Source organism: Buteo buteo, chromosome 19, assembly GCF_964188355.1.
Source record: "Buteo buteo chromosome 19, bButBut1.hap1.1, whole genome shotgun sequence".
Taxonomy (NCBI): domain Eukaryota; kingdom Metazoa; phylum Chordata; class Aves; order Accipitriformes; family Accipitridae; genus Buteo; species Buteo buteo.
Window position 1 is genome coordinate 25,549,079 of NC_134189.1, and position 288,358 is coordinate 25,837,436.

At 42.5% G+C, this 288,358-nt stretch overlaps 3 protein-coding genes across 5 annotated transcripts in view; 1 reads left to right on the top strand and 2 right to left on the bottom strand.

Moving 5' to 3' along the window:
- Positions 1–278: 278 nt before the first annotated feature.
- On the top strand, positions 279–131,405 carry LRP6 (LDL receptor related protein 6). Its single transcript, XM_075051779.1, has 23 exons — positions 279–620; positions 16,146–16,539; positions 53,070–53,267; positions 65,464–65,660; positions 66,415–66,546; positions 75,052–75,448; positions 75,964–76,135; positions 92,943–93,159; positions 94,505–94,794; positions 97,531–97,757; positions 99,974–100,158; positions 101,885–102,211; positions 105,848–106,050; positions 107,922–108,133; positions 108,338–108,528; positions 112,934–113,143; positions 114,475–114,600; positions 115,964–116,200; positions 117,911–118,021; positions 119,847–120,077; positions 121,317–121,453; positions 122,645–122,742; positions 124,548–131,405. The coding sequence occupies exons 1-23, from the start codon at positions 566–568 to the stop codon at positions 124,837–124,839; spliced, it is 4,839 nt and encodes a 1,612-aa protein (XP_074907880.1). The 5' UTR covers positions 279–565; the 3' UTR covers positions 124,840–131,405.
- Positions 131,406–143,909: 12,504 nt separating this feature from the next.
- On the bottom strand, positions 143,910–156,859 carry BCL2L14 (BCL2 like 14). The gene is made up of 6 exons (XM_075051331.1): positions 156,521–156,859; positions 150,223–150,666; positions 147,474–147,638; positions 146,445–146,512; positions 145,120–145,392; positions 143,910–144,358 (listed from the first exon to the last, which is right to left on the bottom strand). Exons 2-6 carry the CDS (start codon positions 150,656–150,658, stop codon positions 144,317–144,319), a joined length of 984 nt encoding a protein of 327 aa, XP_074907432.1. The 5' UTR covers positions 150,659–150,666; positions 156,521–156,859; the 3' UTR covers positions 143,910–144,316.
- Positions 156,860–205,069: 48,210 nt separating this feature from the next.
- Positions 205,070–288,358, bottom strand: part of ETV6 (ETS variant transcription factor 6) — a 142,459-nt gene continuing 59,170 nt past the window's right edge. For all 3 annotated transcript variants that reach the window (XM_075051782.1, XM_075051780.1, XM_075051781.1), the window contains 6 exons: positions 242,493–242,657; positions 238,564–238,698; positions 233,115–233,657; positions 215,501–215,643; positions 212,643–212,743; positions 205,070–209,316 (listed from right to left, as the gene is read on the bottom strand). In XM_075051782.1, coding sequence (XP_074907883.1) covers positions 209,211–209,316; positions 212,643–212,743; positions 215,501–215,643; positions 233,115–233,657; positions 238,564–238,698; positions 242,493–242,556 — 1,092 coding nt within the window. In that variant the 5' untranslated portion in view covers positions 242,557–242,657 and the 3' untranslated portion in view covers positions 205,070–209,210. The remainder of the gene's footprint in view (positions 209,317–212,642; positions 212,744–215,500; positions 215,644–233,114; positions 233,658–238,563; positions 238,699–242,492; positions 242,658–288,358) is intronic.

The following is a 288,358-nucleotide window of genomic DNA, read 5'->3' on the forward strand; positions in this document are numbered from 1 at the left end:
CGGGTTACGGACCCCGCCGGGCTTTTGTCAGCCGCGGGGCGGCCGGGCGTTATGTGTGAGGCTGTCCCTGTGTGAGAAGCCGAGCGCGCACTGCCCCCGCCCCTCCGCCCGCTCCCTCCCTGACGGGAGAGGTGCCGGGGAGGGAGGGGGGACGGGCGCTGCTCCGGGAGCCGGGAGCCGTCCGGGCGCGGCGCGGGGAGGCGGAGGCGAGGCCGAGGAGGAGGAGGAGGAGGAGGAGGACTGTATCCCTGCGCCTGTGCGCGCCCGGCGGAGGCGGAGGCCGGGCGAGCGAGCGGAGGGGTGGATGGGGGAACGGCCGCGGCGGTTGCGGTGAGGCGGCGGCGGCCGGCATGGAGGGCAGCGCTCGCTCCCGCAGCGGCGCGGCGGGGCAAGTGGCCTGCTAGGGACCGGCGAGGGGGGAATCTCCACGGCCGTCCTTCCCCGCCTCTCCCCCCCCCCCCGCCCCCCGCAAGCCTTCCCCGCCCGCCTGGAAGCATGAACTGGCAGCGGAGGTGCTGCTCCTCGCCGCCGCCTCCCCGCCGGTGAGAGCGAGGAGGGAAGGAAGATGGGGGCCGTCCTGCGCAGCCTACTTGCCTGCAGTTTTTGTTCCCTGATGAGAGGTGAGCGGGGCGGGGGCAGGGAGGGGGGGGTGAGGGGGGGGTAAAAAAAAAAAAAAAAGTTGCAGGGGTTTGGTGGCGAGGGGCCATGTTTGGGCGTGCGGGAGGGGAGAGGCCTGGCTGCCGGCGGGGCGCGGGGCCCGGCGCGGGGGCAGCGCTCTCGCCCAGCCGCCGCCACGGCCTCCCCGGCTCCCCACCAACTTCCCCGGGCCGGGCCGTGCTTGGGAGCAGCCCGCCCTGCTAGCCGGCCACCGGCCGCTTCTCTCGCCTCCCCATTGTTGTTTTTCAAGTTTGTTTCTTAAAAGAAAAACCTCAAGCGCAAGCCCCCCCCCCGCCCCAAACCAGCACACGCCTCCCCCCGTCTCTCTCCGCACCCCCTGAGCTGGCCGTGGGCGGCAGGCAGCGCTGGGACAGCAGCTCGGCCACGCCAGTGTCAGGCTGATACCGCTGTTACTACAGTCAGGTTTCTCTCCTTCCCCCTCCCAGAGTGGAGTTTTATCCTGCCGGGTGTGTGTGTGTGGGGGGGAACCGCACGTATTCAGCGTAGGGGGGGTGGTGGTGGAAAGTGCCCGGGAACCGGTGTTTTCACTGAAACCCTCCTCGTAGCAAAGTGAGCGTGCGGAGTTGGCGAGAAGAGGAATGAATGCTCCTCTCAGCTGTGCTAGCTCTGCGCTGGACTTGGGAGAAGTTTGTGTTTCACTGGTGAACTGCCACGGATGTTCATACAGCTTTAAATTGGCAGTCGAGTGCCTTACAAGGGGATGTCACTTAAAGTAGCTGAGAATTTTTATTCCACTTCCCCTCCCCAACAAAATTTCTTGTCTTATAGGCCACAATTGGTAAGAAAACCGAGGATTATTTTTTTTTTTAATGCTGTAAACTTAACTACAGTAACTATTTCTCTGTGTTCAGTCTTCTGGGAAGAAATCACCTGTGGTGTTTGCATCCATCATTTTGCTGTTTACTTGTATTTTTTCATACTAGATGGGGGAAGAGGTTAATTGCTAACAGTTAATCAACCACGCTTTGATTTAGAAAATTCATCAGCACTAGTGTGTTTTGATGAAAGCTAGAGTAAAAGTGCTTTAGGTTGAAGTAACTGCTCAGTCTTCAGCTGCTCGGTACTCTGGAAAACAAAAATTTTCCTCTCCTCCATACCCTTTTTCTTTTTTTTCCCCTTATGCATCTGTTTGCCATATTGTATCCTGTTTGGAAAGATACAAGTACACTTATTTAAATGGGCTGTGTAACATTTCGTACTCCTATTGTGGTGGTTAAACCCCAATTTTCAAAAGTTAAGTTGGGTCTGGAGTATAGGGAGAAGCTGTTTCCTGATTAGTTCATTTTATTAAGTAATGATCATACCTGTTCCTAATAAACCATTTGTTTGGCTCTAACTTGCTGTTCAACCTAGTTCAAATGACAGCACAGAAATCGCTGTCGCATGTCATGTCACATAATATTGTCACTGTAATTTCTTCAAATTAATCTCGAAATAGTGATGCATGCTTTTGCAAGTTTTCTGTATACTTGATGATGCTTAATAAGACACTTTGAAGAAACACGTAGTTTATAAACCATCTGGACTGTCATTTGTTTTCTCATCTCTCATCTTTGTCAATTTCCAAGGACATTTGTATTGGAACAGCGTTTTTGTTTCTTCCGTGTTCATGGTTTCTTGCTGTTTGATCACCTCCTTGGAGTTGTAATCTTCTGTTTGTGACACGATAGTAATTTTCTAATTGTTACTTTAGGATAGAGATACAGCAGGAACAGCTGAACTCTGAAGAAACAAAAATCAAATTTTAATGCATGCATCCTCCCTAATAAACAGCATCTACACAAGTAGAATTGGTTTAAGTAAGATGTGTTGAGTTCAGAAGAGGTGTCAGCAGTTCCTTAATGAGGCAGAGGCAGTGCCAGCATGAGTATGAATAAGTTTATACATGAAAGTAGAGGTGAAGTTATGAAGTTCACTATTTGGTTTGTGAATTCAGTGCTGTGAAGGATGCCAAGCCAACAGTGCTGGAGACTGAAATTCAGAAAATATAATAGTGTGTATTTGTGGATTGCAGCATCCTCTCTGCTTACAGAACTAGCGTCCCTGTTCTCATTGACTTAAAGCAAATGGACAGAGGTTTACAACAACTGAACTGTGATTGTTAGTCTGAGGAAACTATGGTAGACTTGTTTTACTGATCTGGAAAGGAAGAAAATCGGTAACCTGGTAGTGCAGTGCCCTGTAAACTAATAAGGACTTGAAGAAGAGCCAGGCTGTTACTAGCCAGAAATGGATGCACAGGGCGAGGCACCTTTCTTTCAAAGCTGTTGGAGGACTGCTGTGGTGACAACTTGCTGTGGAGGTTCTGTAGTTTAGGGTTGGTTTTTTTTTTCTTTTTTTTTCTTCCATATTCTGGCTGATGGAAGGAGTTGCTTTCCCAAAACCTCTTGACCCTCATCACAGTCCGGTCTCTGTTCTCCTCTCTCAGCCCCTGGTTTGATTTGGGGGATTGGGCTTCCTCCTCTCTGACCATCAAAAGTGCTTCTTGAAGCCGCTCCCTGAGGGTACGTATAGGGGAGTGGGTTAGATCTGCTTCATGGCAGCTTTGCTGTATTCTTCATGACAGCTGTGAAACCAATCAGGTTCTTGTTAGATAATTGACAGTTGCAAAGAGGCAATACCAGTGGCATCACATCTGGCAGGGAGCTACAGAGAAGTGTGAAACAGAGGTTTCAACTTTTTAATAAGTGATAAAGAGAGAGTTCTTCCTCTGCAAGTATTCATAGTTTACTTTTCTTTCAGAAGTAACTCTCCAATCAGCATGCAATTGCTGTTTTGGTTTGGTTTCAAACCCTGATCATGCAGACAGTGCATAAAGCTCTTGTCTGAATAAGAATCTTATAAATTATGTTTGTTCAGACATACTGAATGTTGCAGTCCTCTGTGCTTAAGGTCAGTGAAGAAATGAAAATGCCCGTTTGGTAATGGGCATTTTAAAACTACTGTTTCCCTTTTAGGTGTTCAGAAGGGGGTTTGTTTTAATCTATTGTTATTGTTTTAATATTGTTACTGTTTTAATTGGTTTTAATCTGTTGTTACTTGCTTTTGATAAACAGATCGCCTTTGCTTTTTTGTATCTTTGTAGACAGACTTGTTTGCATGTAGTTTATGAGAGCTTAATGTTCAAGACTTGCTAAGCCATGACTGGAGGTGTTTGCACCTATTTTTCTCGTAGGAATCAGAGAAGGGGACAAGGAATAGGCTTTTTTCTTCTGGGGCACTCAGGTTGGAGATTAAGTGTGGCATTTGCAGCTGGAGCTATGTTTTTTGCCTTCAGGCAAAGGGTCTCTTCACCTGGGACTGTAGGATACTTAAGTTTTGACAATGAAACATGGAAATATTTTTTTTTTTTTTTGTAATCATCATGGTCTATTTCTTCACCCAAGCTTGAATCAACTCTATTCGAGTCATGTTTTTTCATTGTATGATTCCTCAGAAATTGGTGTGCCTTTGTCTGCCGTGATTTCCAATATATTTTCCTCTTTCATCTCTCCATAGAACAGTCTAAAATTAGCATGATCTAAGGTGTTACAAAATCCACCATTACTTTAATAGTTTTTGCAATTGCAGCTCTGTGATATAGTTCACTTATCTGATTGCTTTAGCTTTTCTTTAAAACTGAAAAATTAGGACTTAGAAAGTTTGATGGAATTTTTTGCTGTGTCTTGGAGGTAAGGTGGAGTAGCATTTTTGGCAAGGTGCACTGAAGATATGGGGAAGTTCTGGGTATAGGGGTGAAGCTGTGTATATCTGATCAGAGGTGTATGCAGATGATGGACTTCTTGCATCCTTCAGTGGGAGTTTATATGAAGATACTCAGGTGAAAAGCTTTGTTGGTGTTTCTTACCAATACCGGTTAGAAGGGCATTAACCATACTCAGGTTTCCTTTTTCCCTAGTGAATTGATCACATCTGCGTTCCCCGCGTTCTAGGTAATGGATTTGGCTAGAAGCTGTAGAATGGGTAGAGGGGCTTTTTTTGCAGGAAGATAGATCTGGAGCATAGGAACCTTTTGAACTCTGTCTTTGGGAGCTGGAGAAATCTGATTCCTTTGGACATCTGTAATCCACCTTTATGATGATGTCGCATCTCAAAAATGCCAGCTTCAAAAATATCTGCTGCAGTGCACGTAATATGGGATTTACTTTTTAGTTCAAATCAAGTAGAGCAAAGATAATTTTCTTTTTTTTTCCATCTGAGGGAGTGGGGTAGGGGAAGAAAACAGCAAGAAACAGGTCTCAGTTTCTGATCTGCCACCATTCATCTACTCTGGCAGCCAGTCTGCAGACTTAAACACTATATTCTTTGTCCCCAGCATATTTAATGTTATTAATTTCCTATGAAATGCTAAATACTTGGGTTGCTTTGCTGGTGGCTTCTTCAAAAGAGTCCACTTCCTTGTACTGTAGGGAGGAGTATGCGTTATTGTTGAGTGGCACCAGAAATGCAGTTGTTACTAAAGCTTTGTTGCATGCTCCTGCTTCTGGCTGAGCTGGTGGCTCTGCCATGCCTGGGAGGGTGCTCAGCTTCTCTCGCAGTTCTCCTGCTGGGGAACCCTCATGCTTCAGCGCACTCATCTTAGAGAGATTTGGTTAGTAAACTATACATGGCTGGTGAAATTCTTTGCTACCACCTACTTCTTTGATGGCATGTGAGGCTGTTCCTACTTTGAAGGCAGCTGTTGCCAGTGAAGCAGAATTTACGTTAGTAAGGAATTTCCCACAGATGGACTTTTACTGGTAAGTGATATCAGTTGCTTAGAAAGACATGGGGGGATGCAACTGCCTTGCAGACTTCAGGGATGGTCTGTTCATGTTCATATAAAGCAGTTGGCATTGCTCGCTTAAAAAGCTGAGCCCTTGAACCTAAACACTACAGCTCACCAAGGGTGACTCGATGTGTGGACATGAGATTTAGGATGAGCACGCAGTGAGTACTTCCACTTCTTCTGCGCCGAGTGCTTTGTAGTGATGGCTCTTCTAGAGGGTAATTGCTGTTTAGTGAAAGAAACACATTCTCTAATAATAACCTTTTTTTTTTTCAACGTATACCTCACTTGTGTAGTTTCAGAGTATATACCACTTGCAGAGTTACAGAATATGCAGTGCTCTAAACAAAGAAGCTGTGTCATTATTTTGTGGTTGGAAGGGGAAAGCGTTGTATCTCTAATGGATTGCACATAAATGCTGGGTATTGGCACCCTAAATATTAAGTAACTTTTTGCTATTTATGTATTTGTCAGGCAGGCTGACTTAGAGAGCCTTCAATAAGCTCTGTAGATATTCTTGTAGTTTATAAATATTTATGGCAAGAGATTCACAATGTGAACAGGCTTGATATTTGCTCCACGTGGACAGAACTTGGTCTGAACACAGTGATGGTGTTTGCAGGTAGAAATGAGCTTGTCGGTGTTTCTCCTTTTCGGTATGTTCTCCTGTGAAATGGTTATGAAAATAGGGTGGGTTTTTTGTCTCCTTGTGATTATCTTGCTACTGACCTTGCTATTTCAATGTAATTGGCACAGTTCCCCACCAATTTTGAAATGGAGTCAAAACTACCAGTCTATGAATAGAATGGGAATACTGTAATACCTTTTTCCATTTGATTTATAATACACTTTTAAGAACATACCATTCAAAGTGTAAGTTAAAAGAAGCAATGGTTTAGTTAGTAATACTTTGCTTCCTTTGCAAAATGTTCTAAACTATTTGGAGAAAGAAGCATGTCAGTTTAAAAGATGGAATGCTTTTTGAGCTTCATTATTTATATGGAGAGAACAATAAGGAAATGTTTTTAATATAAGCAGACATGGAAAATGGCAACATTCGTAAAGATTTTTTTAGTATCTTGTTACAGGATCACATTACCTAAATAGAATTACTCCCTCGTGATATAATCAATGTGGCAGAAATGGGATTATAGTTTTAATTCTGTTCATGAGGGCCATGTGTGAGCTCTTGATGTCACATTTGAAAAGTGATCATATTTGAGACAGAAAATCTTAATCAATTAGCTATATAATTTTTCTTAATCAAAAATCTTTTGTTTTCCTTCTCTATGATACAGAAATGTAATTTTCTCCTTTATATTTGTCCTCTTACTCTTCCCCCCTGCCCTGATCTGTTCCCAGAGGAAAAACAGTTCATATGGTTTTGGTTTTTGTTGTCATTGTTGTTTTTTGTTTTGTTTGGTTTGGGGTTTTTTGTTGTTGTTTTGCTTTAAACTGTTCATGCCTTCAGAACTCCTCAATAATAAGCATTCTCCTCTGTCCCTTGCCAGAGAGTTCAGGCTTCTAGGAGGTAGCTGATGTGTTTGGTTGAATTCTCGAAGTTAAGGGTATGTGGAAGGTAACAGAAATGTAAGGTATTGTAGAATTTCAGACTTCTTTTCCTTTGTTTTTCTGTCAAAGCAGTGAATAAAATTCTTGCTTGTACTCATAGTATTAGTGTTAATTAGAATGTTAACACTCTGGAAATCCAAGAATCCTTTTGTCCACACATGGATTAATAGAGTAGGAATATTACGTATAATAGAAGAGTAGGAATTTGTAAACCTTGTAGTGACTCTTATTATGTGCATTTGGAAAATGCACTGGTGTTTTATTAACTAGAAACTTAACTGAGGCTCAACAGTTAGCCTTTACTCTAGGTAATGGTAAAATTCGTAAGTAAAGTAATTCCAAGTTGGGTGGGGTTGTGTTTATGGGGTTTTTTTGTTTGTTTTTCTTTTGGATTACCAGAAACAAGTCCTATTCAATATGAGAAAGATGAGATCGTTCACCTTTTTCAATGGATTCTGCATGCGTGTGTGTGCTTTGTTTTTGGTTTTTTTTGTTGTTGTTGTTGTTTTTTTTCAAGTGTTACTACATCTAGTGTAAGCCTGTTGAAGATTTGACATTAATAGAGCTGGGATGTTAGTGGTTTTGAGAGTTAAAAAAATAAAATAAATCACATAGGTCCAACTGTGTTTCAAAAAAAAAAAAAGCAATATGCAATAATTTTAAAAATTCTTGAAGTATTTGCACATCTTTCCTTACCCTTTAAAAACAGTCCCTAACTGTTCATTTGAACCAGAATTGTTAATTAATATATTAATCTGTAGTAAACCTAATAGTCTTAAGAATTTGACTGTTTGAAGTGTAATTTTGGTTTGAGAACTTTTTTGTCCTTTAGCTGATGGAAGGTTGTTTTAAACTTGCACTGTGAGTATTTTCTTTCAATTTTCTTATAAAACTATATTCTAGTTCAGTGTGAAAAACTTCCAGTTTTTGCAAAATTGTTGGTACTGTCTTGAAGAAAGTATTTTACCTGCATGAGAAACAAAATCTATGAAATTGTTTTACTAGTTGGAGGTATGGCTCATTTTATTCTCAATATTTGTTATGATAGATGAACTAACAAAGATGCTATTCACCAAGCTTGGTCTGGAAAGTATGCCACAAAGAAGTTATTGGGTAGCTGATACGTTCTTTGTTGAAGAATTGCAGAGAAGTGGGGATGAAAATGTGATAAACCTTCAAGGCAGTACTGCTGCTCCCCCCATTCTTTCTGCCCTAAATTGGACCCGCTATTATGTCCCAGCTGAGGGCTGTCACTATTGTGGTGTACTTGTCAGTACTGGCAACTTCTTCCGTTTTATTCTGTCCTCCAGTTGGGGTTTTTTTTGTGCTAAATTCACACTTTACAGCAAGTTCCTGATAGCGCTTCAAAAATCGGAACAAACAAAAAACCCCAACCACAAAATAGAATAAATAAATTAAAAAGATGCTTTGATTTTTACCTGAGGAGACAAACTGACAGACTTAAATATTTGTTAAGTACTAGGCATGCCAGCTCAGCTAAATTGCTGAAAGTCATCTAAGGGTAGCTCAGTGCCTATGAACTTCTTGTCAGTGTGGAAAAAGGGTTTGTTAGTTTGAAGGTAAACCAGTGTGCTGTTGCTCAGGGTGTGGATTTTTTTGGTCCACATGGAACTATTAGCAATGGCTGAAACCCCTTGGCTCGGGCTATTCCCACATGGTGTCTGCCAGTATAACTAGGGTCTTCCAGCTATGGAGACAAGTGAGCTGGCAGGAGTGATTGAGGGCAAACACTCCCAGGCCATTCTTGACTGGATGTGCATCCCCCAAATACATGTGCTGTCCAGGCTGGAACACGTAATGAACTGCCATTGCTCCAGAGCAGCAGCAAACTTTGGAGCATTCCCGTCTCAACTTGCCAGGGTGTATAAGGTGTATCTTGCAGCCTTTAGCCTTCCTAGGCTTTGGGAAATGGGCTACCTGTGTCACAGCATCACGATGTTGTGTCTCGGTGCTCTAATTCAGTGGAGGGACTTAAGTAATGCAGTCTTTCAACAGCTTCATGGGGGGATATGATAGAGGCTTTTGGTTTGTTTTCTTACTGGTAGAAGTGCTGTAGGAAACGATGATGCCAAAAGGTGTGAAGGGTAGTGTTTTGTTTCAGTGTGCTCAGGTTGTCTTATCCGTCATCATACGGCTTCAAGTTCGGATTGCAAAATATCATCCCTATTCAGATGTGGGACTCTAACTGGTACAGTATAGCCAAACAAGATTTCTTTTTCTGCATGAGCGAAGGTGCATGCTTGGGAGAACTGTCAGAAATGTACCTTGCAGACAGGAGATGCTTTGCAGCATTCTGCAAGCGTACTAACTTTTTCATTAAACAGATTGTGTTGATTTAAACATGGGTGTTTCCAGTAGAACTAGGGAAGTGTTGCTAGTGTGCATGGGGCAGGTATGGCTTCATCTGCAGTGCTGTGTGTTATTCTGATAACTATTTGAGAAACTGGGAGAATGTTGAAGGAAGGTTATGAGGACACCTGAGGAAATGTCTGCAGGACCTCAACATTACCCTTCCAGTTAGTATGGATCATGGTACTGCTTGGTCACGCAACCCTAGGAACCTTCCTGCTTTGCAGAGCCTGCTGCTGGCCCTGGAGAGCGTACTGTGCTGTTGCCACATCACTTTTATTTTCTTGCCACTTTGTGGCTCTCTCTTGTAAGCAGCAGGGTAATGGAAGAAGGTGGTAGTATTATATGGCAATGCAGCTGCAAGCAGATGCCTGACCAGGGAGCATAGCTCTTTGCTCATCCTAGGTTGTTGTCAGCAAGATAGATTCAGCATATAAAGTTATGAAGATGTCAACTGCTTAAGTAGTGTGTTTTATCTCCATGAGAGTGCATGGAAAGAAATTCAGAGTAGCAGAGTCAATGTTATGGAAAGATGGACGGAGGATCAGTGTGAGTGTGCTACCTAACACTGAGAAGAGACATGCTGTGATAATTTGGAAATCAGCTGCTAGCTCTATGGCTCTGTTGCCAACAGGATGATTTGATGGGCAATGCCTGCCATTCAGAAAGTTATTTGCCTGTGATACGCTGGAGTTCATGGTGTACCTCAGTTGTGTGTGCTTTTGCTGTACTCTGCCAGGTCTGTTGGCTTTTTATGCCTGCACCTGGTATTTCTATCCTTCCCTGTACTCCATTTTTTTTTCTTCCTCTCATTCTCTTGCCTCCATCCTTCTAGCTCTTCAGAAAGAGAATTTTTTTCCTGTTATTCAGAAGGCTAAAGGATGACTTACTGCCTTTGTACCAGCCAGTTTTGCAGGATGTTTCAGTCTCCACAGCTCCTGTCTAGCCAAAAGCCTGCAAAACTAATGGTAGAAGCTTGGTGCAGAATCCAGGTGCCATTGTTGCTGCTTGGTGTCTTTGCTTTTGCACTGACGTGGTTAGTCGTCTCACTCACTGGCAAGCCTGACTGTTCTTTTCCTGTGACTTCTTGAGTTACCATCTGAACAGCCCTTGGATGGCTTTAGCATGTGGAATACACTTTAGGTTAGCTGAAAAGAGGAGAAAAGGTCCTTTCTGGCAGGCTTGGGCTGCTTCATGCTTGTTTACCAAAGTCCTGGTTGCCTGCTATGTCCTGCAAGTATATTTGTGAGAACAAGGAGGTTCAGAGAGAGTAGAACTCTCTGTTCACAGTGAAGGTAGAATGGGGGCTGCTAGTAAGTCAGTTTATTATTTTTCTTTAAAAAATTGTGTGGAATAAATCAGGAAGGGTGCTGTGATGGAACACTTGGTGCAAAATCCTGGCATGCTGCTTGCTGTGCTGAAACGCTTTTGTGTTTCCTGGTGATTTTTTAATTTGTTTGAAAATATAAACTATCTCTGTATAAGTTTCTTGAGGCTGGGGCCCTGGTTTTGGGGGAATTTTATTTTCATTTGCAACTTGCCTCTCTTCTGATTTGGTACAAATCTCCCAGGCTTTTATTCCCAGTGCTACCTCAACCTTTTCCTTCTTGCTCGTCCAAACTGTGCAGCAAAACTGAAACATTCACAGATAACAAATATACAGAATTCCTTATAAGCATAAGCAATGATGAAGAAATTTGAAACCTGGGGAGTGAAGGGAGAGTCCTTACAACTGACTGTGCCAGAATCCTTGTGTCAGTCCAGAGAGTTTTTCTTATCTTCTTGTGTTGGCTCTCTGTGGAACATTTTGGGAATGGGGAGGATTGTATTGCATGCAAGGAGTTCTGCATATAGGATGTTTTTAAGGAGGTTGCAATTTATGCTCTTTGCTGGTTGTCTGTGCCCATTTATCTGCTTTTTCTTCTCTTGTGGGCTGAATGTGGGTGCATGTCATCCCATCAAGGTGTCTGGCAAATCCTTCTTGCTTACAGTGCCTCATCCAGCACAGTGTGTATTTGCTTGGCACATCTCATCACCGCGTCTCTTCTTTTCCAGTCCTCATGTTTGCTATCCTCGTGGCAGTGTGCTTGGCAGTATCAGTTCACCTTTAGATGCTCAGAGTTATTTAGCAAGACTTTTAAAAGATGAGGAGTTTTCTCTTCCCAGCTCAATGATATCTTCCAGTGTAACAATCCATAGGTTTCTTTACCAGTGGACTCCTGCATGGATATTTCTTTCCAATGTGAGCAGTTGCCCAGTATTACTGGCTGAGCCACACTGGGATTCTGGGGCAGGTTGCCACCCCTAGTCTGGTGGGTCCTGTTCCTAAATTGGAGGTTCACAAACAACTGGTTCAACTAATTTGTCAAAGCTGATGCAGTTCTTCCTTTCACTGGTGTGCTAGTACTTATGTTTATCTGATTTTGTTCTGAACTGCTGCTGGATGATGGCTGGCTAAAAACTACTTTTTGGCAGGTGGAGGGGAGAGCATGGTAGCCTTCTGCTGGCTTAGCTCCCTGCATTATCTTGCTGTGGTATGGGACAAGTGCTAGTGCCAGCGCAAAAGAGAGATTGGGAACCGACAGCTGAAAGTGGAGCCGGGGAGAAAGGATGTGGCTGCAGTCGCATCTTGAGCAGATCTAGCAGGCTGCCAGTGAAAGGGGGGAGAGCTGTTCCCCCTTCCAGCTCCCTGCTGCTTGCCTTATGTTAGTTTTGGAGTTTACTGGACCGCTTCTTCAGTCGATTCAACTCGCTAACCCAGTCAAACCTTTCACTGACGTAATGATTTGATTCAGCTTGGGGAGGGGCCCTTAATTAAGTGAGGGGGTAGAACAGCATTGGTGGGGGTTGGGTATGAGAAGAAAAGGTCTGGGGAAAATGAGCTGATGCTAATTGCTTTAACCAGGCTAAATTCCATGTCAGTGAAAGAGTATGAGCATGTTGAAGGTAACACTAACCTAGTGGCACCCAGAGGCATCATGGATCCTTGAAAGAGGAAAGGTGGCAAGCGGGAACTTGTGGAAAAGGCCTCTGGACTAGTTAAAGAAAAGTGGGAGAAATTCTGACAGCTTAAAATAGCCACATAAACACCAAAAAAATTGAAAAACATTTTTAGCTGGTAAAGTGATCATTTAGTGTTGGTTCATCGCTTCGCATCCTGTGGGCTGCAGCATTTTTAAGCCAGTATCAGATGCTCACAAATCAGATGTACAAAGCAAGACTTAAGTAAACAAGTGTTACGGAAACCAGACATAAGTTTCTTGGGTATTAGCAACTTTCAGTATGCTACGGAGAGAGACAAGAGCTGCAGCCAACAGAAATATTTGGTACAAGAACTGGAGCTTGGTGGTGAGGAGAAGGATGCTGATGTAGAATTCTAGTTGTAGAGGTAGGGCAAAAAAGGCAGTGGCTGGATTTTAATATCAAATGTGGTAAGCATAGGGAAGGTGTTATGTGAATATCAGAGTTAAAAAGCAATTAGGCTCAGTGCCCCACTATCAGCTGGAGTTTCGTATGGTTTAAATTACTTTTGTTGCAGTTCAGATGTGTTAAACTTCAGGTTTTGTAACTTTTGTGTTCTCTAAGCAAATCTTTGTTCCTGCTGGTGGATACAAAAAAAGTTTATTTTATAACCAAGCATAGCTTTTACTCTGTCTTGGGTACTTTAATTAGAAGAATAAACTACATGCAGACATCTCAGGTGAAAGAGGACATGGTAGTATTCACTACTGTTTCAGTTGTTGATTTCGAAGATGGTTGTTTTTTCTTTTACTTTTAAAAATGTGTACTTCTCTTCAATGTAATATTGTTTGTTACAGTTAAAATATGTGTTCTTATGATTTCTATAGAAAGAGAAGTAGAAACATATATAAAGAGTTCAGCTTTGACTTCTTAAAAAAAAAATAAAAATCTGAGTTGTATCTATTTGACCCATTATAACTTAAACTGTGAGATAGTTGCCTAGCTTTGAAAGGAGTTTGTCTTGGACTTCTTCCCCTAGTCTATTAGTATAGTTTATAACTGCATTATTCAAGAAAGCCATCTTTTCAGTGTCCTGTGCTTCTTTTAAAGTGAGTTATATGGAGCAGGATGGGACCTTCTGCCACAATTTTCCTTCTAGCATTGCTGTTTGAGTCAAATAAATGGCAAAGATGATGCTAGGTGCTAATGCTGCCAACTTCAGTAATTGGGTTTTATAGGATATTGAAGCCTTAGCGTTTTCTGGGAAGGGTTGGAGGGAGTGGGGGAACAAACCTGTTTTTTATTATTTTGGTGATGCATGCTTCATTCCTGAATGTCGCAACAAATTGGAAAGCTTAATATCGTCATCTGCCAGCCCTGCGGAATGTTACAAGTTGTGGCTTTGAATCAATCTGCATGAAACTACACATCTTAAGTGTAGCTGTGTTTCTTCTGAGCTGTCATTCAAATAACTTGTATCATTCATGAAAAGGACTTTTTCTCCAGTCCTTCCTCAGCCAGCTCTGAGCTCCAGCAAGGAGTGAATAACCTATGCAATGCAAGTTGTGTTAGGCTCAGCAGTGCCTTCAGGCCTTGGTGATTATGCTTGACATGCCTGGTGTTCCAATTCAGTGCATGCTGAGTGCATGGGTACTCTTGCTCCGTGTTGCACATAATAATGGAACCTGTACTCATTTGTGTATGGATTTACCTTTTTTCAAGTGCTGGGCATACTGTCTTATTAAGAGAGAGCTCTGCCAGTTGACTGCACACTTTCCTATAGTGCATTAGATGACATTGAGCTGGCTATTAATTAGATTTTTCAGGTTACAATTGTATGCAGGCTTTAAAAAGTAGAAGGTTTTATTGCATATCTATTTTTTTACCGCTTTCAGTTTACTGAATACTCTCTTCTGAAAAATGCAGTCATCATAAGCAACCTGCACTTCAAGAAGCTCTATTGTAATTAATTTTAGATCTTTAGGGGGTGGGAAATTATGCAAGGAAGGGAAGGAGATAGCAAGGTAATAAACCTACTTAATATAAGGATTCTGCTTTCTAATTTAAAGAAGTCTACCCCTTCTCTATGGAAATATAATCTCTAAACTGTATGTTTTGTTGCACAATAAAAACTTGCTTTCTGGAGGGGGGAATACAAATTTAGTCTTATTAAAAACAAGAAAGCTTCCCTCCTCCCCCACGTTTCCATAACTTTCTATCTAAAGATTGTCATAAATCAGTTTATATTCAGTGTTTCTAAAATTAGGATAGAGGCCTAAACAATTTGTTCGTTGTTTTTTGTTTGTTTGTTTTTAAAGGAGGAAAGAAAGTAAAAAGCTTCCAAACATATCTAGCAGAACTTATCTGTAGGTAGATTAAGGAACTTCTTACTCCCTTCAGCTTCTCCCAATACTCATGTGGCAGTGTCTTTGACAAACAGTTTTATGGTAACAAGGGGAGTAGTCTGATCTTGAAAACTAGCTTTTTGAATTTTCTGAAGTGTGTGTTTGTATTTCTAATTTCAGTGTGAGTTTCTCATACAAGGAACTGTATCTTTTCTGGTAGCGTAGCCCTTGACATTATTCAACCATGCACATCTTTTGGTTCTATAAATGTAAGCCTTTTCATGAGGACATATACCCTGCTAGAAGTTTAAAGTGCCCACCTATGCTGATGAACAAATCTGCAAGATTTCTGTTAAATTTGTGTGGTGATGGGTAGAGGAGCATTTAGTATGCCAATCATGGTATGTATCTGAATGATGCTGTACAGTTCTGTTGCTACAGTCCCTGAGTAAACACAGGGAAAGGTGGAAATGTTTTCTCATAGTGGGTTTAAAAGGATGTGATTGTCTGCTTTATACAATTGTAGTATTTTTCTTAACCTTTTGTTCAAGTAGGAATGAGGCTGGGATTTTCATAATGTTATATATAGCTTGTGGTTAAGGACAATTAAACCGCCATATTACAGTTAAGAAACTATATGTTTTCATGGTTACTACTTTTTGTTGGTCATCTTGGGTGTTGTGTGTGAAAAATACACAGACTGTGCAAACTGACAGAGTAAGCAAATAAAGCATATAAAATAAAGGCTTTGTGTTAGAAAACTAAACAGGAGTGATATAGCTGAGTTTGAAAGAACTTTGTGTTGCCCATTCCTGTAGATTTATTTTTCTCCCTATCTCTTCATACCAACATCAACACTCTAAAACAACATTAATCTCATGCTGTGCAATGAATTTTGTATTTGTATGTATTATATGTAAAATGTCCAAGATATATAATTTTGGAGTGTATCAACACACAGGTGACTTTCATAGCTTGACATGAATTATACTTTTATAGAAGTGGGGTGTATAGTACTAAATTCTAGCAAAAAAACCCCCAACTTTGCTCAGGTGAGCCAGCACTGAGTGCTTAGAAAACTGCTTTTTATCCTTGTCTTTTCAGATTCTTATTTAAGCATCCTTCTCTACAGAACAGTGTCATTTGGGCACTTCAAACCTCCATTTTCTTTCTTCTCTCCCTTCTTTAATCTTACTTTAATAATGCACAACCCAGAATAATGAGCTGCCCATTACAAAGTTACCATCCTGAGTTGTAGCACTGTTAAAAGGCTTCGAGTTGGTACTTTTCAGTCAAACTTCAAAATGTCCCCAGACTTTTTTTTTATTTTTTAAAAATTTCTTACATCAGTAGTTGTGGCCTGATGCACCATCATAGTGCAAGTGACACTTAATATGAGTGGTGTTAATGCATCTGTCTGTCCCCCCACCCCTTATTTCTCCCATTTAAAGCTGCCCCACTGTTGCTGTATGCGAACCGACGTGATCTGCGACTGGTGGATGCTGCAAATGGGAAGGAGAATGCCACGGTGATTGTGGGTGGCTTGGAGGACGCTGCAGCAGTGGACTTCGTGTTTGTAAAGGGGTTGATATACTGGAGTGATGTAAGTGAAGAAGCCATTAAACGAACAGAATTCAATAAATCTGGGAGTGTACAAAATGTGGTCATTTCTGGACTTCTGTCACCTGATGGGCTGGCATGTGACTGGCTGGGAGAGAAATTATACTGGACAGATTCTGAAACAAATCGGATTGAAGTTTCTAATTTAGACGGATCACTGAGAAAAGTTTTGTTTTGGCAAGAATTGGATCAACCCAGAGCGATTGCCTTAGATCCTGCAAGAGGGTAAGTCTTTCTTAAAACAAAATATTTACAAATATTAAAATTTCTGTTACTTCTTATTGAACGATTTTAAATAAGTGATGGTACTGTTATCGAAGTTATCGTAAGCCATTTTGTATTATTTGCTTCTAATCCTATTAGTGTGATTTAAAAACAATTTGCACTTCTGAAACTGCATTCATATTGGTTTGTGAACTAGGAATCATCAGATTTTTAAAAAAGTACTAGAAGATGAACAGAAATGGATAAGTTCTAATGTAAAACTTGATTTAGTCTGCTTGAAGGGCCATCAGCTGCCTGTGGACAGGCTTGTGCCTCTCTGCACTGTCAAATAACAGAATTTTTTTGAGCTTTGTTCATTGTTGATATTCATGCTTTATTGAAACAGCCAAAGAAATGAGAGATATCAATACACTGTATTAATAACAATTTGAGACATGTTTTAGCACTTTACCGGAAAATTTACAGAAGGGTTTCTCTCCCTGCTCTCGAGGGAACTTTTGTTTTAAAAAGTCCTGTGTTTTGGCTCAGCCCATTCTAGAATAGGTCTAAATCGTCTCAGCTCTCATTTCAGTCCCTGGATGTGACTTACAGTATAATCTTTTTGTTTTGTTCTTGGGACAAAGCTGTGGTTGACAGAAACGCTAAATTCAATGGTGGTTTTGGTGATGTTGCATAAATGGCTGGCTTGAGGTTACCCCGTAGGTAGTCATCTGTGATAAAGTGACTGGCTCTCCTGAAGTGAAAGACTAATGGAATATCCTTGATGTTGTGTAATCTTTTGACTTTTTTTAATCTGTAGTATAGATCTTATTTATACTATCTTTTTTTCCTGAACTAGCAAGAAAATTAATCTATTGTACTGCCATTTCCCATATTTTTTCAGTCAACTTTTTTGAGGGGAGAAATCAATGCATTGTTTCTTTGGAAAGATGAGGGCTGTTTTAGCTGCTTGCAGCTTCATTACGTTGTAATTTGTTGAACTTGTATGTTTAGGTCTTTTCCTCCAAAAGAAGAAGAAAGTCTCTTTGTAAAACGGCTTCTTTCCTGAACTTCATAGAAATACCATATCTTGAATATTTTCTTCCACAGTTTCAATAGGCCTTTGACAATATATAAAGAGGAAAGATGTTTCTTTTGCATTACTTGTATTTCTAGCTTTGGAAATAACAAAAGGATGGATTTATGCTTTTCCTATCTCTTTACAACTTATAAATTGGAGCCAATGATAGCATTAGTTTTATTTTATCAGATTCTAAAAACATTTAAGAATGCAAGAAAAGAGGTAATGCTCATGGCCTCTTCCACCCACCATGCCAAAACTGAGAGAGAAAGGAGAGGAAAAACACAAAGTGGTTTTTTGATTTGGCTTGTAACCAGAGAGACCGAGATTCTTGTTAGTTAGGAATAATGTGCTGTTGTCAAGCCAGTTGGTTCTTTTTAAGAAGAGTATTTGTATTTTCTGAATACATACAGTAATATGTTCAGTGATCAAAACTAGATGATTGCATATTCTTGCACTCTTTCATAATACTTTACATGAAGAGGAAACTGCAAGAAGAAAAATGAAATAGATCAAAGGTAAAGTGAACTCATAACTTTTTCCATATTGATGATCTGTTGAAGCAGTGGGAGTAAACACTTCAATATGCCTAGATTTAAAACAAAACAACTCAAACAAAAACCCAAACACCACCACCCCCTTTCCCCAAAACAAACAAAAAAATCCCAACCAAAACAAAAAACCCTTCCAACAGCAGTAATTGAAGGACAAAATATTTTTTTTTTTTCTAAATCTTTGTGGAGGTCACTTTGTAAGTTGTTCTATGAAAGGTATGTTTTAGGAAGGTAATACAGTAATATATCCACTTTCTGTCTTACCATATTGCAGTTGCAAAAATTGCAATTCTCATATGCAGTTTTATGACAGAAAACCTCTCAGCTTTCAATAAATCTTGTTACATTTCAGAATGGCCTCCAAAGCTTGAAACATAGGTGGAAGGGTGGCATCAGCACAGGGATATAAATAAAAATAAAATAAAATAAAAAAATCCCCAGACTGTTCTTGTATGCATGCTTCTTTCACTAATATTTACGGTTTTTTAGCCCTGTAAATGTCTTTTGGTTTCACACTGTTGCCTGGCAGACAGTGGTAAGGATAAGCCATAAAATGATCTAAGAACTGTTAATAAAATCTGAGACTTGGAATAGCAAAACCCCCTCTCATTTTCCTGCAGTCTAATCTATCTCCTGTTATGCTCAGTTGATTGTTATTCCAGATACAGTTTTATAAACTCTTGTAATTCATGTAAAGAAATGATTTAGCAGCAAAATTTACACTAAGATCATCATTACCCACAAGTTCAAATTTTCATTAAAGTATGTTTGTCAAATGTGGTTGATTTAAAGTAGCGTACATCAAGTATTTCACGATCAAGTTGATTTAAGTACCAAACTACTCATCTGTTCTGTGCTTGTGTGTACACGTATATTTATTATATGTATCTATCTTACTGAAAGTATGAGAATGCCTACTTTGAAATGAAATGTTAAGAACAGTATAAGCTCGCACAAATATGTAGTCATGAATAATGCATTTTCTTGGCAGTGTCCCATGTAGAAAAAATTAAATGTTTCACCAACACTCTGGTCTTTTTAGCAACCTATCTGCTGTAGGATACTCAGTCGTTGTTCTCTGAAGGTCACTAGCCAGTGCTGTTGTGATAGTTCAGAGGAATATGATTGGACTCTTTCAGAGCATGTTACAGCAACAGTAGAGGCGATTAAAGAGTAACTGGTTTGGGTAGCCTTTGCTACTGCTGCCAAAACCATCTGTTAATTGTGTGTGAGGTTATAGGTGTAAATGAAATACTGGAGTAGAAGTTAGACTTGGTTCCTGTGTCCGTTATCGATAATGAGAAATGCAATACACTTACTAATGGAAAATATTTCTCAGTTGGTAACTGAGACACAGCAGCAAAGTCTAATTTTTACTCCGGTATTTTTGTCTAGGAAGCCATCAGAATCTAAAAGTCTAGACTCCTCTTATTGGTCATGTCCTATGTACATTTTGAGGTTTGAGCTTCTCATTTCTCACGTTCATACGCTACAACTTACTTTACTTTTTTTCTATTTTAGTTGTCTTGATACTCAATAAAATATTGTGAGTGTACCAGGAGAGAGGAGAAGGGACCTCAGATGAAGAGGAAGGGAATGGGCTGCTTGTGCAGCATTCTTTTGAAGTGAGCCAGGGGGTTTCAGGGCAGTTTCAGAAAGACTTCTCATTCTTAGTCATCCTTTCTGAAACTGTTTATTCCTGACCTGTGTTAAACATGTGACCCTCTTAATAAGATCAGCAGCTGGGTATAATACATACTGTGACACTTCAATGTTGACTTTTTGCCAGGGGAAGACCAGGTGTTAGACCACCAAGTGCAGGAGAGCACCAGATTTAGGAACTGCTCACATGAAAGTTGAGCAAGTGGAAAAGAGGTTTTTCTGCTTCAGCACTCAAGATGGGGGGGGGGGGGGGGGGGGGGGGGAAGGCAGGCATATTTATACAGATTCCTGAGCAAGTGCTGCTTGAAAATGCAGTATTGTATATTTGTACTGCTGTTTTCTTGTTATATTTTTAATTTGTACAGCCCTTTTGTCCTCGGGGAAAAGGCTTCATTATCATTGTTACAGTTCCCCCAAAATTACCCTTTAGACAACTTGATCGGCTTCCTAAGAAGCACTATCAAAATGAACTGGCTTTTCTCACTTCTAGATCTGTTGTTCACCACAAAGAGAATTTTAAGTGCCTCCTAGAAGTGCTGACTAATTGCTTACTTTTCAGGACATGTGTTAAATCAAGTGACTCTATAGAGTTACCTTAATTGTTAAACTCTTGTAAAGCTTTCGGGTTGTAAAGGTTTTCAGTTAATGAATGGAATTAGAGTACAAAGAGCTACAACACTTTTTATGACAGCTGAAGTTGATTTCTGGATGAAGTACTTTGCATGTTGGGGAAAATCTTCAGATTTAACATGTACCCCTCCCCCAGCAGGCTTCTCTTTTTTTTTTTCTTTTTTTTTTTTTTTGTGCAAAACATTTGCAGGGAATACATACACTTTCTTTCTTTATGGACCTACTTCTTTTGTTTCTTTCAAAGTTGGAAACTTGTATCTGAGTGTGTCAAGCACAAAAGCAATTGTAGTACAGGCTTTACATCTGCACATCATAAAAAAAGATTCATGGGAACTGGTAGTATTTGTTGCTGAGTGGTAGATGTTATACAGCAATGTAAGGAAAGAAAAATGGACAGTTCTAATAAGTTACAGTATCTTTGATTTGGGGAAAAAACATTTTAAAAATGAAAAAAAAATCAGAATTTCTTTGTAAATTCACCTATTCAGTGAAGTTTTTTGTTTGCATGCAAGTCAGTATTACATAAAATGGCACCTTAGATATAAATTTCCCCAAATAATGCAAATAACTGAAGGCTTTGTTTCATAGCTTTTCTTGCTTGATGCCACCTCTCCCTTGAGCAGATTGCTTCTGGCTGAAAATCCTTCTACTGCTCCTTTGCTGACACTAACATGTTTCACAGGCAGCAGATTAGTGCACTCAGCTAATCATTTGCTGCATAGGCTGGCCTGTGCATTAAGGAGTTAATTTTGAGGTTTTATAGGCATCTTCTATGCAAGTGTTAAGCTGATATGAAATCTGCAGACTGCTGTGGTGTTGGCACATAGATTTATAAGGTGTATTTAATCTTTCTTCACCTAAGGAGGCTCTGTTGATCAGAAGATGTTGTTGGTTGCAAATACATCACTGAATTCTGGTAAGAGCTAGGATATTAAACAAGCCGAAAGGTATTTTTTGGTGACTTAAAGATAACGAAGCTAACACAAAAGATGGCAGTAGTATTGCACAGGCTGTCCTGATGACACTGCATCAGGAGTGGCCTGCTGTGGCTCTTGAGCTGCATGTAACTCTTGGAAGATCTAGAATGCATCACCAGCGTTGCTAGTAGCTGGATGATCCCAGGACAGGGACTGTTGGGTGACCTAAATCTCTAGGCATGGGAGACTACAAATCAGAGAAGATTGCCTAGGCCAGGATTATACTGCATGATTCAAAACCCAACAGCGTGCAAAGCAGCGCTTCATCCTGCAAGAGGCTGGCATGGAATCTGAAATGTCCTTGCTATCTTCTGCCCCAGAACTACTATAACTCCCTTTGCTTCTCAAGTATAAGATGTTTGGGGTTTGGCTCTTGGTCCTATGAAGATCTTTGTGGCTTCTGGGAACAAGATCAGACACTATTCACTTACTGTAATAACATTGAATATTAAGTCTAGGTTTTGGGTTTTTTTGTTTTGTTTTAATCTCATTAACAGTCTGTTCATTTTGAAAGGTTCTTTCACAAAACTTTGCATGGTTTGTTTGAGATTTGTCATGTATGGTTCATGTGATGCTGGTTTCCAGTCCAATGCTAGGATATTTCCATGTGGCTAAAACTGTAAAGGTGTCATTTTATTGCACAGTTCAAAACGTTAATTTCATTCTTCTCCTCTCCTTTTGCCTCATCTGAAGGAGGAGGTGAAGGAAAGTAAGCAGAAAGTAACCAGAAACCCACATACTTAAAACAGAGTGAAGGCTTAGAGAGGTGACCTCTCTTGTAAATCTTGCTGTGCTGGTTTAGATGTTACTGCCGTTGACTGCCTATCCTCACCCTACTGCCAGAGGTGGCCAGGAACTCAGAAGAACGTATTTGCTAATATGTTTTCTTTAATTTTCAGGCTTTTTACCTAGTTTTCCCTTTTGTGGAAGGAGGTGGGAGAGATTTGGCTTGTTAGAAATCAAACTAGACTGCACAGAATTTATTTGTGCAGGACAAACATTTTGCTTACAGGCTCAGGTATCTTAAAGTTGTAGATGCTTTTATCTGTAGGCAAGTTTGAAAATAGCCTTTCATCCCTACCTACTTCATTCAGCACTTGGGCAAGAAAACAAGACCGTGGACTGGATCAGTTAGTTGAGGGCTGTGCTTTCCTTTCTGCAACTTTCCTGTGAATAAGCTAGTAGCATCTTGAAACACTGTAGAGTTTGTTAAAACACTAAGTTCATTGTTTGGTTTTTTTTCACTTTGTGTTTTCAGTTTTGGACTTGTTCTGGTAAAGCATGCGAATATGGTATGGTTGATAGCCTGTTGACAGTTTAAGGTGAAGAGGACGATTTGGCCTGTCCTTTAACGTGTACCTCAGTGCTGCAGTGATAAGGGTAATAAGAATTAGTAAACTTTATGTAACTTGCTGTAAAATATCAATGTATACTTCGGTTATATGCATGCAGTGTTTGTTTAATAAGTTAGAACTAAGTATTTAAACTGAGGTAGTAATTTCCGGTCTGCGCGAATAACCTCTGGTGATGAGTCTTTGGGCATGCTTCTGTTCATCTGCATTTTCAGTCCCTGCAATTATAACTTAGCATCTAAGTCTAGACTATGAAGACCTGTTGTATTTAAAAAAATAAATTGTAAACAAACAAGTTTTCAATAACAACATTTTGAATGAAGTTTTATGCTGAGTGAACACAAGGAAAATTATTTTTAAAATCATTATTTTAGACCTCTGGTAAGCATTATTAGCTAGATGTTAATTAAAAAATGTTTGTTCACACACTTCTAAAAATTAAAATAATACTAACACATCTTTTAATAAGTATTAAGGTGAACTTAAAGGGGCCATATTAATTTACAGCAGAGAGTTACAATCTGATACATTGTTAGTTCTGTATTCTTTCTTGAGAAGTTCAAAGTAGCATTGCTGTTAAGGAAGCAGAGTGGCCTTAAAGGAACATCTGTGCTATTTCTGGGGAGGGGGTCAGAGTGAAAAAAACCCAAACAAATAATCCTTCTCTTCCCCCCAGATATAATTTATGTAGCTTAGGGGTGTTTGTCAGGAAATCATTACTTCAGAATCCACGACATCTAATAAGACTTGTAGGAGAGAGCTTTCGAATGCTCACTAACGCCATTGCAGCTGACTCAGCTTAATAATTGCAAGTTTCTGCAAGAAATTATTTTTGTATTAGGGAAAAGTTTTGTTTGTAATCTCTTTACTATTTCAAGGCAGAATATTTTAGAGGGATTTTTTTTGGAAATGATGATGAGCCTTACAGACAATGTGTGTTAAAGCAGATCTGCACCAGAAGAAATTTATTGGCAAAATTTGCCTTTAGTGAATACAGCTCATTGCAGTATAGTTTAAACTTCCTTTGTTTGTCCTGTGAGCATCATCTTCCCATTCTAAATAAGCTTCCCTGTCAAAAATGCACTTTCTGCCATAAGCTGAGATTATACTCATTCTTGCTGCGATGTGTTGGCCAACACATTGTACACCCCACAGTGCATTTGCAGCAGAAATGTGTAATGTGGATAAGAGGAGTGTGGTAGTGTCTGGCCTTATCATTATGAGTCTGCTTGTTTGTGGGCTTGTGGAGTGTGCAGATGGAAGGAGAAATGCTGGAGGGAAAAATCTTACATTTTCTTCATTTAAAATCTAGATAGGGTTGGTTGGTTGTGGGTTGGGTCATCCCCCGTCCTCGTGTCCACCCCACGCTCACCCCCACCCCCCCCAGTGTTTTGCGGAGTGACTGAAATGTGTCCATTTTAGAGTTTAAAATTTGGTCCAAACTTTTGACCAAAGGTTTTGATCTGTGTTGTAGAAAATGGAGCAGAAAGTCACCTTTGTTCCTCTGGAGGAAGTTGATCATTGGATTTATGTTGTTGACAAAAAAGATTGATTTATGACTCATTTTTTGAAGAAAGCTGATAAGTCCACTTGCTAGCATGATTTGAAACAGACCGATAATATTCTTTAAATAAACTATGGATTAAGTTTGTTTAAAAAATGCAAATCACAGCACTCAGCTGCATGAAAGTTCAGCATGATTAACAAAGAAAAAAGTCTATAGAAGAACCATCTTTATTTGGCTGCGTTCCTGGAAAAAATAAGACTATGCCTGTGGAGAATGAGTGTATTTCGGTACTGTCTTCTCTGTAGAGTGGTCAGATAAAATGTCACGGGATAATACATGGTACAGAGGACGTCAAGCAAATGCAGCTTTTACAGTGCAGCTAGTAAGAAAGGAGGACATACCAGAGACATAAATTGTGAGGTGACCTAATAAAATACCTAAATAAGTGTTTCTAGAACTTGTGCAGTGACCCCAGGACAGGAGAAGATGGTTCATGTTACAGTCAGTGTGCCAGGGTTGTTAGTTGGGCCTGCATCTGAAGCTGTACAATTCTATGGTTTCAGGATCTGTGTATAAAAGACCTGAAAATGAGCTGAGCAAAGCAGAAGTTAGCGCTCTGAATTTTTGCTTAATGCTTGGAGAATTACTCCATTTTACTCTTTGTTGTATTACTGTAGCCTCTCTGTCGAGTTTCTGGTATGGGATGCCCCCTTCCAGGCTTTTTTAAAACATCTAGTCCAGTTGTGGGTGTTTCATAATAAAAGAAATTAATAGAAAAACCTGAGCCTTATCTGTGGGAGCAAAGTCACTTCAGATGGGCCAGTGATGCTGTTTCACAGTAATACTCTAGATTTTAAATTGTGTGATTTAAATGCATGTGTGGGTGAGAATGTATATATAATATGTATTTGTGGTGTCTGTGTCTAGTTAGTTGCATCTTATACTAGAAACATGCTAATCATGTTGTACCTTAAAACCTAAAAAACAAACCAAACAATCCCCAAAATACCCTCCTCCCCCCAAAAAAACCCCAAACCAACCCAAACCCCCATAAATGTGGTAACCTTTTTTACTTGGTCTGCTGAGTAGAAATATAAAGAAGAGTAACGCATTTTCTGGACCTTAATGCTTTAATTAGAATCCTTCTGACACTGCTTGCTTAAAAAAAAGAAAAAAATCAGCATCCATTCTGGGTCTCTTCCCCCCCCCCCCCCCCCCCCCCCCCCCCCCGCCTCATTTCTTTCCCCAGGGTTGTTTAACACATACTTTACATTTTCATTTCTCATGGGAACCTTGTCATTTCTCACTTTTACATCTTAATTCCATGTTCAGCATAAAGTATTACTTGTATTAAGTTTTCTCTGTCACTTCAAGCAAGAAGTGGTATAGATAGGAGATTATGCAACTAAGAGCACTGTTAAGTCGGAGAGCTTTTTTTTCTAAATAAATCTATGCAAGTGTGAAATTTATTTTTCTTATTTAAAGGATAAGTATTATCTCTACTGTAGCAGGTTGTTAAAAATTATCCTAAAATTAAAGAAAGCTGTCTTGCAAATTAAGCTTGCGTGATTCATTTGCTGTGTATTGTAGTGATGCATAGAAATATCTTCAATTCTCAAGTAGAAGGTTCTTTTCCTAAAAATACATTTCTTTGTTGTAGAATAAAACTGTATCTTATATCATCGTCTAACTTCTAGGTTGAACTCTGGCAAACTTCTGAGTAAGCTGAAATTAAAAAAATGCTATTTTAATATATCTTTTTTATTTTCAGCATGCATTTTTCTTGTGTACATTTAAAAAAATCTTTCTGTGAAGTACATATTTAGGTCTAGATATAAGCATAGTTAGTCTGAGGTAAAAATTAAGGGGGCGGAAATTGCTCAAGAGGTACACGTGATTTATAAAGTAGTAGGCTCTGGTAGGTCTCAAACTGTAAGAAGATCCTGAATGAATGCTTTCAGATGTGTAAAACAAAACTTGCCAATTTCATACTGTAAACACTTGAAATATGATGGGGCTTGAGCAGTTGGTAACAATCCAGAGTTGTCTGGTTTTATTGTGCATGTGTATGTTGGTAAACTGGTGCTTTACCTGATGATAAGCTCTTGCACAAATGTTATATTAACTGTATAAAGTATGGGTTGTGTGTTAATTTTACTGTGCTTTCCTGATGAAACAACTTGTTGTTTTATTGCGATAGCCTGACATGCTATTTTAAACAGCATTTAATAATGTGCTTATTGTGGCCAGAAGTGATGGCTGGAGGTTCTGACTGAGAATTTCTGTTGGCCCCTAGATGTGCATAAAAGTAGTCGCTTGACTGAGAAGAAGGATTGCTGGATGTAGTGTTCAAGCCAGCACTCATTGTTGAGCTGGCAGGCACAGAACGGCTTGGCCAAGTAGTCAATAGTGAAACCAGAGATTTGTTTTAGTAAAGGTCTGATCACTGCTCATAACCACTAAAAGCTTTAGCATTAAATAAATTATATAGTCCTAATCAACGTTTTATAGCTACAAACCAAATATGGATTTAAAGAGATGGATACTATGAAAGCATGAAAGTACAATGTGTTCTTGAGGTTTGACAGAAATTTGTTACTTAACTAGAGAAGAATTGTCTCTTCAAATAAAAATGTTCTTCTATTTCAAGGCAGAAATGAGACTCAGAAAACTGAGAGTTCCTAAACAGAGTTCTTCAACAATTTTAATGAGGCTAAAATAAATATAAAATCTCATCAGCTTATGTAACCAGAGCATTTTGCCTACTGTTTAGTAAGTAGCCAAAGGGCAGTCTTGTTGATAACTGTGACACATAAAGAGAGGCTCTTTGCTCCCGGTCCCAAGTTCCCTTGTCTGGGGCAGGTTCCCTGTAAACACTGGCCCATGGCCCTGTTGTTGCATGTTCTGTCTTCTCTGTAGCCCCCTTCATATAAAATGATGCTATCAACTGGTCTCACACAGATAATTGGCTGATGAAGGTTAAAAAAGGAAAATCCAGGTCAGAATATAGAGGATTTCTATGCATCAGCTTTTAAATGTCTAGCAGGACATACCTGAAATGGAGCCAAGCAATGACTGGGAGAAAAGCTGAGTGATTTTTGAGTTTTGATAGGCTTTATGGTCATCCGGGGGCTGTACAGAGACAGAAGTCTTCCCATTTTCTTCAGTGAGAATAGGATTACAGACGCCAAAGGGCCACCCGTGCAACAGGGTGGGAAGATTAAGATTTTTTGAGCTCTGGTTCCTATTTAAGTTCTTTGTCACTATTCTCCTTTTGAAGCCTGGTCCTCTGCAAACAACTGCTAGTAATCTAAAGTTGAAATCTTACGAGCTGAATTTCTCATGTGTGGCTGTGAAATTATTAGATGTCTTCTGTGATTCTCCAAAACACACAACTTGAGACAGACTATGGATTTGTGTAGTTTGGGATTCTTCCCCCCACCCACCTGCATGGTTTGTAAAACCTCCCAAAGCATCTCGCCCCTTCCCTTCATCCTCCTTATAAGTGTCATACTAAAAGCTCCCCTAGAGAATTTGACATGTGGCACCCTAGAAATACATAACCTCAGCCAAAACTTTGAATAAAGAGATGTGACTTTGTAAAGATGGACTACATTATGTTCATCCACATGTGCATGCACGTGGCTGTTGACATATGTGAGTGTGTGTATGCATATTTTATCTGTAGAGTTCACTACTATTAACAGTACATACACTAAACATTCTTACAAATAAGTGCCTGAAATCTGTTACAGAAATCAACCCATTAAAAACTGAATGGAGTTACAGAAAAACTTGGTTTGGGTGTAGGTCTTTCAGAGGCTAAAGTCTTCAGACTTTCATGTGGTGACCCTCATAAGCATATGTTACCTGTGACTGCTCTGTTGATCCTGACAGGATTGCTTATTCAAAATTAAAAATGTACTTGAACATTTTGCAGGACCCAGGCTGAATACTTAGCAGTTTGTGGTCCTGGAGCTAAGAGACTGGAGTAGCTATCAGTATTTTTGGAAAGATGAAAAGATGGTGGAGAGAGAAGCTTCTTAAGATACTCTAAAAGTAGCTATGAAATTGAGAAGTAGCATTTGTCATATTGGGAAAAGCTGCCTGACAGCTCTTTTATAGGCTAGCAGAAGTCCTATATTTAAAAGTAGAGGAAAGAAAGAAAGCAACCTTGAAAAATTAAATAGCCTTAAAGAGAACATTCCTGAAATCAAGTGGAAGGTCATCTATGGTAGGTAGTTGATACTTAAACCTTGACTTGAGTGCTGCCTGTCATATTACAGATGAAGAAGTCTAGTCTTAGGCTCCTGCTCATGAATGATTTGGCATAAGACTCTTCTATTGTTGAATTACAAGACTGAGTTTGTTTGGGGATTGTCATTCCTGAATTCACAATTGCCTGCTCAAGTAAGAAGAAAAAAATTCTTTTGTGCCAATGAAAGAATCTGCAGAGCCAGTTAGCTATAAAGTAAATTTATGAAGTGAATATATTTTTTTAAAAAATCATTTTGTACTAATGGAAAAGTCAGTAGTATTCTGAAAATAGTTATACTCAATGAAGTTTCTGCATGAAAAAGGATAGTTAGAAGCAAATATTTGCATTTTGAAGTGGAGGAAGATGAGACCCTCTTCGCCCTCTTCTTTGCCCCCCCCCCCCCCCCCCCCATATTTGGCCCCACCACATACACCATCCACTTTTCTGACTTCCAATTTTCAAAGTATGCTTTACATTCAACTCCTTGAGGGAATGTATATAATGTAAACATTAAGCATATCCTCCGGGGCTGTGGCTTTTAAGTGTTTTTCTTTCTGAAGTTGTATTTTCCAAGGTATCTTAAAGATGGTTCTTAGAATCTGTCTTGTGAACTGCCTGGTTTTTCAGGCTGGCTTGTTGTGGTAGACCATGAAGCTTGGACAGATAAAATCACAGCATTAATAGTTATTTTGCCATAGCAGTGTTGAGTATGCTGCTTAGGTAAAGAACTGTGGTTTTGCACAGAGTTTGTGGCATTCCAGTGTCCAGACTTAAATGATTGTTTTCTTAGTGCAGGACCTAGCTGCTATATAAAACTTCTTTTCAGGAACTGCTGAATATTAACTTCAAATTTTTTCCCTTGAGATGGTAAAGGATATGAGTAAGCTTAATCTATGTATTTTTTCTGTTAAATAAGGAAAGGCCAAAATCACGTTTAAAACAGTGTAAGGGATGTCTGCTCTCCCCTATGTAAGTATACGCCAAATCTGGTTAATAAAATGGAGCTTTGCTGAGAATTTGAAAAATGCACAAGCTAGGTAGTGAGAACAAGTATCAGGTTAATTCTATGCTTGATAATTTTTGTTATTTTTAGTGAAAAGAATGGCTACCTTTTTCTCTTGCACATGCGTCGGCAAATATATTGCTCTGGTGAACCATGAAACTTGCTGTTTCCATTGTTCTCTGTTGCTTATAGGTAAGTTCCCTTTGGTGTGACCGTGGTCAAGAAGTTCATGTGAGTGTAAGACACAGCTTGTCAAACATATGTTCAGTGAGTGCTTGACTAGTGTTTTTCTGATGGAAAAGTTCTGGCTCCTTTTTTTAGAAACAATAAGAAAAATCTATGGGAACAGTTAGCCTTTTTATGACTGACTTTGAAGATGTTACATGACTTGTTTCTCTGTTTCAGCCTGTCCCTCTGGAATTATGGAGTTGCTAAGTTCTGGCATCTATTTTCTCAAGACTGTCAAGAGCTGTGTATTAATCTTCACAGAGACAGTTTGGTGTTTTCTCTGCGTGGCTAACTGTAAGAGTTGTCAGTCTTTAAAAAAAAAAAAGAAATTAATGCTCCAAAATCATGAAATGATATGAACAGTTGCTGTATCCAGGGAGTCAACAAAAAAGTTGTAGGCAAACTATGTACAGAATAAACCTTTTGACCTTAAATCATTTTATTTCACCTAGAATTACCCTGTTTTGCGTAACTGAAGACAACACTGTTTTAAGGTAGTTGTGTTTCTGTGCATGACAAGAAATCATGTAAGTTAATAAAGTGGTAATTTATGGCCTGGTGCAATCCCCACCTAGACATTTGTAGGCTGAGTTATGCAATTCACATGCCCTGTTATATAGTTAATGTGATTACAACACCTTATTCAGTGTTTCAGCAATAGGAACTGTTGACAAAAATGGCCATGCCCAGTTTTTATTTCAGAGCTTAAGTGTCTTATTTATCAAAGACCTTTTTTCATGGATAGATTTGTTACCCTTTTTAGGATTCGAGGTGCTTGAAGTTCTTCTCAAAACCTGAAATTCTCTGTGGCAGCCAAGGAGTTCAGAGACAGTAGTAGGCATGGGGAGCATTCTGGTTTGGGGTATAGAGTTGCCCTTCAGCAAGGGTAACTGCAGTTTAGTAGTGGAAGAGTTCTATGGGGCCTTTCAGAATTCAATTTTATTTTAGTCTTGGTCTCTTTTTCACAGGTATGACTGCTTAAGTTTGTGTCTAGCACTATGCTAACTATTGAAATGGGAAGGTATGAAAGTGGAGTGGAAAGGTAGGAGATTCTAACTTAAATAAAAATGACTGGTAGTGAGGACAGTGTGGCTTGATGAATTGTCTTCCACAAAAACACGTGAACACCAGGCTCTGTTTTTCTCCTTTCTACTACTTCTTTGCAACCAAAATGTTTTACTACTATTCCTCTTATCAGAAGCAGAGTTGGTTTCGCATATCATAAAAGGAGGCAAACTTTTTTTGTTTTGCCAATCACATTTTTTAAGAGTTCCTATGCTTTTTCAGCCTTTAATCTGCATTGTAGTGTTGTGTCTGTGTCACTCTTGACATGTTTCAGAGCACATTGGATGAATTTATTTAGAGAAGCAGTTCTTTTTATTTGCCTTTGTGTCTCTTCAGAAGCACAAGAGTGGGCAAAATGTGTCAGCAGAAGTAAGCTGAATGATCCCACAGACAAACTTGTCGATTGAATTGGCATTTTAAAGGTAACACGGTATGTATTCAGTTATAACATTGTCTTCCCCGGTCTGTGACAATTTCCAAGGTGACTGTGAGTGTGGTAAATGTACTGTACTGAAATATGTGTTCATAGGTAGAGACTTAGGTAGGTGCTGCCTTTTTTTTTTTGTTTTTTTTTTAATTAGTGGCTTCTTTTTGCATAGAAACACTTAAGTAGAATACTGTGTGATTTGTGAAATAATTGTGTGAATAATGTGTACACCAACACGTGGAAATGGTAGCTGCTAGGTTGGAAGCAAAGTCTATTTGGAGATGTCTGTTGTCTTGTGCACTTGGTTGGTCAGTCAGTGATTAGAGGTTATGAGTGTGCTTGGCTGACTCTTTTTAGCTGTGTAGAACTGACTGAACAGCTTCACATAAGAGATGGCCAGATCTGGTCTGTGTAGGCTGTAGGGAGCCTGTTCAAAATGCTGATGTCCACAGGCTCAGGTTGAAGCCAGGGCAGTTTGAAGATGAAAAAACACAAAGGGTCTCCTCCCCTTTCATCTGGGTCTTGTGTGTTTTGATTCTTGTAGACGACAAAAACTATTGCAGCCGAGCGGCTGGTGTTTTGGGCTTGTCACCTTGTAGTGCTAAGAAAATTCCCCAGGCACTTCAGTTGAGCAAGCGGTGGCAGGTTGCATGGGGTCTGTGGTGGTGTGGCAGTGCTGCACGTCATATGGCTGGGCTGTGCTATATGGCTGTGGATGTTTTCCGAACTAGACCATAGTGAGAGACGTGTGGTGAGAAGGTATGTACTCTGCAGAAGGCTATTGATGTTGTAGAACATAAAGGTGGTTGTTGTGGAATATGTGTGGCTTTGTTTATATGGGAAATACTTCTCCTCTGTCTTTAAGTGTATAGATGATAGTTTAAAAATCACAATGCCGCACAAAGCCTAAAATAAGCAATTGCTTAGGGGAGTGTTTAATTGATGGTTTGTCATCTGTAAGGGCATGAGCTGTGAGCTTTCAGTATAGTAAAGGTCTAAACATAGCCTGGGGAATGGTGGTAGGTATGGAGTCAGGAAGCCTAGCAACTGGATATTTTCATTGAGGGTCAGATGCTATTTAATTTAAAGTTAAAAGCTGTCAAACCACTTGCATAGATAAATAGGCATCTCTGGAAGGGAAGGTTTCTGTGTGTAACTCTTTGTGTAATCAGAGTTTAACTCCTGTGTTTAGAAGCAAATCAGGCCATGATACAAAGTAACAGGCTACCAGACAGTGTGGTCATTCTCCTTAAAATGTCAACAGATACTTTACACAAGTAAAGTCAGTCTGTAGAAAATAACAACAGTATGGTTGGGTTGCATCATCTGAGCTTGCAGAGCTTACTTCTTCAGGTAAGGAATGTTTATGCACAGATTTAGTTGGACTCTTTATGCCATGAAATGGCAATAGTTACAAGCATGTAACTGTACAAAAGCATCACATACTCAGTGGTGTAAGGTGTCTAAAAAGAGAAGAGTTTTGGTAGTGATGCCTACCTTATTGCTCTAGTTGGGTGGAATGGATGATGTGTGTATCACTGAGCAAATACACTGCTTACTGCAACATTTTCCAAGGGATGGATGACTGAGGATTTTGTTTCTGATTCTTCTTTGTGTGGTGTGTTGTGGTTTTGGGTTTTGTCTGTTTGTTTTGATGAGAAATCTTGGGCAAATCACTATTCCTGCTGTAACTTTCTTTGTCAAGTCATTTGATGTTATTTAGCTGGTTTGTGAGCACAGCACAGTTCTCTGCTTTTCCTTTTCCCTTCTCCCACTCCTGCAGATGCCTGCTGGAAGAGGTACTGAAATTGTCTGCCCAAATGGCATAGGCCTGGGCCAATGCTGTGCCAGCCTTTTGTGATTGTGTTTTAAAACATATGAAGCAGCAGCTGTGCTGTTGCATGTTCATTATAACAGCACTGCTTGTCAAACAATTTAGATGAATTAGACGGGGAAAAGCAAAAATGTGTTTCAAAACCTAAAATAAGTATAAACACTTTTGGGGATAATTTGGGGGATGCCGAGACAGACTCAGGGAATGTTTGTGATAAAAGGACTCCTTTCCATTGCTGCATACCCAAATGCAAAAAACATGGTGCTAATGTGGTGCTGAACTGTTTATAAACAGAGGTGCTGACCTGCCTTCTTAATTTGAGGAGATGAATTATATAAACTACACTAAATGGTGAAGTAAGAGCTAATGCTTTCATTAAAGGATTTTCAGTTAGTTGGTGGGGAATTCTCTGATAGTTTATTTTTGTAGAAGATGCTGATTCATCAAAATGGAAATGTCAAAACAAGTGTTTCCACAAAACAACTTTTTTCATCAGGCTGTCATCCTGGTTTACACGGTTGGAGCCTTGAGCTTCCAGCTCTGTTGCAGTCATCCCACAGTAGCTAGCTGTACACTGTTAAAATGGTTGAGGATTTTCAGCTGTGGTAGTGTTGCAATCTTCTCACTGTTCGTAGGTGTTTCAATCCAGGTAGATCTTTCAGTTTCAAATGTCACTGTCAAGTGTTATTCCACTTCAGTGATAACTTGTGAACTTTGGTTTTGTTTCATTGATTACAGCAAGACTTAGATGAGAGCGAAACACTTCCTGCTAGAAGAAACAGTACTGCACTTTCCACATGCCCAGTTCTCATTCCTATGTCAGCTCTTTTTCATCCTGGCACTATGGTTTGTGCTACATTGGGTATTGCCTAGATGGAAGGTAGGAGTAATGCTTCTCTGGGTCACCAGAATTTTAATACCTGCCTTGCAGACCCTAGAAGGCAAGAGAGTGATAAGAATGTAGCAGAGGGAAAAAACGGATTAAAAAATATTACTTTTTTCAGGAGACAGGAACAGAGCAGCTGAGGAGAGATGGGGTCTCTTCCCCTTGTCAGAAGTTTTAGCTTCCTGTGCTGATTGACCTGTATAGCCTTGGTTGTACGTTCTGGTTATCATATAGGAATGCTAATTATCTGTTAACTGTTTTCAGAGGCAGTTCTTTATTTAAGAGTTACTAAGCTGTCTATCAGTTTCCTAGTTTTTGCTCACTGGTGTTTGTTCTCTAAGGTTATTACAAATTTTAAGACACTTTTCAAGTTCTGTGTCACCCCTATTAAAGGCCTGATTTTCATGGTGACATATCGAAGTCCACACTAGGAACTACAGAAGCGTTTTTCTTTGTTACTTGTCAAAAGCAATGTCATTAAATTGCAACCAGCAGCCTTCTTAATTCACCCTGTGATTTGTTCATCTTTTGTCTGAATACTAAGCAGCTTACTTTGTGAAAATCATATTGTCTTTAAATATATGAGCAGATGCAAAAGAGGAAATACACACAGTTGCTTAACAGGCCCTTGCTATCATTTGGTAGATAGTGTTGCTCCATCACCTTCCAGCACAGAATGCATTCTTGCTTCTACAGGTGGGATTGGGAGGACAGAAAAGAAGTAGCAGTATTATGCAGCCAAAATAAATAGTTTGTGGGCCTCATCTACCACTCCAATCTCAAGACAGCTGTTAAGCAAATGTTTGACCTGCTTAATGGTGTGGGGATTGGATACTGTTTTGGTGGGGCAGCATAATTAGTGACAGGTTGTGCTGCAAACTAATACCCATTTTCTCTGATAATTTTGACTTAAATATGCACAGCTCAAAAACAGTCCTGGCACAGATTATTGCTTCCAGTGGAAGGTTTAACCAAATGAGCAGTAAGCCATTCCCTTCAGTGGTACTACAAGAGCTGATTTTTTGCTGTACAAGAATCTTTACCAACAGCTCTGTTAGCTGTCTAGCTTTCCATGTGTTTCATGCCATGGATGTTTGGTGCCTCTTCCTGCCTCTGCCGATGTGATTAAAAGCCAAAACGTGTTATAAGAGTGGGAGAGTTGGTAATGGGTGGCACTCCTGACCTTGGGTCACATGTATGAGTGCTAAGGAAAAGGGTTGCTGCAGAATTTTGCTGTACTCCTAATTAGCTCCTCTGAGGTTACAGGTTTATGCATCTGAGGTTTGTGTAGCTGAGAAGAGCAATGCTCACAGCTTTTAACGCTGAGTGTATGAGATCGGGGTATGTTAAGCTAGCAATGAGCATGCACACCCAAAAAAAAATGATGCATCTAGGAGCTGACAATAGCCTAAAAAAAGGGACAAGCACCATTTGTAGCTAATATACAAGATGTGTGTGTGAATACTGTAGGTATCTGAGCCTAAGTCAGAAAATAAGTCCCAATTTGATCTTTGCAATTTGTTGCTCAATTTCAGTCAAGTCAGGCCTCAGCTTCACCTCCCAGTGGGAGGCTGGTGGCATCGTGCAGGTCTGTAACAGGGCACCCACATGGGACAGACCCCCTCCAAATGCTGTAGCTGCTGGACATGCTTCATTCAGTGCCTCTGGTTTTGTTACACTTCAAGGAATCTAGCCATGACATGCCTCCCTCTAGAAGACCAAGTTTTCTTAATTCTAGTGTTGACAGAGAAACTTGCGTTGTTATGTTTTGGTTTTGGTTTTTTTTCAGAGGTTTTGCCCATTAGTCAACATTAGAGTCGTTGTGTCTTGTCCTAGAAGTATGGCTAATGGAGTGGTCCTAGGCAGATGCCAGTTCATTGCAGGGGATGCACAACAGAAAAAGTAGCACATAGATCTCTGGTACTATGTTTTTTTGGAACATAGTCAATGTGTGTCAAGTTTATTTAAATGCTCTAGAAAAAGCTTTCTTGTTCTTTGCACTGAAAAAAACCCACCCCAGTCTCTGCTTTGACAGAAGTTTCATATCTCAGTTAGGAGGAGCTACCTACAGAGGAGGAGATGATATCCCTGCTTAAGTAGCAGAAGCTGGTGCCTTTGCTTAGTCCCAGTTATAACTGTCTCATTGATATCAGTTTGGATTGGGGACTCTTTGCATCTGAAAAGAACAAAAAAACACATCGTAACTTCTGTTGTTAGGATTTAAGTGAAAGCTGAGTTCTTGCCATGCTGAGCAAGCTTTATTTCTTTCACTGTTATCTTGGAACCCGAAAAAGAAAGTTTGTGCCTTTCTGTTTGAAAGTTAGCCAGAAAACAGTCTTTGAGGGCAGATACTCACTTGTCATACTTGGGTCCCTAATTGCCTGAGTTGAGCTAGCCAGCTCCACTCCCTTCACAGTCACTGGAGAAGGGTGGCTTTCTCTTTGGGCTGAGTCAGAGCAGTACTGTAGTCTCTGTAGGAAGCTGCTATTTCTTTCCACCTCTTACTTGAGGAGCCTAGCTGGTGAGCTCACCCATGGAGTTGGGTTCTAAAATTGGACCTTGTGATTAATGCTGCTACCCCTCAGAGGACTGACTCTCCGATTATTTAGAAATCATAATTACTTGTTTCAGTGCCAAACTTGGTGAGCGCAATTGCTTCTATGGAGTGTAAAAAGGAGGGAGGCAAAAATGTACATTCTTTTTTTTGAAGAACAGCTATAGTTTAACAATTGAATTTAAAAACAAAAATGCCCCCTAAAATAAAGCAAATATCATAAATGTGAGTTTATTGGGTAATTTCTTAATGGGGTGTAAAAGACTGAGCAAAAGGGCCATCTCGCTCTCCTATTCCAGTTCAAGAAACTAGAGCTTTATAGAAATTCCTGCACTGGAGGGTCCCGAGTGGACATTGACCTTGATTTGGTAAGATGAGACTGACTTCCCTATGTTTTAGACTCTCGTGGTCATTAAAGCACTGTTCTTGATAAAACTGTGATCAAGGCAAGTGTCTTTGTATTTCATCTCCATTAAAATAATTGTTTTATCTATGAAGCAAATTGAAGCCTTATACTCTTTCTTCTTTTTTTCCCCCCTTTTTTCCCCCCCTCTTTTAATAGAAGTCCTCATGGTTGTCATAGCATTCATTTCCAAAGCAAATTCAGAAAATCTTCTATTAGGCATTGCAGCCCAACACAGAGGAGCACTGAAGGGTTCTGAGTAGAGAAGATTTTTGTACTGAAAATCTTAAGGCGATAATAAAGCCATCAATATGTACAACCCTGTAATTCTATGTATTACTTGGAACTTCAGCTTCTCTGCTTCCCTAAGTACAGAGTATGGTATTGAATATGGCTCAAGTTCCTATCCTAGAAAAAGACTCGTTTGTAGAATGAACTCTTGCTGGCCTGGAAAAGCCCTTTCTCAAGTAGTTATGTCAGCTTATTCAGTTGATCCTGAAGACTTTAGACAACTAGACTCGAGGTGGAAAAAATATCTGAAGGCCCCCACCCCCTTTCTTCAAATTTATGAGTTGTGACTTAGGGATCGGCATTGTTATTGATGTAGGAAGGGAGTTGGTTAGAAAAAGCTTTCAGCAGCTAGGGCTAGCCCTACTGCTGTCGGTAAGTCCATTTTCTTTCCCCATGCTGTGAAAAATCTGCAGTGACTATTTTCTTGGATTTTAATTAGTCAAGTTAAGGTAAATACACATTTGTTTCCATTCTGAAGTAACAAAGTATATCCTTCTGGTCTAGCTGTTTCTTTTGTGCAATTGGCCTGGTTCTGTCAAGCTGTCTGTGTCAGATGTCATTGAATCACAGTCTTCCCTGGTCTCTCTGTGTCCTCTGCCTCCTCACCATTACCAGTGTGCAAAAACAACCTTTTCTGGCAACTCACAGTGCAGTCCACGAAAAAACACAAGAGCAAGTTTATGAAGAATTAAGACTCCCTTGAATAAATTCACCATCTATATTTTTCACACACTTGGGGGAAGGTCTTACCATTGCTACCGCTTCTGTGCATTGAATAACTGTTGTCTTATTTGAATTTCTTCATATAGTTCTTTTCCAAGCATATTTTTTTCCCCAGTCCTTGCTTTTTTTTTTTTTTTTTTTGGGGGGGGGGTGTGTCATTTACAGAACTGGAGATCCATTTTATTACAATTAAATTCAGTTTAGAGGAGAGTAGTTAGACAGTAATTGTCAATAAAGCAGATAAAAGCCTTTGGTAAAAATGGATAACAAGCATGAAGGGATTACTGTTCGTGACTTACAACAAAAGAAAGTATTGTTATCTGAAGCAGACCGTGGAATGGACAGGCGAAATTGGACCTGATATGAAAGGAATAAGTTTAGAGCAAAATTTTTTTTTTTTTTTGAATTCTACACAGTCAGATAGTTTTCAGAAATTGTTGTACTTGAGATTTGAGTGCATCCCTGCTGTACATGAACTCAGCTCTTGGGGAAAAGCATATCCATATGTACGCAGATATAATCTGGGATTTTACTTAATTATGTTTTGTTACAAGTGCTGGTTGATGCAAAACTTTGAGGGGTCTATTTTTATAAGCATGTTACTGCATTTCCATGGAAAATGTAAGCTTAAAGGAAAACCCAGAACCTAGATGAATTAATTGTACTTTGCCTTGGGACCGAAATCATATACAGTGAAACCTGTAAATTATGCATGGCTTGGACACAAGTCTCAAGCTGTCAGCAGTCATGCTCAGTGCTGCCACTATTAATGAAGCTATCTTTCGGCCCCAATCTTTTTCACCCTTAAGATTGTAATTGTGACTCAGAAGAGTTTTGGAGTAGAAGTGCTTTGTCCTCTTCAAAAAGAGGTTATTAATGCTGTCTTGCTTCAGAGTTTGAGAGTGAAACGCAGTTGCTTGGTGAACTTGGGTTGATGGTGAATGGATGCAGTCTTCAGCCAATTTGAGAAACTCTTAACTGAAGTTATAGTTAAGTAATAGGGGAGAGGAGTAGTATTATACCAAGAACTAAACCCTCTGCTTTTGGGTGTAACAGGGATATAGTGAGAACAGTGAGAGAACACTAATAATTAAAGTGTAGTTTGAGTGGCAAGAGATTTGACAGACAATTTGTATCCTTTCAGTCTTCCCACTAGAGCAATTCCTGTAGTGGGAAAAAGGGCTGAAACCCACTGTTTTATGTCAGTGATCAGAAATAACAGAGTAGTGTGGCAGCTGAAAACACCAGTATCTTTCATGTGTTGCATTCCCACCACTGGAAATTAGCAGTTGTACATTGGAGAATAGTTGATCTTGGTTAGTGTAAAGACAACAGGTCAGAATGTGACCTGAGTTTATATATTAGTGAGTAAACTATTAAAAATGCAATTTTTGTGTGAATTTAATTACTAATCATTAAGTTGGTGTTGCTTTGGCTTAGCTGTAGCTTGCTGTTGAAATGCAGTTGTGCTGGGGGGATATATCAGGATACTTTAGTTTTTTGAATTTGCTACCAAATCTACAGATTTCTGTTCATTATTCCTGACTTCTTTCATATAAATTATTTAAGTAATTTTGGCAAGATTGGTGTGTTATTCTGCACTGTATCTTCAAGACTCAACCTCTTCCATATCTGGATTCCCAGCTAATAATGTTTCTTCATCATGGTGGTCTTAGGTCTAAGGCAAGATTGTCATCAGCCACCAGCTTTTCTTCACATGTGCTTTGCTACACGTAATGTTTCCATATTCCCATAATCTCCTTTGTGCTTTTGCTCCCTCGAAGCTTTTGTATCTAGTGCAAACCTCTAAAGTGTCAGTAGCTGCTCTCATAGTTGTATTCAGTTCCAGGTGAAGCTTATGTAAGGCTGGCACCACCACAAGGAATGATCTAAACTCTTTGTGTACCCCTGTCTCTGGGATTGATCCCTTCCTTTGTTACCTTTTATTTTTTTTCCTGTGACCTCAACTTTTGCTTTCACTCACCCATTGGCCATAGGCAAGAATTTAAAAGATGACCTGATGGGATGGACGCATCCTTTATCCATACCACATTATTTGTAAATCCTCTAGTACAATGGTTTCCACTTACAAAGTAAATTTCCTTGGAGTAATTCACATAAAAACTCAGATACAGTCTGCTCTCCAATTTTGGTTTGTAATGTTTAAAATGTGCGTGTCAGGTTTTCAGTGGTGTATTTATAATTCAGAAGAGAGCATGCTTTCCACTTACCTTGCTCAGTGTCCAGTCTGTTAGGTTCTCACTTACAAATTCAACTGCCTTGTGGGGTGATCTCAAAAGGCACCTGCAGAATGGCCCAGAGAACTGTGGGTTTCTCCCTATTAAAACAAGTCTGGTAACAAAATATTATGAAGGAAACATAAAGCTAAGGGAAGATGGCAACACCAAGGCTAAAAGACAGAAACCGACCACCAGCAGCTTCAGAATGTGATATAAGTGGAGTTCCTGGCTGTATATCAACATGTGCATCACTTGCTCTTTTGTGGCGTTGTGTGTTGCAGGTTTTAAGCATTCTAGGCTTGAACTTCTCAGTTTTCCCTGTGAATGTTCTCACGTTTTAAATTATTCTTCCAAATATTATCCTCGAGTTAGCTGGATATGTTAGACTCCTGTTAAATGAAACAGGAAGTTTGACCCTAGTGCAAAATCAAAACAAAAATCAGTTTGCAATAATTGTAAATATCTATTTACAAGCAGAATGCCTTTTCATGTGTTCTGCTGGCTTAAATTCTGCTGAATGGGGGAGAGTAACCGTTCCCCTTCCCCTTTGATAATGACCAATACTGGTGGTGTCTCCAACAGGCTGTTCTGAAGGGTAAATTATGGTGCATGTATCTTATGCTTATAAAATGAATTAACCATCATTGTGCTGAGTAGCCACAAAATTACTAAAAACACAGAAGTACCAAGCACTATATTTTTTTTTTAAGCAAGCTGTAACTTGGTGTGGGCTTTCTTTTTTTTCTTTTTTTTTTCCTTTCTTTTTTTTCTTTCTTTCTTTAAAAGCCTTAAAATATAGGATAGGTAAGGAGTGCAGTAAAAGAGGCACTTCTAAAACTTTCCTCCCCTCTTGCAAGCTGTTCAAATGGGGTTAGTGCCTGAGCTCTTTCTGTGCTCCTCGGTTTCAGTAAGCGGATTTCTCCCACTGGTTCAGAGCAGTAAGAAATTTCCCCCACCTGTGCATGTTGGCTTTTGCTGTTCTTAAGTTTAATGTTCCCAACTCTTTATATTCTCTGTGCCTTTTTTCTGCAGATTTTTAACAGATGAACTGTACTGAGTGTAAAACACAGCAACAAATATTATATCAGATTAAATCATGTGTTTAAAGTTGCCATTTTCTATTCCTACATGGAAGATTGGGGAATGTTTTATAGCTGGATAAAAGAGACTGCCAGCTTTCTAATATAACACAGTTGTATACTAGAAGGATCTCTTATACTTAACAGTGAGTCTTTAAAGTACCGGACTGTAAATTCACAATATATTTAGATATAGAAAAGATGTCTATTTGTTTTTGAGGTTTTTTCTTGTGCTTGTTTTACATGTATTAGCATGTAATTTACTTTATATGCGGTTAGTGTTTTGTTTACAGTGACAGCTGGTTTTGCAAGTTAAATGTGAGGAATGATTTCATTGTTTTGTTAAAATACACCAAAATAGTTGTGTGAGTTTTACTGTAAAACCACTCAAATTATTATCTTCTGCAGGAAAAGCTTTGAATCAGACAGATTTTGTTATGTTTGCATGGTTTCTCCCTGCTTAATACCCTCTAGTGTTGCATTCTTCTGAATTGTGCCACGTAATGTTGGGTTTGGCTGGTTTTTGTTGAATCAGAGGTAAACCCTAAGTAAAATGTCTGATTTTGAAAACAGAAGCTAATAGGACTGGCCTAGGTGGGCTCCATCGGTGCCAGCATGTTGGGATTTCTGCACATCTCTACATTTTTCTCCTGTTGTCTTGTCACTAACACCTCTTTTTCACCTCTTTGGAGGGTTTCTGAGTGGAAGAAGAGCAAGCAGGCCCTGTTCGCACTGCCTTCATCCCCTTGGATTGGTGCAGCACAAGAAGACCCTCCACAAAACCTGGGCCAGATGATGTCTTCTGGACCGAGCGGTGCTAATCTTTTCTGCTTGGCTGGCAATAGCTAGCTTGCTTGAGATGCTTGGAGACTCTGTGTGTGTGAGGTATAAGGAAAGAAAAAGAGATGTATCCTTCAGAGAGGACCTGAAGTGTGTTTATTAGTGCAGAGGAAGGTAGCCAGCCAGTAGGTGTAAGCAGAGGAGTTGTTGGTTCCTTCTGCATCAGTGACTCGACTCTCTGCCTTCTGCATTGATGCAGGAGAGAGGTGGAAAAGTGGCAGCCCTGGGGTGTTGGGCCTCTGGCAAAAGCAGCTGCAAACAGACGGATCAATTTTATGGGTATAGTATTTATTGGGCAGGAAAGCTACCTTATTTAAAGTAAGTAAAATATTGCTGGAATCTTATTTTTTGCTTTTGTGAACATCAGATTTTCACACCAAGAAAACCGTTTTTTTGCTGGTTTTGAAAATCTCTGTTTTTTTAAATAAGAATGTGCAGTTTCTAGAGGCTCCTTCTGTATGCAATAGTTCCCCTCATTGTTGATAAATAAATGTAGCTTTCCCTTTCCCAAAACATTTATTGGTATATCCTTGTATCATTTCTGTAGTACCCATTTCCCACTCCCTCTCCCAGGCACCAGCTGAGTTTCAAAACTTGTGGTTTTATCTAATTAAATTGTTCAAAATGTGATCGTTTTTTTCTTTTTCCAGATGCTATAATGAAAACAGGGAAGAACACTTCCCTGCTTGTTTGTAAACAACCTGGGGTTTTTTTATTTATTTTAAAATGGCATTTAGTATAATTATTTTAAATTCTGTGAACTGATCGCAAATGATCAGCACTTTTTTTTTTCTTCTGAGCAATTCAGGGTTGAGCTGAAAGTTTTAAATTGACACTTTTGAGTGATTGGAAGCATACTTCGGTTTTCTCCCCTTAGTGTAATAGCTTGGTGGGCATTTTCTTTGTGCCTTGTTAGAAAGTGTCTTTGTGAGTGAGGCCTGTGCTTGGGGGAGGATTTGGGATTTTTTTTTTCCCTCCTTTCGATGCATCTCTGTGCCGGAAGTGATTTGTATGCAATGTGCACGGTTAATGTTGGCTCTTACCAGAAGAGCAGGTGAATGAACTGCAAAAGAAGCTTGTAGGGAGAAATGCTAATGACTTGGATTTAAAGCTGTTTTAATTGATTTTTAACTTCAGAATTCCAGGTGCATAGATACTAGAAATGTAGTTGCTGTAGAATGCATAGCCGCTTTTTCCATAAAAATTGAATCTGAGTACTTGATATTGAGCTGTTTAAACTAGGAATGGAAAAGTAAAAGTGATCTTCCTTTATTGTGAATTCTAACCTAGAAAAAGATTGAGTGAATTCTCAGACATCTCAGTTATTTGACAATAATGTTTTCAATATAAAAATGAAGGGGTGTTTTTTTCATCCAAGTGTGAAGCCTTTGGCCGGTATTCAGATTGCATTTAGTGGGCCTTTCTAAATGCTCTGTGAAAACATTCCTCCTTCTCAGTAAAAGTCAAACCCACCAGGTTTCTGTCTCCAGAATTAGGGCTCTAACCAAATCTCTGGTGTCAGGTAGCCTGTCTCGTTATGCATTAATTACACCATGCCCCTTTTATTTCGACTCTTTTTACCCTCCATAGAACAAGCTCTCCTCCCCCCCCCCCTTTTTTTTATTTTGTAGTGAACATCATGTAGCTTTTGATGGGCTAAAAATAAGGCCTTATTTTTGGTAATTTTGTAGTATGAAAAGACTAAATGGTGCATGCTGCTTTCTTACAGGAGGGTAAGCGATTTAGTGTGTCCAGCGGATGATCAAAGTATAGAAGAAAAAACCCAAAACAGTCAAGGCAAATAAAGCCATTTCAGGAAAGCTGAAACGAATGAATTGCTTGCCTGCATGTTCCTTACTGAGGGCATCAGGTTGGTTTCCATATCAACACACTGATAAACAAATCACAAGGACAGGAACTGCACTGAAAATGTACTGACCTCCTAAATGACATTATGAATTCATTTAATAAAAATAATAAAATAGCCGAAGGAATGATGGTTACGTATAAATAAGCCTGATTTACATACCAAACAATAGGATGGAAACTATGACAAAAGAATGAGCAGAGTGATGGAAATGTGATATGAAGGGTAACAGCCAGCTTGGTTTGGTAGAGCATTAAAGTTCATTAGGGTTTCTTGGAGGAGTCAGGAATCAAGAACGTAAAAATGATCTAGTTGGTGGTAGTGTACTGAGAGAGGGGCCGAATGACAAGGGGATATTTTACTGATGAAAGACTTACTTGGAATGATTTAAAAAAACAATCTCACTGAGGAAAATTTGCAGAAGGATCTATCTCATGATACTGAACATGCCGTTCCCCAGTTTCAGTTGATGGAAGACAGGGCATCTCCCTGGTAGTTTTTTTAGCTAATATCAGCTAATCTTCTCTCCTCTTGTTTCTGGCTGTGGCATTCTGCCTTCTCATGTTTTAGCACAGATACCCACTTAATGGTATGGTGAGCTGCTTCAGGGTAATGATTGGGCTCCAACTTCATCCAATAAAACAGAAAATAAAGTTAAGTAAGTAGGTCTTCGATAAAACCTTTTACTTTTGTAAGCTGCATCTGCATTAAGGATTGCTAGGGTAGTTATACCAGCACATTCTGTTTAATGTGAGTGTAGCTGATGTATCTGTGTAGTACCCTGTGTGCAGTTCATAACTCAAAATCTTGCACAGGCATGTACAGTGGGGTGACTAGATTTTTGCTTGTAAGAAACAGCCCAGAATGCCAAATGGCAGTTTTCTCCCTATTGCCCTCGTGTATGGGGCAACGGGATTGGGATGTATGACTGTGCCATGGAGAAGTGGGTGTGTTCCTAGGGTTTCGATTTAAGATACCAGTATTGGGAAAAATCTTTCTCCACTTCCTGTATTCAGCATGTATAGGGAGATAAGGAGAAGAATTCTCCCAGTTTTTTTACTGAAAGAAAAGAAGCAGGTTTGGTTATGACTGAACTGAAAAGATCCTTGTGTGTCAAAGCAGGCAGTGAAAAATTCACGGTAGCAGCTGACTTGTCTAGTTTGAGTCCAAGGCTCTTTGAAATTGCTGAATTCTAAATTCTGATTTACAAACTGAACATTTACAGTGCAAATGTTTGTATGTTTAGTGCAAGTCCCTGTAAAGAAACAGATTATTTTTCGTTGTACAAAGAACTTAAATTTTATCTGGGAAAGATGGCAAACAGTGGTCCCACCATTTTCTCACTGCTCTCCACCACTTGTAGTTTTAATGTAGCTAAGTATTCTTTTATACTTGCTTTCAGCATTTTGTTCCGTTCACAGGTGTATAGATCTGCACCTTTTAATAGGATCTTAAAGAGCTGTTTGAAACAGGTGGTTCTGTGTACGCAGGCTCCTCTGGGGCAATGCTGAGCAACTACAGCTCAAGGCACTACCAGGCCAGACCTCTGCGAGACTCCTCAGACCAGAAGAGCTACCAAGTAGCAACACGCAGTCCTGGCTCAGCTTCTTTCCTGGCCTCTTGAGAGACTGTGGCACAATTGGTTTGTTTTTTTGTTTTGTTTTGTTTTTTGGGAGGGGGGGGAAGTGTGTCTGTGTGTTTGTTTTTTGAAAGTCTGTCAAAACTGCCAGCTGATTTGCTTTCCTCTGCTATTTTCTTGTTATAGTTGAAGAACCAAGGTAGGTTGGAAGGCAAGAATTTTCCTTTTGTTAATTTGTCCATCTCCTGTTACATCAATTTATGTTTTAATTTTTTGTTGGCTTACCTGCTGCTAAAAGGCTAGCTGAACTTTGCAGTGGCTGGTGTGTTACATCTGGAGTGATTCCTGTGCAAAAGGCTGGCTGAGGCCTTCCAAAGCACATCTACATCTTGCTTCCATCTTGCAGTCAGCTAGGGTCTAAGGATGGTGTTAAATCAGTAACAGGGAGGGGAAATTGTTTCTTTCTATATTTATTTGGCTTAAACTGGGAAAATTGTTGTTTCAAATACTGTTTTTAAAAGCTGCTAAGTTCTGAGAAGCCTTATTTCCTGCTTGCTCTAGGAGAAATCAGAAAATGGCTTCTGTTTTGTAACTGTGAAAAGCGTGTTGTTAGACCTTTTGTGCCTGGAGATAGGAAAGGTTAATTTGCAAGTTCAAGGAGCAAGAGACCTTTCCACCTGCTCAAACAATTGAAATTCTGCCTTTGTGAGCATTCAGCAAAAATAGCTGCTTCTTGCTTTTTAATGAACCTCTTTTTTTCCTTGGGATCTGTGACCGAAAGGACAACCACATATGCATGTGACACTGCAGTGCATCAGCGTGTGTTTGACAGTTAAGTCAAATCTTACTTCCCATGGACTCTCAGAAATGCCTGGGTGAAATTGAAAAACAATCTCTCATCTGTGTTTTTGTCCGATTGCCCAACATAGTCTTTAAACTAGAATACCTGAAAACAGATGGCATGATGGCTGAGAGATACTTTTGCATACTGAGTTGTTTCTTTCTGTTTATGAAATGAGAATGTCACGTAAGTTTGTGCTTCCAATGTTGATTTCTTATGAATGACTTTCAGGGTTTTTGCTAAGGTATTCTTTTCAGGGCTTGTGAAAACTATCTCCAAATCTCATTCTAGTGTTATACTGTGTTGTTGATACCGAGCTAGAAACAAAGCATCAGCTTCTGATCACTTCATCACAGGTTTTCTTCTTTCCAAAACTGGAGTGTTTGCATTTATCCCTTATTTTAGAAATTAATTCCAAGAAAAGTGAAGGTCTGGTGATAATTTTCTTTCTCCTGCTAGATAAGGTCTGAATGGGAGACTAAAGCCTCCTCTACAGTGGAAATCCTCATGTTGCCATACTGGTTACAGGTGGGTCTTTGCCTGATTAGTATACTGCCTTTTGCATAAAAGTACTATCACCACGATAGCTTCGTCCTCTTGAGGGAACCAGTATAGAGTATGCTGGGAAAAATATTTGTATGCCTTATAAGATATGTGTTCCAGTAGACCTTTTTCTGGTGTATGGTAGACATACATAGATGTGGAATTTTGCACATTGATTTCCCCCTCTTGTCAGTCAAGTCTTTGAGCATCCCTGACAGATCAGCTATGGAAGCTGCAGTAGTTCATTGTTACTGACCTCTGTTTCTGCACAAGGTTACTGCTTTGTCAGCAGTGGTGGCAGAATGAGATGTCTCTGTTGCAGGTCACTGTGTTAAAGTCGCTGGACAGACTCATGTCTGGTTTTTATGGCCTGAGCACTAATAATCTGGGCTGTGAAATGGAATAGCTGAGGTGCAAGCAGCTGTGGAGTTCTGCCAGTCCTCTGTCCTTCAGCAGGATGCAGGGGATGGGGGGAGTTAAAAAGGTGTGGCTTGGTCCGCTGGTGCTTGCTTGTCAAGCATTTTGAGCACATCTGGGTTGTTCAGTCTTTTGCTAGGCACACTGATGCTTTTGAGGGGAGTAAAATAAAGTCTTGGTTTTCAGTGAAAGAAATTTGTTTTGGTTTTGTGCGGTGTATGTAGCAGTGCTTAAGACAGGTGGTTCTGAGCCAGCTGTGCCTAGCTGAAATGAGGAACTGCAGCTTTGTTGGGAACCTGTGGGCTCCTAAAACCACTAAGTTTAAGGCAAGGAGATTCAGCATGTTAGGATGTTAGTAGCTCACTACTTACTTCACACCCATTCCTGACATAGCTGCTCTTAGTATGTGCATGAGTGATGTTGTAGAGGCAGCTGAAAAGCGGCATAGGGTAAGTTAATTCACACAAAAAATGGTCTTAAGTGCATTGAGTGTTAACATAAGAGATCATTGTGGAGCAACTCTGAAAATGACATTCAACTAATAATGTCCACGCTTACTTATTCACAGAAACAAGCTATTGTATAAGAGTACAGTTCTCAGCTAGCTAAGAATGTCTTTTCTCTCGTGTTTATCTTGATCGTATCCCAAAGGGATATTTCTTCCTCTCTTTTAAGAAGAATTATTTCCATATTCAGTTTGCTATGTGCATTTTTTGCTTTTCTTGGAGGACTGAAAATATTTCCTAAATTTTGCAGTCAGTTGAGAAACTTCGTACTAAAACCTTCCTGTGGTACTTTTAGTCCCCTTATTTGAAAATCCATTTTCTATGTCATTTGATACTTATGTCCATCTGGATTGCGGTTTCCATCTTCTGTGAACCTGCATCAAGAAGTTTCTGTTAAGGATACCTGAAGGGTCACTTGATTCGAATGTCTTTTCTTAAACTCCTGAAGGGCTGCAAACATTTCTTCTTCTCAAGTCAAGAGCTATTTTCGATACCCAAACACACATTTATTGTGAGTAATTTTCCTGAGCTACTCCAGTGACTATCATTTAACTTTGTATTTCTTCGTTAGATGAGTGCCAGTCCCACTAGTGCTAGAGCTGGAGCAGGCTGCATTTCACAAGGACCACTGCAGAGCTGATGAGCTCCACAGGGGTTGCTGCACTTCTGAAACCTTTGCAGGCTCTGAAGTTTGGCGGCTGTTTGGGTCCCTGTAGAGCTCAGAGGTTCTTAGGGGCTGAAACGAGCATAATTGCAAAGTTGGAGCATTCACTGTGCAGGGCCTCACCAAATAATTGGCTGTCCCAATTAAGCAGCTGTTCTTCCCACTGAATAACATTCAGGAAGGTAAACGGTTGCCTGCCCTGTAAGGTGTCCCAATTAACTGCCTTAAAATCAGTTAAGTGTCGTGTGGGGTATATCTGTTCAATGAGTGAAACAGTTGCATGCATCTCTATGGGGGCTGGTGTTTTAATGACACTCCTAGCAGGAGCCTAGATTCATGCAGGATAGTAGGGCTGAAAGATCTGCATCAGTGTTGGGGAGTGGTGCGGATCAGAAAGTTGCAAAGCTGATGGGTGCTGGCGATGAATTTCTCTCCCTCTGTGCATACTGTCGGAAATCACTGCTAAATTACAGCATTTAATCTCGGCATTTGTACTCTGCAAGCTTTTTTTCTATGTATGTGGGATATTCTGCCGTCAGCATGCCTAGACTTTATGAGCTTTTTAGAGAAGCAGCTCTGTTATTTATTATATTTGTTCATCACACAGAATGGAACCAAGAAATGCTGTTTCCTCCTTTTTTTTTTTTGCTGTGGCAAAACCTTTTAATTTTGGGCAAATCAAAACAATGAAGTTACAGCTGTGCAGTGCATAGTGATTTCTGATGCCTTTTAAGAGGAAGTTTTATTGCCTGGGATCACCTTACCTACCCGAGATGCAAAAATTAAAAAACGCTGAATCTAAGGATGCATAGAAATAAGTTTGCAGGGAAAAAACATCAAAGCTCTTCTATTTGTTCATAATTTTTATGGATGGTATAATCTTATAAGGTAACCCAACATTCTGGGCCATAGTCAAACAAAATACCAGCTAAGTACTGCAGTCGAAGAATCTTCCTCTTTTCTATAAGTATATGTCAAATACTTGATGTGCAGCGAGGTCCGGGCTTGTGGTCCCCATTGCTGACCCCGGTGGGGGGGGGGTGACCTGTAGCAAGGAGGCAGTAACAAGCAGCTGGACAGGTCCAGAGCTCTAGTACCAGCCTGTCCTGGTTGTAACTGCCTGGAATAACAGTACTATTGGCCAAAGCTGAGAAACATGAGAAAGTGTTCCTGTTTCTGGACCCAAGCAGGCTTACTGAAATCAGTTACAGCATGTCTGTATATTACCCTCTGGATCTTATGGATTTGGGATTGCCCAACGTGGAGCCCAGTTCTGTGCCTGTACCACTGTACAGTAAACACGCTACATACATATGGGATTTTTCCTTAAAATTCAAAGGGTGGTATAGATTTTAATTTTAAATTTTTATTTTCTTCTTTTCTGGGCTAGAATTAAAATCTGGATTCCTGGATTTGAATTTTATAGCAAGGTATAACTAGATGAGGAGAGCAGCAAACGGAACAGTAGTCTTCTGGTGGTATCTGAATGCCATAATTTAGCACAATACATTACTTTTCACTTAATATTTTGCTCTATCCTGTGGGCTTCAGTGGTGGCCTTTTATTTTTATTTTTATTGTTACTTTTTTTAATGGAAATAATGAAATGTGTTTGAAGAGGATGGGGAGGAGGAAGAATGACCCTTACCTTGTCTGTATGGCTGGCTTACCATTGTTCAATAAGTCTGTATGTTGTAACATCTTCCTTTCTGTATGGTCTCCGTATGGATTACTTACCAACCATTATATAATGAAACAAGAATCTGTAAGCCTTCCAGAAAGGAGGAGCCAACACACATATGTGAACAGTTTGATATTACCTGGAAGAGGGATCTGAGATCTCTGTAGAAAAATCTATAGAAAGACCTCTGCAGTGATGGGAATTTACAGTCGTGTCCATCTGTCTGTCCAACTCCCACTCTCCCTTGGATGTTAGCCACATCTCCCTTGCCTCTTAGCAGTTGCAGTTAACTTACAGCATGGTTACAACAGGGGCATTTCTTCCAGCTGTTTTATGCAGTTCTTTCCATCTCCTCCTGCTCGTACACCTGGTGCCTACACCTTGTACTTGCTCAGCTGTTGCTGAAAAGGACCTAAGTGCAATGAGTAAGAAAGTGACTGTTGTTGGCACCTGTGCTGGCTGAGGCTGCTATAGAAACCTACACCCTGTGTGCAAGTGGAAGCGTTCATGGAGCTGTGCACTGGAGTGCATTTAGACTGATGACTGATTTTTAGCCCTGACCTGTTCCTTGAATCTGGTTTTTTCCATGGCCATATAAGCCCTGTACTGGAAGCAAAGATGTTCTGCAAGAAGTTGCTTAAAAGCAACTGTTACTAAAAGAAATGGTCATCAAGCTGTAACCTGCGTTACTTTTGCAGCAATGAAAAGCCTGGCTTCCAAAGTGAAGCACAGCCCTTGATGCCATTGGCTGGAGCATGGCTGGTTCCAAAGATTTTTAATAGAAAAATTAAAACCTATGGGCTTTCAAGAAAGGTGGAGGAAAACAAAGAGGTGATAGTGGGGAAAAAACAACCCTACCAAACCTATTGGAGAAACCAAGCAGAGGTCACTGGAGCTGACTGGAAATGTTACTGAATCTTAAAGCCAGTTCTGTGTGCCCCTCTGACAAATGAAATAGGGCTGGTTTTGTGAAGTCCGGGAAGGCTTTCCTTTGTTACCAAACAGGTAACCCTTACCTGTTTTTGCTTGAGTAATTGCAGCATGCATGAGAGGTGAAACAGGGAAGAAGATGAGGCTGTACAGTGACTAATGAGCTGTTTCAGCCTGAGAAATCAGTCTAGCAGGGTGGCCAGAGCCTTGGAACCTATTAACCTTGATGAAGTATTTGGAAGTCCAGGGCTTGACAACTGGGGCAAAGAAGGGTCTTTTTAGAGAAGTTTAAAATAAATCTCTCTTTTTCTCTCTTCTTTCTCACACGTGCTTACTGGTGAAATGCTGCCTGACTTTTTTTAACTTTTCTTTTTTCAAGTATATAGCTTTCTTTTTGCATAGTTTGACCAGGTGACTTGCTACTGTGCTTACCTATCCGAAAATTTTTTGGGTTTTTTTTCCTTCTTCCTGATAGAGAACCAGGTTCTCTGTAGCACTTGTTTATGCCTACAGAAATCTCACATGTTCTCTTCAGATATTTGTGCTCTGTGTTTAAGACAGGCATGTTGCTCCATGAAGAATGTCTCACTTGGGTTTGAATAGGGCAATATTTGTGTTAATCAGCTGCATTTCTGTCCGCAGATATAGCTATGCATTAAAACAAACATGCTGTAGACATGAATTAAGGGGGAAAATACGACATGGAATTTCCTGACTTTTTAAAATAAAAAAAATAAATCTTTGCCAAGAATAACTTCATCTGCAAATGTTTCTCAAATGTGTTGCACATTTGTTTTTCTTTAAAGGATGGGTGGTCAGGCCTCTTCACATGTGGGCACCATATAGTGACATGATGTGGCTGTGTGATGATCTGGGTTAGTTTAAAGGCTTCAGATCTTTCCTAATCTGGATTGTTTTGACTGAACCAGGTTAGGGAGCACAGACACAAGCAGGTATGCTGGCAGATGTCATGAGGTTATGAGAAGCAATTTAGGACAGTAGTCTTCTTGTCTGTCCCAGCTGCAACAACAAAACAGAGCAAGCACCATTGACACACTTTCTGATCTGTTTATATTATATGTTACTTCTGTTTAGTTATGCATTCTGTTAACAACCCACAAAAGTAAATCCATTTTCTACCACCTGCAGAAAAAGGACAAACATTCTTACCCCCTACTAGTCTCCAACCATAATAAAGTGGTTTCACTTGCTTCACCTCAGTTTTAAATGCAACTAGGTAACTTCCCTCCCCCCACTATTTGCTAAATAATGTTTAAACATATGCCAGTATATGCTAATGTGTTTTAAAACTTGCTTCCACAGTCTTAATAGATTTTACAGACTGTTTTGCCCGGTCACTGGGTGTGAACTGTGCTTCTAAACATGTTGACTTAGCTGCCTGTCTCTGAATTTCTCTGGAAAAAAAGGACATGAACTGGTCTTCCATCAAATCCACTTCACTGCCTCGCATGCAACTGCTATGTTCACTATAAGTCCACACATCATCTTTTTCATTTACCCCACAATGCTCTGGCCTGTGTTAATGAGGCTGTCATACTTTTATGATAGGCTGTAATATCTATCATCACTGTTTAATGTGGGATTCTGTGATTATTTTTGAGATCTGTTGGATATCCCCAACTTTCTTACTTGACCTAAGGAAAGAAAGAAATGTATGGAAGTATAATGTGACATCGTACCGTGGGTTTGTCTTAAGTTGTTTTCTTCAGCGTTTTGTAAAGTAACTTTGTTCTGTTGTGTTTCACAGGACATGTGTACCTTACCCAGTAGAACAGAGCTCCACAGACACTGTCTCTGCAGAATAGAGAGTGCCTTTGCCTTTACTGAAAGTTGTAGCCAATGTTCCAGTTGTAGATTTATAAGTGATTGCTTTCTTTTTTTGTCTTTTCTCTTTTTAAAATAATTATAGGTTCATGTATTGGACAGACTGGGGAGAAGTGCCAAAGATAGAACGTGCTGGGATGGATGGTTCAAGCCGCTCCATTATAGTTAACACTGACATATACTGGCCAAATGGACTGACATTGGATTATGAGGAACAGAAACTTTACTGGGCAGATGCTAAACTGAATTTCATCCACAAATCAAATCTGGATGGAAGTCATAGGTAAGAAGTTTTTATTTGATGTATGTAATCTGGTGCTTTTCTTAGAAGATGTTGATTAAGCAACATCATAAGCTGTGTTGCAGGGAATTGTCGTGTTAGCACTTGCAAAATTTTAAGCAAACTAGTGCTGTCAGAAACTTTTATCCGTCCTCATCCTCCCCTTTCCAACACTGTGAAGTTGAATGTGTGCTCCTCTTTGGGGTATCCTGTAACTCTCACTAAGTCTTTTCTCGGAACCAGTCCCATAAAGAAATCCTTGAATACTATTCTTAATTGTGTAAGACTATATAGCAAAAATGTCCCTTTTCAATAGGTCTTCTGTGTTCTGTTGCTGAGGTATTCAGAAATGCAGAAAATTATCTGAAAAAATGGATCATTATATACTAGTATTTCAGTTTCATTAATCCTAGGGATGGGAAATGAGTGGAAAACAGTCTTTACAGAGAACTGTGCTAAAATGACTATTTTCATCTAACAGTTTTATAGTGATGATGTAATTCTTTTTGATCCAGTTACGGCTACTTCTTAATTAAGGCTATAACTGGTACTTTGTATATATGCATTTATCCCTAATTTGGGCAATGACCCTCTTCATTAAATGAGATAGCTTTGACATGTAGCGTTCGCTGCATATCAAGGTGCCACGATTAGATCACTGATCAACCCCCAGACCAGGGAAAGAGACAGATAACACACACAGTGTGAGCGCCAACTTCTACCTCTTATTGCGCAGTTAATTCCTTTTATACTAACAAGGGGAGGAGGGATTACAGGTACATGACAAGGCTGCGACTAACCCTCTAACTTTCCATGACATCGTGAGATCTTCCGAACGCCGAACCCTACATCGACAAGTGTTGTTTACACACACAAATGAATCACAGTTAGTTTCTGCCCAAGGTATCATATAGAGATATGATTTTTTAGAGGTTGTTATTTGCAAATTTTTGTGATGCTTCAGCTGGTTTATCTGGGCATGAAATATCCTTTCTTGTGCTCTTCATTCTGACCTCTTAGGGACTTGTCCCTTCTTTCACCACAAATGTTAATTTGGCATAAAGAAATCAATCATATTGACAAAATAGGTGTTTCGTGTGGACTTGAGTAGGAACACAGGCAGCATGCATGAAATATATCCGCTGTCTTCCTGTGGTATTTATTTTGAACTCCACAGTTTCTTGTAATGCTGGTTTGAAAGGTTATGTCATTTTCTTCTTAAATTCTGCCTGTTAAGAGACCAAAAGTTCATGCAGTATTTTTGTAACTGTGTTTGTTCATAGAAACTAATAGGAGTTGGGTGCAGTTTTAAATTTGTGTCTTTGGATATAAATGTTATAAATAGCATTGTTAATTCAAACCATGGAGATATGGATATCTATTTTGAAGTAGTCCTTCATTTTCTGTTTATTTCACAAGAAAGAAAACTTAACAGTACCAAAAAAGAGAGAAATATTTCACAGTGATACTTTCTTTAAAAAAGGAATACTGTTAGATAAGTTTTCAAGTAATAGAAAGTGATAGGAATTATCATGTGCAATAGTAGCTTGAGTCTTTTTAATTTTTTTTCTTTTCTTTTTTTTTTTTTTTAAATTGGTACTGGTTAGCTGGAATACCCTAAGATCTCTCTGTTAAATATTATTTATAACATTTTATATCTCCCATTATAAGAATAGAGAAATCATGAAACCAGATGTGCAACACAACTTTAAAAAGTCACCTTGACTGAAAGCAATCACATGTGGGGCTCAATGTGACAGCTTGCCACCTGAAAAATTTCAGTCCAAATGTGGAATTCTCATACAAATATGAAATGCTCACTGTTGCTGTAAGAAGTAACAGAAAGAAGCAACACCAAAACAACCCCACTCTCCAAACAATAATACTAGTGAGAAGAAAGTACCACTCCAAAATGACTGCTGATATCACACCTAAAATGCACCTCAGTGGCTTTGTCCAACAAGATAATTTGGTGGCTCATTTTATTCTTGAGAGACCCCTCTTTGTGCTCTTCTATTTATATGAGAGGGAAAGGACTGCCTTAGTATAGCAACACACCCCTGCAGTCTGGCTGATGCCCTTCTAGGAAGAGAGTGTGTATCGGGTGCTGCATTAAATGGTACTGCTTTCAATAGCACTCCCTGGAAACGATGCAGGATGGAGAGATGTTTTTTGAAATGTTGCTTGCTTGAAAAGTGTCCACTGATCAAAAATTGACACCACCACCATCCAAATTGGTATTTATGTTTTTCCTACGGAGCGCAAACCTTCTTGTCTTATCTAGTGTCTCCAGTCTTTCTGGCTCCAGACCTACTTCGGTGTTTCCTGCTGGCACTACTGCATTTTCAATCTTCTCTTGCTACTAGCTTCTTTGCAGTTTTCCCCTTACTGGTGGTCTGTGGCACAGCAGTGCAGATATACTTGGTTTTGGTATTTTGTTTTTATTTTAATGGTGTTTATTCCCTGGTCTGCCTTTGGCTAACCTGGAAGTGATTCATTCTAGAGATGAGACTGTGAAGGTGCTGATCTTTCTTGGTGTGAGGGGCTGACCAACCTTGTCTGTCTGCAGAGAGCTGCATCTAACAGCTGTCTCATGACATAGAATTGAAGTCACCTGGGTCCCAGTAGTTATCTCATTCCAGAGTAAATTCTCTGGAATTGGTAAAACCTGTAATAAAGACCTGTATAGACAAGTAATTTAGATTTTTTAGATCTACTAATTCTTTCTTACACATTCATTAAAACCAAAGCAATTAGTCTAATACTTTAGAGTTGTTGGTTTTATTTTTTAAACTGATACTGAAATGTATTATTTAAACTGATACTGAAATGTATCAGAAATATTTCATGGCAGTATGCTAATGTGTTACCATTTGAGGGGGAGAAAGGGAAATCATTGTTAGAGAGGAAAGAACATATGACTTCCCTTAAGCGCTCAGAAGTGCACATCACTTCTAACAGCACCTGTTTTTCCCTAGGCATGTGAGAAAGTTCTGAAGAATCAGAAAATAGTCAACATCTGTATCCAGGCACTTTTGTTTTGTTTTTTTTATTCTTTGCAATTACATCATTGGGAGGGGAAAAAAAAAGGGAAAGAATTGCAGAAGTTAAGCTGTTCTACAATGGGGTTTTATGTATTTTTTTTTTTTCTCTGCTGTGACCTCTTAGCTTCTGCCTGTCTTAAGAAGAAAGATCTTCTGGGACTGTCCGAAGGGATTCTTTTTTTGTTAAATACTGTGTTTCAGTTATTTAGCAAATTCACCTTTCTCAATATGATATTTTACAGCTATAATTCTGTATTTTTGTATATGTCTCTTAATCATTTTATTCATCTTTTTCAATAACTGATTTTCTAATACTAAAAAAGAAAAGACAATTTCTAATTCTGCAGACAAAACAAAACTCCTTGAGATCTTCCTTTTAAGTGGGGAAAAAAACCCCAAACCCACAAAGCCTTCAGTCTTTTCTCCTAGTCATCACCATTCCCCCCAAAAAAGAGAAACTAATCAGATTTTTCTGTGAACGGTAGAACTAATAACATCTGGGTTTAGAAAGATTTCTACTTATTCCTCCACCCCAGGAGCAATCCCTCTGGTTTCCCCCTGTATGTTCCTATGCCCCTTGCACGCATGCATGTGCATGCACACGCCGCCTCCTTTTTTCTCCCTCCTTGCCATCCCTCAAATGCACCCATGGTTCCTTACAGTCCCTTACCCAGCGTTATCCCTTCCTCCTGTCTGTGTCTCCTGTGCACTCTTGCTGGGTCTGGCAGCTCAACAAAGTGTTCCTGGGCAGCTTATTTCAGCTGTTCCTCCTGTTAGGTGGGTCAAATACAGGGGGTTTAGGGTCACTTGTGTCTTTACAGCCATCCATTTGGTAAGGAAACCTTATAAAAAGTAAAAAAAATTAAAAATCTCTTTGTCATCCCTGCTTTCCTGAGTGGTTGGCCAAGAGATACAAGATGCGTTGGGGTATGGAGTTGGAGGAGATGGATACTGTACAGACACAGCTAGAATGATCAAATAGCTTTGTTTCCATGTGAAAAAATGACATAGTATGATGAGGCTGACTTTTTTCCATCAATGCCTTTTAAAATCCCTTTTTTGGTGGGCCACCTTTGAGAGTCATTTTCCTTAAGAGTGAAGAATGGGGGAAGACAAGATCATTATCATTGAGTACATAATCTAATTGAAAACAGACTTTTTGGCTTATTTAGAAACTGCTAGTCTTGGTTATTTGTTCTTGATATTTAGACTATTCTTCTAACTGCTGTTTTATATTTAGAAAGTAAGTTTAATTTTTTTGTTGCTATCTAAATTTGTCTTGATTAAAACAGATTTTTTTTTTGTTTTTAATCGTTGCGAAGTGTTACTAGTTTTTCTGCTGCTCTACTTACTGTCAACATGTCTGGGAAAATATGCTTCTGGAAGCTGAAGCTATTGAAAAAATGAAAAAGGCAACTGAGTTATTGAAAGACATATAGCTTCATAAAAATACGATATTCTAGATCTGAATAGTTTTGGTAACTTTCAGCAAAGGAAGCAGATGAGTAAAAATTTGATCTGTCAAGTTTTTTTAGTGTTGCATAATGTGATGTGGGAAAGAGTCTATAGCAGAAAAATGTGATTGTAAAAGCTTCGTGTAAAGCAGGATAACATGAGTTTTAATTGCTTTGGGGGAAGTGAGAAATAGTTAGCAGGAACTAACATCTTTATATCAAAAAAGAATTTCAGACAGTTCAAAGAAAACTGCTTTTGTGGTTTGGGTGGTGAGAGAGAATACAATGTAAATAGGAAAATATTTTAATTAGTGTCACTGGCAGTATTAAAGTGTTGAGTTTCAGACCTCAGTGGTCTAAAATTTGGAATGAGTGAAAGGGAAACATTCTTGGCATATTTCTAAAATCTGGAGGAAATCCATAACTTTTTTTTTGTCTTTCTATTCCTGTAGTCTGACTATCACGTCTCTACACCTGGCACTACACAAGAATTAAAGATTTATATGTCAGAGAAGGACATTGATATGCATGGATGCTTTGCTGCTTGCTTGCAGGGGTCTGGATAGTGGAAGAGTACAGTAGGCAGGTGGGAGGAATATGCAAGGGGTGAAACAAAGGAGGCCTTGATTTTATTTTTTTTTTTTATTTTTTTGTTACCTCTTCGGACAGGACCTAGATAAGCTCCCTTTGGAGTCAGTGAGCCTCTGCATCAAAACTAGTGCGCAGCATGACAGCACTGGCAGTAGCACTCAGTAAATGTGTGGTAGAGTCATAAATTCATGGAAAAAACCTCTACAGCAAATTTTACAAGGATGATGTATCATTTGTTACCTGCTAGCCCTGGGACTTATTAGCCCTAGCTACTCCAGTGATGGGCTCATTAGAATAACGAGGAAGAGCACAGAAGTTGATGACTAATGCCCTTGGTTTGCCAGAGAGAGGAAGGAACGAACAGTTTTTCATGTCAGAATGTAATAATTAAAAAATTAAATTGGTGCATAGAAGAGATGGTTTTGTTTTTTTGCAGCTCTCGCCCCACTCTTATCAGAGCGAACAGTTGCTTTTTGTGGGACTAATTAAACAAAACTGAATTGCAGACAGCTCTCCTGTGAGTAGAGTACCCGAGATAGGTTGGCCTGCTAAGGCAGCTCTTGAATTAATTTTCTCTTCCTTTACCCTGCAGCAGCAGTTCTAATTAATAAGTTAACACATTACTGGCTGAAGGGAAATGCACTTACAAGGTCCCCCAGGAAGTGTTTGTGCTAATGAGATGGGTTTTGAGGCCACTGTAAGAAAACATACTTCCAGCAACTGTCAGAAAGCTGGGAAGCTCTTGTAAGGAGGTGAATGTCTTAAGTTTGCACTTGAGCATTGATTTTTCCAGTTTCTGTTTTCAAGCATCAGCTCATGTCTGTCTGCCAGATGATTAGCTGCCGATTTGATGAAACAGTAAAAATACTGTGTCCCTGCATTTATAAGAGTTTCTTTTTCATTATTTGCATATAATGTGTACAATGTATGACATTACGTGCAAGGTATAAAATATTGCATTCTGCGTATATCTTTGTGTAGATTTCTGAGAGATAAAAAATGCTTAATACCCTCAAGCAGTGAAGAAGAACCAGTCTATGGTGAAAAGCCTGTTTCAGTACCTCACCAAAACATTACAGGCCAGTGCAGAAGACGAATAGTGCCCTAATTAAAGCTGCTAGAGAATCCTGCATAAGCAGAATTAATTAGATTATTTGGACACAGAGCTAGGGTGAATTTACTGGTTCTTCCCCAAGGTGCTTCTGAAATAAAATGCTGGAAAGGTGGAGTTTCAAAACATCTGTAGTTGACTCTGTGTGAGATACACATATGCTGTGTATATACCTAGAGTCACTAGGTCACAGGTCACTGCATATTTCTAGACTTTAAATAAAAATATGTAGTACAGGGTGATTAGCCCAAGTGGATCAACAGAACAGCAAATCGATACTGCTTCTAAGACCTGAGATGGCAGATGCAGAGTAAGTTCAGGATCACAGCCCTGCTGAAAGCGAAGGAAGAGCAGCTTCAGTTAGGAAGGACATAGACCACTCTGCAGATAGTGGATCTGCTGGTGCACCTCCTCCTAAACTCCCTCATCCCCTTCTGCTGGCTTCCCAGCCTCCTCCCCTCTTGCTGGAGGCCTCTCATCTACACTGCCGGTCATGGTGGTGTTTGCCTGAAAAATGACCTGCTGAATGACTTTGTTTCTCAACCACGGTTTTACTCCTGATTGACTTTTTCAGACCTTCATTGAAGGTGGGATTTGAAATCTCATTGCTAGACCTGCTATTTGTTACATACACTTTCTGGAAACACATAACAATCGTTGCTTAAAGAAGTGGCAAAAGAGAAAATATTTTAGTTTTAAAAGACAGTATTATACCGCACAAGTCATGTTTCCTGTTTACTTTCTCAGGTAATTAGAACCAGGCTTGTATTCTGATAGGAATATTTGAACAAGCATTCATGGTAAAAATCCAGCTTAGTTTTCCAAGTTTGCTTTGCAAATGTTTTTGTTAGGTTGGCAGGAGAGGAAACCTCGTAAGCCCCTGAGGGAACCAGAGCTCCCTGCCCTCCTTGTGGCATCCTTGGTGTGTTGTTTTATGGTTGTCTGTTGGTCTTCCATCCTGCTTCATGTGATGGTGTATGGGATTCATGCTGTGCGTGCTTCATCCACGTGCTAATATTTCCAATTGTCACAAGTTGAAGCTGTGTAATTCTTGCAATTTCCTGAATGCTCGGGCATTAAGTAATCTGTAGATGGAGAGAAACATTTTGTGTAAAGTATTATAATTTGCTTCATGCAAACCTGTTATATGCTTTCTTTAACATGATAAGCACTAAAAGCAAGATTCAAAAGACAGGTCTTTACATTTTTAATCCTTCATGAAGGAAGTTGTGATGGTAATTGCAGCATAACAACTTTCTGCTTTGTTTTTCTTCTACCAAGGGGGGGGGGGGAGCCTGATAAGAATCTAGGCCCCCAGGTATCTTTAGCTGAAAATTGATCTGGTATAGCATAAGAAGGAAAATAAATTAAAATTCAGTAAATGCAGATATGAGTATCCCTTAAAGACTTTTTCAACAATATATAGACTGATCGGGAAGCTTTTACCTCTAGTTGGTATGAATTTCCAGTTCTTAGTACTGTATTGTCATTGGATGCCAGTATGGTAAATTTTGCCATAGTATTAAGTATGAAGTATTAAGATGAATTACCTTAATTTTTTCCCAGTCTTCACAGTTGTATTTGAAATGGGATTGCGAAGACTGATACAACAGTACATTTTTTTCCCTTTCTTATAGCCTAGGAGATGGTAGTAGGCATGGGATCCTCCAGAGGGACACCAGAGAAGTGGTTTGAAACACAAATATGAAAATTCTTGCACCCTGCCCTGGAGATTGAGTGCAGGCAGCCTCAGAGGTCACCTGAAAGGAGTGTCGCTACTGTAAAGCTGGGATGTTAATGGTTTAGAGACATACAGGCCAGGATGCCTAAAGTATCCCAGGTTTTCTGCAGGTGTTCTGTTCAGTTTTTGAAGTTAGAGAACTGTAATGCAGCCAGAATAGAAGGGATTTGGTTAATGGAAAGTGTTTGCTTGTTTGTTTTTATGGAGAAATGCTATTATGCTTGGATATAAGACATTATCTCTTAAAATTCTAGGGAAAAAATAATAATTCTGATACTTTATATTATCTTGATTTTTGGTGGCTTTCTTTTGGTGTGAAGAATACTTAAATTTCATAGCTATAATCTAGCTTTGGATTTGAACGCTAGTATTAGTTGAAAAAGAAATGAAGGCAGACTGCAGAAATCCTGGTTGTGATAAAGGATATGAATTTAAAGTTAATCCTTTTTGGTCATTTTACTGTTAACCTTTATTTCAAGTGAGTTTATTCTTTGTCTGAAATGCATATTATCCTGAAGCAGGATCTTTTTTGTCATTGCTAGTATAAAACTTGATAGATTGTCTGTGAATTTTCATGTATATATTCCATTTCAGAGTTCAGTAGCCCCTTTTGTAATGCCTGCTTTAACTTGTTTATTATTTGTTTCCTTTATCTTCACAAAATATTTCACAGGCCTCTTTAACAGAATAAGAATAGAACAAAGGTGAATGTATTTAAATTGGATCTATGTTTTCTTCAGGCAGTAGAAAACTCTTTGCTATAACAAGTTTTTATTGTAATTGCATCTCTGATTACCATGATGATACTATAAATAGTTGTATTTAGGAAATCACGATACACAAGATAGATGGAATTTAATTTCTGTGGCAACTGCTTGTTTTCTCTCTCTTTTTCTCTTCCCACCTTCCTTCTCTGCTGTCCTCTTCTGCATTTCCTTAAGTGTCAATTGCCATCAAGATTTTTAAGGCAAATTTGTATCATTATATGCCTGGTGCAGGGAAATTATTCAAGTTAGTCTGTGTTTAGTGCCACCTAATATGTAGCCAATTTGCATGTTGCTGAAGCCCTAGAGATGTCTCCTGCACGAATAACATTACTCCTTATCCTCATCTCTCACTTTCTCGTCATCTCTGGTGTCTCTTTTTAACGAAACTAATCATGCGGGTACAGCAGTTTGAAGGAACTGAAGAGCTTAGTGAAGGATAATAGGATGTAGTGCTTTTTGCTGTCGTATCGCTTGTTCCAATCAAGCCTGGGCTGATAATGTAGAGGCTGAAGGTAGCTGCCACCGAAGAGCTGTCGGGTCGCGTCTGTCCAATTACACCTGCAGCACTGTACCTGGTACCCAGGTTGGCGGCTTTATTAGCGAGGCTGGAAGCGTGGAGAGCTGGCTGCTCCCCGACCCTGCATGGGTGCTTGTGAAACACGCTGTAGGTGGGAAGCGCCTGCTCCTGTCAACCATGTGCAGCAGTTGAGCACTACGGGTGATGTTCTGGTCCCCTACATTCACCCAGGTGTATTTAATAAATAATTGGTCAAGGCAGAAGTTGCGACCCCTCTTCTCACCTGCCAAAACCAGAGCTCTGTGGTTCCTAACGCAGATCACGCTAAAGCATAACTGCTTCGCAGCAGCCATCAGGAGGACGTTTCTCGCTCCCTCTCCCCTTCCTTTTCCTGTTTTTTAGCACCTTGGCTCTCCAGCCTCCCACCCCCTTAGGCTGTGGAGGCTCATTTAGTGCAAATCGACCACTGCTGCTGTGCTGACATGCATCATGTGGCTGCTGTTCAGCAAGGCTGATGGAGCGGCATGTGGAGTATGTTCAGAGGGGAAAAAAGCCCTGCTGGTTTTGCTGATTGGAAGTGAACTATCACCTTGTAATGACTTGCTGGAAACAGGGGATATGGAGTGTGTGTTACTGGGAATACTCATCTTAATGAGATGCAAGAAATACATGCTGTTATATTAGGGCCCAAAGCCATTTTCATGTGACGGTACCTTGTATCTGCTGAGAAGAATTATACAAGTTTAAAAGTAATCGCTTCAAGGCTGTGGCTGTCAGTGCAGTCAAATGAGGCGCTCCTGAATCTCTCCAGATAAGGGCTGGTTTAGATAAGGGTCATAGTTCACCTTATGCATTGTCATAGGAATAGATGGTTCTCCAAAAGTTGGGCATGTCTAACAGGGCCTGTTGTACTCAAAGATTTATTCCCATCAGGAATGGTGGTACTAATGGTGTTTAAAAGTCCTCTGTTTTTTTGTTGTTGTTGGTTTTGGGTTTTTTTAAAGTGAATTACAGGATAGTCAGAATGCTTCAGAAAAATGTGGCTTCCCTTGTACATGGAAGTGCTGTCTTTAGTGCAGGTTTGGTTATAATGAGAGCTTTGGACTTCTATTGCTTCTGTCCCATATGACAAATGTCATAAATTTGTCATAAAGACTTAGGTAGTCTCCAAGCCTGCTATAAACTAAAATTATTCAAATCTGAAGGCATTTAAGGTTTGGGGGTGGGGTTGGTAAAAAGGTTTACAGAATTAGAATGCCTTAATTCTTGGTACAGGAGTGTGTTGTGTCATTCTGGCTTCACTGTTTGGCTGGTAGGTTTCAGCTGTAAATTATATTACAGTAGTCTTTTGTAAGATGCTTAGTTGGTGCATTTAATTAGAAGCAAATATATACCTGACTCCAGACAGAGATAAGAAAGAAAAGATAATATGTCCTACTTTTGAGTGCAAAATATCAAGAAATAGAAAATTTTGTTTGGTGTAGAATTGGAACACTAGAGTGACAGGTAAGGGAATGTATGTGTTTTTCTTGGGAGCAGAAAAAAGTAGAAGCTTTAAAGATAATGCATCTTTTTCCAGAAGCTAAGGTGAAAGAGCAGTAATGACTGCAGTCTCTTTGTTCTCAGACTCATTGGCAGAAGACACCTTCAAGTTTCTTGCTTTAATATAGTCTTCTGTTATATTTTAACAGAAAATATTTGGAAAATAAGGGTATTTTTGTCCTCTACTGAACCACTTCAGTTACCGACTTCTTTGCAAAAGCGATGCATACAGTGGGGGGGTGTTTTCTCTGTAAATGGACAGATAATGACTCTCTTCCCTGCAAGTAGAAAATTGGGATGCTGGTGTTCATAGTGTACCCTATATTGAAAGAGTAGTAGAGCTGTGTGTCAATCCCTTATGCTTTCAGTCTGGGAAGAGGGATGGTGATCTCCACTGTTCTGTGGGAGCTTGTGTATGTGGGAACGCATGTGCACCCACGCAGTTAAGAAGAAAGGAGGTGGGAAGAAGTGCTTGTGTAAATGGTACTTGTGTGGCCTTGCTTTGAGCAGGGCGTTGGTCCAGATGACCTGCGGGGTCCTCTCCATCCTAAGTTTTTGTGTGATTCTGAATAAAATGACTGTAAGAATTGAGCTACTTAATTCCAGTTCTGAGGAACCTGGGTACAGATAATTAGTTTCTACATCACAAGAACCTGGAAAAACTGTCTTCAGTAATGTTTGTGCTGCATTTTTCTGATGGCTAATGAGCATGTGTTTGTTGTATATATACATAAAATATATGGGTATACTCTTTAATTTTGTTTATGAACCTGGAGACAGGCAGTGACCCAGTTTGCTCAGAAATGATACCATTACCATAGCAGAAGATCAGTAGAACTCTGTTTAATGGCACTGCTTATAATAAAAACAATAGCTTAATAATTATCATAATAATGAATCATGAAAACTAACTTTAAGGATTTCTCTATAGTAAAACTATTTGCCATTAGAGTATTTTTCTGATGGTTCAAAAGAACAAAACTAGAAGAGATGGATGGACTGCTAACTGACCAAATGCTGTCTCAGTTTGAAGTCTGCTGAGGCTGGAAACGATAGACATCGTGTATCAGCAGGTAGCAGTCAGACTTGCATAAAATCAGCTGGCATTCTTCCCACTTGCGCATGGCGACATAGAACCCCATAGGTATTGGGTGTTAAAAGGGTGCTAAGAAATAGCCACAGACCTAAGTAAGGATTTCAGCTGGTGTCTCTTGGCCAACACAGCGTCAGTAGGCAGCCTGGAAATAGGACTCCTGGGTTGTTCCCCCTTGTCATTCCCCAAAGTGGGTGCACTATACTTGTTCCCCATAAACAGAAAGTTTTGATCAACAGTACTTACACTGTAAAACTTATTTTCACAAGAGCTATGTTCAAGCAAAACTGTAGCGTAAATTGTTTTTGAGCATTCATTTTCTGCCCTGTACTCTATTAGGCAAGCAGTGGTTAAAGGCTCCCTTCCACATCCTTTTGCTTTGACGCTGTTTGGGGACACGTTGTACTGGACTGACTGGAACACACATTCGATCTTGGCCTGCAGCAAGTACTCTGGGGAGGACCTGCGTGAAATACATTCCAACATCTTCTCTCCCATGGATATCCATGCTTTCAGCCAAAAGAGGCAGCCAAATGGTAAGCTGTCTTGCTTTCTCTTTTTTATATGCAAGTTGGAACTGATTTGCAAAAATCTTAATTAGTCTTTCTGTATGGCGGTGGGTGGCTTCACTTGCGTCATGATGCAATTTTTCCAATGCAGAGATTGGGAAAAGACCCAGAGAGAAACCAAATATTCTCTACATTGTTGTTTCTTTTTTTAAGTGCAAAAAAAAAAAATCTCTTGCTTTTTTTCTGCCTGCCACATTTATCCTGTTGTCATATTCCTTTTTCTGTTTCATGTGCCATAACTTCAGGCAGCATGGTATTTTTATTTTTTCCAAGTAGTAGTTCCTGAATGGAAAGTAGTGTTAATTTGGTAGATGATATTAAGCAAGACTAGCTCTGTGTAATAACCACTGTCTTAACCATTGTGTTAATTTACTGTGTTTTGCATTTTGTTTTTATATATGCAACCTACTATGCGTTCAGCACCAACATGCTGAATAGTTTGTGAAAATGAGAAGAGCAGAGCTGAATCAAGGCTCTCATTTAGAGCTAAGTGCTACTTCCCCAAGAAAGGAAACGTTCGACATCCGTGCATTTTGGTACCATAAATACCCCACTACTCAACACTTGGAATTAATTTTTCCTTGTTCTGTGTTTATCATTTCCTTCTTTAATCTGTGTTGCTGCCACTGATTCTACCACTCAAACACCGTATGTGTCTTAACACATGAGATGAGGTCATTCATTATCAGAAGCATTAATCTGTGTGATTTATGTTTAACAGCTACAAACCCATGTGGAATTAATAATGGTGGCTGCTCCCACTTGTGTTTGATGTCTCCTACCAAGCCCTCTTATCAGTGTGCATGTCCCACTGGTGTGAAACTTCTTGAGAATGGAAAGACCTGCAAAGATGGTAGGCTTTGTTTTTAAAAATCCTTTTAGATTAAGCACAAAGTAGTTTTTGGAGGGAAAGGGGTTCTTCCAGCTTCACTACATAATACCCATTAGGGGTGGCAAATTGTGAAATCATGCATGCTTTTGCAGTACAGATAAAAGTGATTGGAAAATGCCCTCTACTTTTCAAAAAAGAAAAAGTCTCATGGCTGAAGAGCAGGTTACCTCCAGTTAGAAAATTTAAGTTGCAATTCTGTCGCTGTTACTAATTCCCCACAATTTGGGGGGGGGGGGGGGGGGGGCTCTGTTGTTCCCTTTTCTTAGAGAAACTGATACCTACTTCCTCTGTTGTCTCTAAAATGTTTCTAACATTATTGTTGATGAATTAGTATTTGGCTAATAGGATAGTACAATAAACAATTTTTTTTTTTAAGATCTGTTGTCCATTTATTATGCACACATACACCTGTAATCTCTTCCAGTTTACATCCATAAAGTTAGGCACCTATATCTGTATAAAGGAACTGAAAAGAATGGCATGTTTTTAGAGAAGCTGAAAGTGTTCCAGCCTTAAAACTCAAAACGTGATCGAGACTTAGGGCTGCAAGCGGTCACCCAAAACTGCTTTTAGTATCTCATTGTGGGCTAATGTATATGATTTTTAAATTGTTGCATTTTGTAAGTATAGGTCTTGTGATGTTGTGCTGTGGTTGCTGTAGTACACTAACAGGATCAAAATAAATACTGGGAGATAATTAGCTAGCTCATAAATAAATATCTTTTATGCAGATCATCCCTGTATGACAAAGGTAAATGGAGGAAAATCCAGAAAGATACAGCAGAGCTTACTGTAAATAGGCTAAATAAAATGTATATAGAAATAACTTTTGTTACATTGTCATTTATATTTTAAAAATTCTTCTAGGTTTGTCAGCTACTGTTCAGTGTTTTCTTTAATTTCATGCTATTTCATGCTCTCTGCTGATTATTTTTGTGTGGCTATTTCTGTCTGTGTGAACCTTGTTAAAATGCTGCTTTTATGTGAAAAACTCAAAAGCAGCTCCCAAATTAGCCTTGCAGGATTGTTTGTAAGAACTTACCAATACATGCACAAGACTTATTTCTTCCATTTCTGCCAGTACAGGGAACAAGCTTTAACAATAGTGCTCTGGGTTGGTCATATTTAGTCAGAATGTGACACAAATTCATGTGCTTTTTTTAAAAATGCTTGATACGCATGGATAAACTCCTTTGTGGCAGCAGTTAGCTAAAGCGGTTGTTACCCAATACAGGCATGTTTCCAAAAGCAGAGCTGCACAAAAAGTCCGTGTGGGGGACAGGGAGTGGTGAAGGTTTGGTCACTTGCCAAGCAGAGGTGGAAAGGTAAGGCAGCAGAGACTGAAGGACTAAGGACAACAGTTAGAACAAGCCCTGGAGAGATCAAGAAAGAGAAATTGCTTCCCTTTGACTTACCGCTGATAGGAAAAGGGCCGGGCACTTCGGGTAAGATGGGCTGTATCTTTTTGCTCCCCACGTGCCGTGATCCAAGTAACAGGTCATTGTATCACAGAAGCACCCACTTGCCTGCCTGGGTTCAGCCCCATGTCCTCATGGAGGCAACCTCCCACGCAGGTTAACTGCCCTGTGCTGAAGTGCTGAATGGTGCCTTTCTAGTGTATCAAAGTGAACTACCAAAGGCAAGTAGAGGAATGGTACTAAAAAAAACCCAAAACCAAACCTCATTAAAAGGCCTTTAACTTCTCATGCAGAGATAACTCAAAATCATCAGTTCACTTTTTCAGCCATTCCTTATGTCTCAGAATTTATAACTGTTGCTCTTTTCTCCCACTCCCTGAATATGAGAAGCCAAATTGTATGTTCTCAGTCAGCCATAAAGTATATTTGGCTCACAAAATATCGCTCCCATTGTATCAGAAGTTTTGTTAACCAATTTACTACAGCATGTTTTCCATCTGTATGCAAAAAACTTTATACAAGAACATTTATTTATCTTACGCTTGTCAATATAGCGTTGCATTTCTAACCACCATTCTGCTATTGCGTCTTTCCAAAACACTCCACTTCTCCCTTTTCAAGAAGAAAAATGGGGGGAGAAAATTGAGTCTGTGTTTACTTACCACAGTGTTGCATACCTAGAAATGAGTTAGCACGTAACCCAAGTGAAACAACCTACTCAAACTATGCATCGGATCTACTGGTTTCACTTAACTTTGATCCTGTGCAGATCTAGCTTCTGGGAGGAGTGTGAGGGAGCTTTGGGTTCAGCATTTGGAGCTGAGCTTACCCCAAAGTAATGAAATCTTTTTGACTGTTTTTTTCACTCCTCTCACTGAAGAGAGGTGCAGGTGGTAGGCTTAGGACTTTTGCGAGTGACCTACAACTTTCCAGAGCTCTTCGAAGGCAGAGATTCAGTGGAATTTCTTCTCGTAGTTGCAAAGGCTGCAATTATTGATTCTGGGAAGGGAGGAGAGCATGGCAGTCAAACAGAGCCGAACTAGCCACAGACCAGAATTTGAGATGTAAATCTGTACATGTTTGCGTGTTGACTTCCTTTCTTAGGCTGCTCAGTGACCCTGGGGAAGTAAATTAATTTTCCCTTTTTCAGGTGTGTGGGGGTTTGTTCTGGTTTTCTGGGCTGGTTTTTTTTCCGCTTTGTACTTGCCTGCTTACTCTATCTGCTGCGAAAGTAGAGCTGAACCCTGAGAACTGAACATTTTTACCTTGGATTGTTTCAGCATATATCTATTATGCTGAAACACTGGAACACCAAGTGATTAAATCTCCGTTTGCAATTAGAACATGTACATGACTGTCGGGTAAGGAAGGAGGGAGGGGTGACTTACAGGTGAAGAAAGGTGAAAAATGAAGCTAAGAGTTTCTCTTCTTTAAGATGGTTTTGTCTTCTAGCAGTAGGCTAAAATCAGACTGGTTCCTAAACCGAATTGTTTCATGCTGAAAGGAGCGTCTTTGAGGAGAGAGCTTCATTTCATGCTGCGCTGTTGAGAGCACCAGCCTGGACTGGAAAGATTTTGACGGGTGAATTTTGATTGCGTGTTTGTGGTGTTTGCAGTGCTTTGGCATTGACAGATGATCCTTGCAGCCAAAGGTGAGGCTGGCTGACCCTCTCTGAGCAGTTTCCATGACAACCTAGCATTTTTGAATAATCTTGGTTTATAGGAAATCTTTTCCTCCCTCCCCTTTCTCCCAGTGTTAGTTTCTCCATTTTTTGTAAGGGTTTTTTTCATCGCACCTTAGAGGAGCTTTACCATTTCTTGTGAAAGCTATGAATATAATACACCACCCCCACCCCCATCACCCCCATTTAGAAACACTTCTCCATAGTGTTTCAGGAAGGGGTGATAACTTGGAATAAAATTAGCTATTTTTCTAGTAACTGATAATTTCTTAATTTCTATTCCTCTTACAAACCAAAACAGTTAAGTAACTGAGATGTGGGCTTGTAGCAAGCTCTTAGCTTCCCCATTGCCTAGGTGAAAGTTGGTAAATCCCTGTCCCTCAAAGAAAATGAGAGGCAGAATAAGCAGTTTTCATGGCCAGCTATTCCTCAGTCAGTAACGTCTTAAGCGAAGAGTCCTGTCTGAGTACCCAGGCACTTCTACCAGAGAGCTTTTACCTACTATTGTTGTATTCTTGGTAATTTATTGTCCTCTTCTGTAAGACATACCAAGGTTTCTCTTTTTCAGTATTACAGGCACTGCTGTTCTGAGTTTGGCAGTGCTACATTTAAATGACCTGTTTGATAGTTGTTTTTATAAGAAAATTTAGGTTTGTCTTACCAGTTTGTCACTGGAGTTACGTTCTTATTAGTACTTGAAGATCTCTGTCCCTGTGCTCAGCTTCTGTCTTTGCCTGTAGTGAATTTTACTTAGTTCCCACATTTGCTACTACCAATACGGATGTGTGGTTTGTACTGAGAAAACCCACAGTGACTTCAGCTGAGCAAGATGATGTGAGTTTCCTCATGAAGAAAAAGCACTGCTTCAGACTTTCATTTCAGCCTTGCTTTGGCTATTCTATTCTCTTCCAGGAAGAGAGTCTTTATTTTGCTCATGGACACTCACTTCCTATTTCCTTCATAGGCCTAGAGGCAGTAATCAGAAATTTGTACTTCCTTTTGCAATTTAGGGCTGCCTCATGGGTCATTTGCTTTGTTGGGAATAGCCAGAATCTTGATTTGACTGCACAGATCAAGATGTTAATTTAACACACTAGTTCTTTCATTTCTTTTAAAGGAAAGAAAAAAAATATGGTTAATTTCAGATGCCTGTCCTTTTGCCTTTGTAATTTTAATGTTGAGCTTGTCTAGATGAAAAAATTCTTGTTTGTATTGTAGTATCAGGGGTGCTCTGACAATAGTGACTTTACAACTGGGGAAAGACATTTAGGAAAGAAATATTTTAGTCAAATGCGTGGTACTTCTGTTGAGAATGTATTAACAGTCTTGATTACTCAGATACAGAGAATGCATTATACATGTCCTAGGTCTAGCACTTCTTATGTGTGAATTCCTGAGTGTGTCTGTGTAGCTATAGTAGCCTCAGCAACCACTGATGGTTTTAAAGTTCAATAACTTACAGATGACTGAGGCCTGTATATCATTGAGAAGATGCAATTAATTGAAAAGGTTAGCAGGGCATTAGACATTGGACTTTAAAGCTATGCCGTTGCACATATCTGGATGCTTGCTCTGTTTCTTCTTTTTTCCCCCTTCCCCTGACTTCAGCTAGCACATAGATTTAAATTATTTTGATTTTTAATAGTGACTTTGTGAGGAAAGTATTAGTTCCAGGACTAATGTAATGCACCATCCATGAGCTTGTAATCCCAGCTTTCAAAGTGCTTAATAAAAGTAGGCTAAAGCTCTCAAAAATAAGAGTCTGGAGTAAAGCTTTTATGTCCATATTTAGACATCTTAAGTAAGGGACCTGATTTTAGAAAAATTGCTAACTATCCTGAATACCCCATGACTTGAGGCACTGCTAAAAAGGATCTTGAGCTTGGTCCCCAATTTGAATAGTTTGGGGAGGGTTTTATTTAAGTAAATTACGGGTTGCTAAGATCCCTTAGAATTGTGTGGGAGACCAACATGGAGGGTAGGCAGAAGAACCTGAATTTAAATATGGGACAGCCGTATGCTTACTCTGCCTGCAAGTGTTTGCCTGGGAACTTTGTGCACGGTGGTTTGGAGGCTGTGGGCACACACCCTGGCATACCTGCTGGTCTGTGCCCTCAAACCCAGCACTGTATTCAAGATGGACTTTTGTTTACGGGCATGCTTGTGTTCTGTGCAGTAGAGATAACCAGTACTTGGAGAGAAGACAGCAGCGTGGGCAGTAAACTCTGTTCCAAATCCCGTGTGTTTGTCTAGGCCACTTCATCCCTGTGTGTGCAGACTGAGGTGTCTAGAGGAAAAACTGCCTCAGGTCTGCATTTGCATGCTGAAGTCAGAGCTCTGGTTGCAGCCTCGGTACACCTTTTGGAAGCGTTTAAGCCAGTTGAGATTTGAGGTGTTTTATATGTTCGTGGCTCATTCCAGTCTCCCAGTAAGTGCTGATAAATTGAAAAGAAAAAAAAAGTTACGCTAGCATGCAACCTGCATTGTCTTTTCCTGCCTTTTCATTCTTTTTTTGAAATATGATTCCATGCCAATGGTGTTCTCGATCACACTCATCATTAGAGGCAGAGTTTTTCGTGGAGAGGCAGAGTGAAGAAGCCTGGAGAGCCTGCTGTCACATTTTAGCTTTTGCATAACTGGTCTTTGGAATAGAAGTGAACAAAATTGCTTGATTCTGTTATGTCCTGGCAACCTTGAGTACCTTGAGCAGTCTTCCAACTGAGGGGTGATCAGTGCCTAGCAAGGTCAACTTTGTACAGCTGGTGTTTGCCACAGGCAAATTGTTTTGGTTTTGAGACTAGCTTTTTTCCTTGACTGCTATCAAGGTGGTAATGGGATCAGTCCATAAATGTGCCCAACTCTTGCATTTGCTGTTTTTGCTATTGTCAGGACAAACTTGAAGGCATTCAGAGTGATCTTTCCCTCAACCTGCCTTGAGGTGAGATGCTTCTCTTTCTCCTGAACAGAATGACTGGTGTCTAACTAAGCAGCTGAGGTGTCAGTTTACAAATGTGTGGGTAATAGCTCTAAAGTAAGCTTTAAACTTTTTATTGCTTGATTGGAGGGGTGGGGAGTTGTATTTGATTGGGAGCTGGAATGTTAGCCAAGCCCCCAGATAAAGACCATGAAATTCTTAGCACAGGGATCCAGAGTGCAACATGGGTTAGCTGAAAGCCAGTCATTTCCCGATGCTGAATTAAAGCTTAGACACAGTGGGTTATTTGACTAAACAAAAGCGTTGCAGCCCGAAAGCAGGATAGTGAAGCTGTTGAAATGGGTTGTCTTTGAGAAGAATTGGAAGGTCAATTGGTCAATTTTAAGGGTGAGTTTCAGCAAAGGCATGGTTGTACTCAACCCAGTCTTTCTGAGGACCTGGCATTGGTTCTTCAAAATGACTGTCAACTTCAGCTAGAGCACACAAATCGTTTTAAAATTACGCCTTACACTTTTTCTGTATATGGTAGACCATATATAGCTTTCTAACTGTTTAGAAATCTGAGGTTAGTGCATTTGATCAACCTTAGTTTTACTAGATAACGCTAAAAAGTTATTATTGTTTGGGTTTTTTAATATTACTTTCATAGTTTTGTTTAAAAGGTAAGTTGGATAAATGACTGTGAGGTTGGTAAGAAAGTACTATGGATATTTTTCTTACTTGGACCTAAATTATTGGGATTAGTTATGTATTAATACTTTATATGACCATAATGCAGCTGGATGCTGTGGTCTTGATGCTGAATTGTTTAATATACTTAGTAGCAACAAATACAGATATACATATAGACTGCTGTGACAAGATTAGTTGCTTCTGTAATTATATTAAAAAAAATTCTTACTAACATGCCTGTTTTCCATTTACTATATCACATGCTTTACATTATTTTGAAGGATCCATAGAGATGTAATTACAGGTTCCCCATTCCTGTTACTAATTAATGCATAAGAGTTATTCACTAGAAGAACAATTAAGTAGTGTGTACATGTGTTTCTGAACACAAGGTGTTTTAGGACAGAGGATTCCAAAGCTGATCTTAATCCATTTTGGACTACCAATCAGGAACACTTGTAATAATATTCTCAACTTCACTTGTTGAAAGGTGCTGTTTCTTGCAGCACTGTGAAAGAGTCTTAGATGTTTTTGATGTGTTAAACTTGCTGTAAATTAAGCAATGGCTGCTTTGGCATCTCTCCAAAGTTTGGCATGCAGTGAGGTTTCATCTAGCACCAAAAATTACTGACTTTTTAAAAAAGAAATTTGGCATCAGACACCAAAATGCCTTTTTCATCAGCAACCTACTTGCTTTAGTTGTTGCTCTTTCAGTCATCTAGCCCTTATTTATACCTCTGTAACCCATGGACAGAATGTGGTGGCTTGGCGATGGCTCTATTTCTCTGTGATGTTGATGCGTTTATTTTCCTAAACCTTCCCCACCCATCCCGCCCCTTGCCCTGCCCCGTCCTCACACCTACATCAGTGCATGCCAACCCCTTTTCCCTCACTATTTGAGGGGAGCCATTGCAACACGCTTTCCCTGCATTGAGGATGCACACATTTTTCAACTTAGCTGAAGCTTCCCTGAGGCCTGAGCTGCTCTTGTCTTCCTTGAGACTCCAAACTGATAAGCCAATTTATTGGAATGGGGTGTGGTGGTTGTTAATACTTAATTACATTAAAATCTAGTGACATGGAATAGAAAATGAAATGAAAATGAATTAGAATAGACAATAAGTATATCTGTCATTGATCAGATGCCCAGCGCGCGTACCATTAAACAGCTTGCATTGCCCTACAAGAAAACATCATCTGCATCGCAAGCTGCACATCTGATTCCTCCGATAGGAGTTTCTCAAAGGCGAAACTTAGTTGTGGTGTTCTGTTTTTTTTCCCCCCCCCCCCCTTCTAAGAGTGTTGTTGAAACACGCAGCTTGTTTGTCATGATTGTACCCTATACCAACAACGGCAAACAGTCAGTAAATTATTTATATAATTAATTTTTCATCTAAGAGGCTGCAGGCCATCTGTTGATTTGCATAAAATAGCAGCATAGTCACTGCATATCTATTTCAGTACCTTTGGAGGGAATGATATGGATAGAAAACATGTCCAACATAATACATTTTGGACAAGGACATGACATGACCACTGAATTTTCTCTATAAACACATCTGACTTGTTCTGCAGAAGAATAACCTTACATTTGAAGCCTTTGAGTGGAATTATCTGCTGGTGCCCATCAGTTTGGTTAGGTCCTGTGAAATCAAGGTAGCTAGACTAGCTTGTACTAAATGGTACAGAATCACGTTCACTATTTCACAGGCTTAATGCAGTGTTTGTAAGACGGTTGTGGTTTTGCCTTGTTCATGTAGGTGCCACTGAACTGCTGCTTCTAGCCCGCCGGACAGATTTGAGACGAATTTCCTTAGACACCCCAGATTTCACAGACATTGTTTTGCCACTGGAGGACATCCGTCATGCCATTGCCATTGACTTTGATCCTCTGGAAGGATACATCTATTGGACTGACGATGAAGTTAGGGCCATTCGCCGCTCGTTCATCGATGGGTCAGGTAGTCAGTTTGTTGTCACAGCACAGATCGCACATCCTGATGGCATTGCTGTGGACTGGGTTGCCCGAAATCTGTATTGGACTGACACTGGCACAGACCGTATTGAAGTTACAAGGCTTAATGGGACCATGAGAAAAATCTTAATATCAGAAGACCTGGAAGAGCCCAGAGCTATCGTGCTGGATCCCATGGTTGGGTGAGGAGCTGTTTGTGAGCATTTTTTTTAAATATTAGTCAGTAAAGAAGATGCCTCTGTCTACCTGTATGCAGATAATGAGATGTAATGATAAACTTCTGAGTCTTCAAAAAGAAAATACTGGGATTCTTTGAAAGTTAAGGCTTTGAGGCACAGGGACTACTGCTCTATTTTGACCACCTGGGTAGTCATCTTATATGTCTTTATGTTTTATTCTTCTGTTTAAAAATATTTTGGGGAACTGTTTGGATCTGTTTATTCTAGCTAATAGCACTGATGATGTTGTCTCGCTGAGCAGACTGATACAGGAGTTTTGTGTAAAGGGACAGCATGTTTACATGTCAATGCTTTCTGAATGGTTCAGGCACCCTTACTTGGTTAAGGAAACACATTTGGCTTAGAAAAGTCCTTTTCTGTGTGCAGTGTTGTTTTGGGGAACAATAGTCCAGAAAAAGCTATGTGAATATTGAAAGTTTGGATTTATAAGAGTTCTTAAGATTTTGTTTCCTTTGCAGGTACATGTACTGGACTGACTGGGGAGAAATCCCAAAGATCGAGAGGGCAGCGTTAGACGGCTCAGACAGAATTGTGCTGGTGAATACCTCGCTTGGCTGGCCAAATGGACTGGCATTGGATTATGCAGAAAGCAAAATATACTGGGGAGATGCCAAAACGGACAAAATAGAGGTTTGTAATGGCACCTGCATTTTTAATTCCATGGAGTTACAGAATGTAGTTACTCTGCTTTTCTAGGTGTTCAAATTCTGATATAGCTCAAAAGGGCAGTGGGATAATAGTTGATTTGTGCTTTAAGAAACAATTCAGTTTCCTCTCTGTCTTTGGGCAAGTTACTATTCTTCCCTGATTTTTCTGTGTGTAAAATGGAAAAGATATCCATGTAGTAGATCCCTCTCTTTAAGAATGCATGACAAGGATTTGTTAAATAAGTCAGTTCTTAGGTCATCAGGAAAAAAAGCTTTTTACTGGGAGTGATGTTAGTAGGTTAAAAAATTTATCTTTCATTCTCTGCACTGCTCAGCTTAGATGCTAGTAGAACATATTTTAAAGAAATAAATCTCATTTCATGTATAATTATTTGTACTCCCACAAATCCTCTGTACTTTGCATCTCCCTTGTTTTATTAGGGTTCCAGCGAGGGGATAGATTTTTCTTTCTTTCTGGTATGTTCTACTGAAACTTCTAATAGCGGCGTGGAGAAGTGCCATTGTTCTTCTCTCCTGCATTGAAAATCTTGTGTTTATTTTGTTACATAACATTTATGGAACAAACTTGACATTTATTATCTCTCTGTCAGTCTTTGAGAAAATCGTATTGTTCAGTATTTGTTCAGTTTATTATCAAAAGGCAGAAGTTTATCTAGAAGCAGAACACTTGGCTACTACCTGGTGCACAGTAGCACCATCTACCTTTGCTATAACCTGGTAGATTTACCTTTCTTTTGATGAATTACAGCTTTCCTTAGTGATTCCTTACCATTGCAAATAATTTTCAGCACTTACCATATTAGGTACAGTATCTTCTCTAGCCTTATGAAATTGCTTTATTTATTTATAACTTCAAATAAGTCAATGTGAACTTACAGTATTGTGCTGGAAGGTCACATAACTGTTTGTTCTCCTTCAGAGTCAAAGTAACTCCAATCGTGCAAGGTGAGTTGCTTTGAAACACTCCTTGGGAGAGCCTGAGGGAGCACAGGTTTTCTTTGTCCTGAAAACAAGATTTATAGTCTATAATTCACCTAACTTTATACCAGCTCTGAGAAAAGAGGGGGAAAAAGTCTTAGCTGTGCTTAGAGATTTATTTATAACAGATTGAGCACTTTAGCCCTGATACTGTCTTGGACTGGAATGTATTTTGCAAAAGGAAAGTTAGGCATTCTCCACTCTCGTGCTTGCCAAAACATTGAGATTTCTTCATGCACTTCAGTCTTACTCAGACCACCGTTCCATATTCATTAATAATGTTTCTGTTCAGTGTTGGATCATTTTGGTAGAAATTTTCATCTAGATCAGGCATGAGCTCACTGCTGCAATTCTGTCAAACTGGCTAGAACACATGATATAATGTTTATGCCAACATTACAATGTCTGTGGCAGGACAGAATATATCTGATCTGGCACAAAGTCTGCTGGGACAATTTCCATTTCATTGTTTTTAAACCAATGTGAGCCAGCAGAATGAGTTTGTTCCAGGTTGTCATGTAACATCTATGCACGGCATCAGAGAAGATTTATCATCTTAAAGTTTCAAAATTGCTAGGTGTTTTTTTTTTTTCCTATGAGGCAAGTATTAGAGTTATGATTTTACTGCTGCTGCTTTTTATAAAAAGTTAAAATTTGTTAACTCTTATCAGCATGCAGAAAATCTTGAAAAAGCCTGGCTAAAACCTTTAAAGCAACAGAGAAGAAATTCTCCCACAGTTTTTCTTTGGTGTTTTTGGATTTTAGTTTTGTTTGAGGGTTTGGGTTTGTTTGGGGTTTTTTTTATTGCAGAAGGTGTTAATTGGGGGTATGTGACAGAGATCTGTAAAATCAAGAAAATTATGTATAAGGTGTCCAGGACTTAAACACACACACACACCTTTTTTGATAGAAGAAATTGGCATTCAATAATAATACTGGCAGGTGATGGGTGCAGAACAAACAAAGGCAGAAGGTTCTTCAAACAGCGTGTGGTAAGTTGCGGAAATTGTTGTGGACGTTAAAAGCTTACATGTGTTACTGGGAAGACTGGGTAAGTCTGTGAAAGGGAATTCCACTGCCATTTACTAGAAAATGGAATTGCCTTCTGAACCACAAATCACTGAACTGTAAATTGCTGTAGAATGAATCTTCTTGAAAAGTTTCAGTACATATTTGCTTTATTATGCTATTTTGTAAGTGTAAGTTTTGATTATTTTCTGAAACAGGATACTGGGGTGGGTGGACCTTTGCATTGAACCCGTACAGCCTCTGTCTTTTCCTGTGTTGAGGCTATTCTATTCCTTGAAGGTTTGGGGAGTCTTTCTTCTGTTAGCTTGTTGCGTTAGCTTTAGGAAAAACTTCATGTGCTTCCTTAGATGTAATATTGCTGCTTGCTAACTGCACTTCAGAGGGGCAGAAATGGGTTGAAAATCAATGACCTTTGATAGTGATAGATCAGTGTCTGAGTTCAATACAGCTTCTGTAATTAATAAAGCATGGAAATGCTCTGTAGGATGAAGAGGGTGTGTTCATCCAAGAGAATGGTTCAATCTATCTACTGATCTGCTTTACTAGTAGAATCTAATCTACGTTAGTAGATACCACCACCACCCCCCCCCACCCCCCCCCCACCCCCGCCTCCAATGTGCTAAGTAATGCAAATGTAGTGCTGAGTTTCTTTACTGATGAATCTTAGTGAATCTTGTGTGGCCTATCTGTAATATTTTAGGAGAGATTGACTTTGTTACAGTAGGCTACAGAAATCTCAGGCTGCAATGACACTATCTAAATCTATGATAGCTAAAATATTACTAACATTTCAAGTCTTACCTTTTCCTCCCACTGCCTTTCTCTCCTATGGCAACCATGAATCCTGAGGAGATTTGTAACACTTTCCCTACCTTTCCCATCCATTTTTTGTATCGGTTTAGTAGAAGATGCTTTGACCTTCAGTAAATGTTTTAAACTTACCTTTGGAGAAAGGACACTGGAGGCGGCGCAACAAAAAGGATATTTGTGACAGGGTCAAAAGATGAGACTTCGAGTTGGACATCAGAATATATGCCTGGTCCCTGCTTTGCTTTTATGTGTTTGTGTATATTTGGGAGGAGGGGTAAAAGCAGGAGAAAAATGTTTGTGTATTTGCACTTTATTGCCTTTTAAATAGCTTTTCATACATGATTTTACATATATTGTGCTTTTTTTTCCTAGTATGTGGAATTCCTCAGGACCATTATTTAATTGCAGCACTACCAAAATTAGTGTTTCTTGTAAGCTATGTTTCTCGTTTGTTTATGCTACATATGAGCTTTTATTATTTATTTTTTACACACTGATTCATGCTATGCTGTTCTGGAGCCCCCAGACGATAATAAAGCATCAGCAGGGGTTAATGGAGACTGGTAGGGGGTACAGCAGGGAGCTTTTGTTCCCATTTTATCTGGCAGCCTGCAGCAGGCAGAAGCAGGCTGTGGCTCAACAGCTTCGTCATTTATCTCGGTCAGGTTTCACTGCTGATAAACTTCTATTGAAATGGATGGCTGCTATTGTGCTTACCAGTAGGGAAGATTTCTCATTGACTTGCTACAGGTTTAAAGCATTTTCCTGCCGTGCTATGAGGTTAAAAATGTATGATCTGCTCTGTTGAATTGGTCTTATGTTTTCCTGCTCAAGTGAATATTTGTCTTCTGAGCACGTATGCTACCTGTTTTAAGGCATAGGTTGGATTTAAAATGGTCAGCAAAGCTTGTATTGATAAAGCAATTATAAATGGCTGCGTGCATGTGTGGCTGTGTGCGTTAAGAGGAAATAATGATGATATGGCTGATTTCTCACAATTTTTCAGTCTTTGCTTCATTTTTCTTTATTCATCTTCTATCCTATTCTCCATTCTCAGAGCCAGAGATGACACCCACTTACACCTACTAGTGGTGAGTTTAAAAAAAGGAGACTCTGCCTCCTATACAGATCTGACCATTATCTAGTGATTTTTGAGTGCAGCTCTAACTTGAAGTGTTTCTGCATTCCCAAATCTATTAGCTGTGCCTGGCATTACTGTCTCTAATCCTCATGATTAATATGGAAAGTCTTATACCCTGCTGTTTTTCAGCATAAGTTCACACAAGTCTTCAGAACCCAGCCTTGTCGGACAACAGAAAGCGGATGCTGCTAAGACTTTTTTGAGCACAAAAATCTTGAACAGAGAGGACCTTTTTGTCTTTGACCCAGGAGCTAATAGCTTGGCATCTAGAGAATGCTCTAATTCATATTCTAATCCTGAAATTGCAGGGCTACATTTTCCTCCGATGACAACTCCCTCAATTTTACCACCACCCTAATAAGGAAATTTTGTTTTCTAAGCATTCACCATTTATTTTCTGGCTGGGAAATTTTGTCTCATAGCATTAGTCTTTGTACTGTGAAATGCTGATGACTTGTAAGCCTGATTACTGATCCTACCCCATCCACCCTACTTTGAAGCAGAGGTATGAAAATTGAGAAGCAGAAAGCATTGAATTCCTAGCTGTTGAACACAGCTGCTTTTGTGTACTTGCATTAAGCTTTTGCAGGTATGAGAAGTAAGGTAGTTGAAACAAATACTTGAAGTTGTTTTGCTGTTTAATTTTGCCCACAATTGTTTGTCCACCTGGTTTGGATATTTGTGGTGCTTGGGAACTTCATCCAGCAAAGAACAGCAAGTATGTGCTGCAGAGGGTAGTAGGGGCAGATCCCTCTCCTCCATCCCAGTTTCAGAAATGTAAAGCTTGCTTTGGGAATTTCCAGCTATTTCTTAATGCCCGCTAGGCCTCCATTAACAAAAATGAGAGATTTTTAAAATGAGTAGTAGAGTAAGGGCTTATTTTTAAAAAAAAAAAAGTAGTTTATACTTTGTATAATTTCTATTTGGGAGGTTTGTTTTGAACTTCTGAGTGAACTTAGGGAAGAATTAAATTTGATATGTAGACCAAGACAGGAAAACTACATTACAAAGCAAATGAATGACAGCCACAGACCACATATTAGTAAGGTCTCCTGACTGTCAAAGAACTGAATACAAGAATTTGAGTGGCCTCTTATCTGTGGACCCCAAATGGTGAGCCAGGACCTCCTGACATTGTAAGCTTATTATTAAAAAAAACCCCAAACAGTTAAATTCCTTTTTTGCTTTGGCTTTTGAGCATGGTGCTACAGAATTATCACTTAAGCATGTACCTTCTGCAGATGTTCACAGTGTTTTAATGTAAAAGTAAAAAAGAAGAAACACATTTAAAACACCCATGCCAGTTTTAATTCAGGAACATTAAAATTCAACTTTTTATTGCTTTTGATAAATTGAGAGTATCTAAATAAAACCAAAATGTGAAGAGTTTGATTACTGAGATGCCCATTACAAATTACTTTTGCTGACAAGTTCTCAGAGAAGTCCTGAGGGATCTGCTATCAACAGGCTGTCATGCTTACTGGAACAGGGAGGGGTTCCCAGTACCTCGCAAAAGAAAGAGGATACTGAGGGAAGGTTTTGAGTAGATAAAGCCAGAACTCTTGTCCAAGAGTAACCTGATTCTGTGATCTGCATACCAAGCATGGTATTTTTCTAAGATGTGAAATGACTGCCCTAAAAATTATATGATATTACAGAAGACTTTGATATTCAGTTTTAAAACGGTTCTTGTGTCATAGATCTGCATTTCTCCTTGAAATCTGTGGGTGGTTTTCATTTAATGCGATGTAGATACCTTCAGCTCGGTAAGTTGCCTTATGTTGCCTTTATAGAAAACGTTAGAAATCAGCACTTCTGCAGTGTGCCTCGCTTTACCCTAAAGTAAATGTTTAGAATAGATTGGATGAGTCCTATTCTAAAAGCACCTATTCTTTTCTGTTAACTCTAAGGAGAGCCTGGAGTGGCCATGTCAGAGGCAGATGCCTGCACTTGAGACACATTGGAGCAGAAAGTTCCGCTGGCTTCTATAACCTTTTTGCACATTATCATTAATAGTAAAAGTTTACCTTTCTCAGGCTTGGTTGTTGCTTATATCTGTGCCACTTGACTGAGACTTTCCATGTTGGAAATTCAGAGATGTTTCTTACAAGCTTTGCTAACAGATGAGCAGTCCTGTTTTGCAATGCTAGCACTCTAAACTTCATGGCTCTCAATGGCCCAGCATGGAGCTGGTTGAAGTACAACATTTGGATCCCACCAATGTGTCATACGTGCCTCCTAGGTTTTTCCCACTGGAGTTAGGAAATTGTATTTTAGTTTATGCTGTTCTCTCATCTAGAAAGTAACAAGCTTCTACTGGCAGTCAGTATCAGTTACCTGAGGGAAAACACAAAAATCCCTCAAACTAAAACAGCCAGAGCCATCAACTGACCTCACCAAGTCTGGCATACTTAAAATAGTATTTAAAGGCAACCTGGGGACCAATGTGAAGAGATATTGAGCTACCTCCTGCAGTTCTGATTCAGCTGAGTGCTGTTTGTCAGTCTGCTATTATCCCTTACTCTTCAATACTCTAGCTTTTTTTTTCTTCTCCCAAGCTTAGCGGTATTACTGTATGTATTGAGTTTGCATGGCAAGGTTTTGGTAGCAGGCAGGGGGGAGGGCTACAGGGATGGCTTCTGAGAGAAACTGCTAGAAGCTTCCCCTGTGTCCAACAGAGCCAACAGCAGCCGGCTCTAAGAGGACCTGCCGCCAGCCAAGGCCGAGCCCATCAGCGATAGTGGTAGCACCTCTGGGAGAACATAGTTAAGAAGGAAAGAAAAGTTGCTGGGACAGACAGAAACCGCAGCCAGAGGGAGGAGTGAGAACATGTAAGAGAAGCAGCCCTGCAGACCCCCAGGTCAGTGAAGAAGGAGGGGGAGGAGATGCTCCAGGTGCCGGAGCAGAGATTCACCTGCAGCCCATGGGGAAGACCGTGGTGAGGTAGGCTGTCCCCCTGCAGCCCATGGAGGTCCACGGTGGGGCAGATATCCACCTGCAGCCCAGGGAGGACCCCACGCCGGAGCAGGTGGGTGTCCAAAGGAGGCTGTAACCCCGTGGGAAGCCCACGCTGGAGCAGGCTCCTGGCAGGACCTGTAGCCCCGTGGAGAGGGGAGCCCACACTGGAGCAGGTTTTCTGGGAGGACTTGGGACCCCACGGGGGACCCACGCTGGAGCAGTCTGTGAGGAACCACAGCCCGTGGGAAGGACTCACATTGGAGAAGTCTGTGGAGGACTGTCTCCCGTGGGAGGGACCCCACGGTGGAGCAGGGGAAGAGTGAGGAGTCCTCCCCCTGAGGAGGAAGGAGCAGCAGAGAGAATGTGCAATGAACTGACCTCAACCCCCATTCCCCATCCCCCTGCGCTGCTGGTGGGGAGGAAGTGGAGAAAATTGGGAGTGGAGTTGAGCCTGGGAAGGAGGGAGGGGTGGGGGGAACGTGTTTTTAAGCTATGGTTTTATTTCTCATTAGCCTACTCTGGCCCATTGGTAATATATTAAGTTAATTTTCCCCAAGTCGAGTCTGTTTTGCCCATGAGGGTAATTAGTGAGTTACCTCTCCCTGTATTTATCTCAACTCATGAGCCTTTCACTTTATTTTCTCTCCCCTGTCCAGCTGAGGAGGGGAGTGATAGAGTGGCTTTGAAGGGCACCTGGTGTCCAGCCAGGGTCAGCTCACCGCACCAAACAAAAAAAATTGTACTGACTGTGGACCTGGGCTTCTGCAGAAGCATTCATGTGACCTTGTGATCCCTCTCAATAATTATTCAGCTTGCTTTACACAGGCTTTTCATTTTGCTCTGAGATTTTGTAGACCTAACCTAAACTTTTTTCTGATACCATTCATGATGTTGTAACTTTGCAAAGGTCTGTGAGAAAAGGATTATAAGAAAGTTAATAACTTTTATTAGGCAGTTAAATACATATGGTGGAAAAACAAGCTTCTGGATATGCAGAGACCCTTGGAATTGAAGTGATTAGTGAAGGGAGCAGTTGAATCAACTTAATAGCTTACTGTCACCAAAAGTGGAAAGTATCCCAGAGCCCTCCCTTAGCTTTGCACTGGCTGAGTCACTCATTGGGCTGTTCCCTGAACCACTTGGACTTGCTAAAACAGCAGAAAACTCTCCACATTTTTTCCCTCTTCAAAAAAATTTAATTGTAGTTGCGTATGGAGGAGTCTGGAAAGCACAAAGTTAGCTATAGAGGAAATTAAAAATAAGAAGTTCCTGGGGCAAGCTACTGAAAGGAAGTATCTTGGGAGGGAAGAGGAGAGAACAGAGGCCTTTGCCCATGTGCAAGAGCATTAGAAGTTGTGTTGCCAAACTTAATCTTGTAAAACTGTCCCCCAAACCACTGTGATGGTTCAGGTTGGTCTTGGCTAGTCATCTTTGCTTCCTGCGAAGCCTGTGTACAGTTGCTCATACGACTTAGTTGACAAATGGTAAGTTGCAAATGACAGTAATTAGCTTCCTTTGTACCCCTATAGCCTATGCCCATGTAACAGAACACCCTCTGACTGTTGCCATTCCACCCTATGTATTCATGTACCAAAATTAATTTCCATAGCCAGGCATCTTTATTCACCTGTTTTACCACTGAATCTTCTCACATGAGCCTCTTTCTTTCCTGTGAAAACCTCTCTTCTTATCCTGTTCGTCACTTCAGCTCCATTTTTTTGTCTTGGCCTGTTCTTTACAAATTCAGGGCTTTTTGTATTGTATGAGATTCCGTAGGAGATGTCGTATTTGATTGTCACAATGGTTATAAACTCCTTTCCCTGCCTGCTTGTCACTTCACCTGACTTGAGCCGTTTCATTGAAAACCCAACCAATTGTTTCTAAAATATAATTCCATCGAGAAAACAATTCTGCTGTTGGCACTGATTGATCAGTGAGCTGGGAAAGTTGTCCTATTGTGAAAGAAATGAGCTTGTAACAGTGTCTGTAGCATGATAGAAAGGGCTATTTATGAAGTTAATCTCTATTCTGTTTTTACATATTTATCTTCACTGCAGTCCTATTAGGAATATTATCCATGCTCAGGAAAAATATATTTTGAACTCTTTGGAAAAATTATTAGAGCTCAGAAGAAAATTGAGGGTGCTGGGGAACTGTTAAATTAGAAATTGGTAATGGCTATTATAAAACAATTAACAGTAAGAAATTGTGGAGTTGGCTGGAAGCATTTGGTTTCTGAAGCAAATATAAAGGGTTCCAGGTATCCCTTCTGCTGATGTCTCAGAATTTCACTGCAGTGAAGAGATGACTTCCCATTTCATATCTAAAACATTACTTAACGTTTTGGATTTGAAGGAAAATGCTTTTAACAGTAAGTTAATGACACTGACAGAATAATTTCCTCAAGCTGAGTTTAAAGTTTCAGTTGCTCAGTCAAAGAGAATATAGTTGATAAGGACTTTTCTTTCTTAGAGGGGAAGACTAATAAAACTGGAAATTTAGACAAGGTGTCCCTTTTTTCCTCTCTTAGAGCTGCTGTTTTATGGTAGACACATGTGTTAACTGTATGATGTTACTGCAGCCATAACAGTAAAATCATTCTGGTCTGTTCTGTTTATGTTGCTTAAAGAAGCAAGTTGAAAATACATAGTTCTCAAACCCAGTCTGAAAAAATGCTAATGTAATGTTCAGAAGGCATTCGAACTATCTTTTATTTTTGAGATGCTGCCCCAGTTTTCTTTTTTCCTTAACCAAATAAATTTAATGAGTTAGTGTTGTTTTTCACTTTTCTGATATAGTAAGATTCATGTACATTTAGGTAGAAGATGAACAGTCATATCCTTGATTAGCAGTGTTGTGAACTGAGTCAATATGTGTTGCATCAAACTAACAGCTCATGTAAGTATTTATCATTGGATAATCAGGGCTGAAGTAACTAAGCCTAAACCTTGAATATTCCTAAACTATTTCAGGTATAATGCAAGCCTTGTTCAAGATGTTTTTCCATGGTATGTTGAAATATCTGGGATATATATATTGAATTCAGTGTTTCGCAGCTGTCTTACAGTAATACTTCTTTGCAATCTTCTTATGCAGATCAGTGTTCATGATCAAACTCATGAGAAATTCACCTTTTCGCCTCATTGTTTTTAGTTGTATCCATTCCTAAAGTGCATTAGTGTGACCCATGTTGAAATCGTGAAGGTGGTAATGCTTTCTGATGTTTTTCTGCTGTCTTTCAAACTATTGCAGGAAACCCAACTTGTCATTAGAATGACTCAAGAGTTTAAGGTCTGCTCAGGAAGAGTTTACCTTTTTTTCTGTGGCATTTCCTTCATGTAAGTCTGTGCCAAATGGCTGGGGTGTTTTTCATGTGGTAAGGTAAACCATAACTATATATCTGAGAGTATATTTCAACATGTACCAACAAAACAACAAGTTAGTGTGTTCTGCGTTTGTGGGACACGTGACATGGAAGGCATTGCCACCAAGTCAGAACACTCTTATTCCTTATCCATTCAGAAGGAAAATAAATGCTACAATTGCGTCCTTCCTGTGAGTCAGTGGGGAGAGATGGTTTCCACCTGTGGTCCCTGCTAGAAATTTTGTAGAGCTGGCGCAGTGATGGCAGTAGTACTTGAGCAGGGCAACTGAGGTCCTGTATATTAAGTGGGATCTCCTGCCCTCTCTGAGGATCAGGAAGCTGCTTCTGGTAAAGGTGCTGAAGTTCAGGAACCAATAGATTATCCAAAAATTGGCTGTCAATTTTAAAAATCAGGACTTAAGTTCAAGTTATTCTTATTTTGTTATGTTTGTATCTGAAATTAGAGCAGTTTATGGATTTTACTGGAGGAAGTTGTTTGTTTGGGGTTTTTAGGGTTTTCTTTTACTGATGCGTATATCTGTGAAATAAATGAAGTTCTGGCAGTGTTCTGTAGTGTGGCTGGGGGCTTTCAGTCCATCACAGAGGCGTATTCCACTCTTGTAAGTAATCTTTAGTTTTTCGAAGATACAGAGTTAGCAGCCGTTGTTTATAAATTTTCATTGATTATTAACTTCCTCTGTTCCAGTCATCCTGAGAGGGAGCTTTGCATGCATGATACCTACCTGCTCCCTGATTATTTATAGCTACATCCAAAAGAGGAGGCACAAAAGAAGACCCAGGAAACTACAAGCCCATTAACCTTACTTCAGTCCCTGGAAAGAGTTCTAGAAACTTGCAAGCCAAATGAAGCAGGTGATTGGGAAAAGCCAACACAGATTTACTAAGGGCAAATCATGCCAGACTAATCTGATCACCTCCTACAACAAAATAACATTTTCTGTCGGCATGGGGAGAGCAGTGGATGTTGTTTACCTGGACTTCAGCAAAGCGTTTGACACTGTTTCCCACAGCCTCCTCCTAGACAAACTGTCAAGATACAGACTGGATGGGTGGTCTGTGAGATGGGTAGGGAATTGGCTCACAGGCCACGCTCAGAGGGTGGTGATCAGTGCTTTTGATTCAAGTGGCAGCCTGTCACAAGTGGGGTCCCCCAGGGTTCAATACGGGGCCCCACACTGTTCAATAGTTTCATAAATGATCTGGATGATGGGACTGAAAGCACCCTCACCAAGTTTGCTGATGATACTAAACTGGGTGGTGAGGTGGATGTGTCAGAAGGGAGAGCCATCTTCCAGAAAGACCTGGACAGGCTGGAAGAGTGGGCTAGCAAGAACTATGGAAGTTTAACAAAGACAAGTGCAAGGTCCTGCACACCGGGTGACATAACCCAAAAGCCCAGTACAGGCTAGGATCTGTGTGGCTCGGGAGCAGTCTTGCTGAAAGGGACCTGGGGGTCCTGGTGGACAGCAAGCTGAACATGAGTCTAGTGTGCTGCTGCAGCAACAAAGGCAAATCGGATCCTGGGCTGCATCCACAGGGGCATTGCTAGCAGAGATACAGACATGATCATCCCACTCTACTTGGTGCTCGTCAGGCTGCACTTAGAGTACTGTGTCCAGCTCTCGTCCCCACAATTCAAAAAAGATGCAGACAGACTGGAGAGGGCCCAAAGGAGAGCCACAAAGATGATCAAAGGGCTGGAGAATCTGTCCTATGAGGAGAGACTGAAGGATTTAGGTCTTTTCTCCCTGGAGAAGAGAAGGCTCAGGGGGGACCTCATCACAGTTTTTTTTCAGTACTTAAAGGGCAGCTACAAGGAGGATGGAAGCTCTCCCTTCACAAGAAGCCACATGGAGAGGAGAGGAGCAACTGGTACAAGTTACACTGGGGGAGGTTTCATCTCAATATAAGAAAGAAATATTTTACAGTGATTCACTGGAATACCTCCTGAGAGATGTGGTGGAGTCCCCATCACTGGAAGTTTTCAAGATGTGACTGGACAAGATGCTAGATAATCTCATCTAGGCTCCCTTTCCCACAAAAGGTTGGACCAGATGATCTTTCAAGGTCCCTTCCAACCTCGGCTGGTCTATGATTCTGTGGTTCTACATCGAAAATTAAACTGTTCTTTTGAGTTAGGATGAAAGGTAACTTTGCACACTGTCACCCTGCTTCTGGCACTAGGTTAACCATGAGTAAATCGTATTGGGTTTGTCTGACATTCTCCCAGATTGACATTGGAAAGTGTGTTCTTTCCAGAGCCTGGGGGCTGTCTTCTCCTCCGGGAGTCGTCAGTATTGAGGCTGTCTGGCACCTTGTGGAACTGGGCTCTTATGTTTGATATTGATCTAAATATGGCCCGATAGGGACAGACAGTTTGTATTATTAGCATCTCCTCAGTGCTGTGGATATAAGCTACTGTACATCTGCTGAGTCTCTACTGCCAGGCTCCTTGGTCCGCTAGACCTGAGCAGGCTGCTAGCCTGCATAGCTTTGCCAGGCTTCCAGCACAAGCTCTAACCAGAGCTGAATGTTATTTTTGCAAATGGGGTAGGTATAATGATTGAGCTCTAGACTTAAGCCAATCAAATGACAAGTGTAAACTACCGTACATTCAAATCCCAGAGTATCAAAAAGGTAAGTTCACTGTATTAGCCTATTTATCACAGTTATTACTGGTATTTGAGAGTGAATTGAATCCAGGGTATCTGACAGCAAGAAAGACCCTTAGAATATATATATATATGTCACTGTGCAATCCAGTCTGTAACTTTAAAATAGAAGTAATGCTTCAAAGTTGTTATTTTATGTTCCTGCTGACCATTAGGTACAGCATCTTAAAAAGTAAGCACATTTTCAGCATTAATTAATTTATTTTGAATAAGCTGTATTTTCATGAGGCCGTAGGTTTGCATTCAATATTGTTCTAGGATAAGCAAAGCCCTTATCCTGCAGGCAGGATATCTGGTATTTTTTCTGAGGCCATTTAATTTTTGTACTTTGTTTTATTTTTTTTTCATGAAACTACTTGCTCTTTCAGTAAAGGTAGTGTTTGTGGTTGCACCACATCTGTTTCCTGTTGTAGTCTATATTCTCACTGTGGTTTGCAGTATTCAGAATGGCCTCAGAATGTGAAACCCACACCACATTGTGGTTAAAAACAGCATAAACCACTGGAGACACTGCCTCATAGCAGCAGAAGGTGGGTTTCTCATACAGGGGATTCTGTAGGGATAGGCTTCACTGTGATGAGCTGACCCATGTGGGGCTGAAGAAGGGGGATGAATGTGTAAAGCAGTATTGCCTGGGACTCAGTTGTCATGTGAATTCCAGGATGTGAAAAGGCGATGCTGAAATCCTTAGAAATTGGTTGATTAGTGATTGTTTCTTTTTGCTTGTGCTTACTATATGTATCATCCCTACATCCCTTGCCACTCTTGTTCTGCCTTACACCGAACTGTTTGGTTCTGTAGCTTATCGATGAAATTATATTCAAATCTCCTGAAACACAGCCAAGGCAGACAATGTGGTGCCATGGAACTATGCATATGGTGGTACCTGGCTGCCAGTGAGCAGATGTTTTTATTAAGTAATATTGCACAGATGTGCTCAGGTAAGATTGCAGTGGGAGTAGGGTAGTAGGTATGTGTAAGTACTTTTAGATAGGCGGCTGTTTTGTTTACGTGACGTAAACCTGTCTTTCAAAATAACCTGTATGTGGCAAAACAAAAATTAATTAAAAGCAGATACTTAATCCTTCTCTTTTCCTGACTTTCTTTCAGTATAAGAGAAAGCTTATTTGAACAGCTCCCGTTTTAAAGTTTGCCAAAGAAAGTTTATCTCGCACCATACACCTTCCAGCTAATTCTCTTTGCCAGTAGTTAAGCATCCCCTTAAACATAGAAGCTTCTTCCTTTTATAAGTACAAGGCAAAAAGTGTAGTATCTAAAGATACTGCATTCTGATAGTGGTGTCTTAGTGGTTATTACTGTGTGGTTTTAGTTGATTTGCTCTGCAACATCTATCCATTCTGTGTATCTTTTTGGTCTGCTTAGCAAGCACTAATTGCCATATATTAATTAGTTGCAAGCAAATGGCTTATCTCTGTAGTTTAAGGGGGAGGGGGAAACAAGTCATCACAGAAATGCAAGATGACTGTGATATGAGAAAATGGGTGGTAGACAAAAGGGGATGACTAGTTTGGCTTGGAGGTGGTGATGGTTTCTTGAAGGGATGGTGGGCTTAAGGACTGTAACTCACAGTTTGTCTTACAGATGTTAAATGTGTCCCTGGATCTAAAGTTAGCCATTAGTCTGTTGTTTAGCAACCTCGTTTATCAAAACAGAGTGTAGGAGGCATGCTGCTAGGAATTGAGAGAGCCAGCAGATGCTGAAATTTTCTGAAGTAGAATAAATGGAATAGCAGGGCTTGTTTTTGAAAGGAACTCCAGAAATTAGGCAATTATGCTGGGCTCTGGGCCCAGCTAAACAATCTGTGATAGGAAAAGCTATGTTTGGATTTGGTTATCAGTGTAAAGGACATAAGTTACAGCTTTAGGATGGTAAATGCACTACAGCGCAAAGTGAAGCTGCAAGTACTGCTCTTGACTTTCTAAAGGACCTTAGTGAGAATGCAGGGGAAAAAAAACATTTCACCAAGTAATGCTCACCTTATTTTTGTGATTTGTGGGCATTAGTGCATTTGTAGAAGCATGCCGTATATGCTACTAGACTGAAGATTTTTTGGTAAGCCAATTTCACAGAGTTATTATGAGCGTTTTTAAAAAAAGTAAATACAGAGCTTAGTCCTACAAACCAGCAAGTATGCAGACCCCCTTTCATTTTTCTGTTGGAAATGTGCACATAAAGATTCAATTCCCATTCTAACATACTGAGAGTAAGTGCAGTAATGTTGGGAAGTTTATGACCAGGAATAGTTTTAAGGAGAAATTGAATTACTGTGAAGATTATATCATTTTCTTCCACTTTTTTAGTGAACTTAAGAATATTTTATTAATATGCATATTATACTGTATGCTGCGAAGGGTATAGGTTTCAGTTCTGTTTCTCTATTCTTTTCCTCCCTCCCTCCCCATCTGTGCTTGGGTTAGAGAAAAGGTAGGAATTGCTCCAAACTAGCCTTCTCATTTCTCAGGAGATTGGAAATCCTTCTGACCACAAAACATCATCCATCTAGCCAGAGTTACCAAACCATTTGATCCTGAAGCTTCTCATTCCTCCCATGGCTCAAACCAAAAGACTTGTGCAATGACAAGTCATGCAGACTTGTCTATGGCTAGTGTAATTCCACAAGGCAAGTGAGAGAGATTTGGAAACGGTGATCTAGTAAGTTACTCTTTTTCCAGTCCTTAACTTGGAACATCCTTGGGTAGTGGGAAGGATGTTTTAATGTTTCTGAGATTAGTATGCTACCTTGAATTTTGTGAGTCACGTTGTTTTGGGAAGTTTTCACATTAAGGTTGTTTGTTCTGTTTCATTGTTCTTTTTTTGGAAGTATACGTGCTGTAAAATTGAACTGTAAACTTGAAACAAGCAGAAGTATTTCAGAAGAAACTTTTCTGTAGAATTGCAATGCTGAATAATTTTTAAGCTTCTCTTAAAAGACAGGACTCTCTTCACTCCTGTCAGTATGGTACTTTTTATAATACTTGGCATTCATAAGGTACTTGATCACTTGAACATGCATACATATGTTTAATCCTTTCAGTGCCTCTTTGAGGAAGTTAGGTATTACTTCTTTTTAGCAGTAGAGAAAAATGACACAGTAAATTCAAGTGTCTTGATCAAAGGTATGCAATTATTTACAGACTATTACTGTTCCTTCTGGTACAAAAAATACTGAACTTAATTTTGAAGAATGTAAAACTGGTTCTTTATTCAGACTTGGGAATATACATTCTGGGAAGCAAACAGTCAAGAAGATCTACAGAATATGTTTGTGTGGGGCGTCCTCTTATTGCTATCTGTAACCGGGGCAAAGCTCACTTGGGAGGGACTGTGGACTACAAGATGCTGAGCCAGGACTCCTTGACATTGTAAGCTTGTCTTTGTTCATGTAAAACACAGTGTCCCCCATTTAAAACTAAACCAAGAGACACAAGTCAGAAACGAGAGAGGCAGGCAACATATAACAGGCACACGTAATATTAGTTCCTAAAGCAAATATAAGGAATGTGGTGTCATAATTTCACATTATGATCATCTTATGAGACTAGCCTTATACGTAAGGGATCCTCCATGGCTTTTAGAGTAAGCACCTGTTGAAATACGGGGGGAGGGGGAGGGGGGGTGTTGGGTATTAGACTGCTGTGTAACATTGATAACATTTTAATGGCTAGGAGATTATTTTTTAATTTGAAGTCTAAGTGTGGAGCAGCTAGTTAATTAATGTCTGATAAATAGTGACAGTTTTATTCTGTATATGTATTAAGTTTGTGTATATCCATAGGTCATGAATGCTGATGGAACTGGGAGAAGAGTTCTGGTGGAGGACAAGTTGCCTCACATCTTTGGATTCACATTGTTGGGAGACTACGTTTATTGGACAGACTGGCAAAGACGCAGTATTGAACGTGTGCATAAGCGCACAGCAGAAAGAGAGATCATCATAGATCAACTGCCAGATCTAATGGGCTTGAAAGCTACAAATGTCCGCCAGATAATTGGTGAGTGAGACTACTAATCAGGGAAGTAAAATGAAATAGAAAATTTTAGCAGTGCTTTTCTGTAGGTATCACTTTATACCAGGTCAGATTTTTAGAAATGAGCAGAATCCAGTTCTATTACATGATAACTGCGGGCCGCAGTTTGATGGGATGGGGAAGGTCTTTTGTGAGGTGCTTCAGTTCTCTATACTTGGAAGAATGTCAAGTTGGAAAACAGCCAGGCACCTCCCCAAAATGGGTAATTTTCTGCTGCTTAGGGAGTTGGAACAGCTCATAGGTCTGAACAACCCTGGGTCCAGTAAGGGGAGAAGAAGGATCATGGAAAATGAGAACTTCTCTTTGTAACAGCCAGCTATTAGATTAGCCCAGCTGTTTATGAAGCTGCAGCTGTAGCAGCTTTTCATCTTGCAATCTGAACACGTGCTCCCAGTATGTGAAAGCTAAGAATGAGCCAGTGTTAGCCTGTTCAGTGCTTTTCACATTAATACTCCAAAATCATCTTTAAAAATAACTAGAAGTACTTTCTGCCCTGTAGTGTCTGTGGTGTAAAAAAGCAGGATCTAGCTTTAAATTGGCTATCATTGGCTATCCAAACACTAGTAGCAGTGTAACTGTAGCGTCACAGAACTCATCACTTTTCCCTGAATATCCTTTTATGCGGGTAGTGCTTGCAGCTTCTTGCTGCCACGTCTGGATTGTACCCCAGGAAATTACTTAAATATAGTTGAGGTATATCTTTGTGTTGCTGCTACCACATTAGCAAGATGCCCTAAGGTACATGTGCTTTAAATGCAGCCCTCTTTCCAGCTGTTCGGCTAATTGAGCTTGGTAATGCAGGGCCTCTCTTAGTAGGTGGATTTCCAGCATGTGCAGGTACACAAGTTAGTATTGCAAAGAGCTGGAAAGAAAACACCTTTGAATGGATGTGAAAATAGATCTGCAAATTTTTCTTCTTTAGGAACACAATTGGGGTATGTAACTGGACCAGTGTACTGTAAAAAGCAGCAGAACATACACTTCCTTACTTACATATTTATCGTCCATTCAGTGCTTGTGCTGGGAGTTGGGAACATCAGTAGCTGTTGGAGTCCAGATCCTTTTCCCTAATGCTGGGTATGTTTCATGGGGTCAGGAAAACAAGTACTGGCTTTCCAGCCAAGTAGAGTAACATCTGTCTAAAGCATTACAGGAAATGAACAACAATTAATTTGTTTAGAGAATAAAAGGTGAAAAACTATATGTATTTCTTAAAGCATTCAGTGTCGTTGATGCATGTGAGAACTGGCTTCATCTTCCAACTGAAGTCAGTTTGCAATGATTGCTTTTGCTTTTGTTGCATGCTTAGGTACAAACCCTTGTGCAGAGGATAATGGCGGCTGCAGCCATCTTTGTCTGTACAGACCACAAGGCCTTCGCTGCGCTTGCCCCATAGGCTTAGAGCTTATCAATGATATGAAGACCTGCATCGTCCCAGAAGCTTTCCTGCTGTTTTCTCGAAGAGCAGATATCAGACGAATCTCTTTAGAAACGAACAACAACAACGTTGCTATTCCACTCACCGGAGTCAAGGAAGCTTCTGCTCTGGATTTTGACGTGACAGACAATCGGATTTACTGGACTGACATTTCACTGAAGGTAGAGGTTTATTCCATATTGGCTATTAAGCTGTTACAAGGTTCTTGAGATACTTAAGAATGGATTGACAAATGCGATTTACAAGATTCAAGGGATAGGAGCTTGTTCTAAGAATGGCATACATTTTTGTTATACTAGCAGCATTCTCTCTTATAAATCATTTGCTTTGGTTTTGCACAGCAAAGTTTTGGTAGCAGAGGGTCTACAGGGGCTGCTAGAAGCTTCCCCCGTGTCCAACAGAGCCAATGCCAGCTGGCTCCAAGGCCAAGTCCATCAGCGGCGGTGGTAGGACCTCTGGGATAACAGATTTAAGAAGCGGGGGGAAAAAGCTGCCCAAGAGCAGTTGCAGCCAGAGAGAGGAGTGAGAACATGTAAGAGAAGCAGCCCTGCAGACCCCCAGGTCAGTGAAGAAGGAGGGGGAGGAGATGCTCCAGGTGCCGGAGCAGAGATTCACCTGCAGCCCATGGGGAAGACCGTGGTGAGGTAGGCTGTCCCCCTGCAGCCCATGGAGGTCCACGGTGGGGCAGATATCCACCTGCAGCCCAGGGAGGACCCCACGCCGGAGCAGGTGGGTGTCCAAAGGAGGCTGTAACCCCGTGGGAAGCCCACGCTGGAGCAGGCTCCTGGCAGGACCTGTAGCCCCGTGGAGAGGGGAGCCCACACTGGAGCAGGTTTTCTGGGAGGACTTGGGACCTCACAGGGGACCCACGCTGGAGCAGTCTGTGAGGAACCACAGCCTGTGGGAAGGACTCACATTGGAGAAGTCTGTGGAGGACTGTCTCCCGTGGGAGGGACCCCACGGTAGAGCAGGGGAAGAGTGTTGAGGAGTCCTCCCCCTGAGGAGGAAGGCGCAGCAGAGACAACGTGCGATGCACTGACCGCAACCCCCATTCCCCATCCCCCTGCGCTGCTGGTGGGGAGGAAGTGGAGAAAATTGGGAGTGGAGTTGAGCCTGGGAAGGAGGGAGGGGTGGGGGGAACGTGTTTTTAAGCTATGGTTTTATTTCTCATTAGCCTACTCTGGCCCATTGGTAATATATTAAGTTAATTTTCCCCAAGTCGAGTCTGTTTTGCCCATGAGGGTAATTAGTGAGTTATCTCTCCCTGTATTTATCTCAACTCATGAGCCTTTCGCTTTATTTTCTCTCCCCTGTCCAGCTGAGGAGGGGAGTGATAGAGCGGCTTTGGTGGGCACCTGGTGTCCAGCCAGGGTCAACCCACCACATCATTTAAATCTCACGTACACATTTTCACATAAAGGATAAGTTTGCAAAAATAAATTTGTTTGGCAGAAAGCTGAGAAGAATGCCATATGGCAGAAGGTTTGGGGAATCACAGATGTTTTGCCAGATGTTTAACGGGGGAAGCCTTGTCTTGGGTCAGGAAGTGACAATGGGTCTTAGCTATTTATTAACTTACATGGCTACTGCATGTGAGACATATTATGAATCACAGGCTTTGTAAAACAGGTCTAGGGTCTAGACTGACAAATCAGAAAATGTTGAGGGTAGGTGTTTAAATGTGGTTGTTAGTGGAGAATACAGACAATACACAGAAACCTGTTATCTCTGTTATCAGTGAGTCTAGTTTATTCCCTTTGTTTTTCGCGGGTTGTAGAGGTAGTCAGAATTGTGGGCACCAAAAATTAGTTTTTAATAAAAGGAAGTTTTCTGCAATTGGGTTGAGACCTGTGCCAGCAATAGGACCTTTGCAACTGAAGAGTCGTAGAAGTTAAAAACACAGAGTTTAAGTTTGAGAGAGGTGATTTGGCTGAACTCTTTAGGTATGGTATTCATTTGAGCTGTGTTTGAAATAAAAAGAAAACAATGATCTGATCAATTTTTAAGGGTGATACAGGTGAAGACTAGGATATAAACTTTCCCTGCTGTGTACTTTCACAAAGTGGCATAATTAGCAGGTAGCATCCAAAATGGGAAGTAAACAAACAAACAAAAATCAGTCTTTGTGTAAACTTCTGATGGGTTAGGAGTATGAGGAGTATAGAGGGGAATATTAAGGACATAGAAAGGAAGCCCATGTTTGCCAAAAAGAATATTATACCATCCTAATTTTATTCCTTTACTTTCAGGTTTATAAGTGGTCATAGTAAAACAGGGAATGCCTAAACTCTGATAGAGTATTATCATACAATTCTGGATGTATCTGCTATCACAGGCTGATCCATGATGGCAAGAGTTAAAAGAAATCTTTTGAATAAAAGACCAAGAAGAAATTATGCTTAGTGAAATGAAATTAAGCCGTCAATACTGAAGCACTTGCAATACTGAGCTAATCGGTCGTTAGGTTGTTTTCTTCTGTTTGCTGTTCTGTCCCAAACTTTTTCATTAGGCTGCTTTAAATAGTGTTCCATGCTATAACATCGATGCTTTTGTATCGTCCTGGGAGAGCCAAAATATTTCCCCCTCAAAGTTGGCACTGAGTTATTAAGGTCACTTTGGCATGCAGACTGCTTAATTGAACCAGACTAGTTATCCCATTTATTTCCCCAGTGAAACCCTATTGTAATTGACACAGAATGCATTCACAAAGTACAGTAAATCATTACTTCTGAATAGCAGCGTTGTTTGCCTTGCAAATAAGTAGCATATTGTGAGATCCTCTTTCCTATGAGATGCCTAAAATCTGAAAGTGTTTAAAATGCAACAAAGAAAACAACCAGCCCAATGACAGACTGGTAAAATTTCTAATTTGCCTGTGTATCTTTGTATCCCTACAGACCATCAGCAGAGCATTTATGAATGGCAGCGCACTGGAACACGTTGTGGAGTTTGGCTTGGATTACCCAGAAGGCATGGCTGTAGATTGGCTGGGGAAGAACTTGTATTGGGCTGATACTGGAACAAATCGTATAGAAGTGTCAAAGCTGGATGGACAGCATCGCCAAGTACTGGTGTGGAAAGATCTTGATAGTCCCCGGGCATTGGCATTGGACCCTGCTGAGGGGTAACTTGCTGATTTAATTTCATGTTTATGAACGGTGAAAAACAACATCGTAATGCTTCCTCTAGGGCATGTTAGTTAGGCATTGCCTGTAAATCCTGAGAGAGCTGAGCTGGGGAATACAGCCTGGTAATTTAGAGTATGAGAGCTGGAGGAATACTCTCTTAATGTCCTGAATAATCATTAAGAATACTAAAAAAAAAATAAATCAGAGCAGCTCATTAAAAAGGGATTTATATTTAGTTTTTTAATTAACCACAGAATCAAAGTAGTTTTAGGTTTGTGGAATTCATTAATTAGAAAAGGACTATAGCATTGAAAAGAAAATATTTGTCCTTTTAAAAATGAGGATCCTTTTTATCACAAGTTAGGGTCCAATAAAGGTATTAAATGATTTAACTTGAGAGTGGGGGAGTGAAGCTTATTGTCCAAGAATAAGGAAGGTGTTTGTTTCTTCAGATAAAGGACCCTTTTTAGTTGGTATGGACAGGGGAAGCAAGGACAGAGAACGAGTGGAAACAATTATACCCACCTATCCCCAAAATGAAAGATTTCCTGAGAAGAAACTTCTCAGTTGGATTCAAATGTAATAGCAAAAGTAGGGCAATAAGCAGGGGGAGGGAGGAAGGAGCGGGGCAAGGCAAGGCAAAAACTATTTAGCTTCTGAAATAGCTCTTCTAGCATGAAATGCTCATTTGACATTAACTAATTACTGCAAACCCTTTTTGAGGTTATACCAACATTGTATTATTCTTATTTTGCAAATGAGGGAACTTAATTTTCAAGTGTTATGAAATTATCACAGTTCCCAGTGATGCTGCAAGAGTTGCAGCAATGCAGAGAACTTGGAACATATTCCTCCTGCTTCATTTCAATAAGGTGGTGGCAACTGTCGCAGTGCTTAGTCAAACAGAGTTCTGCACTGCCCGCAGTGGGACACACAGATGGGGTTCAGCCCTGACGTGCCAGGGGCTGCCTGGACAAGTACATCAGAGGGCATCCAAGACCAGATTGTTAGATCAAGTTACTCCAAATCTGGTTGTAACAAAAGGTTGCTATGGATGATTCTAGTTTTACTCTGGGAATAGTTTTTTTCCAACGATTATTGTAATTCAATGCTTTGTCTCTTCACCACAGACCAGAAGAAAAAATTACTTTAGTTTTGAGTCCGAATGCCTGGTTTTCCTTTTATCTTATAGCTGAGCTATGTCATTGTACTTTACATAGTTTTCATGGCACTGCTAACATGGGAGCAATTCTAACACTTAGGTCCATGCTGTATACAGCTTGCAAAATTTATGCACAAAATACTTGCAAAATTTTAAGAAAATCTTAAGAAACGGTGTCTAAAGAACAGTTCCCCCTTGATAATTGGTTTCTGAAGCAACCTTTCCCACTATGTCGTTCGTTGAAATTAAAAGCATTTCACAGGTGTTTGTTACTAGAGGTATTAAAGCAGAAAGGTGTAAACATTGGCTAGTCTCACTTGTTTTTAAAGTTGTATTGGGTTTACATTTTGGAAGAAGTGGCTAACTAGCCACCAAATGTCAGATATACAGCCTTCTCTACTGCCTAAAAAAACCACCAACCAAAACATGTACAAGTCTGTGCCTCTGCCAAATGAGGCATAAACTGGCATGTGAGTATGTAAATAGTTTGTACTTCTGCTCCAGTGGAAATGCCATACAATTTTGTGTTATTCTGCCCTTGGCTGAAATGTAGCACACTGTTAATGTGGCTGGTTGACTTAGTTGTGTGGAGATGAGCAGTGGCACCTACTAGCAAAAGTGCCCTGCATACCTACTTTTTTGTATTCCTTCATTTGATGGACAACTGCATAGAAACACAAGCTAAGTGCCATGGAAAATATCTTGCTAAATAACCAGGTATAAATGAAGGTGCCCAACTGCCAACCTTTTGCCTCTTAACTGATGTGCATAGATTAGTTGAGATTGAAGTGCTTTCATATAGAACTTGCTGATGAAAATCCAGCTTCAAGTGGAAAAAATAATGTTGGAAGCATTTTGAGGAAACTTGACTCACTTCCTTGCTTGTATTTTGAAAAAACATTTAGCGTAATGGGGCCTAATAAATGCTTGACTTTACAGCTCTTGTTTTTCTCTTACTCTTTCTACAGATTTCTGTTTTGTTTTGTTTTTCCCCTTGAGTTCTCTTTTGGATTAAATGTGATTATTTTTTTCTTTTGTCCTTTTAATCAGGTTTATGTACTGGACTGAATGGGGTGGTAAGCCAAAAATTGATAGAGCTGCTATGGATGGCAGCGAGCGGACTACTTTGGTACCGAATGTGGGACGTGCTAATGGCCTAACTATTGATTATGCTAAAAGACGACTGTACTGGACTGACCTCGATACCAACCTGATAGAATCCTCCAACATGCTAGGTGAGCCCCAGAGCCCTGGGCAGCATCATGGTGATGCTGCTGCTTTTTCGCCATTCCCTGTGGCAAATTATTGCTTAAATCATGTGAAGATACATATCTTAAGACAAAAATAGATTTTTTTCAAACTGACGTGCTTTTAACATTTGCTTCTATAATTGATGTTTGTGCAACACAGCATTTAGTGAGGCCTCAATTTTCTTGTAGGTGATATAGTTGCTCACAAAGTTAAAATTATACAAGCTGTACGTGTTTTCAGTTATATGTAGGACAGAGCTGTCAGCTCCCAGTGTTTTGGAGAGTCTTGTTTTGCTGCTCTGAAAGAGCACTGGCAAATACATAACAAACGCTTCATCATCTGTAGAAAGATAGAGAGAAAGCCAAGATAACAACAGCTTATTGGAAATTTTTCACAATATAATTTAATACAATTTGGTTTTTAATCTTTGTTGGTATCCTCAGGGTTCAGGCATTTCCCCCCCCCCAGTATCCTGCACACTAAGGAGCGTTTCCTGGCTGGTATTGGTCACCAGGGGGGCTCTCCCTCACGCTGGGGTCTATATGATTGTTTTATAAACTGGTCATTACAGCTAAATGGAGGTGGAATATTTTATTCTTTCACTGTCCCAGGATAGTGTACTGAGGACCCAAGCCCTCTCAGATTTGCACAGTATTTTTTTTTAACTTCTTGGCACTCACAGGAGTAGACTGCCTTGTTGTGTGCCAAATTATTCAGATTAGCATTATCACTAGCCAGTGTTTAAAGCTAAAGGAGTTAGTCTGCTTTAAACAGTACATTTGCAATAGTGGAACAAAGCTAGAAAAAGATCAAACCAGGAGAGTGCATTATAGGAATTATATGTAATAAAAAAGCTTTTCTTCAGCTTCTTGTGTATTTTGGTGGGCTGTTGAGGCTGGCTCAGTGTTCCCCTGTGTGCCACGGAACAGGACACAGCATTAGAATTTCATTTTCCTCGTGCCTGTGGCTAGTGACAGCAGAGTGCAGAGCTGTGCATCCTCATCTTCTCTGTGCAAAGAGGGAATGACCTCTTGCTTCGTAATCTCCCGTTCATTTTCTGTGACTAGACGGCAGGACATCCCATGGCAATGAAGTGGTTGAAATAATTTCCCCCACCCATGCGCTGCTCCTTAAGGTCTCTTAACATTTCCATGGTATACACAATTAACTGTTTCCTACCTTGAGTTTCTGACTGCTCCTTCCTGTTAAGACATTCCAGACACAGGTTAGTTTAACCTTGTGCATTTAATTTTTCTCATAATACGATGTAGAATTTTATTAAGCTTGTACAATTCTCTCTCTGTAAGCAGCAGGCACCAAATGTAGTGCAAGAGATGCTGCACTGGGAATACAGTGTCAGGATCCTGCATCCCCTTCAGATATTTGTTTCAGGGAGGAGGGAAAGGACAGAATCTTTCCAAGAACCCTGATCAGTTTCAAAGCTGAGACTTTTTTCTTTAGTAAAATACATTCTCTTCTGTGAATTGCAAGCAGGATTAGCGCATTTCTGTGATATGCTCGGAGATGTCAGGATGGTCTTTTGAATATTGTACGTTACTTTATAATTTACTTCTGTAATAGTGAAATAGAAACTTTAAAGTAATTATGTGTTAACCTTTCCGTGCAGGGGACATGTCAAACGGCATTAAACAGCATATTGTTTGTCCCCATATAATTCCGCTTTTTCTCTCCCTTCCTTTTTGGAAACAGGCCTTGACCGTGAGATTATAGCTGATGACTTGCCTCACCCATTTGGCTTGACTCAGTATCAGGATTATATTTACTGGACAGACTGGAGCCGGCGTAGCATTGAACGAGCCAACAAGACCAGCGGCCAGAACCGAACTATCATCCAAGGGCATTTGGATTACGTTATGGACATCTTGGTCTTCCATTCCTCCAGGCAGGCAGGCTGGAACGAGTGTGCATCTAGCAATGGTCACTGTTCTCACCTGTGCTTAGCAGTCCCTGTTGGTGGTTTTGTCTGTGGCTGCCCAGCACACTATTCCTTGAACTCTGACAACAGGACTTGTAGTGGTAAGCTGTAATGAATGAAAATAAAACAGAGAAGCAGATGTGTTTAGTAACAGATGCAAGCATTGTACTTGGAGGAGAGAAGAGTTTTATTTTTACATGAAATGGTGAAGCTTGTTTGCTGATAGGCCAAGTTAAAGCTAGTTTCTACTTTTAATACTGAATGTGTATTTGAAAAATTTTTGGTTCCTTAGCCTCCCTTCCTCCATAGGAAGCAGGATATATGACTGGATAAAGATGGCAATAAAAATATGTATTTTAAAATATAATTGTCTAATACTAATACTGACTTTTTAGTATTAGTCAGTATTAGTATTAGTCTAATTTCTAATACTGACTTTTTAGAGAAGACAGGATAATGAAAGCAAAAAAAAAGTCTTGCAATGTACCAGTATCACCGTAAAATAAGAGTGGCTGTTAATGAACATTTTCAGTGACTCGGCTAAATCTGTGTAAACAGAAAAGCTCAAAATGCTTTTCATTTTGTATCTGTCTGTCAAACACTCCTCAAGTGCGTGCTTGCTTGTTTATTTATCTGCTTATTTATTTCAATTCTTGCCTGACATAAAGGATATATGATAGTTTGGTCTATATTCTGGACTTTGCGTAGCCTTTAGGTGGTCAAGATTTAATTCTATAGTAGCTGTGTTTGCTGGCTGATGAGATGCTGAGGTGGGCCACTCTCACACTCCTAAAAGTGTTTCTTTCTCAGTGAGGAGAGGCTTGGCTCCACGGCTTCCCCAGCACTTCAGATTTCTGATCTCAGTGCAGCCAAGCCCCATTTTTCTTTATTGTTGTGCAGAATATGAACCGCAAGGCCCCTCAGGCTGTGTGTAATTAGTTTCTAACCAAATAATTTATCCATCTCTCAATAACTGGCTGCCAGTGAGGCTCTCATAATTTTGGCAGCCACACTGGATGGCTGATTTCCACTGGTGTCATTCAGATTAGTCAGTGGGTGAAGAGATTCATGGTACGGAGAGACAGATTGTATCTCATCCACATTATGTATGAGTAGAGAGATCCAACTGTTGTTTTAAAGCCAAAAGCAGGGCAGCTTGTTCCACGAATGCCACCTCATGGCATTTTTTGAAAATCATGCTCTTCAGAAAGCTCTGCTTTTCCACCCCCCCATGTGTCCTGTACTCCTCCTTTCCTTTTTTTATTACAAGAGGCGCTTGCATGACAACTGGGTTCTTGTACTCTAACACTCGCACACCGTCCTGTGAGTTAGAGGCACGGCTGGCACCTCTCTGGTGATGACTGTGATTTTGCAGGTGGAGGAATCTGACTTCCAGTGGAGCATAAGTAGCAAAATGATCAAAGGTCATGTTTTCTTGTGAAAATGCTCTTGGAAACAAAGGAAGGAGAAAAATACAGGAAACATGTTGTGAGCAGATAGAACCATTTCCCCGCAGTACAGTTCAGGGCTGTTTGTAAGGTATTAGAAGTTTTCCTTCTGCCATGTTCAAACCTGGGAATTTTCCAACTTCTCACTTGTAGGTAATTGGAAACTTAGGCTTCTCTGCATATAATTTAGTTTTTTTTTTCTTGGCCACTGTAATTGGAGCATGAATCGTTTTAACTTTCTCTTGCCTGTTTTACTTGCTTATGTACTCCTGAACATTATTATTAGCCCAAGCCCTGTCTAGAGGCCGGTTCCTCCCTTCTGGATTACCTTGCTCATGTGTGCATAGATTCTTTTAATTATGGGAAGGACACACTGCTCTGATGAGATCTGGTATCTCGTCAGACCTACCATGTGTCGTGAAGTTTGAAGGCAGTGTTACACAGGAGACGTGGTTGTTGCACTCCATTTGCCTGCCAAAAATATAGTTAAAATATGTGACTATTGGGAGGGAAAATGATGAAAACTGGGAAGGGATTTTGAAATTGGTACTGTTTCAGAGATCTGGGGACTCAAGGGGAGAAATTCTGCTGTTGCTTTTTATAATGAGCCATCAATTCAAAGTTGGAAGCCAAGCAATGGCAGTGAGAAGGTGTCTTTGGGGAAAAATGGAAAGAATTTTAGGTGCTTCTGATGGTATGTTTACCTGCACTGTTTTATCTTGAGCTTTTTTCCCCTTCTATTACTCTCTTAACTGCTTGGTAAGAATTCTGATGTTTTCTGAATCTATTACTTTGCTATACACATTCATATAAACTTTGCTTTGTCCTTTTTTTTTTTTTTTTTTGTGCTTTCTTCTACAGTTTAGACCTAAGTAGAAGGCAGCTTAAATTATTGGAGAAACGCTTGGAGGGGAAATACAGGTTTTCCAGAAAGCAAAAATACCTTGCAATTAGGCTTGATTGTTATAGGATGTTAGGACTGAGTGTTAAGTTACCAAGGAAACTCCCCTCCCTGCCTTTTTTTTTTTTTTTTTTTTTTTTTCCCCTCCCCAGCAGCCAGAATAAATGTTCAAAGCGTATGCCTAAAATAACAAAGCAAGGTGATGATGTTCTCTGGAAGACTTTTGCTACCTTCCCTTTCCAAGGTGCTGCCTTACCTGTTTTACAGGCTGGATTGAATGAGTACAGTGTCCCACTGCTAATCTCTCCAGACTTGTGCTATAGAGAATTGATTGTACAAACTTCAGGGAGGCTGCAAATGGCATTTCTGGCTGCTGGCTCTTGTGCTGCTTTGCACAGCAGTGGCTCCAGGTAGACCATTATTGAAAAGAATGCTGTGAAAAGAGAAAAATGCTTTAACTACCTCCTCTGATTTCTGACCCAGTTATGTAATACTGGGATAACTTCTTTTTAATGATGTATTAAATGCCTTGTGCACTTACTGTAAGATGCAGCCAGGAAACTTCAGCTATAGGGAGTGGGGAAGTCTTATTTTCTGATGTTTGATGGTATTTCTAAGAAGAAAATGATTCGTCCAGGAAATTTTTGCTGGGCATCTGGAAAGCTGGAGGAGAGCATCAGATTTTTTATTTTTTTTTCTGATTGCAGGTTAGCATTGCCAGATGAGCACCTAAAAATAAGAAAGATACATAAATTTGAGAAGGGTGAATACATTTTTCTCCGAAAACACATCTTTGCACACACCTAACATTTTCCTGTGAATTAGTTGTTGTTCCATTCCAGTGCAGACAGAAAGAGGGTTTGTGGGAACAGGACTGAACCACTCTAATGGCAGTCTCTCTTCCCTGGGACCTCTAAATGAGGAACCAGTGCTGGCTTTTGCTCAGCTCCCTCTGCAAGTAGAATTGTACCTAGCAAAAGGTTCCACTTCAAAACAGTGGAGCTGCATTTCCCTGGGACCCCTTTAGAAAGAAAATTGACAGTTCTTTGAGAGGCATGGTTTGACCATTCTTCTTTGAGGTGACTTTGACAGAAGTCTTCACATTCATTAGTCCTGCAACTTACAAAATTATCTTTGTCTGTCTCATCCACGTTCAGACATTTATCATAAAAAGAGGTCATTTGAAAGGCTTTCCAAACAGATCAGAGGTTGGGATTTTTATGTTTTGTTTTGATTTTTTTTTTTTTTTTTGGAAGAGGGAGAAGGGGAATGAAATAATAGGTGCTGTGTGGTTACATATAGTAGTTGTTGTTACTGAAGGTACAAATACACAACCTTATTGCTACGTGTAACCCTTTCACCTTTTTTTTTTTTTTTAACCCATCAAGCTCCTACAACCTTTCTGTTATTCAGTCAGAAGAATGCAATTAATCGCATGGTGATAGATGAGCAGCAGAGTCCAGATATCATACTCCCTATCCATAGTCTGAGGAACGTTCGAGCCATTGATTATGACCCCCTGGATAAGCAGCTGTACTGGATTGATTCTCGGCAGAACATCATCCGGAAGGCACAGGAGGATGGCAGCCAGGTATCCTGTGGGTTATGGAATTACTAAAAGATGAGGAAGGCATGCCCCACACCCAGCAATGAATGATTGTACATGGATAATTTAGATATATGGACTTCGTATAGATTACTAGCTGTCACTTTGCAAAACAAGTGGCATCTGGAGTTTCTGGAGACCTCAGCCGGTGATCTGGGAGGTGCAGCAGGAAATAAAACATGGAAAACGAGGGCCAACTTAAAGATACCATTGTTCACAGTGCATTATTTGCTCAATGCTCTCTTTAGGCTGGGGGCTCTTGGAACCCATATTTGAGAGAAGTGACACATGGATGAGAAGCTTCTTGGGAGAAACGGAGTGTGTCAGAGAGAAGAAAGAGTTACAAATGAGCAGGGTGCAGGGGCTTTGATTCTGAAATGAAGAGGGTGGGACTTTGTGAGCACACAGGTGTGTCTGAAGCCTCCCAGGTTCTAGTGGGGATAGGAAGAGAGTTGTTATCAACCACAGAGGCACTGAGCCGGGAGGTTGAAACTAGTGACGTATAAGAGATGTAGCAGGCTTGGGAAGATGTATTTAACTGGGGAATACAGAAAAAGTAGAGTAGGGTAGAAGGCAAAAGGTGATACAGGTTTAGTGAGGTTAATTGTGAGCTATGACTGGTTATTCATTTTCACATTTTAAAATAGATTTTTTTTCTTCCTGATTTTTTGAATGGGGGAGGAGCGGGAGACTAAGATGAACAACACTGAGGTGTTATATTCAGTTTAATTTGTAAGAGTGTGTGGTTTCTGGTGGTGGGTGTGGTGGTAGTTGGATCCTGCTGAAGCGCCCTTCAGCCTTAACTCTTAATTTACCAGTGTTTTTAATTTTGGAATATCTAAATAATTTAACACCCAAAACTAGTTAAAGGCACCAGGTTTTTGCCAGCTTCAGCAGAATAAACAAGTGTAAGACTTGTAGGAACACCCTTTCATAGAGGTGACAAGCCAAATAAAGTTAGGCAAATTTTATGGTGAAGTTTAATTTGGGGGTGAGAGGGTGGAGGCTGCTCACCTCAAAAGCATGAAGTTTTCCAGGAAGATTATGTAAGGCTGTGTTTTGTGAGTTATCAGTCCTCGTAAGATTCTTTGAAAAGTTCATGAAAGATGTCAGTTAGGTTCACCTTTCAATATAGGGAGAATATGCAGTTTCTTTCTAAAAAACATAATAAATTAAAAAAACAAAAAGGCATGTGAACTCCAGAGGTCTGGACAGGTAGAAGGCAAGAACTTTGAAGCAGAAAGGTGTTAGCTGGAAATGCTCTAAAGTCACTGTTGTAAGCTAGGGTGATATCCTTTCTGTCTGTTGGCAGTTGCCTTCCCATTTATTATTCATCCTTATGTTATGTCCCCCAAGTGTGATGGCAGCGATGGTGGAGAAGAATGAGGCAAGAATTTCAAGTGCGGTCTTTACTTTGCCTGTGTTTTTATCTGTTCAGCTGCAGCTTTGGGAATTAGTGGTGATGCATTCCTGTTGTAGAGTGCTAAATGTGCTGGGTTTAGGTCTATCCAAACTGAACTTAGAGTTGTCAAGAAGGCAGAGGAAACATGGAAGCTGACCCTGAATCTTCAACATAGAGGCAGTTTGGACTTATTGGTCAAACTTGCTAAGTCTTATGAACTGCAACCAACTTAGATGATTGCCATTACAACAAACCATCAGGACTAAGTGTCTGTATCTGATCAAAGGTGTTGGTGAGGCAACTGGACCTGGGTGTCTCCTTACTTTATGATAGTATTTTGGCTGCCTCCTTTTGTTGAGCAGTAGTTTGATGTGGTGCATCCATAGCAAATAAAATTGCTCATATTGGATCAGATTAAATGCTTTTCTGTGGGTTGCTTTTCTTTCTTTTGTAGAGCCTCACTGTTGTGACAAGTCCAGTTCCCAATCAGAACCTAGATATGCAGCCTTATGATCTGAGCATTGACATCTACAGCCGCTATATCTACTGGACCTGCGAAGCTACTAATGTGATCAATGTGACACGCCTGGATGGGAGACCCATGGGAGTGGTGCTCAAAGGAGATCAAGATAGGCCCAGGGCCATTGTAGTGAATCCAGAGAAAGGGTATGTAGCTGAAATAGTGATGTGGGGAAATTCAGGCTGAAGGTCTTGAGAATCAAATTGATTTCTTACTGCTGGCTGGTTTCTGTTTGTCAGAATAAAAACTTCTTTGACGTTTGTTAAGATGCCTTGGTCATATAGCAAAAATATGGAAAGATCAAATAAACCTTTTTCTTTTTTTTTTCCCTCTAATCATTCCTATTCCAGATACATGTATTTCACCAACCTACAGGAAAGGTCTCCTAAAATTGAGAGAGCAGCATTGGATGGAACTGAACGAGAGGTCCTTTTTTTCAGTGGTTTGAGCAAGCCCGTAGCCTTAGCTATTGACAGCCAGCTAGGCAAGTTGTTCTGGGCTGATTCAGACCTGCGGAGAATTGAAAGCAGTGACCTTTCAGGTATAGTAGCGCTTTAATTCAGTGATTCATTTGTGTGGTGTGGGTGTGGGGGAATGCAGAGAAAGGTGTCTTCTTTTCCTTCCTACTATAAACAGTCTGTACTGTGATTCTAATCGCTCCCTAAATTCCCAGCCAGGGAATGTGCATGATTCATGCAGCGTGCCTTTACAGTCTCATGCCTCTATCTGATTTGCATTATTAATTGCTACACATGCTATTTACTTCAGTTTCTCTCTGCAAGACCTTCGTATGGTTTCCCAAAGTCAGTTCACAAATAAATTGCAGCAGTTTTGGAAAGGGGAGCGAGAGGGTTGTTTTTAAAGGCATTGGTTTTGTTGCAGTAATCTGTCAATCAGAGGAAGGTTTCCCGTTAGTGGAAAAATCTTTCCTGCAGAGTTAAAGAAGCAAGTATGCAGGTCACTTACATACCTGTCATTTGGGGTGAAATGATGTGAGAAGGATAGAGCAGATCTAACATCTCTCTGTTCTCAAAAGGCAAAAACCTCTCTCTTCCAGCTATGGAATTCTCTTTGCCTGCTCCCTAAGGTTGGTTATGCTGCTTGTCTGACCTCCTCTGAGTTGATTCAGCTCACTTAACCACATAAGCAAAACAATAACCTAACAATATACAGAAAAAGAGAAATAGAGAACAGTGTTCTGTTGGTTTGGAAAGCTGAGTTGGTTCAGGAAAAAGTCCAGCAAACAACCAGAACTAGAGCAAGAGAGGAGGAAAAATCATGCAGTTAGAATGGGTGTGAAAGAATCCCTTTTATTTATGTCTTTTATTTACTAGCCGGATCCGGCAAGCTGCTGGATCAGCTCAGCTGTCTCATGGCTTTGCTAGTAACTTGTTGTGATATGAGTTGGGCTGGATGTTGCTGCTGGGAGTGACAGGATGTTCTGAGCACATAAATACCCACCTCCATTAGGTGATGGAGTATATGCACCCTTTGTGCTGCTGCTAGTGGAGGGCATTGGCAGAATTTCTCCTTCCTTTGCAGTAAGTCCATCCCCAGTTTGAATAGTGCATGTCCTTGCAGCTGAGTGTTTTCTACTATCAGAAGCATAAGTACATGCGTAAGGAAGGAAGGACACACTTTGCAATCTGTAAGTGAGTTTGAAAACTTAACAAGAGTATGGTAGTTTGTAGTAATGTCTTTAACAGATGACATGATACCTTCGTTCAAAGTAGTAGCACATAATCCCATTGACACCACTGTGATTTTCAGCCTTTTATTAAGTTGCTAGCATAAGCTTTTGTTTTGGAAAACATTTTGGGTTTTCTAGTTGGTTGGAATTGAGCAATATAATAAATTTTTTTTCAGTGATTCATGTGGTGTGTCACTGGAAGATTCAGGGTCACTAATGAACTGCAATACCCTGATTGTTTACTATTTTAAAACACAGGACATAACCTGAGTTAGTGAATTATTCTAAAAAAAATGTGGTATGAGTATCTCAGCATGTTCTAGGCTATCCCAGATCCTGGGTCTGCATGAGTCGAGTAATGGGCGGCAGAACATCTCATGTGCTTTGTTTCTCTTTTTGGCTGTTATCTGCCAGAAATCAACACACCAGAGGAGGAGATGGATCTAAATTCTAATTCATTCTGGTTTTAATGATTCTGCTTTTTTTTTTTTTCTCTTAAAGATGTGGCTGTTGGATCACCAATGCTGTGTAGGAAAAGCTCGCCATATTTTCAAAGAACATGAAGAAAAATAATTCTAAAACCTCTCTTGCTTTTTGGCATTTGCACCACAAATAGATTGCTATAATCACCACAATAAATTGCTAACTGCTGAGATGCATTCCTGTGCTTAGGAATGCTGATTAATAGGCTCTTTTGACCGGCAGAGTAATTTTTCTGCATGTTAGCTTCTTAAAAACATGCAGAGTCTCTTGTTCTGTCAACTCTGTAGACGCCAGTACCCATAAAGAGAAGGAGAGCTAGAATGCCTTTTATGTGATGCAGTCCTTCTCTTCCTCCCTGTCCTTCAGGCATACAGTTAGGACTTGGATATGCTGCCCAAATGGGAGATCCTATTGAAGCTAACCAGATTCTTCAGATGATTAAGGGGTTGTTTATGAAAAGATGACTGGAATTAGCTCCCTACCATGGAAACTATTTGGAAATTAGTTCTTCTATTCCAGAATAATTAGTGTGATTTGGAAATGTCTAATGATTCTAGAGTTAAGTCATTTTTATTTGGAAATAGAATTGAGCTATGGGTGTGTCCTGATTTTTGTATTTTTTTGTTTTTAAGTCTTTTTGTAAAAGGTATTGCTGGAAAGAGAATGGTGATGCCAGGAGACAAAGCTTCTCTTAATCACATCTCCCTTTCATCTGACATTACCAATAAAGGGGACTAGCACCCTGATAAGCTGGCTTTGGATTTTGTTGTTGGTTTATGGAAGGAGGGATTTTGCTGTCTCGGTTTAGTCAGAAATAGTCAGTTAAACTTGGTCACAAATATTAAAAAGAAAGATTAAGACATTAAGGGAGTGAAAATTTTAAGTTTCACAGCTTTAGGAGCATACTGCAAAATGCCATGCTGATTGACAAGGGCAGTATGGCAGAGCAGGGCATGTACAGGCTCCATTTGGGTAGGTCAATGTCTTTGTTTTAACTATATTCCTCCCTGTCATCTTTGCATTTTCTCCTATTTCCAGCTTAGCTTTTCTTCTCCTCAAGATGCAGGTTGCTGTTTCTTACCTTTTCCCTATACAATGAGTCATTTTCATGGGGGTTAAAAGACGGTTGCAGTTATTTAGTTTGACTTACATCACTCAGTCTATTAATTTCTACATCAGTCTGGGTATAGCCTCCTTCGGAATCCATCAACATCTTTTCTTAATCAGATCATTGCTGGTGTTGTTCCAAAGTGGTGGGTGAGAGCCCAGTCTAGCTCAGGATTAATAGTTGAATTTCCATGTTTTGCTTTATATGTTACCACTTGTTAAATGTTTGGAAGGTTACTTAACTTCTGAGCTCTGTATGCATTTAGTGAAAAAGAGATAAATGTAATCTTCATAGCTGAATTTGTTTGTAAGTCATCATCACTGACATACTGTTGATTAAATTCTCCACAAGCCAAAAAACATTTTTGCTACTAATCAAAGCAGAGGGATAGAACTTGTTCAAATTATAAAATCATAAAATGCGTGTCTTTTGTCCCATGACATTATCTTGTGTGACTATGGGAGAGACATGGTAGAATTTTTCTGTAGTAGTCAGTTGTACTTGTATATTTTCACAGGACTAAATATAAAAACTTCTTGGAATTGTTTTGTGGATGAACATATGTAAAGCTATTGTCTGCTGTAGTAAAAGTAAAAAATAAGCATAGCAGTGAACCCAGATATGCGAAATACCAGGATTTATATGTAAATTTTCAAGCTGTGGCCTAATTTTAGGCTGTGATATTGTTTCAGAATTTCAAAATTGAAGCAGATTCCTTACGTTTGTGAGTAATTTTATGCTCAGAATCTGATAAACCTCACTGAATATTTGAGTGTTAATGACCATGTCATGTAAACTAAACGAAGCATGGATTAAACCTCACTTTTGAGCTCTCAGGTTTTGAATAACATATTTTCCTTCTGTGCATGAGTTGCAAAGTCTCCACTGTCTTCGGACAGTCTTTAATGATACCTTTAAAACAGCTGCAGACTGTCTTCTGTTTATGTGCAGTGTTAACCATGAAGTGTGGCAGTTATAATGCCAGGTAATCTAGCATAAAAGTCAACAAATACTCTTCAGAGGTGTAAGGCTAAAGCCTCTTGGCTGCTACCGATGGTTACAAAAGGAAATGAGCAAAGTAACTCTTCACTAGGAAGAAAGGAGCGTTCCCAATTTAGCATGAAAACCTTAGTGAAGATAATGTAGTTGAAACAAAAGAATAGGAGGAAGTCAGAAGTCAAGTGTTTACCTTAATCTCATAATTCATGTGAAAAGTACTAACTACCTTGTCTTTGCTTGGATTTTATCTTGTATTAGTTAACTCAAGCTAATAATCCATCTTCTTATTCCCTATTGTATGCCAAGACAAAGCAGTTAATCTCTCCAAAAAAGGGTAGAAGAATGAAAAGAATTAACCAATTCCCATCATATCGATAAAAGACTGGATAGGCTCATGAGAGCTGAGCCCCCAACTCCAGATGCTTCTTAAATACAGTAAATGTATTTGAAGCACAAAACCTGTCATCTTGATGAAAGTAGAAAAAAAGATTTGATCATCTGTCTGCAAAATGCATCAGTCTTGTACCAGAGAACCCAGGATTGCTTGTTTTTTTACCTGGTAGTGTAGAAGTAGGTGGAATATAGTGGTGTGAGTAGTGTGGAAAATGTTTGTGATGGCTCAATTAGAATCAACTGAAATACTAAACCACTCTTTCCCTTCTGCAGGTGCTAACCGGATTGTTTTGGAAGACTCTAATATCTTGCAGCCTGTGGGACTAACTGTATTTGAAAACTGGCTGTATTGGATTGACAGGCAACAGCAGATGATTGAAAAGATTGATATGACTGGTCGAGAAGGACGTACAAAGGTCCAAGCTCGTATTGCACAACTCAGTGACATCCATGCTGTGAAAGAGCTCAACATTCAGGAATACAGTAAGTGCAATCCCTGTTTGCAAGTGCAAACAGTGCCTGTGGGGCTCGAGGCAAGGAGTGGCTGCCGAGAGAGGAGCCTGTTTTGCCTTGTCACTGATTGACATCAGTGCAGATCGAAGGGCCCAGAAGTTGGTATCGTTTTGTGTCTGTACGTCGCCAGGGTGCAATTAAGTTTGTTTCCTTCAGGCAGTTGGCGATGGACTGGAAATCTATCACAAGCCCAGCATCATGTTTTGTTGCTGATGACAACTTTATTGGTAGTCCCATACAGGCACCTGGCATGTGAGTGTCTGTAGGCACAGTGGAAATGTCCTGTCATCCCTAGTAGATGATTACAACTGCAACATGCTAGTGAGTTGCTATTAGGTGTTTACTCCGTTTAGACGAGCACAGCTCTCAGGGCCTTTTACTAGCAGTAAATGTTTCGGTGGACTGCCTACCTTGAAGGCAAAGTGAACAATTTTTGTTCATGGCAATCCATATTGAAATAAATGACAAAAAGCAACATTGCATTGCACAAAGGAAGTGTGTATTAAATAACAATTTGCGTTGAACGCAGCTGCACTTTTGAAAGTTTTCTGTTTACCAGGATATAGCTTTTCCTCACACATGTGTTTGAAATGATGGGAGCTGGATGGTTAAAGCAATAGAGCTGCTGTCATCCTGGAGCAAATAGGCCTGGTTAATAGGCTGTGGTGCATGCCTTGGAGAAATATGTAGAAAAATGTCTGGGGATGTTTAATTAAAGCATCAGTGCAGACTACTACTAGTTTTGTTTGCTATTAATCTCAGTAAATCTGTCAGGAGTTCCAAGAGAAGTGCGTTGTCCTTATTAAACATTAAAATGAAGAGACGTATTTATCTAGAGCATGTTAATTTGAGTTTCAGAGACAGTATGGAAGCTTCAGAATTCATAAATTAGAAAAGTTTACTTTTTTAATGGTCTCTGATAGAGAAAATGAAGTATGGAATCCAAGGCATCTTTTTGTGTTACTAATGCTACTATTTTTGCTGTAGAACTAGTTCTGCCTGACACAAGAAGCAAAATGCTTTGAGTACTGCTTACAGTTTTAGTAGGCTCCACGGCATGATTCTCACAATGTTTCAGATCATGGACAATGATCGATGTGCGTGATGATTATTGATGTGTGTGAAGGGAAAAGATGTACGCAACAAAATACAACTTTTTCAGAGTTGTTTTTAGTAGTGTCTTCCCCAGAGGGAAGGAAGTAATGAAGGGAGTCCTGTGTGCCCAAAGGAATCACTGAAAGGTCAAAAACGAGATGGGGATTTCTTGTCAGTACCTGTCTGTCTTGTTTTTGAAATCACAGGACAACATCCTTGTTCTCAAGATAACGGTGGCTGCTCGCACATTTGCATTGTGAAGGGCGACGGCACCACGCGCTGCTCTTGCCCAGTCCACCTTGTTCTGCTGCAGGATGAGCTGTCCTGCGGAGGTAAGTCCTTCCCATGTTCTGCATCACTGAGCTCTCGGCTTGTGGGCGGGTGGTCTCCATCTTTAAGGGTGGCTTCTGAGCAGAAAGAATGTGACAGTGCACCAGGTGCTCTTATACGTTTCTACACGCTTACCTCTTTGCCTCCCCCTGCCCCCCCAGCTAAATCTGCAAGTATTGAGGTGTAAGAGAAGAAAAATTCACTAGCTGACTGTTGAATAAGGATTTCTGTTCACCCTTTCTAGTGAAGACCACTGAATTATTTCAACTTGATTTTTTTAATTATATGATTTTTATTACTTTTTTCTATCACTCTGTGTGTTCTTTTTCGAATAGTCATAGATTGTGGCATATTGCACCATGTCTGTGCCGTTTTATTCTTCTCTGCTGTCCTCCTCAAACTCGTCCTGTGTGTGTCTTTCTGAACTGCAGTCCCAGAAGGGCGAGTTGCCTCCTCTGTGGTGATACGGCCACTGTAGCCTACGCCCTGGTGTCTCCAAGGGTGGGGTTGAAACGGGGAAGAGGAAAGGCACATTGGTGCTTGGGTCTCTTTGTGCCACCGTACTGAATGGATTTATTATGCAATCTTCTCGCCATCAAGGCGACGTGTGGTCTCACAATGGAACAAGAGCTAACATAATCCAGATATTTTCTCAGAGCAAGTTTAATACCAGGCCAAAAGCGGGGGGAGAAAAGGGGGATTAAAAAAAGAGAAAAAAAAATCTATGCTCACTTACTACATGAGATTAACAGTTACTGTAGTAAATGTTAAATAACAGCTAACAGCTGTGTTGAGATAGCAGGACTTGACTAGATTGAGCAGTTTTTTTGTCATTTTAAAAGAATTTTGACTGAACAGAGCTGTTGAGGGCACATAACTAGACATTGAGTCACAGTGCATCCATCTGCAGCGCATTACATCCTTTTAACGTTTCCTATACAATGACTGTTGAATGTTAAAAAGAAAGTGAGCCATCAGTTGTGTATACAGTCCTGTTGCAGGAAAGGGAGAGTAGAAGTGTTGACTTTAAATGAAGACTTTTGAAGACCTGCTAAGAGAAGGGTGTAAGAGGCTGAATTGGGAAGGGAAGAAAATAATTGTGGTTTGAGTATACATGTTTCTCTGTTCCTCTTGTTCTTTGTCTAATGAGACTCCATTGATGTGAGCCTGCATCAGTCACGTGGGGCTCAAGATCTGCACAAATGACTGTGGAGGCAGCAGGGATGGAAGTTACCTTATGATGTGGCATGTTTATCAGCTGCTTGGTAAATCAGAGCAGCTGAGATCATCTTGTCCTTACCTGTCCTGATCTACTGTTTGTTCACCTGGATTTTTAATTTTTGTTTGTTTGCTTGATTTTTAAAGAACCACCAACATGCTCCCCTCAGCAGTTCACCTGTTTCACAGGTGAGATTGACTGCATCCCAGTGGCTTGGCGCTGTGATGGTTTCACTGAATGTGAAGACCACAGTGACGAAAAGAACTGCCCGGTGTGCTCAGACACCCAGTTCCAGTGTGAAAGTGGACAGTGCATAGACAGTGCCCTCCGGTGCAATGGAGAAGCAAATTGCCAGGACAACTCTGATGAGAAGAACTGTGAAGGTACAGAGGGTCTTTTGGAGTGTGATGAAAATAAAGCTGTCAAGGGGACACTATGATAGATTCCAAAGTTACTGCTGAGTAGGATTTGGAAGGATCCAAGGTTCTGCTAGTTTTTAAACTGATCTATTGAATGGGAAATTATTTCACAATTCCATACTTTTGTTTCTCCACCTACGAAATAGAAATAACACTGATCTCCTGCACAGTGATTTAAGCTCTGTTTGTGAAAAGTACTATTAAAAAGGTAATCTGTTTTTAAGCTCTAAAAACCTGGTAACTGGGAGTGAATTACAAAGTAGAACAAATCCTTGTCATGGTTTTTTGTGTACCTTGTACCCAGTAAAGGTCTTGGGATTGTTCATTTTGTTCAGGTATTATAAATTAAAGTTAAGCATTTGTGAGTAAGTGGGAGTGAGAGACAGACAAGATTTCTGGAGACCTCTTCTTCCTATAGAGCACAGCAAGAGAGAGTATTTAAGTGCTATTGCCAACACAATAAGAATTAGGTTCTTTTAATTTGGGGAAGGATAGGTTATGCTGGTGGAATCTGAACTACCCCACCACTACACAATGTGAAACTTGAGCAAACTCGCTTTCCCCGCTGTGCAAGTAGTGAAGAGTTGAAGGGACAACTTGTAAGCTTGAAAGGATGCCTCTCCTCTCTATCCTCTCAGTACATTTTCCTTCTTTAAAGAGACTGTCTACGGGTCTTTGAATCAAGGCTGAATTTCTTTCCAAACGATGTGCTCCAGCTCCAACAAAAACCTACAGACCGATGCAGAAATTCCTGTGTGATGAAAGGTGATTGTCAGCCAGATGAGATGCTGACATCTGAAAATAAGTTGTGCAAGTTAGTTTCCCAGTTGCCATCCAGAGACTGGAGATATCAGACAAGGGGCTGTTTATCACCTTCAAAGTGGCCCTGTTATGCAGAGTATTCAAGTTGATTAAAGATCGGAAAAGCCTTTAGCTTAACTTCTTAATTCAACTGAAGTCAGAAAGAATTTCTTGATTTACGAGAAACAGGAGGCAAAAATATGTGTAAACAACAGCAGCCAGCACCTTGCCTGCAGCGCCTTTTTTCCCAAAGTGGTAGTTTATTTTTTGAGTGTACTGGCAAAGCTCCAGTTTTATTTTCTGTCTTTCATTTCAGTTTAAAAACATAATGTCAAGTGAAATATATTGTCTCATGATCAAGGAGTTCTCTGGTTTACAGGAAGAGCACAAGGGCATTGAGAAACCACATTTATCTTTCTTAAACAATTTTATCATCATGGTTTGGCAGTTTTATTTTTAATAACTTAACTCTTCTCTCTTATATTACAGTAAATGCTTAGGATTGGAGATTCTTATAGTAATTTTGCAATAACCATGTCCTGGGATAAGTGCCTGTGTTCTCAGTGGCCTTCTGCTTCTGAGTTATTTTAGTCAAGGTACTTTCGTCTTGTAGTGTCCTTATTGTAAGTAGGCAGTAAGGACCAGGTACCCACTGTGCAATATCCTCAACAGAACACTGAATCACTTTTTCTGCGTGGTTGGCATGAGGGACTTTGAGTGCCACTGGCTACTTTAAGAAATGAAGCTAACATCAGGCAAAGCTCTCCCAAGATACTCCTGAATGTATGCTTTGGTGTCTTGTGTTCTTAAACATTTTAAAGAGTAGAAGTCTTTGATACTGATTCTTGGTGTGTGGGGGGGTTCTCTTTCCAGTGCTTTGTTTAACCGATCAGTTCCGCTGTGCCAGTGGGCAGTGCATCGGGAAAAGCAAGAAATGTGATCACAACCTGGACTGCAGTGACAGCTCAGATGAGCAAGGGTGCTGTAAGTGTAAAACCTGAGACTAGAGGTTTGATTGCAGCATCCAAAATTTGTTTCTTACCTTCTCTGAGTTAGATTTTATTCTGCCAACCAGACTGAATTAATTGTTACCCAGATGAATGCTCCTGTTGATAACTGCTGTCATGCAATTAATGCACAATGTGGTAGAATACGAATAACAAAAATAACTAGTATTCTGAACGAGTATTCTCTGAGGCAGAGCAGGCTAGTAATTTTTCCACTTACCTTTTTAAACTTTTAAAAGGAATAAAAGGGTTGTTTTACTATAATCTGTTAGTATGCTGAGTTGGTGCAGTGTTAATCTTTCTAGCAGCATGAGGCTTTTATATACAACTGCTCTGCTTCATGGTTTTCTCATGCAGAGAATTAATAGCAGGTGCTTTTAAAATCAGAGGAGCACTCTATAGAGTAAACCTTCTAAAATTTCCTTTGTATCTTGAAAAGATGTAATTCTGAGCTTGATTTATGATTTGTAACATGTGATATCTCCTACCTTGAAATCTCCAGGGCTCTGCAAGAAAACCACTGCCTTTAAAATTCCAACTTGAAAGTTCATTTTCACTGTTGGTGCTTTAAAAGAAAGAGTAAATAGGGACATCTCTTCTTCTGTTAGAGATCCATATATCGTGGTTGACACACACATGACTTGAAAATGCAAAGCCAGAGTTGGACCCTTGATCTTAAGAAGGAGTAATAGGAGATGTTCTGTCATGCTGCCAAGTTATTAGTGACATTACCACAGACATGTATAGTTATCTGCATTATAGTTCATATATTTTCTGGTTTGGTAACAGAAGATGGAAAATTAGCCCACCCAGAGTAAGATTGCAGTTGTCACTGTCCCTCTTCCAGTATGATCAGAAGTCTGTTTACTTATCTCTGTAGACTGTGACAAGCTGGTTAAAGTGTGGGTTTGGTGTTCAGGGAGAAGAAAATGTGTTGAGGAAAAGACTTGCAGTAATCGGTAAGATGTAAAACACTGACTAGAACAGGAAAATACTTTTAAGTCTGCTTTTCTTGTCAAATTCATGAAGCAGAGGCAGGGGGTTGCCAGTTATTCCCAGAAATGGTATTGTAGGGAAAGCCGCTCATTTCGACTAGTTGAATAATCATTTCAGATACAGATTCCTCATAAGGATGGCACCTCTAAAGCTGGTGCTCAGCTATATCTGTAACCATCAGTGTGGGTCAGATGTGGAGTAGGTTAGGTAGTTTAATAAATAGCAGGAAACCCAGAATTCATCATTGGTGCATAACCTTTACTGTTCAGCGTAAGTGAATGTCTCACAGTTGAGAAAAGGGAGTGCCAATCTGTTACGTTGAGTGATAACCTAGGTGCTTATGTGATGAGGTAACATGAAAAGTAGTTGTCATTGTCTTCAATAACGAGAAAAAGCATAACTGGAGTCCCCCGCATAGTGCTATCTAGAGTCACGGCTGCAGGTCTTGTTCATCAATTTCAAAGGATAGCCCTGCCTGTCAGCATGAAGCAAGATCAGGACCTTGTTCATCAACCCCCCTGCACATGCATGTACTGTTCGTTTCCTGTCATTTGTGATTCAAAAACCTCTCTGCATGTGTGGAGGTCATCTTGTGCACAGGAAGCCCTTATGGACACTTCGAGTCTTTAAACAGACCTGTCCCAGTGCCTGTTTGTTCCTCCCGTACATTAATGTGAAATCTGTTGTCTGCCTACAGAAGAGGAGGCTTTTATTTTTCCTGTGTGGAAGGATGTCAGGAAAGCTGATGTTGGTACATGAAGCTGTTGGATTAACTTACACTGTCTAATTTTCCTTTTTCCTTTTAGACACAACGGAGGAGCCTGCACCACAGCCCAACAACACAATAGGCTCCATCATTGGTGTGATCCTTACAGTTTTTGTTGTTGGAGCAATGTATTTCATCTGCCAGAGGGTGCTGTGCCCACGTATGAAGGGAGATGGGGAAACAATGACCAATGATTATGTGGTGCACGGACCAGCCTCCGTACCTCTTGGTTATGTGCCTCACCCAAGCTCTTTGTCAGGGTCGCTTCCTGGTGAGTAAATGGTGTGATCCTTGTCCTGCTCTTTGGCACCACGTAGTTGTAGCTGAGGATACTCTGCATGTATGCATGGGAGATGTCTGTTCCGGATGCATACTTCTTGGAAGCTGTTGGAAGCCAGGACTGTCAAGGCTTGTTGCCATCCTTCTTTATAACAATGAACTGCCATTTTACCGATGCTATTCACAAGCATTTAGATACTTAGCAGAACCATAAGCTCAAATAGATACACATACTGTGGGAGTTCTCTTCCTTTGCTACCAATCCTCTTTTTGGACTGTTACAGCATCAACAAGGTGTCATGACAATACAGAGTGAAGTTACACAGAGTTATATTCATGGGACTTTATGTAATTATTCTTGTTAGATTTGTAGAATGGGTTTGTATGCTTATGAAACTTCTTGTAAAGTCTGTAATGACCAGCAATAACTGTGGTCTCAGCTTATTTCGTTCGATGATGAAGTTTCCAACACCAATCCAAGCACATGATGCTACTGCTGTTTAAAAAGCAAGACTTGACTGCAATGTTGCACTTCATTTATATGCATTGCTTCTGTACATATTGATTAAATACATACTTGTGGCTTTGGATCCAGCAGGTTCCAGTTAGAACACAGAGGTTCTGTGAAGCTGTTACAGGGTTAAAATAATGCAACAAATTTCCTTACTTTCTGTAATAACCTGCTTTCATAAAGAGAGTCTTTGAGCAAAATTTTCACCATTATTTCGAGCACAGCGGCATACCTCTCCGTTTCCCACTTGGACTCTCTGCCACCATGCTTCAGTCCAGTAGCAAAAGCTCACTTAATGGTGTGGAAATGAAAGAACACAAACCCTCTATTCTCTCGCACAAATTTCAGTTGCGCAGTTGAGGTGGTCAGAGTCGGTTTCATGTTTTATTCTGAGGCATAGAAATAGTGCCTGAATGCCTGTTCCCTCAAGTCTTTTCCAGCCATTCAAGTGAAAGAAATCTGTTTCTCTTCATACAGCTCTAGTATAGCCTAGTGCCAAGCCCTGCAGTTGAGTAGCTGATACACAAAACCAACATGTTTATTCCCTGACATTCTTTATTCCAGTTGTCCATCGAGGAGCACTGAATTTGCTCTTAATACCAAGAAGATTAATTTTGGTTTTAGGAGTTGCGCTTATAGGTTTGTTTGGGGTTTTTTAAAGCTTTCTTTTCTCTGTTTGCTTCAAAGAATTGAATACTGATATACATCTTTGTTCTTCAGGTATGTCTCGAGGTAAATCTGTGATCAGCTCCCTCAGCATTATGGGAGGGAGCAGCGGGCCACCCTATGACAGGGCCCATGTCACTGGAGCCTCTTCCAGCAGTTCTTCAAGTACCAAAGGCACTTACTTTCCTCCAGTAAGTCATTCTATTATTCATAGACCTTTAATAACTTTCAGGGAAGTGCCAGTGTCTTTCTGAGGATAATTAATTGACAGGTGAATGTTTTGTTTTAAATTTCTAGCCCAATAAACTTGTTTGAAGATGGAGTAAGTGATTTTGAAAGGGAAGGGAGAGGAGGTTGTCTTTTTCCAAAACAGTGTAGGAATTTTCTGTTAACTTTAAAAAGTTGTGAGAGTGCCCAGTGCCAGTAAAAGATGTTAGACTGAACATCAGGGGAGATGAAAAAATCCATATAATGTTGAGCAGCTCTGGCAGGGCAATCTCCTTTCATTACACTCTACCATGTGCCTCTGGAGGTAAAACTATGGTTGATTCTGTATAGACCTGTCGAGGAATTAAAATGAAGTTGTGTCTCGTGTCTTGCAAGTGACAGATAAATAAATGTCTTGCAACTCCATAGCATTCCTCTAGTCACAAGTGGGTAGTGTGCTGCGCTAGATGCTATATAAAAGTTGGTACCAGCCCTAGAGGGCTCCCTGTCTCTCTACTGCTAGCATCAGTGGTGGTTGTTTTAGATACTTTTGTATGAAGTCCACCAAGCCGCTATTGGGTGTTAAAGAGTTACGTGCTCGGTCAGTGCAGGCTGAAATCTTCAACTGTCTGTTTTCAGTTCTGAGAATCAATCCATCATGTTATATCTTTAAATTAATCAAAATACTGTTTATGCAGTAAGAGCATGCCTATATAGGGAAGAAATGCTTGCCTTGGACAGCATGCTGCAAATATTATAAACAGCGTAATACTTGGGGACTACAGCTAGCAGGAGCAGCCATCTGCCAGTTTGCCTAGGGCAGTGCTATCCCTAGTGACAATCTGGTATTGAACAGCTAGCTTCAACTTTACTTTTCAGCACTGGGTATGTCAAAATAGCAACATCAGTCAGCGTTTTTTGAGAAGAGCTTAGTAATAGCTTCTGTGGAAATGGTAACAAGCAGCATTTCCAATGTCTGTTAAAGAACTGGGGAATAAACAGTAGAAAAATCCTTTTTGGTGGGGGGGGTGGGGGGTGGCACATATGCAGTACTTAAGGTTTGTATTAAACAGTACTAAAAAGAAAATCTATAAACTGATGTTTTCTTAAGTCTCCTTCATATCTTTTTTTTTAAAACTGTGGCTTTTTTCTTTCTCTTTTTTTTTTCCCCTTAGATTTTGAACCCACCACCATCACCAGCTACTGAACGTTCACATTATACCATGGAATTTGGTTATTCTTCAAACAGCCCATCCACTCATAGATCCTACAGGTAATTACTATTACAATAGCTTCTGTCAGGATCAAAGCAGTTAGTGGAAAAAATGCAGAATAAAGACAGCCTCTGCTCCATAAGAATTGCAATCAAAGGCCCTGATTTTGCGAGCACTAAAACAGGTGCTTAAATGGGTTCACATGTATCATGTCACTGAAGCGTGCGTGTAAGTGCAGCACTGTTTGAGGTAAATTGTACGGTAAGTGGGTTAGTGGTACACCTCTCGGGTATATTGCTTTAGGGGGAGTGACAACACTCATCACAAAATTAGCTAAATGCCAAAAGGATCCTGTACCATGATAACTGAGCCAAAAATACTTACCCTGGAGTGAACCCTGCCTTTTTTTAGGCTTCTGTCATAAATAATTTGCTATGTAATCATCAGAAATGATAGGCAAACACCATGTGGAGGAAGATTGGCAATATAAAGGCTAGTAAGTCAGAAGTAACATTAATATTATGGCCGAGGTAAAACACATAAATTCTAGTTTGCCATATTAAGGGTTAATACCTGAAAAAGGTTGCTAACCTTTTGCTTATTTTCTCTGACTAATATTTATGGGCACACAAGCTTTATCGCCATTTCCTTGAACGTATCTTTCTTACCTTCCCTGTAAGATGCTAGAGTACATTACCATTTTTTAAATAGTTACCAAAAATGAAGAGACACCTACTACCCAAGGGTGTAAAGGTTCCCCTCCCAAATCACTAGTAGATCTGGTCAATGAGAAGAGAGCGCTGTATTTGTCTATTTGAAAGAAATGCCTCCCTAACACGGAGCCTTTGGGGGCTTTTGGATAATGAGGTCTCTGGGGCTGAAAAGACATCTCTTCTCCATTAGCAGAAAATATGGCCTCTGTTGTGCAGAAGGTCAGACCAGATGTTTATAATGATCCCTTGCAGCCATATGAAAAATCTTTTAAAATGATGAGTAATCTTCTAATGAAAGAAACCCAAATTTTGGCACCAGCATGAATCATGCTGATCGCTGGTTAGCTGATGTGACTTTTAGTATTATAAATGGTATTAGGGCTGTAGCATAGGGTTGAATGCTTTCCGAATGCTCCCCCACCCAAAAATAAACGCTGGCCTTGCTGCTTCTGATCTTCCCGTCTTTCCTAACATTGTGACTTGAATATAGAGGAGCTGCCTCCCCAACTGCCCCGAACAACTGGCTGTGGTGCTGATAATTGTAGCTACCAAGCACCTCCCTTTCATTTGTTTTCTTTAAACTGTCTTGGGCTCGTTTTAAAAGATGTTTTGTGGTAGCAGCCTTTGGGAATTCCATCCCAGTTACTGCTCTGGCAAGCAATTCTTCTGACTGCTATGAAATGTGCCAGGCGATTTTCAGTCTCCCTGACTGGGCTTGGAAGTTTGTACCCATAGATTGCATAATGGGAACAGAATATCTTCTCCATATAATTGCCACACAGCTAATTCCATGCCCCCCCCCCCCCCGCCGTGCTCTTCCTGCCCCACTGCCTTCGGAGCAACCTTTTCTACCTCAAGTAAGTCCTTAGGGAGCTTGTTGTCTGTAGGTAATTAATAATCAGCATCCCTTTCACTAGTTGCTATAATTTGCCTGACGCTGTAGTGTGAAGGCGGGCCTTCTGCAGGGGAGTTAGCAAGTTTGTGGTGTAAGAGAAAGAAGAGCGTGATGCTGTGTGCCTACTGCAGAGAGGTCGACCCGCTCTCCATTTCCACCTTGACTTCCCTGCCGCTCGCTTGTTCGTGGATGCATCACCTGAAATGCACCGTCTGTCTATATGCTGATGCTTTTCCCATATATCTCCCCGCTGCAGCTACAGGCCTTACAGCTACCGGCATTTTGCACCTCCCACGACGCCCTGCAGCACGGATGTCTGTGACAGTGACTATGCCCCCAGCCGAAGGGTCACGGCAGCGACGGCCAAGGGCTATACCAGTGACTTGAACTATGATTCAGAGCCCGTCCCCCCGCCGCCCACTCCACGCAGCCAGTACCTGTCGGCGGAGGAGAACTACGAAAGCTGCCCGCCTTCCCCGTACACAGAGCGGAGCTACTCTCACCATCTCTACCCGCCACCGCCGTCCCCCTGCACGGACTCCTCATGAGGGGTAGCCCCCCCACCCCATTATCTGCCTCTGCCGTGAAAGTGTAAATACAAAATGTTCTACTGGGGAGGGGGGAGGGAGCTCTTGGCGAAGGATGAGGTAGGACAGTGTACAGTTAAATGTTATTAAATGGGGTGGAGGAATACTGAAGATATTTGTACAGAAGAAAAAAAAAAAGGATATTTATATATTTTCTTAAACAGCAACTGCTGCTTGTGCCATAAGAAGAAAAATTTTTGTATAAAAGAACCCAGACATTTGTACAAAAAGTTTTTATTTTTGCAAATGGAACACAAAAACATGCCTTAATCCAGTGAAGTGACTGAGCACATAAGGAAATGGAAGGACCGGGATGTGTTACTTGTCCAGTGAGGCGAGATGTGGGGTTTGTCAATACCAAAAATGTTTAAAAGTAACTAATAATAAAGAAGTCCGTCTCAGAGCAGCATACCATAGATACTTGGAAGTAGCCAAATAACCTCTATGTTAACTACGGAGGGCCAGCAACTAAAGTTAAACTTGAAAACGCAGTCAGGACAGATATTAACCTTACACAAAGGGCTTTGTTTTCTACAGGAATACAGCAATCGTAGCAGTGAATCCAGAAAAATAATCACACACTTTTTTAAATGAATACACCTCTGTTTTATCTTAATGCATTTACCAAACTAGAGCATTTAGAGTTCTCTCCTTGCTTCTGGAATTTCAATGATTTCTGTTGGGTGTATTTTGAAGTTTGCTTTTTTCTCCTGTTTAGCTTTTCCCATCTCTTCTGCATCCTTTCTTCCTGCCCGTGTCACTTTAAGTCATATCCTTATTTAAAGTACTGCTAGAACTTGGCTGCTGTAAATTCTTTTTTTTCTCCTAATTAGCCTTGTCATGCAGTGAGTACCATGCTATACGTTACCTTCTTCATTTTGCCAACACGGTAGGATTCTGTTTTGTACCAGGTCAGTACGATTTTCACGTAATTGACAAGGGTAATATGCATATACCTGAATGATTTTTAGTCCCTTAAAAAAGAAAACCTTATTTTGACCTAGTGCCCACAAAACGTCAAATATTTTTATACCACATATAATATAGACAGCATATTTATAAACTATAAATTTAACCATGGATTGTTAGTTTTACTGTAAATGAATAATATATCCTTGCAGTACTTTCAGTGTATATTAATATCACAGTATACAAATCATATATATAAATATATATATATTATTTTTTTCCTAGTAAGGAAGCATTTAACTTTCAGTGGAGCAACTGTCCATAAAAAAAAATAGATGTTTTGATCATTGGAAGGGGGTCCCATGCTGTATTAACTGCTCAAGATTTCTTTGTGTTAGGTAAAGCCAGTTTTTCTCAGTATGATTTGGACATACCTCCTCTTTTGCGTGGTGTGAGTTTAATACTTTAGTATTAACCGCTGTGAATGTCAAATTTTAAGATATTCTTAACCAAACCATTTTATATTCGCATCTCTATTTTTGTATATTATCATATTTAGCCCCTTCTCCTGTCAGTCTCACCATGGTGATTTTGACAGGAGAGTATATAATCAAGTGAAAACATTATTTGTGTAGGTTGAGGGGCAACCTAGGATATTATTAACTCCTCTTCAACTCCAGTGCAGTGTTTTGAATTTGCTTTGACTGTAGTGGAGTTCGCAGTATACCTGATCTTAGATAGCATTATGCATTTGCATCTTCTGTTGACATCGAATCTGTTGAAGGTGCTCAATGCCTTCAAAGGCTGACCCTCTGAGTCTTCTTTCTAAAAACAAAGGTACTGAGGAGCTTCTGCCTCTTAGCCTTTGGGCATAGTATGGGTGTAGCAACTCTTCAGAGGTGCCATTTGGGTTTTATTGTTCTCTGTTGCTTGTTTCGCAGCCAGTTTCAACTAAAAGAGAAATGATCTGAAAATGTGGCATGGGCTTTAATTCATGCTGTTGACAGAATTAGCGACAAGTAATTCTTACTAGTGCTGCCGCTCATCTGGAGTATTGGAGTCTCACTTGGTTTTGGCTCCAAGGAAAACCACGGCATTGGGATTCCAGCTGTAATAAAGGGTCTTTCTAGGAGCCCAAGATACCTGAGGAAACTTTAAAAAGCCTTGGTGGTCTCCAGGCTATTGCAGTTGATCTCTGGATCTGGCATACTAAGGTTTTTTGCCCAGCTTCATTCTAGGTATCTAGGAATCGTGGTAGCTGTTCTTCTGGCTCTTCCTTGCTGGTGAAGAAGCTTGTTTGTGTTCTCCAGCAGGATGGATGTTGAGGAGAGGGTATTGTGAACTATAAGGGAACTCAAAACCATTTATATGAAGGGGAGGAGGGCAGGTGTGTCGGGGCGGGGGGTGTTGAGGCTGGCACGCCGACGAGAATTAGAAACTTCTCTGTTGTTTACATTTTTTCATGTGCAGCATTCCGTGTGGGGTTCACATGTGGAAACTTGCACTAATGAACTCAGAAGAATATTGCATTGTTGTATCTCAGTCCAAGTGCTTGTACTGCGATGGCAATGGTCTCTTCTTGCAAAATACTTTTTTCAGTGTGCCAATTTCTGTTTGAAAAACTGTAAGGTGGTTGAGCTTAAGGAGTGGTATCCTCTTTCTGGTGTGGTTGGCCTGCCTCACTGAGCCTTCCTCTTGGAGGGGACTTCTTGCAGGTAAATTCGTTAAGTGTGTTAATTACAGCAAGAGTATTTTAGGAGAAAAATGTTCTCTGCATATGGATCGTGCTGCCTGCCTTCTGGGCTAGTTTATATCCACGCATAACTCAACTGAAGTCAATGGGGTGGACATACAATTCAGTGTAGGATTTGATCAAGTCTTTTTGATACGTGTGTTTCAGTTTGTGCATCAGATAATTTTGAGTGATCTGCTTCTGGGAGTTTCACATGAAGAGGGAGAAAGTGGACAGACTATGTTTTTCCACTGAAGATGACCAGTATAGAGAGAGAGCAGGCTGTTTCTCATCTGGACTAACCAAAGAATTTATTTAGTGGGAAGCTGTGATCTGCCTTTGCAAGTACATGTATTTTTCCAGTAAACGTAGAGCAAAATTTTGAAAGAATTGATGATCTGTGAAGTTCCTCTTGGGAAGATCTCCAAATTACAAAAGCATTGATGCAAGTAGTATGTACACCTGATGCATTCCCCGTGGATAAACTATAGACTGAACATGGAGACTGAACAGTTTCTCTCTGTTCCTCTCTGCCACTGAGCCAGTCCTGATTCATATTCTCTTCTTCGCTCGGTGAGGATCGTACTTTCTCCCACTTCTCAAATTGACTGAGATATTAGGACTGTAGATAACGCAGGCATGTCAGTTCAGGAGATCGCCAAAGTGAGTTTGTATCATTAGCGTGGAGGTAGTCTCATTGATGTCAAAGAAACTGCTCTTTGTCTTTTAAGCTAAGCACAAATGTCCTTATCTTACAGCATCGGGTACATACACAGGGAGGCACTAACACAAGTACTTATTGTGCACTTTCTCCTCTATGTAGATCATGGGAAGTGTTCATAGCTGGCTGTTTGGCGATGGAAATAGCTGGCATGCTCAATCAGGAAAGGAACAGTCCTTTATAGTTTAAAAAAAAAAGGACATTACAGCATAATTTGTTGAAAACTAACCTTTGTCTGTTCGACAGGAGCTTGGCACATTTAAACGGCAACATTAATGAGACCTAGTCTTGCCTTTTAAAATCATACCTGCCATGCCATACTGCAAGCATTTCATACCTTCCTAAGGAGCACTCCTCATTTCTCCACTGCTTTTGGATACCAAGATATTTATTTGAAAAGAACTTAGATATGATAAGTGGAACATGCACATAGCATTTGCATTTGAAATAAAGAATGGTTTCCATGAATATAAATTCATGCAACCTATGCGTATGCATTAAATTAAATATTTACAATAATGCAAAATATGCAAATGAGCCAGTTGATATCAAAGGATTCATTTTGCTGTGAGTTGTAACTTTCAGTATTGTAAATTCCACATTACTGCCATAACATTTTCCCCCCACGTGCGTGTACAAGTATATGTATGCAGGTATACATATCTTTGATAATGTGAATTTACCCAAAGCTAGTAATTTTCTCTCTTGTGCATACGCATTCACACAGCCCCATTTCAGGTTCAGTCTCTCTGCCTTTGAGGGCTAATGCAGGATGCTGTCCTGTTGTCTTGTGTAAGCTGGACTTCTTTTGGCCAGGTTGTAGGACGGACAACAGAATACTTACTACTTTAAACCCAAATAGTTAATGCTCTGTCTTACCAGACAGGAGAGGAAGCACATTTTTTTATACTGTTCCCCTACTTTTTGAGTTAATTTTGCAGATGAGTAAAATTCTTCTGTTTCCTGTAGGCGCATAAAAATCAATCAGTTGTAGTCCTAGTGTAATTATGAAGAAAATTCCACCCAAACTGCTTTACACAGCAGGTGCTACAATCCACTGCAAGTGAAGGTGCATGCAGAAAATCCCTATTTATTGCACTAACGGGCTTTGGTGGTGTTCTGGTTTCCAGTTGTGCATTGCATCTCTATTATAGCCCATTCTCTAGAAATGGCTGGATTGGTGAGTCTAAAACACAGATTCATTTGTTTTACTTTAAAGCAGTTAAGCCTGTGCTAAGATGAAGAAAAGGCCACTGCCTTGAATATTGAGTATTTCCATTCCTTACTGCTTGGCAAATCTCCTTGAATTAATTGATTACCACCATTCTGGGGGGAGCTGCTTGAACTATAGAACTCCCTGGTCACGCATGCTGTTGCATCGAATGACTTCTTCAAAATATCTCTTAAGATGTAATCAGTCACTTTTTTCCTGACGTTTTTGTCTTGAGCAGGTTTGTCACACAATATTGTTACAGACAGAATCTGCTTTTGAACGTGTACTGTGCGTGTAGCAGATTACTTACTATTTCTACAACAAAAAAATAGCTGGTTTATTGGGTGCAAAAATAATTTGAACATTGTTATTCAGAAATTGCTTTCTTAGCTGTGAGTTTTTTTTTAACTGCATTTGGGTGGGTTTATAGCCTGAAAATTAACCTTTCACTTAATTGGCAGGTGACAGATACACCTTGAAAATAAGTTCGGAATGACCTAATAGCTTGGAAATGGCTGGAAAACATTCAATTTCTTTCTAAAAGAAGTCAAATAAAATATAGTAGTTATCCAAAATGGGCAATTCTCTTTCCTTTCCATCTTTAAAAAAGGGCAGCTCAGTGGATGATGCCAGCTCAGCATTTTATAGGGACTGGGTGATCCACTCCAAATCTGTGCAGGGCAGGGTAAGTAAACTGTCCATATTTGATTCGGGCCACAGATTGTCTTAGTAGCGCAAAGCGTGATTGTTATGATGAAACTATTGGAGAGCAGTCTTGTTCCCCTCTTTTACATGAATAAGGAGCGGCTTTGAAGTCCTGATTAAAATGGCTGTAGCCTTAAGCCAGGCAGTTAAGAGTCAGGGAGGAAAAATGAAAGTGTCTTTTTGTAAAGAGGATACCACCAGGCTTAAGCTGAACTAGCCTTGTTTGCAAGTGAAGGATCTGGTGCTGCTTTCAGATTTTTTAATCTTGTTTTTGTTTTTTGTTTTGTTTGTTCTTTTTTGTAAGCTTTAATCACTGTTTGTCATTGTCTTAAAGCCAGCTGGTGTCTCTTGTTCATCAACTTTGGTACGACGGTGCTTTGCAAGGATGTATTTATATTATAATGACCAACATTTGGTCAGCCCTATTCACTCATTCACTAACTTTTTTTTTGTAAAATAAAGTGCTTTACTTGTAACGTGTATATAAACCTTGTACAAAAATCCTTTCCAATTATTACTATAAACTGAGTTGTAACAAATGAAATGTTGATTTTTATAATAAAACTAAGAGTGAAAAGGAGAGGTACTCTTCATTTTATTTTGGCATCTGGAGGACAGGTAATTAAAGGTAAAAGTCCATGTGTGTCTTTTGCTCTTCATAAAAGCCAGAAAGTGCTCAGTTTCCTGATGCTGTAGGCAGACTCTGCAAACATTGATGCATTTGCCTGAAACACATCGTTGACTTCAAGCAGTTCTGTTATTTCCTTTATTCTGCAATGGAACTGGATACATTTTAAAGCCAAAAGTCTCCATTATTGATCACTTAGATTGGTTTATAGAATAATACAAACCAGACAATTTTACCAAATAAATCCTTATCAGACTAGAGATGCCTGGTGATTATTTTGGAGACTGCTGATCTTTCAATTTGTATCGAAAAGTTTGCAAAGAGCGAAGTGTTTAAAATGTGAAAGAAATTCCCCCACCGCCCTATCCTATTGCTGTAACAAGTAATTGGGTAGGAAGCAATTCTGAATTTACAAGCTCAGCACAGGAATTCTCGCTCCACTTGCATCCACTGGTTGTGGAAAACAGTCTGGCTTTGTATTAGTGTGGATGTGGCTGTACTAAGCTGTTCTACAGCTCAAGTTTTTCTACATGGAGGCATGGACAAGACAGATATCACTGCCCATGTCAGTAAAACAGGGCCTACTTTTATCAGTTTCACAAAATGTTGTAAAAATAAATGCTACACATTCTCAGCTAGTGTGCTGTGCTTATTTTATTTCAAGGTGCTATATTTATTCTACCTTGGAAAATGAGCCATTAGTGTGAAGCTGCTGGGTGCTGCGTTTTTCTCTAAAAATGCCAGTTGTGAATTGCTGCTGGGCTACAAAAGGCTCACCAGCTCTTTTTTCTTTTTTTTTCTTTTGTGAATGATGGTGGCTACCTTTTCTGCACAGTCTGTGCAGTTGTAATACAGTAGAAGTTTGTGTACAGCATTCATATTGTTTTGGATTCCCTGAATTTTGGTCTTTTCCAGATACAGCTGTTAAGCATCAGGGTGCATCTCAAATGCTGTTCTTTAAAGTGCATACCAGAGAGGTGGTATGGAGGGACACCACAAAGAGCAGGATCAGCCCTGTCAATGAGCCACTTGAGTTAAATCTTTAAACAAAAAATACTCTTCAGAGCGAGAGTGTAGCTCAGGAAACAGGAGTAAGTTGTGTTTCAGCTGCAGCTCCACCATGTGTCTTGTCTATGCCAGTTATCAAGGCCTCCAGAGATGGCAGAGCTGCTGAAATCGTGTCTACCAGGCACCAAAGGGCAGCAGGCATACTAAAGGACAATAGGGTATTTTCCATCATTCAAAGAAATATTCCTTGCATGTCTGAGAAAAGACCACTTGGAAGTCTGAAAAGACTTTATTTCCTTCATGTGATTCTTTCTGTCTTTCCTTGCATATGTGCACACAAGCAGAGGTGACGGCGAGCACTGGAATCCTGCCATTCATTTTATACTAGAGGAGGGATAACACACTGCATCTTTGCTTTGGTAGTGGAAAGAACCCTTCATTAAGAGCATAAAAATGAGATTTTTTTTTTTTTTCCTTTGCATCTGCCAGTATTGGCAGCACTTCCCTAAGAAGGTGAGAATGTGAAATCACATGCTTGTTCCTGGAGGGGAACTGCTGGACGTGTTTAACCTGTTTTCATGGAGATTTTGTAGCTAGCTGAGAAACCTCTGCATGGGAATCAAGGTATGTTTGGTAGAACTGCCTACTGAAAAGCAGGTATCTATGTCTGGGAGAACTGTCTACTGAAAAGCAGATATCTGACAAGGGGAAGTTTCACCTTGTATCAAATGTGCTATGTGCGGCAGCTATTCCTGCATCCCTTTTCCTGGTGCATCAGGTTGGGAACATAAGATATAAGTTGCTGGGCTTAGTGACTTTTTTAAAAGTAAAACAATAACAACAACAAACTCATTTCTTCTGTAGAAACTATGTGTCTGGGTAAATAAGCTTTCCCTTGCCCTTGATCACCACAAGATCCATGATGGCAGCTAAATGCAAATTCCCTGTTTGTAGGAAAGATTAGGAGCTGCCAGCCCTCTGTGGCACGGCAGTGATCTCGCCGCAGCTTTGCTTTCACAGCAAGATACCTTTTTCATGAGTTTACGGGGAGTGCTCTGCAGAAATGACAACATTTGCTTCTCTGAGGACGTGTAAAGGATATCGTTCGGGTCTGAGGATACGGAAGGATTTCGCGTGGTAAGTGTTTTCTGTTTGTCAGTGTTGCCAAAATTGTTAGCCCTGTCTCCTTGCCAAGAAACCAGTAAGCACCTTGACCTGCAGAGGACTTTGCTGGAGAGGAATGACTAAGTGACCCACCACCAAGCTGCCCTGCATTGCCCTGAGCAATGTGTTTCAAACCACTGATGATCCCTGATGGTGGTTTCCCAAATAAAGAGCTACAGGTGGCTCTCATGGCTACAGGGGTGCTGGGAGCCTGTGGTAAAGCATCAGGCTGTCCCAGGAGGAAAGCCCAGCAGCATTCCCCTGCCGCTCAAGTGCCATGAGAGCTGCTCCCTGTTTCCTGGGCCAGTTGCCCGCGCAGGGAAAGAGTAGTAGGAAAACGTTGCGCATCAGAGATGGGCAGATGCGGCTGGAAGGACCGTGGGGAGAAAGGAGAGGTGCAAGGAGGGTGTAGTGCTTGTGCTCCGGGCTCCTCGTTCCTCTCTGAGGATGTGCATGGAGGGGAATTAGGAAAGTAGAGCATAAAAAAAGATGAATATAGGATTGTATGGTAGGAAGGGTCCTGGAAGCCTGCGGCAATAAGAGGGAAGGATAATGTTGTGGGTGGCTCTCTGAAGTCACTCAGGAGCACGGCGACTGCTCCTCAGCGTTGGTGTAAGAGCGATGTGCCTGGCTGGTGTGGCAGGGACCCCGGGGGGAACAACCTGGCACGGGTGGAGAAAAGGAACGGGTTGGGCAGTTCAGGGCAAAGAGCCAGAGGAGTCTGGCAGAAAAGCAGGGAGTCCTGTGTTTCCTGCACCCCGTCTGTGCTAGGAATAAAATAATCTTTAAGGGGTCTGACTCCTGTGGGGCCAGACAAGATCAGTTAAGGAGGGAGCAGAGGAGACAATTTGAGAGGCCTCTCCTGCCATCCCACCTACAGCCCCAGTACTCCAGCAGGGAGGAGAGAACGAATGTGGGAGAACAGGACACGTAAACACCTCCCCTGTCCTTGCCAATCCCCCCATCTTGGTACAGGATGAGAGTGGGGAAGAAAGGGCATGCTGAAGTAGCTGAGAGCATTCCCTTGCATTCGCACCCATAGATAAAAAAAAATAATGGTGGAAATAAAGTGAGAGGGGAGTCACCAGCTGCGAGGCAGAGGGTGGGAGAGGAAGATGCCAGGGCTGACCAGGTCCGGGCACTGGATAATGCCTTGCAGAGACTGTGGCCAGCGTCAGCCGTTTGCTAATTTTGTGACCTCGGAGGTGTACTCAGTTTCTGCCTGCCTCCATTTGGTCTTGAAAGTGGGGAAAAGTAAACACCCCTGAAACAAAGAGGCTCTTCTGAAGCGAAGCCAGAGAAACCCCGGTGCCACTGGTTCCCCTGCCTCACCTGGCAAAGGTACCAGTGGGCAGGGGAGCAGGGAAAGGCAGTGAGTGCTTCATGGCTGGGGGGGCCAGTGACGACAGCATGGTGAGATAAGCTGTTTTCTGCTCAGGACTTCCTTGGTTTGGCTCACGAGAAGGCGGCCGTGCCGCTTTTGTCCCGAAGAGAGGAGCAGCAGCAAGGGAAATCAGCATCGTGGATGGATGGGGCAGAAAACGTGGCTGCGGTGGGTGCTTTGTGAGGCCGTAAGGGCTTCCTGGTGGGGGTAATCCCCCTCCTGCACTACCCTGACCGCGTCTTTCAGCGGCGAGGCACTATTGTGCCAGCAAGAGTTACCAGTTGCCAGGGTTTAGGGTTTTGGGCCGGCTGGAGGGCAGCGGGCGAGCTGGAGGAGGAGGCGGCGATGGGGGAATCAGCTGAGACGCCGTGGCGTGCTGCAAGCCCTTCGTCTTCTCGTACGCTCGCTGGTGCTCGTGGAAAGCCTCACAAAAATCTCCGGTGAGCTGCGCCTGTGTACGGCCTCTTTCCTGTCTTGCACCTCCCCTGGCTCTCGTTACGTGGAGAGCCTAATGAAAACCAGACCTCGGCTGCTGAGGGCATTTCGTGTGCTTTCGTAGCTCGTTCCTTAACGGAGGCCGCCATTATCCTTGCTGTGAAGTCGCGTTTGGCTGCTGTGGAAATGAGTGTGGTGTTGCTGACATGGCGATTTGACTTCAGGTGGGAAGCGAGCAGCAGGTGAACCCTGCAGATAAAGATCTAGATTTTAGGCAAATATGCCCAGCGCTGAAAAACCAAGGAAGAGAAGAAAAGAAAATGACCCCTACTGTGGACAGGAGGAGAGTTTGTAAATGAATTTTTGATTAAAATGGCTCATGAGGCAATAAGTGCTCTAAAAAAAAAAAAAAAAAAAATCCATTGGTGTATTTTTCCTAACTTCATGTTTTTCAGGCATGCTTTGTTTGCTGGAGACAGAGTGATTCCTCCCTTGACACCACTTTTTTCTTTCCATCCTGCGAATGTTTTGAGAAACCCTGTGGCTTCAGCATTGCTGCGCGGACAGCTTAACATGGGCTGTTGTTCTGAAGCACAGCTGTAAGGGCTGAATTACTTTATGAAAGATAACCGCTTTCAGATGCTTCTAATAAAAAGTTGTTCCACCAGCAGCACTACTAATGAAGGCTGATTTTTTTTTTAAAGAATGTACTTCTCTCTCCCGTCCTTCCAGTGTGATGCCCATACGTCCTCTCCACGCTGTCTCTGCATTGCATCTACCTCTCCAAAACCCTCATCCCCCTTTGTTTTGGCCCAGCAATCCAAAGCTCGGGGCAGGTGGGCTCCGGCATTTGCACGTGCGAGGAGCGGGGCGAGGAGGTGATGGTGGTGGTGGGGGGAGATGGGCACAGAGGTTGACGCAGCGGTGACGGGGAAGGGCAGCGAAGGCTGTTTCCCAGGGAGAGGAGCCAGGGTGGCAGCGAGGCACAGGGGGAGAGGAGCGCACGTGCGAAGGGCTGCTCCGCGGTTTCCTGACGGAGTGGGAAGCCCAGCAGTGCTTGTCTGCCGGCACTCCCACATCCCCGCATCCCAGGGTTTCCTGAACAGCTGGGGAAAATCGCTGACATCAGTTAAACTTGAGTAATTGAGCAGGAAAGTTGTATTCCTTCAAATTTTGAAAAAGGAGGGGAAGGGATACCAATTGTCTCCTCTATTGGCACTCCTCTGTCACCCAAAAAGAGACAAAAAATGCTCAGAAGTCAAAAGTTAGACAGAAGTATGGTCTTGTCATAAAGCCAGAATCTGAGGAAAAGTTATTTGGTGACTGGCACCAGGTAAGGAAGAGTTGCTCTTGTTTTTTCCAGGTCTTTGCAGAAAGCACAGGTCGGCCTGTCAGCACAGTGGGCATGGGAACGGCTGGGAAAGGGAGAGCTGGGTTTTCTGCTGCTTTGGGATACTTGGCTGCTTCTACCACACGAGTATTTTTTTTCTCTTCTCATTTGATGTTTGAATCATCCTTCAGCTTTAGATAGCTCCAAAATGAGAGGACCAAAAAGGCAGAATTGTCCCAATTGTCACAAGGCCTTGTGTCCCAATTGTTCATTTCCTTGAGTTAATTTTATGTTGGTAATAAAATATATGTCTTTCCATAGCTGTAAAAGACAACAGGCAAAGCACCTGTAGAGCTAAGAAGGCTTGGTGATTCAGATTCATCATTTGTTGCAGGATTTCTCCAACATTTGTTTCCAATTACCTGGCATTTGCCTTGCTGTTGTGCACGATTAACTGCTGTTGCTGTAAGCAGGTACTTGGTGGATTTGGTCTCCCGACTCCAGCATGCCGCTGGGAGCCAACTGTAAGACATGAAAAAGATTGTTTCGGAGAGAAGGGTTTGGGTTGCTTTTTTGTTTTGTTTTTGGCAAGATGCTCCTCTTTATTGCATAGCTGCGTGAGACCACTTCATATTTGAAATTATTCCTGGCCGGTTCTATTCCTGTGTTATTTTGTGACATGGAAGAGTTGGGGAGAAAATAAAAAAGCACTGCAAGAAAAGATCGTATTAAATATGAAGATCCCTCCCTTCTGCCCAAACGTGCTTTACTACTTGTAAGTTTAAACATCCTTAGAAGGAATTGAATTTCACAGGCAGCATCAAGAATAAGAATCTGCTCCTCTCCCTCTACCTGTTACTGCTGCATTGTAACTGTGATGTTAGTTTTATATTTAATGATTTCTACACTGGTCCCTTCCAGATAGAATAGGTTTAGTATCTGATGTATCTTTTATGTCTTTGTGGGTTTTAATGTATTTTATATAATATATATATTTTTATGTAGAAGAGCTCAATACCTTATTTATAATTACAGCTGCCTCCACTGTTTTCATTGCAGTTTTTTTTCAGGAAAAAACACAGCTACTTAATTTTTGGTTTTATGTATATTTTTATTTCGGTATGCGCACAAAGAAGCTGACAGCCCATCCTTCTTGGGAATAACTACAGCAAAATGCTCAACTCTGTAATAGCTGTGAGAGAGCCAATCTTCACCCGTCCTTGGGCTGCTAGAAAGAGGGACCCCGAGGCCAGAAGGTAATTAAGGCAACTTACTTTAGAGCTGAGATGCTTGATAATGTCCATACCGAATCCTTGTGAATGAACTGCAAACGCACATGCATTGTATTAGCAGCAAATTTGTTCCCATAGTGGTTTTCAGCTTGCTTTGCGCGAGTCACTACCTGTAGACAAAATGATGCTTTCCAACCCTTTCTTTTGAAAAACATTGGTAGTGGTGGGGTAAGCAGGCTGTTTAATGCTGGCAATTACAGCGTTTTGCAGGTTTGCCTGCTCCTCTTCCCTATATGAGAGACCCCGGTGTACCTGTCCACACGGATGTATCTGTGTATTTTCCTGTGCTTTGTCCTATGGCCTGTCCAAGCAGGAGAAGAGAAGGCAGCATCAACCCCTCGCTGCCCGCTTGCTTTTCACACTGCTGGGGTTACAAAACAGTGCCCAGGATGGGATGCTGAGCATCACCCTTCAAGGGCCCAGCCATAAGTGAAGAGAATAAGCAGTTTGCTCAGAAGCATTTGAGAGAGCAGGAAGAAGAAAGTTATCCCAGGCCCCCCCACTTAGAGCAAAATACAGTTTATGAATCTTTAAAACCTTTTTAAAAAGCAGAAAGTAAAAAGAAAACTTAGCCTTCAAAGTGATTGTGAGTCACTCCCCTTCAAAGCATTTCCATGGATTTCTTGAAGTTTCTTTCCAGTGTGTATTCCAAACGTTTTTGTGGGGATGATAAATTCTTCCTGTCTCACATTTAATTTTGGTCCATCAAACTGGCTCTCATTTTGGTTTTTCTTCTGGCACTAAAGGCTAATTTGCCTCCTTTAATTGAATGCAGACACTGCATCTAACATGACAGGCACTACCCACTCAATAATGGGATATTGTCTTTCCTGACTCCTACTTGCCTTAATTAAAAGCAGAGGGCTGACCTCAGCGCTGAACTCTGCCCTATTCCTTGCTAATACTTTTACACATCGCTTCACGCTAAGGCTCGACAGAGCACATGCAAGTTCCTGGCTCGCCAGCATGGCTTGTTTGTTTGTCACTGTTTTAAGGGTGAGTTTCACTTAATCAGCGGGAGGTTCCTCCTTGCTTTGGTAGGGCTGGCCCACTGCCCCGTCCGCTCTTCACCTGCGGGGACGCGGCAAGGGAGGAGGGAGCTGTTGCACGGGGTGGTACCGCTGGGCACAGCCGCTGGAAAGGGGAGCAGATTCGGGCCGGGCGAACGTTTCCATGGGCACGTGCATTTTGTAGCCGCACCACCTCCTGTGCGACCTCCTCTGGCTTGTGCCCTCTGCCCTCCAGATGGGCAGAAATCCATTTTCAGGGAGGACCCGGGATCTAATAGATATTCTGAGGTCTATCAGGCTTGGAGTCAGGTGTTTAAACTTTTAAGGTTTGGAGGTTTTTAACTTGTGACCTCTTATGGCTAAATCTAGGACTTCACTGTGGGGGCTTAGGTCCCCATCAATTGAACCTGCACAGGACCTCTCTTGATCAGCAAAACTCAAGGGTTTCTTTGTGAGCTGGGAGAGCACTGCAACAGCTACCCTGGACTGGCCACAGTGGAAGTGGAACAAATGATGTCCCACTCACCCGAGTACCCCAAACTGGATAGAGACGGGTGCCTTTATACGGGTGGATGCAAACCAGGAGGCAGCGAGTGGCTGAAGGGGCATTCTCTGCACGACAGAGAAAAGCCACGGGACAGGCTATGGTTGTGGTCAGTGCTCCCCACTCCTGCCAAAAGACCTGAGCTTTCCTTGTGTGAGCACTGGCTTGGGAAAAACCACACAGAAATCATCTGTCTGGCCTGTTTGTGCAGTGTGTTTTTGTTGTAATTATTTCTAGAGAGAAGCGTTTTTCTTCGTCTCCAGCTCCTGGAGAGGGTGGGATCAGAGAGCTCTGCTTTCTGTTAAAAGCCTTTGCTCTCCTGCTTCTGGAGAGAAAGTAACCAGGTGATCTGCATTTACCTGAAAGCATAAAATACAGAAGGCAAATATGACACCTAGCCTCCAAAACCATTTTGAAAACCCCAGAACACCACCTGAGGGGGTTAATCTTCCAGGGTTTTTCTGGGAGACATTGAGGTGCTCACTCAGGGCTTTTTGATGTTGGGGTTGGCAAGGCAAAGTACAAGGCTTGGCTGCTATAACAGCCTTCCCTAGCTTTGCCAGAAAAGGTCAGTCACAAGGTCACCCTCACCTTTTCTCTGATGCTTCACGTGATGATAATGCCTGAAGCAATTCCCATATCCCCTGCCCCACAGAAAATCTTCGTAACCCAGGTGCTCACAGGAAGGCATCTTTTCCAAGATGCAAAGACACACAAGTTCGATGAAAGAAAAAAAAAACAAACAAGCAGCCAGCTGAAGCCAGGCATGCACAGCCACTTTAAATACTGAGCGTGTGTAGTTTTCCTGTATCCCGTATCCTGTATCTGGCTGGTCCTAGAGCCTTGACCCACCAAAAGATTTTCATTTCACTACAGGCACCTACACTGAATATTTAAGCACCACTGGCATCACCTAAGACTTTCTTCAGGCCTTGCTTGACAAAAATAGTCCCATACTTGCCTGCATTTCTGCCACCAGACATGAGCAGAACCCTCAGTCTGAGCAGTGATGAGCTGCTTGGTGCAGGCTGTCCTCTTGCCTGTTTAGCAAACGGGACTGATCTGGCAGATGGTTCCCTGGGTATACCGTTTGAGGTTGGGGGGGGAGCAGAGGGGATAATACTGGTGGTATTATCCAAGTGGTAGTATTATCCACATCATCAGGGATGAGAACAGCTAGCTGGCATGCGAGAAAATCCAGGTTCGGGTCTCTAGGGAAGATAACATAAGCATAACCCAAATTTTCCATTGCAGTGCTATGTGTAATGAATATTTAATGCAGAACCACTGCAGTGACAGACAGAAAGTTCCACTTCGGGTGTTTAACTTCTAAAAACTTAAGTCCCATCCCCTTCCAGCATCCAGTGATAAACTCAGCTGGTTGCCCTTTCAGCATGCTAGCTTTGGCTGGGAAGCATCTGAGCTTCCCCTTAGAGAAGAGGTAAGAGCCACGATTGGCATGGATCTGCCAAAAATGACCCTGGGGTAGAAAGACAAGGGGAAGACCATCATGAAAGTCGGCATAGAGATAATATCATATCAGAGTCCAGCAAGAAATCTTCTTGCAACCCATCGTTTCTACCACCCCAGGTAGGAAAATGCGTCGTCTCTGCATCTGCACAGCGGAAAGCTTCCTGGTTTGGCTGCAGCAGATACGCAGTGGAGCAAGTCAGGGGACACAGGAGAAACCTTTTCTGTGGGTTGACTAGGATGGATCGCAGTAGCTCCAGTCCCAGAACATCTCGTACGCCCACCTCACGACATGCTGTGCTAGGTATCATGGAACAGAGCTAGAATTTCTGTCTCACTTCTGTGATTTACACCATCCCTGGCAAGTGCATCACGGCCACAGATGACAAACAAGCAAGGCAATCAGCTTAGTGTTTTCTGCTTGGTTCTCACCCTTCACTCACACCACAACGCCCCAGCTGTGAACTTTTAACCCTGAACTTCTTCCAGATTGTGAGCCTTTACAGCAGACAAGTCATAGGCAGTAAATCCACTTTTCAGACAATGGTGTCTATTGAGCTCTTCCCCTTGGTGCTTCACTGCAATTTGCTTTCTGTCCACCTGCTGTTTTTCTGTCTACTCAAATGTGTGTATCAGTAGTAGTAGCACGCTACTCACCTGCGGGAAGGAGAGAAAGGAGAAGCAGCTTTAAAAGAGGGAGACCGTGAGATTCTGTGAGAAGACCCAAGGATGCCTCCATATGCCTCATCAGCCTATTTTGGAGAAATACTGGATTTGCCAGCATTTCCTGAGAGCTGAAGCAAAGGTAGGTAACAGACAAGTAAAACGTTTGGTTTGGGGCAATGGATCCAGACTGTTTTCTACTATTTCTGCCTCCTGCTTACCCACTGGAGCAAGGGACACTGTGGCCACGAGCCAGGGCAGAGCTCCTTTGTGCAACACGTCTGCACATGGACAGCAGGATCTTCTTATCTGACGCTTTAGCCGCTCCAGGGAACAGCAGCCGGGGCAGGTCCCACCAGCTGCTGGAGCCCCGGCTCTTGGAGGGTCACGTTAGGATGGGATGGCAGCTCCCAGGTGCTAACACAGGCTGACTGACTCCTTTTAACGCAGCACAGAAGGCAGCTGCAGGACACTTCTAGCATCCTTCAAAACTAAATCTCAGCATCACCTGCACAGGGCTAAACTCTGGTTTTGCAATCTTAACACACAGTGAAATCAGGTCATTTTAAAATTGAACTTGCTGATATAACAAATAGCATGATGCTGACCTGGGTAGATATACAATAAGAAATATCCCAAGTGACACTTCTTGTTGTAACAGTAAACCTCTCTATCTTTTACAGTAACACCCCAAATAGACACCAGAGGGTTCTACAGGCAAAGATGTCTTGTGAGAGATTAACGTAAAATGAAGGCATGGCCAGTTGCCCTCCCTCACAACATCCCTTCCGCTTCCATACGCACCCAAAATACACACATTTGTCTGCTGCTGGTTTAGTCATCACAGATTAAAAAAAGACAGCAAGATGAAGACTGGTTGAGCCAGTAGTAGAGCTTTGTTAATTCATGCCAGGCAGCAGCAGTGGCAACAGCTTGGTGTTCAGTCTTGCTGACTGCTCTTAGAATAAACCAAAGTCATCGTTCCAGTAAGGAGGCTACCACAGATCCCTGCCATAAAAGGAGTAGATTGCTCTTAAAATCTAACTGATGCAGATGACAAATGTAAGAATGGCTAAATAAGAAACAGCTCACTTGGCTGATTTCCTATGCTGGCCCCTACTGCTACTGAAAAAAATCCTTCTTAACAACCCAGAGAAAAATAAAAACCAGCTGAATATCTTTTCTTAGATGGCTAGTTTTTGCATTCCCATTCAAGATGGTCTATTTTGCTGTTGGCTCTGCTCTTGGCATGAAACTGGCCCTGAGGTACGAAACTGGGGATGAGGGACAAGTGTGGGTTTAGGGCTGCTAAACCTTCAGCTGGAAAACCACACTCACAAACACAGAATTTGCACCTTGCTAAATAGCAAACTGTTGTTCAGAGAAATTTAAAAAGTGACTTCCATAAGCTAGCGCCCAACTAATGGCAAACTGGTGTATGCTAGCAGACCGAGTCTAGTCTTAGTGTAATTAAAATGGAATCAGATCTAGTTCTTCATAGCCAAAATCTAGCTAACAAACCTGCTTTAGAAGCCAATCAAATTTATAATAAAGCAGCAGCCTCTGATGTGTGGGAGGGTACAATGCCTCATATATATTTTTTTTTCCGTAGGAAAAAGATGTCGGAGAAAGAGACGGAAGGAGAAGAACATTTTGAAATTCTGAGTAAGTTCTTGCCTCTCCCCCACAAATCAAGCCCCTTTGGGGATATCTGATGTGATCAGAAAGAGTGGATGTTCTTAAAACTAAGGGAATCTTAGATTTACAGTCAAGAGATAGATCAAGTATTTCCCAACTCCTTTGAAGAAGGGAAACAAAGGTAACTCACTTCCACCTTCTCCGTCTTTTGTTTCACACATACGTGTCCAAACAGAGGCAGAGTTTGCTATGGATGAGTTGAAAGTATAAGGTTTATTAGAAAAATACTTGATCTTGGTAGCATTGCATATTTTACACATCCGGTTAAAATGCTTTTCATCATTTTCATTCAAATTCATGATTTGTTAATAACTTCTTCATGCAATCTTTGTAGTTAACGTACTTGTACACATAGAATTGAGCACCCATAATGGAAGGTTATCTTACTGAGAGGCAGAGAGCCTGTTCAGGAAGCATCACCTGTTTGTACTGAAAAGTGACAGAAGCAACACCATGGTTTTACAGCTTCAGCAGATGTCCTGAGTTCCCTCTTTCTCCACTGGGGATTTTTGGGGGACGGAAATCCAAAAGTCATCAACTAAATGGGACATAAACCAAGCCTCAAAATCATCAATAGTTTCACTGGTATCCACCTCTACTCTAAATGATGCACAGTTATTCCTTCCACTGCCACACAGAGATTCAAGAACTCTAATCAGATCGCTTGTTTTCAACGGCTGAAGGGCCAGTTCAATTTACAGAGAAATCCCTGAGATTACACATAGCATTGAGCTCCTGAATAAGGAGGAAAACTGACACAGTAGGATAAGTTTTAATTTTCTTGGACTACAAAGGTCTCCCAATGTTTGTATCTTCCACATTAATGGACAAAATAATGCTGCAAATGTCAACATCTATTGTGCTATGCTTTGAAGGGCTTTAAAACAGAAGAGTTTGAATTAAAAGCATCTGTAGGTAGATCAGGTCTATTTTCTTGGGGGAATGGGGAAGGCACTGGGGTAAAAAGCCCTCATTAACCTTACTCAGTCCCTTTCAGAAGTATAAAATGGCATCAGTACATTGGAGAATCTAATTGGGGTGGGGAGGAAACTGATAGAAATGTGTAGGTGTGTCTCCTAACAAGGTACTGAGGCACTGATAACAGATTATACCAATATGAACCACACAAAACTGGCAGCACTTGTCTCACTTGGTTGATGTTTGATCACAGTCCAGTGGTTCTTGATTGTGTACTTGGATATTTTCTTCTAGTTTGCACTTTAACATCCATTCATAGGAGTAGTGGCGAGCGTCTCCACTCAGAAAGGTACCTGAAATCACTATCTGTGGAGCTGAATGCTCCAGGGAAGTTGAAGGTGCCTTCATATCTACTGAAGAACGCTTCTACATCAATACTGACTTTAAGAAAGTGCAATTGTACCCATCAGCATTAGCCATGCAACACTCCAACCTTCCATAGGAAAAAAAAAAAAATATATAGCTACTAATCATTCTGGCATCAGATTGTGGTAAAATCCTGCATGTTCCTTAACTGAAGGCTCCTGCACCCTGAAGAATAAATTCAGTCATGATTACTCTACTTCATCCTGATCCAGTGAAGTCAGAGCCTTCTCCTGTAACATAGAAAGAAGACTTACAATTATAAAAGCAATGAGGACCCGCATCCTAATTTCCACTCTGCTGAGGTCAGTCAGTAGGTTTGCCAGTAGGATCTCCTGACCTCACATGCTATCTATTCCAATGGACACAGGCCGTACAGCTGCTGAATGTTTCCATTCATTTCATGAAGCACAAAAGGACCAGGATCTCCGATTCAAGTGCCTGCCAGCAAATCCAGGTAAATGAGCTGTGAAGGGCAGCAGCTCAGCACCACTGCTGGCAAAAGAGCACCTTGCACAACTGGCTTTGAAAGAAGGATATGAAGATAAAGAGATGCCTTTGTGTACAGGGCAAGTGGAAGCGTACCGCACTGAAAGGGCAGACTGGATGAACTGCTGAACTACTATGCTGTCCCCACAACCTGCCAACAGCACACTACCAGGGAGAAGTACAGGACTAGGGCAAGCATGAAGTTTGCTGGTATTTCTCCCAGCCTTCAGCTATTTGTGGTGGAGAGACTGTCTGTGCTAGGAATGCTGTTTTATACTTAACAACACTCCATGAATGTCTCCTATTGATTTTTGGACCTATGTAAATAGAAAGCTTGCATCATAGAAGATGTCTTGTAGCAAGTAATGCCACAGCTGGAGTACACGCTGTGTTAAAGAATTTGTAGTTTGGTTTGGTTTGCATCTGGCCCGTGTTAGTTCTGTACAAGTGTGCTGCCTCAAGTTGCCTTAGGCTCTGCACAAGTCAAAGGAGGCAAAACGCATACCCAGCCACCCTGGTCCTGAATCCATGGCTTGAAGTGTTCTCTGAGGTACTTTAATCCGAAGCCCAAGACCAGGTTCATAGGATGATTATCCACAGCGGTAAGTCTGGTGGCAACTTCCATTGTAAAGGCAACTTTCGTGCATTGTACTTGGCCTTCTGGCTCACTTGTTGAATCTGCTGAGACATCCTCCAGGAACAAATCAGTGACCCTCTTGAAGAAGGTGTAGGACAGCATATCTTTAAAATGCTGATAGAAAACCCTGTCCTTTTTGATCTGAAAATAAGAATAAGGATTGGTTAAATTGAGCCACTTTCACTGGAATTGCTTTCCCCATCTCACTGGGAAAGGAGAGCATCTCTAGGTAATACATGCAATATAGTCTAACAGTGGTGGAGAATGCAAGTGATTACACACAAGCCCCACACCTCACTCCAAAGCTGCTCCTTCAGGGTCTGGAGGTGGCTCTATGGTTTTGCCTCAAAAAAAAAAAAAAAAAAATAAAAAAAATTCTTCAGGTCTTTTTGCATTTGAATGAGAGAAGCAGAGAGAGAGAAAGCAAAACAAGTGTGACACTGATATTGAGACCTGCAGGTGAGGAGGCATGGGAATACAGGAGCAGTGGGAAGATTACGGTAAAGGCAAGGTTGTGAGAAATGCTGGCAACAGCTGCCCTGCTAAGCTTCTTTCACTCAGTCATGGTCTTTGTGATGCTTCTTACTGCACCTGGGTACCTCTCTGCTGCAGGAGCTGAGCATGTCCTCCATGTGGGAGTCTACCTTTACAGAGCAGAAGGGGCAGCTAAAGAAGGGAGTAAGAGGAACAAGTACCTATATTTTTAATAGAGGAAAACATCCACTCCATCTCATGGACTCATGACAGGGTTCTTGTATAGCTTTTGGGCAGGGCTTTCAAAGGGCACTCAGAAGATTTATTTCCCTACAGAAACACTCAAGCTGTAGAGTTTTCTCCCTCTGCTGGGAACAGCTTGTATGCCAAATTTAATGCAAGCACAAACATTTCTCAGAGTCAGTTGAGTGCTCGACATCCCATGAAACTCAGTGGGAATGAGGCAAGTGACTCCTCTTTTAAATGCACAACGTTTTTGTTGCCTTCTTCCCACACCCCAACAGAGATCTTTGCTAGTCCTCTGGTCTTAAGAAAGATTTCAGGAAGAATGGTGATGTTTTCAGAAGGCCCTAGATGTGGAAAGTGAAGTTCAGGATAGAGACAGAGCACGCTAGCTTATAAAACATTCACTCCCAAGAGAAGTGTAATCTCTCTCTCTCACTCTAGCCTGTGTAGCTTCTGAAAACAGGACGAGTTACCTTTTCTTCTAGTTGGTCTCCTGATTGTCTTAACAGTGAAACTATTGTTTGTATTATCTTTTCTTCATCTGTTAAAGAAAAAAGTAACATAAATATCGCAGCCTTCTAGCAGGATCCAGATAGCAAATGATGGCAAAAGCCTTTGTGTCGCTTAATCATGAAAACAGCTGCTAGTTTGTGGCAAATTTACGGAGAGTTGTGTATGCAGGCTTTAAGCTGAAGCTTACTGTTCTAGTCTGCGTGGAGTAAGCAATGCTATTCCTCCACCTGCCTGATGTTTTGCTCCAGTTAAGAATCTGGGAAAGAGCAGGGGCTTTAACATCTCACTGCCAGCCCTTTGGGCTTTGAGGTATGTCTGATAACAAGCCAGAACAAAAGAGCAGCTAGCAAAGCCCATGAAAATAGACTTAAAATTATGGGGGGGGAAATCCCCTCATCATTACCAATTACACCTTCTGCAACTCATTAGGACAAACTCTGGGTTTGCCAGATTAAAGAAAATGGAAGTATGGCAGGATGCCTCTTGTAAACCAGAAATCCCTAGAAAGCTTGCATTAAAACTAAATCTCTGCAGACGTCATGGAAGACAAGCAGTTCAGACTTTTAACAGAGACTGTTGAGCAGTGCTGTCCCGTCACTGAAGAGGGATTCACCACGATATTATTGCCCCAATGACTGGTCTGTGGCCTTTGAGCCCCAGTATAGTGCTCGGCCACCAGCACTGCCACTCCTACCACTGCTCTGTCACCTTGTGTCACTTCCTCCATCCTCCTTTTCTCATGTCACAACTCCTTGGATTTTTAAGGGTGCTTCCTTTACTTGCAGTAGCAAGCAGGACTTCTTAGAGGACTGCAAGAGCAGTCCCTGAAATGTGGGCAACAGAGCAAGAACCAGCAGAGCAAACTTCCTTCTTCAGAGCATTTTACTGCAGAAGTCCCGAGCGCTTCACTGTGTCTAAGGGAAAAAATGCCTCTGTGTGCAATCCCAACCTGACATACTGCCTGTGAGCATGAAATTCTTCACCCTTACCGTGTTCCTCGCCTTCACTTCCATCAGTAGCATTGCTATTGTCTTGTTTCAGACACAGGGCTTGATGCGTTATCTGGAATGACGCATCTGAAGGAGCTTCCTGGGATCTGGAAGTAACAAGCTTGGCAAGTTTGTCTGCAATGTGGTTGACATCTGCTGTTTCACCTGTTTGGGAAGGAGGGTGGGAAATAAAGAAGGCAATTAATCTTTCCAGGAAATAATTCAGTCATTTACTTGTTTACATGCCCCCTGAGGTGGAGTTGCCCAGAGGATGCCAAGAGATACATTTCCCTGTGCTGGGCCTTTGCTATTGCTTGAGATCAGCTGGTAATAATTTAGAGAGATAAGTCACGCAGTACAGCCCCTCTTCAGTATCTGAGCAGCTGCTAGCTATACAGAGGCCATACATACAGAAGCAAGTGTGAGTGTAGCTTACTAGCATACATCCTTGCAAGCCAGAAGCACATCATGTATTAAGAAACATGAGTACTGCTCTATAGGACTGTGAATCTTAGACCTTAGTTGTATTGCCCATGATTAGTTCATCTATAGGTCCAGATTCAGAAAAGATGGTGTATTTGAACAGTCTTCACTTGTTTTCACAGGCTAATCCTGAGCAAGGGAGAAGCAGACTTCACTTCAGAGGCACCTCTGGCACAAAAGCTTCTCGTGTCCTTGACACTGTTTTATTAAGCTGATATGAATATTGGGAGAACTCAGCAACCAGACTGGCTTTATCCACCTTGTGTAATGACCCTGTTCAGGACCCTCACCGGCTGAAGGCATTGCTCCTTGAGGGGACGCCGACAGGAATCCTGCTATAGTAAAGAGAGCAAGAGGAGCTGTTGCAAGGTTTGTTTCATCTAAAAGGTGCTCGTCCTCACAATTCGCCTTACAGAGTTTGGGATGCAAAAAATCTCCCCACCACCACTGCCAAGTGGCAGCTCCTGCATGACCAGCAGACATCTGGTCTGACCCTTAACGTGTAAAATTCACAAGCACAGTTTATTGTGAGGGCAGCAGGGGTTAATGCAGCCAATAAAAACTGCATTTCAAGGCTGCTGAATCAACCCCAAGACATTTCCATCTCCTCATCTGTCTGGAGAGCTTGTCAGGGAGCTGCTAAACTTCTAGGAAGGGGATTGGGCTGTTCATGGCTTTGGAAACCTAAGATTAGGCAACTGGTTTTACATTGAACAGGCTTTCAATTTAGATGGGTAATCCTCCAAAGCACCCCCATTTGCTCTAGAATGGCCTGACCAAGCTTGCAGTGCAGCTGCTAGCAGTGTAAGTGAATAATAATAATAATGATGATGATGATGATAATAAAGTAATGATAATAAGCAAGCTGCTAAAGGGCAGGCAAAGCCCAGATTTGAAGCCAAGCAGGATCCTCTGGGAGGTTAACACCCAGCATGGGGAGGTTTTACCTCGAGGCCATGCTGCCACCTGTGCTCTGGGGAACATGGCAGTGTATTGGCAGGCCCATCAAGTGATTGCACCCAAACTCTCAAGTGCTTTCCTTGGAAATGTGAAAATAAAATGGACATGAAAAGGCATATCTGGATGCAGACATATGTGTCTGGCAACCAAACAATGGAAAGTTATAGTTATTTCTCCCTAGCAAAAGGCACTGGGCTGAGGCAGGGACCCTTTCTTGAGAGACAGAGCTGGATTTAGCAGCAGGGAGGGTTATGGGCTTGGTGGGTAGGAGCTGGCCCTCAGGACAGTTAAACTGATCAGGGATGGGGCATTAGGCTGGAGAAGTCAGTGATGGATAATTTTTAGAAATATCTTTAAAGGCAATGTAAGGCGAGAGCAATTGCTCTGAGTCCAACAGTATCAAGCTGGCACAGATTAAACAAAAAAACCCCTACCTTATGTATATGAAAACAATATGGCAATCTATCATATACTGTATATGGCAACTTAATGGGGATACCTCATCCTCCTCGCTCAGTCTTGTATGAGAATTTAAGGTAATAGTTATTATCCAGAGCAGAAAAGGTCAAATCTCATTGCTTGCAGTACAGCACCTGACGTGGGGCTGGGGTATTAGATGTTTATGTGGATGGGATCCCTGGATGTCGGATGGATTACAGCCACCTACCGCCTCTTCTTCCAACAGATGGGAGGGCAGGTTCTGACTTAATATAATAGCAATGTGTAAGGAAGGCTTAAATAGCTCTGGAAGACTGTTTCCGTTTAAGATACATGGTGGGGTTATGAGAGGTGGCCCAGAGACACGGGTTGCTCTGTGCTTGAGGCTGGTCACTGCCAACTGCTTGGCACCAGAGTTTCAAGCAGAACCTAGCACTTCTGTCTTTAGTGTGAAATACTTATCACATGATAAAGCTCCTTGGACAGGCCTTCAAACAACTTCTCTTCCTTGATTTTAGTTTGGAGGTATTCAGTCTAACCAGTGTTCTATGTTTTCTTTCTAGCCAGGTATGAAAAAGAAAAAGCCAATGCTTGTGAAAAAAACAACCTGTGCAATTATGTGATACTTACCACCATATGACGGAAAACAGAAAAGCCAGTCACAGGCGTGAATCTTGTGTTTGCAAGCACTACTGAAGAGCTGGCAATCTGCCTTCCTAACTGGAAATCAATAGAGCTAGCATAAGAGGTGACCAAAAAGTGAAAGAAACCACCTTCCTCCTCCTGCCTTTCCACAGGCCACCAGCCATTTTAGCTCTTTAGAGAGAGATTTAAAGACAAACAGCAAAAGGAAAGAACTAAGACATACTTGTCTGATGCTGAGAATTCCCTTCTTGAAGGCTCTCAGATTGTGCCTCAGAAACAGAGAAACCGGCCGTGTGATCTTGGTGCGATGACAGCATTTGGGGCTTTTCCTGCTCTGCTCTGCCACAGAGAAAACTTAGGCAATATCCTGGCAAGTATTTTCTTTTTGATTGCTTTTTGCTGTGCTGTTGCATCATGCCACCCTGATAAACTATTCTTTGGCTTGGTCCATCTTTATCCCTTTGATGGTCAGTCTTTACTTTTCTCCCAATTAAGGATGATGATTTCTGTACATTAGCCTCATTTTTCAGAAGTTTCCCATATTTACTGACAGATAACCGCCTCTGGGCATAGGCCATTAGGATCTTGTATTCTATGCTGTCTCGCTCATCATCTTCCAGCGGTATTTCTTCCATACTGACATCTTTTGGTGAAGACATCTTGGTTCCTGCAAGAACATATTCTTAGTTTTAATGGCTTAGGGAACAGCCTGTTTTTCATGAATACCAACCAGTACTTGACATTTCTACAGAACCTTTCACCAAACACCTTATAAACCTCAGTGATGTGAAGAATATTGCAGCGCCCAGGACCCAGAGAAGCACTGTTTTCTAGAAAGAGAATTTGGTTACTGAGAAATAGCTCAGGTGGCAATCAAGGCCATCAAAGAAAGGGAACAAGAGACCTGATACATTGCTCTTAATTGCATTTGGTGGCTTAGACAGGAAAGGTGAGGAAATTCAAGGAGTATTCAATGGTTGGGGTGCAGTGCATGAAAAGAGGAAAGCTTGTAACAAGAATAACTGATTCTTGGGGTGGAAAGAAAAAAGATTCATCAAAGCACTGCAGAGGAAAAGCCTATACTGCAGCTCAAATTAGTAAGCATCTAAATGCCTGAGAATTGTGCTTTCAGAGGAAGCTTTGACAAATTCAGGCCCTGAGTACTCTAGGTAAGAAAGCAAACAAGAGCTAGTCCAAACATTAGGAAAAATTATGATATTCACCTGTCATAATGTTCTCAACTGTCCTTTCACTTTAGGGGACCCAAGTCAACAATCTTGCGTGTTTGACTGTGTGCAGTGGATGGTGTGGTGGCACTTATCTAGTGTAACTCACTTGTTCATGTCCAAATAAACATACCCACCCCACAGCACACACATGCATTTTGCCACCTTCCTGCTTCCCTATGCATTGTAGCTTATCAAGCCACAGCGCAAAACACACTTAAATCTTTGCTTAGCACTAGACCCATTTGCCACCCAGCCTCCTGGAAGCCAGAGCAACAAGAGGAAGAAACAGGAGTGATCGGCTGTGACGCAGCGACCTGGCTGCTGTGCCTTTTTTTTATTCCCCAAAAGGTGTCTTCTGCAGAGCACAGGTGAGGTTTTAGTTGTTTGAGCAGGCAGCCCTTACCACTCACAGCAGTCTTTCTCTGCAACACCCATGCAGAGTGGAACAAAACTATGCACATATCCAGAAACTGTCACTGAGCTTTGAATGTAATGCTACTGCTGAAATTCTGTCCTATGAAGGGCCCAGGATTGCACTGAGACCTCTTGCTCACAAGGTTGTGCCAAGGCGAGTTCCTGTTTGCTGGACATTGCTGGGGCAGTCTGGAGGCTGGGGGAGAGGGGGTGAGTTCCCCTTCTCTTGCTAGTTGCTGCCTTGAGATACTCGAAGGGTCAGCAGGAGCATTGCACCTTCTCACAGCATTTGTGCAGGCAGCTTTAATGAATCTGCAAGGGAAACTGAAAGCCCAGCAGAAAAAGGTCAGCAAGAGACTGTTACGAGAAACAAACTAAGTGGAGGAAAAGAAGTGGGAGCTAAAAATACAGGAGAAAAAAAGGAGAACTGAAACGATGCAAGACAGGCATGGGGTTGGTGCTTCTTCACTGCTGTGCCTAGGAAGGGAGTGCTGATGAGCATACCACCCTCGGGATGCAGGGGAGCAAAGGTAAGACCTTTTCTGTGCCCCGTGATTGTATGAGCCCATCTTCCAGTGCAAACCAGAGCAGCTTAAAGAGTGCACTGCACTTCCCAGTGTCTCCACTGCACAGAAAGCAGGGCTACGGCAAATCCCTTCAGCTAGCCAATGAGCCCAGGAACAGGCATTTCCCTTTGCCCTGTAAACCAGACCAAGCATTTGTTTCGTTTTGAAGTTTGTCCAGAAATAGAGACAAAATTTAAAGGCTATGCCTTTCTTTTTCATTATTTAATACTTTATTCAAGCTCAGGTTCCTCCTTGAAAAAGATTTAACTTCAACCTTCACATCAGACACCAATGCTACTTAAAACAGCATAGCCTTCCCCACCATGGGCACTCTTTATAGATCTAAAATAATTTGTGTAACATTCAGATGTACTCATTTTTCACTAATATAAAACTATAAATAACAATATAAAAATAGATAAACCATATATAAAAATAACTATATATATATATAAAGTAATTATACAAAATAATATAAGAATTCATTCCCTAACAGCAAAGGGAATTACCAGTAGTAGCATTAAAAAACCCTTACAGCCCTGTACACTGGGCTATTACTTATACGTTGAGAACAGTCCTACCCAAGGTGGCTGTACAGATAAGAATCAAATAAGAGTTCAAAGGTTGGTCTCCTAAACGAGGCTAAGTGCAGACTGATAGCAGGAGGTAGGGTATTATTACAGCTTGCTGGTACGTAACATCAAATAAGCGCTTGCACACCAGATGCAGCTGTATAGCTAAGCCTGCACCTCGCTCTGATGGGGAACCTCTGAGAAATGAAGCAAATTATGTTGGTAAAAATGTGGTATAGGAGCTTCCTTACTGGGACTTTTTTGAGCACTGACATCTCAGTAAGAATCTCGCTCCTGTTTATACAACAAGGCTGGAGGAGCATAAAAAAAGAACAAGGAGTCACAGTTTATAGCTCATTTACACCATTACTTACAAATAGCAAGAAAAGGGGTATCACCACATGCTGGCGAGCGTTTCTAAAGAAGACTGCCAGTAGCTAACTTGGTTTTTCAGTTCATTTTAAAGTTTGAAATCTTAATTGGTGACTTATGGCTTTCTTTAGACATACTTCTTCATACTATAATCATGTTATTTTTCCAATATCCCATCTGGTGTGGGCCAGAGGTGAGCCAGGCCTCTTGCAGAAGCAGCACTCACTTTGCACAAACTCTTTCTCAGAAATGAGTTTTTATAAAGAATGTTTTTTAATGCAAGCATTGATTCAGTTTGACAAGTACTTGGAAGTCCTGCTAAAACCCAAATCTGCATATTATTTCCTAGAATGATTAAAAGAAACTTGGAGAATCAGATTATGGGGAGTAGCAGCACGGTCTCATTCTGTCTACTTAAAAACTCTGGTCTAAATTATTTATCTTCTGGAGCTTGCAGGCTCTGAGGGAGCAGTGTTACCCCCTCCCTCTCTACTCTCTTCCAGACATTTTCCTCCCACTGCCAAATGTCACATCCACATGCCATTTCCCAGAAAACGGAAACTGAACTGCCAATGCTTATAGTGGTACATTTAGCTATAACCCTCCATCCACTTCAAGAATTATCTGCCAGGATGGAGAAATTTGACAAAAACACAGATGGACTTCTGTGAGCAGCACGACCAATAAAACCTGCTTTCCTGTGGAGTCTCTGAGAGCTGGTACTGGCTAAACTTGCCCAAGTCCACAAAAATACCCCCCAAATTTGTAGCACTGTAACACCACCCTTGGCCAATTGCAATGGTTGTCAACTAAAAGCTTGAGAAGTTTATTATACAAGGCTGAGTGGGGGGTTACAGAAAGAAAACCATAAAAAGAGAGATAAACTAGCAATGTGACTGTTTAATCTTTATTAGGAGGAAGCGTAGCCTGGAGGCTCAAGTATAGATGAAATAACTGTTGGTTTGGAGGGCGTCCAGCTATAGGCTTGTGAGAGGCAAAACTGGACCAAGTGGTGTCCTGGCTATGCCCTTTCTCAACAGTTGTTGTATGGTGTTATTTATTGATATAGAGTTGCATGTATAGCTGCAAACCACCATGGCAGCTAACTCTACAAGTCCTCTTGGCCCATGCTCACCACAGACCCCATTTGAGCCCAAACTTGGGGGCTGCACTTATGCCTTCCCAGCTTCTCCTCTCCTCCCAACCCCACTGGCATGCCTCCTGTCCTTCCTCCCTGGGTGCCCACAGAGCACAGACAAACTCTACCACTATTTCTTCCACAGGAAGGTTCATCTCCCTGCCTTACGGGCAGCCCTGGGATTTACCTCCAAAAGGCTTAGGCCCTTGCCAAAGCAGAGGCAATGTCAGTGCTGACCCTGCTGTTTGGCTCAGTTCCCTCTCATGTATGCTGTCACCAGCGCTAGCAAGTCCCAGGGAAGCACAGGTAGCTGAAGATGGCTCTGCAGCAGGAGGCAGTTCCTGCCCTGAAAGGCTGAATAACCAAAGCAGAAAGAAGTGAAAGAGACCCCCGAAAAATAATCATAGAATCATCATAGTATCATAGAAACATAGAATAATTCAGGTTGGAAAAGACCTTTAAGAGTCCAGCCATAAACCTCACACTGCCAAGTCGACCACTAAACTCCTAAGCGCCACATCTACACATCTTTTAAATACCTCCAGGGATGGTGACTCAACCACTTCCCGGGCAGCCTGTTCCAATGCTTGATAACCCTGTTAGTGAAGAAATTTTTCCTAATATCCAATCTAAACCTCCCCTGGCGCAACTTGAGGCCATTTCCTCTCATCCTAACTAACAATCCTTGGATTTTTAGTCCAAGATGTTCAGGTCTGGTCTGGTGCTCCTCTCTCAGCCAGCAGAGACAGAAATGTGGTTACTGGCCTGGGACACAGGTTCTAAATAAAACACTTTATTTTTGAGGCAATGCTGGAGAAAGGCCCTAACAATAAAAGCACTGCTGTTTACCTCACTGACTCATTCCAGGTGCGGGTCTTTCCCTTTAGCTCTGCTCTCACATACCGAGGAGCAGATTGGGGCACATGGTAGTGAAGTCTCCCATGGAAGGGGAAGCAAAGGCCAGGATTCCGCTCCCAGCTCTTGAAGCTAGATCCTTTTCTCTGGGTGGATGACCCTAACTTACTGATAGTTCTCATGGAGAAAAGCAGAACCATCACAGGTCCCCAGAGTTCATTAGTATGTAAGCAACACACTTTGCCAAAGAAATATTTTGTACATATTGAGTCAGTCATTCTCATAAAACCCTTACTGGATAGGTATTGTCTGTGCAAGAGAGGCTGAACCATTTTACAGATGCTGTGGAAAGCTGGTTCTACAGACAAGTGCACCAGAAAGGAGCTCTCCACGTGGTACTGCAATACAGTTGCCTCTAGGACGGAAAGCAGTAACTTGCAAGCTGAAGTATTACGTGCCCCTTGTTTAATCTTAACTAAATAGGACACAACATAATTAGTGAAGGTAGAGTTACACTAGGATGCCAGGGAAAACATCCCTAGTGGCAACAGATTTTTCATGAGCACTGTTGTGCAACAGATAAAATGCATGCTGTATAAAAAGGTCTATGCTGATACATGTCTTTCAGAAGAGAATTTGTCTGCTAGTCTGCAGCTGTCCAGAAAAATTTCCCATCTTCAAAGCTGAGAGGCTGCCAAAGACTCAACCTCTAGAAGAGAAGCAATGCACTACTTGGCTTTCAGCACCAGCAGAAATGGTAAGGTACGTTATTTATGACCTCCAGTAGACTAAAGTGGCTGTCACTGTGCAGCAAAGATCTGGGAGCAAAAAGGGAAGAACAGATCTGGTTATTGATGATTTCAGGGGCGCGTAGCACCTGCTGAATCACCTCCACCATTTACTTGCTTGGATTAGAGTTTCTTTCAGTTGTAAATGAAGGCATTTTACTAGCAAGAGGTGACCTAGCTTGAACAGGGTTGACCTGTAAGAATTACGTGGTGAGGATTTAAGTCTACATGAATACACTGGGGTAGTTCCGAATTCTAAATTCAACTTTCCACAACTAACCATAGTGTGATTGGCAGAAAAGGACTTTGTTCTCCTTGGATAGATATGTTAATCTCTTCTTTCAAAAGCATAGAGCCAACAGCAGCAAAGCTTGTATGGCAGCTCCAAAAGTCCCAAGGCAGTTCCTTCCCTTTTTGACACCACAGCTAAACCTGAAAGTACATTGTTTGGTACCTAAATTAATGATGATAAATATAGCCATTTAATCCATATACAAATAAGATTCAGAGAGTCTCGTGCTGGATTATATACAGCCAAACACTACACAAGAGAAACCAAGTTCAGGGAAGAAAAGGGGTTTTATTACCTTCCAGGTCTATTGCACCAGCAACCCTGGGTGCCCGCTGATCTCAATTCTTTCTCCTCCTCTTCCAGTGGCTAGGCTTGTTTTGCTAGAGCTGGCCTTGCAAGCACAGCCCTTCCCTTCAGAAACCTGAAGTTCACTTCTTTTATTTAATATTTTCAGTCTTTCATCAAAACATGTGTTCATAAGCTTCCACTAAAAAGGGTGCTGCACTTGCAATAAAAAAAGTGCCCCGTGTACTTCCTTATGAGAACAATGTTCAAACTTGTCAGCTCACTTATAAAAAAGCAGAAAGGGTAGGGCCGGCCCCTCCCACACGTGACTTGTTCTCAGCAGTGCACCAGGCAAGGGGGGAAAAAAGTCTATAGCTCTTTGGGGCTTCTTGCCAAACGCTATCTTTTTTTTTTTTCCTTCCAACCCCTTTTTTTCTCCATGGTACAGGTCAAATCAAATCATCATTTTGATACAGGAGGGTTTTTTTAAGTGTTTTGAAAACAGTTCTTCTATAAAGAACTGTAAACTAGGTTATGTTTTTTCATATGTCGTTGCATTTTTTTTCCAAAATCATGTTAAACATTAATTAGATAAGATTGCTAAAATACTTGCAACAGCGACATGGTATTGCTCTTGTAACTTGCAGACCAAACTTGTGAGTTTGTTACCCGTATAACTAACCCATGTTAGTCGAGTCAGAAGCACACATCCATTTGAAGAGAGATTTTCACCATGCCACTGATCTTCCATTTTTGAAATAAGCCTGTAGATGAAGTTGCAAGCTAGGAATGGCCTGGTGCACACGGAACAGCCAAAGAGGGTGAACACTTGCCTTTATCTGAGGCAGAGAAACAGTTTTAGGAGGTACAGAGGGGTTTCTGCCTTGGAGGAGATTCCTTCCCAGGAACAAAAGCACTCGAGGCTGCACCTTCATCTCAGACCATTGTACGGAAAAGGTCTGTCTGGTGTCTTTCCTGCAAAGAGAGGAATTTACTAGTAGAAACAGAAATATAAGCAGAGCCAACTTTTGCATTTCCAGGGAATAGCAGCTTGGAGTTCACTTATATGTTGCAGGCTTATAGAAGCTTTTTTGTTCGTGTTCACTGAAGCTTTCCATTTCCTTCCTGCTTTCCGAAGGCCAACTGACCTGAGAGCAATATATAGCAGATGGAAAGCCTGCGTATTACAGGTTATTAACGATCTGTCATTCCGTGGACTGCAAAAACTTCAATTTTCGTTTTCTTTTCAAACATACGCCATTATCCAATCCAGAATATACTTTCTTCAATACTAAGAAGGGGAAAAAAGAATTGGTATTTGAGGCCCAGAAAAGGGAAAGGTAGCCTGCTGGAAGCATGAAAAAAAGACCTAAACAACCACCCCTTTAAAAGTGCGATTTTGTATTTTATAGCACCAGTCAGAATGTTAGAGGACTGAGAAAAAACAAACTAACGTCAACTCTGCTCCATTTTATTTATTCTGTTCCTGTATAAACTGTTGCATTGTTGTTCTATGTTATATCATGACAAAACAGGCAAAAATTGGCCATCTTCCACTCGGCACTTGTGTTCACCTTATAACCAGAGCTGGATGTATAGCCCTGCATAACTTTTGAAATATACTGGCAAAGCCAAACTTATTTGATTTGATTTGATATTGTTGAGCCAGCATCACTACCCACAGAGCAATGACCTCCGACATGCAGCTACTCACTTCCATCGGTTTCTGCCATTTTCGCCCTCAGAATATCCCTATACCCTTGAGAGTAGCCGTTCTGCTCACCATTTTAAACTCCTGAGAAATCAAAATACCTGGATTCTTTTAAATCCCCAGTGGTATTTAGGAAAGAGCGTGGCAGTCGTGTTTGCAAATTGTCAGCCCTGGCTGCACACAGGAAAATCCATAGCCAGTTTTCTGCCTTGGCTGGAGCTCTGGATTCCCCAAATCTCTGGGTGGAGGGACCTGACTTAGTCCACTACAGAGCAATATTAGGAACAGGGATATTTCTAAGTGTGTTACAGCCAGCCTGGGCAGATGTGGGTGTAAGGGAAGGCTCGCTCTGACCAGGACTCCTTTTTTCATTTTGTCAGTAGCTTTTTCAAACAAACAGAACTAGACACAGTTCCAGAGAAGGCAAGATGGATGTTAAAGGGAAACTCTCATAGATACAATACAATATATTTTTAATGCACATTAATTATTTTTGCTTCATTGTGCTTCTCTATTTTCCTCCCACTGCTTTGTCTGCCAAGGAAGATTTATTTTAATAGCCTTTCCTGAAAGTGGAAAGAAGAGCAAATATTCTGAATAATGGCACTATAATTCCCTGCTTTACAGGAGGTTCACGTTTGGTTTTTCTTTTGGTTCTCAGTCCCTTCATGATGTTTCTCATGTTAAGACCCAAACTAGGTTCTCTATCTTGCTTGTATTATGGATTTTTTGCATTATGGATTTTAATTTCCTGGAAAACCCTTATATTAGCTTCTTAGGTTTCTCACCTTTTCTGCTGCCATCTATCTATCTACCTATCTAATCCTCTAGCCCTTTTCTAACTGTCTCACTTACCTTCAGGTAACCCAGCCAAACACTTGATACTGGCTCATACAGTTGTCCAAAGGGGATAAGCTGCTTTAAGGGTGTTTTTTTGTTTCCCATTTTGGGCAAATTTAGGTCAGTTTCAGTTTTGTTTCTACTTACTTCCAGCCTAAAAGCCTTGATATCCCAACATTTGATTTGCACAATCTGTAAAAGGACACTTAAAAATCAACCCATTGTTTCCACTGACTTTCAGAGTGCCTGTGAGGATTGATTTTTACGATACGTACTGAGCCAAAAGTATGAGAAGATTCCCCTCAAAAACTGGGAAGAGCTTGTGATCTCTGCTGAGAGAAACTAGTTGTTTCTAGGAGGGAAAAATAAATCAAAGAGGAAAAAAACTGTTTTGAGGGATGGGAAGACTTGGATTTTGTCGTCTTCTACCAGAAACAACTTCAGCATCTGCCCATTCTGACTTGAAAAGATCTAAAGCCATTTCAGTATTTAATTACTTCTTGCCTTGCGAGTTCGAAAAGGCAGAGAGTAACAGACGTGACCAGGTCATTCTACCTAAAGGAGCTTTTTCTGTGAAATCCAGTGACTGGCTCCTTCCACCAACGAAGGGCAGGCGAGAAAAAACCCAAAGACCCATCAAACAAAGCGGACCAACCTACCCCCGTCACCAGCCAAACTTCGGAGCCACGAATTAAAAGAGCTTTCGGCCGCGCCGGGGGCCCTCCAGTGCCCGCAGAAGCCGGGCCTGGCGGGGACCGACTCCCGGCGGGTCAGCACAACCGCACAACCCCCCCACCTTTTGGGGTAAAAAAGGCCGCCGCCGGGCAGACCGCGGCCCGCCCGCTCAGCTCCAGTTTTGGACGGAAGGGAAGGGAAGCCAAGCCCGCAGCGGCGGCGACCACGGGACCCGGCAATACACGATTACAGCGGAGGCCGGGGGGCGTCCTCCACAGGCCGGAGGTTTTTTTTTTTTATTTCGGGGGGGATGAGGAGGGTTGCGGGCAGCTCCCCCGCCCCCCGCCCGAGGCGCGGCGGTGCGGGCCGGGCCGGGCCGGGAAATGGCGTCGGGCAGCGACACCCGGCGGTGAGGGGGCGCGCGCTGCCTGCGGGGCTGTGGCGGGCTGAGCCCGCGTCCCGCCGCCCGCCGCCGGTGGCCCCTGACGAGGCCTGAGGGGTGCGATTCGGCGTCCCGTGTCCCGTCCTGTCCCGTCCCTCCGCCAGGCCGGGATGAGATGCGATTCCCAGGATGGCACCGCTGGGAAATAACGTGACCCCGCGGTTCGTTCCCGGCACGGACAGCTCTGCCAAACCAGAAGTGAAATGCGCGAAGGGGAGATGGCGCAAAACTACGCGGGGTGTTAAGGTTTGTTTCTGAGCAGCGCTGCTCCCCTTGCTCGCTTCGTTTAGGTGGAAAATAATCTTTAAGTTACCAAACGATGCGGCTTTTCCCAAAAGTTTTGCCTCTCCTCCTTACTGTGTATTGCAATGGCGGTGTGGGTGGGCAGGGTGAGGTTTGTGGTCAAAGAGGTACTGCTGTCCTCCCCTTTTAACCCGCTGGCTTCCCCTCGCCCCTCCAGTGGGGCTTGGCACTGGTGCTCCAGGCCAGCTCCGACGTGGCGCGGCTGGGTGACGCTGGATGAGAAACCAGGGAAGGAGCCACGGTGGGAGGCCTTGCTGGGAGCCGCCCCGCTTTGCTCAGGAGTTGCATCTCAACCCAGGCCCTCACCCTTGGTCCTGCAGCTCTGCCTGTGCCTGGTCATCCAGTCCCCGACCCTGACCCGCTGGCTTTGCCTCGCACCTGCCTCCTCGCTGCGGACATGTCTGGGAATCGCAGGACTCCCGCCTGCGCTCGGTTAGGATCGCAGAACCTGCTCTGCTCGCCTTCCACAGGTACCGTGGGGCTGCCCTGTGCCCACGAGGATGCTGCTCTGAGCTTATTTACAGTCACTTCTAGTCTAGTTCCCGACTGGCAGCTCAGCACAGTTCAGGTGGTATAAGGTGAAGACACTCTTTCCAGTCTCCCACTACCCTGTCTTTAAACCAGTTTGATTTATGATGCTGTAGGCTGTGATCTGCCCTGAGCACCAAGGATATGTTCCAGAGCCTGGGATTCAGCATAACATGGCAGGGTTTGAGTATTGTCCTCTTTTCTCCCAGCCTTTTCAATAAGACAGTAAGTAGAGTTTGCCTAAAAGCCCCTAAGCTAAAAATCCTTCTAAGCAAGTTTTTCTTAATCCCTTTATTTTCTATAAGAAAAAAACCCCAGACCACAGAGTGTTTATGTTTCTGGATTAATAGTGAAATTTGAGATAGGTGTAGACTAAAATCATATACAGCTGTCTCTGGAAAGTATTTTCACACTTGAATTATCATTGGACTGGTAGCCTTTGGCATCAGCTGTGCAGAATAAAGCCCAATATCTAATAAAACCGAAGACCATCTTAAGGTGTTGAGTTAGTACAAATCAGCCACTGGTGTACCTCCTTCAGCACAACACCTTGGTACAACTGACCATACCCTTGACAATTCTAGGAGCCTGCAGTTGAGCAGCTACACTCTGTGTTGAACTCAGGGTTCATTCCAAGTATGGGCACAGCCTTGGGCTGGGGTGAAATTCAGCTTGGGAAGGGCCAGTGCAAATGCTATAGGCCTGCATGGAAATCAAGTGGCATACAGATCCTTCACTAGATGGGTGAATTTATTCCCTCAGCAGTTTTGTGGTTCTGGCAAACCAGAACATCGCTACACACATCTGGGGATGTGCATATTGTACCAGACTAGTGCTGCCACAAATCGCCCACCCACAGAAGAGTATTTTCCTGATGTCACTGAGCTGTTTTAGGTGCTTGTGTTATCTGCAATTGTATGTTCCTTTTGTGCATACTTCTGCATATTTACATTGCACTGCTGTGGCCAGCAGGTCGAGGGAGGTGATTCTGCCCCTCTGCTCTGCTCTGGTGAGACCCCACCTGGAGTTCTGCGTCCAGCTCTGGGGTCCCCAGCACAAGACAGACATGGACCTGTTAGAGCAGGTCCAGAGGAGGCCCACAAAAATGGTCAGAGGGCTGGAGCACCTCTCCTGTGAAGAAAGGCTGAGAAAGTTGGGGTTGTTCTGCCTGGGGAAGAGAAGGCTCCGGGGACACCTCATTGTGGCCTTTCAATACGTAGAGGAGGCTTGTAAGAAAGACGGAGGGAGAATTTTTTACCAGGGCCTGTAGTGACAGGACAAGGGACAATAGTTTTACACTGAAAGAGGATAGATTCAGATTGGACATAAGGAAGACATTTTTTCCTGTGAGAGTGGTGAGACACTGGAATAGGTTGCCCAGAGAAGCTGTGGGTGCCGCATCCTTGGATGTTCAAGGTCCAGTTGGATGGGGCTTTGAGCAACCTGATCCTAGTTGAAGCTGTCCCTGCCTGTGGCAGGGGGGTTGTACTAGATGGTCTTTAAAGGTCCCTTCCAACCCAAACCATTCCGTGATTCATTCTGTGATTCCATTTAATGGCTAATTACTTCATATGCATTGAAGGAGTTTCAGTAACTTCCTAAGTGTGTTCTTTACAGACGTAGATAAAAAGATTTGCTTAGACGTCCAGCTGAGTTGGATAACCAGTTACCACAGCTCAGCTGGCAGAGGCGAACTCACTGGCTGTTGTATACCTCAGCCCAAGGGAAAATCTTAATTCCTCCTGTTTGCTACTGACATATGAAGTGGTATGAACACATCCTTGTGTAAGCACGCATAGGTTTGGGGTTTTTTCCTTTGTAGAATGGAAAACTTTCATGAGCTTCAGGTAGGATATACGTACAGTGTTCTTATACACTTGACTCAGTGTAGCTAATCATTGTAAAGGCAAAAATGGTTTTGAGTGGGAAGCATGGGACTGGAAATGGCAAGCTGAATGAAACCATATGAATCAAGGGGCTCAGAGGCCGACGCTGTTGCAGTTACAGTCTGTGTTGGTTAGTTATCCTCACAGGTCAAATGGAATAAATTCTTTGATCAGGTTTTCTTCAGAGGAGCTGTATTTTAGCAAGATTTCCAGTCAGAGAAAAATGCTGTAACAGAATAAAAAGCAACCTGAAATGAGCTGAACTGCCATGCTTTGCACAGCTACTAGAGGGTGAAAGAAGCCTTGGTGGATAACACAGATGGCAGATCTATAAACCTCAATAATTAAAGATTAAGAATTTATCATTTTGTGTCAAATTAGGATAATAATTCCCAAAGGAATATGTGGAATAAAATCCTTGACTTCCTGAGGAAGAAGTATGGTTTCTGAATTTTGGGATATCCATTTTGTGCAATCCTTTGGGATTTACTACCTTTTTTTTAACATTAACAATAAAAGCTGCTTTTTCCATTTAAGTTAAAACCAACCATCTGTGTGCATAAGGGTCTTTTCCTCTGAGACAGAGATACTGGATTTCCAATCTTCCTACTTCTCTGGCATTTGTTAGTCCATTAATCATAAGCCTTAGCACTCCTGTAGTGCTGTAAATATCCCAAACTCCCTGCTACCATGAGGGCCTTCATTCTGTAGATGAATTTAAGTGAGTGGATCACTGGGCTTGGGCAGAGCCCTGCACATAACAGCAGGGCATCCCAAAAATTTAAGTGGGTCTGAGGCCTGAGGTACACTCCGTCCTGGTAACAATGCCCTCTACACTTTTTTCCAGCTGGAAACTCTAAGGTGTAGGTGATGGCAAGGAAGAGCCTGCATCTGTGACAATGTTTGGAACCTCTGATCACTCAAGAGGGGAAAAGGGAGCCTTTACTGAGCATTGTAAGTTGCTTTACTGTCCTTTAAAATGGGATCTAAGGCTCTTCGTGAGGGTTATTTAATGACATTGTTTACCTAGATACACAGAACACTTGTAGCAAGCACCTCATTCCCCATAAAAGCTGGTACAGGGTTTCCCACTGAAATTTATTCAGCTTTGCTGAATACCTGAAAAAATCCTTGAAGGGGGATATGGTGTTGAAATGAAAAGCCTTTTTCCCCCCGGCCCAAATTGTTGTATTTTATCTCTTTGGACTAACGTATGTTCAGACATATGTTTTCAATTACATTGATGTGTAACTGCTTTGCCTGGTGTTGCTTTGCTTCATGGGAGTTGTAGTTTAGGTCCCATTTTGTGCCCTGGTTTTGGTTCCCCCGAAGAACTTCCTCTCTCCTCTGGCTGGGCTGGACAGGAGATGTATGGGGGCTATGTGGGGCAATGCAGAAATGCAGTTCAGTAAAATACTTAGTTTTGCTTTGATCCAAAGTATTTTATTGAATGAAAAATTGTCTTTGGCTCTCCATCCCAAGTTGGGAGAAAACAAGATACTGAAATAGCAGAATTTCCTGCAACATAGAAGCTCTGTTTTTCATTTGTCCCAATTCCCATTCTATGCTCAAAGGTGCTGTGCCTTGTTGCTGCTTCTTTTTTTGGTACATCATTAATTACATTTCATCTTCAGGGTGAAGAGGGATACGTACCCTGGAGATTAAGCAGGGCTTTTTGAGAAATGGTGCTGGGCACTTACGTTTGTAAGTGTTCAAGACATGAAGTCTCACTTTCAGAAGTAACTTACAGTCTGCAGTGCTCAACGAACTGAAAACAGGAATTAGGGTCCTAATTAGTTATTAGGAGAAGACTTTTTAATTGACTTAATTAGTAGAATATCAGGTGTAAGTCAATCCTGTGCTGAAGTCTCAAACCTCTTGATAGATATGGTGTGACCTATTTGAATTTCAAAGTGACTTTCAAGTTATTTTAAACAGAAATTTGTGTGTCTATACGTAAGGAGAATATTGTATCTTAATTTTTTTCATAACTGATAGCTTCTAGGATTTCCAGGTGTCACTTTCTCAGTGGGTTGTACAATTTTGGTGGGGTTTGGTTTTGTTTTCTTAGGAGGTGGTCAAAAAAAGAGACGTGCAAGAAGTTCTACTGACTGAATAGAGATGCTGAAAATGTTGAAGAGATTTTCTGAAAGCTCACTGAGATTAGCTTTATAATGGATTCTTTAGATAAAAAATAAATCCAGGTTTTAAATAAGCATTGCTTCTATGGTTAAAGTAATTTATCCTCACGTCTTATAGAAGCATGGCTCAACCCAGCTTTGGATATTAAAGAAATAAAGTTCAAAGATTCACTATTAAATATTTAAAACTCACTTCTTTGGATCAAGAGCGTCTAGAATTTGTCAGTAAGAACAATGCTATCAACCAAGTCAGGCTGCTACCAGTTTTCATACCAATCATTTATATTCAAGTAGTATTTACTCTGTGCTGAATGCTGTCCACACACATGGGAGGACACTTGTCCTTTCCTGAAAATCTTGCAGTCACTGGCAAAGAAAACAGCATTTTATTCGCTGAAGGCTGAATAGGCCCTTCAAACATCTGCATGCTGTTAAACAACCCAGAAAATAATAATGGCTATAAAAATAAAGTAATGAGCTGTAGCTTCCTCCATACCTGGCTTTAAAGACACAGGCCTCCTTCCCCACAGTCACTGAGCCTTTTGATTTTAAAGATCAACCTCTTCACTCTGGAGCCAGCAACAACTTATTTTTGTTCTTGTATCACAGCAGAGAGAAAAGAGCAGCTTGCTAATAGCTCTTATTTGGACTGCAGTCACTGCAGCCTGACTAAGATCTTCTATCGCATTTCTTCATCTCAGTAGGAGGAGGAACACCTGGTTCCCTGCATCCAAGCACAGTCCCAGCTGCTGCTTTCCTGCTCCATCAATAGACGTTTCTGTGCCAGTAGGACTGATAGCGTTGGTTTTCTAATGACAGCATTTCCCCTAGTGCCTTATATGTTCTGCCTAGTAAACCTTTTGGAATAATAAGATGGATTCAGCCTATTTGTGACAGAAGGGAGGATCGTATGGGGGACCTGGGGCGGAGGAAGGAAGCAAGAACCCAAATTGCTGCCTGTTTAATAGCTGGACAAAAATGTACACCATACAGCATTATTTTATTTAGGTTCAGCACAGTGATTTCGATCATGCAGCTATCTTGCCACTATCGCAATGATGCAGTGTCAACGAGCGCTTACCCAGCACCAAAGTCCACCTGTACCACCTTCTGTAGCAACCAGCGATCCTTGACACAAAACCTTAGCAGATGAGACAAAAAGGAGGCATGGGATGCGTTCACAGAGGTCACGCAGCATACTGGGGACAGAAACACTACCATCTCCCCGAGTCTAGCATATTTTCTGTTACCTCTGCCGCAGCTCCCTACAGCAGAGCAGGGTTGATTACTGTGTGAATGAGGAAAGCTGCTGGACTGCTAGCCCTAATCATAGCCCAAGGGCTACATGACAAATAGCATCTTTTACCACTTTATTAGATACAGTGGCCAATAATTGGACAAGTAAAAATTGATTTTCCCCTTACAAACTCCATATGAGCAGCCTGGACATTAATGAACCATTACATTTCTCATCCCTTTCTTGTCAGAGAATTCACTGGGAATTTCTCCTTCTTCCCCCACTGACAAACCAGCTCTAGCACTGCCCATCTGCAGCTTTAAAGATCTCTGTACCACTCCTAATGAGAACAAGGCAATCAAATTCTAAATGGGGTGTAACTTAACTACATTTTTTTCTTCTTCTTTATTTTGTCTTAAGATATCCTGAGGACTTTAAGGAAATGTGTGCTGTGGTGACTCAAGGCAGGCCTAGTCTCAGCTGCCTGTTGTACCTTCGGCTGGAGTTCAGGAACTGGAGGGAGGCTGGGAAGGTGAGCAGTAGTTTGGATGCTCTACTCAGGAGAGTGGGTTTTGCCCACGCAGGGAATTTCAAGGTAGAATCCTTGGGAATCAGCCATGAAGCAGAAAGATGCTCAGGAGGTCTGGCTGATTTATAAAGAGAAGTTCTGGAGCACTCAGGGACACATCATCCCATTGTTGAGGAAGACAGGGAATTTTACAAGATGCATTTTATGCTCTGGCAAAAGAGAACTTATAAAAGCATTGCTTGGGTACTTGGACACAAAACACAGAACGACAAAGCTCAGCTTGAGATAAAGCCAGCAGTGGACATTAAGGAAATGGCTGGTTATGTGGGTGAGGAGAGGGTGGTGGGGATATCTTGACTTCAGTGAGGCTTCCCTATAGTGTCGCCTCATTTGGAAGGTGAGGAAGTATGGGCTAAACAAAAGGACTGCTGGGAAAATTGGCTGGATTGCCAGACTCAAAGGCTAGTGATCAGCAGCTCATCACCTTACTCACGGCTGGTAATGGGTAGCCAAGGAGTCAATATTGGGGCTGATACTGTTCAACACCTTTAGCAGTGACTGGGAGGAGAACACAGAGTACACCCTCAGCATCTCTGCAGGTAACAACATAGTAGGGAAAGTGGCAGAGACAAATGGCAGAGCCTCAATCCAGAGAGACCTCAATAATCTCAAGAAAAGGACCAACAAAGACCTATTGCGGGTCTTCAGTAAGGACTCATGTGAAGTTCCACACTGGGGCAGAATTGCCCTACGTATCAGCAACTGGCTGAGCAGCAATTCTGCTGAAAAGGACCTGGAGGTTATGGTGGATGCCCAGTCGAATATGAGCTGACAGGACACTCTCACTGCAAGCAAGGCAAACTGAACAGTAGATCACATTAGGAGGAACATGCCCAGCAGACCATGGTAAGTTCCTGTCTCCTCCTGCTCAGTGCAGCTGAGCCCACACCTGGAACAGTATGTCCAAAGAAGAATGTGGAGAAACTGAAGAGGGTCCAGCAGAAGGCTACCAGATGGTAAAAAGCCTAGAGCTCATGTCCCACAAAGAGAGACTGAGAGAGATGGACATGTTTAGTCTAGCAAGGAGCAGGCTAAGATGTTATCTAACAGCTGCCGACAAAGTACTTGAAAGGCACAGCCAAACCCTTTTCAATAGCGATTGAACTGAATAGCGAGTGCCTGTCTGCACTATGCTGTAGCTGTACCCGTCTTCCATCCTGTCTCCTGGATAGTCCTTGGGCCTAGGTTATAGCCTTGTCTCTGGCCCTATCTCCTCACCAGGCTTTGTGGATGGACCCTGGAGCACCTTTATCACATCACCTGGTTGGGGGCTGTTCAGGTCCTGTGAGACTGTGCTGGAGGGGTGTGTGTGTGAGGGAACTGCTTGTGCTGTGGTGAACCTCAGTTCCTGGCTTGTCCTTCCTTGGGCAGCATCTTCCCCTACTCCTTGTTGCTCCTTGATGTTTCATGGACACCTGTTTTCAAGGCCAGAATTGACCAATTGACCTTCCCTTCAATGCAAGGAATAAACCTTTATGTGGTCGAAACTTTGACACTAACAGCCTTTGACTGACTGAATATATCTACTAGAAAAGCACATGCTTCTGCAGATTTCTTTGCTTCAGGTATTTCCAATCGAAAGTGATGCTCAAATCATGTTGGATTTCTATTTGGAACTTTTAAGACTTTTACTTGGTGAATGGCTATATTACAGAATATTTGGTATTTTAAATGATATTTATTACAGGATGATATCTGCTTGTTTCAAATCTTGCAGCTTCATGCTATAGCTTATCTTGTGGTTAAAAAAACACATGCACACAATCTTAGTAGCTATTGCAGCAATTGAGCATGCAGCATTGTGAACAGTCCTTATTCCTTGATGAGAGTGAATCCGGATGCCCAGCAGTTGCTTAAATGTAACATTAACCATTTGGCTGCTGATCAAAGATATTTGAAAGGGAAGGGAATCTGCAAATTTCCAAAGCAGAATCAAGCTGCTCTGAGTGAATTATCATTTTGATGTCACGAAGCACTGATGCCTGAGGAAATTCAATCACTTTTCTTTTCTTTCATATGTGTCCCAGAAAGCCAGAAGAGAGCCAGCAGAGAGGCAAATGAAGAAACAATCACTCCTCCAGAAAATGGTAAGATACCCTTGTACTGCAACCTCCCTATGTATGCCCTATTATGAGTATCTTCAAAATTGGTTTCATTCATGGACAGAGCCCAGGACAGCAACCCAATATTTCTGTCTCTTCATAAAGTCTTGCTTTATAAGCTCTATCTCCCTTATTTTCCATAGCGACTTGCAGCATGGTGTGCTAGACACCAGCCTTGTGTGGATGGCAGGGCAATAGATTGATGTCTTCTGTAAAAGCACCACCTTTGGAAGCTGAATTGCACCCGAGGCCTCTGCAGTTGCTCTCTCAGACCTGCAGCAAGTCCTTGTCTTATTTACATGGGAGTTGCAAGCGTCCTCATCATCCCCAAGTCTGGAGTGTTTATTTAGGTGCCACCATGGGCAGAAATTCATGTGGTCTTTCTTCTGCTGAAGTCTCATCTACAGCCTAGAGCTCAGCTTAGGAAGATCTGTAGCTGGGTACAGATGGGTCCAAAGACATAACAAGCTTTAGGCACCATGGTTTTAAAATCATGTTTTAGAAAAATGAAATTCTTAACTGAATAGTAATGTGGACAATATTTCACTGTTGCAAACACAGTTTACCAGAAAGCTAGGTGGAGATTCCCGAGGAAGAGATAATCGGAAACAGAAGGTAGCCGTAGAGTTATTACTGCAAGGCTTAATGCTTTAAGATGGGAGGTAAGACTATTCCTGCTGTTGAAAAGCAGGAAAGGCTGAAAGGTGGGCATCATTACCCTGGAATTTAGTCACATTCAAAAATACGTGTTTTAAGATTTAAACCGTCGGGATCTTTGACTTCACTTTCGGCAACGGAATGACACCCTCGCGTCCTTTTCCCTCGCAGAAGTGTGGCAGGGCAGTAGCTCAGTGCTGTCTCGCAGGGGGCCATCTCCTGACTGGCCACCCCAGCTCCTGCCGCCAGGCTCCCGTGCAGCACCCACCGGGTGGGAAGGCCCCCTCAGGTTTTTTTTGGGGGGTAGACCCTTTCTTTGGGGCTTTTCTTCGTGAATCTGTGGCGTTACCCGGCCAAGCAGCCTCATCTGACAGCGCTAGGCTTCTTAATATGCCATGTGGCTGGTAAAATTCTTGGAAAGGCCAACGTCGCTTTTAAGTGCTTTAATTCACCATTTACCAAGGTGACGCGGCCGCTTTGACGGCTTACTGAATGCCAGGAGGACTCAGTAAAAGCTGGGACTTAGGCTCCCGGGGAGTTGCTTAATTTTTTTTATTTGATTTTTGTTTAAATTTTTAATTTACTCGGGAGGGGCCCCCCGCGAGGCCTTGCCGCGGCGCCAGGTGGCGCCATGGCGGCGCGATCCGCCGTGGCGGGCGGCGGGTGCCGAGGCCTCCGCCGAGGCGCCGCGGGAGTCCGCCGTCGGGGGCCCCGCGGAGACACCGGTGCCCTCGGCGGGCCTCGCCGGGCGGCTGCGGCGACGGCGGGGGTTTGGGCAGGAGTCCCCACGCCGGCACGGCGGTGGCCGGCGGGCGGGAGAGGGGTCAGTCAAGGGCCCCCCCCCCCCGGGGGTGCCGCGGCTCCACAGCCCGGGGCTGGCTCGGAGAAGCTGAAGTGGCTGTAAGGGGCACTTGAGGCCGCAGGGTTGTTTTGGGGAGGAGGCAGGATCTGGGGGTGTCGGTCGCTCCTGAGTGTAGGCTGGTGTTTTTCAGTTCCACGCTGGCACAGTGCATGTCTGCCGTGTGCCTCACCACACAGGTCCTACCCCCACACACACCCCCTGTGGAGACCACTGAGAAACACGGCATTTCCCTCTCGGGCTGAGTTGGATCAGTTCAAAACTGGCACAGAAAGTGCGGGAGAAACTTTCTGTATGGTTGGTCTGTTTGGGGAAGAAGGACTTTGCCTTTGATGCTGTTTGTTGCCGGGAGAGGGAAGGGAAAGGGGAGAACAGGTGCTTTTTTTTTTCTTCTTCACTGGAAAGAAAACTTCACTGTGTTTTACAGTGTGTCTACCCACAGTCTGCTTTTCCAGCCCCTCTGCTCCTGCTCTTGCACACTGCAGTTGTGGCTGCCATTACCTGCTGTCCATTCAGGCCTTGTGCTTTGCTGTTTTGTTACCAATTTTACTTTAAACCCTCACACCACAGATTTCCTAGGATCAAATTCTGCCTTCCTCAACATCCCCCAGGTGGTTTCTACCAAGCTGGAGCCATTGATCAGTCACCAAAACATAAAGGACCTTCCTTGTAGGATGGTGGAGCAGAGTGGAAATGTGGAAAAGCAGGCCCAGAGGGGTTTGCACAGTTCCTTCACACCCACCACTCTGCGTGGTCTTCCCACGTCTTTGCCAGAGGCTCGTGGATTGCCGCCACGGGGACACGAAGTGTCCTACGTCAGTCCATTTCAAAACAGTTTGATCTTGCTCTTAGGTGTTTATGTGATGCAATTTTCTCTGCCATACAGAACCTAATGGGTGTTTGCCTGGAGCGGGATGTCCAGCAGCATGAGACAAGCGATAAATGCTGGTTTTTCTCTTACTCTGAGTGGTGGTTCACGTCAGCCTATGCTCTAGTTTCACTGTCAGTCCAACTGGTGTCACTGCCACCAAGAGGAGCAGCCCACTCCTTGCCTCCCACTCCCCACTTGCTGGCACTACCCTTTGTGTGACTGCACATGAAACACATCAGAGATTGGATCCAGCTGAGAGCCAAGAAAAAAAAAAGGCGGGGGGGAAATGTTAGTTTTCAGTGGGATCAATTCCTTACTTCAAACATTTGAATAAGCAGAACAGAGGACTTGGCCTGGGCACAGGAACAAACAGCGTGGGCAAGGAGGGAACACGGTGTCCACATCAGCTAAAACTGCTACTGGAAACGTGTGTCAAAAGACACCCCAAGGGCTCTTGATATGAACGTTGTTGAGACATAATCTTCCACACCTAGGCATTTCTGGACTTACCCAGTGAGCTAGAAGTGGAGGAGCTGGTAGTGGCGATAGCAACACACATTCACAAAGTGGTTTTTTCCTTGAAATACATACTCACAACTCTTTTTACTGAAACAAAGAAAGAAAAAGAAAGAAAGAACACCCCAAACCAAAACCCCAAACATGTCAGTTTTTAATATATGGCCATTCTATTCCTGGATTGTTTTTCTAGTGCCGCACCATTAAATGGAGAAGTCTTTTCCACTTCCCTTTCCCCTCTCCCCTTCCTGCGGCAATATACAGATGGGCCTTAAAGGGAGAGTAAGGGGAAAGGTGCCTTGTTGATTCTTGTGAAGATGTTGCTTTTGTTATTTCTTTGTTACTAGATTATAGGATGAAAACAGATGTTTATTCTCTTTACAATGCACTGTATGGCCTGTCTAACTGTAAGGAAAACAGCACTTCTGCAGACAGTGCTAAATTTCATCTGGAGTCATCTTTATCACGAGGCAGTTGCATTGTGGTAGATACTTTGATGAAACCCGCATCCAAATTCCCACAGTGTCACAGTTCAGAATGTAGTTGGCTTGTTTCCATTATAAATGTATAATTTCCAAGATTCTCTAAAATTATTAAATGAGTGAAAAAGGGGGTGAGGGATGTATGTGTTCATCTGCCTGCCTGTCTTGCCTGCATCCAAAACAAACATCTGCCCATTTTGTTTCAGAAAACTAGTTTGCTAGAGATCTGTCTACCAGCCAGCAGTTCACATGTAGGGAATATCTTTTGCAGGAGATTAAGTGCTTTATCTTGTGAGTGGAAATATGAAGAGTTTTTAAAGAGTGAAAGCAGACAATAGACTTTGCTTTTTAATCCAGGTAATGTTTGTTGCTGAGATTTTGTTACAATCATTTGTAATTTGGGATCCTCTGTTTTCAAGTTTATAATACAGCAGTTGTGGCTGCTTGACATAGGAAAGATCTCCCCTTGGGCAGACAGGAGTACCAGAGTGGGCACTGGTTTTGTGAATAGGAATGCTGAGGACATGTGGATATTGGCAGATGGGAGACATTGAGTATTGCTTGGCCAAAGTCATCAGTGCACTGGTAGGAAAAATCCAAGTCCAAATTAATAAGCTCATTTACACAGTTACGCAGAAGTTAAACCTTGAAAGCATTCACACAAACAGTCAATCATGTTTCTCATTTACCAGTTGCGTTTCTCCACAGGACGTTCCTGAAAGTTTGCAGGGAAATTGCTTTGGCTTTTATTTAGAGGTGATTTTTGCTAACGAAAATAACCTTTATGCTTTTCTCTTGCTTTGGCATAAATCTAGAAAATCTTGACTCCTGAGCACCAGATGGGTTAATGCAAGAGCATTTCTTACCGAAACAGCTGATAGTGGCCAGGTGCTTCTCTGACTAGTGCTTGATGCCAGTGACCCTCTCCCCTCATCTTGGCATTTTTGGATGGCAGTCGTATGGCCCCAGAGGCCAAGCCATAGAAGCTAATTCACTGCCCAAGGCATCTGCTCCTTGGCAAGCGCCGTGGGCATCTGCAGAGGTGGCTTTGCATAGCTTTTCTTTCTGTCACATGGCCAGGTACCTGGGGGCACAGCGGGGGGCCAGCTTTGCTGTTTTTTTTTTCTTTCGGTTTTCTGGAGCTTCCTGAATAAACGGAGAGGCGTTTTCTTTATAAGGAATTGGCTGTACATCCCATATGTCCCTCTATTGTTCATGCTGGGATAATCTGCACTGAAACAGGATCTTTGTTTCCGGCACCCCTGTCTCTCTCCCTGTATGCAGGCTGAAGTCATAACCCTCTCCGGGCGTCCTTAACGTTGGTTACTCTAGAAGCAATTGTGTTTTTGTAGACAGCTGTTTATAATTTCAGGTCCATGAGGGAATGAATGACAAATTTAAAGAAACAAAGCTACTTGGGAGACTTTACCCTATTTGCTGGAAAGAAGTAAGGAAAGTTTGGGGAAAATAAAACAGCTGGAAGGCAGGGAGGCATCGCAAGAAGCGGGTAGTTGCAAAAAGAACCTTATAAGGGAATAGCTGCTTGGCCTCACCAAATTTAGAGGACTAGACCTAGAAAGGCATACTAGATGACTGCATTTTGCACCAAATTGAGGCAGGAAGCAGGATGAAACTATTTTGCAGCTCTTGTAATAAACTATGAGGTGGATAAACCATGTGCTATTAGGTTTTTTTAAGGTTGTCATTCACCAGCAGGATGACAGCATTCACCTTTCCTCACCCTTCCCCAAGCTCATCTTCTTTCAAACACCTTTCGTCCCAGCTTCCACGGCTCAGCTCCCCTTGTTTTCACCACAGGTTACATGCAGTCCCTCCCACTCCTTTTGGTGACGTGATGGGTGGCACAGGACATTGGGGTTGTGTGTGCTTAATGGTTTTTATCTGCTGCTCTTTGCTTCCTAGTGAGTGTTCCTCCAGGCTTCCCAGTGTTGCTGCCTTGGTGTGGGACCTTCGCAGACCTTAGTCCCTCAGGGGTGTCCCTGCCCCAGTGTGGGTTGCCTTCTTGAAGAGTGTGTCTCCAGCCATGCCCCCAACATTGTCTCCCTCCACGTTGTCCTAATGCTCCTCTTCACATATCTCCTCACATGTCCTCTCCATGTTTTTCCTGCATCTCTTCACCTGTCTCCAAACACATCTCCTCACTTAACTCCTCTCCTAATGGCTGCCATTCATGCTTAAATATGTTTGAGTGGAGGTACCACATGCCGCTTTGGTTGGAGTTTTGGCTCACTGTAGGCTGGTCCCATCTGTTTCAAAGCCACAGGAGGCAGCTATGACTGGCCCAGGGCAGTTCATGGCCTCCACCCACACAGGTCACCCCCACAGCTCCTGCCACTGAAACCCTGCCAGTTTTGCCCAGTACACCTCCTTTTCCCAAACTCTGCCAGTTTTGCCCAGTTTACCTCTTTTTTTGTCTCTGCCCGACAACCTGCGCATCTCCTGCAGTGCACTACTGGCTTCTGTCTCTAGGTTATCCCAGGATTTACCTGCAAGCAACATTACTTCTCAAGTATTGGTGGTTATCTTGTATGACCTACATGCTGGAAAAAATGTAGGGGTTTTCCCCCATTAAACCCTTGTTCTAGGAATCACCTGATTAAACTTCCACTGTATTTTTAATGTAAACTCATATGCTTGTGCTTAAAGAGAAAACCTTGAAAACCTAAACTGTAGAAGGCAAATTAAAGAAATATTATGGGAATTATTTTTGTATCTTAGCTTTTGGAGCCAATTCATAATGTGTAGGCCCTAAGAGTTTGCAATACCATGGAAGGAGCTGCTTCTCTATTGTGTCCATATCTGCAAAACTATAATAACCTCTGTAACTCTTTTGTGTTACATCCCTACCAAATATGTTAGTTTACATTTCAGCACATTTTTGTCTGCTTAGGTCACAGCCTACAGTGCTCTACAAACTACTAGTTGAATAGATACATGCACAGTGGTAAGAGTGGACTTGCTGCAAAGCATGGTCTGCAGCAATGAAGAAAAATCTGGATTTAAAAGAAAAACTGCCACTGATGTTGCCCTTTATAGAGAGTATCATGGGAAATGAAAATGCTCAGAATCTCTGAAAGTATAAGCTCTTAATTTTGAGTCTCTTCTGCAAGGCGTTTTTCTTAAGAAATACCTAGCTCTGCGTTTTCCCTGTAATGCTATCTTTACCTTCCTTCGGCAAGTTAAAAAATTTCTTAATGTGCTTGTCAAGCATAACTCAGCTGTACCTCATTCAGGGAGATATTGCTCATTTCAGTCCCCTAATTTAATAACTTCAAGACAGCCAAACCTGCCATCTTTTAATGCTAAAAGCTATTTACATTAGAAACCGTTGCTCAATTGACTGATTTCCATTCCAGGGATGACCACGGCTATACTTCCTGTAGACACATGGTGATGGGTCTTGTAAGTCCATGTTTTGTCCTCAAGATTCTTGTCACATGTTGAAGCCTTGACAATCCAAAGGGTATAGACCTAAAGTTTACATGCTGTAGCAGCGTATATAACTACAGCAGTGTATAGCGGAGGAGGCGTGCACCAAGCTGCTTACTACTGCTCCTTTTTGCTGGGTAGCAAAGCACCACAGCTCAGCTTGGGGCCTTGCAGGAGAACATCAACACAAGGGTAAGTCTTTGTGAATAAACATGATGTTGTCAGATTTTCCCTGCTCTTCCTCAGGGGGTTGTTATGACTACGTGTGGAAGCAGCCTCTGGACAAGGAGGGTTTGCTTTCCTTTATTCACTGCTTAAAGCCAACTCGAAGGGATATTTATTGTGATAGCCACAGGGGTGTGGCAGCCTCACCTTGTGTTTCTCTTAGGTTCCTTGGCCTCAGCATCCCTAAGCCTTTGAATGGCAACACAACCGCTTCCTGCAGATGTGAGGGAGGATTTTGAAAGATAGATGTGAAGGCATGGAGAAGAGCGGCTGGATCAGAATTCAGCTAAGCCGCTGCAAGACCACTTTGAACCAGTTTCAGCACGTTCACCCAGTGAGATACATCTACGTAGTTCATTTGGATGTGGGGAGAGGGAAGTCAAGCTTGAAGCTTCCGCCTGGAGCTGTGTGCTGTGTGCTGTGTGCAGGTAAGCCAGGTGCGCTTCTGAAGGGTAGAGAAACCACCCTGAAAAGTGATGTATGAAAATGTAGGTGTGCAGGGCTAAATTAGCCACTCCTGGTCAAGGCTAAATGCATCTTAAGGTGTTCTTAAAATTAAAATTGAGGCATTTGATTTGACATGGTTTAATGAATTTGTGTGTCCTCAGTCTGCCATGAACTGACTTAAAACCAGTACAATCCTGAGATATAAACAAGACCTAAAAGAAGAATAAAAAAAAAAATCTCAATAGATTATGTCTTTTCTTAGTCGTTAGTTAGTCAGGAATTATTTCCTCTGTGCAGTAGGTGTGGTCCGTTACAGAACTACACAGCAGCAGAAAAAGCTTTTCAAATATGAAGACTGAAGGGGGGGCCATACTGGCCTGAGTATTACATGCCCTGATGAACAGATCATTAGTTCCAGCTTCTGGAGTCAGTTAAATATGGAAAATAATCTGGGTGCTTATATAAAAAAAGAAAAAAATATGCAAGGGCATGCTTTGGAAACTTTGGGAAGTTGAAGCCAGACTCGCAACTTCTGAAGCCCTGATTCATGGTTCCTGTATGTGTGGGATTGCTGATGTGGTCAAAGATTTGACCCTTAAAGCATGAAAGGCAAGTCACCTCCTGGGGGACTCTGTGATGAGGCATGTCTTGCTTGTGCAGCACATTGGAAGCCCAGAAAGTCTATGTTCCCAATGTGTGTGTGTGTGGGGGTGTCCCCATTTTGTTAGTTCTTTTTTAACACCTCGATAGCTATCAAAGCACTGATTTCTGCCTCACTCCTTCTTCACTACCCATCTTCCATGTAGACCTTGCAGCAACATGCTGTTATTTTCTCCCTGGTTTGGGACTCAGCTGCAGATGTCACCTGGCTCTTCCACGTTCTTGCCAATGTGAAGGCTGTTCCCAAGCAGTAGTCATCAGAGGAGGACTTTATTTCCAGGGATAGTTAAGTGACTAACCCAAGATCAAACAGCGGGGCAGTAGCGGAGGCAGGAACTGAAATCAGGTCTTCTGACTCAAGTTTCTCTTGGCTGCAGTCTCTGGGTTACACGGCAGAACTCATTTATGCTGTAGGTTTCAGCAGTTGCTGAGACAAAACTTCATTTTCTTTCCCCGAGATACCGTATCTGTGTCATCCTGTTCTCTGCCTACTAGGAAGCAGCTTCTTAGCATTTGACTTTAAAAAGGGAAGGCAAGCAGGAGATGTTTCTAAGTGGTTGCACTCTTTTGATCGATGAGAGAGGTGAGCCAGAGTGTGTTCCAGTGACCTCCTGCTATATAAAAGCTTGGCCTGCCTGACAGGACTTCTGGCTGCTGAGTAGCTGTGAGTCACAGCCTTTAGCTTGGATTCGATGCGGATTTTTACATCAGACGCTGCGGAAACGAGGTGGCCTCTCAAATATTTGCATTGCTTGGCAAGCTAGGGTAAACGGGGGTGGATTCAGGAAGTTCTGGCAAGGGCAAGCACAGCTGGTGTTAAGGTCTTTGCAGGGCTCCTTTGTGTGTGCGTGTGTGTGTGTGTTTGTAGGAAAATAGTGAGGCCCCTTGATTTTTTTCCAGCCAGGGTTCCTGGGAAAGGATGAGTAATCTGAAGATTTCCTGTGACTTTTGGAGTGAAGAAAAAAACACGTTGCCTTTTGGGGGAATCTTCTTGGATCTTCCACTATCCCAGTTTTTCCCCGAGCGGCACAGAAAGCCTCTCCTCTGGACTCAGCACTGCTTTGTTTATCACTGCTCGGTGGCTGGTGGATACTGCTCAAGAGCAACGCAAGCTGTGCTGTGCAACTACTGTTCTCTGCCCTTGTTTGCCTGGAAAGCCCAGGATCTGAACCATACAATTCCTATTGCCTCTTTGTGCGTGTGCTTCGGGAACTGAACTCCGTGTAGGGCGTGGGTACCAGTGGTCAAGGTGTGCCTGGCCAGGGATGCTGGGAGCGCTTCCCTTTCATGTCTGAGAGCATCAGCTCTGTGAGGGAGGGACTGTGTGGCCGCAGAGTTTTTTGCACAGTACCTATCATGGCTGGGTTCAGGCTCATGACTGAGTCAGCTGGGTGCTGCTGCGGTGCAAATGAGTAAATAGTAATGACTGAAGAGATGTGGGGGTTTCCTGTTGGCTGAGGAAGAAAGGAGCGAGGTACCTCAATTCTGAGGTTATTGCTGTTTAATATTTGACTTGCAATACTGCCTGCAGACTACCTTCAGGGACAAGGGCTCTGTCGCACAAGGCATGTGCACACAGCAAAAGCAGAGCCATTCCCCACCCTGAAAAAGGGCGTTCTCCAACTGAGCTGAGTTGTTTCAGCTCTTTTTGAGCAGGGATACTGCGATGATACAGGAGTCAGAGGGTAAAGCAAGGGGTGTTGCTGCAACCAAGAGCCACGCATAGGCTGTTTAGACATCAGGTGTATGTCCACAGGACCTGCTTCTATTATTTCTAGATGCTCGTCACCACTGTTTGGCCACAACTTTCTCTAACTAGTATTTCTCGATGTGTGCTTAGCCATTTTATGTTCTGAGTGCTTTACAAATATTATGTAATTAGGAAAATAACTCTCTATTTACACAGGCAATTGCACAACCACATGTTCAAAACTCAGCCTTTGGAAATGTAGCCTCAACTGAAATTTCCTTATCTGCTCCTAACTCTCCCAGCTGCTCTTCCCAAAATGATTTTTAATCCCCTCAACCCCATAACTGACTGTGATGATGGTAATAAAATGAATACAGCCTGGGCAGATAAACTGCTTGCCTCTGCCATTTAAAATAAATGGAAAGTAAGGGCTGGTAGGGAGTACGTGTTTTGGATTCCAGTGTCAGTCCATTTGCTAAATATGCCGGCTTTTAGTAGAGGAAAATCAGTTCAAAACAAACAGCCACATCCTCTGGTGCCTGATCTCCAGTTGATGACAATAGAACTGAGGGCTCAGAAACAACCCACGTAGTTGCTTCACTTTCTCACAAGCCTCAGTGTTGTGCCAGGCTGGGGCCAGGGAAGGATTTATCCCTATGACTGCCTATACGAAGCGTGAGCCACTGGCACAAAGCTCAAGACTTATCTCCTTCCCCAAATCCAGGGTATTTTTGTTTGGTGGTTTTGTTTTTTTTTTCCTCTCTCAAAGGTTAAATGGTTCCCACAGGGTGCAAGAAAGGGTTATTGAAAGCAGCAGGTCCACTTTTGAATATTGCACTTCTGGTAAATCTCTGATCCAGCATCTAGTGGTTAACCACTGATACAGGAAATGACATTTAACGTTTTATCACTCAGCCAGAAATGGAAGAACAAGGCAAGTCTGTATGTGGTGAAGATGGATCATTGCCTGCTACCTTCCCCTTAAAGGCATATCATGCCATTTAAAAGGAAATGTTTTTCGAGCTGGGACTTTTTTCTCTCTTTGTGTACCTTTCTGCTTAAGGCAGACTAAAAAGCTGGAAAACAAATCCCCTTCTTCCCCCCTCCCCAAGGTTTTGCCTGTTAAAGTAGGGTTGATAGCCTTATAAACAACTTAAATCCTCTTTCCTGCTCTTTTGTGTCTTTTGGAAGTGTATCCCAGGGCCTGGAGGAAGCTGGGGGGAATGCGGGGGGGGAGGAACCAGTGATGGAAAATGGAGGTTTCAGTAGGTGGCACTCTCTGCTCTGACTCAGGGCTCAGCCTGTCTCTGACATGCTGGCCTGTGTTTGGTCGAGGCAATCATGAGCAAATGTGCTAAAGCGGCAAAGGAAGAAAAGAAAACAGTAAAAAAAAAAAAAAAAAAAAATCATCAAAATACGGCGCCGGAACTTCAGCAAGTATAAATTGTTGTGGTTTATTGATTTCGGTGTAGCTGCATTGGTTTACAGCAATGAGCACCTGCCTATTGTCAGCACAGGCTAACCGCAGTGGCCGTGCTTTCTGTCTGAGCTGCTAAAACTTTGTCTGATTCAGGGAGCAAGCAAGCAAGCTCCAAAATTAAATTGTATGTCACAGTCCGACTAAATTTCAAAAGGCTGCCAAATCTGCCTATATAAATTCTGTTTCAGATGTTTTCATCATACATACCAGGGTGAAAAAAAAAAAGGGCAAAAAAAAAAAAAGCAGCAGTGAGGCACTTTCCTCCTGCAAATAGGATATGTAGGCAAACACTTTGGTTTTTTTAGCTGTTCCGGAGGCCATTTTCACCTAATGACACAGTGTGAGATGTTTTCCAAAGAGCGAGCTTCACAGATTGCCAAAACCTTCCTGGAAGTGAGCACAGAAATACATTTGAAAGCAACATATTAAAGGTAGGCCAGCCCTCCTGATCCATGGGGCTGTATAACAACGATTTTCATGCGCCCAAGAGCCGCAAGAAGTGAATGCTTCAGAGAGCTGGTGGGCGGTGGCAGCAGCAGAGACCTCAGTGAGAAGTTCAAAGGCTACCGACGAAGGCAGTTCTCCAGAAGTCCTGCTGCTCTCTGGCTTGGCTGGAAGTGAAGCTGGATGATGGGGTGAGCACTTGGATGCCGGAAAGCTGGCTTGCTCAGTCCCGCAGCAAGGATCTTGGATCCCACTAGCCAAAGCCTACTAGCACAGCCCTCCTGTAGTAAAGCACCAGCTCGCTCAAACTGCTTGAGAGCCATCCTCACAACATCACACTGGTAGATCAGGCAAAGGAAATCAAAATGTCTGTGATCTAGAGACAAGCTCAGATTTGTGTTCAGGTGGAGGTCTGATGTGTACTGGCGTGAACTGGAAAAGGAGAGCAAGGACCTACAGTAAAACAGTCAGTGGACGTCAAAAATGGGTAAAAGTGTAGTGCCAGCTCTCAGCACACTCGCTGTTCGGTTAGAGTGTCAGTTCTTCAGCCTGCTGCTAATTTTCCTTTTTGGTTGTGGAAACTTGCTTGAATGCAGAATGCAAAGTGATAAAGCTGTGGAAGCCGCTCAGAGCACGTGGATGAGGGCCTTGCAGAAACTCATATGCATCAGCCATGAAGAGTGAAGATGCATATGCATTCATGGAACCAGATTCTCAGCCCTTAACGCTGCATGGTTTTGGTACTGTTGTGATATATTTTGTACATCTGAAAGCCCACCCTGCTAAGGCATCCTGGTCTGTGTAGAAAAATCTCTTCTCTCCAGCCTTGCAAAGATGTTGGGCACTGGTGCTGCCAGATGGTCTGCAGAGACTTGAACAGGTCTTTGGCCTTTCTGAATGTCTGCCAGCGACTGGCAGGATCAGAGCCTTGAGCTACACCTTGAGAAGTGCTACTACTTATCTCTGCACTTGATTGCACCCAATTACTTGCTAAGAACACGTTCTTTGAAAAAAGATCTGGAGCTGGATCCTTCTCTCATTGTGACTCTGCCAGCTGCCGTCCCCAAAGCTATTTTTAATCAGACAAGCTTCCCCGTCCCTGCCAAAAAAACTCGTAACAATTAATAACAATAAAATGAAGGTAGCCTGGATAAATGAATCGTGCTGGCTCTACAAATCAGTGGCAAAGGCTGCTAGGGAAGATCAGCACTGCATTTTTAATGCGCTGTCTTCCATTTTGCTATAGCCTCCGTCTCCTAGTTCACACTCGGTCCCTTTACGTTGTTGTGCTGCCGGTCTCCGCGCTGCCTGTCGCAGGTAGGCTGGCAGATGGGCACAAGCACCTCTGCACAGCGTGTTGTTTTGATCCGTCTCGTTGTGGATGTGAGGTGGGTATGAATGATCCTGCTTACATGCCCATCGTGTTGCTCTGCTAAGTTCATTAATTCTGGGAGCCGCAAGATGACAGAGAGCTGCACCCAAAGTAGGCTTGGTGGTTGGGTTAATTCTCGGCACTGTCATGTTGCAGCCTCTGGTGTGATTATTTGCCTGCGGGCATGCGTGTCCCTGTGCTGTGATCCTGTCAGAAGTTAAGCCGTGTTGGGCTGGATCAGAGCGTGGACAGGAGGCCTCCAAGGACAGGCTAGCGAAGCCATTTCAGGCAGTGATCCCATTAAGCAGTAGGTGGTACTGTGCACTCTGCCAGCGCTGCCATGGCGCGGTGCCGGGGTGATGCTGAGCTGCTGAAGGTTTCCCTGCCCGGGTGCAAGCTGTTGTTGCTTTGCTCACATGTGGTAACAAAACATTTCCTGGCAATTTTACTGAAAAAAAAAAAAAGAAAAGAAAAGAAAAGAAAAAAGCACAGGGGCGTGAGTCCGAAGGTACTGCCCTGGCCGAGCCCCAGGCTGGGTGTCTGTATTTAGTTTGCTTCCACATATTCTCCCTGCTGGACAACATATTTTTCCTCAATCCTGGCTCCAAACTGTTTGATAACATTGCTTTTTGGCTGTTATGTCCTACTGCAGAACTGGAGGCTTCCACTGGTAGGGAGCTGCACAGTTTTAAGGGTTCCGGAAGGAAAGATAAATAGGAAATGGAAAAAGAAGAGGAGAAGATAGGGAAGAAGTAAATAAGCAAACAACTCCACCACCTCTAGCACAAAACCAGTTCCCCAGAAGCGCGTGACTGCTTCACAGTCAGCAAGGATTGCTTTCCCAGGCCCCGTGGGGTGGCACACTTATCTCCCGGGGGAAAAAAGCACTGAAGCTGCTCTGTCAATGCCTCAGCCAGCAAGGGCACTGCGGAGATCACCTAGAAGAAAAGGGTGTGAAAGCAGGGACAGCAGAAGGGCAGCAGCCTGAGGACAGCCCTGGTGGCCCCAGGGGAAAGGGAAGGAGAAACCTGGCTCCTATTTTGCTTGCCTGTAAATCTCACGTCCTTAGGATCCTTTTTCTCAGCGTGCCTGTGAAACTGCACCGAAAGTGGTGTCATTTCTGAACTTGCTGCTGGCGGTGGCCATCTCGCTGCAAAAAGCTGTTTGGCCAGCCATGAGGAAGCACACCGTGAGAGCCTCACACAAGTCCAGCCTCCTCCAGGCTCCGAGACTTGCGCCGCTAATGACAAACGGAAGGGAGTGCATGCGTTTTACTCAGATGCTTTCTTTTACATGTGGACCTCTCTTCCAAAAAAAAACCCCAAACCCAAAATGAATAAAAATCAATAAAGCCACTACTTTGTGCCTCCTTCTGAATAGTAATTGCCAAGGTGATGTTCACAGGACCCTGGCAGGTGATAAAGGTGAGGTGGGTGTCAAGCTACGAGTAACGGTGCTCATCAAATAAGCCACTGCAAGGCAAAGCAGGAAAAATCCCTCTGTGCCTGCTAGCTGGGGAAGCAGCTACCTCTGAAACTGTGTACTCAGAAAACTCATTTTGTTCTCCTACCCAGGGTTTCTTATTGTAATCTATGACACAAGTACAGATCTATTTCAGGCAGTGGTTTTAACTTAAATGGGTGAGTTTCCAGATATTTTCCGCTGGAAGTGTATTGCTGTGAACACTAAAATTGAGCTGCTTCTCCTGGACCACTCTGAAGCTACCCATGGACCTCCCCCAGCCTCAGCCGGATGGTAGCTGCCGAATTAGGGTACGTCTGCGCTGCAGATTGGAGCCGTTTTGGGGGTGGCTCTGAAAGGACCATACTGCAAATCTGCTGGTGTGTGGCCACATGAATCTCCCTGCCACCCAGGTATTTCATTAGCATCTCAGTGCTGCATTGCCACTTCTACACTGCTAGCAGGAACCAAATGGAAAGCTAGTTTGAGTATATGTGTACAGCTGACAAATTGCACCATAGTCATACTAAGCATGTGCTTTGCCCCGTGCATAATCTCACCTTAAAGTTACCACTTGTTTGCGTGAAGTAATACACGAATGGTTTTCAGCCCGGACACCTAGCGTTGTAATTATTCTGAGGCATGGTCTCTACAGTTAAGGTGCTGAGCACAAAGGTGTGCCAGCCTGGCCAAGTCCTCTGCTTACACGTGACCAAAAGTCCTTTTTTTGGTAAACTAGTGTTCCAGAAAGGCAGAAATGGATACGCAATCTGCTTCACTGAATGCTTTAATAGTTGGTGTCATCTGTTGGCAGAGGTGCTCAGAAGACCTCAAAATACTAATCCCAAAAGGAACGTGACATGACTGAGGTTGCCTGTATGTTTTAAGAGATGAAAATGCTTTTTTTTTGGGAGAACAGTGAAAGATAAGGTGGTCTGGTTTTGCACGACTGGCGCTTCAGCAAGCTCTGCACACACGTGCACAGAGGCTGTTGAAGTTAGCGTGTAGGCTCTATGCAGCTGCACGGGTCACCTCTCCTTTGGGCGGTCACAGCTCCTGTCATCAGGTGTGAAATTCACACTATCCCCATTCAAATTGGCCCCAGATGGTCATCTCGGCCGCGAGGTCAAGGCCAGCCTGCAACACCAGGACTGGACTGTGTTAATGTGGCGGCCTGGCAGCAGGCTGGCATGGAGCGTGTGTGTAATCACATACCAACAGGGTTCGGTGATAAATTCAGGCTGACTTCACATGTTCTGTGGGGAACACTCAGTTTTTATTCCTAAACTTTGTCTTGTAAATTTATGGAAATGAGCTCTATCAGCATGAGTGTCCTTACGCTGTTATAATGGCAGCCTTAGTGGGGATGGTGGTGGCTTCCCCATCCGAAACGGAGTAAGCAGCACTTCAGTGAAATCCATGGGTGGTGACTGCCGTGACTTGCGGTTGGGACGCATTCTCTTAAACAGTTTGTGAGCCCTTTAGTGGTGGTTTGAGTGTTGGAAAACAAGCAGAGCAGTAGAGGAGGAATAGAGCTAGATCTTATGTGTTGCACAAATGTAGTCATTCATGGCAGGTATCTAGGTGTTCTGATGATTTGTGTATATACACTTGTAATTTTTTTTACGGGACGTGAAAGACACATCGGTGCTGCACTGGGAAAGGCTGTGAACACCCTTATAGACAGGAAAGTGATATGAAGCAATTCAAGAGAGATTAAAGTGGGGTTGAAAAACAACAATACAAGTTCCAACTTGGAAAAATGCAAACTGGAGAAAAACAACTTGAAACTCAAATATGCAGCAGGAATAAATTGTGTTGAAAAGATCTAGGAATGATAGCGGCTAGCTGATTGGAACTGATATTTCTCAACCTGCAGAAGTGGGCAATGCGTGGGAAGGCACCCTCTTACATGTGGGAAGACAGAGCATGTGGAATATTGCCCTGAGCCCTGGGTACTGCACTTCTAGGCAGACAGAGGCATGCTGGAGGGAATTCAAGAACAGCAACCAAAAAAAAGGGGGGGAGGTTGTCTGTGAATATGCTCTCCCGTAATTTTTCTCCATAAAGTAGTCAAAAGATGAAAAAGAGGGAATGCGGTAGCTCTCGCCAGTGTTAAAAAGAAGTAAATATTAAGCAGATTTACTTAAGGCTGTATGCAGGGGGATAATCAGTAGTAATGGGAGTGCACCGAGAAAAGAAACATTTAACTGAATATCAAGAATCTCCTTGATGGAGAGATGTGCAATGCCTTGCAAGGAAGTGGTGGAAACTTCATCCCTTGGGGACATCTAACACTTGACCACACAAAGCACTAGGAAGTTTATTAGAGGAAATGACTGCATTGGATAGGCAGGGGAAGTATGATACAAAAGATCACTTTCAATTTATCTGAATGTATGATATGAACGGAAAAATATGTACCAGGATGTTTGTGATTTCCACATTCAACAGTCTTAAGCTGCCTTCCATTTATAGTGATGATAGACTAATTTATTCCCAGGTTGCTCTTTTTTTCCACTGCACCAACTTTACCTTTCCTAAATCATGCTGTGAAGCAGTAACGTTTGAGCACAGAGGAATGGGAGGCTTTTTCTCTGAATAAACAACAGTTTTGATGGAAATTCTCACTTTCTGGCTGGATAATGCCAAAACACAGGGCAGAATGTTGTCATACTGGATTTGTGGGTGTCATCTCAGTGGGGTGCTCCTTCTTTACTGCATTGGGAAGAATCTTGGTGTTCTCCGTGGAGGCACATAGCTTTTATAAGTTCCCACGTGGTTTATGTGAGCTGCTTGCATTTGCCATCAAAATTGGCTGCCAGAATGTGAATTGCCCTGGTTGTTTAACTGGAATGCTTAAAGTCCTGGTATCCATACAAAAAGACAAATGCAAAGATACACACACACCAAAAAAAGTTTACAGCCACAATGTTTTGGAAAGCACATGCCTCCCATCCGTGCAAGTGCTTCCCTGTCCCACCAGGCACTCGTGGCTGCGGGGGTACAGCAAGCACTGCGTTCCTGCAGGCTCCAAAGGCTTTTATTGTTGCCTAGATATTTGGAGATCAGGTGGTCAAGCTGTAGCTTCAGAGCAACAGGAGCTAACCAGGGAGAGGGGAAAACTAGATATAAATGTGCGTCTGGATGTGCTGAAAACCCAGCTTTGCTGCCGAGCAGCTCCTCGAGCGATGTCCCATTGCTGCAGCACTGGTTTAACCCCGTGCTCATTAGCCTTGACAGTCTCTCTTGACAGCATGCCCTCTCTATAATCTAAAGCTGTGCTTGGAAGATAAGGGCTTTGTGTACTGGCTATAAACAGCAAGGCTGGAGTGGAAATTCACAGGGCTGGAAGTCAGAGAGCAGCTTTGCGGCTACATCGAGAAAGCCTCATAAAGGCTGAGGGCTCCTTCTCTTGGTGCATTCAAAGCGGCTTCTCCTCCAATCTCTCACAGGGCTTCGTGCTTTTTGTTTTGCCTCCACCTCCACAAGTCCTTGTGCTGAAAGGTTTTTCTTGTTTTATTCTAGAATCACTTTGGATGCATTGTCCTCTCCTAAATGCTTTGTACTTTCAACAAAGCAAGCTGCTTGTATACCATTGCTGAGGGGGAGGGAAAATAGCAGGGAGGGAGGAAAAACACTTACCCTAGGAAACCTTTAAGACTGATTGTCTTTTGAAATGTCCATAGTTTCCATGATATTTGTCTTCTTGCACCTCTTGGCTTTTAATTGGTTTGGAAAATGCCTATGTTAATTCACTAGTGGAGTATTGAGAGCCCTCCCACCACCCTTCTCACTCTGTGTATTGTCAGATCTTGGGGAAAAGCTGGACTTGGGGGGGTTCTCCTTCATTAAAAGAAGGAGGAAAATCTAATGCTTCCACTTCTGCGTGATTAAAATGAAAAGAGCTGCAAGTGGTTCGCAGTAAAGCACAGGGGTAGGTTTGGTCAGTTCAAAACAGATTATTTGGCTTTGGCAAGAGAATATTATCTAATAGCTTTGGAAGTCATCTGAAGAAATTGCAGTAAGAATAAAGACATCAGCTGTGAAAGGGTGCACAGCCTTTGAGCTTCCTACTCCTCTGTCCTCCAGCCTTTGTGTTGTCCCAGATTAATATTCCTTTTCATTCACCCAAACGCTTGGGGGTTTTCAGTGGGCTTGTCAAGGCAAACAATGTGAAAAATATGGGAAGCTAGAGAACAGGTTCCCAACCAGTATCTTGCTGGAGCAATATTTTATGACCCTAAAGCAGATGCAGTATCTTACTCCATTCAGCTCTGTCTTCAATGAACACATACGAAGTGTTACAAGAGCAGCTGTAGCCCAGGACCTGGTGGGGACGTAGGAAATAAAGCAGAAGAAATATTAGAGGTATACCCAGGTGCGCAGATGGTCTGGGGAGGTCCCCAGAGTGGGGAATTAAAGTAGCAAGCTGTTCATCTTTGATTCAGCTGTCTCGCTGGACTCCAGCATCCAGGCTCTTTTCCATTCCTGGGGCTTCTGCCTGCCTCATCTCTCATATCCAGTGCCTCCTTGTCTGTCAGACAACACAATGAAAACCTAAACGTGGGCCCTTGGTATCACCACCTTTCCTTCGCTGCTGTGTCCGTGACACCGATCCTCTCAAGCCTCCTAAACAACATGGTGCTAAAACCTCCTTTTTTGGCTTGTTACTTTGACCACCACATTGCTCATCAGTTTGCTTCTCTCTGCTGGATGACTTCTCCCCGCTTTTGCTTTTCAGGTCCCTCAAGAGTTGGCTGACCTTGCCCTTCTCGTCTAACAGATCCCCCACACCCTTTTCTAAAGGTGACCTGGATCTCACAGCCCAAAGCCCCATTCTGGCTGGGAGACACTCCCCCAAACATCTGCAAAACCATGTTCCTCTCCTTTGGATCTCTGAAAAGCCACCACTCCCCACCGGTGCCTACCATGTACACCAGGAGCTGAGGCTGCCTGGTCACTGGCAAATAGCTTCCTTGTGTTATTGATAACTTGTCCTTTCCTTTCTCCTTCACATGGGCCTAAACAAAAGTGAGATTGTGCAGATGATATTCACGTGGCTTCATTAACTTCAGGCTACTAAATGAGGTGGAGCAAGTTAGGCTCCTTACAGAATCAGTAAAGGAAGACGACACCTACTAAACCTCTTAAGTTGTCCTACACTTCTCCACCGACTGCATAGAGAGCTTATTTATCTAACTTAGGTAAAAAAAATATCCCCCTGAGGCTCCTTCCTCTTCTTCTCTATGCCCAGCTCCTTCGCTGAGAAAGAAAGTGTTAGGGAATTATGTGTGTAGCAGAGAAAGAAGGGCAGGCACTGATAGGAAGGGGACAGGGAGGAGAGAAACTGATGGGAGATGAGGATGAGGAGACTGGGGTGATGTGGATAGGAATGGAAAAACAGGAGATGAGATGAGGTAGTGGGAAGGATGCAGAGATCCTGAGGCAGAATTGAAGAGGTGGAAGTGGAGGAAAGATAAATACAGAAGAGACACTGAGGGAAAAGAGGAGAAGAGAGCAGCAGGAGGCAATATGATGTTTATCAGAGAAGTGTTTGTAAGTGGGCAGGCAGGGAGAAGCCACCATGAAGGAAAGATGCATTTGAAGTGATACCAAATGGGAATCTGGGAGAGAAAGGCCAGCGGCGATACTAAAAAGCTTGAGGAGAAGACCCTAAAGGGAGACAAAATCCAGAGAAGAGAAGAGGGTGGGTTCAGGAAACAAACACTGACAATGTTTCAAGGAATGACACTGTGCCAGAGGAAGGTTTAGTTGAACCCAGCAACAGAAACGTTCAGAAAGGAAAAAAAAAAAAAAAGCAGCAATCAGTGGAGGACAAATGAACAGAGGAAAGGCACTAAAAGAAGAGTAGGCACAGAGAGCAAGGGTCTCGGCTTGCTGCCCTGGAGTCTTTCCAGGGACTTTAGTGGGAGCAGGTTGGGCCCTGGGGCATTTGAAATGACTATTGCACAGAACTTTAGCCAAATCTCGTTCTCATAACTCCTATGTAAAAATTATATATCTTCAAAGCTGTTCTGGAGATGTATGTATGCAGCCCCAACCCTGCCAATCCCTGTACTGTAAAATCCTAGATGATTACTGCTCTCTTTGGGGACTGACTTAGAATTGTGCTCTCCAAGTGTGTAAACACTTGCTGTTTGGGTTGCACCTTGCCACTGCAAATAGAACCACTTACAAAGTATAGCAGCTTAACTCTCAGTAAAATAGATGCAGATCAAGGTGTCACAGAGTTGGGCCCAAGACTGCTCCCTGGGGAAGGTTCTGTGCAAAGGTCCTTTAGATGGAGTCCCTGTGAAGCAGCGGTTTCCAGCTGGGATGGTCCCTGTACTTTCTTAATTAGTGAATTTTTGATCAGTGATTTTTGAAGGCTGTTCCCTGCTAGGCTGTTATCGCCCTTTCTTTCCTCCATCCTCTTTCCTCCCAAAGAATGACCACAGTGCCTCTGAAAGCAAACAAAGCACAGGACAGGTTTGGCAGGACCTTTCAAAAGGAAAATATTCCCTCTCCGTCTGAGTGGTTATGAATAATGATCTCTGTAGCACATTTAGTTCAGACTTCAAAGCCTTTGTCACCGAGGTTGTGTCAAAGCTGATTTGAAACACAGACTGACATAAGTGAAAGAACTCGCAGGAAATACAATTCTTGCCCAGAACAGATTGTCAGAGTACCTTTGGCCACCTGGGTTAAGCTGCTTTTTCTAAATGATTAGATTTCTTTTCTTAACACCCTCTCCTGGCTTTCTGTCTGTTGTTCCTCTTCCGCAGGGAAGCATGGCTTTCAGTGCTGCCTGCGACAAAGGCAAAGGGTGCAAAGCTGCTGAGCATCTTCAGAAATGGTTCCTCTGCAGCGTCGTCAGCACCTGCGTGTGGAGCCCAGCCTGGCGTAGCTGCCCTGGGCACCACTGTCCCGGTGCGGTGACCCCACTGCTGCCTTTGCACGGGCTGCAGCAGATTTGCCTGCCTATCGAGCTGTGTTTGATGAAGATCAGAGTCGAAAATAAGGCTAGATGAAATCTGCTCAACTCATTCCTGTACCCCACCCTCTGTAAAGCACTCAGCCTCTCGCCCTTCCTCCTCCTTGCAAGGAGAGAGCTCTTGTGGTTAAACCTTTGCTAAACCAAGATGCAAACTGCTCGGATGCCAGGGTGATGAACATGAAACAAAAAGCACATGAAAGCAACCACCCAGCAGTCCTGCCACAGCTGGATGGAGCCCAGTCATCGTTAGGCTAACTACCTGGGCATGACATTGCCCTTTCCAAACTCTGGCAATGTATGCTCCTTCTCCGAGCCAAATACAGACGCCTCCATCCACTTAAAAAAAAAACAACCAACAAGCAAAACCCCACAGGTAGATATTGCAGATAGTCAGTGCAGAACGTTCTGGAGCCCACCTTGCTCCTAGAAAAGCAGGAAGTGTTGCTAAACCTTCTTTTTTTTTTTGGCTCCAGACTGATGGCACATTGTCTACATCTACCTCTGCTTGCTGCGGCTTTCTGATGGAGGGGTGGTGATCACCCAGACCGTGATAACCCCACAGCTGCTGAGCATGGCCAGCACCCACCTCGCAGCATGGTGAAAGCCCATGGACAAAATGGGCTCCTTGTTCAATTTCGGTGCGTACCTGCTTTTTGGCAAAACCTCACAGTGTCTGCTCGAAACCAACTGCTTTTGTGCTTGTGTATGTGTATGTACATATAGTGTGGAGCAATTTTAGTACTTCTAGGCTCTAAAAGAAATGCCTCAAATCAAGATGATTAAAAAAAAGCAGAGAGCAGAGGAAAACAGACAGTCTCCAAAATTGTAAGAGGAATTTTGCTGGATTTTCGTAGAGGTAGAAATCGGGTTGGAGTCTGCCAGGCACTGTGGAGGCTGAACGCCGCATTTGACTCAGTGGCCAACTCAGATTAGGGGTGCGGACCCAGATTTTGGAAAAATGCGCTGAGTTTGCGTGCCTCTGTTTTTGGATGCCAGCAACCTGTTTTTGCAGAGGCACTGAGTTGTTTTTTTGATCTCAGTAGGAGTTCTGGGTGCATAATACTCATGCAAATCAGGCTGCAGGTATCTGAAGTCAGGCAGCCAAAAACACAGGCGCCCCAAATTTGCAGGCTGCTTATTATGTAAACGCAGCTCAAAAATCTCTCCGCGTTTAATTTTCCCATGTTGATAATGCTGCAACTCTAAAACATTCCTCAAATGGACCCTGGGAAGAGAGTTAAGTGATGATATAACAGGAGAAAAAAGCATCCCAGTCAGTGACAGCCACACTTACTGTATAATTGACAGGAAAATACGGATCAAAAGACCTAGAGTTTACTTCTGACTCTCCTTGCCCGTCCTATGTCCCTGAACATATCGAGTCATTTCTCTGTGGTCCTGGTTGTCCACACCAAAAGTACTTATCTTGAAGATGTGCTACGAGCTGTTCTTAGTGTTTGCAAAACCCCGTGGGGAGGTGATCATGGTTTTGCTCAGTGGCTAAGGTGAATATTTTTGGGAAGACTGCTGGTTCAAGGCAAAGAAGATCAGGATTTTTTTCCCCTAGAAAAATGAAAAAAGAAACCCAAATATTTCTTACTATCTTCAAATGTAATACATGATCCAGAGTGGTATAGTCTCCTTCTTACTCCTGTTATTTAATGTCTTCCTTTTAGAAATTTAGGTCAATCTTTAAATGAAAATTTCCATCCTGAAGTGAAAAAATCAAAAAGTTTCCATTTGACATTTCTGGAACAAATAATTTTTGAGTATGCCAGACTAAACTTTTTCAGTGCTATATCTTTTTTTTCTGCTTTTCTTCATCTGGAACTATTTGCTTCACTTGACCTAAACTTGCAGTTCTTGTCAGTCCATCTGAAATGCCATTTTCCCAGAAAATACAGTATTCACAAAAATAGTTCATCCAGCTGAACCCAGGCAGAGGATTTTAGTCTCATCTAGCTGGTTGCCGATTTGTAAACTGGCCGGCAGCCTGGAGCTTGGTAGTCAAGTTGCCAAATTGTTCTTTATTTCTATTGAATGAACTTCTAGGAACTCCAGTGAGAAAGCAGGGCCCTGTTTTATTAGGCACCACACATCCATGTAAAGCCAAGCTTACCCGTGCTGCAAAGAGTGTATTTCTACCAAGTAATGAAATCAGCTGGAACAAAAAGGTATTTGTGGGCTGCAAATAAACTAGAAGCTTCTGCTGAAAGGATAATCGAGAGAGTATGTGCCTTGTCCAGAGGCATTGAAAGCAACGGGAGCCTAAGGGTGGGAGACTGGGAGGTAACGCAAGCTACATTTGGATGCTGGCTTGGCATTTTGTTCACGGATAACAGGCAGCGGGAGTGCTGGGGAGCTCCTGCGCAGCCCTCCAGCAGGAATCTCTTCCCTGGCTTCAGAGCGGCGTTATTCTTCTCCTCAACTCTCTTGCTGGAAATGTGGTGCCAGCGATACAGAATATTGGACATCGAAATGCGATAAATGCCCCTTTTGCAGTTTCTTTTCTGTTGCGTTTCTGAAGCAGAAAATAAAAGTGGGTATTGGTGGTGGCGATGGGCAACTTCCAAGTGGCTTTTTCTGGGCCGGTTCAAGGCAGGAGCCTGCAGCACGTGGGGTGGAAAGTCTGGGCATCGGACAGCCCAGCTGCTCCCTCGGGCCAGCCGCGCCGCAGCGCAGGCAGTGCAGGCAGCGCAGGCAGCAGGGACCCGGTCAGCACACCCGGGCTGCCCGAAGGGCCGGTGGAAACCTGCCTCGCACCCTCTAAGATGCCACCAAAGTCAGGGCACTGCTGCAGCGCGGTCGCGCTGTGGCAAACTCCCCCCCTTTTTTTTTTTCCTGATGGAAACAAGGACCGTGAGAAAATTTCCACGGGGGGTCCCATTGGCACGCAGGTACCCCCCCGGCCTCAGGCAGGGCGGCTGCGCACAAGGAAGGAAGGAGCTGACGGACCTGTTCTGGAAAGGCTGCGATCGGGGGAGAGGGCTTGCGAGTACCTCAGCTGCACCAATGTCCCCGCCGGCCCGGGGTGGGATGCCTCCTCATGCCTCTGTTGAGGCAGCAGCCACAGCTCTGGAGCAAGGGGATGCTCAGCCGGACAGGGGAGAGGACCTCTCTTAAAGCATGAACCTGCTGACATTCCCCTTCCCCACTGCTGCTCCACCAAAAAAGCAGTCCCTCGTGGGCGCAGAGCTGTTTCTGGCACGGCTTGTCCTCCAAGAGAGGGAGCCCACCCCGGAGAGAGTGGACCGGGCTCCCAGGGCAAGGCCTGCCGCTGAGGATGGTTTCAGAGGTTGCAACATGGAGCCAGGCTATGAGGAAGCTGAGATTACCACGGCATGTCCTCCTCTGCCCCGCCGTGCAGTCGGTTTCCCTCCAGGCACTGTGTGAGAAAGTGAGTGTGGATTTAATTGCCGTGGTGGCACAACATCCAGATGTTTTGAATACTTCTGTAGATTCCTCCTTGTTTGTGATGTGGTTAGGGTTGCTGGCAGCAAGGTGGGGAGCGTTTTGCTTTGTGTCAGAAGAGAGAAAGTGATAACCCGCTGGGATGGATGGGTGTCTGCTGTTCACAGAGCCACCGCTGCTGCTGCCGCTGCCCACAGTGCTGGGGGGGGCACGTTGGAGCTGGAGAAGTGCGGGACCCCAGAGGCCCCTTGGCAAGGTGGGGATGGTCTGGCTCAGGCATAGCAGCCCGGGGGTGAAGGCTGCTGGGCTCAGCCCTTGGCCGGGGGCTGGAGGTGGAGGTGCAGAAGCAGGGAGCGAGGGCTTCTGCCCCGCTCAGCTCCACCTCATCACAGCCATAGCTCTGGAATGAAGATCTGGCACCTATTTGATCCTGCTAACACCTCTGGGTGAAGCACTCCTAGATGGTGTACGCGTTTGTGACTGGTTGCAGTTGCTGAGATGTTCTGAGTAAGATGATGCTGAGGGTCTCTAGAAATTTAAGCATTTTATGTTGAAAAAAGGCAATGTTGGGACATACAGATGGTCCACAGTTATCTACCATTGGAATGGAGTGCCTGTCTTGTTTATGCAGTGCCTTGTGTTCAGTACGACCTCTAAGTATGAAAGCAGCACTGGTTAAAACAAGTTTTTCTCTCTAAGAGGTAAGGTAATCCTGCGAGGAGCAGGGAGTTGGACTCAACAATCTTTATGGGTTCCTTTCAACTTGAGATATTCTATGATTCTGAGCAAAACCTGACTTCGGTCAGGACACCAGATGCAAATCTCCTGGGGGGTTCTGGATGCAGAGCTGGGGCTAACTGTTGCCTCTCTGGCCTCACCTCCAGCTGGACCTAGCCAATGCATCCCACTCCCCTTGCAGTTCCTGGCAGTCCACGCCCCATGCCACTGGAGTTATTGACTCCAGTTAGATCCCAAGAGTACAAACTTCCAGCCCTGCAGTTCAGCTACTGGTAACTGAAACTCCTGTGAAGTCCTACAGTATGTGGACAGGGTAGCAGTAGGAGCTAGCATATGCTTTATATAGGTGTGCAGGACAGGTCCAAGTACCAACCAGCATTGAAGGTTGACTGCATGAAACAAAATTAAACTACTGTTTGAAATATTTGCTGCAACTGCTTACAGAGGATTATGCATGCACTCTGACTGGACCCTGCATCTCAAGACACAGCTCAGATTGCAGATGAAGCACCTCTCTAGCTGAGGATGTTGCTTTGGAAGGGCACTGCCTGCACCTGCCTGAATGTCTGGATACGAATTGTCACTTACTGCTTTCAGTCTGTCTGATAAGAGCTATGCACTGATCTTAGCTGGGCTCTCATGCTGACGGCTGCTGAGTTTGCGCTTCTGCATGCAGTGGTGGTAATGGATGTTACAGTTCCCATCTTGGGTCAGGTGTTTGATTAATGTCAATCTGGTTTCATTCTTGCTGTGCCAGTTTATCACACTGAGTTACAGGGCCCTGCTTCCTGGGAAGGTGCTTTGGGGAACAACATGCCAGCGTTGGCAGGAGCAGAAGTTGTTGCAGACCTAGGCTGTATTTTCTGCAATCTCCTTCTGCTGTGAGTGCATGCAGCTGTAACTTTCAAGAAGTTCCTTCTTCTTGTATCTTTGACTCCTTGATGGAACAAACAGCCCCTGAGCATCCTTTTCTCCCCTCCTAATGTTGGGAGATCAGCTCTGCATCTGTGGCTGTAGCTATCCCACTAGTAGGGTTCCTCACCTTATGGGCTGAACTGGTTCCCTGAAAGCTAGTGCAAAGATCACACAGGAGGTGCTTTTTGTTTTGTTTTTTTTAGGAAGAAAAATGTTTCTGCATTTTATATATAGTCTAAGGGCCCACACAAAGAAAAATTTTCTAATTGTTCCTGATGCAATGTGTTTGGCAGTGAGAAAAAATGTGGGTGGGGAGTACAACACCTATTGCAATATCCTTCTCACCTCCTTGTAGGGGGAGGGAAGAGAACGAAAACAATTTGTCTTTGGCAAGTGTTTGTGCTTTTCTGTAGGGCTCAGAAGAGGAGCCTGAAGTTGTTGACTATAAATGCAAGCAAAGGTCTGCACACCTAGTGTAGTATCTGTGCAAAGGTGCAAAAAAACCTAAGCAGCCTGCAGGGTTAAATTAAATTAATGAATGTGATACATTTAGGGGAACAAACAGAGTGGAGGGACCAGCAGCCAGGACTATTTGGTTGCATTGTTGGCTTGGAAAAGTGATTCATCGTGTGCTTGAATAAGTCAAATCCAGGAGGTGCTGGGGTGCACACCAGGAGAAGCGCTCGGGGCAGAAGCCTGAGCATGGTGTGGCTCTGCTGCCTGCGTGCTGCCCACGCCAGCAAGTGGTCACGCTCAGGGGATTTCTGGAGCCTGTGGCAATGGGAGCTCCTCCCGTGATGCTAAACAACAAAACTGACCCCCCCCAAAATTCCCTTGGTGTTTTTCTTGGACTTCACCACACAGCAAAGGACCAGAAGTGTTCAAGGGGAGGGGAAACGGCTCAGGGGTAGTCGGGGACATTAGGAAAGTACCCGCTGCCTCTGTGAGCAGAGCAACACCCGTCTAGCTTGCAACACCCATAGTTTTTCCCCAGCTCGTCTTCACTGAGGCTGCAAAGATCAAAATAGTGGTGGGAGCTGGCAAGTGAATATCCCGTGGATTTCAGAGCCTGGGAATTACAGCAATCTTGTGTGGAGGTGGTTACTTCTGTGGCCAACTCCTTATCCAAGACGAAAGGGCTGGTTTTTGGAGGGTGCTGGAAGTGCGCGTCGCAGTGCCAAGGAAGCAGCCGGGAGACTGTGATGTGTTTTGGATAATCAGATGTAACTTGTACTGAAGTGAACTCTCTTTCTGGCAGAGTTTTATCTTGAAAGGATGGAGCTTCTCTCTAAAACCTACACACAGGGTGGTCTTGCCACCGGAGACCACCGGTGGAGGGCAACAGTGTTGTCTGGGGAGATGTGGTGCAGCGCCTATGAAAGATGGCAGGGTCCGGCCACGGGACCTGGGGCTTCCCGTACGAACCACGGGAGTGCCCTGTGCTGCTGCGTGGGTCTTCGGAATTCCTCTGCCTTGCTCTCGTTCCACTGCCCGGCCACGAAAGGCATTAAACCCCAGACAGAGGAGCTGTAGGCTCTTTTGAAGCAGACCTGTTGGGTTTGTTGGCCGCACTCAGATGGGTGCAAAGAACACTTTGGGGGGTGTGTGGTGTAACTGAAAGGGAGAAAGTAAATGGCGAGGGCTGCAGTTGAAACCCTCGGAGAGCTGTGCACATACGAGCTCTTTTAAAGCACGTCAGCCAGCTGCCTGCACCTGCTCAGATAGCAGCACAGCCGCTAGCTTTGCTGTTCTGCAGTGTGCAAAGACCGTGCCATGCCCCAGGAATTCAGTTTTCCAGCCTGATTTGCTTGGAAGTGAATTGTTGTAGAGCTGTGTTGGGTAGGGACGGGTGGTTAGATGACAGAAAACACAAAGAAAATGGCAGCATGGAGCTCCGTGGGAAGCAGATGGCTACAGAGAGCTGGCCCAAGTGGGGATCTGGCTGGGCTGTGGTTTCCCAATTGCTTTAAGCAGACCGAAGTCTTCTCCTCTCTCTGCTTTGGGATGCGTGTTCCCGCTGTCCATCTTGCAGCAGCATTGCCGTTTGTGCAGTTGGGCGGTGAGTCAGATCGTGGAGCTGAAGCAGCTGAAAACCAGCCGCTTCTTTCTGTCCAGGTTATTTTTGCCTAGGTCGGTGTGTGTGGTGGCTGCCCAAGGGCTGGTGCTGGCACTGGGAGGGTGGTGGGAACATGTGGGAGGACCTGGGTTTACCAGAGTAACACCCGAGGCTGAAGGTGTGGGGGAGCGGCTCCTTGGGGTAAGCCGGGTTGCATTGGCTGCTCCAGAGGATGGGTCACAGGAGCGGTTAGAGCTGGGAAGCTGGTTCTCTACCATATTTTTGTCCTTTTTTTCCCCTTGTTAGCGTCAGTCACAGCTGTGTGTGCCTCTCGTTTCTGCAGCTGCTCCTGGAAGCAGTGTGTTGTCTCCTGCTGGTTTGTAACAATTCACACTTGCTGGTGGGCTGACACCTCTTCCTTCCCACATAGGCACATCCATTCCTGTATTCAGACAGATTTACTGTGCTACATTCTCAATTTGGTTGCACGTTAGGACACTGTTAATTTTCACGGATGCAAAAGCTGGCCTATACACTCAGGGACAGTTCCTGTGTCCATGGCCTGTGATTTATATTCAATTTTGTTTTGTTTCAGCATTCATAAGATTTAAATTTTGACCAAATAGTTTGCCTGATTGGTTATGTTATTACCACAGCAGCTGAGATATAATCTGTGAAGCTGGAGGTAACACCTCTTGGTTTGAGTCCTGGTGGCGGATAGGGGCAGATGTCACCTCTGCGGAATGAAATCCTTGGGAAAGCTGGGCTTAGCAATAGAGCAGGTTACCAGCCCTCAGTTAGAGCACAAGGCCTGTGAATTTTTTTTGTGGCTTCCTAGGGATGCTGGTAAGACTGCTATGAAATGGGAGATAAAAGAGCAAAAGATGACAGGACAGTTATTTTGTGGAAATTGCTCACTCATTGCACACAGACCCCATGTGGCTGGGACCCACAAGAGGCATCTGTCTTACATAAAAAGTATCAAGGTGGAAAAAGTAGGAGTGAACTAGAGACAGAAGATGCTCATTTTCTGACCAGGACTGCTTAAATGGCTCTTGAAAAGGTGAATAAATTGTTTTTCCCTTTGCTTTTCTGGCAAGTCAGCCTTGGCTCTAACGTGCTCATTACAAATAACCTTGTGCCCAGCTCCAACAGGTGGAGAGGAGCAGGAGCGCTCTGCCCTCCTCTCCGCAGCAGCAGCTACAGCTGCTCAGCAAAACCTCACAACACTTTCTTTTTTTGTTGTTTTCTTTCCGAAAAATGACTTCTCAACCCGAGACGTGAGGCTTGGTTGACATTTTGTGGAGGACGGATGAAAAAGGGCAGAGCTGAAAGTCTTCCTTCTTTTATAAACAAAAGCCGGGAGAAAAACAGTTGTTTTGAATTTAAAGAAATGTTTTCATTGGAAAAATGAATAATTTCCTGAAAGACTTACAACCAAATGAAAAATGTTTCCTTCTTTCTCAAATTCTTTTGGATAAATATTTACCCTTTTGCAATCGGCCTCTCACACCCGTAGCTGTGCTCTGTTGTTTGCTTTTCAGCAGGGACCGGGCATCTCTCCCTCTGTCCCTTCCCATGCTGTGCATGTCTGCTTCAGCCACAGATGCTTCACTTAGGGGACATCCCCCGTCGCCCCAACCCTTTTGGTGATGGTCTGGAGCATGAGAGCTGAGTTCATAATCCCAAGACAACTCACCATTTCTTCTCTCAGACACCACCTGAAAAGGTCTCTATTGGGTCACCTGCCATGAAGGTAAAAGGGTGGCTTTACCCTGCCTTGCTAGTGTGTCTTTGTCATCTGCGCGTCTCAAACCAGAAACATTTGGGAAAACAGATGCATGTCTCCAGCATGTCCCACCAGGTCTGTGCAGATGTCTTGAGTATCTCAAATGGCACTTGTGTTTTGCTCCTGCCCTCCCTCCGTGGAGACCAGCCCTTGCACTGAATTTTTCCAAGGGGTGTCGCTTTCCCAATCCCTTGCCCACCGCTGAGCACCGCTCCCTGAGCCAGGATCCTGCAAAGATGGGAGCAAAGGGGCTCTCTGAGCATGCGGCCTTGGTGGCGCCTTGACATTAGGCAAGGAAAACTCTGCAAAGGTGCTAGATCTGAGCTATTTAGAAAGAGCAATGCAAGGTACCCTTAATAATGTGAGCAAATAAAGAATCAGTGGACATAGGAGCCTAAAGGAGCAGTCTGATTTCCAAAGGCAAAGCCAGTGTTTTCTGTTGACTTCAGTGAAAACTGTGGGTTAATCAGTCCTTTTGGAAATTGGGCCATATGGTCTTACATCTTGAGATGGACTTGGCGTAATTTTATGAAGTGTTTCTTTTTTGTACACCAGACTTATCTTTTGGTGTGAAAACGTTTCTAATGGAACTCTTCTAATTGGAAAACACATGACTTCTTTAAGACCCTGGACACCCAAGTCCTTGATAACTGGGTCTGAGGCTGATTTTGTGCTGTCAGTTCATCTGTGTTGGGAGCTGACGGATGTCAGTGCTGAATCCAGGTCTCTGCAAAGTACCATCAAAACAAATTGTTATGTTTTTCACTCCAGGGTGGGAATTGGCTTGGTTGAGGAGGTTGCTGTGGGGGTTAAGTTTTATTTTTGTAGCAAACCCTCAATTTTTCCTGGGTAGGATATTTTCGGTGGACACCGCTCAGATCTCTGTGTTGCACAGATTTTATACAGCCCTAATTTCCATTGGCTTTAGTAGAGCAAAGGTGTCGCTTCATGCATGAAATTGTCAGTGCTGAAACAGCCGATCTTCTGGCCTGTTTTCCTCCTGTTCCGTGTTGAGGGAATTTCAGCAGTGGCTTGGACTTATGTGCATTGAATGCTGGGTGTTGTCCTGGCCCTGTGAAATTTGGTTGCCTGTTAATTATTCTTGCTTGATGATTCCACTGAATTTTTAGGAGTTAACTGGGATGCAAGCTGGGGAGGCATGTGAAGAGGAAGAAACCTTCCTTTGTGAGACAGCATGTTCCTGAGAGCATTCACCAACACTAAGAACATTTTGGAAAGAAATAAGGAAACAGGCAGCCTCTTTTGCTGATGTATTTACTACTATATTTGGAGGCAATCTCCTCAGGGGAGAAAACCTCCCACCCTAGCTAGAGGGTTGGAAGAAGCATGGTTGTTGGGTCACCTGGGCTCTCATGGGACCAAAATGGCACCTCAATGTGGGTTTCTCCCTTTCCCGTCTCTGTTTCACATCAGCCAGTTCCCAAGAGATTGATGTGCTCTCTGGAGCCTTTCCTGCAGGAGCGGCCCAGGCAGCACCCCAAGAAACAAGTGTGGCTGCGTCCTGCAGCTCTCCGAGCCAGGAGCAGCCCCTCCAGGAAGCTGTTGTATAACAGAGCTTCAGTTTCTCCCTTGCATTCTGCTTATTTAGTTGGGGGAAAAAAAAGAGGAGTATGAGTTGCACTGATTGCAGTCAGTAAGGCTCTTTGTGAATGGGCGGGAATGCTATGGTTTACAGGATTTAGTGAAGAAAAGCAAAATGAGAGCTAATGATTGGAAGTGGAATTAAGAAACAGTTAAATGGAAAGGAAAGGACAGATTTTAATGAAGGGGATGATTAACCTTTGGTACAGAGGAGGTGGACTCCTCATTCTGCAGGTCTTCGAATTGAGACTGGTTCATATCCTGCAAGCATGCATTAGCCAAGCCAAAGTTACTGACCTTGGCTCTGCCCTTGGGAAGGCATGTGGTGAACACTCCCAGCTTTCATCTGTGTGATCACCCAAACTGACTCTTTACTTGCCTCAGCTTTCATGCCATCCCTGCTTCTTCTCCTCACTTTCTTCTGATGGGTCATGTGCTCACATCTTTATGGAGCCCATGGGAAACAATGCCCGCTTTGTTCGAGCTGTCTTCACTCCAGTTCCTTCCTTTACCTTGTCAAACACTGGGAAGGGTTGACTTGAAAACTTTGTCCATTTAGCAGAACTTGGCTTCAAGTCAACAATCCCAGGCTAACAGTGTTTATCAGGCAGCATGAGATCAATTCTAATTCCTGAAGAGTTATCATTCTTCCTGTTGAGGCTGTTCTCCAGCACTTTGAGATGCTGAGAAACTTTACACACAGGTGTTTGCAGGAGGCAGAAAGATTGATGTGTCCCTGCAAGTTTTACAACTGATCATATCGGTCATAACAACCTCTATTGTCTTATGGGAGGGCGCTGTGTTTTCTTTTTTTCCCCTAAGTGTTGGTTGTAGTTTGTGGGAGCCAGCTCGGTGCAGTCACAGAAAGACGGTCTGCCCAGTGTTAAACTGGTATCTCAGCCTGGTTCCTGCACTGGAATATATCGATGCTTTGCTGGGGCTGGCAGAGATGCACGCACTTGCTTTTGTTGACAAATGGACAACATTGAAGTAAAGGTGTGTCCTGCTCCAATTCTCTATAGCAATTACCAGGTTATTTTTTTTCCATTTGTATGTTTAGCCTGCCTCAGTCTGACAGGAATCATGAGAAGAAATTGGTGTCCTGCAGGGTGAACCATTACACACAACCAAAGCCTTTCCTTTCAGTGCCAGGGGCACACGGTGGGCGGAGAGCCGGTCAATAAGCAAACCGATTGTCTGGCTTATGATGATCAACTGTGGATGATAGTCGTTAAGCACTGTTAGTGCTGTTCTTTTGAGCAAATGAGGGCTGTCGCATTACTGCCACAGGGGAGGAGGAAAACCGGCTGTTTCATTCACTGGTGACATTGCCACCATTGGAGCCAGCTTGGGCTGAGCGAGGGGCTGGCACGGGGCAGGTCCCTGCGTGCTCGGCAGCGAGGCACGTGCCACTGTGCATGGCACGCCGACGTCTCTCCGTGTAGGGGACAGCTGGCTGCTGAGCATCCACATCCCGCTCCCTTTTTCTTAAGGCAGCAAGATGAGGAAAGAGCGGGCTGGAGGGATGAAGGTGGAAAGACAGGCTCTTGCGTCTCTTTTTCTGCCTTGGCTGCAAAATGACATACAATTTTTTGAGTTGGTTGGGGAAAACAGGTAGGATGACCTAGAATGAAGAAACTGAGGTGATTTTGTTCACCAGTGGGCACAGTCCTGTCTTACATTTTGTGCTGCAGTTGCAGCTGCCCTGCCATTGATTTCTTGGCACCTCATGTCCTTGCCTCTTTTGGAAGTAGGTGCTGGGAAGCTCATTCTCCAGCATTGTCCGACTCTCTTTTGGGCTCTTAGGAGACTGTCCAGTGAGGGGAAAGCTTGAACTGGGCTGCATCCCATTCCTTCCTCTCTCCCCAGCCTCCTTGCTGGGCCTGGTGGGATGGCAGCACGCATTCAGCCGTTTCTTCTGAAGCAGCTCGTGAAGTAGGGCACCGTTCTCCTACCAGGTGGGTATAATTTGGCATGACTTCCAGTTCTGCTGGGCTTTGCATGGTGTGAGAAGGGATGCTGCTGTCTGCAGAACTGGGCAAGGTGGTGCCTGGGGTGAATCCAGTGTAGCTGGCAGATCCCTGGGTGCGTGGGAATCCAGTACAGAGAGAGCTGACATGCGGTACGTCCACCTGGTCCTGTGCTATTAGAATATTTACATCAACACACCAGTCCTTTCTTTCAGGTGATTAATGAAGCACGCTTGTCTTTTGGCTTCATACCGTGGTAGTGCATCCTCTCTCTCCTCGTGCCCTCACAGCTTTCATAGGTGGCTCTTTCTGCATTGCTTGGAAGCTGCTGGCGTTACAAACTGAAGTCAGGATTGTCTGAATCGGTGTTAGTCTTTGAGGGGAAAAAAACCATGCGCTTGTTTGCTTGTGCCTCACAGGTGGAGTCTCATCTGGGAGAAGTGAAAACCTTTCTGCTAAGTATTACTTTAAAATGTGCTTCTACATAATTAAAAAAATATGCTGCTGCCAGTACCTCACCAGCAGTCTCTGTAAGTCCCAGGGGTGCGTGGACAGTCATTGAGGTCCTCTCTGACACCATTGCAAAATCTCTCCTGGTCAGCACTGGGGAGCGTTATGGAGGAAGCGTGCACCGTCATGCCTGTGGTAGCCGTAGGCTGCAAACGTATGCATCATCCATGATCCCCACACTGGTGTTGGCCTGGTAGCTCTCCTATACAGCTGAATTAATTAATTTTGAAAATGGGAGAGGAAGACGTATCGGGCATGCACTGCTGGGCCTCTTCTGTCCTGCAGCCTCCGAAGGATGTTCTCTAACAGCTCTCTGGGCTCAAGACTAGTTCCTCGGCTGAAACTAATCCTCACTGGAGCGATGGCCAAAACCACTGAGGACTTGCTCCTTATGCCTTCAACCTGCAGTGTTTGCTGTTGTTCAGAGTGCACAGAAAGCTGTGAGAGGGTGTAGGACAGATCTATTTTGTCTTCTAAAATGAAGGGAAATGGCCTGAAGGGACTGAATTATGGAGCAACACACTGTTTCCTTCTTGCCTGATGTCTTGGTTCAGAGAGGGCTTTGTTTAGTGCTTACTCCTTTGCTTTGTGGTTTAAAAACAACAGTGAAAGAAAAACCAAGAAAAAACACTGAGCAAGGAGCAGCTGAGTGGATAACCCACAGATCAGCCAAATTATCGTGGGGGCATCCTGAGCTGTAGCTGGGATCCAAACGAATTAACCTGCCACTAATTGCTCCCAGCAGAGAGCACCAGCTGTGGCCCACGTGCTGCTGATTAGAGGTATTTGCCATGGTGTTTGGTGGCACCTCTCTGGAGCAGCGCGTTAAAGAACCTGCCGGGGGCCTCCCACGGCCATAAGGACCAGTAACCCCGCTCCGTGGGAGCCAAGGGCTGCCGTCGGGAGTGACGGACAGCGGCGAGCAGTTTGTGCCACCTCACCTTGCTGTCCTTTAAGCACCCAGCACCCGGTGGCACAGAGGTCCCTGTGCCTTGCCTGGTTAGGAGTGGAGACAGGCAAATACAGTCCCCCCTGTGCTGGAAGGGCAGCATATTAACGGCAGCGTTTCTAGGCCGGTTTGCAAAGATGAACACTACAGGAAAACCTCTCGCTCTCAAACTCCTTGACCTGGCCTGTTTAGCAGGATAAAAAAGATGCAACAGTCAGCACACCACCTCATTTTTGTGTTTTTGCTTCTATATTCTCTCCAAGAAAAGGAAGGAAAACCAGGCACACCCACCTAAGCACTAGTGAGGTGCTTTGCTCATCTCTCAGGGCAGGCAGCAAAGGAAATATTCCAAGGGACAGTCTTAACTTCTCCGAACAACGCTTCCCAGGGAAGATCCAGGCACTGTTCGCACGTTTGGGCATGGGAAGCCTGCAGGTTTCTTTTCGTGATAGAAAACAGCTGCTATGTGCTGCAGATACTTGGGTACGATAGTTTTTAAAAAGAAAGGACCTTGTAGCAATGATTGCACCAAGAAAATTTGGCATTCCCACTTTTATATTAAATTTTTTTATTGAGATGATGTAATTACAGGCATTTTAAAAATTATTTGCAACTCACTGGCCCTGAGAATAGGCTTTTTTGTTTGTTTTTGTTTTGTTACATTCATTTGATTCAGTCCCTTAGCCCCACACCTTAAAAAACCAAAAAGCCATCATCAATAAAAACAGACTAGAATTTTATTTAAAAAAACAGACCTTGAACTGATGCATTCTGGATTTGCACACGGTTGCAGTCTGACAAAAAGATCTGGAGAATGCATGCGCAGAGTTTGAAATCTGGGGAGGGCGGCAGCGACTTAGTGTTCACAGAAAGGGCCCCAGTAGTGTTCTTTGGATGGAGAGGCAGTCAAAAGGTTTCAAACTTAAATCAAGAAAATGTTCTGCTGTGGAACTGCAGCCTGTCCTACCTGACAGGCTTGTCGCTTGTTCAGGCTTGTAGCAAGCTGACGGCAATGAAGGTCCCACTTAACTGGACAGTGTGAAGATGCTTTGCTGGGTGTTGAGGTTGGCAGGGACCTCTGGAGGTCATCTGGTCCAACCCCCCCCCCAACCTGCTCAAGCAGGGCTACCCAGGGCCAGTTGCCCGGGACTATGTCCAGACGGCTTTTGCCTGTCTCCAAGGCTGAGACTCTTTCGCCCTTTTCCCACTTGCTTTGGTGGCAAAGGCAGAAAGTTCAGCTGCTTTGCTGCTGGCAAATTCTACACTGGGAGATCAGAAACTGGGGAGGGAAGGTGGGTGTCAGGGTTGGTGGAAAGAGTGTTACCTTTGCTAGCCCAGACGGGCAGCCGAGTGTTCCTGTAGCTCAGGATGTTAATGCTGTGTTTGCACTCCAGGTATCTGCCATTTGGATGTGAGGTAGAAGGGAATCTGTCTACTGCAGCTGCTCTAGCCTGGTGTTATTTTTTTTAGTTTTAGTCATAGCTGGTAAACTTGCTTCCAAGACCCCAAGAGCAGCTCAACTCCTGCAGCTCCCACAACAGGTCCCAAGCCCCTGCAGTTCTGGCAGCTGCAGTGTCACCCACACCGCTCACTGCTGCACCACGCAGACCTGGCAGGAGGCCGGGGACAGCACCAGCCAGGAACGGCCTCTGTGGGATCAGCCTGCTCCAGGTTCAAAGGCTATCTTCATTCCAGCTAGCATCAACCTTGAGAGAACTTCTTCTCTGTGGTTGTGAAGAAGTTGTCTTAAGATGTCCTTTACGTGTGAGCTGGAAGAGTTTCCAACAGCCACCAAATATTTTTTCCCCCCTTTTACTTAGATTCTGCAGGTTAAAGTGATTGTGGTTTTGGTAAAAGTGAACATTTCCTCTACAAAACTTCCCCACAGGACAACATATGAGATTTCAGGATTCCTTGCTTTTTCCTGTCATACCCCGTGCTGAGGATGAACTTTGCTAGCATACACAGTGAGCGTATGGGCTTATACTGGTGGATTGTCTATTGTTCTCTGTATTTTGCAGTGCGCACCTTGGCTGTGACAAAAACCTGTGGCTCACCTGAGCACTTTATATACAAGGTCCCCATCGTTTGGCTTTTTTTTTTCCCCCCCCTCACCATCTCGTAACAGTAGCTGCAGCAGGCAAAAGAAAATAATGCAGTTATGGAGTTGTCACAGCCAGAGCAGTAAAGGATATGAATCGTTCTCTGCATAAACTTGGTTTCTTTCTACCCTAAGAAACAAGGAAAAGCCTTTCTTCACATTGATACTTCTGCTCATGCGTCATCTGCCATTCATATTTACCTATTCACCCCAGCTCCTGAGACATGACCACAACGTGGGTGCCCTTGAGCAGGGTGACACAGCAGAGTAACTCCCTGGCCCCTTGGTTTGAAGGGACATTTGGTTTCAGATCTGTGACCACTGAAGTCCCTCAGTGTCTCCCAATCTCACACCTCCTGAACTTCAAGGACTTCAGAGTCACGGCAGAGACAGGTGACAGGTTGTCTGCTCATCTTTCTGGTACACACTCCCGCATCATTTCTTTTGAGGCAGAAAGTCAAGTATGTGGTGTGCTGGGACGTGTAACATATTGATTATAATTTAATAAAAAAATGTGGCTGGGAAAAGATTAGGGAGAAACGTGTGCCCTGTCGCTCCCCATCAGATAGTGACTCTGAAAAATCTCTCCTCTTTGTATGATGCCTATCTATACCCTTAACAAAGCTGCTCCTTCTATGACCTGTGACTCAACATTGAGTCTTTTGTGAGATTGGACTATCTCTGTTTAAACACAGGGGACACTATTCATTGCCAAGTGCCATTTTTTCCTGGATAGATTAACCCTTGTGTTAAACATGTGGTAAGATCAAATGTTGTGTTGGTTTAATAGCTGATAAAAGCTCTATCATGGGAATGTACCTTGGGTTTTGGTTGAAACAGATTAGATTAGCCCACTGATTTTTTCCATTTCTAGTATGCATGGTCCCATAAAAGAGGTTTTCTGTTTTAATGAACTGGTGTGGAAGTGCTTTCTTCCAGACACCATATGATTCCTGCACAGTTTCTCTACACATCTGCTCCCTTTGCAAGTATCATTTCTGCTGCTAGATCTTCCTTCCATTCAAAGGACCACTGATGATGGATTGCTGGATGCCTGGACATCACAGCCTCCTGTCATGGTGGCCCAAGCAATGTGAAATGAAAAAGGCCAGTAGTTTCTCTCATATTGGGCATCAAGGACTGATGAGCTTCCTGCGACCAAACTAGGCATAGCTCTTTGCCTCATGCAAAGCACCCTCAGTGCAGCAAACCAAATCGGGGGTGTGAAAAATGAGGCACCTTGCAACCAGAACAAAACCAAAAAACCAAGAAAGCAACACAGCTGTTGGGTTTCTTTTTTTCTTGTCTTTTAAATCATGTTAAAAACGGGCAAGCTGAGTCAAGCTCCCTTGATGGCAGAGCTGTGGGGTGGGGAACGTAGTGGGAGGCATAAAAAAAACAAATCCCAAAACAAAGCCAAAATCAATTACAAGATATAAGTATAGCTATTTGGTCTCTAGTTCTCTACCATCAGTTTTCAGACTGGTGAATCATCTACCTTTCCAGCAGCACAAAATGATCCTGGAGAGGTTTCTGAGTAATACAAACCATGTGATGGGTCCCTTTGCTTTCTCCCTACCACGTAAGGAACAGTCCTTCACCTTTCACCCCAAACTTGCTAGAAGGTATAAGAAACACTCCTCCCTTTTGTAATTACAGATCCTTCAGCCTTTGTTTTTTATAGAAAGCTTTGAGCTGAAATTCTGCATTGTGGATATATTGTGGGGATTACATATATATACATATATATATGAAATGTTTACATATATATACACATATATATGTATTTATCCCCGCCCTCCCTCCCCCCCCGCTCCATTCTATCACTTCTTTGCTAGAGGGAGGGAAAACGTCAACATCAGTCTATTGCAGAGGTTTGTCACATTTATTTTTCTCCTCCCTGGAGCACTTAGGTGATTGGTTTTGGTCCATATTCCAGCAGTTAATAGCCACTCGCAGGACTCGTTGTGAGCCCAAGCTGTTTTGGGATGGTATCCCAGCCCACACGTGAAGGGTGACTCCTCTTCATTTGACAGATATGTGTGGTAAATTCTTTTGGTAGCTTCAACACTTTTCCCAGTGGCAGCACATGTAAATTGATCCAAGCAAACTGGAACCTTTGAGCAAATCCCTTCTGTGATGCTATTGTTTTATGCGGTGTTATGTCATGAGACTTGCACAGAAAATGAGCGCTCTATTTCCATAGGAAAGCCTTCCAAAAAAAAAGCATAATCTGACGTCTTGTCCTATGTGAGATAAGGAAAGTCGAACTGCATGTTTATTAGGGAAAAAAAACAACAAAAAACCCCCAAAACTGAAACAAACCAAAAAGAAAGAAAGAACTCAAGGGAGACTTTGTAGGAACAATGAAGTAGTGCATAAGTCCAGGCTTTCTCCCCTTTAATTTTCTGCCAGCACCACTTCTGCCTGTTAGTTTGTTTTGTTAAGGTGCTTCAGGTCCTGCATGGTCTTCAAGCTAAGCGGCAACCCCAAGTACTGCTTCTGTGTTGTTGCTTCCCCTCCCAAACTGTGCCAGCCATCTGGGCAGATGTTTCTCCCATGGACCCACAGAGGCGGTGCACCAGTTCCCTTCAGCACTCATCTTCTTGGTATATTTGTTCATCCAGTTCCTGGGATTCAAGGTGCTCGAGGCGGTCTGTTCGGCCACTCATAATCTCATCTGGGGTCTTCATGAACCTGCAAAACAGAGAAACAAGCGTATTTCCCAGTGGTCTCAGCTTTTACCTTCATCAAGACATTGAGGCCCCCAAGCTCTACAGCTCCCCAAATCATCTTTGCTGTATCCTCCCAAAGCTTAGTATTCCCCAGCTTCTCCCCAGCCTACTGGTGTCTTCCCTCCTCCATACCTTGAAAGGAAACCAAAAAAATCACAGGCATTTACCCCTGCTCTTTGAAAGTCCAAATCTGAACCAAAGCCCATAGCCTTTTCCAAAGAACAGTATTTACTTCTTCTCCCCCCTCATATTGTTTGCTGTTGTCATGTAGGATGAGGGTATGCCACAGGTACACTCATTTATGGTGTCTGGTGACAGAAACATTAAAAACGTTTATGGGCAGCATATTTCAAAGCAAAAGCAGTTGCAAGGCATGGAGAGACAGAGGGCTACTGGTTTGTGCAGGCTTGTGTGTAGGTGAGTGAAGAGGAATATGAAACACCAAAGGAACAGTGGTGGAAAAAGCCAAGGACCAAGTCAGAACAAGTTCTGGGAAATGGAAAAAGCCCTGAAAGCAAAAGCTTTTGGGCTAGGGAACTGTGAGCGAAGACTGTCTTTTCCTGTGTGATTGTAGCAAGTGTAATTGTAATGAAGCAGCATCCTCTGTAAATGAATGCCATGGCTCCCAGCACTAATGTTTTGATGCAGTAAGTCTGCAGGGGGCTAGAAACAGAAACTGCCTCTGGGGAGGCATGGCAGCAGTAGGAAATGGGAAAGGACATCCACCAGCCTGCAGATCAAGTCTGCAGTCTTGATCTTTGCCAGGATGCTTTTGTGTACTACTGCACAGAGATAGCACAGAAAAGCTCTGCTTTTTCTTTCTGAATTTAATGGCGTAGGAAGAGAGAGTGGCACAGGAAGGATGAAACCCTAGTTTAAACACAAATCACTTTCCTAACTCATAAGTACTTCTGGAGAAATTAGGATGAAAGATGTTTATGCTGGAAATGTTACAGAATTTTACAGTCTTTCATTAATGATGTACTGGCTAACATTCAGCAGTACAATATGTGTTAATCAGAGGAGCTGATTTTATTTCAGGTTGATGATATACTCAGTATCCTTACCCCAGTGAAAACAAAACCAACTGACAGGAGCCTTGTTACTGTCATTGACCCAGAAAAATCACTGCTGGAGCTAATGGGCAAGACTTGCCTCCTCTTCTGCCTCTGAGGTTATAGAGCTGAGGGCTTTCTGTCTGAAAAATCTGAAGTCTCCCAGCAAACGCATTGCACAGCCTGGAACTAACCTTTTGCCACCCCTTCTAATTTTGGAAATCATGTGCACATATGCATTTAGGGAAAAAAAAAAAAAAAAAAAAGAGCTGTGACTCACTGCTGTGTCACTCCCATTTGTATGCTGGAAGAACGCTGCTGATATAAATGGTGTTACGGCGGTGAAAAACTAGCATACAGAAGTGGTGAATCAGTCCCTGGCTACACAGTGAAGACGCACCAAAGCCTACGGGCCAGACTGTGCCCTGATTTAAACCCTGTGCTTGTCTTGTTGGTCTTGCATGAGGATGAAATCAAAACAGAGAGTGATCCCACTGCTCTCCCTACCTTCTCTCTGCTCTGCTTCCTAAACCAGGTGGGAAATGGGCTGATGTGAACTGTACGACAGTACTTTGGGTATTCTTTCTGTGTTTTAAGTCAAGGAACTCAAAGCATGGGTTTTGTAATAGCATTTGATTAAATTTCAAAAAACGACCCAGAACTACAAGCTAATGAAGAAACAGTATCTGTGACCTCTTTTGTTGCAGAAGACTCTCAGGCAACCTATTAGAAATCCATCTCTGACTCCATTTTACTTAAAGGTCTGTACAGATATCTGCAGATGACAACTGCCTGCATGTTACTTATAAAGTCACATTTTCTATTATTTCTGTGCTTGCAAGAAATAGCCAAGAAAGGCACATTAATGGCTTGATTTTTTGCAGCTGTTCTTTTTCTCTTCAGATATAAATAGGTCTAAGAAAACAACATCAATAAGTTTTTATTGGGAATTGTGCAAAAAATGCTTTGTTGTGTTTTTTTCTAGTTTCCGAAGGAAATGAGGTTTATATGCTCATGTTTTATGCTCCCTGGTGACCTTTGAATCTGTTGGTCAATTTTGGGCAAGTCTGACAGAGGAACTGAGGTCTCCAAGGGTACTGAGTTTGTACAGTTTTGAAAAAATAGGCAGCCTGGTTGAGAAGAGATGGACTCCTGTTTTGTTTGTGCCCCCACTGAAGGAGAGGCTCCAAGATAAGCACATTCACTGTTCAGCATCAAAGAATTCTCCCGGGGCAGTCCAGTCTTCACACAAGGCCATAGCAATCCAGGTTCCCTTGGTACTGCTGCTGATGGAGCAACCTTGCTTTAACTTTCCGCAAAAAAAAATTTAAAACCACGGAGTTGATTTTGCCTTTGATTCCTTCTTCCCTTCACTCTCCTTCCCCCATCTAAGTCTCCTTCTAAGAGCTGACATAAACAAGACATTCCACAGAAACCTTTTCAGCTGTAGATAGTTTGAGTGCTAATGCAGTTCTGTTAGCTATTTAAGAAAACAAACTCCAAGACTGCCTTCCTATTGATATCATTTCCAAGCACATTACTAGATCCAGACCACTGACATCAAAGCAGTCTTTGGTCTAAGTTCAGCGCTCTGTGGGTCAGACATATGCACTAGGATTCGCTGGTCTTGTCTGAAGAGAACTGGAGTGCTCTTGCTCTCTGCCAGCCGCAATCAAGCTTGTACAAGTAGCTCCCTGCTTTAACACTGTTTCAGGCACACTATTTCCTAAATTCTTGGTTGTATCATCCAATCCAATGCGTTAGGTTTTATGAACAGCTCTTGCAGGTCCCTCTCTTCCTTGAAGGCAGCACCACTGAAGACATAGTCATCAGCACTTCTCTTCTGTGATGCTGATACACTTGAGGAAATGCCTGATCCCTGCTTGGCTTTCACTGGCAGCTATGTTTGAGAAGTCAATTTGGAGTGTGTTTTCCAGCAGTTAGGCTGAGATCATGTATCATTTAGCTAAGGTCTTAAACAATGGCACAGCCTACTTGAAGTGAGTGAAAAGACTTCTATTGACTCCACTGGTCATTGAAACAGGCCTGTATTTTTGTAAATTGGTGCAGTTGCCTTGAAAGCTGGGAAGCACTGGTCTAGACAGCCTTTGCAAATGTATGCCCATTGTCACCTGTGTCATAGCTGTGCCAATGAAGTATCCCACACAGGATTCCATCCTCCGTCTTCAAAAACTAATTGTAGAAAGGAATGGCAAAGAAAAGAAAAAATTACCTGAACAAAAGCCTTTGTCCTGGCTCCTTCCGGATAATATTTAGTTTGTAGTAGTGGCGTAGGGCTCTGGACATTTTCTCGTAAGTCATATTTGTTCTGTTCTGTTTTTTTCAAAAGAAAAAGGAAAAACGTGGTGAGATGATTCATTAAAACCTTCCTAAGCCCCCAAAGGAGTTGCAGAACTATCACAGCAAGCTAAAGTAACCAAGTCAGTTCAAGAAATTACATGTTCCACTCTTCTGCTGTTTGCAGGCCCATCCTGCCCCTCCAGCCCTCATCACCAAATTTTTATGGGTCTCTTCATTCAGGGCAATTTAAGCAAGAAAGTCTAACAAAAATTCCAACTGAGGTTTTTCTACAGTTTCTTGGATCATAGATAACAAAAGGTTTCATCAACCACAAGAGGAGACATCAGATGGAGGGAGATGCTCATGTCAAGTGGGATGTGACAGGCCTGTTCTTAATGAAACCACTTTTTGTAAAAGCGCAAGAACAGTGGCTAATAGACTGAATCTGTCAGCAATCCCTGCTAAGAGCACTGTTCCTCTGGGATCCCCCTCCATTAACTAGTTAATGCTTACAGAGCACTGTGGAGATTGAGAACCCGTTTGTCCTCTTGTTATACAGGTGTAAATCAAGAAGCCCGTTAGGTTGTAGATCTGCTCCTATGACAGAGCCTTCGCTTCATTCTGGGAGTTGCTGACCCCAAAGGCCATAGCCAGAGCATTGCAGGGTGACGGAGGTATGGCCCTGCTGAAGCTGAGTGTCACAAGGCAGAATTGATGGGCACTGGCAGAGCTGTATGTGGGCAGCCCCATAGTACTGACTTGGGATAGCAGGATCAGTCCCTTAGGCTACGTCTACATGAAGAGCATTTTTCTGGTACAAGGAGCACTGGTTACTATGCTGGCAAAGAAACTCCCAGCAGAGAGACAACTATACTGGCAAAGCTGTGTTTGCACGAGTATAAAGCAGCCGCCTTGCCATGGGCAAAACATGCCAAACTAGTAGAAGCATGCTTTTGCTCTCTGAGCCTCCACGTTAGGAGTTTGGCTTGGCGCAGCTCTGTCAGTCCAATATCAGGCAGAAGGCTGTAGTGTTGACCTGGCTTTATTAAATGAGACTGATCTGCCTGTCTAAAATGCCCCCTAAGAGCAGACCTCCTCTGCTTGCCCTGACTGCAACAGCTCTGCTAAGGAAGGCCGCATAAAGAGCTCCTGTGGCAATTAAACACTAACAATGACAATGTTTTCCCTGCAAAATCTAGACTATGCTCATCGGGAAGCCCCCTGAAACACGATGTGTGCTTTTTCAATTTCTTATATGCTAAAAGGCCACTGTGTTTCCCAAGTATCTTCAGTTTTAGACACCCAACGTGAGACGTGATGGCAAGGCCCGATTATTAGCATGGAGGTTGGGTAAGGGCAGAACTCGCCATTCCCAGTGTTGCAGCCCAAGACCTCCAAGACAGATGCTCTTGTAAGCAATGAGTCACATGAGAAGATCTTGACCTTATCAAGATTATAGCCCATGTATACTCATATACAGAATCACAGAATGGTTGAGGTCAGAAGGCACCTCTGGAGATCACCTGGTCCAGCCCCTCTGCTCAAAGCAGGGTCAACCAGAGATGGCTGCCTAGGACTGTGTGCAGTTGGGTCCACAGTCTCCTCTGGGCAACCTGCTCTACTGTCTGACCATCTTCCTAGTAAAACAGTCCCACAGCTGGGGTCTCATGAAACGTAACAAGGGGCCATGTAAAGTCCCTCGCTTCCCAAGATCATTCCTCCCCAGGTGGAGGACTTTACATTGCCCCTTGTTAAGTTTCATGAAATTCCCATTAGCCCATTTCTCCACCATGTCCAGGTCCCTCTGGATGGCAGCACAACCCTCTCTGGTGTATCAGCCACTCCTCCCAGTTTTGTATTATCTGAGAACTTGCCGAGGGTGTGCTCTGTCCCATCATCCAGGTCATAATGAACATGTTAAACAGTATTGGCCCCAGAATCAATCCCCAGAGTAACATCACTAGCGACTGGATTTTGTGTCATTGATCACTATCTTTTCAGCCCAGCAGTTCAGCTAGTTTTCAGTCTACCTCACTATGTTCTTGTTTAGGTCATACTTAATTAGTTTGTCTATGAGGATATTATGCGAGACAGTCTGAAAAGCCTTTCTAAAATCAAGATAAGCTACATCCACCGTTCTCCCCGCATCCACCAAGCTAATCATTTCATCGTAGATGGATATCATGGTGGTCATGCATCATTTCCCTTTTGTAAATCCATGCTGGCTACTCATATATTCATATGAATATACTCATATGCATATACTCATATAGATATATCTATACATACTCAGCCCCAAACTGCAAAAATTACCCTCTTAAAAGGAAATACATAATCCTGCAGCATTTGGTGTCTGTCACAGGACAGCGTGTGAAATCTGAATGTTGGTGCAGACAGGAACACAGACAGAAAGCTCCTGCTGAGATGTGGTATACAGCTCCTTGTAGACCACATCTAACCAGAACATCCTTAAGCATCAGGTTTTGGGAAGAAATGAGATGCCGCAAGAGAGAAGGACCGTTAATTCTTGCGCTCCTTGTAATTTTATAATTAAATGCATTTATAACTCAATGCCTTTAAACCAAACCAACAGGTTCTCTACATGAAGGATAGGTTTTAGTGCTTGAGGCTGGATGCTTTATATTTCTAATGTGCTTAGAATGAAAGATTACAACTTTCCAGCAGTAGTTTATATGCACATGCTTTCTTCCTTTCCCCCGTTTATAAGTGAATCCTGTGAAGCTACAAGAAGTGAAGTGCCGCAGGAGGAAAACTGCATTGCTTCCTTACCTTGTGGTTTCCCCACAGCCGGGCCAGCCCGTTGGGATCCACTATCCGAAATATTTTGGATTCCTTATCTTCCCATCGGATGAAATTTTCGTACCGGCTGTCAGAAAGCAGCTGATAAACATAATCCCAAAGCAACCTACAGTCTGTGGAGAGAGGAGCAAGAAAATAGTGACTTTTTTTCCTTGGGGTTAATTCTGGACTCTTTTGGGTGGATGTGTAGCGAAAGGACAGTTGGGATCAGGCTGAAACAGCTGCTACAATCTGAAATGCAAATGGCTTGGTATTGACTAATGTTTGCAAAATGTACTGGAATATACAGCCTCTTCTGATGCATCCTAGTCCTTCTGACACTGACTGAGCATCTTGATCACATTAAAAGCTGTGTGAGATGACCTGCTGATCTTAGTTGTGTGTTTATTGTTGTACTGATGCACGTAAAACTACCACTGTTGGTCCTGATGCTGTTGCTGGCTGTTTCAGTGGAGAAATCAAGAATCCTGTAACCTGCTCTCCCTGCTGAAGGCTGCCCCTTTCTGTGCTAACATGAGGGGTCTAAAGCATGGGCAATGTTACAGCTTTCCTTTGTATATTCCATGTGATATAAAATTGACACCTTCTACCATTCTTGAATTTGCTTTTTGTTTTATTTTTTAAGGTTCCTGGAAAAAAAACCCAACCAAGTATTATAATTACTTGAGTGCTATTGAGAGGTTAAATACTTTCTATTTGGATAATTGAATTCAAATTTCCTCTTGGCAAACACTCCTTAGGTCGCTAATTAAAGGTCTAACAGATACTTAGGTTTTAGTTTAGTGTTTTTCAGTTTCATGGCAGTCTCTTGAGACCGAGGAAGCCAAGAGCTGAGCTGCTCCTACTTCCTGCTTGCAATGTGTGTGCGCGCAGCACAGCATAATAACAGGCAACTATGAAATATGGAAAGTGAATTGCACAGAGCTGGGGGTTCTGCTGCTGTCAGAAACAACAGGGGTTTTATAGCTCAACTGTCCAGATCCCTAGGATGGCCGTACAGTTGCATTTTACTTTGAAAGCAAACCCAGTCTCTGAGAGATGGCTTGTTAAGAGTGGTTAAAGGGCAGGCAACCAAAGACATCTAGCCTCTAGGTGCTAAAATGGATTCTTGTCAGCCTGTCTTTCTATTCCTGCCTGTCTGTCTGGGGTTGGTACATGTTAACAATGGCGATGATGACACGTTCAGGATGAGAATATAAAATGCTTTTTGAAAAGGGATAACACATTTAATGAGCACACCTGAAATGGTTAGATATTAACATTACTGATGGTATTTCCCATTTTCAAACTGTAAAGAGTATCTCTGAAACCTGTTCTATCTCTAAAACCAGAGCTTAGTTTGCCAGTGCCCTCAATATAGACTCTCCCTACCAGTCCTATGGAGAACAAAGCAGTGCATTTTGAAGAGGTGACATCTGGCAAAAATTGCAGGTTTCCATTCTATCTGAAACCTACCCCAATGGTCACCTAATCTGTGACATCTACAAGAGAAGGAATGTGAAACGAAACAGGCAGTCAGATTTTTTGGTTGGAAAAACCTTATTTTCATTAACATTTTTCACAGAGAAGATGCCCATTCCCATTTGAAATTTTTCTGGGTTTTAATCTAAAAAATTAAACCAGTTTCCATTTTTTTCAATCATGGATGCAAATGTTGTTCAGTGATAGCTTCCTCCCTCTCACCCAGAATAAGGTACCTGTAGCTGGGACCAAGACAGAAAATAATTCTCCTTCACATGCATTTGCCAAGGACTAGCCTAGACACGTCCCTTCTTGGCACGCACATGCAGAAAAGCCTTCCCTCCCCTGTCCCCCTGCCCCAAGTGGCATACATAGCCCAGCCGCCTATCCCATGGCTGCGGATACCAAGCAGGTAGCTGGCTGCAATTAAATGCTACGATGCCAAACACTGCTGCGGCTAACCCCTTGTGCGGCTCTGGGCACAAGTGACTTCCCCTGGACTACGTGGGAGGTCTGTAGGAAAGCGTGAAATTGAAAGTCTCAGGCTACCACTTTAATTTCTGTCATCTTTCCTCTCACAAATTCACAAAACCCAGTTCTTCCATCACCTTTCTTTCAATAATTTTTCACACACACACATTTAGTCTCTTAGACACACATATGCTAGAAAAAAACCTTCTTTTCTAGACTTCATTTATAAGGAACAAGGGAAGGGAGATTATATTGCTCTACTGGTTTGTGCCTTTTAATAATGTGGGAGGTGCTCAGATAATAGCGTAGTAAGGGCCCATGTAAGTGGTTCCTTGACACATGTACAATTCATTCCAGAACTCTTTCAGTGAAAGGCTATATAGAAAATGATTTTTTAGTGCAAGAATCTTAATTTAAAAAAACCCAAACCAACAAAAACTTCAACCGTCTTTTTTTTTATTTTCCTTTTCTTTCGATTCCTCTAGCTCTGACTCCCCAGGGCATATTTTAGCAGTTGATCAGAGCTGGTAATACGGCTGCATTCCAAAAACTACCCTTTCTTTTTTTCATTATCCTGTGTAATCTGTGATAATTTAACAACAAAACCTGCATAGTCTAGGTCAACGGTTGATGCTGAATTCACTTTTTTAGAGCAGCTTTCCCCAAAGATCTCCATGCTTTCTTTCCATCCAGTCCTTCATTAAAATCACTGTAAAGGTGATGTGATTCCCTAGGTCAGCAGTGAGTCGTTCACCATGGCCATCAGTGGGCAGTACTGGGTTCAACAGCTATGGTGGGCTCAGGCTGGCCCCACCTCATCCGCAACAGAGGTCTGTCTTGGTGGGAGCAGTTTCAAATCAGAAAACATTCACTTAGCTGGTATTTGTCAAGGAAAAAAGAAACACTTTTTGGCCAAAGCAGGAATTTATTAGAAACCTGAGAGAAGAGAGGAAGGACATGTGGGTCTGTTGAACTAGCACTTTCGGACTGTGCTGGAAGGTTGCAGGGGTGCTTGGTTGTGTATGGCCCCATTGGGAGAGTGCTGCAGGAATTCAGCGTCCCACTGTCAGTCATTTGGTTTTGCTTGTGCCACTACTGCTAGTCCTGGAAGCAGTGGCCCTCCTTGGGGTCAGCTGGAGGGATGGCACTCTGGCAGAAGCAAGTCAATGTCAGGCTCTGTCATGTTCCTGAACGTGCAGCCCTGGGCAGACACCCTCCAATTCTAGTAACTTATAGCTAATATTCACAGTTTTGCAGAGATATGATTTAGCCTAAACTTTACTTTCACCTCATTATTTGCAATATGCGATGTTATTTTTAATCAGTAGTATACTGCCATAACTATGTTCTAGAAAATTTCCAAATGTATAAATACAAATCTTACTGATGGGGACGGCAGACCCCTAATATCCTCTCTACAGTGGCCCCTGGAAGAGTTTCAAGGAGCTGATGGCTCCTTGACAGCTGACTGGAACTGCACATGCAATGTGCATTGCACTGTGCCAGGCCCTGCACGTTCACCTCAGTGTGGCTAGCAAGTGAATTCTAGTTGAACATAATGGCTTTGGTTATTTTCCTTTGGCTATCATTACTCCCCCCCTACTTCTTCACCAAAACAAGAAAACACAAAATATTCAGCCCAAGATGTCTGGGTGGCAAATTATTGGACTAACAACAGAGCTTCAGACTCTGAGAAGAGGTAGGATTCAAGTGCAGATTTGTTTTTTGTTGTTCACTTAATTTTTAGAATGGATTCAGGCTAAGCTTGAATATAAATATTCCTCAAATGAGAAGAACTCAGATCTGCATCTTGAGATCTTCACAAGAAAAGTCCTAAGTGATCAAGGGCCCCATCCCATATTCTAAACTGACTGAGCTGCTCAGACTTGCAGAGGTATTTAGTAGGCTGGTGGAATTTGCAAAAAAACCCAACCACCCAAGTATCTTAGACCTCTGTTTGCTTCAACAAGAAAATTGAAAATTCTTGAAAATTCTGTTTGGCTCCTACAACCACTTAAAAAGTTGTCTTCAAAAGCTACAGTTGCCTATCAGCAAATTTAGATATATGACTGAGTTGCAATAATGTAATGAGCTGGCATGCATCAGTGCAACTGTGGCAACTGCATCTCAAGCCACTGCAAATAGGAAATAAAAAGCATTAGCTTTAAACACCAGTAGAAAACATTTAGGCTCACTGCATTTCTTCTCACCTCTGCTGAGAGCTATGAGCGTGCACACTGTTAGTTATCATGGAGCAGCTGATGCTTGGCAGGACAATTTAGTTAAATGTATGAGCGCTGTCTGCAGGGTACCTAAATCAGTTTGCCTTCTTTCAAGTTTCACATGGGAGACCTTTAGGAATTTAAGCATAGGCACTCAGGGTTTTTTTGTTTTTAACCACAAATGATTTACACCCTGGGCTTCTTTCTCCACAGATTGCATGGTAAGAAAATATGAGGTTCTGGAGGGGTCTCCCTGACTGACAGAGGAGCAGCAACTAAGTAATCTACCATTATTAGGCCAGTAGAGACCATCTTTAATAGGACAAGAGACGCTACGTGTCATAGACTACGTGATAACTCTGAGCGAGTGTACTGAATTTGGAGTATAGTAGAGCCCATTTGGAGTAGACTGCAAGCCTATGAAATTGGAGAAAACCCAAGAGGCAATGCTAGAAGATGCTAGGAGCTTCTCCACTGGGAAAAGAAGCAGCTCCACAGAAGGCCGGTGAAGACAACACAGAAAGTTGCATCCTCCAGGAAGGTCGAAACTTACATGTATTTTCAGGAAGGATGGAGAAACAGAGAGAAGGACTTGTATGTGGATGGTTGTTTTGTAAGTGTAAATCACTTGTTTGAGAGAAGTCTGGATGGTGTGAATGACTCCCTGAACACTAAATCACTTCCTCGGCTGTTAGAAGGCCTCCAAAGGAGTAGTCACATGGGGGACTCTCCACAGGGTGTGTGTTGCCTAGTGAGCAATGGCAAGAAAGCACACGGATGTTGCTGAGGCCAAGCAAGTTTAAAAGTGTGGGATATTCAATAAGGCAGTTGAGTCAGGGCTGGTACCTAAATTGTTTGGGCATGCTGCAATTTCCTGCCTTTTGGCTAAAATAAGCTTACTTAGAAAGTAACTATGTCTCTGTAGCACAAGGAAACATTTCCCCCTAACACACACATGTACTTTTTTTTTTTAAAGTGAACTCAGATGGTTGAACTTCGTACAATCTGCAGGTAAAGGGATTTAGCTGTGGAGAGAGCTGGGACTGAAAGGCTTTAAGGCAATGTGGTGTCAAACAACCTAGCCAAAGTGGGAAGGTGGTGAATGGCTCCAGCAATGTGACAGAGCTCCTGAAAGCTGGCATTTCTATATCCCACCATTTTCTCAGCTTACTACTGGGCAAGACTGAACTATGTAATTAGCTTGGAATTAGGGCAAACTGTATCTTCAAATGGAGAGGCATGGCTGCAACCTTCTTCCTGCAGTTAATGCTTCTAGAGGGATTTTTATAGTTATGCACAAGGTAGTGATAAGGTGTAGAGTACTTAGCTAGCTCTTAAAATGTGCCCCATAAGCACTGCCCTACATGTGCAAGAGGCAGCAGCTTTATACAACTGCTAATAAGAGCCATGTATTGTACAGCCTCGAGGTTGGCAGAGCTAGAGTAAAGCCTTGGGGGCTGCCTGCCCACCCAGTCTCCTGGTTGCTGCTTGACTGCCAGGGTTGACACTAGGCACAGAAAAAGAGGCAGCTGCACAGCCCTGGAGAGGGTGGGGGAGAGGAGACAAGAATGGCTGGGGTTTGAGGCATAGGAAGAAATGTCTCCCATAAATGGCAATTGCTGGCTTTAAACCCCTCTGATAGCAGCAAACTTGCCTCCTCGCTCTAGTTGTAACCCCTTCTTTTAGGCAGCAGAAGCACCCAAGCTTCTGCCACTCCTCCTTGGCATTATAAAACTCAGTCTCTCTTCTCTGGCTGAAAAGCTCTGTTTACTGCCCACATTTACAGCACTGCCTCAGTAACATTACGAAAAAGGGAAGGCAGTAATACTGTCATTAAGAATCCCTTGTGACAGTCAAATAGACACTGTGTGAGTAGAAGCACGTATTATAGATTCTTCATTTCAAATGTCCTTGTAAGTCTATAGGCACAGCCTTCTGAACATATACTTAAAGGAAAACTGGCATATAAATACTTCCTAATGGCTATATGATAGTAGTACATATATCCCTTAGAATTGAAATAGCATCTCAGAATGATCTATAAATCAAACATTATGGACCTTAGGTTTTTAGTATTTTGACACTTGTCAGCCATTATGAATAACTTCTCTAGTATCGTTTGGCCAAGGTAGACACAAGACTGGTAGTCTCGATGTTGCAGTAGTAAGAGGTCTTACATCTGAGCTCCCTTAGACTAAATAATGCTGTTAACAGTATAAGCATACATATGCTAAAGACCTTTTTTGTTCAGAATATAACATTCCCCTGCACTGCAATATTTCCTAAAACACACACTGCATCTGAGACCCCTGTTGTTTAAGTGAGGTCCAGGATGCAGAAGCAGAGCTGGCCCTCTTCATGTATCCACTACCAAAATCCTCTCCTAACCACAGAAATGTTTCGCGAGACCCACCCACATCTTGCACTGAAGATTATTATATAAAATGCATTCGGTCTGGCTGATGACTGACTTGGAAACTAATATGGCTTCACAGAGGAAGAGATCATGCCAAAGTAACGTTGTCATACTCCCTCTGACATCAGCTGAGGCCTTACCCCTTGCTGAGTAGGTTAGCCTAAAATTTCTCCAGCATGATATCATTTGACTTAAATGGTTCTGTGATTTCTACCAGCTGAAGAGTTCTCCCAAGCTCGGGCCCCTTTATTTTACAAGGTGATTTGTGCTTCAGCTGCATTTGTTCACTGTGAAGCAAACAATGGCTGTTCACAACTGATGAGCAGAACTTCTCTAGAAGTTCTCTGCTACTCTGTTTTCCATAAGCACACCTGAAGTGTGGTTAGGATAGCTAACATGGTGATGCTCACGGTATCAAAATGATGAACTGGTAAAATTCAGCTGGCCATAGCTGCTACTGTGAGAAGGTCCTGATCTCCCTTCCATTTTATCCTCCCTTCTTCCTGCTGCTTACCTTGTGCTGGCTTTATTGTTAGGTTTGTCCGTGAGCTGACTTAAATCACTTAAACAGAAGAAAACAAACCCTGCAAAAAACACCAGCTGGCTTTCTGCTATTTAAGAGCCAAATCTGCTTGCAGGAAGATCTAGTGAATGGCAAAGCCAGCACAAAGAAGGTGGCAAGACTACACTGGCAGAACAGGTGAGGACAGAGAAAGAAAGAAGGAGAGGCCCAGAAGTTCCCATGGACCTTCAGCCTACAGTCTGTGGCCATCACCCTTGCCAAAGAAGGTCAGTAAGTCTCTGAGAAGACAACACTACTTTGGGGCACCTGGATTTGTTTGAACTGTAGCCATAACCAAGAAATCACAAAGGTTAATGGCTCTTCACTTGTACAGAAAATAACAAAGACTGGGGGAGAACTCCTGAGTCCTGACTTGGTTTAGGCGTGGCGTGGAGATGAACTTTAATTGCATTTTAACCACATCCTGTGCTGTGCAATAGGCACAGCTTTCTGGACAAGCCAAATGGACCTTTGGGCTAACTGGTACATAAAGGTCACCAGGCTGGCTGATACTGTTACTTGCTTCAGGAGTATGGTGAGAACTGCTTGGCTAACTTGCTCTCATCACACAAATGGAGAAGGAGATAAAATAATGCTGGTGCAAAGGAGAGAGAGGACATACAGCAAATCAGCTCCTGTATTCTTGCTGAAAGCCCATTCCATGGCAAAAAAAAAAAATTGGGAAAACAACAGACAGCACACTAAGACATGCTACAGTAGGATTACTGCTGTGTTGAGACACAATCCAGCCTCAATATCTGTCTAATTCCACGACATACTCATCTTAGCAGAAAAAACTACAAGAAAAAAGTAACCAAGTCTCATGATTAAGGGGTTAAATGGCTCTGAGGACTAGGGGAGCATTGATCCAGAGATGGAGCAGTCCTGCTCATCCCTATGTGGTAATCCATGTCCAGGTTACTGAGGGAAAAGAGTTCTCACTCATTTGTGAATGTTGGCTGCTGTTGGAAGCAGGATGGTAAGCTGGTACAGTAAAGCCAATGTTTCTATGTGGAGAAACCTCTTGACAGACAACTGTTTGTTCAGCTCAGTAAACTCAAGCTGGGGCTGAGGAAAGAGGTTGCCAGATTGCACAAGACTACAGTTATATGTTGCTTCTGTCTTGTACCCAAATCCTGAGTGGGAGATCAGGCAGAAGGAGAGCAGAAACCTGAGACTGTCATCCTGCAAACAGTTGTGCTGTGAGGTTGTAAAAGTAACACAGGAAGATGAGGCCAAGCTCTGTCTTTGGCAATAAAAACTTGTAATGAGAAGGAGAATCCAAAAAGTTCATATCCCTCATGTGGTTGTAGAAAAGAGCACTCAAATCACGAAGAATATGTAATGGATGGGCCAGAAACGGCTTGATAGATGAAGAATTTGCAAGCTAAAGTCTTAAAGCTGAAGTATTAAAAAATGTAGGTTTTTTTCCCCTGCCCTGTTCTCCCGTTCCATCCCCCCATCTCTACCAAACAGACAGGTACTTCCAGTATTAGCATCAAATGTTGTTCTTTTCCTGCTCTACCACAATGTAGAGAGCACTCTTCCATTTATCTTGCTAAATAAACCTGCCTCTGATCCTCCTGTGGCTTTTTTTCACCTTTATTGCTCATAAAGGGCAATGACTAGGAAAAGGGTAAGAAATTGAACCTCTGTTCACATGCACATCCTAAAAACACCTCACAACCATTCTGACATCAGAAAACTGGCTAACCACTTTAATGAGGAGAATTTAAGAATTAAGGACGAAGCTTTATCTTCTGAATTCTACTTTAGAGAAGTCAGAAAAAGCAGGAATGGTTTAACTACAGTAAAGTCATTCCCAACAAGAGTAGTAATTTTTGACCTCACAATGTGAGAATCCCCAGTATCTTCTGTCACAAGCTCAGTTTACCCTCAGGTTTAGTCTTCTGAAGTATCCGAGCTGTTTTGGGTTTTTTCAAGAGCAGAAAAAATTATTGTTTGTAGGAGACTGCTGCCCAAGAACCTCACTTCTGTGCTCCATCAGAAAGCCCAAAGCTTTCTCAGAGGTATGAGTGTGGCTGGAGGACCTGGCTCCTGGCGTTGTTCTAAGCTCCTCCTGAAGGGACTTCTTCATAAGCTCTAAACTTGCCACTTCTGATAGGCCCCTTGCAGAAAACTGAAATGTGACCTCCCCTTCTTGGGGTTAAACCTCCACATGTGGACAGAGCCAAACTCTAACCCTCTTCCTTCCCTTCCCTCAACAGAGATGGAAAACAGTGTATTGCTGAGACCTCCTTCATATCGGAAGTCTTACCAGTTTAAAGGTGTGCATCTGAAGTAACATAAACTGATGTAAACCTTTGTATGCCACTTCTAACCGAGTAGTATTAAAACCAGACTTAAACTAGGCCTGTCTCTGAAGAGAGTGAAGTATAGTGTCAACACTGCAGCGTATTTTCCTGGTTTAACTAAAAGGGTTCAAAGTGATACAAGTTTGCTTTGTAGAAAAAACTTTGAATTACTGATGCAACTCTGGCCTGAAGAAAGTGTGCAGGGAAAATAAAGGGCATGTTTTCATTAAAAGGCTAGTTTCTTAAAAACGTGTTTAACATCCTGCTGACTCCAATGGAGGCTGAGGGTACTCTGAACCCACTTAATCGCATATGTCTAGCCGTGGCATGTAGATGCTGCAGTACAGTAATGACAAGCATGAAATCTAAATGACTGAGCTTTCCTATGCCTTGGTCAGTCCTGGCTTCTGAGTGGCCCAGAACCAGCTCTGACTGTCACTTCTGCTCCTGTAACTGTGCAGTAAGAATGGAGGCAGCTGTAAAGCAAGATGCTTCACAGAAAATCTGCAACCACCTATCCAGGCTATTGCCATTCAGCTATTGCTTGAGTGTCATTAGTTAAATTGGCAGGGAAGGCACGCTTTCATGCTGAAATTAATTGTTAATGCCATGTTAAGATGACTCTCAAGGTTATAATGAAAACTTCGCCTATGAATATGAACTTCTATGAGCTTGACTCTCATCCATGCTTCAGTCTCTTTATAGTAGTCTGGCTTTCTACAAGGGGCTTGAAATAGATGTGGCATATACTGCAAATGTAAAAGTGTACATGACTACAAGGGTGAGTGATTAAACAAGGCCAGTGACATTATCATCGTCATATCCAAATGGGAGTGACAGGCCATGCCTACACCAAGGTTCTCTGGTTCTTTCAAGGCTCCAATCTGTCTGTATGAGATGCTGCCCTATGGGGAGGAAGGTCAGCTGCCTGGAAAGCAGGCACTGAACCCCCACCACTTACAACTTCGTACGCTGAAGTGAACCACTGTTTTGGTTTTCTGTAGTTTGCCAGGCTGTAACTTGCACTGTTCAGCTGTCGCAGTTGCCCGCAGTTTGTGCTTCACAAGCCCACCAGTCAGTACTATGCTGTCAAACCCTGCTGGGGTCGTGCCTCATGGCAGTGGTGAAGATAGCCTTGGGAGCCTCAGGCATGTACACAGGTAGGCTCCTATGGTATTAGCAATGATATGGGCTGTCTTAAAAAAACCAGGATAACTCTAAGGAAGCATATGACAAAAGTTAAGTCTATACAACCTGGTTTGTCAGCACTCATCCTCTGCAAAGGAGGATACAGCAATCGTTTTCAGATTATATAAAAATTCACCAAAGTGAAGCCTGTGATGCAACTTTGGAAGGGGGAATAGTAATGAATGAAACAGCTATGCACATCACTGCATGGATAGTAAGCTTGAGTGCTGGTGCACACAGGGAACCTGACTGGCGCATAGGCTCTCTTGATATCAAGTGCCACAGCAGGTCTGTGTGGACATGCCTGTCCACATAAGTGACTTTCTTGTAGAAGAAGGTTTCTACTTACAAAGCAGCATTGTCATTCTGGAATAAAGTCATTTACCAACCACCAAATGACTATATGAGGGAATTAGGTTCAAGTCTTTACTACTAACACCCGTTATGTTCACTGTCTTACATGTGTAGACAATTCATAAACAACAATAAAAAAGACCAGACTGATTTTGCTTCAAGAATCCGAGTTATTGTCCCAGTAGTATATGGGCACAGTTGGGCAGGTTCCGCTTTTGCTTGGAGGATGTGACTGCAACATCAAAACAGAAGCGGCTGTATCACAGAAACATTACAACTAGCTTTCAATGCTGTAACAGACAAAAGCAGCAGCAGATAGCTTGGTGTAAGTTATGTACCCAGCCCCTTGAGTTTATGGCTAGCTCAGGTTGCTGTCATGATGAGACATCTAGTGAAGAAAAGAACAGGGAAATACCAGGCTGACCAATAGTGCAGGGTATTGGTTGTTCCAATTTTAAATTGGAACCTGTAAATGTGAGGCATTATAGCACAACAAAAGGTGTTACTAATCACTAGAATCTGGAAGTAAATGTAACAATTCTGAGTGGAGGACTGGTCAGATGGTGTGTACTGATACACTGTACTATGTACTATGCAGTATAGCGCTCTCTTTCCAACCTCTAACCAACAACTCTAGAAAACACCTTTCACCTTTGTGTGCTCTTTCTTTCTTTATATTTACCTTGTCTGTTTGGACATTAAACTCTTTGGGGCAGGGACTATAGCACAATAGAGCCTATAGATACTACTGTATTGCAAACACTAAAAATTAAATGGAACAGGAAGCTGCCTCCCTTCTGTGAGGGCTAACGGTATCAGCTGCTGCAAAACTTTTAACTCCTAAGTTGTGCTTAGTTTTTGTTTTTTACACCCTTTACTATACAGGCATAACTGTTCTTTGCCTCCTTTCCCACACTCCCTCCCTACCACCCAGCGTACGCCACTGCATAGTAACTGTGCCTGTACAGCTGTTTTGTACAGAAAGGAAAATAAACTAATGTGGCGTAACTGCATTTGCACAAAGGATTTTGCTGGTGTATCAGTTTAAAAAAAAAAAGATCATCCTACAACTTGATACAATCGTAAATGTCACATCGACACATCTGGAGAAAATGCAGGCACTGGGGCTCTGGTCCTAGTAGATAAATTGAGGAGACACTGATGACCAAGGTGCCGTGTTTTGAAGTGTGGTGACTTGTGATGTTTAAGCTCTAAATGTCTAGTGTTATGAATCTAATAACTCGATCAGCTGAGTTTGTTTTCCTTATCCTCCTTTAAAAGAAGCTTTCCAGCTCAACTCCAAAGTAAAAAAATAAGTTTTAGTTGATCAGCAGGTTTCTTTAAGCACTGTTTGTGAAAGATTCACTCAACTAACCCCTCCTGTCGCTTACCTCCCATGCAAGTTTATGAGAAGTGATTAAGTTTTTCAAACAAAGGGGGAGGAGAATCCCTGATCCTGTTCCCCCTCCAACCTCTCTCCCCACACAAAACAACCAAACTACTATCCTTACAGAGCAGCTTTGGGGTGGAAGACCTCCCCATGCTCAGAGCTAGCACGTAGTCTACGCCCATCGTAAGTGCTGTTTTGTAGATTTTAGTAGAATGTGAGTCATTCATAGCTGATGCACTCTTAACAGGGGACTGCATTTTCAGTTTCAGCTGTCAGACTGTTTTTATTGAGAAGTTGCTTATACGTGTCTTGCTACAAATCTGCAGGGATCATGCTACGCCCCTGTACTCTCTGGATGTGTGGCACACCAAGGGGCTGAGGCAAGTCAGAAGAAAAGCTGGAGGTAGATCTCTTTCATGACTTTGGCAGGTTAAGAATCTTGCCTGTCCTCATTCCAACAGCAGTCAATAGTTTTATGGGCCAAACCAATACAGTGGTAGACGATGTGCCTCTGAACAGTTTAAACATTATCTGGCTTTTCCTCAGACTCCTGAAGGGGAAGAAACAAATCTGGCAGCTCATAAAGTCAGATACAGCCCAGTTGCTAAGGTAACCCAGCTGATAAGAACAGCATACCAATAGACAACAACAGGCACAACACTCACCTGCCTTTAGATTTCTCCCCCATCGAATGCAGAGCAGAATCAAAAGCAATAGGCAGGGTGGGGCTCTGCGGAGGAATAGTAATGCTCATCCTTCTAAGCCGCTCATATGAGTGGGATAGGTCTGCCTTAGACACGCACAGAGTGAACCCAGAGCTTAATGGGTTTTATTGGGTCCCAACTCCAACAGGACAGGGAGCCCTTAGGGTGAGTCCAGCTGCACCTACCGCTGCTCTATGGCACTCTGCCTTTCACACCCATGCAGTCGTTTGGTTAGTATCTATACCGGGCAATGCTCGAGTAAAGGGGTAGTTATATTTGTACCCCAGAGTTTCAGTGCCAGCATCTGCTGTGGATTAGTGAACAAGCCTTTCAGTCCCAGAGAGCTAGTATAGAAAAAGACACTGGGAGCTGGAAATCCCAGGAACCTCCTCAGCAATGTTACTTCCCCTCACACGAAACATCCAGAATTGTATTAGTGAGTTTTAAGTGACTGAATCAAAAGTGAGGTAAATACCAGCATGTCATTACATTAATTAGGATGTTTCTAAGCCAACCTCTATGTGGTAAAAGTTAGGACAAGACCAACCCTGTTACAGTCAGATAATCCCATAACTGCGTCTTGCAGGGATTCCTGTGTCCTCCTTTAAGCCACTGACAGGTTTCTGGTGAGATCTAACATGTCAGTTCCCATTTTCCTGCATGCTAACAAGCTGAGGTGGACATGGGTATCTGAAAGAAAGGACATTTTTGACACCTAAATCAAGTTTTGTGGTGCAAACCTGCCCTGGTTGAAGTCAGCAGCAGAGCTCCCAAGGAAAGTCATGGGGGCAGAACTTCAGGATGGCTGCAGGGAAGCTTTCTGGTGGCTGTGGTTCCACCAGGGCTCCAGCGCATGCCTCAGTCATGGCGCGCTATGAACGCCTGCCAACACAATAACCCCTGCCTCTCCTTGTGCCTTGGGGAAGTACCTTTTATGAGATATCAAAATCCTAAAATGTTTGGTAACAAAACCCTCCCAGTGAGAGGCGTATGGAGAGTGGAATTTCCATTCTGCAGAAAAGCTGATTTCAGGCACCTCTCTTGATTGAAACTGCTACTATGTTAAAAAAAAAAAAGAAAAAATAGAAAAAAAAAAGAAAACTCTATTTTTTTCCCCACTGAGTGAAAACCTTGCAGACTATCTGGGGGCGACCAAGATGGACTATTTAAAAAATTCAGAACTAAACATAAGCCAGATAGGCTGCCTGCTTACTAGAGTCCAAGTTAGGAGCTGACTACCAACAAACACTGTTGCTGCTTTGAATTAGCAGTTCCAGTGGGGAAAATTGTCCATTACACTGCTCTGCTGAACTCCCCTTCTTAGGTATTTTTAATATTTTTAAGTGCTGTCATAGCTAGATGACTATTGATGCTTGAGTTAGTTACCTTAACCCTTGCCTGTTGTATTTACAGGGGATGCAAGTCTGCCTTTGAATCATCCCAACACAATGACCTCTAGTTCTGACAAATTTACAGAAAAGACTCCTGCATATTGTGTTGAGAAGATAGCTAAACATAATTTTTAAAATAAACTCCAGCCATTGATGAATAATATATGGGACCTTAATGAGTAACATAAAGATACTTTATACCTCTTGCTTTGCTAGAAAAGTGTAAAATGGCCTTAGAGGAAGAGAATAAGACCTTCAACTTGAAATTCTTTGCTGTAAAAGGGAAAGTGCTTTACCAGTAAAATTAGTATTTTGAGAAACGATATTACATAAAAAGGTAGGAAAGATTAGTCAGCTGGTGGGTAGAGGTCATTATGTTGTCTGACAGGAAGTCCAGAGCTCTATTGATCGACCTCGTGAAAACAGAGTATTTGTGGATAGCAGCAAGCGAAAATATTGTTTTCTTTCTCAGCACCAAGTAATTGCATACTGCTTTTAAAAACAGACTCTATCTACAAGTAAACACGTTTATGAGGCTGTGAGGTATCTTAAGTTCAGGAAGAATTCCTTTTACAATTTAAAATATCTGAGCTGGGAATAGAACATGTTTTGGAGCTCAGCCCAATGTTTTAGTCAGCAGCCCACAGGGCTTCCCTGGTAGCTGCTCCTCATTGCTATCTCCCCCGAAAATCACCTGCATGCAAACGGTTAAGCCAGTAGAAAGTCAAGGCTCTCTTCCCACCAGTCTAAACAGATAAGTACTTAGCTCTGGCACTGGACTATTGGTAAATCTTTTCATTACCCAAGCCATCAGTCTTTCTTATCCATAAAATGGAAATAATGCCAGTGATTTTTAAAAAGCTCTTTGTAACAATACATCTATATTGATGTATATTTGCAGTTTAAGAGCCAAGTGTTATAATTTTCATGGTCTCTCTCAAATCGAAGTGGCAAGCCATGGTTGGTCAAAAGCCTCCGTGTTAACTACAGCAGTGTCAGTGAAGATAAGGACACTCAGGTGGAAAATAGATTTATGCTGACATAAAGAAGAAATGCTCTTGAAATCACTTAATGGCAAAAGCTCTAAATTGAAGGCTGTGAGATGGGGGAACACAGGTAAAAAGGTACATACTTTCCTTCTAGGAGGCCTAAGTATGCTGCCATTGAATGCAATAGCACCAATGCAGTTGACTTCAGGTCTGAAACATGGACTGTCTATATTTTTGGTAGTAATCTCAGTTTTCTCACCTTTATGGTGAGAATGGCTGTGAGCCATTTATAGGGTCCAGCTACTGTTCAGGAGCCATTACAACCCAACCAGAATAGCACTAGCTTGTGCCTGTAGAGCAAGTGAGGCTTGTTGGCGTTACAATTAAAGGACATGGGGTACTGATAGAAGTACACTGGCAAATTTATCAGTGGAAATCTAAAATGTTAGCAACCACCATCTGAACTGAATGCTTGAGTACACCTCAGGTCTTTTTGGCATGAAATACTTCACCAGCTCTTTAAGACATGCCACCCATGCTCGTGGCTCTAAGCAAAGCTGTGAGACTGCAAGTGAAAGTAGCTAAGCATGCAAATATAGCCTGTGTATAACACTTTAAATTGCTACACATACTTGCCAAGCAACTGTGTTAGGCCCAAATATCCATGGGCTTGGGCTCTGTTGCCCTCCAAACAACATAGGGATGGAAAGGACATGGGAGTACTAGTTACAGGACTGCTGTCACTGGATCCAGTGCACAACATGCAGAAACCAAAGAAAACTCCTGGGTTTAAATTAAAAAAATACACCACCACCCACTCCCTATATTTTTTCTTATATTCTTTTCAGTCTAGGCTTCATTCTTAGAGAACATTTCCTTCTGAAAAATAAAAATTAACAACTCCCCTGATCTTCAAATAGTACTTTATGGAAAAGAAATCTCCAGTGATGCAACCAGTAGGGTATCTTCTCCGCTGTAAGATTAAGTGTATTTCTTAACTTGCTGAGAGTAGTGTGGGTAATAAAAATCAAAAGGAGACAAATGTCAGCCAGGCAAAAACATCAAAAGATTAATTTCTGTAACCCATCTCTCTATTACGTGAAAGGATCATGGCCCTTGTTGTGCTTGATGTTTGACTAGATGGTGAGACATGTACCTTTTGAATTTAAAGTGGTAAATGTTAAGAAAATCTTCCTCATTAATTCTGAGGCAGCACCACATCTGTAACAAATTTAAGGCATGTAAGGACAAAAAAGAACAAGGTGTTTTACAATGTACCTCTGTGGACATGTGTAATATACCACAGGAGCTGGGTATCGCGTTAGCTTGCTGCTGACATAAATGCATGGAATGTTTTTGGGTGTGGTGCTTATTTACATCTCTCAAAAGAAACTGGTTACTGGGGCATTCAGCATATTACTGAAGTGGTTGGATTCCCCTTCTCCCTCTCTCTATCTATTTACAGTTCCCTTTCAAGTACAAAAAACATCTTCTGTAACCTCAACTTCCTGATTCAGCTGTTGTGATGTCAGTTATTTACGATAACAAAAGTGAGACAATGCCTGTGGTTTGCGTGGGACAAAGGCAACCTTGTTTCAGTAAAAAGGGACAATCCTTGTGTAAGAGGCACAGGAAAGCCTATGAAGTAGCGCTCTGAGGTGGTATTTCGTTAGTCCCATCATCTCCATAATAGCAGGCTTGACACTGCATTATCTCAAAGGCCACTGACAGAGGGTTTTTTCCTTTCCATAGGACTGGACACTAATGTGAATGCAACTCTTGGAAAATTACCTCTTTGCAGGACAAGGCTTTGCAGATAGGTATCTTGGGAAACAAATGGATTGCTAGTGGGTAGAGAGGCAGTGTCAGGTCACAGATGTTTCAATACCAATTACGCATTCTGTGGTCACAAGCCAGTCACTCTGCACCTTTGCTTACCTGCCATGAAACTGGTTTAATCATATTTAACCGTCTGAGCCACAGATGTGGTGAAACCTGCAGAATGCCAGTAAAGTCTTGAGGTCACAGAGTAGCAAAAGGAAATGTGAAGCTATTAATACACAGCATGGTTAGTTATGAATGAAGTGTCAACTTTGGCGTACCCTAGAGAATGTCACTCACCTGCTATTCTTCCAATTGGCATTGCATGGTCCTCAGGAGGGGATACAGACACCATGATGTGGTTCATATAAGCTAACTCTTCTCGGTGGGACAGGTTGATTGGCTTTACCTCCCTGTGCAGCCCATCCTCAGACAACCTTGGTGGTTTGAAATCAGAGTGCCTGGGGTTCAGTATCAAAGGATGCATGATAGGGCTGGGCATCAGCTGGATGACCCTGGTGTTCTCCTGGCGAGGGCTGGAGGGCTTCTGGAGCACCTCAGAAGGAGGAGGGCAGTGGTTGTTTTCTATCGGGGACACTGAGAGAGGATAGGGCTCTTGGTGGTTGTTCTCTTGCTGATGCCTTGTCCCTGGCACCCTGTCAGCTGGGGAGAGGCGACGGATAGTGTTGTCCATAGGGGACTTCAGTGGCCGCTGATCAGGATCTGGTGATGGACGGTGGTTGTTGGTGATGGGTGATCTAGAACGATGCAACAGTTCAATGGTTGGGGGGTTGTGGTGGACTGTTTCTGTCGATGGTCTTGAAGGTCTCTGGACAAAACTATCTGTGGAGAAAAAAAAATAAATACAGATTGTCTATATTGTGATCAAGGTGTAGGATCTCACTGTCAAACTGCTAGCTGGGCTTACTGGGTACTGCTCTCAGTTTGGAAAGATTTTATTTGCGTGACCTACAGATGCCCAGAAAAACACCTCATAAATGCAGATAGTTATCACCACGCAGAATGAAATCAGTACCATGAAAACAATCTCCCTCCACCACCATGTAATGATAGTTCCTGGGGAAACATGTTAAGAGAAATCCCATTTTGAGAAGCTGACTAGAAGACACATGAAGAAAGTAAGATCTGATTCAGCTGTACTAAATGTGTTTCTGTGCAAATGCTTTGAAACTTATCTCCTGCAGTTCATGTCTCTACATGTGGTTCCTGTTATTGTACCATGATGAGCACTGTAAGGTAGAGGGCAGAGATAAAAAGGGAAAATATCGGGTAGTAAGTTTTAGATGGTAGAGGCTTGGGTCAAGGTAGAGAATATCTTAGTCTGAAATATGGACTGGGTTATCTAAAAAAACTCATTGGTAGGAAGCTCTTTGTGAAACACTAGCTAAATTTTATCCCTGCCTTGATTTTAAGAGCATGTAACATCTTCATAAGGATATTTTCACCTTGTTTTGTTTAGTCTGTGTTGTCTACTGATGGGTTGTCCCATATAAGCACTTATATTTCTTCAGCAGAAGGACTTCTAGCATCATTTTTGGATGAGCATACTTCCCCAGCTGCGACCCTTAACAGTAGGGGGGAGATAAATCACCGCTCTAGGTCAGTGTCTTTACGTACTAACAATCCTCTCACAAAATGAAATGCTTGACATAACCAGTGCAAACTTTCAGCTTAGCTAAGGCCATGAATTTTGACTTGGGAAATTACTGACAAAGAGGAAAATACCACCAGAGCACAGGGACTAACAGGTTTTTATCTGAAAAACAAAGATCAAATTTCAGTGCTGTTTGTTGAAAGCCTTGGATGATAAGAGAAGGAAACTGCTGGGTACACGTCAACAACTGAAACAAGTAGCTGCCTATTTGTGGCTGCCTGTTTGTTCACTCCATTTGCTCTGATCCTCTTTAATGATTCTCTTGCTCTCTTGTCAAGGCAGTGATACTTGCTGAAGACCCTGTTGAGGTGAAGACCCAGGGGCTCCCGCTACCCTGGAACCCAGGCAGGCATCAGGAAAAGGATCAGCACTTACCCAGGGAAAAGGCCTGAACAGGAAAAGCTCTAGTCCTGAGAAAATGTAGTGCCAGGCAGTGACATAGCACCAGCCCTTTTGCCTACTCAATGGGCTAAAGTCTACAGGAAAACCTGAAATTTTAGGCAGAAACTTCATGGCTCCACAACACTTATTTCACACAATTGTGGTCCCAGACAAGAAAAATGCATTTGTAGAGCTATTTAAGGTACTCACAATGAAACACCTGGAGGACATGAAACTCCAGAACTATATATTGTTCTTGTTTAAATCCAAACAGCTTTAAATACAATGTGGCCAGCTAATCTGGGATAGCCCAAATGATGTGAAGATCAAAGAAGAATTAATTTACAACTGTACCTACCTCTGTGGCTGTCTTTTCTTAAAGTCTCATTTCTTTGCCACAAAAGAAAGAAAACCAATCCCCCAATTTTACTCAGCATCCTATCTTCTACAGACTATCCACCCCCATCAGTGTACATTCAAATGCACTGTGCTCATTCTTGGCCTGTAAATACAGACCAGAATATTGTATTGTTTGTCCTACTTATTTAAAGTGCCTTGGCTGAGGGGAGCAGCTATCTTGAAAGCAGAAAGGAATGCCTTGCTGTGCTTTCCACCAAGCTCTCTGCGAATATTATTTGGCTCTGACATGCTCCAAACAGAAGCAGACCTATCTGTCTGCTCCCAAACCATGGTGATCCTGAACCAGGACAGGGTGAAGAGAAGGTAGGGACTAAGGAACTCTTTAAAAAGCAGCAAGAGGAAAAAACACATATGGATACACACTAGTGTTCACTTTCTTGCAAGATCTTTCTCTTTCAATACTTAAGAATCCCCTCATGGCCGAAGTTGCTGTTTACCATAAAACAATTCAAACTCAGCTCCAAGCAGTTCCACTGCCACGAATGACCCTGAACAGAATAAAGTTCTCATCACATTCATTCCTTGGGACATCTGATGACTGTAAGTTGAGCACATATGGTGTACTGTTTCCTGCAGGAACATACAGATTCACTCATCAGCCTGGCTCTTTAAAAAGCAGCAAGAGGAAAAAACACATATGGATACACACTAGTGTTCACTTTCTTGCAAGATCTTTCTCTTTCAATACTTAAGAATCCCCTCATGGCCGAAGTTGCTGTTTACCATACTGAGTGACCAACACCCTTTTCTTGAAGGGAAAACTTTGAAAAGGAATTCGGCTCCCAGGAAAACTGCTGACCTATGTGATCCATATAGGGATGGGTGGGGCTGCACTCACTCTGGGAGTGAGGAATTGCTGGTGTGACAATCCCAAAGATTGGCACTCTTTGCTTACCCATAAAAGAAGTGCAGGGAATGACAGTGTAAGCTTCCTGTATGGCATCCCATCAAATGACTCAGTGCTGAGTCAGAAGGACCACTGGAGATGTAGGTAATTCACTCTCCCTTGCTCATCCCTCTAGAGGGACTGAGACTGATGGCCACAGGGCAGATTCCAAGACCATGCCAATGCATCTTGGAGATATCCTGAACCACTGTCAACTGATTTTGAACAGTCAAACCCACTTCACTTAAGCTAGTAAAAAGCCACCGGATGTAAATGTTGGTCTCATCTGATTCTGGATTAACGAACTTAAAATGAAAGCACTTAAAACAGGATCATAACTATATAACCTATTAGGAAATGGGCAAAAGAGTCAGTAGAAGAAAATGGAAAAAGATCACTGGAGTAAGAAGGGATTTTAAAAAAGATCCATCACCTATGAAGTTTAACCACTCAAAATCGTGCCAAAGTAACACTTGACCCCTTTGTTACAGCTTGTGAGTTAGGCAGGGTTAAGTTCTACTTCTCACTTTCATTCTCCTTTTTTTACTAAGCTGCATTCTGCTCAGGGAAAATGGTAAACTTAATTGTGCTAGTTTCTCCCAAGTGACAGGAAGAAGAAAGAAGGAATGTCAAAATACATAAATAAATAAATTCACCTGCCTATAAATTCTTGGCATAAAGATTTTCTGATTGCTCACTCTTGTGGCAGGCAAGCTGTAGTTTCTTTTACTTGTTTTGAAGTCCCCCTCACAGCAAAACAAGAACTAATTTTTGTCATTATAAAGAAAAGTTTTAAGTAATAGCAGAGAGTTCTCTAAGCAAATACAGTAATACTATCAGCAGCCAGAGTATCGTGAGGAACAAATCAAGAGTTGTTTCTTAATCATCCTGTGCTCTGACAGAAGTTGGACTAGATTGCAAAGGACTTACGTTTTAAGTGACACACATGAAAGGCCAACTCAACATCCCTGTGAAATTCTCTCTAGAGCGAAAGTTGCTCCATATCTTTAATGTAGGGGGTGTCTAAGAGGGCACCTAGTATTTCTGTTTGAAATTTAGAAAGGGAACACTTGTGGGTGAATGCCAAGCTTCAGGAAAAAACTGAGATTTTTATAACGGTCTCTTCAAAGTGCCTATCAATACACTAGGTAACTGTGTCTAGCACAACTCTGTCAATTCCACCTCAGCCTGACCTGCAGCACCCTATTCTAATCTAAAATATTTACATAACTGTGTGGAAACACTTTGGAGCATCCTTATCCCATCTGCTGCTGTCCTGCTCTTGGCTTAGTCTTAAGAGTTTTGCTGGTGTCATTTGATTCTGGCTTGCTCAGGCTGGCCATGGGCAACTTGTACAGGCCTGACAGTACACCTGAATCTTCTCTTGCAATCCCACATTGAATCTTGAAATAATTTGTGCATCTTTTCTCCAGTTAGCAGAGACTAGGGCAATATCCTAACTCACTTCTGTTCTCTTTTCTTGTTTACTTTAAAAAGGAGTAACACTACTTTTTCCTAGATTTTTTTTTTTTTAATGAAAAAGTGAATTCTGCCTGATGCTTTCATGGCAAGGACCTTTTAAAAGGCTTAGGCTTTATATTTTTCTGTTATTGGAGAAAACCAATAAGTACTTCAGTGTGTATATTTTTAAAGAAAATAAACCCTCAATCTTCCATTGAAGGAAGCACACTTACATTTTGATCTGTACTAATAATGAGTAGAAGAAGCCCAAATCTGCAATTCCACAAACATATCTATTCTTTCTTTACCATCTCTGTCAGGCATGGTATATGTGGACGCTACTAGAAGGCTAACTAATAACCTAAGAAAGTAATTCTGAAAGTAAAAATGAGAGAAAACCTGCAGAAGAAAACTTCTTTCAACATGAATTGCTCAATCAGCTCAAAAGCTGAGCAACAAGATGGGCTTAGTGCTAGGAACTCTGGCATGATGCGATGACAGATTGTCAGTTGAAGTGACTTTGAGTTAAGATGTTCCTCTCTGAGGCTGCCTTCTCCTTTGCTCTGCAAACAATTGCATCTAGTTGCATCACCAGGATACTAAAAGTCCACGAATCATCTTTGTCTACCTAACTGGGAGCGAGGAAAAATGCATCAATGGGGTCAATAAAACTTTCTGGTATTTTTTTAATCTGCAACTGGCGTAGCTTTTAAGCAGGCTTTGGAAACAGGACAAAATAATAGAAGATAAATGGAGAATCGACAGTTGACTCCCTAGACCAGTTGATTGTTCTAAAGCTGTGGAGACAAAGGGAGGAAAGTAGCTTTATTTAAGTAACTTTGGAGCAAGAAAATGACATAATTCCTTACAGCCTTACCCTACTTGCCTCTATAATGGCAGCTCCCATAAGAATGAGACAGAGTTACCTTCATCATGATTCTGGTGCAATATGACCTCTGGCTGAGCATGGATAGAGTTCCCAGGGTGGAAGAAAGGTGTGAAGAGCATACGAGCTTTCCTTTGCTTCAGGATATGCTGAAGGAGTTCATACAAAACATCACCTAAAAGACAAACAGCAGGAAAAAGGAAATGAAAACCTACATACTGCTTAGAAGACACATTTAGCCATCTGATGCATGAACTCATGGCTTCTGGGTGCTATTTTCCGACCCAAAAATGCCTGCAGTGAAATCCTACATTTCAGTGTTTTCCAAGGTTCTTCCCTGAACGGAAAAAAAGAAAAAGAAAAGCTGCATATCACGCCTCTGTGTGTGACTGTGGAAATATGGGAGAATGACAAGATGTGGCTTTTATTACCCCAATACAGAATTTTTTTCAGGCTACATGACTGCCCATCCAAGAGCTCCAAACCTTTACAAGCAGCAGTTAGTTCAGTGTCCCACCTTCTCTCATCACAGTCTCAGTGTTTTAGATAGACACCTTAGGACGCAGAATTTTTAAATGTAGAGCCTATGATTTATGCAGTGAGTTGCTGGCAGCAAAGATGGTGCTCTTCTTTAATTACTGAACAACTTAGGCTTTATGGGGTGAGGAGACAGACGATGCTGTAAAGCCTCTGCATGCAACACTGGTGTCTCAAGGCCAGAGGCAGTGTGCTACTAAGACATTCCATTCTAGGAAATCCACAGGAGAAAGAACTCTCACTTTGAGAAGTTACTTTGGGAGAGACTCAAAGACTTAAAAATAATTGAGAGATTTAACTATCCTGAACACCCTTGCTGTGGTGACAACTCCTGAAGACACTCGAGTGCTATAGGTACCTTAGGAGCTTCCGTATGTCACTCTTGGTGTCATGGGTTGGACTCCTGAAAAGCCCAAATGGGATCACAAAGCTAGTTTTTTCTAGCCACTAGAATCTGTATGGAGCTCACTGCAACAGGGAATACTAGACCACGGATATGATGCAGACTAAGGAACAAAATGCAGCGGACTTGGGTGCTCTGTATAGGTGAATACAGTCTGTTAGTTACTATTGTATCACTCTTCCACAGAAATGTCTGCAGCGAATTGCGCTGCACCAAGCTGACATGTTCTTCTGTGAATTGATCCAGATGCTTGTTTCTTTTTGGGGTGCAGGCAGGCTGTTCCTCACTCTGCCCACCATTCCCTCAGTGGAACTTATCACCACAATATCTAGGAGACCAATGGACTAACTGCTTATTTTGTGTCTTTTTATGTATTACATCTTGTACTGATGCCCTTCCTCCAACTACATGAAACACCTAGGTACTTAGATTTTATCTGATATAATGTTGCACATTTCAAAGTGAAAATGTACAACACAGGGTAGGAAGTCTCTGGACTTTTAATTCTGCTTGCTCTCTTCTGTTTGTCACTGGTCATATTACAGAGGAACAGGTTGCAGCAATAACATATTATCTGAAAAGGAACTTAGTAAAGTTTCACTTAGGACACCTCTGGTTTTCTGGGAGAGCTTTCTCAGGTGTGGGGGGTTTTTTTAGTAGTTGTTTCTATGAGATTGTAAACTGTGCACCATTTGTCCCTTGTCTCCATAAGCTGCCAATGCTCTATTAGTGGGCAAGTTTAGTGTCTTAGCATGAAACAGTTAAAGCCATCCTGCTTTCCATAGTTCAGCTTCCTTTATTTTTAGCATCTGGGCTGTTTTTACTGTCTCAGCAGTGACTTTAGGGCATTTTTAAAAGGTGATTGCAATACCTGAAAATCTAATTAAAAACAAAGCCTTGAGAATCCAGTTACCTTTTCCATGTTTAGTACATGAAAGGCTAAAAAGTGATTTTACCACATAATTTGCATCTTTGAATGCAATAGTGGCATAATCATAACTAGTGCTGTAACACTCCAAGCATAAGGTAGCAAATTTGTACCTCTTTTGACTTGGCCTGACAGACTAGTGAACATGTCCATAAAGCTGGCTGTCTTTTTTTCATCTAACAAAACAGTTACGCTTCTGCACCACCCAGATGCAGTAATGCTACTAAGAAGATGAAAAGCGTTTTTCACTCTCTCCGTCCTCCGCTGCCTCCCTTCCCTGTCCAGCTCTAAATAGGAAAATAGCTCTGGGGCTGTGAGCCCACTTTATTGCTAGGACCACTGGGGGGAGTGGATGTGGTTCTTCTCGTTTAACCATGAGGTGAAAGGATACAGCTTTTATGTAGCTACACTCTTGAAAAACTTAATGCCTCCATGGCAAACATTATTTCATAGTTCTTAAATTTCACGTATAGTTAATTTCTTGGAAATGTTGAGGTAATATCCCTCTATCTACAGTCATCTAAATTTTTAGGGACTGACTCAGATATCCTCTAAAAGGTTTATTATCAGTGGGGAATACCTGGAGAGAAGGAGGAGAGAAAAAGCGAGGGAGGAGGCCTTTAGTTTGGTTATTGCATTCCAAATTTAGGCAAATAAGAGCTTAACCTTCTGCACAGAGTGAGGATTTGCAAGCCAGAGGCTCTTCTCTGGGAATGCTCTATTTCCAGCCTACAAACATTTAACTCCTACTCATTTCAAGTGCCCTCACAGCACACAAGAGGAAGAGCAGGGGCATAACCTGTAGACAGCAAGGCATTGGGATGATAAGGGGAGTTGCAGACAAGATACATAAAGGTGTCCCTTACAGTCCTTGCCCACATCCCCACTTTCAATACTCCTTTTGCCTTATGCAGGGCTAATTTTTTAATGAAATTATTCAAAGTGGTGTACCAGAATTTTAAAAAAGACATTTCTAGGCATCAGTTTTCACTACTGTATTACACTGGCAATAGACATTGATGTTTGGCATCTCCTTCCATACAAAATTAGTTCTGGATTTGAAGCACATCCTTAAAAAACTTCCTATACACTAAACATAAGCCGCAGTTTGTGAGGCAGATTCTGCAGGAGGATGGTTGTTGGGGGTGCATTCAAGGGAGCTGCCAAGCAGTTTGATGCAGAATTGGTGCCACTGCTTGCTTATCAGCTGGATCCAAGCAGCACTAGCTGTACTTCTGCACCTAGTGAGCCTTGCACTGGAAGCCTCCTCACAGCAATTCTGTCACCGCTTGGTCCAAACTCCTTGATCGCCTATGGTGATTGAATTACGAGCCTTTCTATTTAACAGAAGTACCTTGTATGGTCACAAAAGAAAAGCTCACAACTCATATTTAGTTAAACATCCCTGACAAAGGAGGGCAGAGGCTTGCTCTGACTGTAAAACTGGAGCACAGACCGCAGGGGATATAAATACAGGCAGGCAACATACACATTTCTAAATCTTCTTTGAGAATAAATGAAGACATAATTTGAGCAATAGGCAGACTGATTCACACACCTGTCTGTGCTGTGCCTTGGGCTGGACTCCAGCACGTGAAAGAGTATGGTAAAGTAAAGCAAAGCCCACAGGGGCTGTTAAATGAAGGAAAGGTCCCCCTAGGGAGGAGTTTTGCAGTCACTTTTAGCCGCACGTCAGCCAAGCCCACTGTGAGGCAAAATGCTAATATGGGCTTCTTTAAGAGGCTGGAGCACTTGATTAACTTGCTGCTGTAGTTGGGTCTCTGAAAAGATAAGCCTTTACAGGGAAGAGCTGGAAGTCACAAAGTGCTGCCAGAGAAGCTTGCTTTCTGGGAGTCCTGCAGGGAGTTTTAACTAGAAACAGGTTGGATGTTTGGGTTTGGATTTGCATTCAAATCTTTCCACAACTCAGGTGCATCAGGATTTCATTCCCCCCTTGTCCTTTTTGTCCTTGTATCATACAAATGCCTCTGTCCTCCCTCTCCTCCCCTTGTCCACTCCACCCCAACAAATGTGACCGTTTCCTCCTCTGACCCTCTCCAGATTTCATTGCAGCTTCTTCTCTCTTTTCAACAATCCTCACCTGAATGAGGAGACCTGTATCGAAAGTCCTCTTTGGTCAGGAGCAGCAGAGCCTTGCCATTCATCTCAAAAGTGTTGCTCTCAATCGGCCTCAAGGAAAACTCCTTCTCCGCCCACTTGAGCCACTGTGCCACATCATCCCTGCTCCAGTAAACCGGCTGCAAACCTGTGGCAGGAAGAGACCACAATTGTGTTACCAAATTGAGACATGGCATGAGAACATAGGCAAACATCAGTGAATCCCCCTTTCTCCCCAAACCATCGTGTGCAAAGTGTCAGGGGAAGGTGTAGTAGAGGAATGTCACGTTGACGCAGAATTACTCTAAGCACTGGACTGTGAAATACTTCATTAGTTTAGGCACCTTGGTTTATCTGTGACATGTTGAGAAACAAGAACTGCCTCAGCATACTGAAAAAAGCTTCTAGGCCATTATTTCATTCCAGGTTTCCACTGGGAAATGGGATTTTCCTCCAGCTGCTCCTTCTGAGGTGCAGAGTAGGCATGAGGCAAAGTCCTTGGCCCCATCCATCTTCGGTGCATATCCTTTCATAGAAGAGAGGCGTGGTCTCTCTTCATGCCCCTTGTAAAGTGATCACCGATCAAGAATAATGAAAAGTAGTCAGATGCAGGAGAGCTATGGCTATACTTCCCTCTAGGTGGCTGGGGTCTGTAAAGAGGGGCTGCTTAACACAGCCTCCACAGCAGTGTGTCTGTAAGTGGTTATCAGTGTGGATATGGTTGAGAAAGGTGTATTCAGACTGGCCCACCACTCCTGCAGATGCCGTTACACTAGCAGATGCCACTCCCATACTGGAGAGGAAAATAAGCACTGAGGCTGTGGCACCTTTAGCACTGCTTTAGCTTGTGTTTCCTGTATAGCGATAAAACATTACCAATGTAACTCTGTCCACATAAGAGTGGTATGCCATTTTATAGTACAATAGCAGATATGTTCGGTTTGGGCACAGATTTTCCAGGCCTCCAAGGAGAATCTGGCAATCCCTTTCTCCCAGCCAGCTCGTACAGCATATGCAGCCTAGACTACTGTGTTTACTCACAGGGGCCCAATCAAGTTACCATGAAAGTCAAAGACCTTTTGCCTGCTACCCTTATTGGGCCCAGGCAGAGAGGCTTGGGAGGTGTGACAATTCAGTATCTGTTTTACAGACAAATTTAAAACAGCTTCCTTCCCCTGGAGAAAAGGCGGCATGGTGAAGAGCTGTTTATACACAGGTAGAGAGATTATCTCCAATCCACTGGGAGATAAAGCTTTCTTTCCTTTTCCCCCTTGCGAGGTGACTCATTCTTTGACTTGCTACAATGTGTTGCGTAGAAATGAAAGCTTCACACTGTGCATAGGAACATAAAATTTGCTGTATCTGATCAGATCTCTGGTACACAGCCTCTGGCAGGGGCTAATACCTTATGCTTCAGAGGAAGACGAACCTCCCTTCCTCATATTGCACCTGGCTGATTGTATGCTACGCATGGGAAGAAATTTCCTTCCTGGCACACCATTCTCTGAGATCTGATTACCCTCCTTCTACCAAGCACTAAAAGAAACCTGGGAGAGTTGTACCACTCTGGTTTTTTTTGGTTTTTACTTCTTTAACAGATAGGCAACCCTTTTTTCTGTTTTAGCAAGAGGTCACGTGCAGTGAACTGCATTCTGCTGCTATGCCAGATTCCCAGACAGCGGCTTTGGAAAGTCCCAGAGCCACAGCTGCATACAGAACTGAATCTCAGTCGGAAAAGGAATTGAGATCGAGCCTGAGAAAGGGTCAGAGCTGACCTAAGGAAGGGACGTCTGCATGGCAGCAGCAAGAATTTCCATTGGCTTTCAACTGCCCCTGCAGCACAGTATTATGTGCCACACAGAAACAAGAAGTAACATTTATTTATTTATGAAGGACTTAAATTCTCTTCCCCCTATTGAATTAGGGTCTGATTACTGGGGTCAGAGTTTTCTGTAGGGACCTTTCTTTTTGAAGGGACTGGGGTGAGGTGTAGATCTGCTCAGAGACATGGTGACTGCCACCTAAAATGCCAGAGTGAGGTTCATATTTTGTTGAATACGGGGCTATTCCTGCAGAAAACACTCCAGACCCCAGGCTGCTTCTGGGCAGCATGCACATTGACTGCAGCTAAAAGAGAAAGAAGTCAGATGTGATGCAGCCAGACCACAACATATGAAAGGGTTTAAAAGACCATCTGAGGAGTGCTTGAAATGCTCATGTGTGGTTTCTTTTGCCTCCCCTTTTGCCATGCCATACAAGTAATAAATTGCCCAAAGGAGCACTGTCATGTGGAAATCTAACTGGACTCCTGATATGCACTTCACAAGATGAGGCATGAAACAAAACAAAACATCACTGGGAAAACCAGACCGACATGGACAGAGCTATATGATAACTTCACATGAGGGGCATGCTCCCTTATAGATAACCGTGTAATAAATAAATCACTCCCTGTACAAACATAGATCAATGTTTCCCATGTGCTGGTAGCAGTGTATTTTGGCTTCCATTCAACTAATACAAAAGTACCATATCTAAAGAGAGGTTTAGATTGATCCACGCTAGACCCAGAACAGCCAAATAAGCTGCACAGACTGGGACAAGCCACGTGTGCTGTGCTGGCAACTCTGAAATGGGCCCAACGCTTCACACTGCAAATCAGTTCTCTGCTGGGTTTCAGCAGCATCTCCGAAGCTTGTGAGAAAAGCCCCGAAGTAGTATGACCTAGGACCACTTGGCTTCTAGTTACTGAGAATCAGCAAGCAGCCTTTCTAATTCAGTTTGGCTATCGCTAAAATAAGCAGGTGGACATGCCACATCTCTCCACCCCTGGGGTGATACCATAATTAAATACTCACATTGTGTTTGGAAGATATAAAGTGCCATAAAATAAGTTAACTGCTTTTCCCTAGATGGATTGCCTCTTCTCTCATTTCCCTCCCTTCCTGTCCTGCCACTTTCCTGGGAAGTTAGCTTCTCCAAAAAAACCCTCTTTAGTTGCCTGCCTCCACTGCATGCCCATTTGCTTTGTGAGGCTGAACCAGTTCCGTCACAGGAGGCTTTTCTGAGGGTGCAGACCAGTGTTTCTGAAAGTGGTTCAGAAACAGTCGTTCAAAAAATAATTCTTTCATGTGCAGTACAGCATTTACTAAACTTGTATCCCACCTTCTTTGCCCTTTCTTAAAAAGAAGCAGTTGGTTTTGTGAAAACAAGGGCATGAGAGGGTTGGCTTTGCAGCTGAAGGGATTTTACAGCACAGCATACATAGCTATCAGTAGGTCCTGAAAATGCTTTCCTATACTCTCCATGAAAGAAAAACTAATCCTGCTTATACAATTTTTCTTTTTTTGGATGCTGTTTCTTTTTTTCCCCTCTCCATCTTCTCTTTTATTGTCATGCCCACGGTGGAGGAAAATGGGCTTTTTTTATCTCTCCAGTTTTATTCTCTGTGAAAGCTAAGAGCGTTGTCTTCAACTAACAAAGATATTTACCAAGCAGAATAAAGTGGAGAAAATGAGTGCTGTGTTACAAAATGAGGACAAAGTTTTGCCTGCTGAACTGACTGTTGAAATCAGTGAGAAGGCTTTGCTGCTTTCAGTAGGTGTGGATCAAACACAGGGAATGCTGCCTTTCTCCCAGTCTGCCCTCTCAGTGGCCAGAGCGGCCACAGACTTCAGAGGGCGAATTTTGACCCAGGAGTTGGACTTGGCTCTGCTCTCATCTCTGCCATTGCTCTGCTGGCTGAAATCTGGCAAGCAATCCCAACCTTGGTCTCCCTATCTGCGCAGTGTAAAGATAAACAACAACAAAAACTTCTTGAACTCAATAGCTGAAAGCAAAGACAAAGCCATGTAAACCACCAGAGTCTGGCTCTGCGAGATCCAGCGTATTCTCTAGTCTGCCTTCTGTCAGCTTCCAAGCACCACCTCCAGCAGAGTAAAATACAATAATTATAGACATGTTTATAATCCGACAGCTTCATATGCATTAAACAGGGAGCAAAATTCATGCCTACCTTTCTAATGCCACAGGCTAGTGCACTGGTGTCTTAATAGATTATCTCCTTCTGTTGCTTATTCCTCACCTGAAGTCCTGCTTCTAACACCTGTTACACTAGCTGCCTTATAAATGGTGAGAGTGTTCAGTTCTCATGCTCTAGGGCACATGCTGATAACCATCTGGACTGCAGAAGAAATCCACTCTCTGTTCCTTTCTATTCTTGTGCAGCAAAACCAAGTACAATGAAGAGGGGACGATGGAGTAATTTACATCTCTTCTTCAAGTAAAATTGTTTATGTATGTTCAGGCACTTATTTACACATATACGCACATGTGCACACACACAGACGCAGCAGAATGTACTGGCCTGTTGAAGAGGAGTTTAAGCTGATGGTCTCTAAAAAGTTCACTCTTTTTGACAGTAAGCCCATCAGGAAACTTAAGCATGGTCATGCTCTGAGGTTAGAAAAACAGAGTGCTCTGCTCACCTAGTATAACCTTCTGCACATAAAACTACACAGCCAGCAATATTTACATCTGACCACAAACTTCTGGTGGGGTTACAACTTTGTTTTTTGAAGAGATGTATCCAACCTTGAATCTTGCAAAGCACTCGTATTCAGCATCTCCTTCTTCGCTTTGGAAGACAGGGTATGTGTTTTACAGTATGAGTTGCTATGTACAGTGTATGTAACAGATATATCTAAAATGTGAAGTATAATGTACCGTAGGTTGTTTTCACCTTGACTCATTTTGGAACAACCTGAAGACACAAATCCAATGCAAAGTGTGATATACAGTGCCACCGAGAGCTGCTGTTCCGTTTTGGTTTCGATATGAGGACGCAGCCACACGACAGCATGCACGACGGAAACAGCATTCACAGTAAGTTTCGTCTAACTTTTTGTTCCACTTTGGCTGGGCACTCCATCCTTACGCCTGGCTGCCTAGCAGTCAGGATGATGAGGCGAGAAGGGGGTAAAGACAGACCTCTCATTTATGCCTGCTTTCTGCAGGGCAGACAGAATTGTTCTCACTCCCACGCTGAAAACTACTTAGCACAGTTGGGCAAACAGCAAAGGGGCCAGCGCACGCAAATCAGCAGCTAGTTTCCAAATGCCCAGGGACAGATGCATCATCACTGGCAGCATCAGGCAGGCCAGCTCTGACTATAGGACAGTACTTGAGCCTTTAGTGGGAAAACAATGGTGGAGAAGTTCAGAAGACTGGAGTGTCTGCTACCAACTAGCTCTTTAGGAACTGAAGCTCCCTTTTTTGTTACTAATTAACAAAATTCTTCCATGTTACCCATAAAGCATAATATGTGGTTCTGAATATGATGGTGTATGTCAAGCAGGAGCGGGGCATGAGGCTGTGTTTTTCTCTTCATTTCTGTATAAAGGCAACACGGTCTGGAGGAAAAACATAGGATTAGATTCAAATCGTTCTCCCAGGCTCTGCCAGAGCAACTTTTTAAAAGTCCCCTCCTTCTGTCTCACTTCTTTGTTTGGAGATCCAGACTACCAAAATGCAAAGAGGTGTCATGGCGCTTGGCCAGTTAACATCTGAAATGCTTCTAAAGTACAAAATGCTGCACAGCTGCTTCAAATGACTATGGTTCAATACTCCCGCGTGCTGTCTCTGCTGCTTTCTGGTTCCCTGTTCAAAGGCATTGATTGTTGCTGCAGACCAGGGGCCCTGTTCTGGTATCATGCTTGAACCTGACAGCACAAACCACGACATGCTGCTCCCCGAGATGGGCTGCAGCACTGAGCTCAACAGCAGTGTGCCGATCACACTGAAGGAGTTTCAAATTAAAGCCCAAGCTGGGCGCTGAGGTGGTCCTGAGGCAGGAATTTCATGCTATCTCTGCTGGAGCTGCTGCACTGATCTCTTACCACAAATGCCTTCCCCATGGCTACCAGCGCTGGCAGGCTCCCACCCACAGGGCGCTCAGCAGCTCTTCACGACTACCCCTGCTATGGAAAGTAAAGGCAGGAAGATTAAGGACCTTGCTTTCTCAGGAAGCCTTTCTATCGGGAGGGGAATGGGCGACAGGGAGCTGTGGCGTACTTAGCTAACCCCATGCAGATGGACAGCCTAAATAAGTGCCTTCTGGGACTGCTCTTGGGTTGGCACACATGTGGAAGATGCAGCCCTACCACAGGATAAACCCTGTATCGCTGGTGGTCCATGCACTTGCTGTTACAAGTAGGGGACAGACGTCTGGTGTGTGGTGATGTGCATGACCACTTGCTCTTTCCAGCAGGTGCCACCTGAGCCAGGCAGTGGAGAAGCAGTGGCCGTTCATTGCTGCTGGCCTGCAGGGATTGCCTCATCCTATAGTAGAGAGCTGGCTCTGCAGTTTCAAGGCCCAGAGATAAGCAAAGGTAGAAAAGGAGGAAAAGGTTAATCCTGGCTAATCCTCAGAGACAATTATTTGGGAGGTAAGTACAAACTGGTACAAGAGAAATGGATGGCAGCAGAGGAAAATGGACCTTTACAGGTCTTGTTAAGGAAAAAAACCATTGGCTAGGGAACAGAGGAGTCATGTGATGGGCAGGAAGAGAGACCCCAGTGAGGCTTGCGTGTCCTTTAAAAAGGTCTGAAACTGCCAGTAATCAAAATGACAAGGCTTTGGGAAGCTTCCTACATTGCTGGGAACAGAGGGCAAAACAGCTTTTTCAGTAGTAATCTGAAATAAAAGGCACAGGCTCATGTCTCCCGCTGTCCTGTTGAACAGGGTATTAGAGGCAGAGCACAAGTGCGGGTAATGCTCCGTGCACCGTGTCTGCTCTGGGGCCTCTGTGCATGCAGACGTCTATAGAAACAAACCCAGTGAAGCACTGGGCCGGGTTTCTGCCACACTGACTTTGCTAGCGTGGTGCCCTGCGACACAGCCCTTCTCACTGTCTGTACAGAGACCCTGGGAAGTTGACACACCTGAATCCCTTAGGGCTTCAGGGTCATAAAATAAATAAAATTGGTTTTCTAATGCAGCCTTTGGAAAGCCCATAAGAAATATATTGATTGGAAAATGCTTGATTAGAATGATCAAGCTCTAAGCTCCCATACGGGGAAATAAATCTTTTCAATTCCCCACACCCAGTGCCAAGCTCAGCTTCCTGGAAGCAACTATGGGCCTTTCTGGAACTGAGGTGAAAATCCCATGTTCCATCACCTCCCGTGACCTGCTGACATTACACATGGTTTGCATTTGCTGATCAGATGTACAAGCAGGACTCTAAATTAGCTTGCTGGGCTGAGACAGCTCACTGATTAATGATGGCAAATGAAGTCACCAGTACAAAAACCCCACAAAATCTGAAGTCTGTGCAAGTGGGAAAGGAGGGAGGAAAGGCCACACTCTACAGAATTCAACATGAAGAACATATTCTTTCTCACTCTATAGCTGAACCCTTTTCTTTGCAGATACAGGTTAGTAAATGAAGTAACTCTCTAACACAAAATTACTCAGCTATGTCTAAGACCCCCTGCCCCAGCAACAGTCAGAAAAGTCCCTGAACACTGCAGACCAATTCCTGAAGTCCTTAGAGTTGTACCTGATGTCAGAATAAAGCCTCAAGTGCAACCCCAGTCATTTAACGTGGCCAGTTGTGCTGCATTTCTTGTAACTGAAATCAGTATTTGACCCATAGCAGCCACCTCTCTCCTTTCTGTTTCCACCTGCATTATCTGGAGTCAGCTTGCAGAAAAAGCGGACCTTAGGATGTAGCCCTCTTTCCTCTGTGATCTGCCGCGTTTTGAGATCAGTCACAGAAAATGTTATAATGCTGGAGCAATCTACCTGCTGGTGACAGGCAGTTTGCAGCCTGAAAAGAGAATTCACCCAGGACGGGGCAAACCAGTCTAGATAAATCGTGCTGGTATGTGTGCTGAAGTGGCCAGAGTTTGAAGTTCTTGAAGGGAAAAGCTACCAGCCAAAGAAGCGAGCAACCGCAGAGGTGATGAAAAGACCAGCCTGTATTCTAGGCACTCATCCCATGAGCCATGTCCAAGAGCTTTCAAGAACTGTGCAGAACTGCTCCAGCTTCCTTTCGTGTTGTTTGCAAAACCTTCCTAGAAGCCTGACAAGAGCTCTCCTTCCAGGGCAGGGTGAACGCTGTTTTTTTGCATCTGGGCACCACATTCAGAGAAGGCCAGAGCATAACAGTGAGTCAGTGAGCCACGGACAGCACAATGCCGTTCAGCTGACTACAGCCATTCAGCTGCTACCGCGGTTGCTGCACTCAGGAAAGAACTTGCTTGGGTCCCTGACGACCCCTCTCTTTGCTCATGTTGTGCCCATAGGCAGAGAAGGCAGGTGACCAATGGATTCCTACCAGAGCGGCTTGTGCAACACAAGCAGCTGGCAGGGGGATGGGGAAATGTTGGTTTGGATCTGCTCCCAGTTATAGTCTTAATCCACTCATGACTCCTTCTCAACCAATTTTTGGCCGTTTTCCACGGAGCAGACATTGCTTTCCTACTGCTCCCTTCCAAAAGGAGCTGAAAGAAATGTCTTCTGTTGCTTTTTTCCTTGTATGTGCAAAAACTATATCCTAAACAAAACTAGCTGAGCCCTGACAATAGCACGAGTTAGCTAACTCAAAAGACCATGCTGCCAGAAGCAAGCAGGTTTGCAAGTAGAAGTCAAGGAGATTATAAAAACTTTAATTTTCTTCTCAGCAACTCTTTATTGTTTCAAACCAATTTATCTTAATCCAGGTCAAAATTCAGGTCTAACAAACATTCTTTACAGTTCTCCTGCATTGGATATGGCCACTGCTGATACTACCATTAGTAATACATGCACATTTACACTATGCAGTGCCTTTCAACTGCAGACAGATTAGATTGTTATATCTGTTTTACAGATGTGAGGCACAGTCATTGGACACCTGCCCATAGACCAAATCTGTGATAGGAGGGATCAAATCCAGGAACTATATTCTGCTCCTCTTTACAACTGGACAAATGCAGAGCATCTTTACGTCCTTAACACTGACTTTTCCTTCCCACTTCTTCTGTCACTTATATGGTGCATCCTGGCAACAGTAATTTTAAGGTAACATATTAGAATGAACTGTCAATACGCATTGTTTCTTTCTTTTAACACAATATGGCCTTGATCCCTGACTGGGGTTTTGAAGATTTGTAAGTAATTAGAATTAAATTGATCTTGGTAGTCTTGACCTACATTAGTTTTACTTAAGTCTTTTGCCTGCTGCCTAATTGCTGTACAGTGGAGAGGGGTGCTGACATTATTACCATGCTTACAGTATATGGCAGTAATGCTGGTGATGGAACTGAAAGCTCCGGTTTTAGGTACCTGATCTTCCAGAGAGATGTGAAAAACTGAAGAAATAGTTGCTAGCTGCAACGAATACAGCTGCTAAAATTAAGATGGTTCCTTTCAGCAATTTATCACTTTAACCTATCATCCGCTAGGTCACCTCGATCTTCCAGTGGCTGCAAACTTAGAGGTGATGCTACTGTTTCGGGAGAGAGAGGTCAGGAAGCCTTTTTTGTACAGCTGAATAAAGTGGAAAGTTTTGAAATTTCAGTTTCACATGCCAACAAAACACCACCACCAACATAGCAAGACATTGTAATCCTCCTGTATTAAGAAACTGCTTTCTTCTCACAAGGAGATTTTGTTCTCAGAGGCTCACATCCTGAAGAAGTCGGGTCCCTTTCCCCTGAGGAATTTTGGCTGGGACTTTATTTCCTAACTCAACTGTGATTGTGAGAGCTGGGGAGGGGGGAGCATGTACACAAAGAGCATGTTTTCCAAGCTGTTTCCAGGGAACGCGAGGCCAGCTCCACTACAGAACAGTCTACGCCGTGACAGCAAGATGTCATCTGTTGGCTTCCTCAGCACTGGGGCTCGAAGCCTTGCGAGCTGCAGCTGCACTTGTGCTGCTACTGTAAAAGATTTTGGCAGCGCAGCCAGAACCATGGCTTACTTTGCCTGTAACCATTAAGCAAATCAATGTAGAGAAAATTTTACCACCAGCATGTGGTAAAAGCATGTCATACTTCTACTGTAACTGATTTCACTTTTGGACCTCTGTCTCTTGCTTATGCAGTCATTCTCCTTCAGATTCCTAATCCAGGAGGGCTATAAAAGCCTGCTTCAATCCACTAGCATATGAGTTCTGTGCTTTATGCAAAGACCTGCCTTGAGGTGACATTAAATATTAAATAACTGGGGGAAATGGTGCAAATTACAGCTCTGGAGACTGCACGCTATAGTCAGTTCTGAACCACATCTTGGGCTTTGGAGGTAAAAGCCCACTCTTAGCATGCTGCAGACATTTCCCGCTTCCAAGATGCCGCAAACCAGAGTTCTGACATGGTTAAGAACTCCAGATTAAGCTTCATTTCTTGATGGTTCCTTAATGAACCAAATCCCTGCAGGTCTTACAAACTGTCAGTCATTTCTCCAAGAAGACACTGCTGTTCTAGAGAAAGGTCAAGTGCTTAAAACAACAGGTCTAGATGCCGGGGGTCCTTTTCAACATCCAGGGGCACAAGGAGGCCGCAGCAATGGACTCCAAACTGCACTACAACACATCACCCATACAGAAGAAGTAACTGCATTGCATTTGCATGGGGCCCTTTATCTCTACACTTCCAGGGCAACTTGTGCAGAGAAAGGCTTCTTGTACTAAGGTACTTGTGCTTGAAATACATTGATAATGAGAACAAATTAAGTGTGTGCTCTTTGATTATCAGATGATAAATTATCATGATTATCTTTGCTGCAGCTTGAGAATTGCTTCCTCTCCAGGCTTTAACTCCTGCTTGCTCTGAAGCTAGTCAGCATACCCACTAACTTCTCATATTAGGCCCCCCAAAAACTGGCTTCCACTTACTATTTCTGTGTGAGTCTCACAAAGTTGAGGCATTACTTCTGTTTGGGGCCACTTGAAAATATTGCCCAAGGAATCAGAAATCAACTTTATTAATTGGGACAGCAGGCAAGATCCTGTCTGGGAGCTTGTCAGACTGGAGCTAGGATGCTGTGCTGTGTCGCTCAAAGACATGTGCATCCTGCAGTCAGAGGCACGGCCGCAGCACTTGCAGTGATCCCTGGGGTGCCCTCTGAACTAGCTCCCTGAGGTGCGAACCACAACAAGGGCTTGAGCGTACGCTGCCTGTTCAGCACAGCCTGCCTGACACCACGGTAGCTAGTTCATGCTGAGGTCTGCGAGTACTATGGCTTCAGCAAATGCTTCGGCAGCTGTGACACCGACTCACCTCTCACTGCAGTGCAGATACACAGTTGTGTGAGCTACAGCTACCTCTCTGTGACAGCCTCAGATCTCAGCAATACACTTCCAGTTTCTCCCCTCTGGCTTCAGAGGTGTCTTGCTGGCGTCCTGTGCTTGAGGGAAATATCCCCCCTCCTGAACTGGGTATATTGAAATCCCTTTCTATTATTCTGTCTGGTATGAAGGAGCCAGAACAAAGATGATAAATTCTATCTCAGCGCTGGGATGTCTGAAATCACTATACTGTCCTTCAAACCAGCTCCTTTCAGGCCACACCTCCGACAATATGTAGTGTTCAGTGGCAGTGCTGACTTAGTACTGTTTTCTGGCCACCCCTTCAATGTGCCAGTGCAACTGGTGGAGGAGCTATGCTGTGATCTTGATGAGAGGGGTAATCTGTATTTAAGTATATATGTACATTGGTTTCTGCCAGATCAGCTTTCTGAGCTGATTAAGAGCACAATTTTACTAACAGTTAGGTCAACACAACTGGCAGGGAGGTGGCAAATTGCAAAAAGAATAACAGCTGGATGTGGTGACAGAGAAGGGAGGAAATGCTTCAGCTAGTATTGTTATAGAACATGTCATGTCACTGAAAAATGCATGGGCTCGCTGTATTATTTGAGTTTAATCTTGATGATGTCACCAAGAAAGGCTTGCTTCCAGGGCTGGAAAAATTATTGTAATGTCAATAGAGGCAAATAATTTACCTACGCATTTCCAGTAGGGGATCAAGCTTTGAATGAAAAGGAAAACAAATGGATGAGATAATTCACAAGGAGGTTCTGTCTCATCCTGCTTTTCAGGTTTCTTGCAAAGGTAAAGGTGCTGTGAGACAGACTGCATACCTAGTAACGATGAGTAACTGATACCATCACAGATTCACAATTCTTAATACTCTGTAAACTTATTGCGCTAGTATAGACACCTAGTGACCTTGACATCACTGAAGCTATTTTGTACTGTCCTTCTTTCCACCTTTCCTTTCCCACAGGAAGGACAGCCATTCCTGTGCTTGCTATCTCCAACAGACTACTGCAGATGTGCTGGGGGAAAGGGGACCTCTGTCCCTTGAGAGGGGCATTGTGTGCTGCAGCTGGGAGTCCCAGAGCTGAGGTAGGATCGGCCGTGGAGCTGTGACAGCAGGGAGGGGTGAGAAAGTTACACCTCTCAGTCCCACTAACAGTGCCCCCGCTTTTGAAGGGGTGAGGGGTAGCAACCTTATTTTTCTTAGTTTAAGTATTGTGAAAGAGAACCAAATTATATCACCTGCCAAAAATATTTAATAAGATCTAATGGCTCCTCTATATGGCTGACAGTTGTGCCAGGTAGTACAAAACATTGAATAAGGAGGAGCCCCTGCCTGGAGGACATTACAATATAAACAGAGAGGAGAGGGAAGGGATTGAATGTAGAAGCAAAGTGAACAGCATGATGGTGTGCATACAATGCTGGTCCCCCTGGGAACCAACTGAAACTACTGGAATCCTCATACACTCTTTACTAAGTGGATAATGTGAAACTGTAGTTGAAATACTTTTTCATCAACTTGTCTAATTTAAATTTTCATAGCAGTGCTGCCTCATATTTTGGCAAATTTCAGCCAGCTCTGTGAAGGACACTTGTCAAATTACATTATCTTATCTGTTGCAGAAATCCAGATTTATAGGTGTATCTGTTCACACAGGACTTCTATTGACACGTTCTATTCACACATTGAAGTCAGGAAAGCAACAGAGGTGTCTCTATAAAGTAGTAATTTCTCTTCTAATCTTCCAGTGCTTCAAGACCTGTTTGGTTTACAAAGTCCAAACCAGTTTAGCTTCATTCTTTTGTATCATAACTTCCAAATCATCTCAAGTTTCTGCTCTCCTGGGAAGATGATTCACAACCAACTTGCACAAGATGGAACATCTTTTTAAAAATCCACCATTTGGACCTACTGGTCATGAGCCTGGACTTGTCTGAACTTGGCCATCCCTGATGTGGTATCTTCTGTCCTATGAAGAAATACTTGCCTGGATATCCTCTCTTTGGTTGAGCCAACTGTCACAAATTAAGTACCCATGAAAGCTGTTTTTGCCAACTGTACCAGCAATAGCAATTTTTGGAAATGCTGTTCAGTACTAGATCAGAGGAAGGGAAGTTTCTTGGTAACTACAGCGCAGCAGTCAGATCCAGATTGCAACAGGACTGCACAGCTTGTAAGCTTATCAGGCTCTGGATCAAAGTGTGCATGTATGTGTATGAGTGGGAGACGGCAGGGAGTGGGGCGAGTAGAAAGACAGACTTGAGAAGTAAGAAGGCAGGAAGCAAACGTGCACATTAGGAAAGAATAGTGAACTATGTTTTGAAGAAAGGATACCTTCCAACCTAACTTTTCAGGTTTCCCTAACTTTTCTCTTCATGCCTGTTTTATTAATTCCTACATTACAGAAATTACTAAGCTAAAAGATACATGTTGTCAGTGCAAAGCAAGTTGACATTCCAAGTCTTTCCTTTCTTCTTAACAAGCTACAAGTGGAAAACTACTCTTCTGAAATGCTTTGCTTATTAACGTGATTTTGATTTTTTCACATGACTGGGGTCAACTGGCTTAGCACTGACAGCATGGTACAGTAATGCAGGCATGGGCACATTGTCAATTTGAGGCGGGGGGAGAAGTCTTCTTCAGCAATTTCACACAAAATGACATTAGGGAATGCAAAGTGCCAAAAATTTTCCCGTGAAGCCCTGAAAAAATCTGCAGACTCTAGATGTCTCACACCACTCTGGCAGATAATAAACATAGAGCATATGGACTCAAATACTGTATGCTCATGAAAACACAGTCCTCCATGTTTGACACCATGCAGAGTTTCTGAGGACATGAATGCAATTTCAGGAAAGATTTACACCCGTGTTATTCAGGTGTTTGGATAACCAAAGAATGGAAATTCAGAAAAAGGTTTCTTTGTGGGCTGGTTTATTCCTTAATAAATTATAGCATTTCTTTCTTATACCTTCCTCTGAAGCAGCTGGAATGGGCAACTGTTAGGTTGGTCCTGTTCAATATTGTCTCTTCCCTGCTCTGACCAAATTTGTTAATCTAGGTCCTGAAAAACTACTTCACTTGAAGATTAATTCTCAAAAGAAAACATAACAATTAATTTTTAACAAGATGTTCTGCTGATGCCTCATTTTGAACTTTTTCTAGATTTCCTATTCTCCCCACCACCCCTGAGGTGTGCACACCGTGTGAAGAGGAGATTTCTTTTGTCAGCCCAACCTCACCCTTATTCATTTAGTGCTGTCACAGTCATGCTTTTGCAACTCTGCTGACGGAATTAGGTAGGAGGAGGAGGAGGCTGATTCGGCAAGAGGAGTCTTTTGTTTGCACGTAAATACCTTGGTGTTATCAGAAAGAAAACAAGGAGTGAGCAGCATGCGTTGAACAAAAAAAAATCACAGCACTGTTACTCTGTTTTTCCCCCTTCTCTCCCAGAACTATAAGTGAGCCTCTATGTCTAAGAGAAGGGCTGGCATGCAGAACAAGTGTTGCTTCACTGCCTCCCCTTTGTTGCTAAACAGCATCCTAACAGCAATTATAACAATAGCTCACCTGGAGAAATGATACTGGGAAACAGGTTGTTCTCAGTAAGGGATATTAAAAACTCCATATAGGAACTAGCTTTGAAGAAAAAAAAGATTTTGAAAACCTAACAACAAAGAAGGGATCTAGAAGAACAGGCTGAGAGATGCATTAGTAAGGCCAAAGAGCCCAAGACTGCACACCAAGACTTTTCTGTGTATCTGGGCATATTGTTGTCTCTTCCGTTTTGTGTCCAGAGAGGGGATTTTCACAGCAGAGGGCAAATCAGCAGAGAACTTAGCCCAAAGCTATACACAAAGTACCAGCATTTCTCGGGACATAGTTCCTTTTCTCTTGTTTTTGTTTTTTGCCAAGGATGCATACATGAAGACAGCCACCAGACTGTACTGTTCACAGAGGCAGATGCAGTGTTGACCCTGACTGGGACAGAAGGAGCACAGCTCCTCTGCATCAAACTTTCTAGCTCTCTCTCCACTTCAGTTCACTGATTATTTTGAAGGCCCGAGTTGATTTTTTTGCACAGCCTGCATCTCCATGCAACAAGAAAGACCTTCAAGGCTCAGAGATTTGTTGGGTACTGAGGAATGCCTCTCTCTGCAGCTTCCTACTGGGTTGGTTGGTCCCACAGCCTGCACCCTGGCAGCTCTAGTGCATGCACATTTCTGCCAACCCAATTACCCTCCACTGAATCCTGTTCTTCCACCCAGGATGTTCTCTCTCTCACTATGGAGATAAGGAGAGAAAGACAAAATGTTTGGGTTCTTATTTTGGCATGCTGCTGTGCTTTAACATGCAGAAAGATCACACTGTTTTTTCAGGTTTTGCCCTTTTGCTTAAGTAATGCTGCTCACACAGTTATCTTTTAAGCCTGGGAAGCAGCAACTCAAATAAAGCAGCATTAACACACTGGATGCACTCTCAGGGTGTGCACCCAATCCAGCGCGTAACACTTCAGCTGACCCATTCATCTGACCGTACCCTCCAGCTGCCTCCAGACAATTTGGGCACAGTCAAACCCCAGCTATGAAAAATCCTCATGAACATGTCATATTGACCAGGAACTTATTCCACCCTGCTGAATGTTGAATGAGAGACCAGTTAATGCCTGCTCAATGCAGGCTGAGTTGGGCTGAACAGCAGGAAGTGTTTCTTTTTCCCCTCTTTCTTCAGAATGGGAGTCAGGGTGGAGGGACACCAGTGCCTTCAAAGAAATCTGGGACTATTTCTGTACCCCTGTGAAAGCCTAGTCGTTTCTTTGCTCTCTTGGTTTGCTAGAACCCATATGAAATTGAAAAAATGGTACTGGGATACTATCAGGGTGCTTGCACTGTCCAGGATTCGTTTAGCATCTCTGCCAACCTCTTAAAAAAGACATAAAAGAGACAATTTTTTAATCTCCTTTCATGGTGTGGTTACCAACATCACAGGCTAAAGCTGCATCTCCTCAGGAAGAGAGAAATGAGTATGTCCATAGCTGCTATTTCCTAATTGGCAGGCACAATGGAGGAGCCTTTTGCTTGCCCTGATAAGGTCATTTGCATAACTCTACCCAAGTGGCTTTGCATATATTTTTTCTCTTTTTTTTCCTTCTCTCTCCACTTCATCAGTTCTCAGGCATTTCTCCATGTGTCAGAGAAGCCCTAGGAAAACCGTATCTGTAGTCAATCCCAATATTCATTCTATTATACACTTATTGATTTATATGTATTTCTTGTAAAGAGCCACTGTACATTTTGGTAACTCTATTCTTATTTGCACAATGTTAAATTAAGAAAATTGTGCTGTTAGTACAAAAAGAATTCTGCTTTCTCTGTATAGGTTTCTTTCACATTCAGTCAAAAGGGCTGTGGGTTTTCTTCCTGCTTTTAAAAGAAAGCCTCCTAATTACATTTGTTTCAATGAAACAATTGAAACTTGTTCAAACTAAAAGCAATGCTAAACAAAAGTATAACTGATATTCATACTTGTATTGTCAAAAATGAGATAAATGTAAAATTGCAAAGCAACCCTCATAAATAGTGGAAAAGAAGATGAATACCAAAATGCATCAAGTGCATCAATTTAAGTAAATACAGTAGTGAAGTAATAAACAAGACACTGAGGGTTGCATGGTTTAACCCATATTCTTGTGAGCATTTATTTACACAAGCAGTTCCAGTGATTTTAGCAGGATGTCTCACTTGGATAACTGCCTTCCACGGAAAGAAAGGGCTGAAAAATCTGTCCTTCTCTTAAGTTTTTTTTTAAATACATATTTTTAACTTGGGGGTGGTGGTGGTGTCTCTTTAATTCCAAATTTTTTCTTCTGGAAAGGATTATGCTGAAATTTTGACACATTCTGAAGTTCTCACTAACAACACAAGCCCTAGCCTCATTTTTCATAGCAGCTTAAAAATATCTAGGATCTATAAATCAGTGGGCCTGATGCCCTGTTTGTACAGAAAGACAGAACACAGTTATTGCACTAACTGCAGCAGCTCACACAATGAGGCCCTGGTCCATGTGAAGGGCCAGGAGGTGCTCTCCTAATTGAAATCAAATGATCTTCATCATCTAATTCAATAGGCCTGCGTTATTATTCTGCATAATTGTAGTGTCTCAGTTGCAATCATAAACCAGGACCCCAGTGTGCTTGGTAATGCACACAAACAGGAGAAAAATTATATTTTTGTGCAGAGAGTTTCCTTAGATTGTAATCTCTATGCAGAGCTATTAAGAGGATGTAGTTTATTGGTATTTTTCCCAAATCGCCAGCTTCTGAAAGCCAAGCAAAACAGAAATGATGGGGTAACATCATAGATTTTGCTATAGGAGGCAGCATCTTGGTTTCCACAGGTGGTAAGTGAGGGAAAAGGGAAAAAAAAGAGTTCATGGCACTCAGGAAACTGGTGCGCTCCAAACAAACTTTGTTTGAATATATAAAATCAGATCCACTGAAACAATAACAAGAGAAAAAAGTGCAGTATTTCAAGGTTAGCATTAATCCATTGCATTCAAGATGCAACCACTTTTTGGTGCTTTGGTTTCATAACACTTACTGTAATGTCTACTTTGAGTTTTGGGGTAAGCCAGGTTTTGGGGTAAGCAAAATTTTTCATAACTGTTATGAGAATCAGTTTGATAACCATTGCCAAAAGCTACTTTTTTTCAACTTGGAATATTTTGGAATAACAGTAAAAATTTTATAGTGTTGACCTCTTCTAAGAAGAATTTTGTTTCAGACAGCTGCTTTTATAGTATGAAAAATTAATGTCAAGAAAGTTTACTGACAGATAAGCTCTATTAATGACTTCACTTCTGAACTTCACTATTTATATTTACAAATTAACAGTGCGAATTCTCGGTTTACTAATCTGCCAGTTGGATAATTTTTTGCAGCCTTGAGCTGTTTCACTTTACTTCACTGAAAATATTCAATAGCTAATCTGTAGTGAACTCTAATTTTTCCAACACTTTATTATGTTTACCCAATATATTACAGAAGATTTCCTAGTGTATTATTAAGCATTATAAGTTATTAAAGACAATTTACATTCTTTGAATGAACAAGACAGAGCTTTATCCTGGACCTTCCATGGCACACTTACTCAGTTTGTCCAAGTACATGGTGAGGTTTATGTATTACCTCCACAGAATGACAAATGCACTTTACAGACACATACCATACCATGCAGATCTCCGAATCAAACATCTTATGACCTAATGGGGTTTAACCCAAAGCCTACTACAGCCAATGGAAGAGCTTACTCTTGATTTGAGTGGTTTTAACTGCACGTCTTCTCATGAGTGCATTTCCAGCTTGACAATATGTGTATCTGTCCAGCAACCTTCGCACTGTCTCAGTTAGTTTAGCTTACCAATCCTTCAGCTCCAGCCTGCAAAGCACATATTGGTGGTCTGCAGAAAGCTGGCTCTCCTCCTCATTTTTTCCATCTGCTAAATTACATTACAGACTGCTAAAAATATAATAAATACTTTCCTAGTATTACTTTCCCATGTAAACAGCTGAGTTATTTGCCACAGGGATACTGAATATGAATGGAAGGGAAGGTAGGTCTGTGCACTATTGCAAAAGGAAGAAGCTTCTAGCAAGAAGACACTGGTCAAGGGACCAGGAAAACCCAAGTTCAGCCGCAGGCCTCCTATGTGATCTGGTACAAACCACTTCTGACCTAGAAAACCCACACATACTGAATACAGCCAGGAAGAAACTCTCACATGCTTCAAGACAACCATTCCAGTGCAGCTGTAGTTACCAAAGCTGATGTGGTTGCGGACAACCTGTGAGTTGCAAAAACACTGTTCATGCTGAGATACCAGTGAGCAGACCAAGAGTCCCTGCAGACTTAATAGCTTTCTCCAGCAATTATCCTCTCTACGGACTAAGGTTTATTCCCTTCCCTCTTTATCAGTATTTAGTAAAGTTATTCATGCAGTCCCCGGAGTCCACACTTTGCTAGACGCTGCATGTGTTGATGCATATGCAAAGCTCATGTAATTGAAGGATCAATGTACACACAGGCAATGTTAATTCTGACATTTCCTCACCTTTACAACCTTAGTAGCTGCAATGCAGAACATATATATTGAGTGTAATTTTTTCCCTTGTTTTTAAAGTATCAGTAATGGTGAAAAAAACCCTCAGAAATTCCACTATGGCATCATAATGAAACCTGCATGGGTCAGCAGCAGGGCTAGCACTTTTAGATCCAACCTACAGACCTTTGCCACTTTTTGCTAAAGGGGCAACTGACAGCAGCAGGAATATACTGTCATTTGTTACAGGAACCACCACTGGCAGGAGAGCATGAGACACCTTGCCATAATCCCGACTCATTTTGCCAGCAGGTTGTGCAGCAGACATATGTAACATCCGAGGAAGGGCAAGATTAAGAAATCCATCCTCCTAGCTCAACTTCACATCCTTCTCTCTCCACTTCTAATTGTGCCAGTGCGCAATGCCAGACTCCTTGACCAACCTCCTTTGCTCCAGGCTCTTCCCCTGCCCACAGAATTTGAGCTCTTCTCATTTTTGCCTGTGAATAGGCATACTCCTCTCCCATGCACACAGCCCAGCAGAGGGGTATCCAGAGCACAGCAGAGACTACCTCTCTTCCTTCAAGTCTGTTCCAGGTCTTAGGGCACTAGACATTTTGAGATTTCAACACCAATGTATTGTTCTCTGTCCTGGCAAAGAAATTCTCAGCCACAGCAGCTAAAAAGTGGAAAAGTTGTACATCAAAACCAGGTTCTTATCATGGGAAGTGTCTGGAAACCTGAAAAACAAGTGATGCAACCATTCACCCCACAAAAAGTGTTTGTCATTTTTCCCGGATGCCATTGATCCATGACAGGCTACACAACATAGGGACTGATGGCTACGTATAACCCTGAAGCTGTTTCTTAGCCCTACCAGGAGACCAGAAGCAGTGCATCATTCCTGTCTGCCCCATAGCCGAGAAGCAGCATTTGCAATTTGGGGTCCCCCATCAGCCAAGAAATGACAGCCAGCTGGCCAATCTCACCAACCCAGTGACTGGCTGGCTGGGCCAGCTGGCCAGCCTGTACACACTTATGAGTCAAGTCAATTAATGAAACTGAAACAGTTATTGCTGGTTGAATGAAGGTTATATTGAAATTATGCCGTATTGAAAACTAAAAGCTTAAAACATCTGCCTTTCCTAGCCTAGGGGGAGCAGACCTAAAGAAGTTCCTTCAGGACTTTGTAGTTCAATTTAATTTGATCTCAACCTGAATTTCTAAAATAAGACAAACAGAAAAGCAATGAAGCAAATGAAGTGCCTTCACCAGATTCAAGAGGCTGAGCTCTGAAGAAAACCACAAACATGCAGGTCAAAATGTCTGGAAAATTATTCTCTTCTCCATCTTTTGGTATAAAATTGCCACAGGTTCCTGGCATAAATCAACATACAGAAGAATTACATCCAAACAACAAACCCCATTGTGTAGGCAATATTTAAGCAACTGATCACAGATGGAGATGAGAGTACTACCAAAAAGGAGGTTTAAGGAATGCTACCAGGAACCAGTAGCTTTGTGGAGGAAATTGTAAAAATCATCGTATGGTACAGATGAATACAGCAGACAGCATGGAAAGCTGAGGTATTTTAGGGGCAGAGGAAAAATTTTGAAGAGTTGAAAGGGACACTGTGGAGAGCAGAGGGTAGTTTGGTGAGAGGGAAGCTCAAAGTATTGTTTATGGCAGGCACACCTCTGTGCTGACAGACTGACAACTCTGAAGTCCTACCTCCTCGTAAGAGTCGGTCACCACTGAACTTGACAGAGGAGATGTCAGCGGGGGCACAAAGAAGCACTAGCATCATGACATTATATGTGAGAAATATGAGGCACTGCAAGGCTAAATGGCAAGAGTTGTGGAAGGATGTAAGTCATTCTCGGGTACCTTACTGGCCCCAGTGTTCCCCAAGGTTCCCACCTGACTGCAGAGGTGATGCGACGACCATTGACATTGTGTGCCTTTACCTGCAAAGCTCTCTTGCATCAGGGTGCTTTGCCTAAGTAAGTTTCACACTGTCAGCCTTGGACTGACTGAACCACTGTTGCACAGCCGCAGGCCACAGTTCCTAAGAGGTCACCAACCTCCAGTCTTGCCAAGCCATAACCCTTGCCCAAAATGACAAGAGGTCTCTGCCGGAGCCCGAGGTGCCATTCGTAGTAACAGTTACTTGACAGCTGGACCATTCTTTTTTGTACCAATATAAGAGCAGATCCCAGAAAGTGATAAAAAGTGGTTCTCCACAGACTGCCAGGGACAGCCACGGGCTCAAAAATGGTATGGCTGCAGGACTCTCCCTTTTCAGGAAAGCAAATGGTAGGAGATGAGCAAAATTATCAAAAGGTGGGGTTCTTCCATAAGGCAACAGCTTTTTCCTAAACTGGTTGTGAGTTTCAGAGCTAGGCTTGGTACCCAGGTCACAGTAAGACACTTAACTACAGGCCTTCTTCAGAGTCTGAGAAATGCTGACCTAGCTTACCCATGAGGACTCCCATGCACTAAAAATTAATCCATAGCTTCCAGGGACCTGGGTTCAACAACACCAAACTGCAGTGCCCAGCCTTAGTAAAGACTTCATCAGTCAACAGCAGTCGTGGGTTTTCCAGCGAGCGGTTCGCCTGTCCTATCGCCCCAGATCACTCAAGAAAGTAGCTGACTCTTCCTGCCACCCAACCTCCTCCGGCAGAAAGCACCAGGTGACAACGCCTCCTCAGCTGCTGCGGTTTGCGGGCTCGAGCGTCTCCGTTATCTGCCCCCTGCAGCATCTCGTCCGACAGGAAGCTTCCCCAGAGTTTTCCATCACAGGAAATTTCCTGTGGGGAAGCACTTAGTAAGCAAACAGAGTTCCTTGGTACAAAAGAAAAGTGCACACGCAGACAGCTGTAAGAAAAAAACCAAACGCTGAAGCAGCATGGGCAAGGGCTCTAGGTCACAGGAACCCAAACTCTGTGAGGAGAACCACACTACCTGAGAGGCTGGGGCTTAGAAATCACCAGGTGAGACAACTATGCTGAAGTTTGGTTCACAAGGCTGAAGTTCAAATGTTACGGTCAGCTGCTGTTTGACCTCTCTGAAGAGAGTCAACAGCCTTAATGCCGCATTTAACACAGGGCTGCAGAAAGCACAGACCGCAACCTCAAACACCACTTCAGTGGCCTTTTCTATGGTGCCTTTTCCAGCGAGGCCAAGGACTGGGTACAGGCAGAGGGCACACGACTGTCTTCACAGATGAAGTTTCGACTGCAGTCTAGGATGTATTGTCAAGTGTCCATATCAAGCTCACTTTGCCATCACCTAATAAGGGGTTTGACAGCCCCTGCCCCACAAATCCCCCCTTTTGTAGGATCTAATCATGCTCTGCACATACTGTTAGAAAAAATACATTTGTCTCCAGACTGTCCAGTTTCCCTTTTTATAAAATCTGTGCTTCTGGTGTCTTTTTCTTTCTCTCCCCTTCTCTTTCTGCTCTTTGAACTACACTTATTTCCTCCTATTATCCAGTTGTCTCTCCCCTCTTTTTCACTATAGTGTTTTATGTTAGCATCCCGTACCCCTCCTCAGTTTTTGTCTTCTCACTCCTCTCTCCAGAAGCACTTCCCGTGCCCCCTGCAAATGTCATCTCAGAGAAGTGGGGAAAAGAGATGCACGTCTGCTAGAGGCAAAAATAAAGGTCCTCCATGCTGAACATCTGGCAGTCAACACAAGTTTCTGGCATCAGGCAGATTTAATACAACACGTGGGATATAGCTCGCTTGAAGATCTGAACTTGCCTGGGAAGTACCCACCACGAAGCCTCATGGAAGGTGCAGGGACAGTACTGACATGGGAAAACCCTGCTGGAGAGTACAGGCTGACCAGCAATGTCTCATAAATCCTGCAAGGTACCAGGCTACAGCAGTGTACAAAATGCAGGGACCAAGGACACATTTCATTCTTAGGCATATGGGACCAGGCTTGAAGAGGTCTCCCTCTAGAAGCATCAAACCTTGGGATACTCCCATGGGCACTGAGTTAGTCTATAAGGTGGGCACGAAGTATGGCAGTATGAGAAGTAACCTGTAATTCTGCACCATTCTTATTTGCTTGTTTTTTGGTTATGAGACTAATCATCTGCAAACCCACAACTGTGATTTAACATTTGCTCATGCAGTGGTTTTTTTAAGTGTCTAGTTCAGGCTCTCCTCTTGAACTATATGACTGCAAAAGGCAGTGCTGACTATTTTCCACCCTCTTCTAGTTAATTGCAGCTGTGGTAAAGGGACTTCTGCCAACACACCCACAATGCTCTGCTCCACAGGAAGTTCCCAAGATCTCTTCCTGCACAGGAAATTTCCTGTGGTCCAACAGACATTCCTCTCGGCTTTTATCACTCACATACATTTGTTTTGGCAAATATCTGTTCTTAAGAACAACAAGAAACGGACAGAGCAAAAGCAAACACTGCCACAAAAAAAAAAAAAAAAAAAAGGCAGTTATGGTTAGGGTAACAAGCATGACCAAATTAGCCTCTGTCACACATGAAAACATAAGCTACTGGACCTGACTCGTGAGGTTTTCTACCTTAAACATTATTCAGAAATAAAGCCTGTTTGACATACACAGACACAATGTTTCTAACATTCCACTCTCAAGTTTTCTTTGCCTTTTTAAAAAATTGTACTGATGCAGTTTCCTTGAAATGTGCTAGGCAGTGTGAAAGGAATTCTGAATCTTTCCTCTCTTTGCAAACTTCATGTAATTATGGCCCTAGTTCTGATCTTACCTCATCATTATTAACATCAGCAAAGTTAACAGAAGGAAATGCTCAAAAAGAAATGCTTCGGTTGTATTTCACCAGACATATCCTCCTGTAATCAAAGCCCCTCCAAATCCTACATCATTGCTCATAAACACAAGAAAGTTAACAAAATTTTGGAAAGGGAAGAGATTTCAGTTTCAAGCTTCCAAATTCTTAAAGTTATGAAGCCCAGGAGACACTGGGTAAGATTTTCAGATGCACTTTCATACTTCAAAATAAAGATAAGGGCCTAGAGGAACTTCTAGAAGTGCCCAAGAAAGTAAGAGATCTGGATTGCTTATACGCTCCTGAAAACCACAAAAGGCACCTATTTGTTACCTTCATTCACCTACAGAAAAGTTGAAGAGCAAAGATTCAGACTGGAAAATCTTTTTCACCATGAGGACACTTAAGCACTGGGACAGGCTTCCCAGAGACGTTGTGCAATCTCCATCCTTGGAGGTTTAAAAGATCCAACTTAATAAAGCACTGAGAGACTTGGGCCTCGTAGCTGACCCTGCTTTTAAGCAGGATGTTGAAGGGTTGGAGTAGAGATCTCCCGAGGTCTCTTCTAACTTGAATTATTCTGTGATCCTAAATAATCCTGTTAATGTGACTCACTATCCTTTAAAGTTCTAATTTGACACTACTTCAGCCTATAATTTTTCTTAAATGGCAAGAGGAGAGAGAGTTCGAGCTTACTATCCCATCTAAAAGACAGAACTTTTGAATGAACTTCAGTGAACTAGGAAAATAAAGGGAATAGATGATATCCTGTAAACTAGGTTTCAAATAATTTAGTGAATGCTTGTGATTTCAGACTGTTCTGAAACTCAGTTAGCAACTGTAGGGGTCGGCGTTCAGAAGATCTTGCGATGTCACGGAAAGTTAGAGCGTTAGTCACAGCCTTGTGATGTACCTGTAACCCCACCTCCCCTTGTTAGTATAAAAGGAATTAACTGAGCAATAAAAGGCGGAAGTTGGCGCTCACACTGTGTGTGTTGTCTGTCTCTTTCCCTGGTCCGGGCCGACCAGTGATCTAAGCGTGGCACCTTGATATGTAGCGAACGCTACAAGCAACTACAATCCCATTCAGTCCTCTTGTCCTTATTTCATCAACTCCTTTTGCTTGGTTTATTTTAACCTCTGAGCAGACTAAGGATAACAGTCAACAGTAGCATGAGGATCCTTACTACAAGCTTTCCTCAGCGTTCATCAGCCTGCCCATATCACAGAATTACAGAATAGTTGAGGTTGGAAGGTGCTTTCAGAGATCCCCTCTGAGTCCACCCTCTGATCAAAACAGGGTCAGCCAGCGCAGGTTGCTCAAGACCACATCCAGTTGGGTTTTGAGCATCTCCAAAGATAGAGACTCCAGAACCTTTCTGGGTAGCCTGTTGCAGTGTTTGATCATCCTCCCAGTAAAGAAGTTTTTCTTAAATGGAATATTTTCTATTTCAGTTTGTGCCCATTATCACTGTACACCACTGAGAAGAGTCTGACTGTCGTCTTTACTCTTTTCCATCAAATATTTATACACACTTATAAGATACCTCCAAGCCTTCTCTTCTTGAGGCTAAATAGCTGCAGCTCTCTCAGCCTCTCCTCACATGTTAGATGCTCCAGTCCCTTAATCAGCTTCATGGCCCTTCACTAGACTTCCTCCAGTATGTCCATGTCTCTCTCATACTGGGGAGCCCAGGACTGGACACAGCACTCCAGATACGGTCTCACCAGGGCAGAGCAGAGGGGAAGAATCTCAGCCCTTGACCTCCTGGCAAGGCTCTGCCTAATGCAGTCCAGGATGCTGTTGGCATATCTAGAGACCAAAGAAGAGCAAATGATATGTTTCTATGCCACCAACAGAAACGTTACATCCTAATATTAGATCAGGTCAGTCATGATCAGCAGAGTAAAACCTTCAGGTTCAGAGCCAAAGCTTTTTCTTTAGTCTCTAAGGAAAACAGATCACTAAGAATAAAGAACAAGTAATATTATTTTTTTAGAGGTGATTTGCTTTGGAGAAGGTCTTTGCAAAAAAAAAAAAAAGAAGAAAAATCAGAAATCCCCAAGGCGACTTTTCCATCAAATATTTATACACACTGATAAGATACCTCCAAGAAACTTTAGAGCTAACCTTGCTGCAAGACAGCCTCTCTGGAGAGTCACTAAGGAAGCCCTGATGGACTACGCAGGTATCAGCGCAGCACCCAGACTTCAGCTATTCTCCCACATCAGGGTGGTGGCTGTAGCCTGCTCTGCAAATACTCAGCCATTCAAGGCAGTAAGGAGAAGTGTCAGACAGTTAAAACAGCAGGTACTACAAAAGATGTTTCCCATTTCCAAAGAAGGCAGTGTGACAGAAAACTGTCCTACAAGATAGATTCAGCCCATGGCACCCATGACTTCCAGTTGGACAATAATTTCAGTGAGTTCAGTGCTTACTTATTGTCCTGAACATCTAATAATGCCATGAAATCTTTAGTGATCTCTTTACTATACTTTGAATATTCAATTGCACCATTTCCTGGAATGTTTTACTCTCTGGACCAGACAATTTGTTACACTGAAAGTGCCAGCGTTACACCCTATCCAGTAAAAGTCATTACCCTTACACATTTTGAAAAATCTGTCGTGGGCACTGCACAATCTGTAGACGACTTGGAATTTGATATACAGATCATTTGTACATATGCAAGTACCTGGGGTTAGTTTCCACTCAGGGTTCCAAGACTTTTAGGGACATTTAGATTTGTAATAGGATTTTGTTTTCCCCATTACATCTCTCTAAAAATGTGCCTGGCTTCTCACTATTTCCATTCTTCTAGCTTTCAGACACTTATTTCCTCATTGGCAGCTCCCTATCTTCCTCTCCCATTCTCAGACAGTGAGACATAAAGGCAGTGAATTTTAAATATATACTTCAACACACCCATCTGCAAGTAAATACAAAGAAAGAAGGAGAAATACAGTGCAAAGTAGCATGGGGATGACTCCAGTTTCCAAAGTGGGCATAGTACATAGTATAGATGAAATGCATCAGGTAGCCAGGATGATGACTAGCTATTTGATCAAGATCCATCTTTTAAAACCCACGGCAGACAGCAGCAAATTTCTGCAAATCACCAATAGTTGACAAAGCAGATGTATACACACACACACACTGAATGACCTAAAGAACTCAATCAGCACACCCAGCTATAAACTGAGAACATGGACATATTATGTGCACATACTGATAACCCCTTCGCTCCTTCCCACTAACAAAAAATTGCTGACTGACTCTGAGACCTGCTGTGATCTACATCACAACGAAATCCTTCTCACTTATTTATCAGCTGCCGATAAATGCACATATCAGACAATCAATAAGCGAGAAGAGTTATTGGTAGGGTGACCTCATTCAGCACCTCATTCCTGTTTCAGAAAACAAGCCTCCTGGTGTTCAGAGTGAAGTCCTAATGGTCAAAGCTTACTATTAACAATCATAACCATTTCTAAGACCAGTCCCCTGAATTAAAAGACAGAAAGAAAGCTGAGACATAATTAAATGTGCTTAGAGCTGTGAGCATGGGTTGTGTTGCAAGAAGCGCTCTCAGAGTGGGGCACAGTAATCTAGAAGATTACAGCCTGCGACCACCAAAATGTGCCCTACTAAGAAAACCACCAGGAAGCAGGCCTGGCAGGATGAAAATACTATAGCTTTTTCTTCTCTTCTCCTAATGGCATTTTGCCAAGGACCTGGATGTGTTTTAGAATGAAGGAGCAGAAGAGGACAGACAGGTGAGACAAGACAGCTCCTGACCTGTCCTCCAGGCAGTGACAAACAGGAGCCTTCACTAGCTGTAAACCCCAGATGGACAGTAGGCAGCTGCAGAAGCCTGGTGCCATCAGAGCTCCTTGCCCTATTCTTTTACTCCCTGACACCATCCCACCCACAGCAATACCTGAGCTCAGTGCAGGGTCTTCCAATAGTCCTAGGTGGGCTTGGGAGAAATGCCCACATCCTTCAGCTTCTCCTGAGCCTGGCTCTCCCAACAGATGAGTTACACTGAAGAACATCACTTGGAAATAAGTTCCTTACTGTAATCTCAAAGTCATAATCTCAGCTATCTATTCTCTGCTTCTTAAAAGCTGTTACTCCTATCCAAACCAAAAAGTGTCCATAAATCACACTAGTAGAGAAGATGTGCAGCCTCCTTCATAGCACACCTAAGGGTAAAAGCCAGAACCTTCAGCATCGAAAGCACAGGGGTCAGCTCTGCAGTTAAAAACTGTAATGCCCCTCGTTTACGTGGCAGAAGCTTGGGTGAGGTTGACTGTAAAGAAATGACCAGCAACAAAGATATGAACTCCTGAATTTCAGATGAGCTTCCTTTGACAAGCTGCAGAGAACATCTCCAATGCTGGCTAGGCGTGTGGTGTCTGCCTCTACATCCAGCTCAGAGGGATGTGACAGTATTCGCATAGTGTCATCAGCAAAAACCAGAACATTGAGACCCAATGTTCAATGTTAAACATGCCCATGCACATACCCATACACAGACCATTCATACAAGCACCAACCAATGGTTTTATAATGCAGCAAAACGAGGACCTTACCTGAATAAAGCAATGTAGCAGGTTTTTTCCTGCAGTACGCTTTAAAAAAAAAAAAAAAAGCAAATGCTGGACAGATACACAGTAAAGCAAATCGCTGACACAGAGTTTATTGCCACTTGACTTCTTTTGATCCCCCACCATGCTTCTAAGAAAGTGAAGTTGTCTCATTCTTCTGAGCTGTGTACTTTATTGATACCTATTCAGCTGCAGAGACAAGGCAGAAGGCTTTTACAATCGCACAGCAGCAGGACATTGAGACATCTTCCCAAGGGGGCTTTTCCAGTCATGTTTATTCTAACTTTACTTGGGATGATCTCAGGTTTCATGATTTTTAGATTAAAAGTATTTCAGAAAGCAAGGGGAGGAAATAATGAAGACTCAGGTTTTCCACAAGATCTGATACAGCCTCACTTCTTTTCTCTTTTTCTTCTTTGTGTGTGTATGGAATTTACAATTTAATACCAAGTTCCCCTGAGAGGACAATGAACCACAGTCAGTGTGTCCTACGAGATTTAGGCTAAGGCAAAAGCTCAAGGAGCTTTGGCAAATGCGAACATGTTTATAGGACTTCTCTCTGCCCCATACATCCTTCTAAAGCTGAAAACCATGCCTTGCCAGGAAATAAGCTTCAGGAAAAATTGCTTCCTTGTCCCTTTTTTCCCCAGCTGCTCTTACTTTTGAGGAGTAAAGGCTTCACACCTGTAAATCAGCTGTTTTAAAAAGAAGGGAAAAACATCATAACTGATTAAGTACTGTTATGAGGCTGTGGGGAGTATGTTTTTCACTGTTTTGGAGAACACAGGTAATGATTACTGGACTCTGCATCTTGCACTATTGATGACATCTCTGCTCTGCACTCACCACTTCAGCTGCAGCTGGTGTGGGCTAGCCAGGCTGGCTACAATTCAGATGCAGCAGCAAAAGACTCAATTTGACCGGAACACTGGGCATGCTAGCTTACTAGACTAAAGCTGACTTGGGGAAGCCCACAAGAGTGGTGCGAGCAAGCCCTTAAACAGGCTATTTAACTGTACCTCAGGCCACAGTTTTATGAGCACTTTAGGTTCATTTAAGTGGCACCACCACAATAAATCAGTCCTACCTACTCCCATCTCATGTTCCAGTTTTCATACAGCTCTCTTGAAACCTTGTTAGTGTTCAAGTAGCTGTACAAGCAGTCTGATCAAGGAAATGACCCAGATAAAATAAAAAAAACCCAACTATTTCTCCTAAGATTAGTTTTAACCCAGAGGAATTTCTCAGTCTGAATACTTACACAGCAGAAAAAGAAATTCTGCCAGCGGCCAGTGTGCAGGTGGGAAGAACAGCCAGAGCAACGGGTAGGCAGGACTGATGTTTTTCAGCAGTGGCACTACGTTACCCTGGTTTACAGCATTTGGGGAAACTGTAGCTTCAATTTTCCCCTTCCCTGAAATGGACAATGGTAATAACACTAATACCACCTTCCTCAGGAAGACTGCATGGGTTTTGGAAGACCCTCAGCAAAAATGGTATTTGGGGATCTTGGGATGTAAAGCATCACTGTAACATACACTCAGTTTTATTAGCAGCCAAACCAAAGAATACATCAGCAAACAATCTCATGAGAATGCTAGTTTTGTCAATAGCATGGAGTATTACCAAGGCCTTAATATTGCCTCTGTGCCAGGTATAGAGAATTAGCATGTTGTCAAGGTCTTCGACTCCTTAATCCTGCAAAAATAATGTCAAACAAATTGCCTTCGGCATACCAAACAATTTATTCATAAAAGAGGCTTAATCTCTTAATGGTTATTTGTTGAAGAGCGTCTTGCTGTGTTGAAGAGAATTATGATAGTTGATGGTTGGACTTGTTGTACATGTTTTGTTATTATTGTTTTACTGATGATTAAAGTCCTAACCATGAAGGAAATCCCAGGGGGTGGAGTGACTGACAAAATGCTGAGTTTTATAATTTTTTAATTTGTTCACCTGACAAGTGGGTTTTTCTTGGCTTCCCTCCCCTTTCTGATGCTGTACCATTCAGTTAAGTTTTCTCTATCACTTTCCATGACGCTTCTGTAATCAGTAGGGAAGTCAGTGCTGTGGGAAAGTACGAAGCACCAGCTCTGAAGAGTGGCATGATCAACAAGGCCTCTACCACGTAGACTAGAGAAGAGCTAGTTCACGTGACGTTGCCTCAGCCATGGGCTAACCCTGACACTGAGAGACCATCTTGAGCTGTGAGAACCTCTTTCGCTCTCTGATTCCCCTGGGCCCGGCAGATTAGCCCTGAGCTCACAGCTACACCTACAGTTGGTTTAATGATGTGGGATGGACAGTTCTTCACTGAGGACAGGACTGAGACCACCTGTTCATTTAACAGAAGCCACTGAATCACCACCAAGTGTTTATTTATGATCACTGCTAGCATGATTTGGACTCAAACCAAAACTATTAGCGTTCCCCTGAGCCAGCTTGTTCTCCATTCTCACTGTGTCCGTGTCCCCCCCCCCGCATTTCTCCCCCTAGACTTATCCATGACTGGAATAAAAATCGATGTTTAGTGGGTCTGTGATGTACATTACATGGTTTTTATACCCCATCTGCTAGGCCATCTTGTGGGTTTTGGAGAAGTGGAGTTAGTGTGGTGCTGAGCGAACAAACCCTATACCAATAAGAAGGACAGAATATCAAAGTTAAAAAAAAAAACAAAACCCAACAGATAAGAGGACTAAGGCATAAGGAACCCCATCTTCAAAACACATTTGAATTCCAGTGTGTTTTGGGGTATGAGAGAAGAGGGGGAAAAGTGATGAGTCAGAAAAAGCTGTTGGAGAAGCAGCTTCAGGTCTTGCAACTGAGCTTATCCATCTGAAGTTGTTCAGTAGTCCTGCCTATGGCTGCATGAGGGGCTTAAGAGTCAGAGGACACAGATCATCTCACTGGAACAATTCCTCCAGTGCAGCCTGAGATTCCCTTATCTGTCATCTTTATTATGTCTGCAAAGGAGATTCCAGTTTCAGTACCTTGTTTCTCGCACCACAAGCACAGAACATGATGAAGCAGGACCTGGTCCAGGACAACCAGGGCCACACGAGTAGTAGACTCAGACTTAACTTCCTAATTTCCTGTAACCTTAACACCACCAGAGAGCCTCATGGGAAAGAGCACACTGGAAATACTGGCTCTGAACCAACCACTGCAACACCGTTTCATTATTTTCTAAATCTCTTGAAGATACCTGGACTATGAAAAGCTTATGTCTGTCACTTACAATGGCTTACTTAAGCTGGAAAGTTTTGTGCATCACTGGACTGATTCTGTTGAGTCTCACTTAAAACAACCAGCGAGCCCTCAACTAGCAACAACTTTACGTCTTTCTTAACTCAGTCTTCTAAAGTTGAAGACACCTCTTTGGCACTGCCAAGGAACTTGGCTTTTCAAAGACAGCTACTTTCTTTTACTAGCCATCTCTTTATACTTTTATGTTTAGTAGTCATCTTTATATTTACCTGGAAAGTAAACAGTTGTAAGTCTATAATTGACAGAAACCACCCAGGTCAGTAAGCTACCTATAATGTGAGGTAACGAAATGAAAGTAATTAAGCGTCAAGGCCTTTAAGACAAAAGATAAATGTTGGTACTGGTCTCAAACACTCAAGCTTAATTCTCCTTTTCCTTTTACACAAGTTCTGCATTGCTGCAGATCTGTTCAATTGCTGTCCTTCTGAAATGACATCAGTAAGATTGAAACCACCTCTACATCAAACACAGTCAAATCAGTGCCTCTTAAAATGAATTAAGATTATATTGCCTTTCACACTACAGAAACCCTGTGGAAAATACAAAAACTGCATTTGTTTTTACATGCTTGAAGAGAAATTTGCAATAAAATCCCACACAGGAAACAATGTCAGAGCTACTCTTTCTGAAGTTTCCAGCCTGCGCATTCACCACTAGAATTAAAAAAACAAGTCAACTAGTCTCGCTTACAGTAATTGCACCCAAACATTTTCCAAAATGCAGCCATCATCTTTGTCAGTGTACCCAGACCCTTGTGACCATTTTGGGGACGGACCATGGAGCAGAATTAAGCTGTCAACAACAATGTAGCCACATTCCAAGTCCTGATAACTACAAATGAGGAAAGATCTCCCGGATCACTTTTTGTTCGCTCTCTGTGCTCTCCCAAGTTACTGTTGTACACTACAGATTTGCCATCCATCTAGGAAACACAAATGTGGTCAGATAAGATATTAGGGGGCTCCAGCTTCTCTCAGCATTGCTCAGTGCAAAGGCATGCTCCTGCATTCAGTTACCCTTCCTCAAATGGTTGCAGCTCTTATACACCACATGCCTGTTAGATGAACTTCTAATTGTCAGTGTCTTTTGACCCATATTCCCTCTTTTTCCATCCTCTTCAGACAGAATTATTGCTAATACTTTGGAGATAGTGGAAAGAAGCACCCTTCACCAGCAGATTTCAAAATATTTTCTAAGAATTAATGTGTTTATCCTTGCAAAGGACCTTTTTCTAGGTAGGGAAAGTAAGTAGCATCATGCAATAAAGTGTCACAGCCAGTAAAGGATTGCAGAAGGCTTGATAACCTGTAGATCATTAAATACAGCAAATGGGACAGTTTTTACCAATAATGCAAGCCTTGGGCAAACTCACGTAAGTGAAGAATGACACACAGACTCTCTGTTTGACAGTCAGATAAAGAAACCACATCCGTCATTCTGCTGATGAGTCTCACCAGTTGATTATCACCCAATAAAATGTAAGAGTATATTGATTCATTCATATTCATTGACTAAACCTTCAGAAAATCAACTTCTTCTGCTAGAATAATGTGTTTTGCACACATTTGCAAGTCACATGATACCAAATATGCCATTCTTCTACCCCAATGCAGGTAGCTTATGCCTGGATCCCTGTTTTTCTTTTTTCACAGAGCAGACTGGAGGTATCTTGCCCACCCTACCCTCTTGGTTTCACAGAAAACACCTACTCTGTAATTCCCTAACTCCACATGTAATCCTTTTGCTCAACTCACCTCTCTCTCATCTTCTCAGTCTCAACTCTAATCCCTTCCACAAATATACACACCTACAGTCTGCATGGAACAAGGGTTTTTGAGGCATGTGACAAACACAGGAAAGTCAATAAATCTCAGGTTTTGCACACATCTCAGGCACCCTCATAAATCTTGACTTGGAAGACTTTGACGAGAACTCCAGATTTGTGCAAGCAGCACACAGAGCTTTAAGGCCACAAGGCATAGGTTTAGAAGGGACCTCTAAGTAGATCACCCTTCAGAAAGTATCCCCAAATTGAATCCTCTCTATAATAATCCTGTCTAAAATAGTACCAGCTCCATCAGCTGCTTAGACTGCTTGAGCCATTAATCGTGCGGAATGGCTCTTCTAGAATCTCACTCCTCCGACAGCTATACACCTTACCTATCCCAGATCAATTTGTTCATGGCCATTACTGGTTTTGGTTTTCATTCATGCAAATCCAGAGGTTGGTACTAAGTTTTTACTTACCTTAATCACTTAATTATCTTAATTTCTCTAAGACTCATCCCTGCCATAGCTGAGCACCCGTGTAGTAATGAAAGCTATAGTACTGAGAGACAAAAAAGGTATTCTGCCCTTACAGGCATAACATGCATGACAGGGCCTGATGTGAATTTATACGGTGGAAACACCAGTAAAACAATACAGCCTAGTAGTTCATTTATGGGAGCATACCTAGGATATAGCCTCGTGGCTATAGCTTAAAGTTTCTAGGTGAGAATATAAGGTTATTTGATTTAAGCCCAGCATGTTGCTGAAAGCTGAAATGCAGATCATTGCCGGGTTGGTGCCTACATTGCATCTTTCACAGAAATCTTTGTGGTGGAGTTGGAAATTCTTATTATATCCTAGAGCTAGCTGTCATCACAGACCATACAGGATCCTACAGAAATACAAAGGGAAATCTGTAATACACTAGGAAACACTTCAGACTCTCATTGCATAGCTTTAACACCTATAGCAGCATTGCTCCTATCTCCCTCTTAGTGCTACCTCTTTGACTGAACAGTAAATCTCATGCACTAGCCCTCTGAACAATCCCTGTGGTTTGGCACTGCACACAAACACTTAGCCAGGTACTATTCATACCCGCTTGTGTGTTCAGTCAATGAACAGAGAAGAAGAAAGGTATATTTATTTTTTTGCTCCAACAGCTACAGAGAGTGCACAGCCCCTCAATGCTAAGGCATCAGCACTCACGTTTATGTAATAACTCAGATTGTTTCTTGAAATTGTGCAATTCAGTCCATGGAAATTTCCTTGTTTGCATAATTCTGTTGTGTTGATATTGCTGGGGTTAAACTCAAAACAAGATGTTGCATGATGATGATTTTAAAACTGAAAAATCTCTTTTGGTAGAAATAGGGGGTGGAGGGGGGTATTTTTTTTTTTTTGAACTTGACTTCCCATAAGGCTTGGAGGTCATTCTGAGTTGAACAAATTGCAGTCAGAAGTCATGCTCTTCTGAGCGTAAGCAACACGATTCCCAGAGTCTTAGACATAATAGCTAAGATGGTATTTAGAAGTTCTGGCTCATCCACTCCCAGATTTCCTAGACACTGGTTTAACACATGCTAGAAAAACCTGAGTTAGTAGCAACAGAAAACAGAAGTTCAATTCTACCACTCTTCCCTTTCCTGTCCTGAATTTCTCATACAAGCACAAAACTCCATCCTTAACCCCTAGGCAGGGACTACAGAGCTCTCTGGGTGCTGCTGCTCACCAGTAGCTAAAGCATCACCCTGATTTTGATGGGAAGTCTGACTGATCTGCTGTCATGCTTGTTGTGCCTCCTTTGTGCTTCTCCCTTCCTGCATTTTAGGTTGTGGCATTAAGCTGCACAGCCACATTACTGGCAACGTGATGGCAAGCAGGCTTTGATTTTACTTATTTTGTTATATCAGAATAGTTCAGTATTTTCCAATCAGGGCCATGAATCTGTAGCTGCCAATGATGTAAATGGGCCCACTGGTGGTGGGTTAAAAAAGAAAGAACAACGAAATGTCAAAGACCTTTACTTTTAAAATACTCTTGCCTTTTCAAATAGTTAACAGAAAAGAGCTACTTCTAACTGGCGAGCTTTCATTAGTCAATGGTACGTCACCAACAGCCTTTTCCAGGAAATGTGTAATCAGGGCACTCCCTCGACTCATACTGGATTCAAAAATAATAATAATAATTATTTTACATGACTAACTTCCTTAGAAAGGAAATTTCCCTAAGAAACATATCACTTTGTGTGTGTCTCAGTTTTTTGCAGGTATATACAATTAGTGTCAGCAGGAAGAGAGATCACCTCTCTTCACCTGCTTCAGAAAGGCTAACTGTCCATCATCAAAAACATTTAAACCAAACAGTTATGGTCACAGTACTCTAGCTAGGCCGAGTTGAATCTCTGACATGTGTAAAAGGGACAAGGGAAATTCAGGTGATTATGATTTCAAGTATTCCAGCTCTTGGTCTGTGTTTTGAGACTACTCTTCAGTGTGAGCCTGCCACAACTCCTGCTGTCCTGCTACAGTCCTGAGGCTGCTGAACTGAGAAGATGTTCTGTGAAAACGACAAGTATTTCCTTTTCAAATTCTAGTTTGTGGATTTCAGGGAGTCTTTTGAACTATTTCCAAGAAGGCTTTGAAAGATAATTGAAAAAGTAAACCTACTGTCAATACACCTTACTTAGCTATGCACGGGTTGCCACCTGCCCTGCAAAAAATTAAAAGAGCAGCATTGGAAAAAATCTGCAAATTACTAAAGACTCTTCATAGTCTGACTTTGCCTGTCTTATCTATGCCTTATGCTGAATTTTAATTCAGGTCTCCACTACTAAAAAAAGTAGTGCACTGATTGACTGTGTTATCCACGCTTTAGTAAAGTGAGGTACGTTGGGAGCTGCATCTTTTTTCACCCCTTCCCTTCAAGTAACATTTGTTCAAATACTGAGAGACCAATTTCCTGGAGAAAATCATTATACCCTTCAGCAGTTAAGGAGTTAAGCATTTTCATATACAATCAGGCATAGGAATTGAAAACCCCTAAATAGGGATTGTGCAAGAGAGGAAACTCGTGTCCATAATTTTCACTTTCAACCTCAGGGTTCTCCATGCCAATACACTTTCTCATGGGAAGCAAATGCAGCTGGTGTAGAGCTGCTTCTGATGCCATGTTGAAATGCTGTCATAGTGACAGCTTGGGCAACATACCAACTAGCACTGCTGCACACGTAATTCTCCCTCCCTCCAGATCCCCAAGAGATGAACCTATCTCAAAGTTAGGCTCTCCCAGGGTTGACTGGAAAGCTTTATTTTATTCTTAATTGAATAACTCCCTCAACACAAACATATAGGTGTTTAGAGGAAGACAAACACAGTCAGAGTGTTTACATTTCTTTCCTGTTAACGTTTCTTGCTGCAATAGATCTGTGATTGTAAATTACACTGAGGTGAAAAAGGAAGCATTTCAAATGATCAGGGCGAGATCCAGCTTGATAAAATACCAGTTACTCTCCCAACAGCCTGTGAGTGAGAGTAGTAGAAGAATCCAAAGAACGGCTACCTTGAAATGATCTTTGGCTCACATATTCCTTCCCCAACTTTTCCAACACCAAATCTGCTGAGCTTTCAAAAACACTGCACATACTTCATACAGTACAGAGAAGAAGCAGACAGTGTAGAGACAGAAATGCCTGCAAATAGTTGGTATAAGCACCCCACAAGCAGAAATTTAGAGTTGTCCAAGTCAATGTAATTCAGAAGATGGAAATTTAGCTTGATCAAAGGAAAATGGAGGCTGAATGCTAGCTTCCTATGGGCAAGACTTAATTGTCTCACAAGGGAGGTCACAGAAATTCCACAAAAGCGGACAAGCATAACAAAATGAATGGTTCTGGAGTGGGGACATGTACTATACTCCTTGCCATCTCCAGCAGAAATACACGCTACATAGTAGGACAGAGCTCAAGATAAGGCCCTAGAATGCCACCTGCAAGAGCAAGAGTAGGAAGATGCATCCTACCTCACCTCTCCAGTCTTCCCTTTGTCCTCAAAGACCTTGGATGGTAGGAGCTACTCCTATGATAGGAATAATTGCCTACAATTTATTTAAACTCCATCACTGCTAGTTTTTAGCTGATTAGAGAAGTCCCTATTGACCCACTATTGCCAGAAGTGAAATATAAGATTTCCATCTTCTGCCAACCCAGCAAGAACATCTACTAGGTATCTCTGGGCTTTCCACGTGGAAGTAGAACAATACCCTTAGAGATCAGTCGTGCAGTTGTGATTTTCATGTCCTTTTTCTACCTCATTTCCTTCCAGCACTCTTTTGATATCATGCCAAGAACAAACAGTGTGTGCATTTAAAGCAATAAAAAACCAGCACAAATTAAGTGTCCTCCCACCCACATTTTACTGGAACTCACTATCATTAAGCTGAATAGTGAGCTTAGAGTGGCACCTGATTAACAATGCAAACCTCTGTTACCAAAAAAACCTTGGTGGAACTGTTCTGTCCTATGTGCAGCTCAACAATTGTGCTCCCACTCAGATTTCCTCCTGGCATGGCTATGACTGCCGCCATTGCAGGATGTTACCTAGATTTTAGTTCTGAGTAGATTAGAAATAATTCTGTTTAGTTTTTGCTGCCGCCGCCCCCCCCCCAAAAAAAAAAAAAAAAAGAGACAGAAATGAGTTCCATGTTCTTTGGGGGGAAACATGAGATATTGGGATTTCACAGTTTGGGAAGGAGGAATGGCAAATCCCAGAACTGGTTGAGGCTGTGTCAAGGACACAAAGAGAGAGGCGCACATCACCCTAGCCTAAGAAAGAGACAGGCAATAAAGAAAATGCAATGAAGTTTCCTTAGGAGGAGATTAGCTGAACAAAATACATTAGCAAGGGCAGAAAGAGGAGCAATTTATGCAAACAGTACATGGTATGTTGATTCTAATCATTAATTTAATGCTATCAAAAGGTGGTGACAGCATAAAAGTCCTGAGCCCAGTGTTTATCCACCCTTTGTAGTCAGATTGCCTAGTACGCTTCTGGGTGCCTCACAGCTCAACAAAACGAAACAGGCCGAACAGTAAGCCTGTCAAACGTCCCACACAAGGTCCCATCGAAGGCAGGTCATCCACATCAGGCAAATGCTAACGATTTAGCCTCTAAGCCCTTTCAGACTGAACAGGCACTGGATCTGACATGGAAGCTATTTCTGAGACCATCCTCAACTCCAAATCTACCTCTACAAGCTATAGCACTGCATATAAAAATCACCAGGTGTCTTACCAAATAGATTTAAAACAAAGTAGGTATTTCCATACTGTTCTCTGCTGATCTATACCTTGACTACAGAAACTATCTTCTTAAAACCAGCACTACTTACAACTATATTGAGTGTTGCTATTTGAGTATTTCCACACAATCTTCATTGGTTCAGGAAAGAAAGCACCTCAAAATGGAAGCCATGGTGAGGATCTTTCTGCTCTGAACCATTTAGTTTTCAACCCAGTCTGGCCCAATGATAACCTGAACGAAGAAGAGAGTCTAGTACCGTACAGCAGAAGTCTGTTTCTCTGAGGACCTCCCGTATGCTGTAGCTCTGAGGCTGTCATATCCCTAGTACAGGCTTCTCAGGATAGATCCTTCCTAACTTTCATTTAAGCAGCAGCACCATCTCTTTGGACCACTGTAAGACAGCCCTGGCTGCAGCACAGTGTCAGATTTGCCTTTATGGTACTGTCATGCATCATGGACATGTGCTGTAGGATGGTATGCCAATCACGACAAAGAGCAGGTAAAAACTGCCAAAGCTATAAAAAATATATCATATATATATGATCACACACATACATATTTTTCTTTGGGGTCCTTTGTATCTGACTTCTGAGCCCTGTGAATCACCTTTTCTAGCTTTTCTTTATGCAGGCCAGAAACTTGCTTTAAAAAATATAAATAAAAACTCAAATTCTTTCATTGTCAATGTGACTCCAGCAGATGCATTTTCAAGAAAAACTTCCCAAAACTGTAACATTCACAATAAAATCATGCAACATTCTGCTGGCGATTCAAGTATTTCAAAACTCCTAAGAAACTCTCTAAGCAATGGAGAGGGGTAAGGCCTCCTTGGCAGAACAAGGCACATAATGCACACCAATTCAGGGGATTCTCGCAAAGAATTCAAGCAGCTTTAATTGCCAGCCGAATAGGAGGCAGAGAATAAAGGCCTTCTCTCAAGGGAGAAAAGAAAATGCTGATGCCACACTTGTAGCAGTACACGTCAGATCACTTCATGGGACTAGGTATTGTGAGCAGAATCACCCATCAAGTTTACAGATGATGTAGTTGAGACAGAGAAAGGTGATGTGAAACTCTTGCTTGTTTGTTCCCCCAGCCCCATGCCATCTGAAATCATATCATCCATCTGCATGCACAATGTGTTCGGCAACCCAAGCAGTCTAACCGACGCTCCTCACCCAGTTCACCTGAGCTCGCAGCTATAGGGATCCCTTAGGGCACAGAGACGCACAAGCACTTGCCTTCACTTTCCAACAGATTGGGATGGTGCAGAGCAGGGAAATAATATGAGCTGGTTTGTGCCTATTGAAAACTCAGCTGTAACAGCCTGAGCTCTCTGGGGATGCCCTCCCTCCATTGTGTCTTGGCTGGGATGGAGCAAAGGTCCCTTTTTTCCTCTTATTTAACAGGAAATAGATATCTGCAACCCTTCCTCCCAGCTATTTTCATGACCACACCAAGACATTCCTTATTATAGGCACTGACTTAAACTCTTTTGATACCCCTAATTTCTCCTTGCTACAACCATATCAGCAGCCATGGCACCCAGTTTTCACAGCAGCCACGTGCCATTTCTATGCCTTACATCCAGGACTCTCGCTGTGCTGGCCAGCATAGCAGGGCTTAAACCAGAGCTGTCTGCTCCATGGGGAAGGGAGTACATTTAGCAAACCATCTCCAACATCACACTCCTTTGCCTGTTGGTTCGAGGGGGCTACAAAAGATAGATGAGAAGGCAACAAATAGCAGGGGAGAGGGAAAGGCAGAGGGAGGGTAGGAAAGTGAGATGTACAGGGAGGAAGGCTGGGGGGAAGGATATGCTCCACTATGGAGAATCCTGTCAGGATGCAATTTATTTTCATTCTGCGCAGGAGTATAATGGTGCACTGCCTGAGCTCTCTCAATAGCTGTTTTGAAGCGAACCAGGCTGGTATGTCTTTAATTTATCATTTCATTATGAAATGGTTTCCCTTCCAAGAAGCCTTCAAGTCAGGAAGCTCTGTCTGCCCACACAGGAAATTCCTTTGCAGCAACTTCCCCAAAAAGGAAATTTCCCTCAGAAGTGAGCCCAGCTCATGCCTTTGAGCAGAGCTGTTTGAAGAGACTCTGGCATGCAAGCTCCGCAAACACCCCTGCCTGCTTACTGCAGCCGGCATGCCAGGATCAGCGGCTCTGCCCTCGCATAGGCGTACAGGGACCCTGCTGCACCCGGCTTTTCTCCTGCTCCCCCTTCCCCAAAGACAGCCAGGAGCATTCAGAGGAGACAAGCTGCTGAGCTTTTACTAGCAAAAAATGTCTCTATTCAGGAGAGAGGCACAGGACACAGAGAGAGCTGCGAAAGAGCAGGGGAGAGGAGAGGGAGCTGTAGAAAAGCTTCCCAAACTCCTCTAATCCCCTACTTAGAAATCAGGGGGAAAATTTGTACTGTATCTTACATGTCTTCTGATGGCAGACTGGAGACTGCACTCTGCCCTTTACGTGTACTACTGGTTCTATTTAACAAACTATTGCAGTGAAGACTCACAAGCAAAGGAGAGGGGAGGGGAGAATATACAGAGGGAAGGGGGGAGCCACATTTACAAAAATGAATCTCACAGATATCTTGTGAATCATTAAGTGGGAGAGAGCCAAGAACATCCAGGCCAGAGTGAATAACAACATACGGTATTTTATGAAGCACCTTAGGAAAGGGGACACAGATGAGAAGCACTGCCAGACTTCCAGTTAGTTTTTAATTTACCATTTCAAATCACAAGTAATACTGAATAACTTTTTTTAATGACTACGCCCAGAAACCCCAACTGTTGTTTGGGGCAAGAAAGGAAGCAGAACTGAAATTCGTGTTACATGGATGAGACAGTGCCATAGAAGGAGCACAGGCTGAACTGGATCTTGGACTGGACAACAGCAGGAAAATGAAAGCAACTCTTAGAGGGCATGTGAGAGAAACAAATGCTAGCGATAACAGAATCGCATACAGGGGTGATCACAATTCACTGGAGGCCTGTAGGCTAGGGAGAGAGAATCTCCACATTTCCCCCTCAGTCTCAACTTCAAAATTTGTTTTTCAAACACTTGATGGGGGAGATCTGGTCCTTGAAGCTGAAGCTCCAGCAGGTGGCTGCCTGCCCTCCTCTCCCATTCCCTCCTTCACCAGATAGCTTTGCCCTGTTCTCTCGCCAGCTAATTTACATGACTTTTTTTCTATTGCTGCCCTTGGCATTACATTCAGTGATTCAGTCAGCTGTTGTGTAAAGAGACTTTTGTCAGAATTGCTTAAAGGCAAATCCCCCCACTTAACTTTTATCCGTGGCCTCTAGCTGATGAGTTAGTTATCACCTAAAAGAGCCCTCTGGCGTAGCATATGCATACTGAATATATCTGCTTGGATGGCATCCACACTACTGTCAAATCACTGGAGATGGCTATGAGATGAGGTAAAATATAAAAACTGCCATACTAGAAAAGATCGCCGACCCATCTAGCCAAATGTCTTCAGTAGTGGCTGCATAAGCAAAAAGTCTAAGGAATAAGGAAACATTAAGCAATCTCTTCTATAATATATATTGTCTATCTCAGTCTCTGGTATCTGTGGTTTAAGGACATCATGAGCTGTGGTTGCATCCAGGTCACTGTTTCCATACTGACCAAATGGCCTATCCTCCCTCTGCAGGTTTATCTGGTTCCTTTTAGAGATCCATTTACATTTTCAGCCCTCAAAATATCTTCCTACAATGATTTCTTTCATGTTGTGATGCATCCTCATTCTTGTTTCTTTTAGACATGTTGCCCAATGATTTATCTCGGATCTCTGGATTTGCTGTTCTGTGAGGAACTGTGAATAATCATTCCCTGTTCACCTTCTCCATACCAAGTATGATTTCATAGCCACATGATAACATTCTCCCTGCCAACCCATTCACTTACAAAACTATCTTCTCCTCAAACTGCAGAGTCCTATCCCTCCCTCTGGTCTCCTGGGAATGGGAAAACTGGTGAAGTAGTTTGTTCTAGCTAGGTCCCCTATCATATTAAAAATGACCGTGTGGATGACGACCACACCTTGAGCAGGACCGAGTTTGAACAAACTCAAGGTATAAAGAAACCTCCCTAGAAGTTCACGAGCTTCAACAAGACTGTGTTAGAACTTCAATTTCCTAACAATTCTGGTGCAAAATCATGAAATCAATGCAGAGTTGCTAAACAAATTTGAGACTGGTGACTGATTTCTGACAAACAACTTTGCTTAACTCTACAGGCAAGGGACATTCACAGGTTTTACTGTAAAACCACATGAAAAAGTCATGAGCTACTCACATCAATAATTGTTTTCTGCTGAACAACCACAACATCCTTCTGGATGAGATTTCCCTGTCCTGTGGTCCCATATGAATGAGTTGCTGTCTCTCAAGAAGAATTGAGAAAATATTATTAAAATAAGAATAATTTACTTTCATCCCAATTCTGAGTGACACTGGGAGCAGTTAATTGAGTAGATGACCATAACTTCAAGTGGTAAAGACACATTGGGCATTTTATTCATACAGAGAAAGATGATGTCCCTGCTTTTCCAGTTGTCAGGATCTATTAAAGTGCGGCTGTCCTGAGGCTCAAATTATACAAAGCATATGTGTAATTTAGAGCTGGTTAAGAGACAGGTTTTGTACCACTAACTGTATTTTTACAGCCTTTACACTGTTGATGTTATATCAATTTATAAAATTATACTGTGAAAATGCTTCAGAGCGGGGGCCCAGTCATTTCAGGATAAAATTATCAGTGTGAGCTACCTTTATTCACAAAAGGTTATACCACTCTGATTATTTCAGTTTCCAAAGTGGTGCCAAGACTGTTTGTGGATTAGCCTTCACATTAGTAGTCTTCAGGAAGTGGCCCATGGAGTGCACTCAGTAAGAAAGCATTAAATGCAGCTGATCAAGCCCCATCTAGAATTTTAAGCCAACTTAAAGATTTCAAACCACATACAATACTGCTGACTCTGTACACTTGATCCAGTAAAAATGCATTGAAAGAGCAGTTCAAACCCAGACCTCCAGTCTGAAACACAGCAGAGACGTGGGGAGGACAGCATTGTGAGCCTACTGGGCAGCACATGTGGCACACAAAGGTGCCTTCCACCATCTTCTGCATCCACTTTTTCTGATCATAGGCAGTAATTTTACAACTTTACCTAAAAGAAATGGTTGTAAGTGTTAATTAGCTTTAAGAGAGAAAGGGACAGTAACAGTGTCTGCGTATAAAACCTAAGTACTTGAGCAAGCCTCCTTTCTGCAGGATCTAAATATGTACATGTACACAGATATACGTGGTATGTGTCAGATTAAAAAAAAATATCTCAAACTTCTCAGCTTTGAAACAAATTTTGATTGTTAACTCTTTTCTGAGTTCAAGTGGGTTTTTTGTGCACACATGTTCCCACTGCAAATGATGGAGCACCAGAAAGGCCGTCGGTGAGAAGCTGTGCTCTCAGGGTTATTCTGGACTAGTTGGATTCTCCCAGAAGTCTCACAAAAAAATCATAATTATGGAGAACTCACCACAACACTGCATATCCAACCGATTTGAAAGACATCTGGATTTACTTCTGGGTGTTCTGCTGAACCGAATCAGCCGCCAAACTTTCTGAGATTCAGCCATCACTGTTGCACACACTGATAATGGTATGGCAGGAGGCCAACAGCAAGTACTGACTCCTTTAATGGCCCAGCTGCTTCAGGTCTGCCCATCACAAACACAGGTCATCTCGCTGTCACTGTTACCTCTGCTGTCACTCCCAATCCCTCTACTTGTTTCTCATTCTGCATGATTTTAAACTGAGAGAGGGTGTAAAAATTGGAGGAGGACTGTAAAGGTTCTGGCTCTTACAGACATTGAGTGCTATCCCTTGATCCTATTTTGCTGAGCGCCAAGGCTCCAAATCCTGCACCAATCCTTGAACTACTTCTACTGCATGTGACCCATTCACCACCACCCCACACTGTGCATTGCATCCCTAAGAACAACACAAAGTGGAAGTAGGGAATGACTCCTGTGATTTGGTTATGCTTACTTTCAACAAGTGAAAACCACCAAGCAAGCTGTAAAGCAGTGATGAAACAAGCCCCGTGTATTTAATAACGATATTTGTCACCACTGCCTATTAGTATTTAAAGAGCAGTAAAAAAATATACCTCTAATAAAAAGATCAAGGTGCCTTAAACAATTACACACCCAGCAACACAGTAATGACTACTCAGAGTAATGCAGCTAAAAGCCTAGAGGTAATAAGACTACTAAGGAAGTTTCCAAGGAAGCAAGATACAAAGAAGTATGACACAGGAAAAAAAAAGGGGGGGTAGGGGGTGGGGAACAAAGAAGTATCTGTGTACAGAGGGGTTTTTCTGACAAAACGCCTTCACTGAAGCACAGAGAGGAAGTGAAAGCCAGCAAGGAGGTTAAAAATTGAAGGAGACATTGCTTGGAAGAAATCAGAACAAAAGAGAGATAGGAAAGAGGAACTTCGATACACAAAGGGAGATTTCCCCCCCCTAGGAAATACACTTAAGCGGCAGAACTGAAATGAGTAACTGGTTTGTGGACCGGCAGGGACCAGGGCTGCTTCCTTCTGCACTACCGAGAAGGAGGAAGTAAAAAGGGAGAAATTCTCAGTATTGCATAAAACCAAAGAGGCACAGTCGTTCCTTCAT

Excerpts from the sequence above, each read along its gene's own strand:
- LRP6 (XM_075051779.1), top strand. The coding sequence starts at position 566 with ATGGGGGCCGTCCTGCGCAGCCTACTTGCCTGCAGTTTTTGTTCCCTG. Across the intron at positions 66,547-75,051 it reads TGGAAAGACCTGCAAAGATG|GTGCCACTGAACTGCTGCTT; the intron begins GTAGGCTTTGTT and ends TTGTTCATGTAG. Across the intron at positions 121,454-122,644 it reads AAGGCACTTACTTTCCTCCA|ATTTTGAACCCACCACCATC; the intron begins GTAAGTCATTCT and ends TTTTCCCCTTAG.
- BCL2L14 (XM_075051331.1), bottom strand. The coding sequence starts at position 150,658 with ATGTCTTCACCAAAAGATGTCAGTATGGAAGAAATACCGCTGGAAGAT. Across the intron at positions 146,513-147,473 it reads AAGTGAAGGCGAGGAACACG|ATGAAGAAAAGATAATACAA; the intron begins GTAAGGGTGAAG and ends TTTCTTTAACAG. Across the intron at positions 145,393-146,444 it reads GAGACCAACTAGAAGAAAAG|ATCAAAAAGGACAGGGTTTT; the intron begins GTAACTCGTCCT and ends TCTTATTTTCAG.